At 41.2% G+C, this 264263-nt stretch overlaps 1 protein-coding gene and 3 long non-coding RNA genes across 17 annotated transcripts; 2 read left to right on the top strand and 2 right to left on the bottom strand.

Moving 5' to 3' along the window:
• Window positions 1–897: 897 nt before the first annotated feature.
• On the bottom strand, window positions 898–29370 carry LOC137220069 (uncharacterized). Of its 2 annotated transcripts, XR_010941447.1 has the most exons (3): window positions 27708–29355; window positions 8936–9044; window positions 898–3433 (listed from the first exon to the last, which is right to left on the bottom strand). It is a non-coding gene; the product is annotated as an uncharacterized lncRNA (long non-coding RNA). The 2 variants fall into 2 exon arrangements; XR_010941446.1 differs by lacking the exon at window positions 898–3433 and having other exon boundaries at window positions 8156–9044; window positions 27708–29370.
• A 2781-nt stretch (window positions 29371–32151) lies between these two features.
• Window positions 32152–35114, bottom strand: LOC137212161 (uncharacterized). The gene is made up of 3 exons (XR_010937381.1): window positions 34977–35114; window positions 34584–34839; window positions 32152–32837 (listed from the first exon to the last, which is right to left on the bottom strand). It is a non-coding gene; the product is annotated as an uncharacterized lncRNA (long non-coding RNA).
• A 27480-nt stretch (window positions 35115–62594) lies between these two features.
• On the top strand, window positions 62595–217911 carry ENAH (ENAH actin regulator). Of its 13 annotated transcripts, none has more exons than XM_067729628.1 (16): window positions 62890–63024; window positions 142127–142292; window positions 151753–151930; window positions 171894–171950; window positions 176843–176927; window positions 194061–194389; window positions 195592–196374; window positions 198355–198659; window positions 199586–199728; window positions 199880–199937; window positions 201212–201260; window positions 204809–204875; window positions 207551–207613; window positions 210821–210899; window positions 214274–214331; window positions 214900–217911. In XM_067729628.1, the coding sequence occupies exons 1-16, from the start codon at window positions 63020–63022 to the stop codon at window positions 214935–214937; spliced, it is 2463 nt and encodes an 820-aa protein (XP_067585729.1). In that variant the 5' UTR covers window positions 62890–63019; the 3' UTR covers window positions 214938–217911. The 13 variants fall into 13 exon arrangements, with proteins under 13 accessions (XP_067585730.1, XP_067585729.1, XP_067585723.1 ...); XM_067729622.1 differs by lacking the exon at window positions 62890–63024 and adding an exon at window positions 63144–63394; XM_067729630.1 differs by lacking the exon at window positions 62890–63024 and adding an exon at window positions 63183–63394 and having other exon boundaries at window positions 196264–196374.
• A 22020-nt stretch (window positions 217912–239931) lies between these two features.
• LOC137220071 (uncharacterized) lies at window positions 239932–260265 on the top strand. The gene is made up of 3 exons (XR_010941448.1): window positions 239932–243531; window positions 256473–256994; window positions 259967–260265. It is a non-coding gene; the product is annotated as an uncharacterized lncRNA (long non-coding RNA).
• The last annotated feature ends 3998 nt before the right edge of the window (window positions 260266–264263 follow it).

The following is a 264263-nucleotide window of genomic DNA, read 5'->3' on the forward strand; positions in this document are numbered from 1 at the left end:
AACACCTCATCCGGGGCCTTCGGGAGGATTCTGAGGGGTGGCAGGTCTGCCTCTGCTGCGTGTTCATTAACCCCTGGGGTAAGAACTGACGAGTCACAACCGTCTAATGCCAGTTGTCAAGACAGGCCTCGGCAAGCAAGCAGCTTGCTGGGAGGCGTCCTGAGTCAGCTGGGAAAGGAGAGCTGCCGGGCCCTCTGACCTAACTCAAGCGTGTGTCATACTCTTTCTGTTCTCTGTCATCCTCTGCTTCTTCCTAAGCCGTTTCCCCATCCAGATGCCTTGTGTGGTGTAGACGGCGAGCAGGACAGGGGGACAGGAGCCGCTGAGCCGAGCGAGCAGTGGTCCCTTTCTCCTGTCACACCCGCTGGCTTACAAGTCCAGACACAGGTGCCCGCCCCTCCCAGTGGGACACGCCAAATCTTCTGTAACATTTTAAAACAGCCATGGAAATGCCAGATGACAAAATTTCCCTTGGAGATTGAGAAATTGTAATTTGGATGATGGCAGAATTCTTGAACTTGTGACAGATTTGCTTCCCAGGGGAGGAGAGGGGAAGGTGAAGACACCAGGCCCTCATCGCAGGTCAACCAGAGGACCCCATCTCTTCTGTTTTATAGACTGAGGTTGGGCACAGATTTGACCTGAAAGAGTTCCTTTTCTTTAAAAATGTTGATGGAGGGACTTCCCTGGCCAGTGGTTAAGACTCTGTGCTCCCAATGCAGGGGGCCCGGGTTCGATCCCTGATTGGGGAACTAAGATCCCATATGGTGCCGCCTAAAAAAATGTTTTTAAATGTTGACAGAGCCCTGTCTGTTGGTAGCTATGAAGAGTTTTGAAAAAGGAAAAACTAGAGAGGGAGAGGTAGTCACTCCCTGGGTGAGAGGTAAGGCTAAAAAAGTCATCTGGGCCTCAGCAGGGCACATGTGGAGGGGTCGCCACACCACCTGCTGGTTCTAAAAGAGGCAGATTCTAGCCTAACGGACTCCCCAAACTCTCTTCTTTGGGAAATCGGAAGATCACAGTTTGAAGTGTCCATCCGAGGTGACAATCACATCTAGAAGAGTGTTACATAATCCAGAGCTTTAAAAAATGTGAAATTAAGTCATGAATGCCTGGCAGCTTCTAGACTCTTCTAGTCCTGAAAGACACCACCCGATGCTGCTTCAGAGTCAAGCCCAAGAGTAGACAGATCTAATAAGGCTGATTTGTCTTGTTCTCTCTTCTCCTGGGCGTGTGAACCTCTGAATACAGAAAACCAGAAAGGAGCATCTCAACCCATTTCGGTGGTGGCCTCCTTTAGAGTGAAATGTGAGGCCAGGGCTCCAACCTGCTGCTGTCCTAAGAATTCCCAGGAAGGCTTTGTGCTGTGACCTGGATGCCCGTCCAAATTGCCTTGGCTGGGCCCTCCTTCCCTCACGGTCCTGCTGCTATCAGTTGACTGGTAACGTTTCCTTTCACTGCCTTTTTCAAACTGCTGGGTGAGTGCCAAGCGCAGGGTTCATTCACCCCAGGGCTGGATCTTTTCAGCAGTGTAGGAAGGTTATGTGTTTGCAAATCAGCATAGTAGGGCAGAGTGATTTGGAAGCCATTTCATTTTTTCACTTCATCAAACTCCTACTCACTGGCAAACTCTAAAGCTGCGATATGAAACCTTTCTGGAGTTGTGACACCCTATTGTCACTCATTTCATCTCATCAAACACCCACCCCTCTTAAAAATGCCATGAGGCATGTATTTATTTTTAAGATTAAGGTGAATTAAAATTGGAAAATTACCTGAGAATTTTCTGGCACTCTAGCAGAAAAGATTTACCAGAGGTGTTTAGAAATCAGAACTAAGGATCAGTACGGTACACGAGGAAGACATGTGACCAAATTGAGACGTTGGAGGAATTTTTCTCTGCTGCCTCTCTCCTCCCACCACACGACTCCACTCCCCAGTGAACACCCCCTGCCCTGGAATCCATGCCCTCTTGCTGCCCTGTACCTCCCTTCATGGTACTTCATGCAGGACTGGCCCTTCCCTGGACCTGTCTTCTACTCTTTCTATCAACACTTATCCAACGCCAACTCCTGCAGGTGGCTCTTGTAGGTCAGTTGTTGGGGGGAAAAAAGCTAATAGCTGCTAAGTTCCCTTCCAGCATGAAAATTTTTGCAGGGTTAATTGTGTTGAAAATGAATCCCTCCCGGAGATATTTGTAATTTAACTAGAGATAATATCATACCCCAAAGAATTAATTTCCAGTGGAATTTCAACAGGTAACAGACATGGCCAGTGGAGAGTTGAGAGATTAGCCCATCCTGCTTTGCGGTAATGCCCATCCTAGCCATGCAAGCCTTTGCTTTGGGATAGTATAAAAGCCACTGAATAAGAGTCAAGTGACCTGAGTCTATTTCTGACTCAACCTTATTCAACCAATATTTACTAAGCACCTACTATCGGCCTGGCATTGGGCTAGGCTCTAGGAATCCAAAGATGAATGAGACAGAGTCCGTGTCCTTAGTGAACTCCCAGTCTGTTAGGAGGCAGCTATTACCATGATGAATGTTCCCGCAGCAGTATAGACAAAACGCTGTGGGAACACAGAAAAGAGGATAATTAATCCTGCCTGGAGAAAGCCACGGAGAATTAATGTTTGCGTCGGGCCTTTGAGGATGTGAAGGACTTCAGCAGACTGAGCACCAGTGAGAACAGTGGGGGAAAAACACTGGAACGAAAGCACAAGGAGGTGGTTGCTGGTGGGGGTGGGACACAAGAAGTGAAGGGGCAGGCGTGATGCTGAAAAGCGGGGATGGGGCCAGAGTTTGGAAGGGCTGTCAGTGCCTTACCCAGGAATGGAAACAGTACCCTGCAGACTGTGTTGAGCCATGAGAATTTTGAACTTGCATGGAAAGACACATTCAGGACACTGCTACCTTCTCATAGGCAAGAGGTATGGTGGTTTCACCCAAGGCTGTGAGGATGGAGAGGAGGGAAAGAGATGCTCTGACGATAGAATGGCTGCATATGATTGGCAGCTTAGATGTCGGAGGTCAAGGAGAGGGAGCAGTCACAAGTGACAGATGAGGCCTCCCATACAGGCTCCTAAGAGGTGGGGAAGCCAGTAGGTGAAGACAGGAGTAGGAGCCCACAGGAGATAAGAATGAGCTTGCCTTGGGGCCTGCTGGGTTAAGAGACCAGGGTGTAGAGTGAAGGTGGCTGTCGGGGTTCCTGCAGAGGATTCTTCTGTTGCTTGTGATGTGGGTCTTCTAAGAGGACACCACGTTCTCCTGGTGTCTGTGCCACCTACGTGTCCACACACGCTCACCTCTGACCTGGCTCTTCTTCTGATGCCATCATGTCTTCCGTCAGCCAGCAGGAATTTTGTGTGCTGGAAGGGAACTTGGAAGGTATTAGGTCCTTTCCAAAGCGACAAGGAGCCTACAGGAGCCACCTGCACAAGGAGTTGGCATTGGATAAGTGTCAATAGGAGTGTTGGAAGGAGACAGGTGCAAAAGTAGACAGGTACAAACAAGAGCCCTGGCACTGCCGCTGCCATTAACCAGAGTCCAGGCCAAATGAAGCTTCTGGAAGCTCAGGTCCTCCTTGAGTACAGATCTGCTTCTTCACTTTCTAGACGCTAATCTACCCTCCCTCCACTTACCTCTTGTTTTCACTTTGTCTTTCTTAAGTAATATCCTTGCCTAGGGAACTATCTTTCCAAAGAAAACTTGTGACTTCCTTCTGTTTATTTCAGCATGAACACTGCTTAGTGAAAACCAATGTTCGTTTATGAGCTAGAACTCTGTTGTGGAGATAAAGTGGTTTGGGAAGCGTTTGGGCAATTAGAAACACATCTCAAAACCCCTAAAAAGGGCTTCGCTGGTGGCGCAGAGGTTAAGAATCTCCCTGCTAATGCAGGGGACACGAGTTCGAGCCCTGATCCGGGAAGATCCCACATGCCGTGGAGCAACTAAGACCGTGCGCCACAACTACTGAGCCTGAGCTCTAGAGTCCGCGAGCCACAACTACTGAGCCCACGTGCCACAACTACTGAAGCCCATGTGCCTAGAGCCCATGCTCCACAGCAAGAGAAGCCACCACAATGAGAAGCCTGTGCATGGCAACAAAGAGTAGCCCTCCCTCGCCACAACCAGAGAAAAGCCCGCGTGCAGCAACGAAGACCCAACACAGCCAAAAATAAAAAACAAAACAGGGCTTCCCTGGTGGCGCAGCGGTTGAGAGTCCGCTGGCCAAGGCAGGGGACACGGGTTCGTGCCCTGGTCCGGGAAGATCCCACATGCCGCGGAGCGGCTGGGCCCGTGAGCCATGGCCGCTGAGCCTGCGCGTCCGGAGCCTGTTGCTCCGCAACGGGAGAGGCCACAACAGTGAGAGGCCCGCGTACCGCAAAAAAAAAAAAACACAAAAAACCCTAAAAATGTGCATGCTCTTTGACTTGGTAAACTCACTTTGAATTTATACTAGAGTAATAGTGGATGAGTGCACAAGTATGTATGTATAAGATTGTTTATCATGCTTATTACAATAAAAAACTAAGATATAACCTAAAATTCCAAAAATAAGAGATTAAGTAAATTGATCACAATTATCTATATAATGGAATTTTATAAAATTTAACTCACCAGGCTTCCCTGGTGGCGCAGTGGTTAAGAATCCACCTGCCAGTGCAGGGGACATGGGTTCGAACCCTGGTCCGGGAGGATCCCGCATGCCGTGGAGCAACTGAGCACATGCGCCACAACTACTGAGCCTGCGTGCTGCAACTACTGAAGCCCACACACCGAGAGCCTGTGCTCCACAATGGGAGAGGCCATCGCAGTGAGAAGCCTGTGAACCTCAACGAAGAGCAGCCCCCGCTCAACGCAACTAGAGAAAGCCTGTGCGCAGCAACGAAGACCCAATGCAGCCAAAAATAAATAAATAAATTTAAAAAAAATTAACTCATTAAAAACAACAATATAGATCAATATTTGCTGACAACTAGAAAGCCAGAAAGATGTTCAAGATTTATTCACTGAAAATAATAGATTATATAAATGTATTATGTAAAATTTTTAATAAAAATATCTGGAAACCCAAATCAGCAAAATATAAATAATAATTATTTAGAGCACAGTGGGAGGAATTTCTGTTGGTTTAATTATTTTTCTTCCTGCTTCTCTTTATTTCCTAATCTTTCTACAACTAGTATTGGTGGCATAAATAAATATCTTTATTTCTTTCAAATGTGCAAGGGCCAGTTTATCAGCTGTCTTCCCAGACTGAAGAGCAAATGAAGAACAGAAAAGCTGTTGGAAAAAAAAAACTATTAAAAGAAAAAAAGTGACTAAATTGGAAATTATGGGCTGCAAAGTATATTTTACAAAGGGATGTCCCTTTCCCCTCCCATTCACCCCCTGGGGGATTCTTTGGAACTGGATACTCTCAGGTCATAGTCACATAGAAGATCATATACAGGGTCCTTTTAGACACAGTTCCACTTTGCCCCCCAACTTTTCCTAATATTTTAGCTCTTCCACAGTCTCTCAGATATAAAAACCACTCAAGGGCTTCCCTGGTGGCGCAGTGGTTGAGAGTCCGCCTGCCGATGCAGGGGGCACGGGTTCGTGCCCCGGTCCGGGAAGATCCCGCATGCCGCGGAGCAGCTGGGCCCGTGAGCCATGGCCGCTGAGCCTGCGCGTCCGGAGCTTGTGCTCCGCAACGGGAGAGGCCACAACAGTGAGAGGCCCGCGTACCGCAAAAAAAAAAAAAAAAAAAACCACTCAAGATCTAATTTCTTACCTTAAAGCTATTATTACTTTTTAATTCTATTTTGCTCTGTGTAGTTTACCTTCTAAACTGGACATGTTGCTGCAGGGGATGAGTATGCGTGAAGAGAGTGGTCAGGTGAGGGTGATCAGGCCTGAGAGTGATAAACGTCAGCAGAAGCCAAAGGGATGCTGGGAAACAGGCTTGTATAACATGGTCAGCTGTAACTGGTAATCATACGTATGCAAAATAAGATATTATTCTCACCTCTGCAACTGACGGGGGAGGAAAGATAAGATCCAGTGTTGGCAATAATGCAGGGAAACAGACTTCATAGGCTGCTGATGGAAGTGTAACCGGCTACAAGCTTTTCTGCAGGGCTTTGGCAATGTGGATTCAAAGGTATCCACAGGTGTATACATTTTGACCCAGAATTTCTACCTCTAGAAATTCATTTTAAGGAAATATTCAGAGATGTAATTATATGCTTATCTATAAGAATATTCATCAGTTTTACAACAGACAATTTTAAGAAAGAGTAAGTTTCTATCACACAGATCTGTGCTCAAATCACAACTTACTAGTTGAATGAACCTGGGCAAATTCCTCAACTTTTTTTAAGCCTCAGTTTCCTTATCTGTAAAATGGGCACAATAATAGTACCTTCTCCTAACCATTTTCCCAGCCTTGATTGATCATTTCCCTACTTCTCTTGGCAAAAAAACTCCTCAAAAGAGTAGGCTATCTGCACACTCTTTGAAATCGGCTCCCACCAGTTTCTTGCCCTCGCCACTCCAGTGAAACTGACGTTATCCAGGTCACCAACATTGACTAAATTCAACGAACAATCCTTGGCTATCATCATAATTGGGCATAATTCAGCACGGTTGGCCCCTCCTTCTGTGACATACTTTTTTCTCTTGGCTTCCAGGACCCTGTACACTCTAGATTTTCTTCCTACCTCACATTGGTCACTTCTCCATCTCCTTTGCTGTATCTTCCCTTTTCCCTGCCCTCTTAAGGACAGAGCACCTGGGACTCAGTCCTTGGTCTTCTCCATCTACACCCCTCACCCTCCCTTGATGGTCTCATCCAGTTTCAAGATTTTGAATAATATCTGTATGCAGATGATTCTAATGTATATCTCCATTCCAAACCTCTCCCTGAAATACAGGCTGGTTTTTCCAACTGACTACACAACAGCTTTATTTAGATGTCTAACAGGCATCTCAAAATTAATATACAAAACAAAATTAACATCCTTATTTTCACTCCCCAATTTGCTCCACCCATGGCATTCCTACCTCAATTCCGTTCGTGCGTCAGGTTGTTCAGAACAAAAAGCTTAGAGTCATTCCTAATTCTTTTTGTTTTTTTCCCTGTCATACCCTACATCCAATCTCTCAGAAAATCTGTTGACTCTACCTGCAGAATATATCTGGAATCAGATCAGCTTTTATCACCTTCACCACTACTAGCCTCATCTGAGCCACTATCCCCTCTCACCTGGGCTACTGAAATGGACTCCTAATTAGTGTCCCTGTGACCATCCTTGCCCTCCACCACTCTTTTCTCAAGACAGCAGCCTGAATGATCCTTTTACTTTTTTTTTTTTTTTTTTTTTTTTTTGCGGTTTGCGGTCCTCTCACTGTTGTGGCCTCTCCCGTTGCAGAGCACAGGCTCCAGACATGCAGGCTCAGCGGCCATGCCTCACGGGCCCAGCCGCTCCGTGGCATGTGGGATCTTCCCACACCGGGGCACGAACCCATGTCCCCTGCATCGGCAGGCGGACTCTCAACCACTGCGCCACCAGGGAAGCCCTCTTTTGCTGTTTCTTAACCACACAGACATTCCTGCCTCTAGGGCTTTTGGAATAGCCACCCTTTTGCCTGGAATGATCTTCCTTCTTATTCCTTTCAAGTCTGCTCAGATAGCACTGTCACATGATGGGTTCCCCAGAGGGCAGCCTCAGAGCTGGAGATTGGCATGCAGGAATTTTATTTAGGAGTGCTCTTGGGGTCAACTCCCACATGAGGGAGAGGAAGAAGCGGGGTTGGTCTGTCTCAACAAAGCTGTAAGCCAACCCCACACGGAGCTCTGAAGCTGGCAGAGTTAGAGTGAGGGGCTAAGACACTCTCTACCTGATTCAACCAGACATTGGATTGAATTGACCATTGGAAGGCAGCTGTAGGGAAGGGATCAGGGGACTGTCTTCAGCAGAGGCAGTTCCAGAGGAAGGCTGACAGCCGAGGGATGTCTGCTGGCTGCGCTCCCAACAAATTGGGTGAATAAGGTCATCAGCCCTGATGCGGACCATGGGCAGTGCATTACAGCATCCATTATAATCCACCCCTTCTGTGCTTAGATCTACTACTTGATAGAAGTTTGGGGAGCAGCTCCTCCAGAATTCCAGGTGGCTTCTTTCTGAGGGGAAACTTAACAAGAGAGAGGTTAAGGGGATGAACCACAGCCCCTGGCATGGCAGATTGTCTTGGGGCAACAGCTGAAATTTACTTTCTCTCCTTCCCCGTATTATCCATTCTAGATTCCCGTCACCTGCAAATAGCACCTTTGCTGATCTAGGTGGCTTACCCGGTGGGTGACCCAGACCCTCGTCTCTGATGGTTCTGTTCCCTGTCACCATGCCCTTCTCAGCCATAGCTTCTAGACTTGTCCATCAGCTGTCAAAATTGGGTGAGGAAGTATCAGGAGTCACCCAAATGGATCCCCTGCATGCCACATTGTTCTTCTCGCCCCAAGTGTGAAACAGCCATCCTGCCTTCTCTACTGGTCAGGGTCTGTCACTCCTGCCAAGATGGGGACTCCTTCTCTTGACTACTTGTCATTTGGCACGAAGAGCCTGAAGTTCCCAAGGGGCAGCCATAGCTTATAATTCAGTGAGAATTTTTCTGTGTCCCCTAGTGGAAGCATTCCTTCTTTTATAACCAGAATCTCGAACCCTGCAGAGCCCAGAGCTGCAGAGACAGGAAGCGCAAATTCCCTGAGTGGATCATTGAGAGTGATGGTAAAGGGAGTCATTCTTGCTTCTGCCTCTTGGTTCCCAGATTGAAAAAGGATGTTGCCATCTTAGCAATGCCTTCAAGTTGATGCTTCGACAGCCTATTCCTTCATTCTCTCTGACTAGATAGTATGACGTATGCCTGTGGTCATGGGCCTACATTCGTACCTCTTTTGCTGCAAAGGAGTCCCTTGGTTTAATACAATGTTATGTGGGATCTGATGCTGGCAGATTGGAACACTGTAGAAGCACTTGGATAGTGGTACTGGTTGAGGCCCTGCATGGAGAAAAGGCAAAGTCATCAATGGAATATCTAAGTCTTGCAACATTAATGGCAAAAAAAAAAAAAAAGAAAGGAAGGAAGGAAGGAAGAAAACTTTAAAATAGAGCTGTACTTCCTCATCAATGAAATAGTATACTTTGTAACTACTGAAAACTATGCTCTAGAAGACTAGTTAGTAACACAGTCTGTGCTGTTATGTGAGAAAAGCTGTTCATAAAACATTTTATACACAAAACAATCAGTACAATTTGATTTTGTAAATCTATGTGAGCATAGAAAAATATTCAATAAATGGTAGTTTTATATTCTACATTCATCTATTAGGGTCCCAGCACTTTTCTTATACATCGAGAAGGCTATAAATTAAAGTCATAACACATTAATCATTTATGTGTCATAATTTAATGCAAATGTTCTCCATCTTTTATCTCTTCATTTGCACAGAAGTTTTACATTTTAAAGTATTCAAATCTGTTCATCTTTTCCTCACTGATAGCTTCTCTTGCTTTAAAGCCATGAAAATTGTCATTCCTGCACAGACCTAATAAATGTTATATTTTCTGCTAGTTTTCCTATTTAAAAAATTTAATTGCTACTCCTTGCAAGGTAGCTGGTTGGTTTCCTCAGGGATGATAGCAAAGAAAAGACTCAGAGTTGGCCTCTGTTGCTGGTAGGTTGGACATATAGCAGAGTAGCTAGATCAGCCTTGGTGAGGGGGAGCCCATGCTGTTGGGCTCATGCATAGCCTCTGTCCCTCACAATATGGCTACTCTACTCATGCACCCAGTGTGCCAGCAGATATGACAGAGGTGGGTTGACTTTAACGGGCTGAGTCAGTTTTGCCTACCTCGTTGTTTAATTCTTCTTCTTTGGTAAGTACTGTCTCATAGGCATGCTAGCCAACGACCTCTACACTGCATGCCGGCTCCCACATGTCCATCCAAGTGTCTCCACCACAGATTTCCTTATACTGACCTTCAACTCTTTCTCTTTCAAGGTCACTGACCAAGCCATTCACCACTGCCCATGAGTTTTTATTTATTCCAAAACCCAAGCCACTTCTTTCTTTCACACAAATTGGATGACAGATTCAGTGCCTGAAGGTCTTGCCATTGAGAGGATTTCTCTTTCCATTGTCTTTTGGATCCCCCCAGAATGATAGTGTAGTGCAGCTACCCATGCATTTTCAGCTCGTACCCACATATCAAGACAACTCATCCATGAACCTCACTAAGGACTTTCCCTCCTCCGCTAGCTGGTCATTACCTGGTAGCCAGGGATCCACATGGAACTGTGGGAGTGAGCTGAGGGAGAGGAGCTGGTGCAGCAGTGATGGGTGGCCTGTGTGTCTGGGTCATCAACTTGTGTAGATCACTTATACCCATCAGTCCTGCTCATGGTTGACCCTGGATGCAGCATTTCCATCTTACGATGAACTACTTCTGGGACTGCCTGACCTTATGATTCCAACGGCTCTGACAGAACTCAGCTCATGCTGAGCAGTTCTGGCTTCCTGGCCACTTGTTGTCCCACGGTCATATGTCTCTCTCTATTAGGGCCTAATAGCATGCCAGGAGCTTTCTAGAAAGCTCCTACGGCAGATGGCATGGCCTTGCTCCAGAACCCTGGGGATCTGCATTGTGATTCTCCCATCGGGACTTGTCGTCAATTCCACATGACGTCTTTTTCTACCACTGATACCTCTAGGAACATAGGGTCTGCCAGATCATATGGCCCAAGTAGCAGGACTGCTTGCACTGCAGCCTGGACATCCTCTGCAGAGACCTTTCCTGCTCTAAGCCCCACTTAAAGCTGACAGGCTTTCATGTCACCTGGTATATGGGTTGAAGTGATATTCCCAGGTTTGGAATATGCTGCCTGTGAAACTCGAAGAGGCTTAACAGGTGTTGGATTTCCTTCTTTGTGGTGGGAAATGCAAGAGCCACTAATATATCCTTTACTTTGGAGGGGGGATGTCTCAGCATGCCCCAGACCGCTAGACCCCTAAAAACATTACTGACATGTGAGACCTCTGAATCTTCATAAGGTTTTTCTCCCACTCTCTGGAATGCATGTGTTACAAAGGTCTCTAACGAGCTAGTCACTTCTCGCTCATCTGGTCCAATCAGCATGATGTCATCAATATCCAACCAGTCCAGGTCTCTTGGGACTACATAATGCCAAGAGTGGGAGCATTAACATAGCCCTGAGACAAGACTGTAAATGGAGGGACTTCACTGGTGGCTAGTGGTTAAGACTCTGCGCTCCCGATGCAGGGTGACCAGGTTCAATTCCTGGTTAGGGAACTAGGTCTCACATGCATGCTGCAACCAAGAGTTAGCATGCCACAACTAAAGAGCCAGAGAGGTGCAACTAAGGAGCTCACCTGCTGCAACTAAGACCTGATGCAACCAAATAAATAAATATTTTAAAAAAATACTGTAAATGTATGTGTTGTCTGTTCCAAGTGAATCAACTGTTCTGATCCTCTTTCTGGTAGGGATAGAAATAAATGCACTCATTGGTTCACTGGCCACATATTATGTACCTGAAGATATGATAATTTGCTCTAGCAAAGACATAACATCTGGCACAGCAGCTGCAGATAGGTCTACTGCTTGGTGGACTACAGTAATCTTTTGTCATCCTCCAGGATCTGTCTGAATTTTGCAGGGTGCAGACTAATGATTAAATGGAGACATGCTGGGGACCACCAGCCCTGTAACCCTTAGGACTCTGAATTGCTTGTGTAATTACTTTGTATGAATTGCTATCTTCCTCCCTGGGATGCACTATTGTTTTTTATTTACTATCTTGGCTCATGGGGGCAGAAGTGGTGCAAGAAAGGGAGTTTCTAAGGCCTTTCCGCTAAATAGCTTTTATTCCACAGGCCAATGAACCAAGATATGTCCATTCAGAGACTAGGGAAGTAACCACCTGGTAGGCCCATGGACCCAGTGGGCACACTGGGGGCCAGACCTGGGCCAGCCTCCACTTACTAACTGGCCCCCATATGCACCCACGCTAACAGGGTTCTCATGATGATACTTCGGGTATCAGGGTCTCAACCCAGACCCCATGCCCAACAGTCCTTGAAAGAGTATTCCCTTTTCTCAGTATCTGACTACCCAAACAAGTAGCCAGAGTTCCCTTTTGGGAAAGGTTTGGGAAATGCCTCCATGTACATCATCGTGGTGTTACAGGGTACTTCCTACTGGGGACCTGAACTTTCTATCAATGCATGAGTTCTAGGTCTGAAAACTAGTTCCTTTCTGGAAACTGAGCAAGGGATCGTGGCTTTTTATTGGGGCTGCCATCCTTGGATTAGTGATCACCAGACTGAGCAGAACACTTTTGCCCAATTACTTTTGTTATGTTCTATTAACCATCTCCACAATTCTCTGGGGGCCAGAGTCCCCTGGCTGCCACTCCAGCCTTGCTACTCATTAGGATAATTGCATCCACCTGGCTACTGAGGGTGAGCTACCACATCTGGTCCCTGTTGTTTCACGGTCCTACCATCCCCATTATCATTAGTGAGCTGGGTTCTGTAACGGCAGCTCCTACCGTTAGCCCTGGCCTATAGACTCTTAGTGACACTGGTGCCCCTCTCACACTCACCAGGATACCTCTTACGCTTTGAGGTATCCTCCAGGCCTTCCTATGGGACACAGCCACCTGGCAGGCTTTTCTGTTGCACATAGTATATGAGTTCTAACGTGCCCACTCCTCTGAGCCTTTTATTCCCATCTTCCATCGTCTGCCACGGCTATTCTAGCATTTCTACCTCACTTAGTGCAGGCCATCAGTTTTCCATGCTTCTGAGAACCATCCTAGCAGCATGTTCACACTCTCACCCTGGAATCTTGCCAGGGCATTAAATCCTATGTCTTGAAAGACGGCTCCCAAATTGAAAATCTCTTTTCCGGCTTTATACGTTGCCCCTGTTAATCCCGCACCTTCAGAATGCAGTCGCCTGCGTACTCTCACAGCAGCTCCTGGTGTATGTGGGTAGGTTTAGCAGCTCCTCTGGAGTAGGAGCCCTATCCTACCTTATCAGGCCTAGCTTGTCTCTGTCCAGGTTATGCTGTGGCTTTACCTTAGGTATTAGCCTAGGGGTCAGGAGGGCAGATGGCGGCAGATTCTATAGGAGGTGTGTGTCCTGCCAGGGAGAGCCCCCTGCAACCTCTCTAAGCAAGGGGGCAGTGCCAGCCCTTCTTAGGGAGAGGTGGGCCACTTCTGCAGGCTCAGAGGGTTCAGGTAACCTGGAAATTCAAGGTTTTGGGGTACATCAACTCAGATATTCACATTCCATGTGTCGAGGTTCCATTCTTTCCCAATAAGGGCTCTGTCCTGTCTACGTTGGGAGTTTGACCATCTTTAGTGCTCGCTACTCTTGTGATTAAGCCTTGGACCTGCTCTTCTGCTTTCCCTGTCCTCCACACACAGGTGAGCATCTCCTTATATGTTCCCAAGGAGGTCCTCTGGTTTTCACACCAGGTTTTTTTTGTTTTTTGGTTTTTTTTTTGCGGTATGCGGGCCTCTCACTGTTGTGGCCTCTCCCATGGCGGAGCACAGGCTCCGGACGTGCAGGCTCAGCGGCCATGGCTCACGGGCCCAACCGCTCTGCGGCACGTGGGATCTTCCCGGACCTGGGCACGAACCCGCGTCCCCTGCATCGGCAGGCGGACTCTCAACCACTGCGCCACCAGGGAAGCCCCTACACCAGGTTTTTAATTGCTGATTAATCCTTCTCAATATTGCAAAGTGTTAATTATTCTAATTCCACTGTCCCAGTAGTTACTATTTCCCCCATATTTCTCAAATGCCTGATATATCACACCCACTAGTGCCATTCCCTTCCACCAGAATACTATCCCAGTTTACCATCAGTGAAAGGTTTAACAAGTTCACTGCTACCTTACTAGGTAAGGCAGGGTCCTTACTGTCAGCTGGATGATGGGTGATCTAATTCCAAAATCCTATCTCAGCACCTTCTTTCTTCAACCACTGCTGATACCAATAGCCATAGGTTGAATTCCCAGGGAAGGAGATCCCAAGGCAGGTATCAACACAGAAGAAGTTATGTTAGAAAGCACTCTTGATATCAACACCTCTGGATGGGAAGTGAAGGGGGCAGGATTGTATACAGGGAGAAGTTGGTTGGACCACAGTGCAGCCTCAGTGAGGCCGTAGCCAGGCCCATGTGAAGGTCTAAAGCTGGACTGACCCTTTGGAGTAGTGTCAAGCTGGGGCAAGGGAGCAGGTCTTTGAATCCTCACATTAACCAGTCATTGGGTGTGGGCTGCCCCTGAAGCCAGTGTGATCTTGGGTAAGGTGACTTTCTTCATCAAAGGCAATTTCCAAAAAAGCTGAAGTCTGTCAACACTCCCAGCAGCTGGGGGAAAAGTCTTCAGTCCTGAAGCGGTACTTGGACAGCATCAGAACTTCTACTATAATCCTAATAAATAGATAAATAGACCTAACTATCCTATTTACTTAGTGAGACAACCCATGCCACTTCTTCATAGTCTATCCCTGCATCCTGAGCACATAGATTAGGACCAAATGATCACATGATAGGGGCTGAAAAAATATTTATTGAACAAATGAACAAGAAAATAAATACCTAACTTGTTGGGTTATTGTGAGGATTGAATTGAGTTGACGAATATGAAGTAATTAAACAGGCCAGACACACAGTAACCACCATGTTACCTATTATTATTATAGAGTTTAGAGACTTAGACCAACATGGTAATAGTGATTGTCTCTGACTAGTGGGATTATGGGTAATTTTTATTTTGTTCTTTGGAATTTTTGTATTTCCCAAACTTTCTATGATAAGCACATTTAATTTTGTAATCAGGAAAAAATGGTAAATTATTAAATTAAAAGAAAATTTAGTTGGGAATTTCTGTAAAGAGCATGAAAATTTTTAATGGACATCATCTCTCTGTATCAAAAAGAACAACTGGTTTGACAGCAAATTTCAAATGGTCCTTTCTTAAGGTTGACCTCTAAGTTTCTGAGTACCTAGAACTGTGCCTGGCACAGAACAAGCACTCAGTAAATATTTGTTTGAAAATTAATGGAGAAGAACAGAGAAGGAGATTGGCATCATGGGGGTTAGGAGGTATCTGTCCTACTGTTGAAAGCAGCATTGTCAGACTGAGAGGTTTTTAAAATGCATTGTTCTGGTCTCAGTTTTCCTATATGTCAATGTGCTAATAAATATCTGTGTCCCTCTCTGACCTTTTAGTGACCTCATGAAACTGCTTCAAGAATAAATGACTTCAATGCTATCCCTATCAAAATCCCAGCTGCCTCTTTTGCAGAAATTAACAAACTAATCCTAAAATTCATATGGAAATCCAAGGGACCCAGAATAGCCAAAACAATCTTGAAAAAGAACAAAGTTGGAGGACTCCTACTTCCTGATTTCCAAACTTTTCTACAAAGGTCAAGACAGGTGTGGTACTGGCATAAGGATAGAGACATAGACCAATGGAATAGAATCGAGAGTCCAGAAATACACCCTCACATATGGTTAATTGATTTTTTTTTTTTTTTTTTTTTGCGGTACGCGGGCCTCTCACTGGTGTGGCCCCTCCCGCTGTGGAGCACAGGCTCCGGACGCGCAGGCTCAGCGGCCATGGCTCACGGGCCCAGCCGCTCTGCAGCATATGGGATCCTCCCGGAACGGGGCACGAACCCGTGTCCCCTGCATGGGCAGGCGGACTGTCAACCACTGTGCCACCAGGGAAACCCGGTTAATTGATTTTTAAGAAGGGTGCCAAGAATTCAAGAGGGAAAAAAATAGTATTTCCAACAAATGGCATAGGGACAACTGGATCTCCTCATGCAAAAGAGTGAAGTTGACCTCCTATATCACACCATAAAAAAATTAATTCAAAGTGAATCATACATCTAAATGTAAGAGCTAAATTATAAAACTCTGAAGAAAACAAAGAAATAAATCTTCATGACCTTGGATTAGGCAATGGTTTCTTAAATATGGCAATACAAGCACAAGTGACAAAGGAAAAAATAGTTAAAAATAAATTGGACCTCATCAAAAGTAAAACCTGTTGTGTTTCAAAGGATGCCATCAAGAAAGGGAAAAGACAGACCACAGGATGGGCAAAAATATTAACAAGTTATATAACTGATAAGGGACTTATATCTGGAATATATAAGGAACACATACAACTTGACATAAAGACAACTCAATTTAAAAATGGGCATAGAGGACTTCCCTGGTGGTGCAGTGATTAAGAATCCACCTGCCAGTGCAGGGGACACGGGTTCGAGCCCTGGCCCAGGAAGATCCCACATGCCAGGGAGCAACTAAACCCCTGCGCCACAACTATCAAGCCTTTGCTCTAGAGCCCGCGAGCCACAACTACTGAGCCCGCGTGCCACAATTACTGAAGCCCACACGCCTAGAGCCCGTGCTCCACAACAAGAGAAGTCACCGCACTGAGAAGCCTGCGCACCGCAACGAAGAGTAGCACCCGCTCGCCGCAACTAGAGAAAGCCCGCACACAGCAATGAAGACCCAATGCAGCCAAAAATTAAAAAATTAATTAATTCAAAAAAATGGGCATAGGATTTGAATAGACATTTCTCCAAAGAAAAAATATATATGGCTGATAAGCACATGAAAAGATGCTCAACGTCATTAGTCATAATGGAGATGCAAATCGAAACCACAGCGAGGTATCGCTTCATCACTGGATGAAGCTCTAATAAAAACAAGGAACAGGGGCTTCCCTGGTGGCGCAGTGGTTGGGAGTCCGTCTGCCGATGCAGGGGACGCGGGTTCGTGTTCCGGTCCGGGAGGATCCCACATGCCGTGGAGCGGCTGGGTCCGTGAGCCATGGCCACTAAGCCTGCGCGTCCGGAGCCTGTGCTCCGCAACGGGAGAGGCCACAGCAGTGAGAAGCCCGCGTGCCGCAAAAAAAAAAAAAAAACCAAAGAATAAAACCAAGTGTTGGGGAGGATGTGGCAAAATCAGAACCCTGCTACACTGCTGGTGGGAATGTAAAATGGGGCAATTGCTTTGGAAAACAATGTGGCAGTTCCTCAGAAAGTTAAACATAGAGTTACCACATGACCCATAAATTCTACTCCTACATATATACCCAAGATAATTGAAAACCTATGTTTACACAAGAACTGATGCACAAATGTTCATAGCAGCATTATTCCTAATATTCAAAAAGTAGAAACAACCCAAATGACTGTCAACGGAAGAATGGATAAACAAAATCCATACAATGGAATATTCTTGAGCCATCAAAAGGAATGAAGTACATATTAAAGGAATACATACTAAAACATGGATGAGCCTTAAAAGCATGCTATGAAAAGGCCACATATGGTATGACTCCATTTATATGAAATATACAGTAGAGTCACATTCATAGAGAGAAAACCGAGTGGTGGTGGCTAGGGGATGGGGAGAAAATAAGGGTAGGGGAAGGGGGGATGAGAAGGGACTCCTAATAGGTTCAAGTTTCTTTCAGCGGCGATGAAAATGTTCAAAAAGTAGGTAGTGGGGCTTCCCTGGTGGCGCAGTGGTTTAGAGTCCGCCTGCCGATGCGGGGGACACGGGTTCGTGCCCCGGTCCGGGAAGATCCCACATGCCGCGGAGCGGCTGGGCCCGTGAGCCATGGCCGCTGAGCCTGCACGTCCGGAGCCTGTGCTCCGCAACGAGACAGGCCACAACAGTGAGAGCCCCGCGTACCGCAAAAAAAAAAAGTAGGTAGTGGTGATAGTTGCACAATTCTGTGAATATACTAAAAACCACTCAATGGTACGTTAAAAGGGTGAATTTTATGGTATATGAATTACATCTAAGTTCTTTTTTTTTTAAAGGTAAATGACACAAGGAGCTATCCCTTGAACTAGAGAATTGGAGGCTGGACTAGGGCCAACCTTCAGGGGATGGGAAGTCCCTGTAGAGTCACAGGGCAGCCTGAGCCTTCTTCTCGCTCACAGCACAGGTACTCACATACCTGTTCCCTGCAGGACACACCTGGCTCTGTGCCCTCTATCAGGTTGTTAAACGTCTTTCAGAGCCTGAGTTAGCTGGCAGCCGTGCAAACTGCCAGCCACGCTGAGTGACTCTTCTAAAAAGGCCTGAGATCCGTTCAAACAGCCCATCTAGGAGGCTTTTGTTTGCTTGCCCGGAACATCCCTTCCACCTGCCTCCATCCTCAGCCCCTCCTTCTCACGCCGCCTCCACCATAGGACCTTCCGGGTTCCTGCAGGCCTCTTTATCTCCTCCACAATCCCAAAGGTCATCTACTTCACCAGATCTGGTTGATCAAAAACACCACCAGGGGGCTTCCCTGGTGGCGCAGTGGTTGAGAGTCAGCCTGCCGATGCAGGGACACGGGTCCGTGCCCCGGTCCGGGAAGATCCCACGTGCCGCGGAGCGGCTGGGCCCATGAGCCATGGTCGCTGAACCTGCGCGTCCGGGGCCTGCGCTCCGCAACGGGAGAGGCCACAACAGTGAGAGGCCCGCGTATCGCAAAAAAAAACCAAAAAAACCCACCACCATGATGATTTTTTTTTTTAAAGGACAGATTCCTGAGGTTCACCCGGATGAAATTCTGAGTCAGTAGGTCGGGGGTGGGCCTGGAAGTCGTGAAGCTGTCCCAGGTGATTGTGCTGATCAGCCTGACTTGGGAACCTTTGATCCAGTTCACCCTCCCACCCAGTGTTTCCACATCCCTGCCAAGTGGTTGACTCAGCTTTTCCAAGGAGTTTTCCCTGACTCGCCTCTGGAGCCAGGTGCACTCCACCCAAGTGCTTGGAAAATGCTGTGCTCATCACTGCCCCGTCTTAGTGCAAATGATGAATTGTCATTGCCTGTTTAAATGTCTCACTCCCCCACTTGACTGAAAGCTCTTTGAAGAAGGAGACTGTGTCTTGTTTAATGTTTTACCCCCAATGCCTGACTCATAGTAAAGACTCAATACATTTATTGAATGAATGAATGAATGAACACCACCAGAAATCTACCAAGATAACCATTAGCTAAAGCAATTGGTACAAAGAACTTGACAGTGCCAATATTTACTTGGCAATTATATATAAGGAATTCGAATTTAATGGCTACCTCAGCTCTGAAGATGTGACTGCAAGCTAGCTGCCCTTTGGAGAGAAGTCTCACAAGAGCATCATTTAGGAAGACGAACCATTTACTAGAAGGGTGTGATGTATTCCCTAGGACCAAAAATAAGCATTGAACTACACTCTACTGTCTGTAAGTACTAGAGAAAAGTAAAGTAGCAGCTGATTATTTCTCATCCCGAGAGGATTTAGATTCACCCATTTATCTAGCCAAGGGTAGATGCATGTTTTGAGGGGCCTGAAACAATTTTGGAGGCCCTCTTTAAGGAAGATCTTCTTTCTCTACCACCCACGAACTTCTAGTGCCAGGAGCCTAGGACATGCTCATTTTTGTGACACCACATCTGACCCTGCTCCTTTGTGACATGCCACGTGAGTCTTCAAAGTGGGTGGTGGGAGTATTCCTGGAAGCTGTTCCTACACTGGGACAGCTAGCAATAACTCTACACTTAAATAACAGCGTACCATATAACTGTGTCCCCCACATCCCATACTAAATGTATTCCCAATGCAACTGCCCCTTATCTGGATCCCTAAATGCCCATGGCCACTCCAATATCCCTTGACAGGAGGGGAAGGTGGTGGAGGGAAAGCTGGAGTAGAGACAGAGGTCTTATCTATTAAATATCTTACTTTTGAAATTTTAAAATATCTTACTTTTGAAATTTTAATAAAAACATATAACCATGAAAGCACATAGTAGGGCCTCTCCCAGAGCCTTGGAAGGGGCCAGTGCAAGTGAGGGGCTTAAGTTTAAACTCCTTTGGCTTCACAGTTCAAGGCGCTTCTGCATACAACACCTGTTTATTGAGAATCTATCACATACCAGGTACTGTTGTTGGCACTAGGAATACAGCAATGAACAAAATAATCCAAGTCTCTGACCTGTGGCACTTACACTCTAGTTAAAATAGATCTGTTTCCCTGGCTTTGGAGGACAGGGAAAATGGATGTGTTGGCCACCACTGCCTCCCAATCAATATTCATGGAATGAATAAATGAATGATGAAATGAATGAAACATTTGAGAACTAAAAACTGTTATGCTACTGAGATTTGGTAACTCAAAAATGAAATTCAAGACAAAGTACAAAGTTGCTCCAAAAGCCAGTGAAAAATTATAGGGATGGTAATGACATGGGCGTTGCACCATAATTTTCCAGGACCCGGCAGTACAATTGTTCTGACATGAACTAGCATTGGCAGGTAACCAGAGTTTCCTGCCCCTTTCTTTCTACATTGGCATTCCAGCTAGTACACCTCCAAGGTAGGTCCTCCCTCAGGTCTGACAGGTAAAAACAGGGAAGGACAAGTGAGAATCAATCCCCAGTCCTGTGTGGCCCTCGCCTCTGCTTCTGCTCCCTGGCTGCCAGGAGCTGCTAGAGATGTGGCCCTGTCAGCTGCTTATCTCTCACAACTGTCTCACAACTGCAGGCAACCTCTCCCTCCCCTCTGGCCCTTCCACTGCCCTTCCCCCCACCTCCTAATTCACAGAGAGAGAAGACAATGCCCACAGTTTCCTGCCTGCATCTGAGTCCATCTTCTCCTCTTCCACTCCTGATGAGATTAAAGTCCCAGCTCCACCACTTACGAGCTCGGTGACACTAATTGAGGCAATTGTGTGGGCCTCAGTTAAAAACTGGTCCCCACTTAAAAATCAGGATAATAATAGTACCTATTTTATTGGATTGTTGTGGGCATTAAATGAGATAATGGACATAAAAGGCTCAGCAGAAGGACTCACACAAGAAACTTCCCGTAATTGTGAGCATTAGTCCAAGGCCTTCCTCGGTGTTCTGAGTTCTATCCTATTTTGCCTCCCCAGGAACTCCATTTCTATCAGTTAATTCACTCTCCCTATTTCTTCAACGTTTCTTGTACAGGTTTTTACCCATCAGCATTTTTTAAAATTCAATTTACTCCGATTTTTAAAAATGACAATGAAATTAAAAACGTTCCTTGACCCCACAGCCCCCTCCATCTGTCATTCTATTTTCTCCTCTACTTAACCTTCTTTAATTTTTTTTTTTAGATTTTTTTTTTTTTTGATGTGGACCATTTTTAAAGTCTTCATTGAATTTGTTACAATACTGAGTTTTATGTTTGGTTTTTTTGGCCACGAGGCATGTGGGATCTTAGCTCCCCAACCAGGGATCAAACCTGCACCCCCCGCATTGGAAGGCAAAGTCTTAACCACTGGACCTCTAGGGAAGTCCCTAACCTTCTTTAAACAGTGGTCCCCTCTCACTGTCTTTCCGTCCTCCCTTTTTTTCTGAATTCACCTACCACTCTCCCAAGCCAGTCTTACCAAGTTCACTAAAATATTCCTGTGGCTTTGAGACCCCACAGACAACCTTCAGTCTTTTCTTCCTTGGCTTCTCCTCAGCTTCTGACATTGTTAATTGTCCCTTCCTTGAAATGCCTTTTCTTCCCTTGACTTCCATAACATCACACTCTTTCATCTTTGCCTCCTACTTTTCCTCCTACTATTTTCCGTCGTCAGTCTCCTGTGTGAGTTCCTCTTCCTCTGTGGGCTCTTCAGCCTCTGCCTGTCCCTAAGTGGTTATGATCTCTCTTACTCTAGCCTCAGTCTGCTTCTCTTCTTACTCTCCCCTGTCCCTTGGTTCAGCCCAGTGACTCTGTGGCCTCCTTTATCATCTCATGCTGAAGACCAATAATTTAGTGCCTCCAGCCCAGACCTCTCATCTGGGCTCCAGATGCATACACTATACATTGCCTTCTCCACTTACATTTCCCATAGGCCTCTCAAAGACCATATGTTCAAAAATAAGCTTATCATATTTCCCCATAAACTAGCTTTTCTTCCTGTTTCTCTCTTTCAGTGAGTGGCACCACTCTCTATCCAGTTGCCCAAGCTAGAAACTTGAGAATCTTCCTTCACTTCTCCCTTATCCAATCAACTAACAAGCCTTGTCAATTATTCCTCCTATAAACCCCTCAGATCTATTCACTTCTGTTCATTTCCAAGGTCACTACTCTCTTAACAGGCCTGTTTGTTTCCAAACTCCCTCCCTCCCTGCAGAACAAAACCCTGGAGCATGTTGGGTGGGCCCTGGAGGGACAGGTTGGGCTCCTCCACGATCTGGCCCCTCCCACCTCCCTGATTGGTCACCTTCTCCTCCCTCCAGGCACACTGCTCCACTTGCAGTTTCCAAAAATGCAGGGCCCTTTCTTGCCTTTGGGCCTTTGATCCTGCCACTCACCATGGCTGCAATAATCTTCGCAGCCTTTAGTTCTCTCAAGATTGGAGTCATCTCTGCCCAGCTCCCATATCTACCCCTATTGTAATACTCGCTGCACTGTGTCCACGAACTACCTATTTGCCTGTCTGTCTCCCCTCCAGTGTACAAACTCCTTGAGAAGAGCACGGAATCTCCTAGCTCACAGCTGAATCTCTAAGGCTCTAAGTAAGACCAGCAGAAGATAGGTGCCAGACAGACTTGCCGGATGGATTAGAGACCCGCTTGGGTCTGATGTACATCTGCGGCAGCCTGTTAAAGCAGGGTCCTCAGAGTTGCTGAGTACCCTTTTTAAGCACCTCTTTGCTGATATCTCAGCACCTGCTGTGAACATTCTTTCCACTATTATCAAGCCTCAAACTCTGGGATACAGGTGAGAAGAGGTGGGATGCCCTCCCTTGGAGGGAACCTAGATTCTCAATTTTTTAAGAAGCTCAAGTCTGCCAGTTCCTTCCCTCATCCACTTACTTTTCCACCTCTCAGTGTTTCTGTGTCCTCACCCACTTTTCCTTCCCTTCTGTCTCAGAAGAGCAGGGGTCCTTCCTTATAACCAAGATTAACCCCTCTATTGAGACCCTTAATCTCATGCCTTTCGGGGATGGTAATTCACCAATTCTCCCTTTTCTCTTCACCTACAAATGCTTCCTGTCTGTGGTTTCATTCCTTCCAGCATACAAACAAGCTCAGGTCTTTTTCTCTTGAAAACCTCCCTCCTTATGGCCTCCTCCAATAGCCTTTGCTGATGAACTCTTTTTAAAAGGGACTTTCTGTCATCAAAAGGAAATAGCAAGTGTTGGCGAGGATGTGGAAAAATTGGAACCCTTGTGCACTGTTGGTGGGAATGTAAATTGGCGTAGCCACCATGTAAAAGAGTATGGAAGTGCCTCAAAAAATTAAAATTTTTGATTTTAATTGATCATGTGATCCAGCAATCCCACTTCTGAGCATTTATCTGAAGAAAATGAAAACACTAATTTGAAAAGATATTTGCACCCCCATGTTCACTGCAGCATTATTTACAATAGCCAAAATATGGAAATAATTGAAGTGTCCATCCATGGATGAATGGATAAAGAAGCTGTGCTGTATATATACAATGGAATATTGTTCAGCCGTAAAACAGAATGAATGAAAACTTGACATTAGGGACAACATGAATGGACCTTGAGGGCATTATGTTAGGTGAAACGAGTTAGAGAAGGACACATAATGTATGCTCTCTCTTACATATGGAATTAAAAAAAAAAAACCTCATATAAAAAGAGAACACATTGTGGTTACCAGAGGCAGGGGGAATTGGAGGAAAGTGGTCAAAAGGAAACTTCCAGTTATAAGATAAATAAGTACTATGTAACGTACAACATGATGATTTTAGTTAACACTGCTGTATGGTATATTTGAAAGTTGCTAAGAGAGTAGATCCTAAAAGTTCTCATCACTAGGAAAAAACAAACCTTTTTTGTGTCCATGTGAGATAATGGATAACTAAACTTATTGTGCAATCATTTCATAATACATTAAGTCAAGTTATGCTGAACAACTTGAACTTGTACAGTGCTATATGTCAATTATATCTCAATAATAGTGAAAGAAAAAAAATAAAGAGGAAGGAGGCAGCAAAAAAGACATAGGGGGGCTTCCCTGGTGGTGCCGTGGTTGAGAGTCCGCCTGCCGATGCAGGGGACACGGGTTCGTGCCCCGGTCCGGGAAGATCCCACATGCCGCAGAGCGGCTGGGCCCATGAGCCATGGCCGCTGAGCCTGCGCATCCGGAGCCTGTGCTCCGCAACGGGAGAGGCCACAACAGTGAGAGGCCCGCGTACCGCAAAAAAAAAAAAAGACATAGAAAAAGAAAAGATTTTCTATTACACTTCTTGCCTCCGTTGTTTTCACCACCCTCTTGCTCCTTCCTCCTTGCCCCCCACTTCAGTTCCCCACCGAAAATGTTCTCTTTAACGTCACAATGACCTTCTCCAGCCCCAAATCCAGGCTTACCCCTACACTCTACTGACACAGACGTCCCAGGTTTTCTGCGTCACCTTCCTTGTGATCCAACAAGAGTTTATTGAGGACTATTCTGTATGCAGCCTTGTGCCTAGGGATGAGGGGTGACCCAAAGTGTAAGATGGGGTCCTCGAACCTGCAGATGGAATTAAGATAAATACCCCAAAACAGCGTGGAACAGTGGATGGCAGAATATAAATAAATAAGTGCTAAATTTTGTGGCACAGCCTATACTTCCTATCAGGGACGTAGGAGAACAGTGAGGCTCGACAGCCAAGGAAGTAGACCTAGAGTCTGTCACACAGAGTGAAGTAAGTCAGAAAGAGAAAAACAAATATCGCATATTAACGCATATATGTGGAATCCAGAAAAATAGTACAGATGAACCTATTTCCAGGTCAGGAATAGAGACGCAGAGAATCTCTAGAGATCTCTAGAGATACAGAGAATGGACGTTGTGGACACAGTGGGGGAAGGGGGGGATGGGATGAACTGGAAGATTAGGCTTGACATAAATACACTACCATGTGTAAAATAGCTAGCTAGTGGGAACCTGCCTTATAGCACGGGGAGCTCAGCTCAGTGCTCTGTGATGACCTAGATGGGTGGGATGGGGGGGCGTGGAATGGGAGGGAGGTCCAAAAGGGAGGGGCTATATGTATACATAGAGCTGATTCACTTTGTTGTACAGCAGAAACTAACACAACATTGTAAAGCAATTATACTCCAATAAAAAAAAAATCTCATAAATGACTTTGTTCTAAGACAAAGAAATAAAAAGGAAATGCTATTCAAGTTTAAACTGTGAGCAAGGCTACCCTGTATATAATGGGCAGGATTTGCGGGGGTGGGAGTAGGGTTAGGGAGCAAGGGCCTAGTTAGGGTAAGACATGAGCCAAGGGCTCCCATCTGAGCTCCGCTCAGCTGTTTTTCTTCACGCTAAAGTGTAAATGACTGACAAGAGCTTAAAATGTAAATATAAGTTGTGCTTGCATTTTACACTAAAGCCTTCAACTAAGAGGGTGCAGCCCTTGTGATAGATAGAATTCATCTACCCTGAGTTGGAACAGAATATTAGAGTGAAAAAACACATACTCATCCCTCGCTCTCCGACTGTTCGGTTTGCCAGTTTTCCTATATAGGAACTATGCACGAATATGCCAGCTCTGTTGTGCAGATATTTTCCTTGATCTGAGGTCAGAACCCGGTCTCAGCCTGCCTCAGCATACACAGCCTCCCAGCCTCCCAAGCGGGCTGTTCTCAGTGTCTGATGTCAATCTCTGTTCAGTGTGCTTTTATACCCCAAGTGTTATTTTAATCCAAACCAGGTTTTAAAATCCTCTCTTATTTTGGCCAAGTGGCTTTCTCATGCATTGCAAGTAATAATAATATCAGATCCTCATGTGTCTCCAAACGTTTGGCCTACAGTTGATCTGCTTAATCGTTCACAACAACCCTGTGAAGTAGGTTCTGTTGTTATCCCCATTGACACACGAGGAAACTAAGGCACAAAGGACGAAAGAACGTGTCCAAGTTAAATAACTTGCTGTGATGTTAGGGAGACAGGGTTCCACTCAGGAGGTGGAGGTGGGGCTGTATGGCTTCCTCTTGCTGACAATTCATGCTGCTCTGCCAGCTTCTGATGGCTGCTGGCAGTGGCTGTGGAGCTCCTGCAGCTTTATTTTATTTTTTAATTTTAAAAAGTGAAGTATAGTTGATTTACAATGCATTCGTTTCAGGTGTACGGCAAAGCGATTCAGTTATACATACATACATATCTTTTTTCTTCAGGTTCTTTTCCTTTATCATTTTAAAATATCGAGTATAGTTCTCTGTGTTATAATTTTAAAATATCGAGTATAGTTCTCTGTGTTATACAGTAGGTCCTTGTTGGTTATCTATTTATATATACTAGTGTGACAGAAGCTTTAGAAATGCTTGCCTTTCACTGGTGTAATGACAGTTTGTAGTATGTAACCTATAACAGAGCTTCTCAAACCATCTGTGTTGAAGGACTAGCTTTATTTTATTTTTTAAAATTTCCCAACCATTGAGTGACAACACTTTTTAAATGGCTATAGAAGTTTCCAAACACTTTCAATTTCTATATTTGTGGTAGATTAACAAGGAGCAATTTGCAGATTAGCACCAGTTCAAGGACTATATTTTGAGTAGCACAAGTGCATATCATCACCAAAATCAGTTTCATGCTTTTAGAATTTCATTTCTTTCATTCAGTGATATTTGTTAAGTGCTTACTACACAGCAGGCAATAAACCAGGTGCAATAAACAAGAACATTAGGGCCTTCTCAAAGCTAACATTCTAGCAGGGGAAGCAGACTTGGAAAAACTCGCTGCAAATTAATTATTTTTTTTTAGATAAATGCTAACAGGAAGATTAGAGTACTCGGAGTTCATATCAGGGTGCCCCAAGCTAGCCTGACAGGTTAAGGAATGTTTCTCTAGGGAATCTTCAATCTTAGAGCAGAAAGATAAGCAGGGGTGCTAAGCTCATAGTGGGGAGAAAGGCTTCTGGGCAGAAGAAAGGGCCTATGCAAGGGCCCTGAGGCAGACAGACAGATGGGAGGCTGCTGAAATAAAGTCCTGCAGGTCTCTAAAGGTCATGCCAAGCCTTTTACGTTTATCTTAGGAGCTATGGAAAGCTCTGGAAGACTTTTAAACAGGGGGGTAAAATGGTCAGATTAACCTTTTAAAAAGAACACTCACTTTCCCATTAATTTAAACACATTGCGTTTTCATAACAATTGCAATGGGGAATTAACAATCTGTTCTAGAAATTTTCACATATGAACAAAAAGTTTGGGACTGTTCTCATATAGCAAGGGTTACTGCGATTCCTGTGCCTGGAAGAACACATCACGGGGACGAGTCACATCTCCGAAGAGGTCAGTACGTTCTACCTCCGCGCCCATCCCTCAGCCGCGCCCTTCCCTCAGCCGCGCCATCCTCTCAGTAGCATCTTAAGGAGAGCAGCTGTGGGAGGTATGTGACTAAACTGCACCCATTCATTCCTCGCTCTTCTGCACTAGCACAACCACACTGTAGTTCAAGTTCGCCGTGCGCCCAGCTAAAACTCACTTTTTAAGCCTGTTGAGGGTGACCACGTGACCCTGTTCTGGCCAATGAGAAGACAGCAGAGATCTGCTTACCGTTCAGGGAAACCTTTTGCTTCCCAGGTGAGAGGAGACCACTGTCTGGCTAGTATGGCCCTGTCCCCTTCTTCCTACCTTAAAAATGAGTCCCAGAGGTGCTGCAGCTACCTTGCCACCATGAGACAAGAAGCACAAGGAAGAAACCCAACATGGTAAGGCTGGTGGAGCAGAAAGGAAAACCTAAGTCTTGGATGACTCGGCCTGGACCGCCCACTTCCGGTCTCCTCGTTCTGTGAGGGAAATAAAGCTCTCTATGTTGAAGCCGCTGTAAGTCTGGTTTTTTGCTTCTGGCAGTTGAAAGTAATTGAGCTTTCCAACTGGAAATGGATGGTCCACAGAATCAGATCAAACTGCATAGCACAGTAGTCTCCCCCCGTGACTGTTTCCATCTTTGGACATTTAGATATTTCAAAGGAAAAAGGCTTTTCTTTTCTTTCTGACATCCGGTCACCCTTCTCACCGGGAGCTGTAACTGGATAAGTAGCTCTACCTTGTATCCTTTGTTTCCTAAAAGGGGAAGGGCAGGCAGTGAGGCTTCGGGTGGAAAATGTTGATATACTACACCACATCAGAATGTGCTGTTCTCATTTATTTTTTAATACAAACCCATCTTTGCATGTGGGCACTGGCAAAGAATCGATGGTTATGAAATATTGGGCGACGGTGGTAATATAGGAGGTAAGTGACACACAGCAAAGGAATCTTGTCTTCAAATTTCACAGAACGCAGACCCATTGTGGTTCATGACATAACTCCCACGTTTTTTCCATATTTATCCAACAGGGCTCCAGTGAAATAGATCGTGCATTCCATTTGTTAAGTGAACATGTAAAATTATGGGACAGAGTTGTGTAAAGCAGCGTGTAAAAGTCATGGGAAGGTACGGCCTCCGGCCTGCTACTGCTGCGTGCTGATCACTTCCTTTGGCACCATTGAGCTCTGGTGAGGACCAATAAGAATGGTTTATACAACATTCAGGGATGAAGTTCAGGAAGTGGTTGTCACAAATGATGGATGCTACAGTTACTATATTCGGCACCAAAGGGATTCATTTATCTTTACAGACATACAGGAGCAGAAAGGGTGCATTCAAAGGTAGCCTTCTGGGCAGAGAAGACATTGCAATTCTAGCCACACACTGTCAAGCAACCCATATGTCTACAATGTAAAGGGCTTTTTAAGATTAAAAGCTGTCTTTCAAGCAAAACAGCCTCTACTAAAAATAATTCTATTTGATCAAAGTAGGAAGAATGCTACTGGTTGCTATCTCAGGGGCAAAGATAGACTCAAAACAGTATAATCTGTCATGCCCACAAAAGGACCCCATGAAGGGCTATCTATCAAAGGAGAGATGTTTCAAAGGCATACATACACCACTGGGGTGGCCAACTGAAAATATAAAATACTGAAATATGTGTGTAATGAAATCTCCTTGGCTTATAATGAGGGTAGAATCCCCCTGATGGGGTCTCACTGAAACTCCAAATTAAGAGACAAGCTGAAATCCCTATGACCTTGAGGCAGCAGCTGAAGACTTTAATGTATGTTCATTTTCAGTCACTAAATGTTTGTAACATCTGGAGCATGATTAATGCCTAAAAAGGTTGAAGAACTTCTAATGACATTAATAGCCATTGGTTACACTGAAGAGTGGTCCTGCTGCCAGAAAAACAAATGACCAGGCACTTAAAGCCTCTATCAGGGTGGAAAAAGGCATTTTGCCAAATTTAGTCACCTCTTGGAAACTGTGTGGTCAGTTTTCTGAACTATATTTGAACTCCAGAAGTCCACAGTTGTTTCCCTGGGTAAAACAGCCTTCCTGGTATTTCAAGGAAATTTAAAAATCTTTGGAAAGTCTAAAAAGTTCCATGATCCCAATTTTGGAAAAGGGGAAATACTATAAATACATGTACAGAAAAATACACTAGAAAAAATTTTTTAAGTTAACAGCAGTTACATGGGGTAGCAGAATCACTCTTCGTTAGGCATCTAATATTTCCTGAATTTTCTAATATGAACATACATTATTTTTATAACCAGAAAAGTTTATAAACCATTTTTAAGAAGGAAAAGACTTCTGAAAAAGCAGGTAACCTTCTACGGAGGAGAAAGATGAGTTGATTCTACTTTTGCCACTCATTAGCTGTGTAACCTTGGTACTAGAGGTAACACTTTTAAGCTTAAGTGAAGTGGTATATATAAAGCACCCACAATACTCAGAGGCATATAGCAGATGCTTAATAACTGACAGTTTACATCATTATTCTTGCTCAGATCATATTCAGTGTTCAAAACCATATTCAGATAGCACCAGGTATAAAATTCTATTTTGATGGGAAATTTACCTGAATTTCGAGGTGAAAGAAAACTGTCCTGAAAACAGAATAAAATAATGTTCCTTGTATAGCTCCAAAGCCTGGGATTCCATGGCAAGGAGAGAGGTAAGAGGAGGGGGATGTGACAGTGTTGACAGGGTGCCAGTGTTGGGGACCAGAATCAGGCTCCCTTTCACCTCCCACTGGCTTCCAGACAGATAAAAATTGTGAGGCTCTCATAAACATTTGTCAGGGATCCCCATGCCTGGGGTCAGGTGCAGTGACGTGGGACATAGCAACTGCCATGGCCGCAGCTGTTGGCTGTCAGCCCTGCCAGGGCTATTTCAGGTTTCTCCAAGTGTTCCTTGCCCCACTAAGCAAAGCTTCCAGAAATGCTTTGAACTATTCAAGGACGAAAAGGCCCTTATGGCCTCCATTCCTAGGAGGCCAGCATTCTGCTAACTTAGCCACAGTGAGGGTAGGGTTTCTCTCCTGGGTGGGGAGAGACTGTCTATGCCCCTAGGCCAGAGCTTTCGGGGAACAGAACCTTACACATGCTTCCTCCAAGTCCGAGCCCTTTGCGAAGACTTTCTGCTTAAATTTTCCAGTTGTTTCAGCTAAATATATCTAGTATGAACTCTCTCTTGATGTGCAGGTAGTGAGGCAGTGTCTCCAAAGCTAAGTAATAATAATACTAAGAGTGCACATGGATTACCCCTTACTTTGTGCCTGTGTTGTGCTAAGCAGCGTCTATATTCCTGCATTTACTTCTCACAACAACCTTGTGAGGTCAGTACAGTTACTGTTACTATTTTTTAGATCACTGGCCCCAAATTTATGTCAGCCCACAGCTGCTTTGTAATGCATACATGCCTGGGAGCATCCTTGACTTACTTTCTCTGTCTTGTAAAATTTCTCAAATGATTACCAGTTTAAAATGTGCACGTTTGGGTCTTTATGGATTCAAAGGACCAATCCTCGTTAGATTCTTTTTTTTTCTCTACGACCCTGCCCCAGTGAGCCTGAGTACTCTTCTCGATGACCCTGCATCCCGAGTTCCGATATGAGTCCTTTCTATCATGTCCCTGAAGAGTGAATCTCTAAGTTGTTGGCCTCAATTCTCTTCTAAAAGCTGTCATACTCTTTTTTATGGCCCGGGGAACAAATGTACTTCCATAATGACCAAAAGATAGCATGGGATAGAGAACTGGCCAGAACCATATGCAATGAATTTTTTAGTGTAAGAAGAGCCCCGTGGCTCCCATTATTCATTTATCACTCAGGCGTCCACCGGGCAACAGCTGACAAGTGCAAAATGATGCTCTGCCCGTTACCAGACTGTTGGGACACAACGCAGACCGTCCACTGCAGCCCTTCCTCTGTTCTCCCTTCTGCCCCCACCCCTCAAAGGCTGTTCTTGGCAAAACATATGGGAGCCATTCGGGCTTACTCCTTTCCTTCCGATGTCCAAGTCACGTTGACAACAGGGGATTTACCACTGCCCCAAATGGAGCATTTTGCTCTCTTTTGGATGATTCCAAGTTTGGGGCCTGTTAAAAGTTTTGTAACTACATAAATATTTATCCGGCGTTTTGGTTACTATATAAACTTAACAGACATGACACTGGATCCAAACGCTGTAAGTCACATGAAAGTCTTCCCATCAAGAAAGGGGGATACTAATAAAGGACTTTGGAATTGATTAGTTTTATCACGCAATATTCTTACTGCTATTTTTATGCTGGGCTTTTAACGTACCAAAATGTGTTCATCCTTGACGCTACATAAATATTCAGACCTCACTCACTGTCCATCAGCCAACTTGCTGAAACGTGCCCCTGGATCACAGAGACCTGGGGGAGAACGTGCATGGTGCAGTACAAGGCTTCACCCTTATTTTATTACTTATTTATTTTGGGGGGGCTGTGCGGCTTGCGGGATGTTAGTTCCCAGACCAGGGATTGAACCCACACCCTCGACAGTGAAACGAAGAGTCCTAACCACTGGACTGCCAAGGAATTCCCAAGGCTTCATCTTTATAAATGAACTGGCTAACGGTGGGAAGCTGAGGGCGAAAAATGCTACTCTGAGCTTTGTCACCTGTGAGGGCAAGAGATATGACTTTGTGTTCAAATGTCATATGTTTACATTTGTTAGTGGGTTCTTTTTTTTTTAATGTATGTATGTATTTTTTTTTTGGCTGCATTGGGTCTTCGTTGCTGCACGCGGGCTTTCTTTAGTTGCGAGCGGGGGCTGCTCTTCATTGTGGTGCACGGGCTTCTCACTGCGGTGGCTTCTCTTGTGGCAGAGCTCGGGCTCTAGGCATGTGGGCTCAGTAGTTGTGGCTCGTGGGCTCTAGAGCGCAGCCTCAGTAGTTGTAGCACACGGGCTTTGTTGCTCCCCGGCATGTGGGATCTTCCCGGACCAGGGCTCGAACCCATGTCCCCTGCACTGGCAGGCGGATTCTTAACCACTGCGCCACCCGGGAAGCCCTGTTAGTGGGTTCTGGTTGACACTTATGGATGCCAGGTAGAAAGAGCTGAGACGTTTAATGCCCCAGATAGTGATTATTAAGGGTAGGCACTAAAGTACTCAGACCTAGGACGGGACATGTCGCCCATGAAAAATGGGAGGGGAAATATTGTGCATTCTTTTCCTAACCTACTCTGTTTGCCGTGAAGCTAACCCTCCACATGCAAGGGGTGCAGTTTGTGTTCTATGTTCTTCAGAGCTGTGGTCTCTGGAGGGAGGTCTCTGGCAGGGCTCCCTGCTCCTCTGTAGAAGCTAGTTGGTCTCGGGAGAGGGTAATCAGCTCGGGTTAGAGCCTGCTTCCTCCACCGTGGCCTGAATCCATCTCCTCCCCCTTTCTTCGGCTCCCTGTCACCACATCCTGTGGACCGAGCAAGGAAGGACACTCTTTATTGCTTTGCAGATGATCAGACTGGAACCAGTTTTTCTGAGTTTGATATTACATCATTAAAGGAAGCTTCAGCTGTCGCTTCAGCTCGAGGTGAAATGGGGTAGGTTTGCTGGCTTCATAAACTCTGGAACAATCTTATTTACTGCCCCAAGAAGGAGATAACAGAGCAAGCCCTGGACATTTTGTAGAACACTGCTCTGGTAAAGCTTACAGTCGCTCTGCCGGGGCTTCATTTCTTTAAGGGACCGAGTTAGTGGGCAACTGCTGTTCTTGGAATGTTATTATCCCCATTCTGTGCATAAGTAAATGTTGACAGCAAGTGGTTTAATGACTTGCTCCAAATTTTATAGCACGCCAAGATTATAGTTAGAGAAAAACTAGCTGGAATTTCTGACTGTCAAACCCATACTTTAGCCAGGAGATTCAGCTGTAAATAGACATGCTTTAAATGCACACTAGCAAAATCTGTGAGAAACAATGTTGCAGAAGCTAGTATCCTTCAGGACCTTTGGATGGAAGTTATCAAAGCTCACTGCTAACATTCTAACTCCCTCACCTCTGCATGGACCTCCTAGGAGGTGATGAATCCTTTTTCCTTTCCCCCTCTGAGGACCTGCCAGGTCGAGGGGTTAAGCAACTTAGCTAAGGACACAATTTTAGAGGTAGAACCATGACCAGACTCATCTCCTGACTCTAGATAAGAACTTTCCCAACGATGCTAGAAACTGACCAGATGAGTTCAGAGAGACTATTGCATATCTGTGATGCTTCTGTACTGTATTGTGTCTACTTGGTTTATCTGGAATCGTTTCCCAGAATCCCCTTCTCTGTATGGTTCTGGGTTAGAGCTGGCCCAAACAGAAATGGGGGCGAGATTTGGAAGGTGGAAGTAAAGCAACAGCCACTACTTTGTGAAGGTCATTGTGGTTTCATGTGGTGACAGACAGATGGAAAAGGGCTGGTGGGTCCCAGTGTGTCCTTGCTCTTTCCCATTCCATGCCCAGCAACTCTCTCTTTCTGTCTTCCTTTCTCTCCTTCTTTTTTCCACCACTTTATTGAGGTATGATTGACATACAAAAATCTTTACATATTTAATGTGTACTACTTGATGAGTGTAGAGATAAGTATATACCCATGAAACCATCACCATAATCTATGTCATAAACATGTCTGTTACCTCCAAAGTTTCTTCATACCCTCTTTATTTTATTATTATTGACGTTACTGTTCTTGTTTTGTGTGATATTTGGTGTTATTAAAACATTAAACTAAGATCTACCTTCTTAGCCAGTTTCTAAGCATACAATACAGTATTGGTAATAGTAGGCACTTTGCTGTACAGGAGACCTCTAGGACTTACTCATCTTGTATAATAAAACTTTGTACCTTTTGACTAATGACTGCCCCCGGCCCCTGGCAACCACCATTAGACTCTCTCCAGCAATTCTTTCTGACGGTTGGTCCAGTAGCCCCAGGCCCAACCACCAGATGCAAAGGCAATAATTCTCCATGGACTTCTCTACCAACTCTGCTTTCACAGTTCTACTCCAGCAGCTGCATGTACCTGGCTGCCCCTATTCCTGGCAAACTTTGACTGGTCCATTCACACCAGTGCTTCAGGAGAGCTGGTTAGGCACCAGTCCTCCAGCTCCCCATTAGGTATCCCTACTTCCCCAGCTTCTCCCATAATTGCCCGATACATCCTGTGATACTCACCAGTGGTTCTGCTTTCCCCACTGAAATCTGACTGATGGAAAATCAACATGGTGCACCACGGGAGCTGCAGAGGAATATGAGGGAGTCCCGGCCCTCAAGGGACTTGCAGCTCAAGGGGGAGGTGGAACACTTTAACACAGCCAGCTGGGGACTCGTGGCAGCTCACAGATCGAGTGACAAATGCATGATGTGGTCATTGCCTTGAAGTCCTTGCAGCCTGAGGTGTCCAGTGTCTTTTAGTGCCAGGCGTGAGGAGCTGATTGGGAATGGACACAGTCAGCATTCTTCATGGCCGGTGGCCACATTTAGTCTGAGTGGATACAGACCTTCTCCTCTGTTCCATCCAGACTGTAGGCTCCTTATCAACATAAAAATGGAAAGAAAATTACTTACATACTAGGTGAAAATGTTGAGTACAGTTGAACACGAATGCTGACACTGAAGATTTCCCATCCAACCAACAGAAATTCCCCTGGCTTGCCACACTTGGGTAACTTGAGTTCTGGAATTCCAGCCTCGGTTAACCCGTATCCACAAATTTGCTGGAGTTATGAAACTTAGCGAGAGTACTGTTTTTCTCTTATTCATTCCCAATATGTTCTGTCCTGAGCCGACACCACTGAATTTACTTCCCCCACATGTTTAACCCCCTGTATGTTGACCACCTTTTGGTATCAGCCAAAAGGAAAACAGATCAAAGCATGCGTTCCTGGTTTTTACACAAAATAAATTTTATTTCTAACTTGTCCGGAAACTTCCCCACTCAACTCGGTCTGTTGTCTCTTTTCGCTGGACCTCAGTTTCCTTCGGTTAAAAGCAGTTACTAATACCTCCTTGGGGAGGTATGAGCACCAGTGCTGGGCTACAGATCCAGGTAAGACCCCTGGGTGAAAGGTGATAGGGAAGCACAGCAGCAATCTGGATGAATAGCGCCTGGAAGAGTCCAGTCCTCAGCTCAAAGCAATACCACAAGCTTCCGGAAGCTGCTTGTGAGCTGAGGTTTTATTTTGCAAATGTGTGTCTACATGCCTGTGTGTCTGGAGTGTTGACTCCAAAGACCCAAGAATACAGTAAATGTCATCATAGGTAGCTCTGACAACTGAGCATTTATTTTTAGCTCTGCCCCTTGTCTGTTAAATGATTTGATTTAAAAAGAAGGAGGGGCTTCCCTGGAGGCGCAGTGCTTAAGAATCCGCTGGCCAGTGCAGGAGACGCGGGTTTGAGCCCTGGTCCGGAAGATCCCACATGCCGCGGAGCAACTAAGCCCGTGTGCCACAACTACTGAGCCTGCGCTCTAGAGCCCGCGAGCCACAACTAGTGAAGCCCGCGCACCTAGAGCCCGTGCTCCGCAACAAGAGAAGCCACCGCAGTGAGAAGCCCACGCACCGCAATGAAGAGTAGCCCCCGCTCGCGGCAACTAGAGAAAGCCCGCGCACAGCAACGAAGACCCAATGCAACCAAAATTAAATAAATTAATTAATCAATTTTTTTAAAAAAAGGAGGAAAAGGGGTGAAGAGAATGAAATCCAGGAGGCAATGAAAGAATGTGGAACTCCTGCTGGATCTTAAAAAGCACCAGCGTGAGGGGCTTCCCTGGTGGCGCAGTGGTTGAGAGTCCGCCTGCCGATGCAGGGGACGCGGGTTTGTGCCCCGGTCCGGGAAGATCCCACGTGCCGCGGAGCGGCTGGGCCCGTGAGCCATGGCCGCTGAGCCTGCGCGTCCGGAGCCTCTGCTCCGCAATGGGATAGGCCACGGCAGTGAGAGGCCCGCGTACCGCAAAAAGGCAAAAAGCACCAGCGTGAAACTCAAGTACAGCTTTCCTATTTCTTTTCTTTGTTTAAAATATTTATTTATTTATTTTTGGCCGCGTTGGGTCTTCGTTGCTGCGCACGGGCTTTCTCTAGTCGAGGTGAGCGAGGGCTACTCTGTTGCAGTGTGCGGGCTTCTCATTGCGGTGGCTTCTCTGTTGTGGAGCACGGGCTCTAGGCACGCAGGCTTCAGTAGTTGTGGCTCGTGGGCTCAAGAGTTGTGGCTCATGGGCTTCAGTAGTTGCGGCGCACGGGCTCTAAAGCACAGGCTCAGTAGCTGTGGCGCACGGGGCTGGTTGCTCCGTGGCATGCGGGAATCTTCCTGGACCAGGGCACGAACCCGTGTCCCCTGCATTGGCAGGCAGATTCTTTTTATTTTTTATTTTTCAGTACGCGGGCCTCTCACTGCTGTGGCCTCTCCCATTGCGGAGCACAGGCTCCGGACGCGCAGGCTCAGCGGCCATGGCTCACGGGCCCAGCCGCTCCGCGGCATGTGGGACCTTCCCAGACCGGGGCGCGAACCCGTGTCCCCTGCATTGGCAGGCGGACTCTCAACCACTGCGCCACCAGGGAAGCCCCTTTCTATTTCTTTTCAACCAGAAAGGTGGTGACAAGAAAAATGGATGAACAGTGGAGGGTGTGCCCTCTTAGGAGAATTTGTTGCCTTCCCTGCAGTCATTCATTTTGAGACCCTGGTTCCAAGTATCTACAGCGGAGGTGGTGGTCTTTTTCAGAAGTCCAACCTTGAGCTTGTCACTCGTTTATCCCTGGATGTTATACGATTGTACTTCCAAGCAATCTGTCCTGTTTGTCTTGGCATCTTATGGGCTGTCACCCAAAGTGTTCCCGCCCATTTTCTGTTTCCATGTTCTGCTGACACGGGGCAAAGAAGGAAAGGAAGCCAAGGAGTAAGATCAGACAGAAAGCTGGGTCTGCTCAGTAAAGAGAGGGAAATTGTGGCGATGCTGAAAGACGAAGAAAACGGACTCTCACATAAGGGCAGGACTCAAGCGAAGAGACTCGGGAAGGAAAGCAGGAATCTGAACAGTGGCACAAGGACAAGAAGCCAAGATCAAGAGACATAATGCAGTGGAAGCGCGGAGTCTTAACCTCTGGACTGCCAGGGCAGTCTCCATCACTCTTCATTTCTGCTGTAAAATGTGACCAAACATTTTGATCCCTTCTATCCGGATCCTTTCTATCTGCTGTTCTATCTCCCCCCGGAGTTGTCCTTGTCTGCACATGGGGTGCAGGGTTGCCATCATATTTGCCCTCAGCTTGTGGGAGAGGGGAAGAGTGAAAGAAAAGCCCTGCATAAGCAGTTTCTTTTTAAGCAAGTGATGTGGGAATTACACACATCACTGGTACTCACAGTCGAGAACGTGGCCACGGAGCCACATTGAACCGTGGGGGGGGGGGGCTGGGAAATGAAGACCCTGGCTGGGTGGGGATGTGTGGGTCGCAACTCCATTACCAGGAGAGAAGGGGGCACACAGATCTGGGAAGACAAGGGCAGTCTGCTACAATAAGGAACCAGAAGGCCATATCCGCCGGGACAGGGGAAATTATAGACCCTTGACCAGCCATTAGAAATATCATGGGAAGGGGAAAGCAAAAAGGTTCCTTAGGAACTGCATGTCCATTTGAAGGAAAAGACACCATCAGCAAATACCAGCCTGCCCTTCTTCTTTGGATACAGCCCACTATTCTAAGGACCTTTGCCTCCAGATGAACCGCAGTGATTTCCAAACTTTTAAAAAAGCAGCTGCATTTATAAATACATTCTCACATGGGATTCTAGTTATGAATAAGAAAACAAAAGGGCTGCTCTGGCTGAAACAGAGGAGAGGGCCCAGAGCTCCAGCTACCTGCTCTGGTTGTCAGGGCACATTAGAGGTCATACCCAAGGGGTATGATGTCCACTTGAAGGTTTTCCCCCAGAACAGTGAGGCTCCAAGAAACCCAGTGTGAGGACCCCTGAGCTGTGGGAAGCAGGGCCCAAAGCTACTAGCAAGGATAATTTCATCAAAGCCAAACTAGGACCACTGTGAACCTTGTAACCATGAGGTCACGCTCCAGATGCTAGAAGTGGCGAATCTGAGCTTCCCTCATTTTCTGAGTAAGGTCTTCTGTAAACCCTATTCTGTGGTAGCAGTGACTCAATTCATTTATTATTACAGTGGCTTGTATATTTGGGGGGGGTTGTTTTTCTGATATTGGGGTGTCTATATTTATGATTGATTTAGTTAACAACGCAACCCCCCGACTATAACATGGTTACCATGGGAAAATGTCATCCACTTTATGAAGTGGTTCCATGGACTGCACTGCGACAAAAGCCCCTGTGGGACAAGGTCCACCCTGACCCAGAGGCAGGCGCAGATCTGGGCAAAGGGCACGAGCTCGCTGGTCGGAGCACCGTTATTACCAGCACTCAGTGCCCAGCGATTCTCTCACCTCTTATGGTGAAATATCAAGGAAGAGAGGGGTGTGTGAAAGAGAAGATCCGGAAGTTTGACTTAGGACTAAATTATGGATGACATCAAAAGAAGCCTCGAGAATGTACAGGAGCCCATAATCCCAGTGCCCGGTCAGCAGAGGCGCAAGATGTTCAGTTGGGGTGGAAGACAAACGTAGTAGGGAAGGGGGAGGTAGGCTGGCTTCCTCAAGCGGTGTCAGTGAGGAATGACACCTCCCACTGCAACTGTCTCCAACAGCTATTATTCGTTAAGAAAGGGAGGGAAAGAGGCCCTGAACCTAGCTAAGAGAGCAGAGTATTCCTGACAAGAGTAAATAGAAGGGTTCGGTAGTAAACCAGAAATGAGGTCCCAGTTTTCCTCTTACACCTCCTTCACACCAGATCAAGTTCCTTGACTCCCAATCCATCCCCAAAGGAATAATCTTCCCACTTAAGCCCTGTGTTAAATGAGCAAAACATCATAGAGTGTTGCAACGTGTTTAACGACACCTTGTAAAAAACCCAATAGAAAGATGGGCAAAAGACGTGAACAGGCAATTCATTGAGACTGTGAATATACAATCAAAAAGAAGTCCGGGCTTCCCTGGAGGCACAGTGGTTGGGAGTCCGCCTGCCAATGCAGGGAACACGGGTTCGTGCCCCGGTCCGGGAAGATCCCACATGCCGCGGAGCGGCTGGGCCCGTGAGCCATGGCCTCTGGGCCTGAGCATCCAGAGCCCGTGCTCCGCAACGGGAGAGGCCACAACAGTGAGAGGCCCGCGTACCGCAAAAAAAAAAAAAAAAAAAAGTCCAAGCTAATTATTCCTCAGAGAACTGCAAATGCAGACCTCAGTGAGACACCTACACCTACCAGGTTAGCAAGAATTAAGAACGCTGACAACACCAGGTGTGGGCGAGGAGGTAAAGCTACAGGAATTCTTTCACATTCCTAGTGGGAATGTAAATTGGTATAATGACTTTGGAAACCCATTTGGCATTTTGTTGTAAAGTTCAACATGCATATAACTAGCACTCAGCAGTTTCGCCCTGGGTATATATCCTACATCAGGGTTTTTTTCCAAACAGGCTCCCGTTAGCAGGTCATGAACCTAATTGAGTGGTACACAACAAACATTTTTAACAAACAAAATAGAATACAATAGAGTAGAAAAACTTAGAGGACATTGTCTGTAGTAAGGGTAAGTTTTGTTTCGTAAATTGTTTCACATATGTGTGTGCACCCATGTGTGTGTGAGTTGCGATGTGATTTTCATGGTTGATAAATGAACGAGGCAAGACACCTGTTGAGGAGCAGAAAGTTTTCTCCTGGGATCAGCCTTTGAATGTTAAAGCAGAAAAGGTTTCCACAATAAATTCACCCAAGTTAGTAACAGGCCATGTTCCCTGTCTACATTTCTTGACTAAAATATTTTCTTCAAACTGTATTTTTGCACAAACCCATTTTTACCAGTGGGAGTACAGCATGTGCCACCTGGACCAGGCTCTTCTGCGGACACAGTTCATTAGCTGCCCTCACTCTCAAAATGCAATTGAAATGGATGCATCCTTTAAACTGAATACAAGCAATGGCTTCCAGGGATGCGTTTGACTCAATAATTCATGAAGTACTCATGATTACTTATTACTGAGAATAAAGTACAATTAGCCACATAGAAGCCCAGGAAATGTATCTGCCATAAAGTATTAAGTGTCTCTACAGTACAGCAAACTTTACTGTCTTAAAAACCATTCCTAGTCCCAAGGACTTACTGGAATAAAAGCATCAATTGTGAACTATTCGGCTTGCAAATGTGGAAGAAACTTTCATATCTTTGTGTTATGGGTTGAATTGTTTCCCCTCAAAATGTATGAGCTAACCCCTACTACCTCAGAATATGACCTTATTTGGAAATAGAGTCACTGTAGATGTAATTTGTTAAGACGAAGTCATACTGGAGTCGGTGGGCCCTTAATCCCATATGACTGGTGTCCTTCTATAAAGGGGAAATTTGGACACAGACATGCACACAGGGAGAATGCCATGTGAACATAAAGGCAGAGATCGGAGTGATACAGCTGCCAGAAAACCACCAGAAGCTAAGCAAGAGGCATGGAATAGATTCTCCCTAACAGCCCTCAGAAGAAATCAACGCTACTGAGATCTCAGTTTTGGATTTCTAGTCTCCAGAACTATAAGACACTGATTTCTTTTACTCTAAACCACCCAATTTGCAGTACTTTGTTACAGTAGTCATAGCAAACTAATACTTCGGATCATTAAGATTTAGGCAAATGCTTTATCTCCTATTTAAATACTAAATATTATAATTACAACTCTGTAGGTTTATAGTCAACATTTGAAATCAGGAGACCTGGAATAAAGATTCTACTTTGAGTTGGTTGTTTAACCAATCAGTATCAGCTGCTTCAGTGTGATGAAGGTTTCTTTGCATTAAAAATAGGCATAGGACCACCAGTATAGAACTCAGATAAAAGACCTCAGTTTTTTGTGTTTTGTTTTTTTGGCCGCACCGCATGTGGGATCTTAGTTCCCTGACCAGGGATCAAACCTGTGTCCCTTGTGTTGGAAGCGTGGAGTCTTAACCACTGGACCACCAGGGAAGTCCCCAAAGACCTCAATTTGGAACTGGCTTCCTGGTCCTGGGTGGTCCACGTTGAATTAATCTAGATCCACTTTCATACCCCCTACCTGTTCCCAGCCTTCCTTACCCGCAAAAGGCTAGTGTCTTGCTTTCAAAAGCTTCTTGGAAGAACTGGTAATTCTCTCCTGGTACAATCACAAGCGAATGAATGGTTCATTGTTAAAGAAGTCATTCAGCTGAATAAGGCAATCTCTCCTTCAAACAAAGTTAGGGGTGTTGGACCAAACGTTATGATTAAGTCAAGTATATGTCTACATTCCTTGTTATGCAGCTCAATGTATAGAGGCGTTTCAAATAACTGAATTTTGGGGTTCCATCAATGTTATTTACTTATTAATACAAATGAATTTATAGATGAGTATGTAGTAAAGTACAACGATACTATCTTACTTTTTAAAAGGGTTCAAAGACATCTGAGATGTTTGAAAACTTCGACATTTTACAGAGGGTAGGAAAAGCAGCTAGCAATTTCCTGAATTGCTAAGAGCATCTTCTAGAGTTAAGTTACCAGTACAATTATACTTTCACTAGATGCCCAAATCCTACTTATCCGCTTATAATTTCTGTTGACTTGTGAGTGAGAAATAAAGATATAATTTACTGGCTAAGCCAGTCCTATAATGAGTGGAACAAAACAGGATATGCTTGAGAAGTAATAAGCACTTGTCTTTGATTTCCAACACTCTGGTCAGGAAATCTGAACTGCTCGTGATTTAGATCTTTTGGAAAAGAAAGAAAAAAAAAGTGTTGCTAGGGTTTCCTAAACTTTCTGCTGGGAGATGTTAGTTTTTTTGTCTTATTGTGGTGAAATATACATAAAATTTACCATCTCAACCATTTTTAAGTGACAGTTCAGGAGCATTAAATACATTCATTCACATTGCTATGCAACTATCACCACCAGCCACCTACAGAAGTTTTTCATCTTGCGAAACTGAAACTCCCTACCCATTAACAGTAACTCCTCATTCCCTCCTTCCCCAGCCCCAGTAACCTCTATTCTACGTTCTATGTCTGTGAATTTGACGACTCCAGGTACCTCATAAGTGGAATCATACAATATTTGTCCTTTTATTTCACTTAGCATAATGCTTTCAAGTTTCACTCATGCTAGATGTGTCAGAATTCCCTTCCTTTTGAAGGCTGAGTAATATTTCACCACATCTAGATATCATATTTTGCTTATCCATTCACCTGTCAATGGACACTTGGGTTGTTTCCGCCTGAGTTGTTACTTTTCATACCTTGTCATTTTCTGACATCTCCCCTCCTTGGATCACTAAAGAAAGTCAGACACAGCTGGGGAGGGGGCAGGTGATGGGTTGAAAGTGAGGCAGGTGAGGGGGAAAGATGAGGCAGGGTGAGCAGCCAAAGGGCCTGTGCAGAGGGAGGCAGAGGGCCAGGCCGGCTTCCCCAGAGGCCAGTCAGACAGCAGCACCATCTGCCTGAAAAGCTGTACCAGCAGTGGTTCTTCTTAGTTTCAGGTGTCCTTTGACCCCTGTGTTTAGAACCCCTGGTCAGGTACAGCCTCTGGTAGGTGACTCTAGAATGACACTCACATTTCTAAATCAACATTCCCTGAAGCCCATCAGAAAGACCTTTACCAGAACTAAGCAAGCCAGTGAGAGCATTTCGAACTAGTCCAGATGAGTAGTTAGGAAGAGTGAGCTCCAAACCCCCTATTAACTCTAAACACCACTCTTTTAAACCCAGGTTTTCAATTTGACTGAAATGGGATCGTGTTACAAGCTCTTTCTGAATTTACAAAAAAAAAAAAAAAGGAGGTATCTGGTCTTGGGCAAATTAGGCTATAAGACATTCTGTAAGTAAAAATATTGATAATTTCAGTACTTCGACACATTCAACATTGATATTTAAAAGTCAATTTAAACACAAAAACTGGGTGATCATTTGATTTTTCACAATAATCAGGGAGGTAAAGGCCTGTATTAACAAATAATTTTGCATGTGAGGAAAGAAATTTCAGAAAAGCTATGTGGCATATCTAAGGTTACCTACCTGAGAAGGGGCAGCATAGGAACTAGAAACCAGGTTTTCTGAATTTAAATTTTAAGCTCTTTCTTTAAGTCAGAAGTGTTTAATCCCGGGATTAAACAGAGGTAGACTGATGCACTATGGACTGGATAAAATTTTAGTAACTTACAACCTGTCAGTTCTGGCTTTGCTACTAACAAGCTATCTCATGTGAGGTAAATAACATTACCACAACTTCTCCTAAGAAATTAGGACTCAAGTCGTTGGCTTGCCCAGGGACTGGCAAGTGTAAGATTTGATCCAAACTATCTCGTTTGAAGAGTCCTCAACCTTCACCTCTATTCTAGAAGCAGAAACATGTTTTTATTTTTGTTTATGGATTTCTAAATAAAAGTGTACTCAGAATTTAGAAGTAACGAAGGCAAATCTGCTCTGACTGAAGGGGGTGAGGGACCCAGAAGGTCCCCCAGGAGGGTGCTGTCCATAAGATGGCCTGAGGAATCCTGAAACTGCCCATTGGTTTGACCAGAACTTTCTAAGTCTTTACACGTCTTACTGAAGCACACCTGGACATTCTCTCTCTCTCTCTCTGTCTCTCTCTCTGTGCCAAAACTGTAGCATTTACTTTTTGGGGGGTAAAGCTGGTCATTTCTCCAATACTTCCAAACTGATTTCTCTAACAAAGTCACCCAACCCTAAATGGGGTTCTAGCTCTCTGCTTCTGGTGACCAATTGCTGTGACCAGCCAAAAGTGATCTTTGGGCACTTTTTAAAATACTATGCACTAAACATGGTTACTGATCCTGGGCCCAAATGGAAAGAAAGAAAAAAGGGCAGGATTCCCTTTCATTGAAAGGACTGAGTTGGGACTTCCCTGGTGGCGCAGTGGTTAAGAATCCGCCTCCCGATGCAGGGGACATGGGTTTGAGCCCTGGTCCAGGAAGATCCCACATGCCGCAGAGCAACGAAACCCGTGTGCCACAACTACTGAGCCTGCGCTCTAGAGCCTGCGAGCCACAACTACTGAGCCTGAGTGCCACAACTACTGAAGCCTGCGTGCCCTAGAGCCCATGTTCCGCATCAAGAGAACCAACCGCAATGAGAAGCCCGCGCACGGCAATGAAGAGTAGACCCCGCTCGCCCTAACTAGAGAAAGCCCGTGTGCAGCAATGAAGACCCAATGCAGCAAAAATAAATAAACAAATAAATACATTAAAAAAAAGAAAGGACTGAGTGATAGCAGCGTGTGCAGTCTGAGATCTCAACGTGTCCGTGAACTCCCTCCTAATGCCTGACCCACGATGCTGGAGAGAAGCCGCGTCCCGCACCTGCAGCTGCCCCGTGAGGGCCTCCGGAGAGGGCTGGATGCCGCAGGCGGAGTCCGGCGTGTAACAGGTCCGATGCCGAGATCCGGGGCGCAGAGGCACGTGCCTGGAGAGGAAGCACCGAGAGCGAGCGGTAATGGATGAAGCTTTGCCAGAGAGACTGTAACCTAGGCGATCGTGAGGCTGGCCTGGCTGTGGTGTTACTGAAAGGACTGCAAACAAATGGACAAGTAACACCTCCTTTGTCTAGCGCTGGGGAGGCCAATGAACTTCTCGATTATTGGTGAACTTATAACTGGAACTTATTCCAGGTAACTGAAACTTATTCTTTTAAGAACCCAAACTGCAAATTTTAAATATTTGTTGTTGTTTTTGAAATATTCTAGATGCATTCCCTTTAATTTAACTGGATATGGCTCTGGGTCCTCTTTCCTGAGACTCCCTTAATATTCCATGTTTAGGACCTGTAAGGTTTGTGGGGCTCCTCTCCTGTCCCCGTGTACAGGTGCTGGCTTGCCATGCTGTGACATCCAGAGCTGCCTCTTGAGGCCCCTTTCTTTTTTGCTAACTTTAATTTGCATAGGGCCAAGGAGCCAGAAGGTTCAACTTCTCAGAACTGCTTAATAAATAAGACTGAAAACAGTTTCAATGTTAGCCTGAATCCTCACTTAATTGCCCGAGCTTTTGTACATTGATTTTTGAAACAACATAAGCTTTTTTGTTGTTGTTGTTATTCTTTGTAATTGTGGTAAAATACATATAACATGAAATTTACCATCTTAATCATTTTTAAGTATACAGTTTAGTGGCATTAAGTACATTCACATTGTTGTGCAATTATCACCCCACCCATCTCCAGAACTCTTTCATCTTGCAAAACTGAAACTCTGTGCCCATTAAATAATAACTCCCTTACTCCCCCTCCTCCCCAGCCCCTGGCAACCACTGTTCTATTTTCTGTCTCCGAATTTTGACTACTCTAGGTAGCTCACATAAGTGGAATCATAAAATATTTGACATTTGTGACTGGTTTATTTTACCTACCATAATATCCTCAAGGTTCATGTGTATTGAAACATATGTCAGAATTTCCTTCCTTTTTAAGGCTGAATAATGTTCCATTGTATGCATATACCACATTTTGTTCATCCACTCATCTGTTGATAGACACTTGGGGTGCTTCCATCTTTCGGCTATTGTGAATAATGCTGCTATGAACATGGGCGTACGAATATCTCTTTGACTCCTTGCTTTCAATTCTTTCGGGTATATAACCAGAAGTGGAATTGCTGGGTCATGTAGGAATTCTATTCTTAATTTTTGGAGGAACTGCCATACTGTTTTCCTTAGCAGCTGCACCATTTTATATTCCCACCAACAATGCACAAAAGTTCCAACTTCTTCACATCCTCGCCAACACTTGTTATTTTTTGTCAAATGCCTTTTTTGCTTACTTATTGGTTCTTAGTTGTCTTTATATAGTGAAAACTACCAGCTTTCAGACCTCTGGATCAGTGGGGTGTTTCCTATATGAAGCAATAACAAGTTAAGCAGGTGTGTCTCACTTTGCATAGCAGTTGTGATAATAAAAATCATATTATAAATGTAGTATAGAGGAGCTAGCTATTTAAAAGAAGCCTATAATCGGGACTTCCCTGGTGGTCCAGTGGTTAAGAATCCATCTTGCAATGCAATGGATGCCAGTTCGATCCCTGGTCAGGGAACTAAGATCCCACATGCCGTGAGGCAACTAAGCCCTCGTGCCGCAACTAAAGAGAAGCCCACGCAGTGCAACGAAGAGCCTGCATGCCGCAACAAAAGATCCCGTGCACCGCACCTAAGACCCGACACAGCCAATAAATAAATAAATATTTTTTAAAAAGAAGCCTAGGGCTTCCCTGGTGGCGCAGTGGTTGAGAGTCCGCCTGCCGATGCAGGGGACGCGGGTTTGTGCCCCGGTCCGGGAATATCCCACATGCCGCGGAGCGGCTGGGCCAGTGCACCATGGCCGCTGAGCCTGCGCATCCAGAGCCTGTGCTCCGCAACGGGAGAGGCCGCAACAGTGAGAAGCCCGTGTACCGCAAAAAAAAAAAAAAAAAAAAAAGAACCCTATAATCAGTTACTTTAAGTTTTTTTGTTGTTGTTGTTTGTTTTTTTGCTGCTTTGGGTCTTCATTGCTGTGCCCGGGATTTTCTCTAGTTGCAGTGAGTGGGGGCTACTCTTTGTTGCGGTCCATGGACTTCTCATTGCGGTGGCTTCTCTTGTTGCGGAGCAATGGCTCTAGTCACGTGGGCTTCAATAGTTGTGGCTCATGGACTCTAGAGCGCGGGCTCAGTAGTTGTGGCTCACGGGCTTAGTTGCCCCACTGCATGTGGGATCTTAGTTCCCTGACCAGGGATCGAATGGGCATCCCTTGCATTGCAAGATGGATTCTTAATCACTGGACCACCAGGGAAGTCCTGATTATAGGCTTCTTTTAAATAGCAGAATGTGGGATCTTCCCGAACCAGGGATCGAACCTGTGTCCCCTGCATTGGCAGGCTGATTCTTATCCACTGCACCACCAGGGAAGTCCTAAAAGATCTTTTCAAAAATAACTTTTTATTATAAAATAATATATTCACTGTAGAAAATTTAGAAATTATAGAAAAGTGAATAAAAGAAAATAATGCCACTGTCTAGAGATAACTTAACATTTGTGTTCATATCCCCCCATTCTATACACTCACCCACCACAAATATATATTTATATATGTATACATTATGTATATTGTATATATAAATATATAATATATATATTTCCTGTCATTTTTCTTCCCTATCATTTCTCCCCTGACCCCCAAACCCCTCATACACTTACACTTTAGACTGTTGACCACTCTCTTATCCTGTCTTACATACTCATGGATTTGTGGCTTATCCACTCTTATTTTTAAAAATTGGCCTTATTCCATTCTTACAGTTTGGTAGCCTGGTTTTCTCACTTCATAATATGTTAAGACGGCTTCCCTGGTGGCACAGTGGTTAAGAATCTGCTTGCCAATGCAGGGGACACGGGTTTGAGCCCTGGTCCAGGAAGATCTCACATGCCACACAGCAACTAAGCCCATGAGCCACAACTACTGAGCCTGTGCTCTAGAGCCCACGTGCCACAACTACTGAGCCCACATGCTACAACTACTGAAGCCCACGCACCTAGAGCCCGTGCTCCATAGTAAGAGAAGCCACCGCAATGAGAAGCCCGTGCACTGCAATGAAGAGTAGCCCCCGCACGCCACAACCAGAGAAAGCCCACGCACAGCAACAAAGACCCAACGCAGCCAAAAATAAAAATTAATTTAAAAAATAAATTTATTAAAAAAATATGTTAAGAGCATTTTCCCATGTCATATTTTTAAATAATCTTCAGATACATACTTTTTAATAGCTGTACAGTAAGAATCCTTAAAAGATAATCACCTCTTATTATCTTTTGGGGAAGTATTCATGTTCTGGACTTTCTCAGGGATACTGTAGAGTTTTAAGAAAATAATTAAACCTGTTTTTACAGGCGCCCCACTGGGTAGACTCTTTCCTAAGACTGTTACTCCCATTTTATAGATGGTGAAAGACAGACACGCAGAGAGTTATTTCTGGTCTGGTATTTTTTTCTAAATGGCAGGAATATTGATCTGTTACATATGGGAAAGAGACATGCAGAATGGGCCAATTCAATGTGGCATTCAAACTGTCAGAGGAGGAAGAAAATCCCTAATTTTGACAAAGACTCTTAAAAAATATGAAGATGCCCTGGAAGATTATTATGTAATTCCATGAGCAGCTTTTGCTTCAGAGTTAATTGACAGTTAATAATCGTAATGATGCTTTGGCATCATCAGACCTTTGGGGCGCATGCCTTCATGTGTGCCTTTTTATAGAACAATTAATAAGTGTTGGCAGTGTGCTTGTGATCCTTCTGAAATGCTTCGGAAGGATATTGTTGCTGCTGTAGATTTGAGTATTTTGGGTCTTACAAATGATTTACCACTTACTAAATTCAAAATCCAAATTGTGGATTTGGCTCTCACTGTTGCCAGCTAACAAATGCTATAATACTGGGAAGAAGTTAAGAAGCTATCACAGGGGCTTCCCTGGTGGCGCAGTGGTTGAGAGTCCGCCTGCCGATACAGGGGACACGGGTTCGTGCCCCAGTCCGGGAAGATCCCACATGCCGCGGAGCGGCTGGGACCGTGAGCCATGGCCACTGAGCCTGCGCGTCCGGAGCCTGTTCTCCACAACGGTAGAGGCCACAACAGTGAGAGGCCCACGTACCAAAAAAAAAAAAAAATAGACTGCTTCAGGGTAATCATGTGGAAGAGAAACTTCTCTTAGCAGGTTTGAGCCCTGCTCTGGGAAGATCCCACATGCCGCGGAGCAACTAAGCCCGTGCGCCACAACTATTGAGCCTGAGCTCTAGCGCCCACGAGCCACAACTACTGAAGCCCACGCGCCTGGAGCCCGTGCTCTGCAACAAGAGAGGCCACTGCAATGAGAAGCCCGCGCACTACAAAGAGTAGCCCCCACTCGCCACAACTGGAGAAAGTTCATGCACTGCAACAAAGACCCAACGCAGCCAAATAAATAAATAAAATAAATAATTTTAAAAAGCAGTATGTACACTTTTAAAAAAAAGGTAGATAATTTGTATTATTTGAAACAATAATTGTCATATTCCATATGGAAAAAATTTCTTCATCATGTATTTTTAACATGATATACTTCAGTAAACAACATTTTTTTAAAGATTATAAATACTGCAAGTTACAATTTAAGTAATAATTACTAGATTGTTTTAATTGTCACTATACAGCTACATAGTAGACTATATCTTCCTAAGTATTATCCTTCTTCTTCCTTCTGCCTTCCCTCAAACTGTAAAAGAAGAAAAGAAACACAACATACAGAAACATCAAGGCACAAATTTATAAGAAAATGTGAGAGTGTACTGTTGCTGCTGCATTGTAGATTTAGACTAAAACTGTGCGATTTTTCGTGATCACATCTGCTAGCAAACTTAATTGTGAAGAATCCCACTATTTTCCTCCTGTCACTTCATAGTGAATAAGATGCGGCTCCTTAAGCATCAGAGTCAGTGACAATCCATCATTATCTAATTAGCACCACTTCATCCATCATCCAGTTCGGAATACGTTGAAATATACTGTTTTGCTGGATCTCAAATAATAAATATAGAATTTTAGAAACATTAGAACTGGAAAGATATTATAAATCAGTTATTCTTACTTTCTCAATTTACAGATAAGGAAATGGAGAGGTAAACAGAGAGGGTAAACAACTTGTCTAAAGGCAGATTTTTTTTTTCATTTATTCACCCAGTCATTTATCCACACATTCAAGCAACCATGGTTAGCAAGCAGGAGTTAATGTGAGGCCCTCTGAATGCAAAAAAGAGTATAAGACACCAACACTGTCCTTAAGGAATTAAACTCCAGCGAGGAGAGGTTGGCAGCCCCACAGCTAGTCACTACAGCAGACTGTGGTGAGGACCTTGATGGCAGCATGGGCTAAGTGCTACCAAAGCACAAAGGTAATTGTTAATTCCACCTGAGGAGGTCAGGAAGTCTTCCCAGAAGAAGATACTTTTGAGCTGGGCCTTGAGGAATGAGCATTTCTTGTATTCATGTAGAGAAGAGCAAAGGGCAACCCAAGTAGAATATACAACATGAGCAAAGCTACAAACTCATGAGCATCTATGGCAGGATTAGGGAATGGGCAACAGTGTAAGGTGCAAGTGTGCAGGGAGAAAAGATAGGGGAGAAGAATAGCAGGAAATTGGTCTTAAAGAGTCTCGTGTGGCTAAATTGGTAAAAACTTTGAATGTCATGCTAAGTGTGAATTTTATTCCAAGAAAATATGGGTCCGTGGAAGGCTTATAAATAGGGCTGGGATATGGTCAGACCTCGGTTTGCACTGGAGATGAGTTAGAAATTTACATTCTAAACAGGAGATGATGAGAGCCTGAATGTGGAAGAGTGGCAATGAGGAACAAAGAAGATATATGAATGACCAATAAGCAAATGAAAAGATACTCAGCTTATTAGTCATCAGGGAAATACAAATTAAAATCACAATGAGATAACACTACATATCCACTAGAATGGTTTAACTTACAAAGGCTGACCATACTAAGTGTTGACAAGGATGTAGAGCAACTGGAATGCTCATATACTGCTAGAAGGAATGTAAAATGGTACAATTTTGGAAAACAGCTTGGCAGATTTCTGTAAAGTTAAATATACACTAACCATATGATCCAGCCCTTCCAAATCCATTTACCAAAGAAAAATAAAAACATCGTCATTTCAGTATTTAAAGTCCACAAAGTCCATACAGAGACTTGTCCATGAATGTCCATATCAGTTGTATGCATCATAGCCTAAATACTGGAAACAACCCTAATGTATATCAATGGATAAATGGCATTAAAATGGATACTCAGCAATAAAAAGGAATGATCTATTGATACACATAACAACATGGAGGAATCACAAATGCGTTCTGTTGAGTAAAAGAAGTCAACACAAGAGTACATACTGCATGATTACACTTATGTGAGACTCTGGAAGAGAAAAATCTAATCTATAATGACACAAAGCAGACCAGTGGTTGCCTGGGGCAGAGGGTGAGGGAAGGATTGACTAGGAAGAATCACAAGGGAAGTTTTTGGAGTGATGGAGTTGTTCTATACCTCGATTGTGATGGCGGTCGCAAGGGCATATAAATTTGGCAAAACTCAATAAAATGCACATGCATTTTATTACATATAAATTATACTACAATACATTTCATTTAAAATAATAAATTGAACTTAGATGGTAAAATAAACTAAAAAAATAAACTAAAAACATGGCAGTCGATCTGGTTTGCAGGTTTTTCCATTGGTTCTATTTAATTATGAATTGATGTCTTAAAATAATAAAAAAAGAAACAGAAACAAATATAGAAAGGATCTCCCATTCCATTCCATTCAGCCAAGCAAAGGGAGAGACTTATACAGTAAAATTCAGTAGCCAGTATAATACAGAGCCCCAGTTCCACACATTAGCAAAAAGCAACTCAAGTAGATGTTAGTGGGGTACTAATAAACTCCACTAAATTGGAAATAATTTATGTTAAGGATGCATGCATCACCTTTCACCCATTGGAAAAGTTATTTTTATATTTTTCTATATTTTAAATGTGTCTCTGCTCTATGTAGTTAAGTTTCATAAAACAGTTATCTTTAATAATGCTGGTCTTAGACATTTCTTTGTTCCTTTGTATTTTCATTTGTATCTTATTTTCACATTTTTAGTGTACATCCAGAGGAAAAGAAATGTGGAAAAGTAAAATATGATGGAGGATAAAGTGAAGGAGGGAGACATTGCCCAGAACTCATTCTATAGCCACTCTGCCATCATTTAGACTCTATTGTTTTCCATGTTACTCTTTAAAGGAGTGATCCCCTGGGAAGGAGCAGAACTTGGTCAGGAAGCCAGAAGAATTGAGAACTGCTTTATCTCTGTCTTCAGGGGAAATTCCCTACCTTCTTTTCAGGAACCTCTCTTCCTCCCTCCAGAGGTGTGGTTCTAGGAGGGCCCTCAAGCCAGGCAAGGACCCAAGCTGGACCAAAGTACTCATCCCCTGGCCAGTGTTAGGGTCAGGTATGCGCACAGGACCCAAGCAAGTCAATCACAATCTATCTCCATTTCCCCCACGTACAATTTATTGGGACGGAGCATGTCCCTCCCTGATAGCCAAGTAAGAGGTGAGCCAAGAGCTCTGGCAGCTGTGTTATAGCTTTGTGAATAAGCCAATCTGAGAGAAAGAAGCTAATATTCAGAGAGAAGTAGAAACAAGACAGAGAAAGAGTCTTGACCATTCGGCACACTGGTCATCCCTGCCTTTCCTGAGATTTTATTACATGAGAAATAATTCCCTCAGTTCAAGCTGGTTTTCTGTCTATTACAACCTTTTAAAAGGAGTGATTAACATAGGTCTCTTGTCCTCTGGCAATGGACTACAATGCAATCAACCTTTCCAGGGCAGCAGAGAGTGGTTGGGGATCTAATGAAAAAAAATTCAGGGGTCCTCCAACAAGGGCATATGTATACTGATATGCAACTTGTTGGTTTCCAGGACCCCTTCCAGATCACTGTACCCCAGATATTTCTAAAGGGCCTCCCCTCCCACTCCCATCCATTCCTCCCCCTTCCTGACCGAGATTACCATTTCCATTCAGACCTAAGTGGCCTGAGCTCCAATTTCCCTTCTTAGAGCCTTCTTGGATCTATCAGATACTCTTGCTTCACTGCAGTCATTTCACTGGGCTGCTGCCTATAAGCCTGGAGGCCAGGATCTAAAATATTGCTCTGAGACCTCCAGGAATATCTGCTTCATCCCTTCTTCCCTCCATTGAGAGAAACCGCCTTCTTGAACTCTTCTGAAGAATGACCTCAATGTCTTTATCAAGTTGGAGAGAAACATGGGTTTCATCCCAATTCATGCCTGGCTCCTTAGCCATGATATATAGACAATGGTCCCTCACTGGGAACTTTGCCAAGAACTGAGTAGGAGCTGATTCCTAAGAGTTTGGTGGATTAGGGGGGAGTTTCTTCCTCATATTTACCTCTTCCACCAAACTGATGGCCTGAGAGGGGTTCTCTCCCCCATAGGAACTTGAACATGAACAAAAACTTTTAATAACTTGTGGACCAACTGAGAGCAGTTTGGAGCATTCAAAAAAGATTTTTGCTAAAGATTTGTGGATAACAAAAGGAAAATAAGCAGAGAGGGAAACAAGAATCTAGATTGCCTGGTATATAAATTACAGTTCTTGCTCATGACCTCAAGAGCTCCTGTCTTATGTGCTTGTAATTTGGTGTCCTAAGAGGTCCTGCCTTTTTATCATTCTGTGCATTCTTCCCCATCTTGCAGGTTCTGCCTTCTTCTGGAGGAAGAACTTCAGAGTATAATAACCACCCAACCAATGCAGTGTTTTGGTGTCTAGAGGCACATAGACTCTGAGAAGTCTTCAGAACATCCCTTGATAAGAGAACCTGGGCACAAGTGAACACCCTTCAACTAGAGCAAGAACTTTAGTCACACATTTCCCTCTCAGTGCAGCAGACATTGCTCTACTCAAAGAATGTGGCAACTTCTTGAAGAAGAAAAGGTTGTATCAGTTAATTTTGCTGTGTAACAAACTATCCCATAACTTTAGCGGCCTTAAAACAATAACCATTATTTCTCATGATTTTGTGGGTTGACTGGGCAGTTATTTTGGTCTGGATGTGCTCAGCTGGGGTTGGATGGTCTGGAACTTTCTCTTTTTTGTTTTTTCTTTTAATATTTTTATTTATTTAGGCTGCACCAGGTCTTAGTTGCGGCTTGTGGGATCTTTATTGCAGCATGTGGGATCTTTTTTTTTTTTTAAGCTGCAGCATGTGAATTTCTTAGTTGCAGCATGCAAACTGTTAGCTGTGGCATGCATGTAGGATCTAATTCCCCTACCAGGGATCGAACCTGGGCCGCCTGCATTGGGAGCGCACAGTCTTACCCACTGGACCCCCAGGGAAGTCCCTGGAACTTTCATTCACAATCTGCAGGTTGACAGGCTGTTGATCTAGGACCTCAACTTGGACAACTCCCTTTCATCCATGTGGATAAACCAGCCCAGGCTTCTTCATATGGCCATCTCATTTTTGGTTTCCAAAGAGCAGCCAGCAAGGGCAGGCAGCCTTTACAAGTCTCTGCTTGTGTCACATTTGCTATTGTCTCCCCGGCCAAAACAAGCCACATGACCAAGCTCAGAGTAGGTATGGGAGAGTCCAACCCAAAGGCATGGATACTGAGAGAATATTTATAATGGCCATTTTGCAAAAAATCTGACCACAGGGCCCACAAGTTGGTCCTGGCTAATTAAAGAACCTCTTCACCCTGCCCATAGTGTCTCAGGACGGTGCTGTGGCTCAAGCTGGACAATCAGAGTCCCTGCTGGTTGGATGGACTGTCCAGCTTTGGGATCACAGTGCTGATAGGATGTGAAATTGTAGGTAGCACAGTAGGAGAGAATAAGTCAAAACACAATAGTCAGAACAAAAAGGCAAAGATAAGCAGAACTATGAGATGAAGATGATGACATTGTTGGAACCCCTGAATCTAGCTGGCCTGAAGATCATACTTGAAATATACAGATACTTTTTCTTTTTTTTTTTCTTAAGCTACTTTGAATTGGATTTCTGTCAGCTGCCATCAGAAACCTAACAAAAAGACCTCAACAGAAGGTCAAAGGGGGAAAGTTCCTTTTATTTGATAGAATAAAAACATATTTTTTAATTTTATATTGGAGTATAGTTGATTAACAATGTTGTATTAGTTTCAGGTGTACAGCAAAGTGATTCAGTTTCACATATACACGCATCTATTCTTTTTCAAATTCTTTTCCATTTAGGTTATTACAGAGTACTGACCGGAGTTCCATGTGCTATACAGTAAGTCCTTGTTGATTATCTATTTTAAATATAGTTCTTTGATAGGTTGATGGTAATGGTGGGAGTAGTTACATATGGTAGATGTAGCATCAGGGCCTCTTGTTACCATACTCCACTTAGTGTCCTCTTACTAGAAACCCCATCATTAGGAGAGGATTAAATGCCTTAGAGTCTATGGATTGATGTCAAATGAGTAGGAGTTAACCAAGACAGCAAATTGCTGCATGTCAATAACTTTTATGCACTTTTGCTCACCACCTAGACTGCTTTAATTCTTCCTTCCCTACTTGTATCACCCCAACCAGTTTTAGAACAGAGTTATTCTGGAAAGGACTCACTGAGTCAAACCTGATATAAACTATGAACTTAGCTAGTTACATCAACTTTCAAAGTCAAACAGACTGTCCAGTGCTTGGGATACCAGAAGAACATGAAGAATCCCAGGCCAGCTTTCTTAGGAATTGTTTCTTAACTTAATTTGGGCATCATTCAGTAGGAAAGGAATGCCAAACCAGACCTGATATTAAACAGAAGCCTGAAGATATAAATAACTCAAATAGCAAATCAAAATCACTGTCTCATTAGTAATAGGACAGAAAAATAAAGTGAAAAATAGGAAGGAAAAGACCAGACTGTGAACTTCTGAAGGGAAATATTTGCAAGCGAGAGACACTGAATAAAATGAAAAGCAATGAGATGCTCAGTGAAGGCAACATTACAAAAAACCCACATAAAACAGGAGCTATTTAAAGAAAAATTAATTATGAGATGCTTGACAGATATAAAATGCCACCTAAGTTAGATAAGAAAGCCTGAACAGGAAGCTAAGATAGCAGGGTTCTATTCAAGGCCTTTCCCTAAAGTATTGTAGCCAATAGGTATTGGTGATAAATTTTCAATGAGTACTTAAGTCCTAAAAAGGTCTTTCACAAGAAGATAAATGAAAAAATTGATGATTCCTTTTCAAAGACTTTATTAAGTCTCATCCTAGACTAAGACTTTTACGGCCAATTGCTTTGCGAACAACCATAGCTAAAGATAGTACAGGGTCACATAGGGGGTATGGTATTCCCTATCTAGTCTCTCTGATATTAGTTAGAATATTAATAAAGAGTATGTAGACACTTCTCTAAACACCCTTAAAAACACTTAGGCTTGGCTTCATTTCGTTTATTGTATTCAACAAAAAATGTTAGCGAATATACTTAAGCATTTCTATATGAGTTTCTGGTTCACCAAATTGATTTAAGGAAACTTGACCTTTGTAAGCTCTGTTAACCTCTGGTAGTTGTATGGCTGGAATATCTAAGGGAAGGAGCGGTGAATGAGTGAATTACCACTGGTCGCTTCTCAGTAGCATTATCATTCTGGAAAGAAATATTAATTGGAGTTCCCTAATTTGGAGACTCATTCAACTCATTTATTGAGCCCCTGCATTGCACGAGGTACAAGCCTAGGCACTTGGGATACAAATCCCTGCCTAAGGGAGAGGTTTATTTATAGTTTGGGTAACCCAAATGTCATGATTTACTAGATGGGCTATTGCTGTAGCAGAATCAGGAATTAAGTGACTCGTGTTTTGCTTTGTTTTTAACTATGCTAGTTCTATTTCCTAAGTAGAACCTGAGTCGTCGTCTTCTTTTTTTTAATCAGAGAAGTAAAGTGAAATAGAAGCCACCTGGTGCAGAGCTTGAGTGTGGCTTGTGGAACAGGACTTTCTGGCTTTCCCTTTCCTAGCTGTATGATTTGGGTTATTCTCTGAACATTTCTGTACCTGGCATTCATGAGCTACATGTATGGCAAGGATGACTGTAATGGTAGCCAGTTTCTAGGAATGTTGTGAGGATTGACTGAATTAATGTATGTAAGTGCCTAGCAGGTTAGCAAACATCATTATTGGCTAGCCAGTCACTTATCTATGTTCATCTCTTACATTCCTGTGACTCAAAGAACACTTGTTCCTTCAAACGTAAAGCCTATCTCTGTTGGTTTCCATCTATAGCAGACATTAATACAGATAGAAGAGGGGAATGAGAGTAAATTTGGCCATTAAGTGCCTTCACTGTTGATTTGCAATTCGATTCATTTACCACTAGAATATTTAGCCACTGGCTACTTTGGTCAAAGGACTCGACTTCTTAATACACAAAATGAGTACAATATCACCATTTTATTTCACCATAAGTTGGTAGCAATGAGAAATGAGTTAAGAGCATTAGAATGTTAGGTCAAATGAGAATATTAACGATTAGGGACATAAATTATTTTTCTAATAATTGCTGCTTTTCTTTTGACTTCAGGAAAACTTGACTAGAGATTGAATTTTGACATTAAACCCAAGAAAATTAAGTTTTGAAGATAATTTCTCAAACTAGAATTTGGCCATGTTACCATGCTGAGCAACAGTTTCAAAGAGAAAGATAATTGGGATTTTTAATGAGCTTTGAAACTTACCAGAAAGGTGGGATAAGAGCTATAAAAGATGTGGTATTAGGCAGTGTGACTTTAGACAGCTCTTACGGGATACATCCTAGTGGTAAGATCTTTCTTCTCTACTGTGATTAGCCAGAAAATAATCTTTTCTTTATTAGCTTTTCTCCTCATCTCCTTTGAGGAAATACTCCAAGGTCAGTTGTCACCCAATCATAATGTCCCTAGGATACTGACTGATATTCTCAAATTTGATTAAGTCAATGGGACAAGTAAATCAATTCAATGCAAGAAACAGGGCAACCACTCATTTTTTTCTTGCCAAGCTATCAGCTAGATTTTATAAAATAAGAGATAAGAGTTCAGAATTGGGTTATGGTGATGCTTCTTTTCAATCCGGTTCTTAAAGCACCATGATTTGATTGTTATCTAGAAATGGAGCCCACCTGCCATATTCATTAAATGGCAACCATAGCTGAACTTTGTGGAAATAATGCCTTGCATTTTATAGAATATGGCCTCTACCAATTGTTATTCCAATACTGTTCAGGCTTTAGGAAGCTCCTGCTAAGTTTAAACACTGGGGCACTAAGAAAAGAAAGAGACTCTGGGGAAGAGGAAATGAAATTAGCTTAATAAATCCTAATTTGGAAGGGAGAAAAATGACAAATAGAAGAAAAATGCAAATGGCAGAGAGGCAAATAGTTTCCTCTAATGTCTGTCTCCTGATAATATTTTAGAACCGAGATTATATATGGACAACTAAAGCTGAAAGATGAGTAATAAAAATATCTTGAATTCTACTGGAATATCATGTTCTACATTATTTTTTCCCATTCTTGGGAAAACGAACAAAAATTACACTAATTGCCACAAAAGAAAACTCAATACTGTTACATATAAGTAGAAAGTATACAATCACATCCACTCCAAACTATCTTCTTGTCCTCACCCATCCCTAAGTAACTCCTGAATTTTCAGGGTAGAACCCTTTTTTGGGTGATGGAGGAGACTGTGCCTACAATCCTTAGCAATGATTTCCTCACTGCTGAGCAGCATTAGTCATGCATCCTCCTCATGCCCATAAATGGAGGACAAGCCTACACTGATGCTCTCAGATGAATTTCAACAAGGCCTGTTCTGAGAGAACCCTCAGAGCCAGACTGACAACACTCCTGCAGCAAACCCATCTTCAACAGAAGCATGTTTTGTTTCATCGTACGCACACTGCTAATAGAGGTGTAGAACAACTTGGGATCGCTGTGCACACCTAGGGCTTGGAGCAGGCCTCCCATTGTGGTCTTAAGCTGGGGTGTTGCTCTGTGAGCCAAAGTTGAGGTCCACATACTCAGTGTTAAGAGGTGACTATTTTCTTTTTTTAGTTAATTAGTTAATTAATTTTGGGCTGTGTTGGGTCTTCGTTGCTGCACGTGGGCTTTCTCTAGTAGTGGCGAGCGGGGGCCCACTCTTGGTTGCAGTGTGCGGGCTTCTCAGCGCATTGGCTTCTCCTGTTGCAGAGCACTGGCTCTAGGGCGTGCGGGCTTCAGTAGTTGTGGCTCGCAGGCTCTAGATCACAGGCTCAGTAGTTGTGGCACACGGGCTTAGTTGCTCTGTGGCATGTGGGATCTTCCTGGACCAGGGCTTGAACCCGTGTCCCCTGAATTGGCAGGTGGATTCTTAATCACTGTGCCACCAGGGAAGTCCCTAGACTGTATTTCTTTTGATGAAGAGTTTCCTCTTCGATTAGAGCATTCATTCATTCATTCATTCATTTATCCATTCATTTACTTCCAAACATCCGGGTGCCTACCTGAGGGCCTGGTATTGGGCTTCAGGCTGGGTAGCCCTTGTGAGAGAAAAATTCAAGTGATTTTCACCATTCAGCCAAGCCAGCACAAACTCGGCTAATTTTAGAGCAGGGTTTATGAGAAGAGAATCCGCTTTAATTCTTACTGTCTAACCCACTTACTTATGCCATAGGCAGGCAGTATGGTGTGCTGGAAGGAGCAATGGACCCATAATTATAAATCCTGGGTTTAAGTTCCAGTTCCACCAAAAAGAGACTGTGTGACTGTGGGCAATTTACTTAACCTCTCTGGGCCTCACTTTCCTTTTTTGAAAAATGAGTGGGTTGGACTTAAGATTCCTTCCATCTCTAAAATTCTTTTATTCTATATGGTAACACATTCCACAAAGTTTCCTTTGTGACCAGAATTAGTTGGTGATTTCTTAGCTCAAGTTTCCCTTTGCCCTCTTTTATTGTTAAACCAAATATGAACAAGAAGCAATAACATTTTGTCACAGCCAACAAATTGCCCTTCCACTGAATGACCTTTGGAGGTCAGGCCACCCATTGCAATATCTAAATCCAAAGGCAATGGTATGACCAACTTGTGAGCTGGCGGGCTGCCATCCAAAAGGATGGAAATGGTTGTAGGCGGCCAAAATTCTTGGCTGGTACATTTTTAATAAACATAGACAATAAGAACAGCATTTTCCACTTGGATTGCTTAATTTGGTGCCCAGACCATCAGAACATTTGCTGTAAGGATAAAGATGATGTGATATATGAATTAACTTTCACAAATGAGAACTATGTTATGGAGTCATCTGTAAAGCATTTTTATCCTTGCCTCTTGTCTCTGGCAAGAGGAGATAGTTTGAGTCACTACAGCAACATCTCCACCCCTTTTGGCCCTTTGTAAGAGTTTTCCCTGAAACATAAGCTCTGCTGGATTTACTGTATTGCTATGAATGAACTAAGGCAAATTGGTGTGAATTCTTTGTGGTCAAATATGTCTTAATACTTTTCCAAGATGGTTCGATAAGTCTTATTATAACTTTTCCAAGAAAAAAGCCTCCACAGCAAATGTTCTTTGGTTAATTTGGAGAATATTTGAGGTGCATGCGTTTTAATTACATAAATGACAGTGAGTATTTATGATAAGGCAATGAACCTCATAGTTAGTAGCTATGGTTTTTAATTGTGCCTATTGCACAAACTCATCCAGTTCTTGTGTTCTCTATTTCCCTGTCTCTACTTGTAATATGGCAACAAGGACATTGGACTGGCAAGGCTGTTTTCTCTCCAGTGCTTGGAGATCCTTGAATAAAATGCTGTTCTGTGATGGTAAGCTGTAATTAGGCATGTGGGTGGAAATTAGTGTTCAAGTACACCATGTTTAAGCAGAGGCACTGTACCTTTTGACTACTTGAGGCCACTCTGGTCCTGTGCCATAGGTCCAGGTCATTGAGTATATAAGGCTGTTGGTTTGAGGCTGCAGGTTCCGAAAAGAAAATAACTTGGTATTGAGTCTGAAATGGGGAAGCTTTTTATAGTTAAAACTGGGCCACACAGTTCTATTATAGACAAGTCAGACATTCACCAAGTATGACTATAACTTGTTCACTTTTCTTTTGGAAGTGTAAATGATCTCAACTATCAAAACTATAATTTGAATTGTGCCTCCATCTTAAAATAAAACACCAAAACTTTTGAATAGATTCCTGGAGTCATGGCAGGTCTTCCATTTTGGATTAGATCCATCCTAGTCATCTTAAAAAATACACACTCTTCGTCGGGACTACAAGAGGCCTGTAATTTGTCCAGTTTAAGTTTTCATTTGATTTTTGGATTTGCTTTTCGATACCTAAAAACTCCCACAACTATAAATCCTGGCTTCTTGGATGGACTCCGCCCCCCATGCCATTGACTTTAAATGTTTTCTTCGCCAGCATTTTACGTTTACCTTTTCAAGGTGATTTCAAGACCAAACGAATGACGAAAAATTTTAAACTATCATTATTTGACATCACTCCCCGGCCCCCCGCCCCTCTCTCTTCCCCTCCCGCGGCCGGAATTCCCTTTTTGCTAATGACGATAGAAAGCGGTTTCACGGGCTGCGTTTCTCTTCCATTCCCGCTGTTGCACACGATGCAGCGCGCGTCTCCCGGCGACTGCGTTTCCCCGCGAGTTGGCTGCGTTCTTTCGGGGATGAAGTCATCCCTATACTTGGTGTGTGCATATCAGCTCGTTAAATCGGTACAGCACACTGGGATTCCTCGGGAAGAAAAGGAGCGAAGCGAACAATGATGACCATATTTTACATTTATACACCACTCCCTCCCCCCACCCCAGAGGAATCGCGGGGAGCGGCGCGCGGCTGGGGCGGGCCGTGGGGCTGGCCGGGTTGCCCATCGACTGGCAGGTCCCGTTCCTGAGATAGCAACAGGACGTGCTGAAGACAAGCCCCGCACGAGGGCACCCGGACGGGCAGATCCGGAGTCCCCCGGCCCGGCGCCCAGTCACGCATCCCGGTTGCCGCCCCCTGGCTTCGCAAGCCGGTGGCCGCAGGTCCCGCGCCGGGAGGTCCCGGCGCCCCAGTCTCCACACTCCGGCGCGGGGGAGGCCCGGGAGCTCCCCCAGTCTCAGGGGAGCGGTAGGCGACCGCGGGGGGGACGACGGCCAAGGACAACCCCGGGGGAGGAACCCTAGCCGGCTGCGGACGGGGGGTGAGCAGCCCCGATCCCAGGGTGCTGGGGAGGCGGGGTGGGAAAGCAACAAAGAGCCTTTGCTAACCCGTAGTCGCCGAGCCCGCTCCCGCCCCTCCCCGCTCTCCGCAGTCCCGCGGGGGGTCCGGCCGGCGGCAGGGGAACGCCCGGCCCCCCGCCTCCCCTCCCCCCTCACCGCCCCCTCGCCCCCGGGGGAAGGGGAGGAGGAGGGCGGCGCCTGCGTGTTCCTCCGCCGCGCGCCCCGCCTCCTCCCGGGCTTCTCGAGGCGATCCCGACTCTCCTCCCGCGGCTGCCGCAGCTGCCGGTTGCACACGGCCTCGGCGGCGGGCGCGGAGAGCGCGGGCCTGTGGAGCTGCAGCCGGGCGCGCGGCCCCGGCGGGCACCCCTCCGAGGGCGGCCGAGGAAGCTCCCGGGGGAGGAGGAGGAGGAGGAGGAGGAGGAGGTGGGGGGCTGTGGCGGCCGCGGGACCCGCTCGGCGCCTCGGCCTCTCCGCCCCCTCCCCAGCTTTTCTTTCGCCCTCTTCTCTCCCACTCCGGGCCGGCGCCTCGGCTTTGTGCGAGGAGATGGTGTAGCCCCGCGGCCGCCCGAAGGAGAAGCTGGACACTTGTCTCCCGGCGCCGAGCTGCGTTCCCGCCCCTGGAGGAGAGACCCCCTTCGGCTCGGCGCCTCCCGCGTCTCCCGGCTGCTGGGGAAGCCTCAGCGCGGCCGACACCATGAGGTGAGGGGCGCGCGGCGCGGGGGCCGGCGGGCCATTGTGCCACGGGAGCCGCGACCCCGCTCTCCCCGGACCCCGCCTTCCCTCTCCCGGCCCGGCGCGTCTCCCTGGTCTCTGGTCTCTTTCTCCCCCCTCCCCCTTTGTCCCTTCTCATTTCTCTTTCTTTCTTGTAATCCTCCCCAACCCTCTTATGGGGGGGGGGGTCCTCTTTTCGACGTTGTCCCGTTTTTCCTCAAATGCTCCTCTTTCGCCCAGGATTTCCCTTCCTAAATTTAATTTGCTCCTGGCTCCCTCCCCCCACCAGCCTTGCAAGCCAAACCTGGGAGATGGGGAGGGGTTCGAGAATCGAAGCGTGCATGTTGCTGGGAAACAGGTATTTTTCCGTCTGTATGTAAAAATTTCGTGCACTTTTATAACAAAACTCTCGTGTTTAATTAAAAAAGGGAGAAAAGTTTGAAAGATGTGAAATTTCTGTGGGGAATAAAGTGCTCTGGTAGCGATAGGTGAAAGCTCTGAAAGGTGAAATTTCACGATGGTGGGGGAAGGGAAAGAATTTATTAGGTTTATATTTGGGGGGACACAGTGAAAGACTGGGATAAGTAAGTTGTTTGGGGTGTGTAAACGGGGGCGGGAGAGGGATTTGTTTGGAAAACCGTTTTCTCTCCTTCCTCTGTAGCAGCCTGTGTTGCATTGCAGCAGCTGCTTTTTCCTTTTCCTCTGTAATCAGTAAAACAGAAGCTAAATTATTTTTTCAGCCCCAAAGAATTGAAGGTACGGCCGTAAAATATTTTTTTAATTGATACGATGAAACATATGGTGTGATATTTTTCGTTTTTGTTTCTCCAATTGTGTAAGAGAATAAACCGTGATGTGGTGTGTCATTCATTGGAGATTTTTTTCAGTCTTTCCTAAGCTTGTTTTGTGTCCCTAACCTTCTCTTTTCGGATTGGTGCAAGACTTCGTGAGAAATGGCACTTGGTAGACTGAAGGCTGATCCATTCTGCGTTATCATCCTTTCGGCCTTCCTTTTAGGTTAAACAGTTGTGGATAAAGTAAATTACTCCATTTCTGTCTTCTGGAAGAGATAGTCTTACAGTTCATTTGGATTTGAATCTCCTTTGTGTTAAAAGATTAATGGCTAACCGTTGCCAAGACCTTTATAATGTAATACAATGAGATTTGAATGATATAATCTACACATTCCTGCGTTTTGGCAAGAAAATGTCATGTCATTGGAATTCTTTCTCAATTTAAGTAGTTTTCATTTTAAACTTTTTTTTTTCTGTCAAGGTTGAACACTACCACATTGTTTATATATATATATTTTTTGTGGTATAAGCTGTGTTGAGTTTTCACTTAAGCTTACTGTGAATTTGAATTATGTTTTTCTTGAATTCCAATTTACAGACCTTTATTTGAAGGCTTTAAAATTTGTTTTTAATGCTGTGTTTCTAAGCGACCCTTTTCCTTAGTGATTTCACATGCAAGTTATTTTCAGATATAATGGATCAGTTCAAAACGTAATTATGGCATACAAACCAAAAAACATAATCTTCATAAAATGTGGCTTGAAAAATGCGAGTCATGCATTTGAGCGTGTTTTTTTTAATCAAGTTACTGATGTCCTTGAAGACTCAGGAACTATAATAAAACATCTGTAATGTTAACATCTTGTAATACAACATATTGTTGATCTCTGCTTTAAAGATTTAATGCTTATAGGAGTCTTGCAGACAAGAATTTATCAAATTTTTCCAAACTTTGGGTAAAATTTTCTCAACATTGAGAAATGTAAAACAATGAAAGTGGGATATTTTAAAATAAAATGATCGTAAAGTTGTCATACTCAGAGGTTGTGAACCAAAAAAAAAAAAAACGTTAAAAGTATTCAGTGAAGTTTGATCACTATCATGTATAGTTGAGAGTCTGTCAACAGTAAATTGTCTTCATTTAAAAGTTCCTTTTCTTATAAAAAGTAACTTGTAATTTTTAAGCTGTTTTCCTGCTCTATTCCTTATTAAATGTAGAGAGGGATGAATCACACTGATTCTTTCCAGTAGCATAAATATAGAACATGGTACACAGGTCAGAAAAGTTTGTTCAGGTAGTCTACAGTAATTCTTTGTAGACTAATTGTGAATAATTTAAGAGCAGAAAAGAGGATCAGCTTTTCACTTTGGAAGGCATTGGATTATTTGGTAGGTGGTTTGTACAACTCATATATACACATTTCCTTAGATACCTGTAAAAGCAGGATGGTGTGGTATGAAAGTAAAAGGTTCTTGTGCTGGCTGCAAAAAGCTCTGGGATATTTTGGTGCTTAAGAAACGGCTCTTCAGGTTATATTCATATTTGACTTAGTCCAAATGATGCTTTCAAGTATGGTAGGACATAAATGTTATGCTATTAAGTCGAGTCTCTCTTATTTATATTAAGGAGTAGTTCTGATGTTTTAAAGGCCATCCGGAAATAGGAGTGCATGAGTAGGAATTTCCATTTAAGTTGGTCAGGATTCTGAAGAGAGGATATGCTAAATATGTTGGCGGTTTAGGCATTTGTGATAAGATCTTTCAAATGACTGTAATTTCAGGAATAGCACGCTCATTGTGGTATAATGTAATAATTCCTATACAGAAGGAAACAGAATAATACTTTACATTCGTGAAACAATCTTAACGGCATTCTGTACTTGTAAAAAGCTGTATATAGAATTACTTGTTAATGTTTTGCTTACAGATAAGAATTTAAGAAATGAGAAAGTGTATTTCTTACATAAGACAGTGAAAGGGTTGAGACCCAAAAAACTGGTACTTTTGTTAGTGTAACATCCAACTGTTGGGTTCTGTTCCTATTGTTCATTTATGTAATGTTTCAAAAGTATAAGATTTATGATTGAGGTAGGTGTATATATGTAATATTAATATAGTGTATGCCTTTTAAATGATTACATTTTTACTTAGTTGGTTAGTTACTCAAGATCTTATTTTGATAGAAAGAGGAGCTTGTCTGATCTAAAATAGTTGCATGTAGCCTAGTGGCTAAGAAGAGCTCAGAAGATTTTGGATTGACATTCTTAGGTCCATATTAAATAGTCCAGGCTTCCACTCACTGTTCTGTGACTTTCTCATGGAAAAAGGTGTTGTGGAGTTGTGAGGATTCATCCAAGCCACTTATTAGCTGGCTGACCTTGAGCTGATCACATTATTTCACTGATCTGTATTTTAAAATATGTAAAAATAGGCATAATTCTTTACTGGGTATTAAGGATCAAATGATAATGGAAAAGAGTGTGTATTGTGTACTTGTAAGCATTATACAATTATATTACTTCTTTTGTTTTAGGGCTTAGTTCTGTTTTAGACTAGTTACATAAATCTTTTGGGTATTTAGCTTCACCTCATCCAGTCCAAGTGTGGCAAGAAGGGTTTTTTGTTTTTTTTTTTAAATTTTATTTATTTATTTATTTTTGGCTGCGTTGGGTCTGTTACCACGCGGGCTTTCTCTAGCTGTGGTGCGGTGCGTGTGCTTCTCATTGCAGTGGCTTCTCTTGCTGTGGAGCATGGGCTCTAGGCGCGCAAGCTCAGTAGTTGGGGCCCGCCGGCTCTAGAATGCAGGCTCAGTAGTCGAGGTGCACGGGCTTAGTTGCTTCGCGGTATGTGGGATCTTCCCGGACCAGGGCTTGAACCTGTGTCCCCTGCGTTGGCAGGCGGATTCTTAACCACTGCGCCACCAAGGAAGTCCCACAAGCAGGTTATGTTTTGCTTATCTACTCCCAGTTGGTAGTGGCTGCCATGTTGATAAGGACATAGCTGCATTTCTGGGTTTGGTGAGAAAGTGCCATGATTAGTAATGTTTAATTGGGATGAGGGTCCCAGAGAGTGGCAATAGAGTGTTTCCTGGAATGCTCATTACTTAACCATCTGTGATCTAATCCACCCTTCTTATTTTATAGGTGAGGAAACCGATCTTTAAGTTTCCTTCCTGTGTGTATATTTAGTCTTTGAAGTAGTTATTGTGATTTTGTTACCTTCATTTAAATGTAATATACATTTTAGAGTGTGGCACAGTCAGAGCTCAGAAGATCCAGGGTTTATATGCTGACTTGTTAATGGAGAAAACAGATAAAAATGGAGATAATTCTATTATTTCAGGGATTGCTGTGTCAGATGTCAAGTGAGATACCCATGAAAGGATACAAATAGTAGTCTCTATGCCCACATCTTCCTTTATGCTTGTAGCTTTTGGATGTGTGACTTTCTCACAGACGTTAATTTTAGGGGCAGGAGCCAAATTTGCATTTTTTGGAATGTTAGTGCATTGTATTTAGGCATTGTTTTGCCTTGTAGGTATTACGTGAACACATCTTGAATAAGAATGTGGATTAATGAAGAAAATTTACCGGTTTTTACAGTAGTCAAGGTTTTGGATACCTTTTTAGCCCAGTTGGAATAAGCAAAATAACTGGCAGGCCCATTTGGCTGGTATAGAAGAAATTACGTACTGGACTGACAGTTTTGGTTACTTATCCTACACACAGCTTAAATCTGGGGTGACTGTATAACTTGTAAAACACCCAGTCTTTATCATAAGCATAAGAAGGATTTGGAAAAATGTGATTTCAATTTTTATGCAGTTGTTGGGGAGGAAAAGGATACTTAAACTCTTCCTGTGCCCCTCTCCCCCTTCTTTGAAACTGACAGATGGAACTGAGTGGAAGTAAAAGTTAAAAGGGAGAATCTGAGCTGAGGCTGTACCTCAGTGAATGATTCCCCTAGTAAGGGCTTATGAAGTTTTCTGGAATAGAAATCAGGAAGGGATTCCTTGACAAGGGATTCCTCTGACAGGGGATTCCTTGTCAGACCTTCTGGGAAGTAGTCCTTAATTTATTTACCTCCCAGCTCTCCCTTTGTGTTACTATGTACTTTGCATGTTTTTTGGCCATTGCATTTATTACATTGTTTTATAATGATCTGGATCTATCTGTCCCTCTTCACTGTAAGCTCCTTGAGGGTAGGACAGCGTTTTTATATTCACGGTACCAGCCAAATATTAGGCAAATAGTGGGTGCTCATGTAAATGCTTAACTTTGGGGTGTCCTTTTCCAGAATCTATGTACTAACAATAACCACCACCATTTTTGGAGCACCTGTAGTGTTCTAGAATGTGTACTGGGTATTATAGGATGTAAAATAGTATTTGGCATATAGTAAATGTTATTTAATTGAAACAAACAAACAAAAACAAGCATCCTGACCACAGTAATAGTGTTCAGAAACAAATAGAGTATGTTTCTCACTCGAACAAAAAGCTCAGAAGTAGCCAAAAAGAGTCAAATTCAGGTTTGTCGTAACTCCAAAGCCCTTTTGGAAGATACCGGCTTTCCTTGACTTTCTCATTAAATTCTCCATTAACAGAATGGCCATCATTCTGTTTTTTAGTCTCTTTGATCATGGGACTTGCAGATATGTTTGAGCAGCAAGCTTATGCATGTCTATTGGTTTAGCTTATTTCTACTCTACCTAATGACTGCTTTGTTTTGATTCTTCCTAGCGCTTAAAATACCAATAATTGGATAGTTTGTGATATTTATGAAGGAAGATGTATTAGCTTAGGGTGCTGTAACAAAATCCCACAGAAATGTATTTTCTCAAAGTTCTGGAGGCTGGAAATCTTGAGATCAGGGTGCTATTATGACCAGGTTCTGGTAAGGCGCTCGCGCGCTCTCTCTCTCTCTCTCTCTCTCTCTCTCTCTCTCTCTCTCTCTCTCTCTCGAGAGAGAGAGAGAGAGAGAGAGAGAGAGAGAGAGAGAGAGAGAGAGAGAGAGTCAGAGAGACAGAGAGACAGAGACAGAGAGACAGAGAGAGACAGAGAGAGAGAGACAGAGAGAGAGATGATCCTATTGGATTTGGGCCCCACCCTGACGAACTCATTTAACCTTAATTACCTTCTAAAAGCCCTGTCTCCGAATATTGTCACACTGGGGATTAGGGCTTCAAAATATGGATTTTTTGGGGGGGAAATAATTCAGCCCGCAGTAGCAGATACCCAGATTTTTTTTGTCAGTGGATATAACTTTGATGGAAGAAACTAATCTGTATAATGCTTAGATGATTTATAGATTGATTTTATTAAGTAACTCTACATGAAGAAATCATTTACTAACAGGGAATGATTCACACAAGAGACCTCTTATATTTTCTAGAAACTTCTGTACGCTGGAAGCTTCTGTTTTATAATGATTCTAATAAACTTAGTTAACATGTACTTTTACAAAGAATCCTTCTGGTGTAAAGCAGTCAGTGTGCATATATTTCAGTGCAGAGGTTGCATGGAAGAGGGTAAAGAGGACAGGCTTTGAAGTCAACCTGAGTTCAAATTCTATTTTGACGTTTATGAACTAAGTGATTTTTGAGTAGGTTACAAACAGTTTTTGAGATATGAATTCCTTCTGTAAAATGGAGATGCTTTTTGCATTACAGAGTTGTTAGGAAAATTAAGTCAGAAATTATATAAAACCCTGGCATAGCATTTGGCATGTAAAATGGGCTTGAGAAGAGTAAATCCCCTACTTCTATGAAAGTCTGACATCTCTTAAGTTTATGTTAAGAATGTGAAAAACGATGTTAAACGGTGCAGCTGCTTTAGAATCAGTGTGGTAGTTCCTCAAAATGCTAAACAGAGTTACTAGATGACCCAGCAATTCCACTCGTTGGTATACATCCAAGAGAAATAAAAACATATATTCGTGCAAACTGTACACAAATGTTCATGGCAGCATTACTCATAATTAAGTCAAAAGGAACATGGATGGAAACGTGCTAAGTAAACGAAGTCAGACATAAAAAGCCACTTAGTTTATGATTCCATTGATACGATATGTCCATAATGGGCATATCTATAGAGACAGGAAGTAGATTAATAGTTGCTGCGGTCTTGGGATAGTGAAGGAGGAGTGGGAAGTGAGTGTGTGCAAAAGGGTTCCCTGACCCCATTCTACTCTGTGTGTGTGAGTGTCAGGGGCGGGGGGAGGTTGGGGGCTTCCCGAAACCAACAGGCAATTCCCAGATGCCATCAGGGTGTCTGAGAATTCATCTCAGCTCTGACACTGTCTGCCTGGAGATAGAGTGAGATTCCAGGGGTAAAGGGCTCAGTCCCACAAGACCCACCCTCCACTTCAGAGGTGAGTTGCAAGTACAGGTTATCACCTGTACTTCTGACCGACTGGCTGTGAATCAGAGGGTCCCCACAGCTCCCTCCTCAGGTGTGGTTAATTGGCTAGAACGGCTCACAGAACTCAGGAAAACTTGTTTACTCACTAGATTACTGATTTATTCTGAAGAGATTATATTAAAGAGTAGGAGCCAGATGAAGAGCTGCTACACAGGGTGAGTTCCTGAACAGGGAGCTTCTGTCCTCGTGGAGCTTGGGGCCGGCACAGTGGTACGTGGAAATGTTCTGGTTCCCCAGTGTGGAAGTTTTCAAAAAAGAGAGCCTAAAAGGCTGTTCTTTTGTTTTTTGTGGAGGCTTCTTTACATGGTCGTGATTGACTGAATCATTGGCCAGTGGTGATTGATTCAGCTTCCAGCCCCTCCCCTCATTCCTGGGGACGGGGTGGGGTAGGGGCTGGGACTGAAAGTTCCAACTCTCTAATCACTGGGTTGGTTCTCCTGGCACTAGCTCCCATCCTTAGGTGCTTCTGAAAGTTACCTCATTCACATAACCAAAAGACACCTTTATCATTCTCTACATGTAGGAAATTCCAAGGGTTTTGGGAGCTGTGAACCTGGAACTGTGGAGGAAGACCAAATATATATATATATGAATAACCAAACATATATCTTACAAATCACAGTGTGTATGGGGTTTCTTTCTGGGGTGTTGGGAAATGTTCTAGAATTAAACAATGATGATAGTTGCACAACCTTGTAAATATATTAAAAATCACTGAATTTTATACTTTAAAATGGTGAATTTTATGGTATGTGAATTATGTCTCAACCTCCACTCCCCATCCTTGGATTATTATTTTCACTTATGCACTAGAGTAAATAATACCGGAAGATGGTCTTGTTTGGTTTACATTGTTTCTGACATTTTTGTTACTTTGGACTAATATTTTAAATTGACATCTTCATGTTTTCTAAAGAAGAGATATTGAAGATAGAACCATTGGGCTTTTCTCTTTAGGGAACCGGGCAGGTAGGAGTGCTGAAGTGGAAACATTAATTAGTGGTGGCTTTGAGAGGCCTGAACAAATTTTGGAGTCGTATCTTTGTGCTCAGGTAGCAGCCATTCTCTGGTAGCCCTGTAATAAGCAAGGATGACTAAGGTCACTGATTATATCAGTGAAACAAATCCATCAGAATCTTCAGAAAACTGTTCAAACCAGTTAGTGGTTTTTTTTTTTTTTTTTTGCGGTGGGGGGGTCTGTTTACAATAATCTCAAATACCAAAGAAAGTTTTTGTCTTTGGGAAATGAAGCAACCTTGATGACATTTTTTTGCCCTTCTAGAACATCTGGTTTTGGCAACCAGTACATCTGATGATAATGAAGTCAAAATGACTAACTGTGCTTCAGAGGTCCTCAATCTCCTATCCTTTTCGGTATCTGTTATTGTATGTGTCAACTTGGTAGGGAAGAAGATTCATAAAGAACCTCAGAACATAAAGTGCAATAAAATGAATAGCTCTTTAGGTCAGATCTCAAGGGAGTCCAAATTGCTTGTCTAACAGTACAGTGAAGGGATCTTTCCGTGCAGGTTTTGTAATGATAAAATTGGTTATATTTGAGTGTCTGCTTTGCTCTGAGATATCCCTTCCTCTCCTCTCCCAAATTCTCATCTCACATTCGACTAGTATCGCAAGCAAATTGTTCATTTTTTAACAATTTAAGATTTACGAATCATTAAGTTTCCATTTCAGTTATTTTGATCTCTTTTTAGTCTCTTTAATCTTTTATTTGCAGTATTTTAAGAAAATGAACCAATTTACTATTATCCAAATAAATGTCTGGTCAGTGTTGTTTTTTTTTTATAAAATTACTTTTTTTCTTTCACTGTAAAGCAGTACAGGTTTTGCATAGATTTTAGAAGGTATGGAAAGTATAAAGATTTTAATAACTTAAGTCCAAAACATCTAGAATTTTGATATTTTGATGTATAGCTTCCTAGACTTTCTGTAATGCACATAGGCAGCCATAAATGTGCTTGTGTGTATGAGTATGTTTTAAATAAAAGTGAGATCATACTATTTAGAAGTGAAATTATGTTATGTATTTTGTAACTGATCCCTTTCCACATCTTGTCACTAAATAGAAATCTAAATAATTTTAAGTGACTGCACAGTGTTCTCACTATGCTTGGAGTGACCTTAATCTCTTAAGGATAGACTTAGATTTTTTTCGTTATTTTTGTTATTATAAAAAACACTGCCATGAACATCTTTGGGTATATCTCTTTGTACACTGTGTATCATATTTTATATCTCCACAGATACTTATATTTTAGCATACATTCCTGGAATTAAAATTGAGGAGTAGTATTTATTTTTCCCCTTTCTTTTACTTTTTTCTGTCAGCAGGTCCCATCACGTCACCCTCCCTTTGCTTCTCTCCATCTCACTGACACTGCTCAAGTCCAGGCCACTGTTAACGCTCACTGGAACAATTAGTGTCTTCTCACTTGCGTTCTTGTCCCCCATTCTCTATACATCAGTTAAAATGATCTTAAAGTGGAAATGCGATATTGTTCTTTGCTTGCTAAAGCCTTCAATGCCATCTTAGTGCTCTTAGGATAAAACCCAAATTAATAATAAAAGCAAAATTATTAGTAGATCCTGTCTGATCTGACTATATTCTAGTTCCCAGCATAGGCCTCTGAGTATGCAATAAGTATTTGAGTGAATAATAAATGAAATTACCAGACCAGAGGGAATTTTATCAGTTTTTCACACACGTTACCAAATTAACAACATGGATGAGAGTGCCAGTTTCACCACATTGTGACCAACTCAAGCCATTATCAGCCTTTTTAATCTTTGCCAATCTGATAGGCAAAAGGTGTTATCTCATTGTTTTAATTTGTGTTTCTTTGATACTAGAGTTGGACGTTTCTTCATGTGTTTACTGGACATCTCTGTTTTTGTGTGAATTGTCTCTATCCTTTGCCTATTTTCCCAATGGGATGTTTAGTTGTTCCTGTAATGATTTATACCATCTTTAATAAGTAACCCTTTATGGTGTAGATATATTGATATTATACCAGTTATCTAATGTGGTATTACAAACCGCCTCAAGACCTAGTAAAACGTGTGTGAGTTGGCTGGGCAGTTCTGCTGGTCTCACCTGGATTCACTCATCTTTTCATTCCCTGTCTGGGTTCATGCGGTGTGTCTGTTTGTCTCTCACTTAGTAATAGCAGCCTTCCATTAGATCATGCCCCAGTGTGCAAGCTTTTATCAAACTTCTGCCTGCATTCTGTTCCCTTAGTCTTCTTGGCCAAAGCCAGTTACATGGACAAGCTCAGAGTCAGGGTGGGAGGAGACGACACAAGGGTGAATCAAGAGGTGTGACTGTTGGATGCTGTGATGTAAAATCAACCAGATGTATCTTATAAAGAAATTTATCACTTGTCTTTTAATTTTGTTTTGGTAAAGAAGCATTAAAATTTCATGTCAGATCTGTTAGTTTTACCTTTATAGTTTCTGCCTTTGGTGTCATGCCTTTCCCGACTTAAAATTATATTAGTATTTACCTACATTTTTTTCTATTACTTTTTGGTTTATGGTTTCATTTATGTTTAAATTTAAGCCACCTGAAATTTGTTTTGGTGTAAGATGGGAGGTTAGTATTTGACAAAATATCAAATATTTAGTCCTTTGTCAGCATGATTTGTTGAATAATCTGTCTTTTCCCATTGATTTGAAATGCCACACTCATTGTATACTGAATTCCCATAAATACTTGGTTCTGTTTTTGGACTCATTAGTTATTTGTCTAATTCTGTGTTACTACCTCACTGTCTTAATTACTTTGAGTCTGTAGTATATTTTAATTTCTAGGAAGGAAAGTTACTGTTCATTTTCTTGTTTTTCAAAACTTTATTTGCTATTCTACTTAATACATTCTTTTAGGTTAGTTTTGGAATCATTTCATCAATTACAACGAAAATGAAATAAAAAAGAAAAATTGCACCCCGAAACCTGTTGGAGTTTTGATTAGAATTGTGTAAAATTAATGGATTAATAGGGGTAGGGGAGAGAATTGACCCCTTTATAATACTGAGTTTTTCATTCTTTTTTCTCCTCCATATATTCAGATTTTTTATTTCATCTTTAGTAAAGTGCATCAACACTTTAGTTTCTAGTTTAGTAGGTTTGATATGGTACCTTTAAAAAGTTCTTACATATTTAGAAATTAAACTTACAGCTTATTTTTACTCTAAGTATATCTGTTCTCATTTTTGTCTTAATTTTATTTAAAATGTATACTTGTATTTAAACATAAAGCCTGTGATTTAAAAAAAGTTTTTCGTTCTCCAGTAACTCAATTCCAATGTTGGCATTTATATTCCTCAGTTTTCTTAGATTTTGAAATGTAATAGCTAATGGTTACTGAGTACTTACTGCCTGAAATATCAATACTTCCCATATTAACCATTTAATATTCCTCTTATAACTTATAAGGTAGGAACAGTTGTTATTCCCCTTTTATAGATGAGAAAACTGAGTCGCAGAGGGTTAAGTAACTTGCCCAGGGTCACTCACTGGTAAACAGCAAACTGGGATTCCATCCCAGGCAGTCTGATTCCAGAGCCCATGCTTTTAACCAGTATGCTCGGGTCTCTCATTCAAACATGAACTGAGGTCTGTGTTTGAATTTTCTAAGTGTTGATGTGTGAGTGAATAATTTACTTTTTCTTTGTGATTTCGTCATATAAGGGTTCTTTATTTTCTGAAAATAATTGGTACAAGAACAAGGCCATGTAGAATGAATTGACCTAGAATAGGAGTAACATTTCAGAGATAGCAGGGGTGGGGAGAAAAGACTTTACTTGGGCTTAATCTTGAAAAATGAAACAAAATTATGGAAACATTCATGTTATAGTTGCTACGATGTGTTAAATTCTTAAAATGGAAGAAGAATGAATCAAGTGTTGGTTGCTTGTTTCGCATAATTTTTCTTTAAAAATTGCGAGATCGCATGAAACTATATACTTCGTGTAATGATGGACTTTTCTAGTATGATCCTAAAGAAATCCATTTTTGCCAAAATATTCAAAGCCTTCATTATCAAAGCCCACTTATATTTTCATATTATTTTCTTTTGCCCTCCTATGATCTCATCTTCATTAGCTTTCTCCCATTATCTGCTCATGGTATCTGTTCAAATGCTTTCAGGGGCAAGTAGCAGACTTAAAGTACTTAAACGTTAAGAACATTTACTGTCTCGTATAATTGGAAGTCCCGAGAAAGAGTGGGCTCCAGGCCCACTACACTCAGTGGCTCATGGATGTCTCTGAGAATCCAGGTACATTTTGCCATCTTGGGTATCCATTTCATCTTCACACAGGTAGCAAGCAGGCCATGGGATTTCTAGGCTTCACATTCAGAACTAGCAATTCTTACAGGAAGGAGGACCATCTCTTCTTTTGTTGCTTTTTTCCCCTCTTAAGGTATAATTTACATACACCTAAATGTATTAATCATAAGTATATCTATAGGTGGATGGATATTTACTACATATACACATCTGTGTAGCTACCAGACAGGTCAGGATACAGAACATATCGAGTACTTTTCATCCCATTAAGTGCCCTTACGTTCCTTCCCAGTCAGTGTCCCTCTCCAATTTTCATTTCTGCCAGTGGCTTTGCCAGTAGTTGGAAACAGTTCTCATCATTTTTAGTGACTTTGTAAAGCCGTGCATCTTTTGAAAGGTTTGCACTTCTGCTTTGTACATGATACTCATTGTGTTGCTTTGTCATTGAAATACCTGCCATCTTTGAGAGACTGACAGGGCAAAGGTGAGGTGGACTGACAGAGGCTCCTGTTACCATAGGAGGGATGTTTGACAGGGATGAATTTTATAAGTTGTTAGTTCATTAGTTTTTCTGGTGTGTGTGTGTTAGGATGACTTTGCTTCCCTGGGCGACCTGGCAAGTTGTGGGAGTCTGGCAATGAATCATATTAAGACCCCTGAACCTGTTCTGGCCTATGTTACATTTTTACGTATGTGTTGCTGGATTTTCTAATTTATTGCATTGGTGTATTACCCCATCCAGTCTGATCTATGCAGCAGTCAGGTCTTTCTGAAATTCAGATTTTATCAGCTCAGTCTTATCTCTTAACACTTCAGTGGCTTCCCATTGCTCTTAGAATTAATACCAAACTCTTCATTATCATGGCCTACGTCCCACATGGTTCCTCTTGCTCTGTGATTCCAAAGTTAGTAAAATGGCCCAGTAAGATGAATCCTCAAAAACCAGTTACAGGGAATTCCCTGGCAGTCCAGTGGTTGGGACTCTGCACTTTCACTGCTGTGGGCCTGGGTTTGATCCCTGGTCGGGAAACTAGGATCCAGCAGGCAGCGCAGCGTGGCCAAAAAAAAAAAAGGGAAAAGAGTTAAAAAACCCAGTTATAAAAAAGTCAAGATGTGCATAGACATACCCATTCCCTTATGCTTACAGTTTAGTGAGGGAGGAGGCATTAATCAGTTTGGTACATGGTATTGTGAGGGTAGAGACTTTCATATATTTTTGTTTGATTCCTTTTTAAATAATGTCATGTGCAAATAATATTTTAAAATTTTGTCTAGTATGTATGCCTTTTAATTACAGCAGGTTGCCAGTGTTATTTTATATTGCTTTAGTATTTTGTTATACCCATTTATTCTTTTTTTCAAAGCATCTACTTTAAGGGAAATTCCTCCATCATCTTTTTATATTCCTCTGGATATGGAAGTTTTTCAAGGTGGTTTCATTTTGGGAGGAGATAGGTCTAATAGAATCGTCATTGGCTTCAAAGCTTTTCTGGTCTTTACTGACTGTGAGACCTTGGCTGTGCCCAATCTCAATTTCTGTTTCTGCCAAACGGAATTAATAATCCATTGCCTTGTTTTGTGGTTTGCCATAATGTATTTAGAGGATTTAGTGTATTCTAGCTATTGTTTTCTTTGTGTTGCACCATAACTTTTTTAAAAAAATGAAGTTCAAGCTCCTGAATGTTCTTTTGCCTTTTTCTTTAACTTTTAATGTGAAAGACTTCTTATTTTAGGCACTCTAAAAGCAAGGAGCTAGTTAAATTCTTAAAGAACCTATATTTTAAAATGTTTTAAACTTTGTTAAAATGAATCTTTAAAAAGCAGACCCCCGAGCTTCCCTGGTGGTGCAGTGGTTGAGAGTCCGCCTGCTGATGCAGGGGACACGGGTTCGTGCCCCGGTCCGGGAAGATCCCACATGCCCCGGAGCGGCTAAGCCTGTGAGCCATGGCCGCTGAGCCTGCGCGTCCAGAGCCTGTGCTCCGCAACGGGAGAGGCCACAACAGCGAGAGGCCCGCATACAGCAAAAAAAAAAAAAGCAGACCCCCTGAACTGTGGAACCATTATTTGTATCACTAGGAACCAGCCCCCTTTCTCCTGCAGTGGCCACCTCAAGTCTCTCACTACCTTCCTTTCATATGCTTGGTTCCTACTTTGTCAGCTATCCTTCCCAGACTTCCTCCTAAAAAACCTTCACCTGCACTCTGTAGCATACAGATGTCTCAACCTGGCATTCAGGGTCCTCTGCAAAACATTCCAGGAATGCCTGTCCATATACCCCACATGAATTCATTTCACAGTGGTCTGCTGCTTGTTCCCCAAAGGTTCTGGTGGAATTTTGGTCTCATTACTTCTGTTCTGTCTTCTGGAAAGCTGCCTTCTCTGTGCTCACTCAGACTCACTCTTGCTTCAGTTTCCTCTGCTAGTTTATGTCTTTAGTGATTACTCCAGGCTAAGTCTCTCTTATTGAACTCAGATCATCTGTTGACTGTTCAGCTCATTTGGTACTTCAGACCTAAAATTTTCCCTCAAAAAATCAAGCGTGAGCTCTCTTTACTCATGGCACATTTCCCTAAGCACTTTGTAGCATGCTGGGTACAATCAGGGACTTCCAGTAACTTCTAAAAAAGAAATATAAAAACTAAACTCATGATTATTGAGTATTTTAGGCCTTCTCATTTTAATTTTCTAGATAAATCATCTGATTTTCAAAGGTATTAGGTAGTAGTTCGCACAACTTTATATTAAACAGTATGTTTTTATACTCCTTTAATAAAGCTATGTAAAGGTATGGATAAGTGGTGGTAATGATATTTGGATTAAAAAATTTAATATTTACTTGAAAGCATAAGGACCAACACATCAAATATGTGTGTGTATGTATATATATGTGTATATATATATATATTTTTTTTCCTACCTGGAAATCTTATACAAATAAGAATTCTGTCATCCAGTCAGCAAGCCTGTTTCCCTTCAAAAGATTAACTGTTGTAGTTCTTTCTGAGTATGTAAAAAGTACTAAAATTAGGAATTAATTCAGTAATGTTTTTATACAGATCATGGATACAGTGATGAACTAGGCAGTTTATTTTTTGTGACCTCCAGATCTACTCTTTCCCTTCCCCCATTTTCCTAAATGTTCCCATAATTTCTGTATCAGTCAAGATTCTCTAGAGAAAAGAACCAATATTTATTCATTCATTCATTCATTTAAAGAAACTGACTTACATGATTGTGGGGGCTGATTAATCTGAAATTTGTTATGCAGGCTGGCACACTGGAAACTCAGACAGGAGTTGATGTTGTACCTTGAATCTGAAATTTGTAGGGCAGGCCAGTAGGCTGGAAACTCAGAATTTTTATGTTACAGTCTTGAGGCAGAATTCCTTCCTTGCCTCTTTTAGCTTCTGGTGTGTGCTGGCAATCCTCGGCATTTCTTGACTTAGAGATGCACTCTCATCTCTGCTTCCGTGGTCATAGGTCTGTCTTTTCCTTGTGTGTCTCTGTCTTCACATGACATTTTTCCTCTTTTAAGGAGACTAGTCATACTGGATTAAGGGCCCAGCCTACTCCAGTGTGATCGCATTGTAACTAATTACATCTGCCATGATCCTGTTTCTAAGTAAGATCACATTCTGAGGTACTGGGGGTTAGTACTTCAGCACATCAACTCTAGCCTGAGTTTCCCATTTGGGTATGGACCATGACTTTGGTCTCATTCACCTCTCACTTTAATCAGTTGAGCTAACTGCCCCAGATGACAGATACAGAGGGGAGACATGCATACATTAAATATAAGTACATGCAAAATATCCACAGTAAAGCTACTAGAACTAATGAATGTATTCCGTAAAATTGCAGGGTACAAGATCAACGTGCAAAAATCAGTTGTTTCTATACACCAGCAATGAGCAATCTGAAAAGGAAATTAAGAAAGCAATTTCATTTACTGTAGTATCGAAAAGAATAAAATACCTAGGAGTAAATGTAACCAATGCGGTGAAAGACTTGTATACTGAAAATTACAAAATATTGCTGAAAGAAATTAATGAAGACCTCAGTAAATGAAAAGACCTTCTGTGTTCATGGATTGAAAGACTTAATATTGTTAAGGTGATAGTAGTACCCAAAGTGATCTACAGATTCTGTACAATCTCTGTCAAAATCCCAATGGCATATTTTTGTAGAAATAGAAAAACCCATCCTAAAGTTCATATGGAATTTCAAGGGAACTGGATAGCCAAAACAGTCTTAAAAAAGAACAGAGTTGGAGGACTCATATTTCATGATTTCAAAACTTATTACAAAGCTGTAGTAATCAAAACAGTGTGGTACCGGCATAAATTAGCCCTGTAGACGGATGGAACAGAATAGAGAGCCCAGAAGTGAACTCACATTTATGGTCAGTTGATTTTTTGACAGGGTTACAAAGACCATTCAATGGGGAAAGGATAACCTTTTCAACAAATGATGCTGAGAAATCTGGATATTCATAGTTCTCTTGAAAGAGTTTAGTATTTTTTCCTATAATATGAATGCCTACATCTAAATCAGGGTTTCTCAACCTTGGCATTATTGATATTTGAGGCCAGATAATTCTGTGTTGTGGGCGCCATCTTGTGCATTTTCGGGTGTTTAGTAGTATCCCTGCCTCTACCCACCAGATGCCTGTAGCTCACTGCTAACTTCTCTTCCTAGTGAAATTTTGCATGGGGGAGAAATCACCCCAGTTGAGAATTACTATTCAAAATTCTAAAATGTCAGGAATTATTGTATAACTTTTAAACGTTTAAAAAATATGTTCAGTTTATTTATTTATTTATTGGCTGTGCCGTGCAGCTTGTGGGATCTTAGTTCCCCGACCGGGGATTGAACCCACGCCCTCAGCAGTGAAAGTGTGGAGTCCTAACCACTGGACCACCAGGGAATTCCCTTGAATGTTTTATGTTTATTTTTAAAATAAATTTATTTATTTATTTATTTTTGGCTGCGTTGGGTCTTTGTTGCTGCACGCAGGCTTTCTCTAGTTGCGGCGAGCGGGGGCTACTCTTTGTTGCAGTGTGTGGGCTTCTCATTGTGGTGGCTTCTCTTGTTGTGGGGCATGGGCTCTAGTTGCACGGCCTTCAGTAGTTGTGGCTTGTGGGCTCTAGAGCGCAGGCTCAGTAGTTGTGGTGCACAGGCTTGGTTGCTCCGCGGCATGTGGGACCTTCCTGGACCAGGGATGGAACCCGTGTCCCTGTCCCCTGCACTGGCAGATGGATTCTTAACTGCTGCGCCACCAGGGAAGTCCCTGTTTTATATTTAAATGAAAAAAGGTGACTTATGCTGTTTCTTACATTTATTATTACAGAAGATTTGTATCTATTTGGCTACCTAGACTTTAGTCTGTTAACCACAAATTATAGTGTTTCAAAAAAGAAAATATGTTCTGAAAATCAGTTGATATAAGTACATTTGTAAGTTAGAAACCACCTGAAGATGAAAAACATCAGCCTTTGAATTTTAACATAGGTGAAATGGGAAAAAAGAATACTTTCAAAGAAATTGTTATACCTCATTGTTAGTTCAATACAAGTGTTTAAAATAAACTTAACTCATTGTTTTTAAAGATATTTTCATTATTAACTTTTGTGTCTCAAAGACCTGATAAATTTTCCTCACTTGCCAATAGGCTTGCCAGTACCTGAAGACCCATCATGTGCCTGGCACAGAGCACAAGTCCCTCGCTGTAGATTGTAGTATCTCTGAGGATAACCTTCGGGTAACCTTTGCTCACACTGTGTACAAACTGCGTGGGCTAGCCAATTACATATGACAACTTTTAATATCCTCTACTTATGCAAAATAAGTAGATATTTGATAAGTGTTAGCTATTATTTGTGCATTTAAAGACAAGCCAGGCAACTTGCTAAATGCTTCATGTGAATCATTTCATTTAATGGAGAGGATAAATGAGATTGGTGTCAGCATTGCAGTTTTACATTAGAGGAAACCAATGCTTAAGTGACTTGGCTAAAGTCACATGGTCTAAATGACACCTGAGATTCAAATCAAAGTCCTGCATAAATCCAAAGACCTTGCTGTTAATACTTTGGCCTCTAACTGTTCTACCTTTCAGTGCTGCTTCTCAAATTTCACTTTCCGTCCTTAAGATCACATCCAATAATGTCTCAACTTGCATCTTGGAGTTTGTATAGGAAGGAAGTGATGGGAAATGCAGCAGATTGAACTGGATTATAAAATCCAGTAAGGTTTTGAACAGCAGGAAAGGAATGAAACTAATATGCCTCGTATTTCTGTACACTTCTTCTTCTAGTCCTTACAGCTACTCCCTAGGGTAGGTATCACCCTCACTAATGCCCTTGGCTGAGAGTACATGGCTAATAAGTGGTGGAACCTGTCCGTGAACCCAGCTTTGTCTCACTTCCAAACCTGTATGTATTTTACCCCATGTCTTCAAAATGGTTTGAACTTTTCTGGTGGATTAATGACTTCTAATTTGTGGGCTCTGGGGGCAGCTGTGGGATTATTTTAGGGAGATAACTTGAACCCCTGTGTGCACCAAGCTTTGTAACCCAAAGATGCCTGCCTTCATACATGTTATATTTCAAGTATGTAGGCGCTTTTATAATAAGATACAGATTTATTTAAAAGATAGTAAATTCTAAGTACTTTTAAATCACATTTTCTCAGTCAACCAGTATTAAAAGTAGAATTTATGAATTTAAAGGGCCTTCCTGTCTTCAAAAAGGCTGAGAACCACTGTTGTAAATTGATTTTATCTGTATTTGATCTGTTTCTTAGGTGGGGCTTGGCAGCCATTTAACTTTCTCAAAAGAAGGGGATATCCCAAAACAATGCAAGTATTAAAGATACGGCAAGGGGCTTCCCTGGTGGCGCAGTGGTTGAGAGTCCGCCTGCCGATGCAGGGGACACGGGTTCGTGCCCCGATCCGGGAAGATCCCACATGCCGCGGAGCGGCTGGGCCCGTGAGCCATGGCCGCTGAGCCTGTGCGTCCGGAGCCTGTGCTCCGCAACAGGAGAGGCCACAACACTGAGAGGCCCGTGTACCGCAAAAAAAAAAAAAAAAAAAGATACGGCAAGGATAACTGCAAACTTTAAATTTTTGTTCTTTAGATGAAGACTTCTGTAAAAAAAAAAAAAAAAAAAAAAAAGTTACTAGTTACCTATATAGGCAAATCCATAAAAATAGTTCAAATAAATTTTAAGTAGGAGAAAATTTAAATTGTTACGAAATTATAGCCCTTGCTCTTATAAATTAGGATTTTTTGAAAATAAACTGAAAGGATCCAATTACTTCTTTTAAATTATGAAACAAAAGGTATGTAGTATGCTATCACATAGGATTTTAAAAAAACAACTCTTACAGATGATGGTTTTAAAGGAGAAGTCCAAATTTAAGTAGCAGTTTTATTCTAGCACATAGAGAAACATTGAGAGTGAGGGCATACCAGTACATTCAAGTTGTAAATAGGCTGGAATTTGATTCTATAGTTTTAGAATTTATATCATTAGACTTCTGATGTTGGTAGTAGTCTCTGCAAATTTGTTTTTGCATGTTTTCTCAGCCTCTATGGGGTTAACTGTGGCTTGGCAAGCCAAGAAAAGGAGTTCTGTGCTGTTTTCAGACTGCAGAATCTTGTTGCTATGCAACAAACGTTGTCAGTCAGCATAAGGTATAGTAAATTGGTATTCTCTGTCCCTTTTCACCACATGCTCATTTTGTAATCTGAGAGCTGGTTTCGGGCTATTTTGCAAGGTTTTATTTTAAAACAGGCATTTAAAGATTTTTGTTGCTTTTTGTAATTGGGTACGTTTAAGGTCTGTGAATTCTTTCTGTTCTTGTGTAGTAGATACACTAAAATGCTTGTGTTCAAAGAGAGGGTTTTATAGATCTGTTTCCGAGTAGTTTCAGGTTAGAGCAGTATTTTTGTTCTTGTACTGTAAGAGGGATGATACTGCTACTTCCAATGAGTAAATTTTTGCTTGAAAATTCAAGTTAAATAATTTGAACATCAGAACTTTACCATAGCACAACATATTATTTTATAATTTATTTTTGAAAAGTATGGACCCAGAAGTTGGTATCAGCATCCCTTAATTGATAAAGTATTTTTATAGGAATCCTAAACTTGTATAGCATCTCCTGTAGAATCTGATAGTTTATTTTCTTCCAGGGGAAATTAAAATGTTTTAATAGCAAATGGGTAATTGATTATAGCCTTTTCCTAAAAAAAGGGGTAAAGTATACAAAACATAAAATTCACTATATTAATCATTTTTAAGTGTACAGTTTCATGGCATTAGGTACATTCACATAGTTGTACAAACCATCATGTCTCCATCTCTGGAACTGAATAATAGCCTTTTGCATCCGTTTAGTAACTTAATCCAGGCCCTATTCTAAATGCTTTAGATAAATTAACTCAGTTAATCTTTATAACAACCCTATAAAGTAAGTATTTTTTTTATGTTCCAGATGAGAAGACTGAGGCACAGAGAAGAGCACACACTAGTCATGAGTGGAGCTGGAATTCAGATCCCAGCAGTCTAGCTCTTCTGTGCTCTCAGCCACTGTGCTGTGTTGTCCTCTTTTGGAATTATTTTCATTTCTGTTTAGTGGTAGGAGCAATGATTTTTTTTAAAAAATTACTTTTTGTAGTTTATTCAAGTAAAGTTAACATACTTTAACAGCGTTACGGACTATTAATGAATTTAGTTTGGCCATATTTTAGGCTTTTTCCCTAAATATTTAAAAAGGATGTAGTTTGTATTGTATTATGGTTAATTGCATATAAAATTATGTATGTTTTGGTTAATCATATAGAAAAGATTTAATTCCCTTTTTCAGCTTGTTTCTGGACCACTTGCCATGCTGTTCCTTCCAGTAGAGTGTATGGAGTATGCAGATTATTTTCTGATAGTTTAATACCAACATAAAGGAAGGTACATTGTTATTAAAAAATTCTGATGTGATGCCATTTAAAACCTAAAGCCAGTTGGTGTTGGATCATCTACTTCTTAGTATTTTCTAAATTCATGCTGGTTTTTTTTCATGGATAATCTGGAGTTAATTATGTATTGGCAGAGTAAAGAGCAATGGGCAAGAGTGAAAAGGGAGAAAAGCAGTGCAAGGTGTCATTTGAACTTCTGGTTGATGCAAAGGGATGGAATTGTTTGAACTCCGCTGCTTTCTGCTTGGTGCTCTATGTCTCTTTTCATTTTTTAACTGAAGAACTTACCTTTCCCCTCTGACCCCGCACTACCCCGCTCCCCCGTTCCAGTAGATCTTCTGCCTTGAGAACCCTTGACCTTGATCTTCCCTGATTTATATGGTCTCATCCTGCTCTAACAGATTTACTCTATAATCAGTTTTCTTTTCATTTCTCTTCACAGTTGCACCATCTTAAAAAAAATTTTTCCTCCTTTTATTTTTGTGCATTTCTATATATGTTTGATTATGCATTTTTTAATTTGTTCACTTGATATGTTTTGCATTCTCTATGCTTTTTTAAAACTCAGAATTTTATTAGTTGCGTATTTCACTGTAATTTACCTGTTTCCTTTTTTGTTTTTAATTAATTTATTTTATTTATTTTTGGCTGCACGCAGGCTTTCTCTAGTTGTGGCGAGCAGGGGCTGCTCTTTGTTGCGGTGCAAGGGCTTCTCATTGCAGTGGCTTCTCGTTGCGGAGCACAAGCTCTAGGCGTGCAGGCTTCAGTGGCAGGTGGGCTCAGTAGTTGTGGCGCACGGGCTTAGTTGCTCGGCGGCATGTGGGATCTTCCTGGACCAGGGCTGGAACCCGTGTCCCCTGCTTTGGCTGGCGGATTCTTAACCACTGCGCCACCAGGGAAGCCCTACCTGTTTCCTTTTAAATGGCTGTTTGTATGGTTTAAAGTGATTTTGTATAATGAATAATGCTTTCATGAACCCAGAGGGTTTTTTCCCTCCTAATTACAGACTAATTCCTTAAGATAGATTTCCAGAAATAGTATTAGATCTCTGAATAAATAGAAACAGTTTTAAAAGCTCTTGAATCATATTGCCAAATGCTTTCCAAAAGTGTTGTGCCAGTTTTCATGCCAGCCTGCAAATATATGGAGTGTCCATTTCAGCACAACCAGCAGCAGCAGAGAATGTTTTCATGCTGACCTTTAAATCTAAGAAGAATTGACTTAGCAGCTCAGCTGGGCCTTTATCCTAAATTACACCTAGAATTATAATTGTGGTGGGATTGGATTTGAGAGAATTAAGGCCTGGCTACCAGTTTCTGCTCCTTAGACTGCTTTTTAAGTTCTGTTTTGATGCAGTCACTGCCCAGATAAGGTTTCATTTAACGCTGTATGCTTTTGGATGTGTGAAGTGACTAATTTTTTTCTGCTTTTCAATCCCTTAATTATTTTGATATGTTGGATGGTATGGGACAAAGTGGTGTGTGTTTCAGATGACATTTCCCTTGGGAACCAGGGCAGGAATAGGTTTGGCTCTCTCCTTAGCCCTTCAGGGGGCTCTGGTGGCAGCAGAAGCATCTGAGATCAGGTTCAGTGGCCACCTTGTCCAGGGGGTGCTTCTTGGATATAGCCTGAGTTACTGTTACTTGTTTAGCCAGAAAATAATTAACAACTCTGGAGTTAAAGTGGCTTTTCCCTAAAAATTTGTTATAGAATTCAGAAAAATTAAGTACTGTTAGAATGTTTTCCCTGAGTAGAAGAAAGGTCGAGGGAAAAGCATTCCTGAAAGTTGATAATGTGGAAGCCGCCTCTGGCCTCGTAACAGCATTCAGCACAGTTGACCCTCCTGGCCTTGAACCACTTTGACTCAGGTGACTTTAAGTTCTCTTGGTTCTCTCCTTATCTCATTGGCTGAATCTCTTGGTCCTCTTCTCCCTTTCTCTTCTCACCCTGGACTTCCATTCCTCCGCAGTCTTATTCAGCCCCTGGACTTTACCCCGTGTTTGCCGATTCCCAGATTCAGGTTTCTGGCTGGCTCTCTCATGTGAGTTCCAGATAAGAAGCTCACAAATAGTTCATTTTGTATAACTAATAGGCACCTTAAACATCATGTGTCCAAATCAGAGTGTGTGATATGTACATACAAATTTTCACTTACTGATAAATAGGTATTTCAGTGACAGTTTTTCCTCAGACTTTCAACCATAACAATAACATGAGGGGCTAAATTATATATAACATCAATATAAGACTTGTAATATTGAAATGAATGCCTTCCACACTGATTTTGTAAGCTTTAGATCCCATGATTTTTTTTCTGGTAAGCCAGAAGAAAGTTTACCTATTTTCTTCTGAATGTGTGAACAAAGAAAGGTATTTATTAAAGGATTTTTCTTACGTGAGCTTTCATATGCTATGTACCTGTACCATTAAACACCATTCCTTTTTCTCAGTTTAGTATTTCATATGTCAAGCTGACAACAATAATTTGAACTGTTGTATGGTGGTACAGCTTGCTTACTCTACAGTTCAATTTTGTCGGTATCAGTGCCTTTGTAGATTATTGTTATGCATTTATTTATTGTACTATTATTTTTTGCCCTCATAAAAATGAGGGGTGGGGCTTCCCTGGTGGTGCAGTGGTTGAGAATCCGCCTGCCAATGTAGGGGACATGGGTTCAAGCCCTGGTCTGGGAAGATCCCACGTGCCATGGAGCAACTAAGCCCGTGTGCCACAAATACTGAGCCTGCGCTCTAGAGCCCGCGAGCCACAACTACTGAGCCTGCATGCCACAGCTACTGAAGCCCTCATTCCTAGAGCCCATGCTCCACAACAAGAGAAGCCACTGCAATGAGAAGCCTGCACACCGCAACTAGAGAAAGACCACACGCGGCCACAAGGACCCAACACAGCCAAAAATAAATAAATAAAATAAGTAAATTCATTTAAAAAAAAATGAGGGGGGAAGTAGTAAAAAACAAAATGTTAGTAACACCACTGAGATAAATATGGAAGTCACTAGGTATTCCGAAAGTGGTAATTCTTCAGCCTCAGTGGGACTGGTCCCTATTTGTACTTAAGCTGGTTGTCTGCGTCTGTATATCGTATATGGTGATTTTGACACTGATGGAAACTCAAGTTAGCTGAAGAAGGACCCTGGTATAGTTTACAGCATCAAAGTGAGAGCGGCTGGAGCCAGGGCCGCTCTCAGACCTCAGGGATGAGAACAGAGCTAGCAATTTTGGTTGACTAGCAGTTACTCGCTCTCTTTGCTAGGCTTTATTCTTTGCCCCTGTAGTCTTTCTTCACATGGTTTCTCCAGATTCCCATATTCCATCCAGCTTTTGTAAGTTGAGTCGAAGAATGTTTCTTGTAATCTTTAGGTAGAAAAATCCTGGATGAAGACAGGTGACAAGCCCTGTCTAGGTCACTGTCTCGTCTTCTCTAATAGGGGTTAGGATGCTGTGATGAGCACCAGTGGTAGTGGGGAATGAGCTTTTCTAAAGTGAGAGAAGGAATCCTGGCAACAGATAATCCATTATGATATTCAACTAAGAAAAAGACAATGGCAAAAGTCAGTTATATATAAAAAAACAACGGAAACATGTCTCAAAGGTGAAGCCTTAGATGATGGAAGAAATTGGAGATTAATGTTAGTGATCTGTTAGATATACAGCGTTATAGAGCTTTTTGAAGAATGTAGCTTGCAACACTCCTTTTCCTTTATAATAAAAGAAAGTTGGGGGGGACTTCCCTGCCGGTCCAGTGGTTAAGACTTCACACTTCCAATGCAGGGGACACAGGTTTGATCCCTGGTTGGGAAGCTAAGATCCTACCAAAGAAAAAAAAAAAAGGAAGGGTTTCCTAAGACAAAGTTTAAAGAAAATTGGTTAGATAACATTTCATTTCTTTTTTTAAAAAATATTTACTCATTTATTTTATTTGTTTTGACTGTGTTGGGTCTTAGTTGTGGCACGAGGGATCTTTCGTTGCGGTGTGCGGGCTTCTCTCTAGTTGTAGTGCGGGCTCTAGAGTGTGCGGGCTCAGTAGTTGCGGCGTGCGGTCTCTGTAGTTGTGGCACGTGGGCTCTGTAGTTGCAGCATGCGGGCTTAGATGCTCCTCAGCATGTGGGATCTTAGTTCCATGACCAGGCATGGAACCCACGTCACCTGCATTGGAAGGCGGATTCTTAACCATGGGACCACCAGGGAAGTCTCAACATCTCATTTCTTTTAAAGTCCCTGAGCAACTGAAAAAAAAAATCACTTCTGTCTACTAAATAGTGCTTTAGGTAAGCCAAGAAACCAGAAATTTGAGGTGAGAATTATTTAGACAATTAATTTTATCTATTTTTTTATTCATTTAAGTGATGGCTTGTACCTTAGTTTTTAAAACTAAACATCCATCTGCTAACTAGGGATTTCCTATCTTTCGACTCTTGGAATGAAAACTCATTTTAAAATTAAAACTATTGCTTAGCTCTTAGACATCCTGCTTTCAGGAATGGGTGATGTCTGAGAGAGTAGATACTGGAATTCCATGTCCACTTTGTTGACCCTGGTACTCCACCATAAGAAAGCAGACCCAGGGAGGAGGCACTGCACATCCCAGCAGGGCAGGGGGGTCCTTACTCCTTAGCTTTCCCATTTATTTGTATCCACCATGTAAGATTGTGGCCCAGAAAGAACTCACCCTGTGACAGGTATAAGGATCAGCATCCTGGGGTATTTCCCCTCCAGGGGATCTTCATCTTGGCTTCTTCTTCCCCTGTAGCTAGAGTCCAGATGTTGAGGAAAACAGATCATCCTTTCATTGTCTAGAACAGATTGTCTAACCTCCACTAAATCATGAAGCTTTTAACATTTAAAGCTTGTCTGTTTTCCAAGAGATTTGTTAATGGAAGTATCATGGTACTTTGGATTTATAAGTGACATTATGGGTTTTTCCTGCAGATAAAAAGACTTGTTAGTTATTTCCTTTCTTTTTTTCTCAGTCACCAGGTGTTTTTTAAGAAAAGCACCAACACAAAAGAGTTACTAACCTCTAATCTCAGAGCCCTTGGGGAATTATTTTACTAATATTAAGCAAAACAGAAGAATTGGGGGAAAATAGTTTAGAAAACAAATCAAAGGGACTAATTTGCTAATTAATAGATATAATGCAAAGAACAGAACAACAGAATATAAAAGCTAAGCGCAAGAAGCATGTATCCTTAAAAACAAATAGTAAAAAAAAAAACCCTCTTTGTTTCATCTTGTTCCTTTCTTTCTCTAAGCCTGTTTTTTTCAGAGATATCTTGAGTCCATGGTAAGAAGTCTAGTGTCTTGAAAGCTCCTGGCTGCCTTTCTTTGGGATCTTAGTGTAATCCAGAATCTTTTCTGCAATACAAAAGTTTTTCTACTTCTGGAACTTTAACTTGAAAGTTTTTTGCTTCAAGTTGAGAAGTCTTCTGTAAACCGGCTGGCCACGTGTGTGGGGTTTCTATTTAGAAACGTATCTCTCCCCCACCCCGCCCCCCGTTTGTAGTTTCTTCCTTTTGCAATTCACCCTTTGAGTGACTTTATGAAGCATGTAGGGTCCTCCACCCTTCAGCCTTTTCATATAAGCTATCTTTACGTGTATAAGGCTTGCAGTTCTGTCATTCTGCCATAGTTTCATAAATGTTTAATACAACTTAGACATTTTAACAGCTTTGTTGAGGTATAATTGACATAAACTAAATGTCACATTTAAAAGGTACACCTGGGTAAGTTTTCATATGTCTGTACCCATGAAACCATCACCACAGTCAACTTGGTGAACCTGTCCATCACCCCCAGTTTAAAAGGTAATGTAAGCATGTCAACAAAAATTTGGAGAAAAGGGGAAAAAAAGCGAAGTCACTCATAAACCCTAACACTTAATTTGCATGACCTTTGGTGTCTTTTTACATTTACCACAGTATCGATAACACTTTTTTCCCCTTTGTTACTTGGTCTTAATAGTGGCAAGACTTTAAAGAGTTGGCCAGTGACATGTTAAAACACCCTTTTTACACATCTGACACGATAGTACACAGAATGTTTCATGTTGGGGGTAGAGACAGATTTTCAGCTGCTTTTGGAGGAAGAGATAAGAAGAAGGAGGCAAAGAGAGAGTAAAAGAGCAAAAGCAGATCTGATGGTCCCCTCTCTTCCTTCCAAAGTGAGTACTCTTGTCTCCAAGGGCTGTGAGAGGTACAGGTATGCTACAGAGAGCTTGTATGTTTTAACTAAACGAAACTGAAGCTGTGGGCTGAGGCGGGTGGTAAATGAGAGTGCCTAGTTGGGATGTATTCAGTTGTTAAAGGCCCATGAAGCACATGGCAAGAGTTCGAATTTGAAATATTTAATTTAGGGAAAACCCACGAAGAATTTGGTAGGTGCAATGACAGGATCCTCATGGTGTGAATGTAAAATAATATTAATGGTTATTAAGAGGTAGGTTTGTTTCTTTATTTACACACGTTCATTTCCTTTTTTCCCCAGCTATGTTGAGATGACATGTAACATTGTTGACATATAGCATATGTAAATTTAAGGTGATACATGTTATGAAATGAATACCAATAAGGTTAGCTAACACCTCCATCCCCTCACATAATTAATTTTTTTGTGTATGGTGAGAATAAGATCTATTCTCTTAACAACTGTCAAGTACAGTTGACCATTGAACAATGTGGGTTTGAACTTTGAGGGTCCACTTATATACAGATACTTTCCAGTAGTAAATACTACGGTACCACATGGTCCCTGGTTGGTTGAATCTGGATGCGGAGGAACCTTGGATACAAAGGGGCACCTCTAGATTATACTCGGATTAACCGCCGCGTTGTTCAAGGGTCAACTGTATATGTACAGTACTGTTAATATAGTCACTCTGCTGTACATTAGATCCCCAGAATTTATTCATTTTATAACTGGAGGTTTGTACTCTTTGACTGATATCTCCCCATTTCCCCCACCCCCAGCCCTTGGCACCCATCAATCTGTTCTTTGTTTTGTGAGTTCGGCTTTTTTTAGATTCCTCATATAAGCAAGAATATACAGTATTTGTCTTTCTCTGGCTTACTCGTTTAGCGCAATGCCAAGAGGTAGGTTTAAAGAGGTAATTCTCACAGCCCTACTGAGTGGGTCAGGAGGGTGATAATGTTACCAAACCAAACTTGAGTCCGCTCGCCGCTCCGTAAAGGCAATCTGCTGACACCGGATTGTGGTGAAGAAACGTGCAGCGTTTACTGTAAGGTGTCATACAAGTAGTCCGGGATAGCTAGCACTCAGAAAGCCCAAGCTCCCCGATGGGTTCCCCCCGCTCCTCCCCGATGGGTTTCAGGAAAGCATTTTTAAAGGCCAGGTGGAGAATTCCCTGGCAGTTCAGTGGTTACGACTCTGTGCTTTCACTGCTGTAGGCCTGGGTTCTATCCCTGGTCAGGAACTAAGCCACAAAGCCACGAGGTACGGTCAAAAAAAAAAAAAAAAGGACCAGGTGAGGGAGGAGGGGTTCAAAGGGTATGTGTCAGCTCAGGTGCAGTTCTCTGATTTGTTAATGGTGAGTACATACTGTTATCTAGGTACTTCAGAAAGGAGCTAAAGCAGAGGATATGGGAGAGGGGTCTGTCCCCTGAAGGTCCCATAGGGTCCTGCTCAGTTACAGTAAGTATCAATATGATGAGAATGGTTGCTGGGACAACTTTAGATTATTGGTAGGAATATGAAGGAATGTTTGGGAAGATTTTTTTTGTGGAGAAAATAGCATTGATATACCAATGACTCCAGTGAGATAAAGATCGTGAGGTGTGAAAGGATAGCCAGTGCTCTGGAATTTGGTAATAGGTAGGATGATAGCATTGTCACTCCTCAAAAGATTTTAGGCAAGTTGAAAGCAGGCAAGGATTTTCTGGAGAAGATTTGTTGTAATTCAGGACACATTTTATTGTTTTGAATAGTACAAGGCTCTGCAAAGAAGTGGATTTTTAAAGATTAAAAAGGATTGTCTCTACCATTGAGGAGCTTATTATGATCTATTGGTTTGAACTGAACATACTTTCAGAAAATCAGATAGGGCTGATAGAAGTGGCGGGCAGAGGTTGAGGCTCCAGATTTGGTAATTGTGTGAAAACAAGAATGAACCATGGGAAAGTACTAAGCTTTTAATAGAGGAGAAGCCAGTAATGGTCATATTGCAGAAGCATTCAGAGGGACTTCCCTGGTGATCCAGTGGTTAAGAATCTGCCTTCCAATGTAGGGGATGCAGGTTCGATCCCTGGTTGGGGAACTAAGATCCCACATGCCACGGGGCAACTAAGCCTGCGTGCTCTAGAGCCCGCTTGCTGCAATGAAAGATCCTGGGTGCCTCAACTAAGACCCGATGCAGCCAAATAATAAATAGATAAATATTAAAAATATATAAATATATAAAAACTTAAAAAACATTCAGAGCTATTAAATCACATCACAGCTTAATTTCAGATAGTCTCAGCTTTTGAAATCAATTGTTTGGTAGGAATTTAGCACATGTCTTTCTGTGGAAACTATGTTGTAATGAGGGGTGATTAGGTCCTTAATCCTCAGGCCGTTTAATTCATCATGTCTTTGATGTATTACACTATTAGGTCAAAAAGTGTCAGATATTGGCAATTGAATATGGTTCAACCCAGTACATTTCATTATCACCAGACATTTTTGATGTCTATAATTTATTTATTTGTCAAACCCTGGGACTACAAAATTGACCTGACAGACATGTCTTAAAACATCTCTCTGGGACCATCCATTCAGAGTTTCAGATTGAGATGCCCAAGATCGAAGGTTCCCCACTCCCCTTGATGTTGCTCCCTCTCGGTCTGGGAGCAGGGATTCTCCTTGGTCTTGAGGTTCTCATGGGTCTTCTCTCTAGTAGTCATCTTTTCTTTCTCTGTCCCTAAAATAAGATGAGGGAGTGGGAAGGGAGGAGGGGTAAGAGGGGAGTGTTTTAGGATGCTGATCTTCAAACTGGGTGTTTTAACAGTATTTATCAAAATTGAAACAATAGAACATGTCAGAATACATTGCATATGGTAATGGCAAGTATTATTCCATGAAAATATTTCAGTTCTCTTTGTATGTATGTACTAGGTCATAGTATGTACTGTGTATTTATCACCGGCTTCAAAAATTTGATGCTGTTTTGGGAGATGAATCGCTATGGGTTGGGCATCTCGGGGTTTCAGGTATGCCATTGTAGGGTCCTGGGACTTCCTTAACTTCCTTTCTACTATGGGTTTAAATGTTAGGCCTTCTTTCCTTTCACTGGGTACCACCAAGCTGCTCTAAACTCCGGCTTATGTCCTATTCTTTACCTGCTACGTAATGAAATATAGTCTTATACAGGGTGGAATCCTTTGGGAGTCTTTTTTTTTAAGGGGCTTCCTAGTAGTTGCTGGCATAAAGGTAGTTAAAAGCAGAAAGCCTAAGGCACAGAAGTGCCTTTCTCCTTTTTCATTTCAGTGTTGTAAGTAGAATGTAAAACTTCCTAGTTGAGGGACTTCGCTGGTGGTCCAGTGGTTAAGACCCTGTGCTTCCACTGCAGGGGGCATGGGTTAGATCCCTGGTCGGGGGGGGGGGGGGGGTAAGATCCCATGTGGCGCGGCCCAAAACAAAAAACCTTCCTAGTTGAGTTCTGTACAGAAATCACTAAGGATTCATCTGTGATTCAGAGGAAAACAAGATAGAATAGGACATTTAGTAGGCACTCAAAAAATATTTGTAGACTGGTTGAGTGATTGGAGAGAGTCTGAGCACTTGTCTGGCATCATTGAACTACTTATTAGTGAATGATGAAGCACAAGTGAACAGAGGCGATTATCTTTCCCTTATTTTTATGCTGTACTCTGAAGGAGAGAGATAAGGAGAAAGAAATCCCAGATGGGCAACTGGTTGGTTAAAAGCGGTCCCTGTGGCCAGTTTTGTATCTGGATGGCCATTCTTTTTTTAAGAGAGATGGATAAACCATTCATACAAAGAGCTGCTGGTGGTTTTAGTTTTGAGGGCTATCGGCCCACAGTTCACTTTTTCTTTTCTCCCCAGTTAATTGGAAAAGTTGATTGTTAGGAAGGCCGATTGCTTTCAGGGAGTTGCCATTTTCCTCCAGGGGAACGTTTGAATGAGAATGGAGTCTGTTTGGGGATTAGGTGCAAGTTGGTAAGTAGTTGAAATCTGCGTCCTGGTTCCTGAAATTATGTTCCTTTGCCTCAAGGATAAATGTTTTTCTCCTTACTCCAGTTAGATTCATTTAGTTCTGGCTGGTAATGTTTCTAACTGATAACCTTTCTCTTTAAGGGAGCTTCCTTGATGGAGTATTTGACAGCTCCTTACTATGAAGGAATTAAAAATGTTGCTTCTGTCTTCCCTTAGTTTTTACTCAGAATTTAATCACTGGCGGTAGCAGAACGTTTGAATTAAAAAATTAGCTGTATATTACTTGACCATTTTGGTAATGGTAGAGACTTAAGATGCCTTTTGATCCTGTGGATGTCAGTATCAAACAAGATTTACCCATATTTTGTGTTGGAATTTAAATTCTAATAACCTTTAGAAGCGTTAGTAATAGAATTTGCTTAGGTGGTTGAAGCTGAAGCTTGCTAGTAAGTTGGGGTTGCATACATGGGGCATATTTCTGACCAGTTCTCATGGTACTAATTATGTCAAGAGTTTACAAAAGAGGCTAAATTAATTGCCAGCCTATTGCCCATTGCTCATTTAGCACTGTTCTGTTAAGATCCTTTTGATTATCTGAGTAAATGCTTTTTTAATACCGTAGAGATAAGAATCTGCGGTAGGTGCATTAATTGGGGTGTATGCTGACTTCTGTATATCAAACAATGTGTCTGAATATCCTGAGCCAGTGTCTTAATAACCCCGGTCTCTGTTTAGGCCTGGCCTACAAGTTGTCAGTCAGTAAGCTGGAAAGTCTTTTGTGGTATCTCTGAGCCTGGAAAGGTAAGATACAAGGATTTGGAGGTATATTTGCATATTTAGTTTGGTTGTATCTTTGTGAGTAGAACTTAATTCACTTTTTTAGAATTGATGGTACAGTTGTCAGTGGGCAGGTAGATTTTATCTAACTTCAGAATGAGAGGTGGAAATGTCCTTTTCATTCTGATGTCCAAGGTTGCATTTGTTGGCCTGAGCTCAGTGGATTTTCAGGACTTAAGCCTGGTGTCCTCACACCTTGATTTAGTGGGTGGACTCAGTTTTCTAATCACTAGTAGAAACTCGGTGACAGTAAATTTTGAATGCTTGTATTTTATTGGAGTCTGGAATTACTCCCTCTAAAGGGTGGTTTCACTTTGATTCTTGAACATCTCAACTAGCTCTTCTCTTCAAAAAAGGATATTTTTCTCTTCAATTTTTATATATGGATACAATATAAATATAGTTGCAAATACTACATATAGTTAGGTTCTTGTGAAACTGCATTTCAACTACAGATCATTACTACAGAAGAATAAATGTAGTTAGGCTGTTTTTCTAGTATATTTTAATTTGAAATTCACTTATATGAGTAAAATTAAATTTATTTAATTTTTTTCTCAACATTATTTAATATTGGCATATTGGCTCCAGTGAGTTCTGAAATAATTCTCATGCCTCAGATGTGACTCTATTAAAATATTAGAGGGTTTGTGTGTGTGTGTGTGTGGGGTGGGGGCGGGCATTGGGATGGTGGGCATAAGATTGGTGTTGGGGGAAAGGTTATTATAAGTACCTTGTGGAATCAGAGATTTGACGTAGGTCTCTAAATTTCTGAAAATTGGTCAGATATGCTATGATGTGTACTACAGCATTATCCTTTATTAGGAAGAATATGTAATTAGTGATTTTGTTGTTATGACTGAAAACTAGACCCTTGCCTTGTCCTTAGGGAATATCCACAAAGTTATGTTTTCTTTGGCTTGGTAAGTGTTACTTGCCCACTGAAGTATTTTATATTTAAAAATAAGATTAAAGGGAATTCCCTGGCGGTCCAGTGGTTAGGCCTCCGCGCTTTCACTGCGGAGGGCCCAGGTTCTATCCCTGGTTGGGGAGATAAAATCCCACAAGCCGTGCCACCTGGCCAAAAACCACCAGCGAAACAAAACAAAAGATTAAAAATATAAGAACAGTATGTGCTATTATAGAAAATCAACAAAGTATGGAAAAGAGCAGGTTAATCAGTCAACTAGTATTATTGATTAGCTTCACAAATATTCATTATTACTGTCAGGTTCAGTTCTCTGGCCTGGATATACACAGATAAATAAGATAAGAGTCCCAAGGAGTCTCTCAGGATGGCGGAGTGGAAGGACCTTGAGTTTACCTCCTCTCATGAACACACCAAAATCACAACTAACGTCTGAACAACCATCGATAAAAAAGACTGGGACCTACAGAAGAAGATCTTCTACATCTAAAGGCATAAGGAAGAAAGCACAGCGAGGCGGTAGGAGGGGTGCACTCGAAATATAATCAAATCCTTATCCTCTAGCCCTCTACTCCCACCCCCTGCCTTGGGTGACCTTGCAGAGGCTGTGCCACAGGAGTGAGAGTTCTGAGCCCCACATCAGGCTTCCCAGCCCGGGGGTCTGGCATCGGGAAGAGGTGCCCCCCCAGAGCATTTGGATTTGAAGGCCAGTGGGGCTTAATTGCAGGAGCTGCACAGGACTCGGGGAAACAGAGGCTTAACTCGTAAAGGGATTGCACAAAGTCTCACGTGCACCGGGACCAAGGGCAAAAGCAGTAACCTCATAGGAGCCTGGGCCAGACCCACTTGCTGGTCTTGGATGGTCTCCTGGGGAGGCGGGGTGTTGGGGGGGGTGGCTGTGGCTCCTGCTGGGGCCATAAAAGCTGGTGGCAGATATACTGGGGATTACTCATCTGCATGAACTCTCCTTGAGGCAGACATCTTGCTTGGGTCATTAGCACCAAGACCCATTGGGCCCCACCCAACATCCTGTAGGCTTCAGTGCCGGATGCCTCAGGCCAGACACCTAACCGGGTGGGATTACAGCCCCACAGCCCCATGCATTAGCAGACAGGTTGCCTAAAGACTTCTTGATCACACAGCCCTGCCCACCAGTGGGCCAGGACCCAGCTCCACCCACCAGTGGGCAGGTATCAGCCCTTCCTGCCAGGAAGCCTACACAAGCTTCCAGACCAGCCTCACCCACCAGGGGGCCAGAAATCAGAAGGAAGAAAACTGATCCAGTAGCCTGTAGTCTGCAAACGCAGGCCAGACACTACCCTGGGACCGCTAGTCCCTGGCCCTTGGGTGAGTGCACTGCTGGGACCCATAGGACGTCTCCTACAGAAGGCTACTTCTCCAAAGTTGAGAAACGCAATTAACCCCAAATGAGGTGGCAGAGGAATGTGTTTCAGATGAAGGAACAAGGTAGAACTCCAGAAGAGCTAAGTGATGTGGAGATAGGCAATCTACCCGAGAAAGAGTTCAGAGTAACGATTGTAAGGGTGATCCGAGAACTCGGGAGAAAAATGGATAAGTTAGAAGGATTTTTAAACAGAGAAAATATAAAGAACAACCACAGTTGAACAATATAATAACTGAAGTGAAAAACAGACTGGAAGGAATCAATAGTAGAGTAAATGAAGCAGAATGGATCAGTGAGCTGGAAGACAGAGTAGGGGAAATCACTACTGTGGAGCAGAACAAAGAGAAAAGAATGAAAAGAAATGAGGACAGTGCAAGAGACCTCTGGAAGAACATTAAGCGCACTAACATTCACAGTATAGGGGTCCCAGAAGAAGAGAGAGAGAAAGGGCCTGAGAACATATTTGAAGAGATAATAGCTGAAAACTTCCCTAACCTGGGAAAGGAAACAATCATCCAAGTCCAGGAAACATGGAGAGTTCCATACAGGTTAAACCCACAGAGGAATATACACGACACATTGTAATCAAAATGACAAAAATTAAAGGTAAAGAGAAAATATTAAAAGCAGCAAGAGAAAAGCAACAAATAACATTCAAGGGAACTCTCATAAGGCTATCAGCTGATTTTTCAGCAGAAACTCTGCAGACCAGAAGGGCGTGGCATGATACATTTAAAATAATAAGGTAAGAGTCCCTGTACTCAGGGGGCCTACATTCTAGTAGGGGATGGAGGAGAAAGATGAATATACCAATAAATCAGTAATCCAGTTATTCTCATGTCGTAATAAGTGCAAAGAGGAAGATAAAATGTGGTGGGAAAAGGTGGGGGGAAGAGGCTGCACCAAGGCTTGACTTGATTGGAGTGATTAGGGAAGGCCTTTCTTAGGGGGTGAAGTTTGAGTTGACTTGAAAGATGAGGGAGACAGTCATGCAGAGATCAGGAGGAAGATATAGTAGGTCCAAAGGCCTTGAGATGAGAATAAGTTTGCTTTGTTCCCAGGGGCAGAAAGCAGAAAGAAAATAGTGTCCGTAGCAAACCCATAGTAAACATCCTTTGAGTCTTTTTTGATGTATAGTTTGGCTTGTATTTATAGAATTTGTATTCTGCTTTTATCACATTTGCTTCATAATATAACATTCCCCCATTTCACAATGAATGCTTTTAGTAAACATTTTTAGTTTTGGCATGATTAATTTTGTAAATGCATCGTGATTTTCTTACCTATTCCCTGATAATTGGACATTTAGCTTTCTTCCCTCCCTCCCTCCCTCCCTCCCTTCCTTCCCTCCCTTTTTTCTTTCTTTCTTTCTGTCTGTCACTATTATAAATGTTACATGAGTGCTTTTGGATTGAAAGCTTTTTTGTTTCTTAGGATTGGTTCTCAGGAGAAATATGAACTGGGGCAAAGATATGAATTACTTATTGCCAAAATACTTTGCGGTTACTATTGTATGAGAGTTCTTAACTATATCCTGGCTTGCATTATTATCTTTTTAAAAAAAATTTTTAAAATTGTGATTACGTATTTATAGCATAAAATTTACCACAGTAACCATTTTAAAGTTACAGTTCATTGGCATTGAGTACATTCACCATGTTGTGCAACAATTACTACTATTTAGTTTCAGAAGTTTTTCACCACCCCAAATGGAAGCCCTGTACCCACTGAGATTGAGCAGTCACTTTGCAACACCACCTCCCCAGTCCCTGACAACCACTAATATGCTTTCTTTTTTATTATTATTATTTATTTATTTATGTTTATTTTTTGGTTGCGTTGGGTCTTGCGCAGGCTTCTCATTGCGGTGGCTTCTCTTGTTGCAGAGCACAGGCTCTAGGTGCACGGGCTTCAGTAGTTGTGGCACACGGGCTCAGTAGTTATGACACGCGAGCTCTAGAGCTCAGGCTCAGTAGTTGTGGCACTCGGGCTCTGTAGTTGTGGCACATGGGCTTAGTTGCTCCGTGGCATGTGGCGTCTTCCCGGACCAGGGTTGAACCTGTGTCCCCTGCATTGGCAGGCAGATTCTTTTTTTTTTTTTTTTTGCGGTACGCGGGCCTCTCACTGTTGTGGCCTCTCCCGTTGCGGAGCACAGGCTCCGGACGCTCAGGCTCAGCGTCCGTGGCTCATGGGCCCAGCCGCTCCGCGGCACGCGGGATCCTCCCGGACCGGGGCATGAACCTGCGTCTCCTGCATCGGCAGGTGGACTCTCAACCACTGCGCCACCAGGGAAGCCCGGCAGGCAGATTCTTAACCACTGTGCCACCAGGGAAGCCCCTAATATGCTTTCTGTCTCTACGGATTTGCTTATTCTGGGCATTTCATATAAATGAAGTCATAGAATATGTGGCCTTTCGTGTCTGGCTTCTTTTATTTAGCTGAGGTTTCAAGGTTTATTATGCCATAGCAAGTGTTAGTGCTTTATTCCTTTTTATTCCCTTGTTTGGTATGTGTTTGGATATGTGTTTGGATATACTGCATTTTGATTCTCCATTCATCTGTAAATAGACAATTGGGTTATTTCTACCTTATAGCTATTGTGAGTAGGTAGAGTTGCTATGAACATTCATGTACAAGTATTTGTTTGAGTATCCATTTTCAGTTTCTTTGGGCATATACGTAGGAGTGGAATTGCTGGGTCAAATGGTAATTCCACTTTTAATCTAATGAGGATCAGCCAAACTGGTTTCCACAGCTGTACCATTTTACATTCCCACCAGCAGCGTATGAAGGTTCCACTTTCTCCACATCCTCTGCCAACACTTGATATTTTTGCTTTTTATTATGGCCGTCCTAGTGAGTGTGAATGAAGTGGTATCTTGCTGTGATTTTTGATTTGTGTTTCCCTAATGACTAATGATGTTGACTATCTTTTCATGTGCTTGTTGGCCATTGAAATTTTTCAATTGAAAATTTTTATTGATGGTATAACATGTGTAACACATACAGAAGTATACCTGTCATTAGTGTTGTCCATGTAACCAACACCCAGATCAAGAAACAGCTCCCCTCATGCCCTCTTACAGTTAAATGTCTTCCCAAAGGGTAACCACTCTGACTTGTAACAACATAGATTAGTTTTGCCTGTTTTTGTACTTCCATAAATGGAATCATACAGTATGTATTCTGTGTCTGTCTTCTTTGGCTCAACTTTGTTTGACCCATTCATTCATATTGTTCATTTTATTCCATTGTGTGAAATACTAGTTTGTTTATCCATTCTACTGTTGATGAACATTTGCATTTGTAGTTTCTAGTTTTGTGATATTGTGATGTTCTGAGCATTCTGGTGTTTGTTATTTTTCTTGAGGCTGTGTGTGCCGACTATATTTGGCTTCTATAGTGGTTGCACTAGCTTCGGGTTTAGTATTATTTTTGCAGTGTTGCCATTGGTATAAGTATTTCCTCTACTTTGTTGGTTGGCTTTTTTTTTTTGTTTGTCTAATTTTAGTTCTTTTTTGGACATAGGGAAGTTTTTAGTGGTTTCCTTTTTTCATTTCTTTGGTTAATGTTAAATTTAGAAAGTGACCACTCCATCTAGAGTTTTGATATGGAGAGTCAGCTCTGAGTCAGATAATCTTGGTATGAAGTTGAAGACGGATCAGATGTAAGCATACTTGAAAAAAAAATGAATATTTTCTGACCTGGGGACCTGGCATTGTTTTGTTTTCTGATTAGATTTTGAGTGTCCTCCAGTATTTTTTACAGTAATTATAAAAAACACATTTATTTTTAACCCCACAGTGGGATCTAAGTGACTTACTGAGGCAGGAATAAATATTACTGTAATTCTTTGTTCTTTGAGCTCTATTAACCTTCTACTCCTTAAAAGTATTTTATTTTAAAATTAGAAAATAATGCATATGTGATATAGAAAACTTGAAAAATACAGAAAAGCTTTCATAAAAGGAAAGTAATACTGCTCCTCTAGAAAAAAACCACTTTTGGTGTGTATACTTCCTATTATTTTAATGCAATATTAGTTTTCTGTTGAACATAATGTTCTATAATGATTTCCCCGTTAATAATGTACTGTGAATACATTGCTCTGTAATTAAATATTATTCTTTTTTTAACATTTTGGTCATGAGTATCTTTATTTTTTTTGAATTTTATATTATTTTTTTATACATCAGGTTCTTATTAGTTATCCATTTTATACATATCAGTGTATATATGTCAATCCCAATCTCCCAATTCATCCCCCCCGCCCCTGGGCCACTTTCCCCTCTTGGTGTCCATACGTTTGTTCTCTACATCTGTGTCTCAATTTCTGCCTGCAAACCAGTTGATCTGTACCATTTTTCTACGTTCCGCATATATGCATTAATATACGATATTTGTTTTTCTCTTTCTGACTTACTTCACTCTGTATGAAAGTTTCTAGATCCATCCACGTCTCTACAAATGACCCAGTTTTGTTCCTTTTTATGGCTGAGTAATACTCCATTGTATATATGTACCACATCTTCTTTAACCATTCATCTGTCAATGGGCATTTGGGTTGCTTTCATGACCTGGCTATTGTAAATAGTGCTGCAATAAACATTGGGATGCATGTGTCTTTTTGAATGATGGTTTTCTCTGGGTATATGCCCAGGAGTGGAATTGCTGGGTCATATGGTAATTCTATTTTTAGTTTTTTAAGGAACCACCATGCTGTTCTCCGTAGTGGCTGTATCAATTTACATTCCCACCAACAATGCAGGAGGGTTCCCTTTTCTCCACACCCTCTCCAGCATTTGTTGTTTGTAGATTTTCTGATGATGCCCATTCTAACTGGTGTGAGGTGATACCTCATTGTAGTTTTGATTTGCATTTCTCTAATAATTAGTGATGTTGAGCAGCTTTTCATGTGCTTCTTGGCCATCTGTATGTCTTCTTTGGAGAAACGTCTATTTAGGTCTTCTCAGTTTTGGATTGGGTTTGTTTTTTTAATATTGCGCTGCATGAGCTGTTTATATATTTTGGAGATTAATCCTTTGTCTGTTGATTCATTTGCAAATATTTTCTCCCATTCTGAGGGTTGTCTTTTTGTCTTGTTTACAAGTTTGCTTTGCTTTGCAAAAGCTTTTAAGTTTCATTAGGTCCCATTTGTTTATTTTTGTTTTTATTTCCATCACTCTAGAAGGTGGGTCAAAAAAGATCTTGCTGTGATTTATGTCAAAGAATGTTCTTCCTATGTTTTCCTCTAAGAGTTTTATAGTGTCAGGTCTTACATTTAGGTCTTTAATCCATTTTGAGTTTATTTTTGTGTATGATGTTAGGGAGTGTTCTAATTTCATTCTTTTACATGTAGCTGTCCAGTTTTCCCAGCACCACTTATTGAAGAGGCTGTCTTTTCTCCATTGTATATCCTTGTCTCCTTTGTCATAAATTAGTTGACCATAGGTGCATGGGTTTATCTCTTTGCTTAAATATTATTCTAAATGATGATTTTTTAAAATAAAAGCATGATATAAAGTTTAGTTTTTATCAAAGTAGTACATACGGTCAAATAGTTCTACAAGGCTTAGACTTGGTAGGGGGGGAGTAGTCCCTAGCTTTTTTTTTTCCCCTCTAGAATCCAGCTCTCCAGAGGAATGACTGCTGTCTTTTACTTGTTTCCTCTACAGTTTTTTGGTATTTCCAGGTAACATGCTTAAACCAACATTTCTTAACTTGCTCCAGTTTTAGAATTTATTTCTTGTCTTCCCACTGTGGAAGATAGGAGTTTAGTTTTTAAACATTGCCTCCCTCCCCACGATGTGTACTTCCCTTATTCTAGATACGGTTATATGACAAATTTTGGTTAACTAAGTTTGCTTTATTATGATTACATAATATTTACATCTGCGCCATGTTGTGTATGCTCTGGTTACATTTTCTTTTGAAGCAACGTTTTGTTTTATCCAGATTTAATGAATCTTTGTGTTCATTTACTTAGTTTTACATGCAGTCATCACTTATTCAGCTCCAAACTCTCCTTCTGATGTTTAACTCTCCTTTCAGTATAATCAAACACATCAGGTAATCTTTCATTGTTTTTTAGTTTTTTTCTTGGATACCTTTAACCTTCTGTTCCAGTTTGGACTGGCCGCTTCCTTGGCTGGCTTCTTGTAGTGGAACTTTTCTTCACCATCATCATGGGAATTCTCTTTGCCTTTTTTCTGTGTGCTTATTACTACTAGTAGCTCCCTTATTACTGAAGCATGGGAAGCAAATTCTTTGAGACCTGGACTATTTAAGAATATGTTTTTTGGAGCCTCTTCTGACCAATAATTTGGCTGTAGTTAGAAGTCAGAGTTGGAAATTATTTTTCCTCAGAATTTTGAAGGCATTGCTCGAAGTGTCTTCTAGTTTCCAGTGTTCCTGTGAAAAATCTGATGTCATTCTGATTCCCAGTCCTTTGTAAGAAACCTCCTTTTTCTTTCTGGGAGCCTTTAGTATCTTCTCTTTATTCCTGATGCTCTGAAACTTTTTAGTGATGAGTCTTAGTGTGATTCTGTAAAAAAAAAAAAACAAACAAAAAAACCCCAACTCATTGTGCTAGACTTTTTTTTTTTTTTTTTTTTTGCGGTACGCAGGCCTCTCACTCTTGTGGCTTCTCCCGTTGTGGAGCACAGGCTCCGGACGCGCAGGCTCAGCGGCCATGGCTCATGGGCCCAGCCGCTCCGCGGCATGTGGGATCTTCCCGGACCGGGGCACGAACCCGTGTCCCCTGCATCAGCAGGCGGACTCTCAACCACTGCGCCACCAGGGAAGCCCTGTGCTAGACCTTTTTAATCTAGAAACATATTTGCTTCAATGCTAAGAAATTTATTATTTCTTTGGTAATGGGCTCTGAAAAGGAAGAACTCCTGTTATGGGGTTTTGGGGCCTTCTGAACCAATTATTTTTTTTTTAATTTATTTTTTTTTAACTTCTCTTTTTTTTTTTCCGTTTACTGTCTTTGTTTTTGCTGTTCTTTTCTTTATATTCCAACTCTTATTGAATTTAAAATTTTCAGGGTCCTTTTTTAATTTCAAAAGTTTTTTTGTTTTGTTTTATGAATGTTCCTTTTAACAACATTCTTTTAAAAAATATTTATTTATTTATTTATTGCTGCGTTGGGTCTTTGTTGCTGCATGCAGGCTTTCTCTAGTTGCAGTGAGCGGGAGCTACTCTTCGTTGCAGTGCATGGGCTTCTCACTGCGGTGGCTCCTGTTGTGGAGCATGGGCTCTAGGTGCGTGGGCTTCAGAAATTGTGGCACGAGGCCTCAGTAGTTGTGGCTCGCGGGCTCTAGAGCACAGGCTCAGTAGCTGTGACGCTTGGGCTTAGTTCTTCCACAGTATGTGGGATTTTCCTGGACCAGGGCTCAAACCTGAGTCCCCTGCATTGGCAGGAGGATTCTTAACCACTGTGCCACCAGGGAAGTCCCAATATACATTCTCATTTCACCAATGAATATGTTTTTCTCCATCTGAGGATGGAGAAATAATCTCACATAGTTTGAAATTTTTCCTGTTCCCTGCTTTAATGTATTTGTTTTTGTATTAAAATTTCTTTTCCTCTCCTTCTGTTTTGCTTCTTACTTTTCAAGTTAAAGGCTTTCTTAAATGTTTGATGGTCATTGGCTGTCTCTTCAGATTTATATGTGAGACTTTTTTTTTTTTTTTTTTTTTTTTACTTTTAAAGTGAAAGGGATTTCCCTGGTGGCGCAGTGGTTAAGAGTCCACCTGCCAATTCAGGGGACACAGGTTCGAGCCCTGGTCTTGGAAGATCCCACATGCCATGGAGCAACTATGCCTGTGCGCCACAGCTACTGAGCCTGCGTTCTAGAGCCCGTGTGCTACAACTACTGAGCTCTCATGCCACAACTACTGAAGCCCACGTGCCTAGAGCCCGTGCTCTTCTAGTGAGAAGCCGGTACACCACAACGAAGAGTAGCCCCTGCTCACTGCAACTAGAGAAAGCCCATGTGCAGCAGCCAAGACCCAACACAGCCAAAAATTAAAAAAAAAAAAAAAGTTTTTGTCAAGGTTATTAAAAAAGTAAAAAAAGATGAATGGGATTGTGTTGGGTAGAAAGAAGGGAAAGACATAGGTCTAAAATGTACAGCAGAGGTGAAGAGTATAAAGGGTCCAGGGACCTATGAAGAAGTAATAAAAAAAAGAAAAAGAAAAAGGGAAGGTGTATTTTCATGGGCACAGCTTATAGGATAATGTTCCTCTTTGAAGGGTAAACTAGTGGATCTGATTTTCTTTGTGAGATCTTCATTTGCCAGTGTTGGTAGGTCTTTTTTCTTTTAGGCATTTGTTTTCTACAGAGAGATTTTCCTGCCTAAGAGAATAAACTTGACTGCCAAGATTCTGTGGCTGCATTGGGGAAGAGGAGGGTAGTAGGTGGTTGGTAGTTACCATTCAGTATTTAGACTTGCACTTCATTCCCATTATACCTTCCTTCAGAAATGGCCTTTGTTTGTAGTGTCCCTAGTGTAAACTTTCCAGAGTGAAGGACTGAGTGTCTGATTGGGATTCTTGGGTTATGGGGTCTGGGAGTTGCTCCTTGTATAGTGTGTTGACCAGTTCTTTTCAGCCTACACCACTCCTGATTCCTGAACTTTTCTAGGCTTTTTTTCTGGGCACTTACCCTCAACAACTTCACTAGACAATTTCCGTTTTCTTCATCCATTTACTTTCCAGCTTCCAAAATTGTAGTTTGTTACAATTAGTAGTATGTATGTGTGTATATATAGTTTACTATAGTTCTCTTTCTTCTTTTGTTTGTGTGTGGTCTCTGCCTTGAAAAAAATTATTTATTATTTAGTGTTGGACTTGAAAGAAATGCCACTGTTCCATTCTGCCAAGGAGAGGATGAGGTGTTTGGGTGAGGCGTTCTCTGGTCTTTGTGTCGGGGCTGTCCACTGCGTTACTCAGGACCTTCATGTGTGCTTATTTTATTGGATAAACGTTGGGCTAGTTTTGTGATTGGTTAAGTTATTAAAGTTTACTTTTGAATGGACTGTGAATGCTTTTCAACTAATTTATTAAAATATGGTAATTCTAGTAGGGTAAACTTAGATATAATGTATTTTTTTAAATGATCTAATATTGTATTAGAAGGATTTATAAAACATTCTCTTTTGGTACTTTATGGATAATCTAAAAGGAGCGTATTCTTTAATACAAGGGGGATATGAGGTTTAGGTTTTTAAGATGTTCAGTACTTTCAGGGTAAGAGTATTAATTAGTTTGCTAGAGCTGCCATAACAAAATACCACTGACTGGGTGGCTTAAACAACAGAAATGCATTTTCTCACAGTTCTGGAGGCTAGATCTAAGATTGAGGTGTTGGCAGGTTTGGTTTCTTCTGAGGGCCTCTCTCCTTAGCTTGTAGGTGGCACCTTGCTGTGTCCTCACATGGTCTTCCCTTAGTCTGTGTCCCGCTCCCCTCGTGTACGGATACCAGTCATATTGGATCAGGGCCCACGTACATGACCTCATTTTACCTTAATTGTCTCTTTAAAGATCCTAACTCTGGGTACAGTTACATTCTGAAGTACTAGCCATTAGGACTTCAACATATGAATTTGGGCTGGGGGTGTGGGGAGATTAATAAAATTCAGCCATTAAAAAATATTTTTATTGTCTCTTATGCTTTGAAAGCAGTATTGTTTCAAATACACTTGAGAAAGGAATGTATTTGTGTAGCCCAGTGGAGATAGTATGGGCTTTGTAGTCAGATATATAGGCCTGGTTCGAATCTTAGCCTTGCCTCTTAGTAGTTCCTTAAATTATTTAACCTCTGTAAGACTTGCTCCCAAATCGGTGAACTGAGAATGACAGTATATCACAGGGTAATTGTGTGAAATTAAAGACTATGTTTGTTAAAGTGCCTGGACATGTAGTTGCCTCTCAAATATTCGCTATTGGTCTTTCTTCTCTCCTAAAATACTGTGTTTTGTGTATCCTTTTTTTCCCTTATTTAATATCAAGAAATGTCAATTTCAAATATAGACATATATTATTTTTAAAATTACCATATGCTTTTCTATTCACAAGTGATTTTCAATACTGGCAGTTTCATAAGTTTCAACCTAAAAATGTATTTACACAGTCTGTCCCTTGGTGAAATTTCCCATCATCACAAATTGTTGGTTTAGCATTCTTATACATACCTAATACACTTACTTAAGTGAAACCTACCGAAATGTAATCTGCTTGATTAGTGCACATCTACATTTCAAAGACTTTTGATGTTTAAGGACAAACAGCTTTTCAAAATGCTTATTTCACCTTTATCAACAAGATATGATTGTGCCCTTTTCCCATTCTGACATTATCGAAGTTTGAAAGGATATCTTGTTTTAACTTGGGTTTCTTTGTCTAGTGAGCTTCAGTATTTTCCGTATCTTTATCAGGCTTCTCTAAATGTTTTGTGAATTGTCCATTTTTATATTGGGGTATTTGGGTTCTTAATTTTTTAAAGGTATCTTTTCCATTGCTTCTAGACTTGTCTTGTGTAAAAGTTGAAAATTCTGTTATTGTTTTCCCATTTGTTGATTAAACTAAAGAGAATAGAACCTTTTATTTCCTGGATGAAGAAGCTAAAACCTAAAAGACCACATCCATACACACTTGGTAGTTAAGGGAAGGATTCTCTGTTCAGATTGCTCAAGTTTGAACCCTGATTTTATGGTTTAGTACCTTTATAATCTTAGGCAAGCTCTTTAACTTCTAAGCCTCAATTTCTTCACCTGCAAAATGGGAATAACAACAGATAGTATATATTTCATGATTATTGTGAGAATTAAATGAGACAGTGGTTGCAAAGCTCCTATCCAGTGCAGGTCACATAGTAAGTAAGTACCCTGTGGAGTGTTAGCTGTGAGCGATAAGATTAGTTAATGGTTGTGGAACTAGAATCCTTGATTCCAGTGCCCTTTGTTTATTGGCATTCCTAACCTTTGCACTAGAAACCCCCTCAGCGTTTAATACAGAGTAGTATTTATTTTAAATAGTATTTATCATTTTTCATTTCAAGACAGAGTATTTGTTACCAGCTAATTGTAATTAGTCTTAAAACAGTTTCTTGAATACATCTATTTAGTTGCTTTTGCTTTTTCTAATTTTGTGATCATAGTTTAAAAACAGAATAAAACTAACACGGCATTGTAACTCAATACTTTAATAAAAATAAAAACAAAATACACCGTATTTAAGAGGGATTCCTGTTGTAACTCACCAGTGGTTTTTAGTAGCAGTCAGTAACTGACCCATGTTTATGATGGTTTTGCTTTGGACCTGGTTTTGTTACAACACCGACTCACAGGCACAGTAGGCACACCCAGGATGTATCTTGATTGTTGGGAAAGTTAAGGCTTGCACATTACAGGAACTGTGACGGAAGGCTGGTAGATCTTTCTTGGTTAAATACTAAGAAAAACTGGTGACTTTTCTTTTTTTCCCCAGTAAAATTTAAAAGTTAGATCTTTGTATCCAGTCTGTTTTAAAATTAGATTATAATTTATTCACTGTTTAGCCATCATTAGTAGTACTTTTTGTGGTATAGCAGGACTGTTTGAAGGGCAGATGTAACACTTTGTTTTACATTTCAAGCTTTATTTTGTAATGTTCTTGTTGTCTTTTCAAAGTAATAAGTTACGCTATTAACAAGTTGTGTGTGTGTTAGATTTTTAATTTAGTATTTCCTATTTGCATTTCAGAGATTAACAAGCAGTTTGACTGCTCCAGGTTCATGTTTTTGGAATTGTTTTTCTGTTGTTCAGATTTTCTTTCATTAGCCCTGTGAGCAATCGACACTATATACTGACATCATCCCTATTGTGTATAAACTGTTTAACCCTTCACAGTCCCTACTGTGATGTCTAGTTAATGTTGATTAAAGTATATGCATGCAGCCATTTTGTAATCTTTTCTCTTAGGGCTTATCTAAATAATGCAAATTATGCTTATTTTCAGATCTTGGTTTTTCTCCATTTCCAAGTATTTGTTGCTTTTTTGAGCTAATTAGCTGAATTTAAAAAAAGGAGGATTTATACTGTTTGGTCTATTATATTCTGTTATTACTATATTCCAGTGTTCTATGTTAACACATATAATTTATTTTGGTGGTTGTTTTTCTTTTTTATTGAAATATAGTTGATTTACAAGGTTGTGATAGTTTCAAGTGTACAGCAAAGTGATTTAGTTATACATATCTATCTATTCTTTTTCAGATTCTTTTCCATTATAGGTTATACAAGATATTGAATATAGTTCCCTGTGCTATACAGTAAATCTTGTTGCTTATCTGTTTTATATGTAGTAGTGTGTATCTGTTAATCCCAAACGCCTCTAATTTATCCCCCCCTCTTTTCCCCTTTGGTAACCATAAGTTTGTTTTCTAACACATATAATTTTTAAACATTGGTATTTATTGCTTGTGGAGAAGTCACTTGGTAAGCAGCCTTCCTTTGTTTAATAGCCATCCAGTGCACCCGCCCTCCCTTGTATTAAGCCTTATTTCCCAATTCTCTTATTTGCCCATTCTCTCACAAGTTATTGACATTATCCGAAGAAAGAGTAACAGTAGTAACTTCACTGGCCAAAAATGGTGAAAGAGTGTGGACTTTAATTAGGCCTGGATTGCCCCCTAAGAGTTGGCTGTTTTCAAAATGGAAGAGACAAGGAATTCTGGTTTTCATGTCTACCACTAAAAATAGCTTATGTTTCTGTTTATGTAGTGTAATGATAGTGTTATTATTCTTACTCATACTGTGTACTGTTACTTAAGATTTTTTGACATACATGCAAGTTTTTGCTTATTAGAAGTTTCTAACAGACACTAACAGTACCCACAAAATGTTTTACATTGTATGTAGTTGAATAAATAAGATTTAGAATAAGGTTGACCCCTTAAAACCTGATCTTTTAAAGGCTATTGGGTAGTACTTTCATGTTTTACATAATAAATTTCTGATTTTTACAGTCTTTTTCTTTACAATCCTAAGTGATCGCATTTTAAATTTTGACTGTTTAAACCCATAGCTATATGCTACTTAAATTTGTGAAATTTTATGTTAAGTGATTTGTTTTTACCATTTTGTATATTGGCTAATGCTCTGAGTTTTAAAACTTTATGTTTGGAAAATACTAATGTTTTTCTTAATGTACTTTTTCACAGTCCTTCTGATTGACATTCCCTGAGTGTTATCTTTGAAAAATAAACATGACTCATAGCACTTAAGTAGCCAGGCATGCCTATAATGAATGCCTCTATGTACATTTTGAGGCTGAGGTAGAATAAACATAGCAAGCAATCCCTTTTCTTTTTGAAAATGAACTTGATAGTAGTGTTAAATTTAAAGGTGAACAGAATTTCAGTTTTGGAGAAAGAGAAAAGCAAAGGTTTCTATTGGAAGACATACTTTTTTCAATATTCTCTAATTTAATATAGAATATTCATGTATAATTAAAAATAATTTTGTAAGAGCTGAAGATTGCCATCTCTTAAATAACTCATTTCAGGGGTTATTCTTCACTAGCTCTTAAACATGTACTTTGAACTCTAATAAAGAAGTGTATATGTAGTTTAAAAAATCCTTTAGAAGTTTTAAGGAGTTTCATATCTAATTTTAAATGTTTGTTTTGTCAAATTTTTAATTTATTTTTACTTCGAGAAAATGACTCTTAAGGTAGAGTCCTCATTTTGGATGGTCAAGAGCCGTTGATTAAACAATCCATTTTTTGGGCCATTGATTTGTGGTGCACTTTTACCCTTTATTAAATTGTCATTTAATTTTTGGTGTCATGGAGTAAGTTCTTATTCAGTTCTGTTTGGCCATTTATTCTTGTGCTCATACCTTAATGTTCTTAATATTGTGGCTATAACTTAAACAGTATGTCTTAATGTCTGATCCTGCAAGCTTATTTTTTTAAAAGTTGATTTAGTTGTTGGTTAACCTTTTATTTTTGTATAGACCTTTTAGGTTAAGTTTTCAGTTCCTTAAGGAATCCAACTAGAATTTGAGATTGCATTAAATTTATAGATTAATTTTGTAGAGAAATGATGTTCTGATATTTGTGGATTGTATTGGTTCTTTTAGATAGGTGATGTCACTGGCAACAGTGCCAGTTTTCTCTCTTCCCTTCTAAAAGTTTCCTTTTCTTTTTCCTTTCTCTCAGTGTTGGTCAGGGCCTTCAGCACTCTGCAAGTCAGCATGGTAGTTATCTTTTGACTTAAGGAAAATGCATATGAAGTTTGTCTGTTTTATATTTGTTTTAGTATTTGGTGTATATATAACCTTTACCAGTTAAGGAAACTTTCTTCTATACCTGGTTTGCTAAGATAAAAATTATTAAACAGATGCTGATTTCTTGAAGTTTTTCTGCTTCTGTTGAGATAATCATATATTTTTTCTTTCAACTTTTAATATGGAGAATCTTGTTTTTTTTAAGTACATTATTGGATTTGGTTAGTCAATATTTTATTTAGGATTTTTTTACACCTACTTTTGTAAGTGAATTGGCCTGTAACTTTAGAGTGTTATCTGGTTATAGAATCAAGATTACCAGCCTGATAAAATGAGTGAGGCAGCTTTTGCTCTTTTTTACTTTCTGAAAAAACTTACTTTAGATGAGGATAAACTGTTTCTTAAAATTTACCTAATAAAACAATCTCAACCAGAAATTTTTTTGGAGAGGAGCATTGCCATTTTAATTACCTTAATCTTTTAAAAATATATATTTATTTATTTTATTTTTTAAGTTTATTTGGCTGTGCCAGATCTTCGTTGCTGCTTGCGGTATCTTTTAGTTGTGGCATGCCAGATCTAGTTCCCTGACCAGGGGTTCGAACCCATGCCCCCTGCATTGGGAGCCTGAGGTCTTAACCACTTAATTTTTCCTTAGTCTTTTTCTTTTAATTCATTAATTAATTTTTACTTTTGGCTGCGTTGGGCCTTCATTGTTGTGCGCAGGCTTTCTGCAGTTGTGGCGAGCAGGGGCTACTTTTCGCTGTGGTGCGTGGGTTTCTCACTGTGGTGGCTTCTCTTGCTGTGGAGCACAGGCTCTAGGCGCGCGGGCTTCAGTAGTTGTGGCTCGGGGGCTTTACAGCGCAGGCTCAGTAGTTGTAGCGCACGGACTTAGTTGCTCCGAGGCATGTGAGATCTTCCCTGAACAGGGCTCGAACCTGAACCCATGTGCCCCGCGTTGGCAGGCAGATTCTTAACCACTGCGCCACCAGGGAAGCCCTCCTTAATCTTTTGATCTGTTTTTCAATTAGTTTTTCTTCCAGTCTATTCAGATTCTCTGTATTTTCCTGTGATAATTTTGGCATTTCATTTAGATTACACATTCATCAAGGTTTAGTTACCCTTGTTAGAAAAAGTCTGTCTAGTTATTTCTCTTCTCTTAGGTCTTCTTTTTCTTTTTTTTGGTCAGTTTTACTAGAGTTTTTATCTGGGTTATTAATATTTACCAAAACAGCTTTTGGTTTTGTTAATCTTCTCAGTTGTTCTTTTAGTCTAGATTTTCATTGATTTTTGCCCTTGTCTTTGATAGTTCCTTCCTTTTTATTCTTTTGGCTTTTTTTCTCTGTTGGTTTTAAAATTTGTAACCTTTTCTATTTCCTGATAAATGTGTTTAAAGCTATGTATTTTTCTATTAAGTTCTGCCTTTGCCTTTTCTGTATATAGAAAAACATGTTTTCTAAATGTTACTTAATTTTTATTGATTTCCTTTTTAACATAAAGTATTTAATTATACTTTAGGAGTTTCTTATAGTTATTTTCTACTTTCTGCTTTCTCATTTTATTGCAATTATTATCAGAACATAACCATAAGATAGATTCTTTGGAATTTAATGAGGCTTCGTTTACTCCCAATACATGGTTATTTATATAAATGTTTTAGATATGCTAGAAAAAATACATGCTTTCTCTTACATTGGGGCAGAGTTCTGTGTATTTCTGATTTGAGCCTTCTAATTAGATTGTTTAGGACTTCAATATTTTTGCTTATATTTTGTCTGCTTGATCTATCAGTTCTGAACAGAGTAGCTTAAAGAATAATTGATTTTTCTCCTACAGTTCTGTTAGTTGTTAGGTATATTTTGAGGCATATATATGAGTGAGTTTCCTTATGGTGGATAGATTTTATTCTCTTGTTTTCTTACTGTATAACTTCTTTCTATATTTTAAAATTCCTTTCAATTTAATTTTTGGGGAAAATTTCATACCTTTAGGAAAGTTACAAGAATATTACAAAGAAAATTAATGTATTTTTCATGTAGATTCACCAGTTAATATTTTTTCATACTTGCTTTCTTACTAATTTTTCTTTGTATATTCATGTATTTGGCGCACTGTATGAGAGTCTCACACAACACTTTACCCCTGAATATAAGCATGGGCGCTCTCCTATGAAATCACAATACAGTTATCTTGTTCTAGGTGTTTAGCATGGATAGTAGTATTATCTGATACACTGTCTACCCTCAGGTTTTCTTAAATTCCCCAGTAATGTTCTTTATTGCTCTTCTCCCCTTCTCTCCATTTATCAGTTACATTTAATAAAACTGTCTCTTTAGTCTCCTTTGATCTAGATTCTAGAACATTTCTTAAGCCTTTTTATTTCTTGATACTGCCATTTTGAGGAGGCCAAGTCAGTTGCTTTGTAAGATATCCATTATTTTGATTATGTTTGTTTCTTCGTGAGTATATTCAGGCTAAACATTTTGGTACAGGAGTATTATATTACATAGTGAGGTTGTATTCTTTTCAGTCCGTCAGCTGGAGGCCCATGATGGCATTTTTCCTGGATACTGGGATGTTAAGTTTGATTGCTTTGTTAAGATGGTGTCCACCAGATCTCTCCATTTTAAAGGCATCCTTGTCTCTTTATAATTATTAAATGATCTGCAGGATGATAGATACTTTGAGACTGAGTGAATATACAACAACTTCTGCTCCAGTGTTTAGCATCCGTAATACTGATTTTTGCTTGAATCAAATATTATTATAGTAGTTTAAAATGGTGATTTTCCTGTTTCTCTTATTCTGTTAACTGCCATTCCTCTATAATTTTGCCTTTTTATTGGGTATTAATATTGCTCTTCCATTGTAAAGCAACTATACTCCAATAAAAATTTAAAAACAAAACAACAAAAAAGCAAAAAAGATTGCTCTTCCAGCTTTCTTATGTCTTTATATCTTTTACCATCCTTTTATTCTTCCTTACCTCTTCCTGCTTTCCACTGGATAGATGGAATTTTCTTTTCTTTTTTTATTTTATTTATTTACTTTTGGCTGCGTTGGGTCTTCGTTGCTGCATGCAGGCTTTCTCTAGTTGCAGCGAGCGGGGGCTACTCTTCGTTGCAGCGAGCGGGCTTCTCACTGTGGTGGCTTCTCTCGTTGTGGAGCACGGGCTCTAGGCGCGTGGGCTTCAGTAGTTGCAGCACGTGGGCTCAGTAGTTGTGGCTCATGGACTCTAGAGCGCAGGCTCAGTAGTTGTGGCACACGGGCTTAGTTGCTCTGCGGCATGTGGGATCTTCCTGGACCAGGGATCGAACCTGTGTCCCCTGCATTGGCAGGCGGATTCTCAACCACTGCGCCACCAGGGAAGCCCTGGAATTTTCTTCTGTTGGTTTAAAAGGTATATTTTCATTTTGTGTGTCTGTCTTAACCATTTGCTCTTAACTTAAAACATAGTTCTGTTTATATACTTTTTTTTTTTTTTTTGGCTGCATTGGGTCTTCATTGCTGTTTGCGGGCTTTCTCTAGTTGCGGCAGGCAGGGGCTACTCCTTGTTGCGGTGCACAGGCTTCTCATTGCGGTGGCTTCTCGTTGCAGAGCACGGGCTCTAGGCGTTTTGGCTTCAGTAGTTGCAGCCTGCAGCCTCAGTAATTGTGGCACGTGGGCCCTAGAGCATAAGGGCTTCAGTAGTTGCGGTGCGCAGGCTCTAGGGCACATGGGTTTCCGTAGCTGTGGCACACGTGCTCAGTAGTTGTGGCTCGTGGGCTCTAGAGTGCAGGCTCAGTAGTTGTGGCGCACTGGCTTAGTTGCTCTGCGGCAGGTGGGATATTCCCGGACCAGGGATTGAACCTGTGTCCACTTCATTGGCCGGTGGATTGTTAACCACTGCGCGCTACCAGGGAAGTCCCTGTTTATTTACTTCTGTTGGTTTCTTAAAAATTACCAACATCTGTACCTTCTCCAATAAGACAAGTATTTTAATATACTTTCATGTTCTTGGGTGAGGTTTACCCTCACCCAATTAAGTGGATATTATTTAGGATTTTTAGTTCTTATAATTATGAGTATACTTTGTCTTTCCCTTTCTTTTTCTTTTTTTCCTTTTTCTTTCTTTCTCCCTCCTTTTCTTCCTTCATTTCTTTCTTCTCTCTTGCTCGTTCAAGTTTTGAAACTCATATGTAAAAGTATATGAATAACTCTTGTACATGGAACAATTTCATTTTCTTTTAACTTTACCACATGAGACGTTACTGTGTTAAATAAACATCTTTGTAAAGGGGCTTTTGGTCCTACTGGGTGCTCTGAGGGAGGTTCCTTCAGTTCTTTGCAGCTGTTACCTTATCTTTATTTTTATTTTATTTTATTTTTTTGCTGTACGCAGGCCTCTCACTCTTGTGGCCTCTCCCGTTGCGGAGCACAGGCTCCGGATGCGCAGGCTCAGCGGCCATGGCTTACGGGCCCAGCCGCTCCACGGCATGTGGGATCTTCGCGGACCGGGGCACACACCCGTGTCCCCCTGCATTGGCAGGCGGACTCTCAACCACTGTGCCACCAGGGAAGCCCTGTTACCTTATCTTTAAAAAGGAATTAAGAATACTGACCTTGCAGAGGTTTTGTGAAGATTGAGGTCATATAGAAGCATATAACTAAATAATAATATTAATAATTTTAAAAAAAACAGTAAGCAGAGGTAAACTCTTAATACCACTGATTAAGAAGCAAACATTTAAATTAAAACGTTAAACAGGTTGATTTCAGATTTGGATCTCATTAGAATGTGATATTAGAATATACCTAGTAGGCCTCATGCATTATTTTTTCATATTTTGTTCAGTTTTAGTATAGCAAAAGAAAACAAAGAAGTGTATTTTTTTTCTGGTTCAGGATTCAGTTCAGATGGCATGTTGGGTTTTGTTGTCATGTCTCTTTTAATATGGAATATTCTTCAGTCTTTCTTAAGCTTGACCTTTTTGATGAGTAAAGGTTATTTGTATAATGTCCTCCAAAATGTCCTCTAATTTCAGTTATTTTTTGTTTCAGTATCTACGTTGTTCCAAAGCACTACCATTACAAAACCTGGAGTCCCTGTGGGTAATGATTTAAAATGGTTTTAATGTTTAAATTGTTATACTTCACCACTGGTAGAATATTCATTTCTTGGCAGAACAGAAACATAAATAATGGGTTACTTTGGGTATATGTCCCGCATATAGGAATGGTGTCCACTACTTGACTGGAGAGCTTTTATTATCTTTTTCAAGAGAGTCTCAGAAAGGAGGGGAGAGATGAGAGGGGGATTTAATTAAGTCTCCTGACCTAGACGTCTCATCAGAATGAGAGAAACAGTGCAGCTAGCAGCTGTGGCCACTTGTTCAACTTATGTACCATATTTATGTCACTGGTCAAATGTTTTATTTTAATTTTCATTTAAATATCTAGAGAAGAACTGAAGTCTTAAGGTGGCAGCTGTGTGTGAGGAATAGCCTATGGAACTGCAAGATAAACAGTAATTTTTAACCCTTTGCTTCCCAATTTACATCTGTATCACCTGATTATGATGTGATTTTTATCACCTCATTTTATCACCTGTGATTTTTATCACCTCATTTTATTCTTTAACTTTTGAAATGAAATGTTTATCTGTATGATCAAGTTTTCAACTGTTTTCCTAGACCAAATAAGTCAAATTTCCTAGAAACTGTTAAAACTGATTCAGAGCAACATACATAAGCTAAATCTCTCCTTTTAGGCTTAATAATTAGAGAATAATTGTGGTCTTTTTTTTTTGTTATTGTATATTTTAAGTGTTATTTGATGAATAGTTAAACTTTTTGAAAAGTACTTTCTGAAACCAGCCCTCCCCTGCACCCCAACCCAAGCTTCACCAAGGCTATATGTGGTCTTCCTAGTTTGGTAATATGGCTTTTGGGTAATTTCAGGGACCATTTTACTTTAGAAATCAGGAAATTGAAGATCCAGGAGGGCTGAACTCAGCTTGAGTCCTCCAGACTCTGCTGACCAGGTGCCAGGTCTGATTGGCAGAGGGATCAGTTAGGTGGGTTTCCCTGGCATGCTTAGCATAAGTTAAGTCCCTATTGTGATTGTTGCTAAGGAAAGAAAAGTATCTGAAAATTGGGTTTTCCAGTGAGGAGTACTTTGTGCTAGACATAGCTGTTCTGTCTCACTAGCAGTGGGACTTCTGGAAAAGCGTATTAAAAGATAGCATGAGCCTTTTGCAGCTAAGTGGCTTATGAGGTCAGTCAAGGAAAGACAAAATAAGCCAGCTTCCAAGAAGTCTTTTTCAATTAAAGTTGTGGGAGGGAATAAGGACTGTGTCAAGATACTGAGAAAACTATAGTTTTCTAAATTTTTAGCCAAATAGAATATCCTCTTTAGTAGTAGGGAAATAATAATAAAAAGAATACTTGAAGTTTAGTTGCAGGCATTACATATCTTGAGGAAAAAAGAGGACACTTCTAAAATTAAAATGTAGCCCATAAACATTTTTAATTTTTGTGAATTGAATTACTCATCGTTTTGAATGTTGCCTTCTGCTAAATTACTCCTTTAACATGAATTGAGTTTGACTATTTTGTTCAGTCATTCCTAAATGTTAGATGAAATTCCTTTAATGTTTTGAACTTTATATTTTTAGATGTACTCTAAGAATTACACAGCTGTTCCTTGGAGAGATGTATGTGAATTACTGTGAGAAATAGGATCATGATTTAGGTCCTATGCCAGCTGATAGTCAGCTGCCACAAAATTCAAAGATTAAGCTAACACATGAGAATATGGGTATAAAGTCATGCTTTAGAATGTTCTGAATATGCCTACCTTGTTTTAGGTACCTAGTAGTCATGACAAAGTCATGCATTTCGTGATTGGAACACTGGCTTTAGGTTTTCTATTCAAAAGCTGGGAGTATTTCCCCCTCATTTTGTTAAGAATTAGAGTTAAGTGTGACCAGCTAACTGCTCATGTCAAGATATATTTCATTAAGTCAACTTCAGTTTTGGACTTCATCTGATTAAAATTAATTGATTAGGAGAAATATTTAGTTTGAATCTTTTGCCATGATTAATTTGGTGGTTTTAAGATTGAGTTGCTCCCAAGGTTCAATTAAATAGATCTGACACTGTATGTTGTTTTCTAGATGCCCATTTTCCCTCAACTGTATCAATTCCGTATGTTTATTTAGTGCCTAAATAAATACGTATACAGAATTTAGAAGGTTAGGTTCTAACCTTCACTGACTATGCTTTAGCAAAGGTGTCTATAAAGTAAGAGAAGTTTACCATTTACTTCAAATACAAAATTGCATATTATTTCTTTGGGAGATGATCGCTAATAAAAAAAAGTTTAAAATCGTGGTTGTCCGTGTTTCATGCTGGGCAATGTAATCCGTTTGCTCACTTGACATTCAGCAAATACTTGAATATACTTCAGGTATTAACACTGTAGATAGAGGTGATGCTGTTCTCTATACCAGGATGTGCACTGCCTAATGAATTGTTATAATACAGTAAGAATCATGCTGTAATAGGAGGACTCCTGGAGTTCTGTGGTGCTTGCAGACTTACTTGAGGGGTGGTGTGGAAAGGGGCCGGTCCAAGAAGAATACTTTGATGTGACCTGTAAGGTATGGATTGAGCAGTAACAATTAATTAACAAGATGGTGAGGGCAAAGAAGGCTTTTGAACATTCAGGAATAGCCTGATTAAAGGAATGGAGAGAAGAGAGACCATGCCCCAGTGGAACAGCAAGATCTAGGAGATTGTAATGATGTCGTTTCACTGAAGCAACCCCAGAAACAGACTTTGCGCTGCTTGAAGATGTCCTCACTCAAATTGGAAAAAATAAAGAATATTGCATGTGCTTATGACTTTGCACAACCATTTAAAAACAGATGCCCTTGAACTCTGAATCTAGCGATGTTCCAGTGAAGCCCTGTAGTTGGTTCCCAAGATAAAATAATCTCTGCATTTCTAGCCTCACCTCAACATTTATCATTGCACGCACATTCATTTCAGCTGCTTCTTATGGTAGACTGAAAAGAGAATTTTACAGCTGATACTATGTAAGAATAGCAGGTATATTCTCAAGGCACATTAGTTTGGCTACTTCTTCAGCAGGTTCCAGTGGACAGTCTTCACTGCAAGCAGCTATTGATTGTTATTAACTCTACTTTGTTGGTATTATTAGAAAAGCACAGCACTAAGGCCTTCTCGTCAGGCAACTTAAAAATAAAATGTAGCAGTTACCATTACACCTTGTTTGAACATTTTGTAGAAGTGCAGAACAAGAAATTCAAAATTTCTTAAATGTCATGCAGTTTGTGTTTGGCTGAAGACCAGTGATAAAAGTGGGGCTGCTGGTTTTCAGATTACGGCCAGTCATTCTCTTTGATCACGCTGTGCTATAATTACTTTCAGAACACACTGACAGAGTGTGTGACAAAACATCATATGCTAGTGATTCCTAAATCCCTGTTAGCTTTTATCATGTTTATTCTGTTGTCAGTGTCAATCTCGTGACTCCTGACTTTCCATCTATGTATTTTCCTCCACTTCCCAGCGCCTGCATGAAGTTTTGGTATTCATCTTGCAGTTCAGGCTTCCTCTTGTAGCGCTGGCAGCACTCTTTGGTACTTCCATCTTCTCACACTGCTGGGTTACTTGTCTCCCTCCCCAGGGCATGCTGCAGTGTGCTCGTGTATGGAGCAGACCATAAGACAAACATGGCCTCTCCACCTGGAGCGTCAATTTTGCTGAAAGATTTCTGTGGAGAACATCCTATTGAAATAGGCTCTGTAGTAGAGTGACTTGCAAAATATTCACTATATTTTAGTTTGAAACTTCCAAGAAATTTGTTTGCTGTAGGCTCTGCAGGGCTCCTAGACTTCTTTAGGGTATGTTTGTTGAAAGCCTACTGTGTGCCATCTCCTGTAATCTTCAGATACTTTTTCTGGAATATTTGTTTTATGATAGTCATCATAGTCTAGTCCTCAGAACTAAAGTATGCTGACCTTGTTTGATTTAGCTAATATGTGCCAAGGGTGATATGTCATTTAAGGGCTGAATTCCTTGTCTATGTGGAAGAACTATATATGGAGAAAGAGGAGAGAAGTATGCTTTCCCAGCTGTAGTGGACAGAGTGTTTTTCAGGGCAGAATTTCACCGCTTATAAAAAGTAGTTTTGAGCAACATTTGGCAGCTGGTGAGTGTTGAATGTGTTTGCCAAATTATATAAATATCTGGTCTGGAACCATGAATGTCCAAGCAATACTCTTGGGAAATTAAGGGTTTCCTTAGGGTAATAGGAAAACCAGGTGCGCTCCTTAGGCGGTTATTTTTAAGCCTGAGAAGCATTGTTTATAATTGACCTAGTGTGACTAAGTATCCTATGTACCTGAATATCCTATTCATATTTGTCTTATTTTAAGTTGACTTGTAAATCAATATTAAAAATTAACAAAAAGCAACTTCTTACGACTTGAAGAGTCCATAATCCTTATCAAGTCACATGCGGTAGCAGTTAACTTGAAACATGAAGCTAGAATTGTATTGCAGTCCCATAGAGATGTGCTAAGCAGCAGCCATTTGCGGCAGTACGTTTGTGACATTTCAAGGCTATTAGGAACTCCCAGATCCATAAATAACCACTGTAGCCTGTAAGAGCCACCAAATTCAATAGGTACCCAGGGATGAGTAGAAATGAAGAAAGCCTCATTGGCATGCAGGTGATAGAAAGTTCATCAAACTCACTGTCCGTGCGCCAGACTGGCAGAGTGGGAAGTTCCGATTCTTGTATTGCTTGAAGGATGACTCCATGCACGCCACGGATCTTTAGGTTTGTTTGTCAGCACATCAAATGTTAAGGGTGCACTGTAGTTCTTTGGTAGTGTTGCCATCACTTGTGATCCTGGAATCCCATTTATTTGCTGTCCTCATTTGCCGAAGTGCTGTTGCTGCTGATACAGATAATGGCTGACGTTATTGCGTGCCCGTCACGTGCCAGATACTGGAGGTGCTTTATGTACATGGTTTTATTCTCACGGCAGTTCTGTGATATAGGAACTCTTACATTCCACTTTAGAAATCAGGAGGCTTAGGCTAAATAGCAACTTGTTTAAGGTCACGTATATGTGTGCCCGGAAATGTCAGAGCTGAAATTGAAATTGATTCAGGTTCAACTCCAGATTCTCCGCTCTTAACTCCCATGCTCCAGCACTTTTAAAGATACCCACTCTGTGCCCTGTAGAATCTAGTACTGATGACATAGCTCTCAGAAAGAAATTTGAAACCTTGTTGAAGTACAGGCTGTTTTGGGGGGAGGGAGGGAAGTATAGTCCACGTATCAATGATTTTGATAATTTGTATATGCTTAGCAACAGTTCTGTGGTGAAATCGAAGATCATCACTGTCACCTGGTCTTAACTATAAAAGTGATGTGGTAATGTGAATAAACTGTCTTTATCAGTTTACGCTGAAAAGGAGATTAGTGGAGCCATCAGAAATGTAAGTCTATTTTGTAAAAGGTCCTAATTAAAACATTCTTAACTGGAGTCTCTTATGCAGAGATAGTAGGACATCATATTTTCTAGGTACTATTAAGATGCTTATCTCTGTTCAGAAAGTGCTGATTATCCGGCTTCTACCCGGAAAGGGTGTAGGTAGGAATGCTATTTTGGAGGGCCCTGTAGTAATTCGGGAAATAATGCATTAAAGCAGTGACAGTGGGACAGAGGGAGGGGGTATTAGTAGAGACTTAGATGGTGGAGTTGACAGGGTTTGGTGACTGATGTGGGGTCGATAGCGGAGGAGCAGTCTGGAGTGGCACTTGGGTTTCTAGCTGGGGCCAGACAGTAGGGCTTTTGGTATCCTTCACCTGGGATTGGAAGTAGGAGCAGATAGGGTGAAGGAGGAAAGTAGGTTGCATTTTGAGGTATGCTTGCATTTTGTGGTATGTAGATAGAAATACATACTAGGCAGTTGTCTATATAGGTTTAGAGCTTAGAAGAGAAGTATCAGCTGGAAATAACTTTTTTGGCACTTTTTAACAGGTATTAGTTGAAACTGTGGGTGTGGACTCTGATCTAAGCCGTGGTGGTGTGGTGGTTGTGTGTGTGTATTTTGAGTGAGAGGGGGAGGGGATTAGTCACTAGACTACTTGCCAAACTGATTATTTTCATCTACACATTGTTTTTCAACCCATTCAATTAAAAAATTTTAGCGTTCTTACTTGAATGAACATGGAGAAATAAAACATGCCAGTCTTTTGTCTTTCCTTTTTATTACTGAAAATAAAAAGTGTACTGTATTACATAATCATAATTTTTATTATAGGTATTGAGTCTGTGCATAATTAGCTCCTTTACAGAGAACATTACACAGGAATGAACGTTTGGTTAATTTACACCCCAACCCCTAATAGTTTATTATGAAAAATTTTATACACACAGAACAATTGAAACGGTGAAAATCTACATGCCCACCATCTAGATTCTACCATTAACATTTTACAATACTGTATCACTTATCCATCTAGCCATATATATATATATATATATATATATATATAAAAAACTTTTGAATTTCAAAAAAAGAGTCATCAGTGCACTACTTCCTAAGTATTTCAGTATGTATATCATTAACTAGGATTCCATAATACAACTTTTTTCCTTTTGTGGTAAAATATATACAGTGAAATGCACAGACCGTTGGGTGAGTTTTGACAGATGCATGCACCTGTGTAACCCAATCTTTTTCAAGGTACAGAACATCCTGAGGTGATGGCAGAGTTCCCTAAAGCCCCTTCGCATGTCATCCTCATTTTCACTGCCCGCCCCCCCCCCCCCCCCCGCCCAAACAACCGCTGTTCTGATTTATTTCCACTGTAGATTAGTATTTCCTGATCCTGAACTTCATCTATTAGGAATCATAAAATACACATTCTTGTATAAGGTTTCCCTCACAGTATGTTTTTGCTATTCATCTGTGTTATTGCATGTATCTGTTGTTTGTTTTTCTTGCTTTGTCATACACCATTGTGTAAATATACAATTTATCCATTCTATTTGTGGATACCTGGGCTGTTTCTAGTTTTTGGCAATATCTAGCATTGCAGTTGAAGGGTCAGAGGGTAAGTTCTATTTGAAAAAAGTACCAAATCATCTTTGAAAGTTGTTTAACAATTTTATATTTCCGTTAGCAGTGTATGGGAGTTACAGTTGCACCACATTCTAACTCTTCTGGTGGATGGGTAGTGACATTTCATTGTGATTTTAATTTGTATTTCTCTGATGGTTAATGATGTTTAGCACTTTTACATGGATTTACTGACCGTTTGTATATCACATTTTGTGACACTTGTTCACATTGTTTGCCCAATATTTTATTGGTTGTCTTTTAATTGTTTAGTTGAGTTTTAAAAATGCATCCTGGATACCTTTCAGATTTATGTTTTGCAAGTATTTTTTTCTCATCTGTGCCTTGCCTATATGGAAATTCCCTCTCGGCCTTAATTCCCTCCTTCCCTACTTTCCTTCCTTTCTATAGCAGCTTTATTAAGATATAATTCATATACCATACATGTGCATTTTTTAAAGGTCATTTTTAATGAGGGAAAATTTTAACCTTCCTACTTTTTTCTTCTATGATTATTGGTGAAACCTTTGCCTGCCCTCAACTCATGAAGATATTCTCCTATGTATTCTTCTAAAAGTTTTGAGTCTAGCTTTTATGTTTAAGTCTGTGATAATCTTGAATTAATTTTTTTGTATGGTGTGAGGCCTGGGTTGAGATGTATATATTCAGTTGTTCCAGTACTACTTACTGAAAAGACTATCTTTTCTCCACTAATATGCCTTTGTATCTTTGTAAAAAAAAAAAAAATCAGTCCATATTTCTGGACTCTATTTTGTTTCATTGATATATTTGTCTATCTTGAAGCCAATACCATACTCTCTTGTTTGCTATAGCTTTGTGTCTTGAAATCAGATTGTGTTAGCCTTCTAACATTATTCTTCTTTTTCAAAGTTGTTTTGGATATTCTGTGTTCTTTGCATTTCCATGTGAATTTTAGACTCAGTTAATTTCTACAAAAATGCTTCCTGGGATTTTCATTGGAATTGCATTTAATTCATAGATTAATTTGAGGGAGCCTTTATATCATAACAATATTGAGTCTTCCAGTATATGAACGTGGTATATCTTTTTATTTAGGTTGTTTTTAATTTCTCTGACCAATGTTTTATAATGTTCAGTGTAGAGATTTTGCACATCTGATATTAAATTTATTCCTAAGTCAAATACTTGAATCCTGCAACCTTGCTAAATTCACTTATTAGTTACAGTAGCTGCTTTGTGGATTTGCTAGGATTTTTTTCTTTTTTAATTAATTAATTAATTTTTAGCTACCTTGGGTTTTTGTTGATGAGCGTGGGCTTTTCTCTAGTTGCAGCGAGCGGGGGCTACTCTTTGTTGCGGTGCGCAGGCTTCTCATTGGGTGGCTTCTCTTGTTGCGGAGCACATGCTCTAGGCATGCAGGCTTCAGTAGTTGTGGCACTCGGGCTCAATAGTTGTGGCTCGCGGGCTTAGTTGCTCCGCGGCATGTGGGATCTTCCCTGAGCAGGGCTTGAACCCATGTCTCCTGCATTGGCAGGCGCATTCTTAACCACTGTGCCACGAGGGAAGCCTGCTAGGATTTTTTATATAAATATTTTTTATCTGCAATTAGAGGGCATTACTTTTTCTGATCTTTTATTTATTTATTTGCCTGGTGCAAAGGCTGGGAGTGCCACTATAGTGTTGAATAGAGATGGTGAGAAGGGCATTCTTGCCTTGTTCCTGATCTCGGGGAAGGAGTTCAGTATTTTACAATTAAGTATAATGTTAGTTATAGCTATTTCTGTAGATGCTCTTTATCACATTAAGGAAATTCCCTTCTGTTCCTAGTTTGCTGAGAGCTCTTGTTATGATGGATAATCCATTTTATCCAGTGCTTTTTCTGCATCTTTTGCAATGCACAGCTTTTCTCCTTTATTCTGTTAATGTAGTGAATTACTTTGGCTTTCAAATGTTAAATCAACCTTGCATTCCTGGGATAAACAATATTTAATTATTCTTTAAATATATTGCTAATTTTGATTTGATAATATTTTGTTAATTTTCACATCTGTATTTTGGAAGGACAGTGTCATTTTATTTGTAATGTCTGTCAGGTTTTGGTATTAGCGTCATGCTGACATCATCAAACAAACTGGAAATGATTTCTATTTTCTGAGAGTCTGTAAAATTGATGCTGTGTTTTCCTTAGATATTTGATACACTTCACTAGAGCAACCATGTGTGTGGAGTTTTATTTGTGGGAAGCTCTATAATTTCTTTAATAGATAAAGTAATTTAGATTTTTTCTCATGTCAGTTTGCTTTTCAGGAATTTTTCCAGTTTCGTCTAATTTGTCAGATGTGGTGGCATAATGCTGTTCATCAGATTCCCTTAGTATTATTTTTTAACATTTGTAGAATCTGTAGTGATAAGGCCTCTTTCATTCCTGATAATAGGTAATTTGTGTTCTCTCCTTTTCTCGATCAGTTTAGCTAGAAATTTTAATTTTTCTTACTGTTTTCTGTTTCACTGTTTTCTTTATTACCTTTGGGTTTTCTTTGTTCTTTTCTAACTTCTTAAGAGAGGGAAGCTTAGATATTTGGTTTTAGACCTTTCTTTTCTAATATAAGCATTTACAACTCTAAATTAACCACTAAGCACTGCTTTAGCTGCATCTCATGATTTTTGTCATATTTTCATAATGATTTAATTTGAAATATTTTCTGATTTTCCTGTGTTTTCTTCTCTGACCCATGAATCACTTAGAAGTGTGTTTTACCACCCCTCCCCCCAAATTGTTTTTAGGTATCCTAGTATGGTTAACTTCAAAGTTAATTCCGTTGTGGTCAGAGGATATCCTTTGCATGCTTTCAGTTATTTTAAATTTATTGAGAATTTTTTGATGGTCTAGTATATCATCTGTGTTGGTGATCATACTGTGTGTACTTGAAAAGAATGTATATTCTGCAGTTGTTGGGTGTAATGCTTTTTAAATGTCAGTTAAGTCATAGTAGTTAATAGTTTTCAGATTTTCTGTGTGTTCAGTATTTTTAAAATAAATTTATTTATTTTTGGCTGCGTTGGGTCTTTGTTGCTGCACGCGGGCTTTCTCTAGTTGTAGTGAGTGGGGGCTACTCTTCGTTGCAGTGCACGGGCTTCTCGTTGTGGTGGCTTCTCTTGTTGCGGAGCACAGGCTCTAGATGCGTGGGCTTCAGTAGTTGTGGCGAGCGGGCTCTAGAGTGCAGGCTCAGTAGTTGTGGCGCACGGGCTTAGTTGTTCCGGGGCATGTGGGATCTTCCCAGACCACGGCTTGAACCCGTTTCCCCTGCATTGGCAGGCGGATTCTTAGCCACTGTGCCACCAGGGAAGCCCAAGTGTTCAGTATTTTTTAATGTACTTTATAAATTATTGTCTAGTTTTATCAGTTAACTGAGAGGTGGTGTTAAAATTTGCAACTAATGTTGTGGAAGCGTTGTTCTCTCTTTAATTCTGTCAGTTTTTTTCCCCAGTTTTATTGAGATAAACTTGACATATAAGATTGTCTAAGGGGCTTCCCGGGTGGCACAGTGGTTAAGAATCCACCTGCCGATGCAGGGGACTCGGGTTCGAGCCCTGGTCTGGGAAGATCCCACATGCCGCGGAGCAACTAAGCCCGTGAGCCACAACTACTGAAGCCTGCGCGCCTAGAGCCCATGCTCCACAACAAAAGCCGCGACAGTGAGAAGCCCGCGCACTGCAACGAAGAGTAGCCCCCACTCACTGCAACTAGAGAAAACCTGTGCACAACAACGAAGACCCAACACAGCCCCCCCACCCAAATAATAATAAATAAATAAATTTTAAAAAAAGATTGTGGAAGTGTAAGGTGTTGATTTGATGCAGTGATATATTGCAAAATAATAATTTAGTTTTTGCTTCATGTGTTTTGAAACTAATTAGATACCTGCATATTTATGATTGTATCTTTCTGGTGAATCGAACCTTTTATAGTTTTTACAACCTGATGAAAATAATGTGAGGCAGAAAACTTCAGGAAACAGGTGAAATCTCTAATCAGTTGCTTCAGTTCTTGTTAATGGGGGGATTTGCTAGGTTAGGGAAGGTACATGTTGCCAAGTGAAGTGTTTACCCGTATTTTTCCTTCTGTCGCTGACCATTTCTAAATATACTTACTTTTGTGAGCTATCATGCTGTTAATGAGGGTTTAGGTTTGCTGGTGCACTGGGAGTTAATCTTTGAAAACTTCAGATCAATTTAAAAAAAAGATAAGTGTGTAGATACAAGATATGAGCCTGTTGATTGTGTGCTGTTTATTGTGTGCTAAGTGCTATGGGGCATGTGAAATAGAGATTGTCTTGGCTTTTAAGTTTACATAAAACACTGTATTGTATATTTGAGGGTTGCTGAGAGAGGTCTTAAAAGTTCTCATCACAGGAAAAAAATTGTAAGTGTGTGGTGATGGACTTACTGTGGTGTTCATCTTGCTATATACACACACACACAAATATCAAATCATTATGTTGTATACCTGGAACTAACATACTGGGGGAAGAAAGAAATTTAAGATCTTGGGGGACAGGCAAGAGGATGTGTGGAGGTGCTGTATTGGTTATTTATGGCAACACAATAAAATTACAGCAATATTTAGTGGCTTAAAACAATGCACGTTTATTATCACACAGTTTCTGTAGATTAGGAATTTGAGTACAGCTTAACTGGGTCCTTTGGCTCAGGGTTTCTCAACAATTGCTGTCAAGATGTTGGCCAAAGTCATCACGGGGGTGGGTGGGGTGGAGGGAGGATCTTCTAAGCTCCTTTACATAGTTATTGATTGAATTTAGTTGCAGGCAGTTGGACCGAGGGCCTCAGTTCCTCCCCACAGTTGGCCTGTCATGCCAGCCTTTCCCACAGGATGGAAGCCACAGTCTTTTTGTAAATGAACCCTGGAACTGACATTCCATAACTTTTGCCATAGAATAGAAGCAAGTTGATGGGTGTAGCCCACACACAGGGGAAAGAGATTACACAACGGCATGAATACCAGGTGGTGGAGATCATTGGGAACCATCTTTTTTGTTGTGGTTGGGAGGAAGGAAGAAGATGCAAATTATTTCTTATAATTATACTTGTAATAGGAGCCAGAAACAGCAGGGAGAAATTATAAACCAAAGTTTATAACTAGGAAGCTAATGGTTGTCAGTGCAGCCCAAAGAGTTGTCTTATAAAAAGAAATAAGAGTAGCAAGGCATCTCAAATAACAAGACATAACAAAACTTTAAATATTCGTTGTAACACGTTGGATTAATTCTAGACAATGTTACTGTTTGTGTTTTCTTTATTAACATAAAAATTTTGACTTGTATTAAGACATAACCTTCAACCAAATGCAAGTGGGATTAATAAATACAGTCTTATTGCTTGACAGACAAAAATACTTTTTTTACATTTTCATGTTTTCTTAATATTTAAAGCTATTATATATTTTTTAAATTGTGGTAAAATATATAATACAAAGTTTATGTATTTTCACCATGTGTAATCACAGTTCAGTGGCCTTAAGTACATTCACATTGTTGTGTAACTATCACCACCAACCATCTCTAGAACTTTTTAATCTTCCCAAACTGAAACTGTACCCGTTAAATAGTCATTCCCCCTCCTTCCCTCCCCACAGCCCGTGAAAACAACCATTCTACCTTCTGTCTCTATTAGTTTGACTACTGTATGTCCTTTGTATAAGTGGACTCATACAGTATTTGTCCTTTGGTGTCTGGCTTATTTTAACTTAGCATTATGTCTTCATCGTGTTATAGCACTTGTCAGGATTTTTTCCTTTCTAAGTCTGAATAATATTTTATTGTATGTATATACCACATTTTATTTATCCATTAACCTGTTGATGGACATTGGTGTTTACCTTTTGGCTGAATAGTGCTGCTGTGAATATTGGTGTACAAATATCTGTTCAAGTCTCTGCTTTGGGGGCTGTCTCAGAAGCTGCTTAGCACAGGTGGGCATGGAAAGGAATTAGCTTTAAGTTTAATTCTGATGAAAAAGAGATCTATAGCAGACAAGAGAGGTTTCTACTAGTTAAAAAATACAAGTGATAGATACCTAAGTAAGTTGTTTCATTAAACTTTACCAAGTTACAAATGGTGTTAACAGGTCTTTTTGTGAAAGACTGAGCTTTTCATAAAGTTTTCATAAAAAGTTTCACCAAAAAAACCAAAAACAAAACCGTTTCATAAAAGTTTCATTTTGGGGACTTCCCTGGTGGTGCAGTGGTTAAGAATCTGCCTGCCAATGCAGGGGACATGGGTTCGAGCCCTGGTCTGGGAAGATCCCACATGCCGAGGAGCAACTAAGCCTGTGAGCCACAACTGCTGAGCCCGAGTGCCACAACTACTGAAGCCCGCGTGCCTAGAGCCCATGCTCCGCAGCAAGAGAAGCCACAACAATGAGAAGCTGCACACTGCAACGAAGAGTAGCCCTCGCTCGCCACAACTAGAGAAAGCCGGCGTGCAGCAACGAAGACCCAACACAGCCAAAAATAAATAAATTTATTTTTTTAAAAAAGAAAAAGTTTCATTTTGTTTTAATGACTGGTTTAAAGAATAATTAACTCTATGCACTTACTGTAATTTAAGATGATGATGTTTATGGTATTTTAGAAAATAAACTACCACACCAGATGTCACTAGGTCTGCTGACCATTCACATTTTCTACAATAATTTTGGATTCAGATTATAATTCAGGTGTGCCCAATTTTAGGAAAGTCAGCGACAGTAAATTAGCCACTTACCTAAGGTGAGATTTCTGGCAACTTTAACCGTCTAGAACTCAGCCATAAAATGGAGCTTTCTTATACTGTACTTCTTTTTTTTTTTAATTATCACTTCATCCTGCACCACGTCTTTGATTCAGCAGAAGTTTAGTGAGCTCCTGAGTAGGGGCTAAACACCAGCTACTGTTAAATATATCAGTAAAACACAGTCCCTCCCCTCCCAATCTAGTTGGGAAGACACTAGTAAATGGTTATAGTGTTACCCCTAGTTCAGTCTGTATTCATATTCAGTCCTCTTCTTTGTTTTCATTTATCTGAAAGGATCTTTTTTCTGTAGTTTTAGGTTGAAATTTTATCTTAATTTTCTAGTCAGTACTATACTAACTTGGATGAAAATAACTAAAGTTTCTTCTATTATTTCATTTTACCTATTCTTTTTGAAAAATGAGAGTGGTATTCCTCATATTAGCTAGTGTATTTTAGAGTTCATGTACTCTAATGCTAAATTGTTACCTTGTATAGTAACAAAATCAGGGTAGTTAAAGGTAATGGAATGGTGGGTGCTGTTCTACCATATGACTTGTCTTAAAAATCATGTTATATTTATATATTCTTCATTTGTGTGCATGCGTGTGTGTGTGTCTAGTTTGATGTCTAAAAGGCTTCCCACAGATTTTGCCTTCATGTAATTCTTTGAAGAATGTTGAGGTTCAATTGGAAGGAAACTTCCCCTGAAGTATTAATTTTATGCATATGTTTTGTACTATCTTTAAAAAAAGTCTGTGATAGTCTAGATATGTTTTCCTAGTAGTATAAGGTATAATTTTCTCTAGTGAAGTCTTCAAAAGAATCCTGGTTTATTTCTACAAGACCATCAATTTCAGCAAATATACAAATTCCCTTCCTTTAGCTTCAACAAATATAACATGAAGTATAATGCAGAAATGATAGAAAACTTCTGAGGAGTTAATTTGATTGAACTAATATAATCGGTAGGTAGGCAGACTCTAACTCTCTTATTCAAGTAGAGTGATCGAAAGTCCAGACTCTGAAGCAGACTGCTGCTTTGAATCCCATTTCTGTCACTTCCTACAGTATGTTGTTTGGTCAAATTAATTCACTTCTCTGTCTCAATTTCCTATCTGTAGAATGGGAATATTAACAAGTATCTACCACATAAAGTTGTTGAATAAATAAATGAATAAATGAATAAATGTTGAATAAATAAATAAATAAATAAATGAAAGGCAAAGTACATAGAACAGTGTGTGTATCTTCTTAAGTATTCATATTAGTATTTGTTTTTATTATTAGTATCATTATTATCATCACAACCCTGACTCAGTAATTAATTATATATGTCACATACTGTCTCTGGGTTTTAGGTCTTTATTAATGTAAGGAGATTTCTTTACGACTGCAACTGGAGATATGTCAGTCTATACTAAATACTACAGATAGTCAAAAATTAATAGATTTTCCCTCATTGATTTTGTTATGATTTTTGTGCTTGCATTTAAGCAATACTTTGAAACATAGGCTCTGAAAATATTTATCTATGGATAGTTGTAGAGTACGGTCTCCTGAGACAGTTGGTTTTAATTTTTTTAAAATAGTGTTTTGCTTTTTTTTTTGTTAACTAGTCTTCTGTATCACAGGAAAGGCAGGAGGGCTTGATTTACCTGGGCTTCTTCTCGGCAGCAGGCCAGGTTTCCTTCAGTACGTGCCCAGCCAGTTGCATGCAGAGACAGGTTTCCATCCAAGATTTTCTGTCTTAGTAGTTTCTTAATTCGCTTTTTACTTCCTGCCCAATATGATTTCATTTTCTTTTCTCTCTACAAACCCTTATAAATTCCATCCTCGTTTTCTCCTCTCTCTTGTGGTTCTAAGAATATCAAAATAGTCGCATTTTCATTTTCTGTATTATTCCTCTCTCTCCAGGTATATTGTTGGCAGAGGCAGGTTCTTTTTGTTGGCCAAGTCACATTTATAGGATTTTTCATGTTCTATACTTATTCAAATAAGAGCATAGTTAAAGTCAAATAGTACCATAAAGATTTTTTTAAAAGCTTACTCTTATTCCTAAACATGCGTAACTGCATGTAGGAAGTGCCTCCTTTCAGGTACTTTTTCTACATAGTATTTTACCTAATGATTTCTCCTTTTTTTTAAGAGACTTTTTCATCCTATGGGATAACCCAACAGATTTGCTGAAATGTTTTCTAAAACATGCTATCTTGCTTTAGATATATTGGTCATGTTCTGTGGTGACTGTGGATCTGTTATACGTTAGATTACAGTTGTACTTTGCACATGAATATAGATGTTATGGGATGAAGAGTTAAGTAGTGACATTGATCTTTTCACCTTTTAAAAAAACCTTTTAGAGGTAGACATAGAGAATGGACTTGGTGACATGGGGTGGGAGGGCGAAGCTGGGGCGAAGTGAGAGTAGCATCGACATACACACTACCGAATGTAAAATAGTTGGCTGGTGGGAAGCAGCAGCATAGCACAGGGAGATCAGCTCCGTTCTTTGGGGCAACCTAGAGGGGTGGGATAGGGAGGGTGGGAGGGAGACGCAAGAGGGAGGGGATATGAGGACATGTGTATGCATATGGCTGATTCACTTTGTTGTACAACAGAAACTAACACAGTATTGTGAAGCAATTATACTCCAATAAAGAGCTATTAAAAAAAACCCAACCTTTTAGTATTTCTTAGAGAGATGAATGGTATACAACTCTGTGGTCTTTAGTGGAAATTTTGCCTTTCTACGTTATTGGAGCTACTGCCTCACAGATGGTTTTCTTGCCTTGCAGAAAATAAGTTTGTTTGCTGCCTTATTTGTATCTGCTGTTTGTCAGTGGCATTCACAGAGTTTTCCCGTATCCTTCAATCAGGGAGCCAGGACAGCAGCACCTAGCTGTTCTAGCAAGCAGCACCCGCCCCCCGCCCCCCCCCCCCCCCGCCATTCTTAGCAAGTTTTTTGGTTTATGGATGGAATATGAAAGGAGAAAAGCTAGTTAGTATTTCACAAATGTAGCATATAGTAGAAGCTTTTGTATGTAATGTGATCTGTACGGGTGATGATGGTTGGTTAATTGATCTCAAGCTTGGTATCCTTAAAAATGACATGTACCTTAGAGCATTTTAGTCTATATTATGTTCATTCTGTGACTTTTATTTTTGATAAAGCTTTTAGTGTTAGTCTGGTGATGAGAAGTCTACATTATTTTTCTTTCCTGAAGCATGCCCATGTTTTACCTTCAGAGTTTCAGCTTTGGTTTCTTTAAAGTGGAGAGAGAACTTAAGATATATGCAGAGCATTCTCAGTATAGCAGTCTGCTAGACTTGTGTGATTCCCCCGTCTTTTATGTATATCTTACAATTTTTTAGTGACTCATCTTGATAGGAACTTAATTTTCATAGAATTTCTATATATTCACGTTGTATCCCTTTATATAATATTTAAATTGCATAATTACAGTACAAGTACACTTGGACTGAATATATTTGGTCACAAACACAGCTGACTTCTTAATAAGTATACAGCCTAACTGGGAGCAGAAGAGTGCGGCGGGGTGATTAGAATAGTTTACTAGCTCAGAGCTGAGTGTTTTGAGTGCTAATGGTATGTTTTATAGATGGAAAGGAGAAGGTCTGAGATTGTCCATTTGGGCATTGGAAGTCAGAAAAGGGAGCTTTCACTGGCATGTTTTGGGGCTCTTACTCAAAGCTTATGGATTTTTACTTTTGACAGTTAATATTGCTCACTACTTTCCAAGTTAGTCCTTCAACAAATCTTAATTAGGAGAGATGAAAAGATACAATGCCGACCCTTCAGGGGTTTAATATGATGTTGTTGGAGACATGATATGCATAGTGTATTGTGAGAACCCAGAGAGTGAGTTCCTATTATATATTGAGGGAGAGAGGAAAAGCTTTCAAGAGGATGTGACACTCGTGTCTAAATTCTGCAGAACTGTCAGTATTAGGCGAGGAGGAGAGGTGCAGGTAGGTTAGGTACAGGGCATGTGCAAAGGTGTAGATACATGGACAAATATGGCATAATTGTCATTGCTGTAGTGAATACTGATGTGCCCCCAGTGGTGGGATGTGCCACCAGCAGCAGGATGGTAGAATGGTGTCTTGTACACATTTCATGCTACAAGTATTTGAAAGAAAGTATGAACGTTGAGAAAGACAGAGGCCAAATCACAGTAGACCCCTTGTGCCATGCTATGAAGCCAAAGTTTATCCTGAAATGAGTCTTTAGAGTGTCTTAAGCAGAACAGTGATGTGATGAGATTTGCTTTAGAAAAATTTCCCTCTGGAAGCACTGGGAAGAAGGAGTAAAATTGCAGTCAGGGATACCAGTTAGGAGACTTGAAATAAACCAGATGAGAAACCAGGGACGGCCCAAATTAAAGCTTTTGAGCATTGTGAGCAAAGGGAACTAATGAATTTAGAAGTTTTTAGGAAGTAGAATTGACGGGCCTCGGTGACCGAGTGCCTGGCAGGGTGAAGGGCAGGGAGGATGCTGGTGTGACCCCTAGGTTTGCAGGATGGCTGGAGTCTAGAGTGGTGAACTGAGAGAAAAAGCCTTCTATTTGTGACTCCTCTAGTGCTTAACACAATACAGGGCATGCTATTTATTGCTTACTTTCCTATTTGAAGAAAATACATGTTTATTAGTCCCTATTTGAGTGCATAATCTTTTATAACTCTAGGAGGCCATGGAATGCAGGTGTGAAAAATAATTGTGGAATTGAATTGAAATCAAATTATGTTTAAGCCTCATTAATGCTTGAAATGTTATAAAATTACAAGCTTGAGCAAAAAAAATTGACATCAGAGAATAAGGTGGAAATACTGTCTTTAAAATTACCAACTTTTTTTAAAAAATTAATTTTATTTATTTATTTTTGGCTGCCTTGGGTCTTCGTTGCTGCGTGCGGGCTTTCTCTAGTTTCGGCCAGTGGAGGCTACTCTTCGTAGCGGTGCGCGGGCTTCTTGTTGTGGTGGCTTCTTTTGTTGCTGAGCACGGGCTCTAGGCGCGCAGGCTTCAGTAGTTGTGGTTCACGGACTCTAGAGCGCAGGCTCAATAGTTGTGGCGCACGGGCTTGGTTGCTCCGCGGCATGTGGGATCTTCCTGGACCAGGGCTCGAATTCGTGTCCCCTTGCATTGGCAGGCGGATTCTTAACCACTGCGCCACCAGGGAAGCCCTAAAATTCCCAACTTCTTTGTGTAATTTCTTTCTTAATATTTTATCTTCTGAATAACTGACATCTTGATTCACAGAGTGACTCAGTATCATAACAGACAAGATGCTAATTCTCTTTCTTAGAGTAAACTCTCTAAGTTGTTGGTAGTATAGCAGAGGTTATTGTATAGACCTTGATAACTTACTGCAGACTAGGCTCTGTCATTCGAAGATAAATGACATCTCCTTTTCAAAGATGATGAATACATTTTTATATGTATGTAAAAATAAATTAATTGGGACCATGACTTCCAGTAGTGACATCCTTTATAGCATGTCGCATACTACTTTGGGAGTATCAGTGAAATGCTGGGTGACATAATTTTTCTCTTGCCTTTGGTGCTTAAAGCCCTCTAGTGGCTTCCCAATGCACTTGGAGTAAAATCCTAACTCCTTCCTGTGGCTCAGATATTACCTCCGCAGAGAGTCCTCCTGGTGGAAAAATTAATGAATGCTATGGGAGGAGGGAGCAATTAATTCTGGCTTTGGGGACTCCACAAAGACTTAACAGAAGGAATGGTATTTGATCCAGATCTTGATGATCCAATTCTTGAGTAGGATTTTGTTAAATGAAATTATGTACTGAACGAGAATGTAAACAATGCCTACTCTGTGCCTAGACACTGCATATTCATGCTTTCTTTGACAAGTAATGGTTACTTTGAAAGGAAGTTGCTATTTTCAAAGACTTGGCTTTATTGCAATCTCAGTAAACAGCATAGACAAGAATAGCCAAGGGATCCTTACTCTGCTTAAATACCAGGAACCATTTCATTCACAGGTAACCTATAAAAATAAAATTGGGCCAGCATTTTCTACCATCATATATACCTGTTCAGGAAATTTGACTATATTTAGAAATGAATTTTTACAAAGCCACAAAATTGGATTGTAGTGTCATGGTTTTTATTTTTTTTAAAAAAATCAGCTGTCTTTAGCCTTCTAATGCCATATTTCATTTTTTAAAAAAACAAAATTAACATCAGGAAAATGAGGTATAATCAATTACATATACCATTTGCATTTGGTCATAAAATGAAATTTTTGTTTATAACTAATTTACTGCCTGATCTTCACAAAAGTACAGCTCAGTAATTTACTAATTTAATCTTTTATGTACTTCCTTTACTGACTCAGAATGTTGAAGGCTTACTAGGTATTCATTTTGAGCCTTGTTATAATTCAGGTAGAATGATAATATAAAGATTATAAAATTTTTGTCTTTTTTGCTGTGCTCGTTTAGATCTTTATTTTCTTTAATTTTTTCCCCTTTTTGACTCTTCAATAGCTGTGGTTCTTAAATCTTGCCTTCCTTCCATGTTACGTTTCCCTGAAAAACTGCACATATGTGAATTTCTGAAATTTCGTCATTTCAGAAATTCTCTCATTGACTTTCTCATCTAAAAATCCTCCTAGATAAAGTTGGAAATTCTTACCAGAAGAACCTCTAGCTGACCTGTCACTGCTCTGGTGCTTGTATAGACACCAACGTACAGGCAGTTCTGTTGTGACTCAGGCCAGTCATATAGTCATACATATAAAGCAGGCAGACTTATAAGTATTTCACTGGGCCAGGGAGAAATGGAAGAAAAAAAAAAGTGGGCAATGTAGAGAATTGTATGGAAAGCTAATTATTATATTTATAGTATATTACATTGTATTTATTTTGAGTTTTTAAGTTCCAAAATATCTTCATTTTAGTAAGTTATGGTGGTCCCCTACCTTACCCTGAAATCTCCTACCTGGCAAGTAGGCCAAAATACTGTCAACCCTGTTCTGTACTGATTCATCCAGTCGGTCTTTGAAGTTTATGGGTTTGTGAAATCCAAAACTGGGTACCACTAGCTTATTTTGTGCATACCTGTAATTTGGAGTTGGTATATTGAGTGGGAGTTTTCTTCTCAAATCAACAGTCTGTTCTCTCTTTTTTTTATTTTTTTGCTGTACGTGGGCCTCTCACTGTTGTGGCCTCTCCCGTTGTGGAGCACAGGCTCCGGATGCGCAGGCTCAGCGGCCATGGCTCACGGTCCCAGCCGCTCCGCGGCATGTGGGATCTTCCCGGACCGGGGCACGAACCCGTGTCCCCTGCATCGGCAGGCGGACTCTCAACCACTGCGCCACCAGGGAAGCCCTGTTCTCTTATTTTTTTGATACAAACTGGGTGTCCAACAATTCAACTGAATTCAAACACTGACTTTCTGGAATTAGTACAAGATGCCATAGGTTGAGGGCTCAGTCCCACAAGCCTGCTCCCACTTAGACCTGGCTGCTGTCAACTGAAAAAAAAAAGTACAACCTGACAGTAGTGAGTTAAGTAGTGAGTAAGTTTTATCTGGGGCCAAATGGGAACTATAGCCTGGGAGACAGCTTCTCAGAAAGCTCTGGGGAGCTGTTCGAAAAGATAAGGGGGAGGTCAGTATCTATGTGATTTTGGCGAAGGAGGATCAATCAAGCACACATTTTGGCAGAAGGTTGCTGCTAGTCACGAGGAGCAGATGTCTCTGTTAATGATTTTAGTGCTTTTCTAGATGTGAGAAGATGCAAGAAATTGGGCTCATAAAGTCTTCTGAAAATATCTAACTGTCTGAAGGCCTGTTCTGCCAGTTTTCCCCAGAGCACAGAGCACCTCATTCCTGATCTCCGCCCCGAACTCCTTTCAGGGGGTGTTGAAGGTCAGCGACTCCAGTGGCTTAGTGAGAACCAGATGGGAAGTGACAGTTTTTAGTTGGCACTGCCAGTGGGGTACTTAGGTTGCCCACACTTAGGCCCGGCTGACTACAAATTCGGGGGTTCCCAAGACTCCCCTTCAGGCTCAATAATTTGTTAAAATGATTCCCAGAACTCAGGAAGGTGTTTTTACTTACCATTACTGGTTTATCATAGAGGATACAACTCAGAAACAGCCAGGTGGAAGAGATGTATAGGGCAAGGAATAGAGAGCTTCTAGGCCCTGTCTAGGCATGCCACCCAACCAGCACCTGGATGTGAGCTCGATTGGGTGTTTTTACGGAGATTTCATCATGTAGGAATGATTGATTAAATCATTGGCCATTGTGAGTGAGACCAGTCTCCCGGCCCTTCTCTCCTCCCCAGAGGTGGGGAAGGGGTGAGACTGAACATTTCTACCCTCTGATCTTGGCTTTGTATGGAAGCCTAGAGTAATCTCATTAGCATACCAAAGACACTCTTACTGCTCAGGAGATGCCAAGGGTTTTAGGAGCTCTGTTCCAGGAACCTGACAAAGACCAGATATATTTTGTTATACCATAGGATGTGTGTCTCTAGTTGAGGAGAGGTCCTCAGGTGTGTGGAAAGGAATGGAAAGACTTGGCTTGGTCGCTAAGAGCCCACTGGACAGCGCCATTCCTTCCTGGCTGGGCCTTGATGTGGCTTCTCTGAGGGCCGGATGCCTGGTAGAACTACAGGGTTGTTTGGGTCTTAGCTTGTATCTTCACAGTTTGCTGCATAACCCGCGTGGCTCTGACTATACCTCCAGTGACACTTCAGCTCTTACCCACATCTTATGTTTTTCTTCCCTTTAACCTTGACTTCTCTTGGTGCTTCTTGGTTTTGTTTAGAGTTAGATTTGTATCCTTAACATCTCAGTTTGAAGATTTCTTTTCATCTTCATTAGAAAACTAATCAACCAGTTTTTGTATTTTTGGCCTTTCTTGGCTACCTTGATACGTTCATTTAGAGGTGTCTTTGTTTCTGTGGTTATAGGGAAATTGAAGTGACTAGACATTTGCTTGCTGACTAAGTGGTTTATATATATCTTGAATAATTAAGCATTAGTCAGAGCTATTCAGTTAACTCGGTGCTTCAGTAATTTGGAATGTCTCCGGCATCCCACTGTAGAGCAATGAGGAAGAAAAAGGTGGAGGAGAAAGTTGGGACATTTTATTTAACTCTCCTGGTTTTAGATTTCTGGTGTATCTTTTTTTTTTTTTTTTTTTTTTTGAGGCATGGAATAACCTGATTTACAAAATAGGGGTTCAACTATTGCTTTAACTTCTATGATCCCAGTGGAACTTCTTGAAGAGACATTATTTCTTGAACCTTGGGGAAACATCGTGTATGTCCAAAAACATTAATTTTCGAACTGGAAAATACTGTTCTGTACTAATTTACAGATTTGTTTATTGAGTTGTTATTTACAGTTAGTTAGTAAATTTGTTTCTTGGATTGTATGCTGTAAGAGGCACTTTGCCTTAGCTTGTTTCTTTCTATAGGGTTATGTAAATTTTGTCCCTTAACAAGTATTTTTGTTGTGAGCAGTTGAAGAGATTTCAACTGCTGTGCTGACAAAGGCTCTTTAATCAAGCTTTTAAAAATAATTCAGGCTTTAGTCATTGCCTCGTTTTTACTCCCAGAACTAATTTACTAAAAAAAATTCGGTGCAGCATAAAAATTTAGACAGTACCACTGGGTTTATTTCAGTGTTTGTGCTGCACAGGTATTGTTACAAGTTTTTGTAAGATTTAGCTAATGGAAAATTACAAGCATTTATAACCCCACTGTTCTGGGTGGGTTTATTGCCCGGTGCTGTGACCTCTTTAGGTGTCATCAAGTCACACAACAAGTCTAGTAAAGCACAGACATACACTGTTGAGAGATGGGCCAGAAGTGTGGGTAAGCAGGGAGGGCATGAAAGCGACTGTTTCCCAGGATGTTGGGGAAGGACCCACATGATTTACTGTTTAAAATCTTGAAGGCTAAAATTGGTGGAATGAGCAGTGCTTTCATTAAAAGATGGGGTTGGATGAGCTACTTAGCATCTCCATTAACAGCTGCTTAAGCAAGCATCAAGATAAGTCTTCTATATGGAGATTGAGTCATTTTAATTCGGTTAATAGTCAGCATGGAGTTAATATACCTGTTCTGTAGTTCACTTTTGGTATTTCATTTTTAAAAAATAACATATGGTATAAAATAAAGTAAAATTCCAATCAGTCTTTTTTGCCCAGTATTATTTTGGAATATATTTGAAAGATGAAACTATTGCTTAATATAGAATTAAGATCATCTCTACATTTTATTTATTCATGTATCTCAGTTTCACTTGGTAACAAATAATTGAGATGAAGCTGAGATTTAAAGATTCTATCATGGAGTTGGTCTTCTTTTCTTCAATATTTATTTGTGAAGCTTAGAATTTAACATCTAGAAGAATCCTTAGAAATCATCTTATTTTACTTCTTCATTTTTAAGTGAAGAAATTTGAAACATAAGATGTTATCTTGCCTGAGTGGAGAGTCAGGGACTGACTGTCTCAGTCACCGGGCTGTCCATTGATTGCTAGTGACCACTCCATATCTCAAGGGGCAGAAGAGCCTAGCAGAATTTGTTATATAGACCTTGAAGCAAGCCTGATGATAAAAGTAATTTTGCCAGTAAAGAGAGGTAATCACAAACAGTTCACCAATATTATAAACATATGTATACAGTTAAATAATGATTAATTTATATTTGTAGTTATATTCAGTTTAATGAGTGTATTAGATCCTCAGATTTAGAAGAAAATGTTTCTTCTATCTAAGTGCTCTTTGTGGATCCTGATCTCTTTCTGGTCCCTCATTACAGTTCATTTTTTGGTCTATCTTCCCCATCAGACTCTACCCATAAGAGCAGGAAGCCTCTGTCTTGTTCATTGTTTCTGTTTCTAGCACCCAGTAAAGCACTAATTGTTGACCAATTGCTCGGTTAGCTAACTCTGGTTTATATGGCTATGTGGGAAGCTTAGCATATTTTAAGTCTCTTAAAAGTTTGCTTTTCTTCCCCCCTCCACCCCAGTGAACAGAGTATCTGTCAGGCAAGAGCTGCTGTGATGGTTTACGATGATGCCAATAAAAAGTGGGTGCCAGCTGGTGGTTCAACCGGGTTCAGCAGAGTTCATATATATCATCATACAGGCAACAACACATTCAGAGTGGTGGGCAGGAAGATTCAGGACCATCAGGTAAGGGTCTGTTAAATTCTTAACGTTATCTAGTATTACACAAGGACTTGATACATTCAGTACTTTAAAATTATAGACAAAAAGAGTTTCTATGGGACAAAGGATATAGGTTTGCCTTCCCACCCTCTCCACCTTTTATAAAGCCTGAATTTAGATGAGGATTTAGAACTAATTGTTCAAGAATATAAATCTGAGTTTTTCAGTTATGAATATTCTTTAGATGCTTTGGCCTTCAAACTAGCTGGGTTTTGGAATCCAAAGTAAATTTAAGACAAACTAAAATGTGAAATACACTTAAGTAACAGAGCGTGTTTAAGGAATTCATTTCCCACCAAAGGTATGGGGTTTGGGATTATAGGAAAGAGTTCAAAATGTAAATAGTTTCATAAAATATTGTTAAATTCATATACGATAGAAAAATTGTAGGTATTAAGGTTGCCGGAATAGTTAGGCTTTTGTAATTCATGTCTGCCATGACAACTAAACTTTTACTGATTCCCTGCTCTGGATTTCTTAGAAAGGTGACTGGATTATCTGATTACTCGGAGTTCTTGAGCCTTAACAGATAAGGAGCAGTAGATAGAGGAAAATACAAATAGGGTCTTGCTAGTATTAAGTACATGCTAATAGCAGTGAGGACTTTTATAAAGAACAGATTTACAAAATACTTTTTTTTGGCTCTGGTAAGATGGTAAAATCAACCAATGTTAAACATATGCAGGGAAAGTGTAACACGTTTCCAGCTGAGTTCTTACAAGGTAGGTCCCTGCATTTCCACTAGGAGACAGGGTGGTGTAGTGTGGGGTGGCCAGATGCTGCAGCAGCCCTGTGTTTTGGGATGGAGATTATGAACTGGTAGTATCCAGGGACTTAGATTTTGTGGCCTGTGAGAGGCTGGGCTTTGAAACCAGTATCTCTGCATAAAGCTGAGCCTCTTCAAGGGGCTGCACACCATAAAAAGAGGACTTAGAAAAATCCTCCGAATCAGCACAGGTAGGCAAAGGAGTTTGTTTCTGTCTGAGCTGGTTTAGGAGCTCCTCTGAAAAATGGGAACCTCCAACTTCACTTACACAGCTCCAGTCAAGATATTAACCAATACTGGTTGCAGGCCAGTGAAACTCCTAGGGCACCTGGCAAAAACAAATGCATTGCTCCCCTGGAGAGGAACTTCTAAAGACCTGAATCAGTTTGCCGAAAGGCAGGTCACTGAATTTAGCAAGTGTAACTATTAGTACTAACTGTCCCAGCCTGCCCTCTGTCCTCTCAGGCTCCCTTCTCTTTCCTGTGCCCTCGCCCCCTACCCTGTTCTTTCTCCTCCCTAGCCTCCCTCCTTTTGCTCTCTGTGCCTGTTGCTCAGCCCTTCTCTGGTCTCCAGTCTCTGTACCAAGAACCCTCTCTCCCTGGGGGGTATCCAGGTCGTTCTGAGTACTTTCTCTCCCCTTTGTCTTTCCTCCAGCAAAGTGTCGCAGCGGTGAGTTAGGCCAGAGACAAATTGAATACTTCCTAAGATGCTACTATAGAGAAAAACTGGAAACTGGACGACTAGAACTTTGTAGACATTATCGAACATTTTAAACACAACATTCCAAACTAGTAGCTGTAAAATAAATTTTTGGTAAATTCAGTGAATTGGTCATTTGATAACACTGATGAACAAACCTAAAAGTATCTAAATATTGGCAAAAAATAAAATGAATATTTAAAAATAATTGGATCAAATCATTATTTGTAAACTTGAAATGAATATAATGTTATATGTCAGTTATACCTCAACTGAAAAAAAAATTAGAAATCTGGGTAAGTCAGGCAATTTCCATATGAAATACTGAAATTTTTATTCATAAGAGAAGTAAACTATCCTATGACTTCCAGTTTTGACAAATGGAGTGTTTCTTAAAATACTGGCAATTTAAAAACACACTTCTAAATAATTTGTGACACTAAGATGAAATCATTATGAAGATTAGAAAATGTTTAAAAATTAAGAAAAACCAACCTGGATCTGAGTGACAAGATATTACCTATAGAAACCTGTGGGATGTCTAAGTTGTCCGTAGATGGACCACCCACCCCCTGTCCCCCCGTTTATTCTCATATCTGCGAATCTTGTTTCTGTTTTGTCATGTTTGTTTGTTTGTTTTGTTTTTTAGATGCCTCATGTAAGTGAAATCATAGCGTATTTGTCTTTCTTTGTCTGACTTTTTCAGCATGATACCCTCTAGGTAGATGGACAAATCTTAATGGTATATAATAAGCAAACCCAAAAAAGCAGAAGGAAATACTAAAAATAAAAGAAAAAATAACTAATAAATAGAACTTATTAACACAAAAGCTGCTTCCCTGAATAAATTGACAGAATCAAACAAAAAAATTAAATTATAAATAAACAATATTAGGGTTGGAAAGAGATATCACTATAGTTATAGTAAGGAAATAAATTATAGTATTATGAACAGCTTTACACTAATAAATGGGCCATTTTGTAGAAAAATATAATTTACCACACCTGGCAGAAAAGTATAGAAACATAATAGACCTCAGTCATAAAATGTATCAGTAGTTAATAACCTACCCCCAAAATTAAGAAAAAAAGGAGGGCATCCAGAGCATTTATAAACAAAATCTGAAAACCTTCAAGCTATTACCTGTTTTATGCAAACGGTTCTAAAGAAGTGTTTTATGAGGCTAGTATAATTTTGATATCTGAGACATAGAAGAGCCATTTGAGAGAGGAAACGTATAAGCATGTTTCACTTAAGAACATTGATATAGATATAAAAGTCCTCAATAAGATATTAGCTGACCAAATGCAACAATGTGTATGGGGGAAAAAAAAGACCACCAACTTGACCAAATAGGATTTATCTCTTTATCTCAGTAATGTAAGGATAGTTTAACATTAGATAACCTATTAATTTGCTAGGAGAAAACCTGTAAGAAACAAGAGTCTCAGAAAAAGCATTGATAAAATTAAAATCCATACATAATAATCCTCAGCATGTTTGGCATAAAAATGAGTTTTCTTAAGCTGATAAGGATGAATTATATAATCATATAGCAAACATCTTACAAGATAGTTCAATGTTGGAAGGATTTCCATTAAACTCAGGAATAAGTTTGAGGATTTCAGCTTTAATCATCTTCATTTAGTATTGCAGAAGAGGTAACCTAGTAATATGAAGATGAAGAAATAGAAGCAATAAGGATTGAAAAGGAAGAAACAGAACTGACCTTATTCGCTGATGATATAATTGTCTACATAAAAAATTCCCAAGAGTATCTGCAGATAAAATATTAGAACTAATAAGATTGTTCAGCAAGGTTGCTGGATATAACATCAGTATATAAAAATCAGTAGCATTTGAGCTTCCCTGGTGGCACAGTGGTTGAGAGTCTGCCTGCCAATGCAGGGGACACGGGTTCGAGCCCTGGTATGGGAAGATCCCACATGCCGCAGAGTGACTGGGCCTGTGAGCCACAACTACTGAGCCTGCGCGTCTGGAGCCTGTGCTCCGCAACAAGAGAGGCCACGATAGTGAGAGGCCCGCGCACCGCAATGAAGAGTGGCCCCCACTTGCTGCAACTAGAGAAAGCCCTCGCACAGAAACGAAGACCCAACACAGCCAAAAATAAATAATAAAAATAAATAAGTTAATAATAAAAAAATATCAGTAGCATTTTTCTAGAACTAACGATAAGCAAATTGAAAATATAATTTTATACAGATACTGCTTAAAGTAACAAAAATGATAAAGTACCTAAGAATAAATCTAATAAATAATTGGTTTCTTTTCATTCCAGAGTACCTTCTTTCATTTCTTAATGGTTATCAGTCTGTTCTTAGTAGAAACATATTAGTATAATTCATTAAACAACATCTAAACTTTCTGTACTAAGAGCCATTAAAAACAATGACCCACCATTTATTTGTAAAATTGAGTATGTACAAATTATATACATATATATGAAAAGCTACCATTTTTCTCCTTAATACTTGAGTGCCTATTATGTTCTAGGCATTGTAGTTAGGTTTTATATAGATAATAATTCCTGACCTTGAAGAACAACGAAGTAAAGAAACGGGATATTATGCATATAAGGAAAACAGCACAGTTAGTTGTTGCATTTATGACAAATCATTGTACAGTGAGGGCATAAAAGAATGATCACTTTGTTGAGAAGATGGGGAAGAGGGTTGTGGATGACTTCATAGACAAGATAAGCTATTGAGCCACGTCAGAAGGAAGTATAGATGTTTACATGCACGGTTTAATCTGTTATGATCAGGCTAAAAATGGATGGTGTGCGTAGGATGGAAATCACTAATCTAGATGCAAGCTCATTGGGTTTGAAGTATTAGGATTATGAAGAAGTCCAAACCTGATAACATCCTTAGTGGACATCCAATAAACAGTTATTATTAAATGAAGGTATATGCATCCCCCTTGACTTTGAAAGCTTTTTGAGATTATACAGCTTTTTTTTTTGCAGTATCGGGCCTCTTACCGTTGTGGCCTCTCCTGTTGTGGAGCACAGGCTCCGGACGCACAGGCTCAGCGGCCATGGCTCACGGGTCTAGCCGCTCCGCAGCATGTGGGATCTTTCCGGACCGGGGCACGAACCCGTGTCCCCTGCATCGGCAGGCGTACTCTCAACCACTGCGCTACCAGGGAAGCCCCGAGATTATACAGCTTTGTCAATCCTTGAAAGTTCGAATCGAGTGAAATAATTTGTTCACATTTTAAAATTTCTATATTGGAAAAAGTGAACTAATGATTTAGATAATTCTCTTTTGATTCCAGTAATATTTTCCTCAACTTTTTCTAATATTCCGTCACTGAACAAGTTGAAAAAGTGAACATAACTATCTTTTTTTGCCTGCCCTTTTAATCTATTTGCCAAGCAGGGATATATATAGATTTGCCTTAAAATTTGGTTTATAATTTTCTGGTAATGTTAAATTCTAGCTTTGGGTTTCTGGTAGCTAAGGATTTGTGACCTCCCCACCCCCCAGCCCAATATGTATAGAAATCATATGGTAAGAGGCGATCGTATCTTTTTAATTGTAGTAAAAATAACAAAATTTACTGTTTTAACCATTTTTAATGCATAGTTCAGTGACATTAAATACATTCATATTGTTGTGCTGCAACCATCCCTGCTATTCATCTCCAGAACTTTTTCATCCTCCCAAACTGAAACTCTGAACGCTTTAAACAATAATTTTCCATTTCCCTCTACCCATAACCCCTGGCAACCTCCATTCTCCATTCTATTTTTATGAATTTTACTGTTGTAGGCATTTCAAATAATTGGAATCATACAATATTTGACCTTTTATATCTGGCTTATTTCACTTAGCATAACATCTTTAAGTGATTATATTTTAAAAATTATTGTCAAGTTTGGGTATTGGTGGATGAGGTAATTTAGATAGAGCCTCTCTCTGTGAACCAAAACAGTTGGACAGAATATTTAAAAGAAAAAAGTCTATTTGGAGAGCTTACATGGCAATGAAGAATTATGGGTCCATGACCTAAAAGCAGAAAGAACCAGAGAAGTGAGCCCAACTTGGGACGTATGTTTACCTGGAACCACATATCAGTTTTGAAAGAGGGGACTGAGTAGCTGAACAGAGCTTTTGGAAGATCCCTGGGACTAGTAGAACAAAAATTATAAGTTAGGGCCTGCTAATGAGGGGAGGGTTGTCTTGGTAATCCCTCAGGCCATGATTTGGGACCCAGAAGCCCCATACCCTGGGGAAGAAGTTTGACTCCTAAGTAGACTGGCATTTACAGGAACTGATACTCAGCCTCTAATGACATTCTAATCACTTTTGGATTAAGGTAATTTGAGATTGTTAGTTTCCCTAGCTGCTTGTCAGAAACAAATGTAAATCTTCCCTGGAAAAATAGAACATCATTGTAGGCCTCAAAATTTCCATATAGTTGTCCATAGACAATGTCTGGCATTCAGTCAAAATAACCAGAATGCAACGAGACAAGAGGAACAGTAATAGAACAGACCCACTGGGAATCCAGTTAATGGGATTACCAGAAATTGACTTTAAAATAACTGTGCTTAGGGCTTCCCTGGTGGCGCAGTGGTTGAGAGTCCGCCTGCCGATGCAGGGGACATGGGTTCATGCCCCGGTCCGGGAGGATCCCACATGCCGCAGAGCGGCTGGGCCTGCGCCTCTGGAGCCTATGCTCCGCAACGGGAGAGGCCGCAACAGTGAGAGGCCCGCGTACCGCAAAAAAAATAATAAAATAAAATAACTGTGCTTAATATATTCAAGGAAATAAAAGATAAGATTGAGAATTTCAGTAGAGAACTGGAAACTTTTTTGAAAAAAGAGCCAAATGGAAATGTTGGAATTGAAAAATAAAATAACTGCTATTAACAACTCAGTGATGGGTTCTACAACAAATTAGAACCCACTAAAAAGAATTAGTAAACTGGATATAAGTCAGAAGAAAATGTTCAGTCCGAAGCTGTGATGTTCTGAGAGAGAAAAATATGGACATACGAAAAAGCTTAAGAGACATAGGAAATAGAAATACAGTAAAAAAGTATAAGGTATACACATATGTTATTGGAATCCCAGAGGAGAGGAGAGAATGGGGCAGGAGCAGTAATTGAAGACATAATAGTGAACAAGAATTTTCAGAAGTGATGAAAGGACATCAACTTAGAAATGCTGTAAATCTTAAATGGGATAAATACAAAGAAAACCACATATAGACCCATCATATTAAAATCACTGTAAACTAAATTCAAGGTGAAACTCTTTAGAGCAGTCAGTGAAAAAAGGACAACTTTAAAGAAGCAACAATAAACTGTCAGCTGACTTCTCGGTAGAAACAGCAAAAACTTAAGAGGCAGTAGATTGCAAAGAACTAAAAGAAAATACGTGGCCACTTAAAGTTCCAAACCTGATACAAATAGTCTTCAAAAATCAAGGTGAGGGCTTCCCTGGTGGCGCAGTGGTTGAGAGTTCGCCTGCCAATGCAGGGGACATGGGTTCGTGCCCCAGTCCGGGAAGATCCCACATGCCGCGGAGCGGCTGGGCCCGTGAGCCATGGCCGCTGAGCCTGCGCGTCCAGAGCCTGTGCTCTGCAACGGGAGAGGCCACAACAGTGAGAGGCCTGCGTACCGAGGGGGGGAAAAAAAAAAAAAGGTGAAACAAAGGTATTTTCTTACAAGCCAAAATGGAGATAATTCATCACCAGGAAATCTGCTTCGAATGAAATTCTAAAGGGTGTTCTTCAAGATCAGAAATGGTCCGAACAGAAGCTTGGAGAGGGCAGAAGGAATAAAAAGCAACAGAAAATGTAACTATTGGGTAAATCTTAAATGATCATCAACTGTATAAGACTACTAATAATGTTTTATGGGGTTTAAAATATCAATGGAATTAAAACACCTGATAAAACTAGTGTAGGACTCCTAGGATGGGCATTGGAAGAAAGGGAATGTTATTGGAGATGAAGTATTGTAAGTCCTTGTATTGTTAAGGTAAAGATAAAAATACTAGTTTTTATTTGTCTTTGATAAGTTTAAGGTACCTGTTGTAATCTCTAGGGCAACCACTAAAACAACAGTGAAAACATGTATAACTAGCAAGCTAATAGAGGGGACAATAATAAACAACTCTAAAAGAAGGTATGATAGATTTAGACCCAAATTTATATATAATTTACATTAAATGTAAATGGACTGAACACTACAATTAAAAGCAGAGACTGGCAGATTGGATAAATAACACAAAATTGATAGTATAAAATTATAGCTGCACACAAAGGACTGAGAACAGCCAAAGCAATATTGAGGAGAACAGCAAAGTAGGAGGACATACTCTAGTGGCTATCAAGACTTACTATAAAACTACAATAATTAAGGCACTGATGTTGGCTCTAAGATAGGCATATTGGCTAGTAGAACAAAATAGAGCCATTTAGTCACTTCATTTATGAAAAAGGTAAACCTGCAGCAAGTTAATAGATAGTGCTGCATCAACTGGACAGCCATATTGAAACAAAAAGGAAACTTGAACCTTATATCATACCATAGGCATAAATCAATTCCAGTTGGATTGGAGACGTAAATATGAAAGTTAATACAATAAAGCTTCTATAAAATAATATGGGGATAACATTTTCATGACTTGGGATTGAGAAACATTTCTTAAACAGGTTACAAAAAAGCATTAACTATAAAGAAAAAGATTGTGAATTTGGACTGAATAAAAGTTAAGAACTCCTGTTCATCAAAAGACACCATTCAGAGAGTGAAAAGGCAAGTCACAAAATGGAAGAAGTATTTGTAACACATAACTGATGATCCCAACAGTGAGATCATCCAGAATATGTAAAGGACTCTTACAAATCAATAAAGAAAAAGATGGACAACTCAGTAGGAAAATGGGCAAGATTTAATTTAAGCAGGTATTCATAAAAGAGGATCTCTAGATAGCCATTAAAACATGAAAAGGTGCTAAATCTCAATATTAATCAGGGAAATGCTAACCAGAACCACAACGATGTAGTAGTCATACCCAGCAGAATTGCTGAAGTAAAGACTGACTATACCAGTTACAGTGTTGTACTGTATGTGCAGGTGTGCAAGCTCTTGTATACTGCTGGGGGAGTGAAAATCGATAGGACCGATTTGGAAAGCTACTTTGAGTTTTCTACTAAAGTTGAACATATATGTATGGCTTGTAACAGTTCCACTCCTGGGTATGTGCCCAACAGAAATGTGTGCTCATTTGGTGGACATTTGGTAGGATGTTTATAACATTGTTATTTTTAGTAACACCAAGCTGGAAATAATCCAGATGTTCATTAATGGGAAAATGGGTGAATAAACATAATTTGTACAATGGGATACCATGGAGCAATGAAAAAGAATAAACCACAAGTACATGCAACAAATAGATACCTCTCATAAATAATTTTGAGGGAAAGATGGCAGATAAATTACAATATGTATTGTGTAAGTCCATTTATATAAAATCCCCAAACCTACAAAACTGACCTTTGATGTTAGAGGTAGGACGAATACCTTTTGGGAGGCGGGAGGAGTTGAGGAGGAGGTTTTTGATGTTAATGTCCTATTTCTTGATTAGGGTTTTGGCTACATGGGAGCAATCACTGAGATACATGCTTATATTTTATACACTTTCTGAATTTATAATACCTCAGTAAACATGTTCAAATATATTTAATGAGGGATATAGATTTTCTTTCGTTTTGCTGATTTACTCTTTTAAGGCCAGCCTAACGTCCATCAGACTGTTACTTCTGCAGACTAATTTTACCCGAGATAATTGTTTTAACCATTTTTTGCCAAGGTGTGTCAGGAGCAGGTTTGAATGAATATGTCCAATCAGGCTTTGTTGACGTTGTTGATTTTGCCAGTTATTAGCTTGACTATAAAAAGAATTACTGTCTTTTAGGTCGTGATAAATTGTGCCATTCCTAAAGGGTTGAAGTACAATCAAGCTACACAGACCTTCCACCAATGGCGGGATGCTAGACAGGTGTATGGTCTTAACTTTGGCAGCAAAGAAGATGCCAATGTCTTCGCAAGTGCCATGATGCATGCCTTAGAAGTGTTGAATTCACAGGAAACAGGTAGGGTGTCCTCTGGTTACTTGTTTTCTTGAACTGAAGTGTCATGTATATATTAAACCAAATCTTTTCTGACCAACTTTAAATCATGTATGTATTTGAAGTGATTCTTGAATTTCTCTTGTTTTCTACAAAAATGTGAACTTTTGGTTGTTGATGATAAAAGTGTACTATAAAAGGATAATCTTATGAGACTGTTAGTAGTTAGTAATGTTTTAACCTTCTCATTTGAAGTTATTTAGTTTGTTTATTCCGATCTAGAACCTCAACTTTCATTGCAAGGACATGAGACCCAGAGAATATGCAGTGGATTGAATATGCATATTTGTCATCATCTTATTTTTTATGAAAAAAACACATGTTATCTCAAACATCTTTTTTAAGCCACTACTGAACTTCAAGTAGGACTATCTACTTCCTAGTAGATAAAATTCTAAAAGTTGTTTAAAGATTTTTTGGAGTGCCCTCAGGTGGTACAAGCCATGAATTGCATGTCCTCTGACACTGCATCGTGGTCAGAAAGATGTGTAGAAATAATTCACATTATTTAAAAAAAACACAGGATTTAAAACTGTGTATGTATCAGAGGTGAGCTCTGTTTTTATTTTGGCTTAAAAAAATAGGAAAAAATATATCAATTTGTGGTTCTCTCTTTGGGGAGATTTTTATAATCAGAAAATTAAGGTTATAATAAAACAACACATGATTACTCTTGTCTTTGTGTATTTAGTAGCAATCTTATTGATATAAGCATGCCATAAACAAAATTTATATATTTTAAGAGGAAAGACTTATATAGTTATATTAAAATTTGGTATTTTGTTGAAGGTATAGAATTTCAAAACCTGTTATAGATACTTTAAATTTTATACCTTGCCCTATTCTAAAAAGGATTGAAACATCTAGCCCATGTGTTAGTCTATTTCACATATGAATTTCAGAGTAAGAAGACCCTTTGGAATCTTGCTAAAACTACATTATGCCTATAGGTAATTTATATTAGATTTTCTTTTGAGGAAATTAGTATCTCTATAAATAATTTGTACCTAACTCATATCTTATCTATTCTGAGAAAATAAATCACTGGAACTTCTTTTGGTTTGTCAGTAAGTCCAGAAAATAGCATAGAAAAGTCTGCTCGTATGTACAGTCTTGTATGTAGATCATCTAAGTCATTGTACTTTTCTTTCAGTCATCAGTATTTTATCAACATTCTCCTGTAGGTATAGAATTGCTTTTCTGTTGCCATAGTTTTACCATAAGGAAGCAACTCTAATTGTGGTTCTTAATATCTTAATTAAATAGATCAACTACATAATAAATAATTAAAGGACCAAACTTTAGATCTAAGAGCATATGTATGACAATAATGTTTGGCTTCTCCGTGTTTGGAACAATGTAACATTACTTTTATTTCTGAACTTTCAGAAGCGTATCCATGGATATTGGGAATTAAATGTTACTAATTTAAAGTGGTTAAAATTATTATTGTTCATCTTGTCATCAATTTTTTTTAACCAATTGGAAAAGATTGTTTTTATTGGTGTATAGTCATATAATTTGTTTTCAAAATGCAAATGCTAACTAATGTTTTTTCCTTCTGATCTTGATCTTTTGAAATTAATGAGTCTTAACGTGGAGAGACTCAATTACATTCTCTATTGTAAAATTTCCACATTATAGAAAGTTTAGTAAATGGGAAGATCGCCCATCATCTCATTAGCTACACAAGCATTTTGGTAAGGCAGAAAAATTGAATAGATTCTTCTCAGATAATTTTGAAGCTTTATTCTCTTCTCTGTCACAGTCTCAACTTACCATGGGCTGAGGAAAGAGAGAGAATGGTGGAAGAAGTTGGTCCATCCTAGCCATCTCCTTGCATCATGGCCCCAGTCACTGGCAAAGGAACTTTTGGTTCTGTAGCTTTTTCATCAGAGAAGACAAAGCATATAAAATGGCTGATGTTCTTTATAATCTGATTTATTTAGAAAGTGACTGTTTTTGTAAATTACTGTAGTTAAACGCTGTCTCTGATTTTTGATAGCATTGATTGGCTTGGCAGTGGAGGCATAGGAGGATTTAGATGATATGAATCAGAAGTGTCCTCGGGAAAGGATATAAACTTTTCTGTAGATCTCTGAAGTAGGATAGGTATGTACCCCACCCCAGAGTTATTCAGTGGGCCCCTCCTATCCACCTAAACAAACATACCCAATAATGTCACCTCTCATCTTGAACATCTTTTCGCCTTCCACAGCTGTTTGCTTTGGGTTCATAGCCAATTCCTTGCTAAAACCGTCTGTTCTCTTCTTGCCAAAACCAAGTTGGGAAAGCTTAACTCTTGCATGTCCCTCCTTAAGCAAACAGTGTACTCCGTAAATCTCTGATCAGAAGTGAAAGAAACAAACTTATTCATAAAGGTAAAGTAACGACAGCTATTAGTCTTTTTTACTTAGTGTTTTATCACTTTTTAAAACCAGTTTTGCATATTGAATGCTTCTGGCTTTTTTGTTTTGTTTGTTAATGTATTATTCGTTGAATATTGGTTAGTCCTTCTTAGTGGTGTTCAGGCATTTTTAAGTTATGGACACCCTTGTTCAAACAAAATCTTTTTCAGATGCTCAGTTCATATACAGACCCCTCCCCACAAAACAAAAACAAACCTCCAGAGCTTCTCTGATTAATGTAGGAGTTGGAAGACCATAACCACTGGGGCACCCATGTACCCTAGAGCAGGATTTGGAAATTACTAACCCATCTTCTCTGCCAGAATCAAAAATCGCACAATTCTCCCTTCCTCTTTCCCTTGACCCCCACGTCTCTAAATCCTCAAGCAAAATTTTTAAATTAACAAAAAACAGCTTTTTCTGTAGCTAGTCATACTGACCTTTAAAAGGTGCTCTGTGTACATGTTTAATATTTCCATTTCTTTCATGAAAAGGGTGGGTGGCAGGAATGTTTTCCTTTATTTTGTTTTTAACTTGATGTGCAAGTATCTAATATACTGGAAGGTACAGGAGGTGCTAAATACAGTGAGTTATATTTGGAATTTAAAAAACGCAAGTCACATGTTCTAACATTTTTGAAGAAGAGTTGAATTAGTGCTTTCTTTTATACCAAAAGCTGCAGTTTATCAATTTCCTTTGTCTAATGGAAATGGACTCAAATAAGTACATTCAAAATGCATTATCCCACCTGATACTTTTGATTTCTGTATTATTAAGTACAGTTATGGCAGTGTTGCAGATAATAGTTATGGATTATGTAAAATGTAAAGTCAGTCCTTTTCATGATTAGTGGATGTGAACTTGCACAATCTATTTCATTTTGAAAAAGATTTAAGTCATTTGAAAAGGAAATAATTTTTAAATTCCATTTTTTTAAAAGGAAAATCGTATTAGAGTTCAGTAAGATTATTCTACTATTGTTCTGCTGAACCAAGATTAAGCATACCTTTATAAGCATACCTTTATAAGCATACCTTTATAAGAGGAAAACCTTAAAATACTTTACCATTAACTAAGACTGCTTTTGCTGGATTTTGTTTTATATCTGTTGAAAGCAAGATATCCTCCTGTTGGAAATTTTCTTTAGACTTGGTAATTAAATATTTATAAAGACTGAGATTCCATTCATTTTTTAACTGTTAATTTGGTCTGATAAACCTTTCACTGTGTGCATTTGTATGAGTTTTATCTTAGCATTTTTTAATCTTTTTGAGATATGTTTTGGAATTAAATGGATTTAAAATATCTCAAAAAGTTTCTAGAAATACTTTATGTGTTTTATAGTGACAGTTATTTTTCTTTCTTCCAGAGTGCCAGTATTCATGGGAGCAATATTAAGGTTATATCACAGAAACCATCAAACAGGTTTTGAGCGTAGGTCCTGTGCTAGGCACTGGGAATAAAGCTAACATGATAAGGCCTATCCCTTGCCTTCCAGGATTTCACAGCAAAATTAGAATTCGGTTTGTAAAATGCTGTGAATGAAGTATGCAGAAGAAAATTCTAGGGTAAAGGAAAGTTTTGAAGAGACGGTGATGCTTGAGCTATGTTTTAAAGAATGAGTAGGTGATAGAAGAACGTTCTGGATTGGCTTGGAGCCATGAGAGCCTGGAGCAGTTGGGAAACAAGCAGGTGATGTTGTGGCTTGGGCACGAGAGTTTCTATTGGGGGAGGGAAGTCACAAGAGATGAAACAGGGAAGGGCCTTGTATTCTTGCTGAGGGGTGTGCAACTCATGATGTCGTCTGCCGTATGGTCTTTGAAGGGTGCTGAATAAATGTTTGATGTGATCAGGTTTGTGCTTCAGGACAAAAGTGATGGATTGGTGAGCATGTGGTTGCAGGCATGGAGACGGGTTTCGGACGCCGCTGTGATAGTATCAGTGAGAACGATGAGGTCTGAAATGACACAGTATAAAGAGGAAAGGAGCAGAGTGAAGAGGAGGTGACAGACTTTATTCAGTGCCTACCGTGCCTGTGAAGACATTGTTCTAGGCCTTCTACTTATGTCCTCATTTAGTCGTTAAAGCAGTTCTGAGGCAAGAATAATAATCTGTTTATTAGGCACCAGCTGTGTGGCAGGTCCTAATTGGGCACGTTTATTACTGATAAACTTTATAACAACACTGCAAAGTTGGTGGCATTATCCTTGCTTTAGAGGTGATGTTGGAGCTTTCAGAAGGTCACTGGCCTGGCCCAAGGGCCCACAGCTAGACAGTGGCGTAAGTGGCGTTTGTACCCAGATTTAATTTTAGCATTCAGCCTCTTTCTACTATATCCGTGAGATGTAACGCGGACTGGTCAGGGAGGGGAGGATGGTGTTCTAAGACAATTAACAGATGTGTCAGTTTGGGCAGCTGGTGAAGATGGATTCTAAAGGTGGTCTTGGATAATAGTTTTCACTTCTAGCTTTCCTTAATCAATAATCTTATTGGAGAAGTAACACTGAAACAGATAAAGCGTTAGCTGCTCATCAGGATTAAATGAGTAACAGGTTTGGGGGTTGGGCGGGTGGGACAGTTTTTTTGTGGGTGCTGCCACGTACTGCTTCCTTCTCTAACTTACCTCTTCACACCCTTCCCCATTTATAAATTCAGTCTCCACAATAATGTGAGGTTAATCTGTCACCCCCAATTTCCAATTAGGAAGACTGATATGGAGAGGTGGAACTTTCCTGAGGTCACATATACCTAGAAAGGGAGGCACAACTGGGACTGGGTTTTCCCGACCTCCAGGCCATTTCTTTTTATTGCATTCCTCTGCTTTTCAATTCAAGATCTTCAAAGCATATTTTAAAAGGCTTTTGAGGGAAGTCAGTTTCAGGTGAGAAAACAGGAAAGAGAAGAACTTTCATTTACTTTTTGTTTTATGGTTTTTAGTAAAATTTTGTAGTCTTTCATTTTGATTTGGTGGAAAAGAACTTAAAATTGGAGGTAAAAGACTCCAGTGTTGACTGTCCCTCTGGTGGCAGATTGCCTTCTCTGAAGCTGTTTCCTTATACTACATGAAAGGATCATGAGAATACCTGTGTTAGGATATCATGGGAATTAAATGAGATAAAGACATTAGTATTTTAAACTATACAGTAGAATGTTATTTTTTAGTGCTAACATTTTAAAATACACAGAAAATTCTACCATGTGGATTAATTTACTTAGAGGAATAAAAGTGGTAGAGAGACTTAGAAGTTTTCTCCAACCTCTTCTTTGTCTTTACTGCCTGGTACAGATATATCATGTTATGTTCCTCCTCCCCTGTAGAAAATTAATTAATTTATCCATCCTTGGATACATGCAAGGGGAAATAAGACTCAAATCTTGCCCTCAAGGATTCTTCTACTCTTGTAGAGGAGATAAGACACAGTCATAATCCAAAAGAGGAAGTCATATCTGAGGTACAGATAAAATCCTGTGTGAGTATGAGAAGGGGAATGAGATTCTTTTCACTGGAACAATTGGGGAAAAGTGTTAATGATGAGATGGCTTTTTGAGCTGATTTTGAAAGATGGATAAAATGTAGGCATAGGGACATGAGTTGGGGGAAAAGGCATATCCAGCCTAGGAAATAACGTATGAGTACAAAAGTGGAAAGAATGAGATTGTTTGTAGACCAGGAGTTGTTTGATTGGCCTGGTGGGGATTAAAGTCAGAAAGGTAGGTCTGATCAAGAAGGTCCTTTGAGAGCTGTGGGTGATAGAGATTTAGTGTATGTTTTTGAGCAAGTGGAATGACATGAACAAAGCTGTGCTTCAGAAGGCCAGCAGTGGTTTGAAAAGGGAGCTGCTGGAGGCCGTGAGACAAGCCTTAAGTTTCTGAGTGGAGGCAGAAATAGTAAGAATAGAGAAGAAAATTCAAATAGGAGAGGGATTACAGTGATAGAAGCAGGTGCGTTTAAACAGGAGATCACTATTGTACGACTGCTTCATCCCCTTAGGTAAATTTTTCTTTAAAAAAGAATTCAGGCTGCCCATTTTCACATGACAACAATAGAGATCTCTGGGAGAGTATCATATCCGTTTGCAGATAATGTGGGACCTAAAATTATTTCTGCTATGTGAAGAAAATCAGTAGTTTGGGAGAAAGAGGTGAAAAATGAAAATGTAGTTCAGCATAAGTTTGAATTTTTCCTGTGAACCTGAGTCCAGGTTTTAGAAAGAATGGTACATGGGCACAGTTTTTGTCTGTAAATAGCTTTTAGAGAACAAATATGTTAAGCCCACAGTTGAGTAATTTATTAACAGAGTTAGCATACACGTTATATATGAATGTCCTTTTCCTTGGGAGATAATTCTGTTTGGGTTAGAACAATGATTTTCAACTTACTACCCACAAAGCTACTACAGAACAACTGATAGAGTTCTGAGATAATTTTCAGTGTTTTGGAAAGCTAAATAAACGATGTACATCATACATTCCAGTGACAGGTTGTACCTCCTAACTCAGATATAAGCTTCTTTGTTTGAGACTAAATTTGCCAGCTCTGTGGAGATGCTTATTTATCTAAAACCAGTAAGTTCTAATTAACTGCTGTTGACACTTTGAAGAGCTTGTGATTGTGCCAAGATACTGGTAAGAAGAGTTGCAGTAGTCCCAGTGCCTGAATTGAACACGACCATTTATGTATCTTTGCTTACTTGTGGAAGAACAAAGATTAATGATAAATACAGTTCCTTTGGACAAGCTCACCCTAAACATGGAGTCCAAGGGGATTAGTTAAAATAATAAATGGGTTCCTAGTTGTTGAAAAGGTTGGGAACTACTGAGTTAGGCTTCTGGTTCCTGTGCCCTACCCATCATATCTTATAACCTCTCTCCCAGCCTTTCTCAGCCAGCGTTACGTAAGAGAGCTAAGTGCTGATGCAAAGTGATTTGGGTGACTGTTCTAACATATGAATTATTATATATATTCATATGTGACTTTATTTATAATAAAAGAATTTTAAAGTATTTACTTCATGACTTTTAAGCTTCTAGTCACTAACTGTTTGGGAAAGCTGCTTTGGCTTGACCATAACTCAAGTCTGATATTGCATTTTTCATAAGCACAGCTTTAGACTTAGGTTGTGTGACTTAGGATATTGTCCTGCTCCAAAGTGGGATTGATTAAATAACTAAAAGAGACAAGATGTTTTTGATAAATCTGTATTTCATAATCATATAGAAAGTTATTTTAGCCTGAAGTTTGTTGTCAGACAGACACTATTCTGTCTCTCATTCTTGTTTCTCTGCTTCTCTGGTAGTTGGGCATCTTATTGATGTATTGTCTGTTACAGGTCTAGCTGGTGACTTCAGTTCTTCAGGCTTATTTTACAGTAAGCTTGAAATTTAATTAGTGGTGCTGCAGTGAACTGAGGATGTCATCCGTGATTATTTACGTGTTTCCCTGTGTGAGAATAGTAATTTGTATACAGTTACTTTACTTGTATTCTTGAATTTTAATTGTATTTGTTGCCCATAAATTGGAGAAGCATTTGCTGGCTGTTAAACAGTCGAAAATTCTGATACCTTTTTGTCGGACTTTTTCATCTTTACACGGGGGTGCAGGGAGAAGCTTTGATAGAATAGAATCTGACTTGTCCATTGATGACAAGACATGAATTGCAGGAACCACTTCTACTCTCATGAGACCAATCACAACACACAGTGGCGGCCAAATCTGTGGCCCAATTTTTACAGCCTAATTTTTTTCCAATTGAAGTATAGTATATTACAATATTATATTAGTTTTAGGATCACAGCCTAATTTTGGACATGCTTTCCTCAGTCTGTAAGTGATAGTGTGTACTGTTGGGCTGTCCATGTTTGTATTCAGCAGAGAGCAGATGCACATTGGTTCAGTGCCTCTGAATTAACATTGGGCATTCCTGTTTTTATGATCTAGGCAAGATAGAAAAATTCTAATTAATCTTTTCAAGATGGTATTAAATTGTGGTATTTTGACATCAGCTTTTTATATATAAAGAATATTGTGACATTGTTTTATTAACCCATTAAAAATTCCTAAGAGGTAGATGATCTCATCTAAAAGAGGAAAAGCCACAGTAAACTGAATTACTTGTACTCCTAATAAAGGTACTGTGTTGCATGATACTAGGGAAACAAAAATGAGTGATTCGACATTGCTGACCTTAAGGAGCGGTTGTGTAGAGAAGATACACCACGGTCGGAAATATCTGCAAGGCAGTGTCAGTACCATGCATGGTACAGAGCGGTAATTAGGAAGTGGTATAGGCAAACATAGCGTGCTACTCACGTAAAGATACCAGGAATAACTCCTTTAAGGTAGACCTGCTATTTCTGTAGGCTTTTGCAATTTCTGAGATGATTCACGTGAGGAAACAAATGACTGCTGTTTTCTGGAAATTTTCCATGATATTTGGCTATGAAAATGCCATTCATGTAGGAAGAAATGTATTTTTATTGAGGAGTTTCCTATGCAAATATTGTCCTGATCTTTACTGTGATAATACTATTCAATATACTAAAAACAAAGCATTACTTTTTTCTTAATTCAGATTTAAAGTCACTGGTCTCCATGGATTTCACATTTTCTTCAAGTCTTAGAATCATACATCCCCAATTTGAAGATATTGACTGAATGGGTGATGTTAATTCCCGGGAAACAGGTCTCTAGTGTCTTCCGCAGATAATACTAGAGAATGACCGTATGTTCATGGGAGGTAGGGTGGATTTTTGCATACCTCTGTTGTGTGTACCAAATCATCTTGCAGTGGCTTTCCATAGCTCTTAGAATAGAGTACAGGCTTCTTAACAGGACTCTGGGTTCGTTCATGCGCTGGCCCCTCTTGACTCTGCATTAACTAAACGCACTCTCCCCTGCTTCAGGTCCTTGCACCTTCTGTTCCTTCTTTCACCACAATGAGACTTACTGTTTTCAAAAACACTTTAAAATGTTAATTTCTGGACTGTATAAATAAATTTGGCAGAACCAAAGTTAGTGACAATCCTAATACAGTGACATTTACTAGCAATTTTATTTGCACATAAAGATCAAATTATTCAAAGTGTCTCCTTCTGCCAAAGGCCAAAAGATATATGCATACATACATTTTAAAATGTACCCTACAATCTTATTAATCTGGACTAAGATATATAAACAGCTCTCAAGTACAGTTAATACAGCAGTAGTAATTTATAGTATTATTTACATGAATAGATGTTTGAGTCTCTAGAGTTTTGTTCTTAGGAAGCTATAACTGTTTTTCTGCTCCAAAGGGATAACTGTTCTTTTGGGAAATCAGCTTGAATTATACCTTTTCCCTCTTAAGTAGGTACTTTGGCCTCAGTTTGGATAGTACGGTTTTATTTTCAAGTATCATAACCCAGATAAGAGCTAGGTTTTCAGGACTCTCTGATATTTCCACATTGTCGATTAGTCCATTGTCGATTAGTCCAGCAGTTATTTATTTCTCTGCCAATATTTATTTACCCTTTTATTCATTAAAGTATGAATTTGAACAAGTGTCATTTCAAACTTCCTATAAGTATTTCTTGTGCATTTTATCTTCCTGTGAATAGTGATGCTGTGGTCCCTGCAGCCGGCCTGTGGAGTCTTGACTTGCTTAAAAACAAATTCAGCATAAGGTCGTTGCCAGAAGAGACACAATCAGACTGCCTTTCTAAAGACACCTCCCTGTTTTCTAGAGTCACCCCTCCCTTTAACAGTTCTCTTGTGCCCTGCCTTCTGATGCTTTTTGGTCATGAGGCTTGGGGAAATAACTTACCTTCACCTGAATTTCTTCACACTGGGAATTGGCTACGGACCAGGCTTTTTCCTTGCTTTTTTTTAAAATTTGTTTTTTGGCTGCGTTGGGTCTTCGTTGCTGCACGCGATCTTTCTCTAGTTGTGGCGAGGGGGGCTGCTCTTCGTTGTGGAGCATGGGCTCTAGGAGCGCGGGTTTCAGTAGTTGCAGCGTGTGGGCTCAGTAGTTGTGGCTCGCAGGCTCAGTAGTTGTGGCGCAGGGGCTTAGTTGCTCCGCGGCATGTGGGATCTTCCCGGACCAGGGCTCAAACCTGTGTCCTCTGTATTGGCAGGCGGATTCTTAACGACTGTACCACCAGAGAAGTCCCTTCTTTGCTTTTTAAAGAGTTGATTTTTTTTTTTCCCTGGAAGCTTGTGGGATCCCAACCTTATAGTCCATTAAAAACTTCAGATATAGATTTCCTGCGTGTTCTGGGATTTCTTTATATTATGCTGAACAAGGCTTTATAGGAACCCCCACTTACCCGTCCACATAAAGGTGGTTTTGTAGTTGAAGACGGTTTTATTTCCCCTGACTTTTGTTTAAATATTTCTGGTCTTGTATATATCTCCTGCTTCTTTATTATAAAATTATATACAGATTCATTCATTCTCATATTTATTCTCTCCTATTTGCGTTATTTAGATGGATTGCTATATGTAAAGGTACTTATAACACATAGTAGACCTTTAGCGAGTTCTGATTAAGTTACATTGATTTGGGCGTCCCTGGTGGCGCAGTGGTTGGGAGCCTGCCTGCCAATGCAGGGGACACGGGTTCGAGCCCTGGTCCGGGAGGATGCCGCATGCCGTAGAGCAACTAAGCCCGTGTGCCGCAACTGCTGAGCCTGTGCTCTGGGGCCCGCGAGCCACAACTACCGAGAACCTCATGCCACACCTGCTGAAGCCCGTGCTCTGCAGCAGGAGAGGCCACTGCGGTGAGAAGCCCATGCGCCGCAGCGAAGAGCAGCCCCCCGCTTGCCGCAACTAGAGGGAGCCTGCGCACAGCAACGAAGACCCAACACAGCCAAAAATAAATAAATAAGAATAAAAATAAATAGATAAATAAATTTATTTTAAAAAAAGTTACATTGATTCTGTAAAACTCCTATTTAGTTAAATAATCAGTCACCTGCAATGTGCCAAGTACCATACTGGTTGCTGGTAATGGGAAGCTGAGTATGGCACAGATAGTACCTTTGAGTATCTTGAAGTCTAGTGAGGCAGACAGCTGACTCTAACACAGTATAAAGTAGTAACTCACAATAAATTGGAAGGATCTTAGACTCGACCAGTTTTGGTATTTTACAGTGTGTTTCCTTCTGAGCTCTAGCTGGTATTGAAGTTTTCTTTTTCCCCTCCCCCTGTTTTGTTTTTAAATAACAATGTATCACTGCTGCTTTTGTAGTTCATTTTTAGAGAATGAGTAGTAAAAGACTAAGATTTAATGTGGAAAATGTCTAATGAAGAAAGTAAAGTGACATAGGATACAGGTTGAACTAAAATATTACTAAGAATATCATTTAAAATATGATAATAAGTATTTTGTGCACAGTTTTCCAGAAGAAGTTGTTCTTTATCGGGTAACATCCATGGATTCTTAAGAGTGGGAATATGGCATTCCTAATTTAAAGTTTCCTTGATTGTTATAAGTTTGACCACATAGCTGATGGCTTTTTTCATTTTCTTTGTCTGAATATTTGATGTTTCCTCTAAATAACACACCCTCACGTTTGAATTGTCATATCAAATTTAGACCTACTAAGTATGAGTCATATATTTTAAAGAGTAGTGAAATAAAGATACATATTGCTATGGATATAATTACATTTCAGAGACTGAAGTTAATGATGTTTAGTTTGTAGAACAAGTTTATTTTTATGTACTTGTTGACAGCCCACACCAATAACTTTATTTACATTTAATTCTATTTCATAAACCCCATGTGAGGTAAACAAACCCAGTTTATCTAATTTATTATATATTCATCAAAACTATTCTTTTAATAAAATTTTACTTATTTTTGAGTTTCCAAAAGTAAATGTGGACATCTTTGTCATTTAAGTGTTAGGGTTGTCTGGGGTTGTTTTAGATAGAAGTTGCTTCTTGGTTTCGTCGATGAAGTATCACGAATTATTGTCCAGAGAAAATGAGAAGGACGAGGGCAGTAGGGTTCCCCGGGAGAAGTAGACAGCTGTCTTGGTTTAACTAGGACAGGCCTGGTTTTCAATGAACCATCCTGAATGGATATGTATTCAGAGTCATGACCTAACAAATGGCTTTGATTTTTGATTCCTCCTGAAAAATAACATGATGGCAGAGGAACCTTCCCAGACCAGCTCTAGTGTTTGGAAGGGACACCCAGGTGCTGGCTCTGCAGTCCTTCCAGACACTTGGGGTCATGCTGGTACTATTAATTGAGTCACTTCTTCAATTGTGTACATCCAGTTCTCTCGTCAGAACCTAGAGCCAGTTGGAGCTCCACCCGACAAGAACTGCTCTGGGCAGTAGAACTCGGTTTTCCAGCACAGCATTTTGTTTTTCTAGCGAAAAAATTTTTTCCGATTAAAAAGTTGTGTGCTTATTATAAAAGTTTAAGCAGTACAGAAAATCATAATGAAGAAAGTAAAAATATCTAAAGTCCCACCATCCACGCAATGGTTAGGAATCCACCTGCTGCAGGGGACATGGGTTCAAGCCCTGGTCCCGGAAGATCCCACATGCTGTGGAGCGACTAAGCCTGTGCACCACAACTACTGAGTCTGCGTGCCACAACTACTGAAGCCCGCATGCCTAGAGCCTGTGATCTGCAGCAAGAGAAACCACCGCAGTGAGAAGTCTGCACACCACAAGGAAGGGTAGCCCCTGCTCGCCACAACTAGAGAAAGCCCGTGCGCAGCAACAAAGACCCAACATGGCCAAAAATAAATAAATAAATAAATAAATAAATGTATGTTTTTAAAAATGTTTAAAGAAAATCCCACCATCCAGAAGTAATCACCTTTAATATTTTCCATAATAGAAAAGTAATAGGCACTGGGATATTTTTCAACTTTATGGTATAAACAATTCCAAGATGAAGAATACAAGCATGACATGGCACTTTTTCTTTTCCTTAATAGCTTTACTGTACCATACAGTTTACCCATTTAAAGTATACAATTCAGTGGTTCTTAGTATATTCATAGAATTGGGCAGCTATCCCCACAATCAGTTTTAAGAACATCTTCATCACATGGGAAAGAGACTCTGTGCCCCTAAGTCACTATCACCACCCCTACTCTTACCCCACTCCCATTCCTTCATACCTCCCAGCTCCTGGCAGCCACTAATCTGCTTTCTGTGTCGATGTATTTGCCTGTTCTGTACATTTCATATAAATGGAATCATACAATATGTGATCTTTGATGACTGGCTTCTTAGCGTAATTTTTTCGAGCTTCATGTATTTTGTAGCAGGTATCGTGTATGGCAGTTTGAAAAGTAAGTCATTAGAAGAAAGCATGTATTCACGTATCTAGGCATACTCTCTAAGTTTTAACAATTGACCTTCTTATTTTCACAATTGATGTTTGTGTGTTAAAGTTGTAGGAGTATGGTATACAGTGAAAGTAATGACTAATACTTAATATTTTTTTTAAATAAGGAGGTTACAACCAAAGCAGAAAGACTTCCTCATATTCTTTAGTTTAAAAAACTCAACATTTAAAGACTTGGTAAATTGTGAAAGTAGAATTGTGTAGTAGTTTTCTTTGCCAAATTGAATGTAAATAGAGATGAATGCTTGGCCATTTGTGAAATCTCTGAAGTTTATTCTCTTGGTCCCCAGGCTCAGTTTTCTTGCCCAACATTGTCCTTCACTTTTTTCCCACATCCAAGAGCATTACCTTAGAACTGCATACTTTTTTGGTTCTCTTAATTCTTTTTCTCTTACAAAAGGAGGAAAGAACAGACATGGTCTTTGAAAATTTTTGTATTATACTTTTAGAATGAAAACACTTTTTTCTTGGTTAAAAGAATTTCAGCTCTTTACATGTGGATGAGGAAGCAAAATTGCATGCGTTTCCTTAAAAATGATCTGAGGTGGTCTCATCTCATTGGATTGCCCACCACCCCCAAATGAGCCTGGCCCATGGAATTGGGTGCCTTTATCATCCCCCCCACCCCAAACTTTCATTTTGTAGGATGTCACACATCTCTTTTATCTGTCTCCCACTTTCCTTCTTGTCTGAATATAAGTTTGTACCACTTTGCCTAATTTTAATGTATGAAAACTTTTCTCCTAAGTCTTTAGACAGATTCTTCATATTTCTTAGAAAATTTGGTATTACCCAATTTTATACTTATTATCTCCTTTCAAATTTTTTGAAGTGGATAACTGGGGAAAAACATATATAATTAAAAAACTAGAAATAGGAAATAAGAATTCTGAGTGAAGGAGGGAGAAATAATTATATTAGTTGTCTGGGGGCTAATAGTAACTCCAGTTGAGTGTTGACTGCCAGAAAGTTCTAATTAGTACAAAAAGGAAGCATACTAGGTGACCAAGAAAAGAATATCACAGGCAGAAGGCATGTGGCATGTGTAAAAAAAGCCCTGCAGCGCGAGGAGCATATAGCTCATTTGAAAATTTGGAAGGGCAATGTACCTGGAGTGTAGAGAGAAACAAAGTATGAATGGGATGAGTTAGGCCACAGCCACATCATGGGGAGAAAGCACTGGAGTTTGGTATTTATCTTAAGATCAGTGGGAAGATATTGAAGAGATTTTACTAAGGGAGATGATTTGATCTGGTTTAGTTATTAAAGTATCACCGGCTGCTGTGGGGAACGGGAGAGGTACAGCATCAGAATGGACAGTTTATTTAATAGTCTAGGCTGGTGGTCCCTTAATTTTTGAGCTTATCTCCTAATGCACATGCATTTATAGCTTATGTATATGTTTGGCGTTGACATATGGCATACATTGTAAAACATGAAAAAATAGAACTGTAAAAAGGATGAGAAAAAAATTAACAGAAATGGAAGTACTACTATGTTCTTTCCTACCTACCCTAGGGTATGTTTAGCATTCTGGGATATATGAATCCCACTTTGAAAACCAAGAGATCATGGAACATGAAGAGTGACAGTGGAGGTAGTTTGGAGAACAATGAGGAGATTGCATTAACAGGACTTGGAAGTAGGTTAAATAGTAGTAATGGAAGGGCCCTAGATATCTGGTTTGCATAACTGAATAGATAACAGCGCTGGTTAGAGAGTTAACAGATACTCTAGTAATAAGCTAATCATCTTTGTTAATGTGCATTCTACCTGAATGTGGTGTTTTCTCTGAGCATATATGTACTTAATAGTGCCTTAGTAACGAAATAGAAGGGGGTGGGGATGGTGAGGGAATTTGATCTATGCCCATGAGGAAGAAGCAGAGAAATGAATGTGGGACACGGATTACTCTTACCTTTAGAAGTGTTAGGATATGGCAGGATTGGTAAATTATAAACCCCTCAACTTCAGTTTCTCTAGCTGGAGACAGTCACTCATTCCACATCTAAAAATAAATGGCTTACAAAACAGATGTTGGACTGATGCTATTGCCAGTCAAGCCTAATCAATTATCAGCAATTTATCAACTGTTAGCAGCCATTTTCATTCTTGCTTAGAAGGGAATAAAATGCATTTGAGACCCTAAGTTGGGGGAGAACTAAAGAAATGAAGAGGGGCGGGGAAACCTAGTCATATAAATAGTTTTGCTTAAGATTCAGTAATGAAAAAAAAAAGAGAGCAGTTCTATATGATGGTATTTTTTTCACATGTGGCTATAGATGCATGATACCTCATTTTTTGAGATATATAACGATTTTCCTTTATTAAAAACTGCATATATTTTAAAACAAAATTTGAAATTCTTTTGAAAATGTTTTTAAATGCCACTTTAAAATTATCCTCACTTTGTATAAAATTTACTATTTGTAATTCCCATGTCTTTTAGCACAGTGCCCTGCAAATATGGTACCTTTTTCCTCCCAGTTTTATTGAGGTATAATTGACAAATAAAATGGTAAGATGTTTAAAGTGTACACGATGATGATTTGATACACATGTAAATTGTGACAGGATTTCTTCCATCTGGTCAATTAACACATCTATCACATATTTATCTTTTTTGTTTGGTTGATTGGTTGTTTTGTTTTGGTGAGAACATTTATGTTCTATTCTCTTAGCATATTTCAGTTATATAGTACAGTGTTATCAACTATGTTATCAACCGTGTTTTACATTAGATCTTCAGTCTTTATTCATTTTGTAACTGAAAATGTGTACCCTTTTACCAGCCTCTCTCTATTTCCCTCACCCCGCAGCCCCTGGCAACCACTTTTCTGTGAGTTTAGCTTTTTTAGGTTCCACATCCAGGTGATTCCGTGCAGTCTTTGTTTTTTCTGTCTGGCTTATTTCATTTAGCATAATGCCCTCAAGGTCCATCCATATTGCTGCTAACAGTATTTCCTTTTTCCTATGGCTGAATAAGATTGCAGTGTGTGTGTGTGTGTGTGTGTGTGTGTGTGTGTGTGTATACACTGCATCTTCTTTTCTGTTGATGGGCACTTAGGTTGTTTCATATCTTGACTATTGTGAATAATGCTGCACTGAACGTGGGAATGCAGATATTTCTTCAATATCCTGTTGTCAATTTCTTTGGGTATATACCCAGAAGTGGGATTGATGGATCATATGTTAGTTCTGTTTTTTAATTTTTTGAGGAGTCTCTGTACTGTTTTCCATAGTGGCTGTACCAGTTTATACCCCATGGTACCTATTTTTGAACACAGGCAACCATACCACTGCAGTGTCTTCTTCCATTCTATTCTGTATACCTTAGAACAAACACAAACACATTTGCTTTCATGCCCTCTCAAAAATGGTTATAGTAGAACTTTGCAATCATGAGGATAATACCTGGGGCCCTAATGATGGTCAGAAGTATGATCACTGCTAATTTGCATGCTATGCTGTGCTTACTCAACAGACCAGCTTTCCAGAGAGAACAAATCAAATTAAAACCAGCTGTAAGCAAACATTATCTCTTTTAATCCTCAGAAAAAATGCTGAGCTGGGTAGTTTCCTCGTTACGAATTTCTTTGGGATTAACTCCTGATCGTGGAGACCTCTAATGTTAAAAATGTGAATGCTAAGGGTCTACTATAGTAATTATATATTGCAATAAAATGCAGTAATACTGATCAAATGACAGCCTGTCATTTTCTCCTGCTAATATCTCACCCAAGGTTTGTGTATTTCCCTGCTTGTACAAAATACCTAATGCTAAAGGATGTTAAAAGATGGGGAAAAGCCTGAGGGACAGCTGTTTCACAAACTATATTAGAAATAAATGAACAACCATGACAAGACTATTTCAAGGTCAGAGTAGCTCATAGAGATGGTCTTTTTTCTTTTCTAGAAGTCTAATATAGATGTTAAGTTTTGCTTTTTGATGCATCTTAACTGCTTTAGTTAACCTCTTTAGGTCATGTTTTCCTTTAGGGTGCATCCTTATTTCTGTCAGCCGTAAGCCTATTTTAATACACTGATTTAAAGAGACGTGTCTTTTTTTTTTAACTGAATTTACTCAATCTGTACACTGAACATTCTTTTCCCATATTCCACCCTCCTCCCTCAACTGAGTGAAGAAAGAGTTAACAGCATCAGTATTAAGCAGGAAGTGCTGTTAGCCTTATGCATATGATGGAATGAATAATTTAGTATCTTCGGGAAATGCAAACTGCAGTAGAACTCGAGCAACCTTATCAGAATTTAGATAAGTATTTTAGGGATGGTATGAAGTAAAAGTCAGTAGAAAGAATATGTTTAAAGATACCAAGTGCAAGAATGTTGCATAATAGTTTAAACTGGCAAAATTGGGGATTTGGGGTCTTACGTGGTAGTAATGTTTTACCTCAATTCTGACGATTGTCAGATGACTTTTTACCAAAGTGATCGGTAATGGAATGTGGCAGTTTCTTTGCTGTCAGAGATGAGATAATTTCTCAGGTTTTTCCTGTAAGTTTTTAATATTTTCCTTATTTTTTTTCCTCCTTTAAATATGAATAAAAGGAACTGAAGGGTAAAACCTGAAGACTAGGCATGTTTATTTAATAGGGGCTTTATAGAAGTAGTCATTTACAAACATCGGTAAGACAGATTTTTTAAAAAGTTTAAACAAAATATAATTATTGAACATCTTCTAAATGGTTTATCGTCTTTGGCATGATCTGATTAGGCTAGTAGACATTTTATATGTATGCCTGTGGTCTTTTTTATGTCATTACTGTAAATATTGTGCATGCGACTTTAATAATAATTGATTAAGTGGGTGGAAGTACTTAGGAAAGGTGACATTCAACAATCTTATTTTGTGTTTGAAAATATCTGCTGTATTTAATATCTTTAAAACAAGACTTAAACGTAATTGGATTATATTAAATCTAATTTCTAAAAAACAATAAAAAATTCTCTTATTTAAGATTTATTACCATTTTCAGGTGTGCATTCTTTAAATATAAATTGGTTTGGTTTTGATTCTATGCAAACTTTTAGTTACCATAAATTGTATTATTTAAATAATACAGTTTTAAGGGAAATCTAAATTACTGTCTTGTTTGCCTTTATGTAGTCTGTCTTAAGTCAGTATATTTTTAACTTGTTTATTGTTTCTTGATTAATACTAATGGAAAGAGAAAATCTTTCCTATGCTGAAAAGAATTTCTGTAGTATTTTATTTATAGAAAAGTATTGATGTAAAGTTTTGAACGTCACTAATGTAAAACTAAAAGAAATTTTTGTTTTTCCCACCCCAGTTTTGAGTGTCACCTTGCTTTTGTAAAAGCCTTTCCCCTTTTCATAAATTATCATCTCCTTCTCATTGAATTTTTTCACTTAAAGAGAATTTACCTCATTAATACTTAAGGTAAATTTTAGTATAGGCAACCTAAATATTAAGTGGCTTTTTGAGGTGGCCACGCATTTTTTAACAAGATTTTGTCAAATTCGTATGCATATATACATATTGAAGAAAAAAGGAAAATAAAATGTGGCTTGATAAAACAATGAATAGTTTTGCTGTTTTTCAAAGATGAAAAATGAAGATATTCTTATTTGACATCAATGAATAGATATCACTTTAATTGCTGGAGGCTGTGTAAAATGGCTTTGGTCTTCAACTAGTAGAGATGAGTTCATCTCACGTTAAGCTAATCTTAAGCATTTCCCTTAAATTTTTTTCAGCTGCAAATTCTTTTAAATGAGCAATACTAAAAGAGGGTAGCTATCATGGAATTAACTAATGGCCATAGATCTGACTTCCTGTATCTCAGGTCCACTTACTTTTTAAGATAATTGTAAAATGCAAATCGATTGCATTCTCTGATTGTATAACTCAGGAAATAATTAAGCTATGAGTGCATCATTTGGTCTGTGGCTTATTATAGGGTTTTTTCCACAAATAAGATTACACATAAAAAATTTTAACAAGTTTATGTTATAAAGAGGATACGTTTTTATTAAATTACAGAGTTTCCAGAATGAGGATCTAGCTAGGACGTATGTGTAATACTTTTGAACCTTTCAAAGCACCTTTTAGTTTATGTGAAGTTCTTCAGATGGCCCCGTTGTCCTTTGAAGCTTCTAACACCAAGGTGTCTGTTGCAGCCCAGAGCAAAGTTACTGCTACCCAGGACAGCACTAATTTGCGATGTATTTTCTGTGGTAAGCAACATTATGTTTACATTACTTTTTCAAGCTGTGGTACATACTCCTTGCGCATTTCCATAACTTTTGTTTCCTTAGGCCATGGTCTGGTTTGTGGTATTTGGGATACACAGCAAGCTACTGTTTTATGTTGTGATATTTGTTGTGGTTCATGTAGGTGGTTTGGTCAGCTTTTGAGTTGGCTTCTTAGAAAGGATTTAGTTAGAATTAGGATCTCAGAACTAATTTCTTGTTCACTTCTTCCAACACGAATGAGAGGGATTTTTGTTTGTTCGTTTTTGTTTTTAACTATTTTCTTTGAGAGCAGTCTTTTAAATTAGAATTTAAGGGGAAAAGTTATATTCATCTTAATATGATTTGGGGAATATAAATGTGATTTATTGGAAGGGAGCTTTTGCTTAACTTGAATTAATTTTCAGGTGTACATGTTGTAAGGCAGATGTGAGCTCTTATTAATAGGTTGGTTTCTGATCGACAGCCTCCTTTATTCAGTAGGTTAGATATCTGTGGCTTAGGAGTGAATTTAGGCTTACAGAGTGTTTTCTTTTACTCTCACGCTCATATACACACGTGTGCACATATATGTGTTGTTTGCATGGACAAACCGGTTATGTCACTTAACCATTCCACATTACAGTTAATCAGGTATATGCATTATATGCATATCCTTCTCCTTACACTAGGATGTATCTATATATGTACACATATACACGACACACACACACACGTCTGAATTCTTTTTATTCTCATTTGATCCTAAAACTTTCTGATTTGAAAACCCAAGTTCAAAAAGTGACTTTTAAATCTTAGAGCCTTTTTTTTTTTTTTTTTTTAACTCGTATATACGTTTTTGACTACTGTATACCTTGGCTGGCCAGATTATTTTATGAGAGATAAAATGATATATACTACTAAAATTTCATATAAACAATTCAACTGTGTATATGTACTTTATCCATGTGAATCAGAGTTTTTGATATGATCTTTCAGTATTACTAATACTGTTTCTTGACCTATAAAGAGAATTGCTTTAAGATTGATATACTTGCTGGTTTAGGCAAATAAGCATGTGTTAGAAATTTCCAAAAATGAAAATTCTAATGCATTTCTTAATCACCTGAGGTTTTATTTTACGATCTCTCCAGGTGACAGTTACAGCAGTGAGCCTGTTGTGCGGCTCCTTATAAACTCTCCACTCCTTCTCAGGTTCCTTAATTAATCATTACAGATTAAGTGATTAATTAGTAACTTTTAGTTCTGATTTTTCTGCCTCCTCCTGGGGGTTCTTCCAGGCGGTCTTTTGAACTAGCCATGAGTGATTGTTTGTGTTTGTGTTATTAGGACTCTTTTTAGCTCTTTTTGAAAACTTACTTGATGTTCTATACTTCGCTACTTAATATGTGTAGTTCACATGCAGAATAATAGAGTTTACCCAACTGCAGAGAAAAGATTGATTTGGCCTTCATAAAGGTGAATTTTTTAAGTTGTAAAATAATGTGTTAAAAAGCAGTTTCCCCCAGTAGTATGTTTAATTGATTTAACTGTGTACAAACAATATAATTACCACATTGCTAAGTTTAAACTTGATTGTATTGTGTATAATAACACCTATTTGTCTTTTAGTCCTGTGTTTTAAATAGTCTGTGGCTAAGTGTGAAACTAGGTCTGTGAAAATTAAAATGTGACAATAAGTGAAATATGCTTTACCCAAAACTCAGTATTGAAGTCAAGACTGAAATGCCATTCATTCCTGGTTTAGGGAGACATTCTATTCTGATTTCCATCATTTATAAGATACCATATCAGTGACACAGACACATTTTCTTTATTAGAAACATGTGATTTACATACTTTGCTATATGAATTCTAGCCAGGACAAATTAAGACCAACCATTGTCTTTGGCTGTGGTAATAGAACAGAGAAAACTAACCCTCATGTAGCTACTCTTCTTTATGATACAATAGTAGGAACAAAGCAGGTTCACTTGTCACTTCTCCTTTTTTCCCCCAAAAGAGCCGTTAACCACCCTGTGATGCTCATAAAATATTGTTACTTACCCACTGGTTAGGAAAGTACCTTTTTTGCATTCTATGAGAACACAAATACTCATGTAGGCATATGACCTATGTGAAGTAACTAATAGTTATATTCCAGAAAATACAGTGGCAGCTGACAGCCTTGCCTAATCTTAATTGCTGCTTCATGTTGTGTGTGGTGCCTTTGGTATAATTTAACAATTGTATAACCCAGTAAAATGTTTGACAAGAATGAAGAATATAATTGAGTACCTGAAGTTCATAATTTACCTAAGACTCTTTTATTTAATGCTCACAGTATATTTATATTATTTCTTAAATGCACATGAATTTCAATGTGCTTGTTATTGTTAGTTGACAATATTGATGCAGAAGAAACAACGAAATAACCAGGTTAGATATGGATGTGAGAAAATGCCAGGGGGAAGGCGTCCTCTCTTCTGCCCCCCAGTTAATAACGAAGGTGTTTGGGAAGACAGATAACCCACTATCACCAAGAACCATGTAGAAAAGAATTTTAAGAGTTGTTCAGTTGTTCTTGGATTCCTCCCATTTTAAAAGGATCTTCCTTGTAGTAAACTATTTTTATAATTAATAATATCAGCCAGAAAATATTGCCCACATTTTTAAAACCTTCTTTTAAAACAAGCTTGCTGAGTAAACTTTTAAATTAAAAAAACAATCCAAAATAGTTTTTATAAATTGCTAAAAGAAACCTTTCTCACATTCAGATTTTTTTGTAAGTTGTATCAAACTTTGGACAGTTTAATTTTAAAAAAAAACCTTTAAATAAAATCAGAAGGATTGAGTTGAAATTTTGACATCTTTCTCTTGAATTTATGTATTTGAGTTAAAACTTACGTCGAGATTTTAATTGGTGAGTTTAATCTATTAATATTGTTGAGCTACAGTGCTTGATGTAGATGTGAATTAGCAGGATCGAATTCTTTGAGACTGATGCCAAACAAATCTACCTACTGACATTCACTGCTTAATTATTCGAGTAGCATGAAGTTTTAACTTAAATACACAAACATTGTTTTTAAAACTAGTTAAACCATGGTGGTCTTGTGAGTTGCCCATGCTGAATGCTCACATTTAATATTTTTGGATAAATATAACTTTGGAAAATACTACCGCAAATAGTTTTTATTTTCTCACACTTACCCTCCCACCTTGTATGTCCCCCTCCTCTGCCAGAAGAGACGAGTAAAGTACTAAACCTTAGGGTATGGCTTAATAGGACAGTCTATTTTTATATCATTATGTTAATATCCGAAAGAAGGAAAGAATTCCAGTCTGTCTCCTAGACACATTACATATTTTCATTTATGCAAACATTTAAGTGCATTTTTAATTTTAAAAGCTTTATTTTATTTTATTTTTTTGCTGTTACTGATTACATGGGATTAATATATTTTTATATTTCCTCTATGTGGCTCTTAAAATAGCAGACTCTTTTAGGAAATCTAATGAAATATCACTGCAGTTGTCATCTAATTTGTCTTTAGAGGACAAATTAAATGATTAATGTAAAAACGTGTAAAGAGATGAGGAGAAAAATTAGTAGGTAAGTTCAGATCAAATTATTTGTTTTTCTGCACTTGGGATATAAAAGTACTGTATTATATTCTAGTGAACCTTATCCTTCTCTTTGTGAAATCTTCTCCACTAGTATAAAATAGATACTTTGTGCTTTTAACTCATATAGATTACAAGAGTTTGCTTTAGCACATAGAAGCATTTATTTGTTAACTGTTTTTTATACTAGTGGTCTACAAAACACTTTCAAACTATCTGTTAGGGGCCTTTGCTGGCACACTAGAATTCACAAATATGTGCAGCATATCATTACTCATATATTTCTCTCCAAGAGTGGAAGATAACTACAGTTTCTTTATTCTCTTGTTTACTGGATTAGATTTCAAGATTGTTCTATTGTAACCATAGGCATTGTATATTAGGTCTAGTATTTTATTTATCTCATTTTATGACACATAATTTTTATATCCAGCGACATTAAAATGTCCCATTATTTAGTGGCCTTCTTTATGAGATGCTAAAAATGGGTCTGCATTTTATATGATGTGGGAATGAATGGTCATTAGTTTCTCATGACAGAACCATGTTGCTTTGAACGCAGGTTTTTTTTTGTTTTGTTTTGTTTTTACCCCAAATGAAAAGTTATTATAATTACCTGTGTTACATCAAAAATTCAGAGAAGTAGATTAATTATATATGGAAGTTTAGCAAATGTTTGTTTTCACCAGTGCTGGAAATGCCAGGCCATTAAATAAGAATGGCAACTTAAAAAAAAAAAAAAAAAAAAAAAGAATGGCAACTTAAAGTGGGCAAATTTGATAAATGCATTAGCATACATCAGTCTAGTAAAAAGGTTCTCATGCTCTCTCTCTCCTGTTTTTCATTTCCAGTGTTCTATTTAGGTGAGTTTTTGAATTCTGATTTTTCATTTAAGTTCTCCCTCTCCACTTCATGAATAAGTACCCCAAAGAGAATGTCTCATTGTCTTAGAAGCGTCAAGCTTAGGTGCCTATTCAGATGCTCATTGAACACTTGTTTTACTCAAGCTCTTCATATATAAATGTTTATTTTTCTTTTATTGTTGATGTTTTCCATTTGTTTCAAGTAAGCCTTCTGGAGATAATGACAGTATTATGTTGCAGTCTTTCATTTGCTGTGTGTTATATGAAGCTTATATTTTATTTTGCTAAACAAAAAGAAGATACATTTGTAAATATGTTATGGTTTTATGTTATTCTCATGATTTTATCTCCTCTATCCAGTGCAGTATAAAGATAATGTTCATCTATAATGTTTCCCTCCCTTTTTAGGGCCGACATTGCCTAGACAAAATTCACAACTACCTGCCCAAGTTCAGAATGGCCCATCACAAGAAGAATTGGAAATTCAAAGAAGGTAAATTCACGAGTTATTTGCACCTTTTCTTTCTACTACAGAAGACCAATCTGTGAACATCTGATATTGAAGGTAGATTATGTCTCATCAGCCATTTGGAAGTCTGAACTTTTATTGTTATATTAAGTTTTAGAATCGCTGTTAATAATCAAGCAGATTCTTAATAGGCTGGACAAAAGATGTTATAAAATTTCATATATGCTTTTTTGGTAAAAATCATACTCATGAATTTAAAATATTTTAAATACTCTTAACAGCATATAAAATGTGTTTACACTTCAAGCAGTCTTATTTTTATAGCAGTTATAAATTAATCTGATCATTATGCCTGTCACATGACTGGAAAGTTGAAATAGTGTTGGCTCTTTGTACAAGGCATTGAATATTGAACAGGAATAGTAATGGAATACAGAATCATTCTGTTTATGATTAAACTGTGATTGAATGAAATCAATAACGTCTTCATTATCTCAGTGCAGTTTAGAAATACATTTGAAATTATAATACGGCCTCACTTAGGGGTAGTTTTTTCTGAATTAACCCAGAGTCTCTAAATTAGAGACTACTTTATAACAAAATAGCTTTGTAAAATCCAGTCACATTCAGTAACTAAAATTGAGCTAGTCAAACCAGGTGCCCCATTTTCAACAAATTGAAACTTTTTAGAGATGTTGATACTGCTTTTTGTTACTAGTAGGGCACCCCTGTTTTGTTCTGGGGAATTGATAACCATCTTACAGATGGAATTTTCCAGTTGAGAGGCATTTGCTCCATGGCAAGCCAGCAATTTTTCTTGTCACTTTTGATTTGGCCTCATATTTGAAATGTTCTCCATATTCTTTATGTTGTCTTAATATATGTGTCATGTTTCCCTGACAGACAGTCAAAGGAATTTCTTGCTGTGGTTCTGTGTTGTTGCTTTGCTGTGTAACTACTTAGCTCTTGAGGAGCGCCCTCCAGGATCTCTTAAAGTGAATTTCGTTTTTGCCACAGCCTATATGTTTAGTTAGATCACTCTGGAACTAGCCTCCAAATTTGGTGAAACTTTTTCTGCTCTTTAGAGTGATGCTCTAACAGATATAAATAAAATTAAGTTTCTATAGAAATAAGGGAAGTTTAAGGAATATATTCATTTATTTCAGTTCCATATTGAAAATTTTAAACATACTAGAATAATTCCAAGAGTTAGAAATTGTATGCTGTCTCTCACACACCAAACGGAAAAGTAATTCATAAAAAATGATCATAGTTTTATTGAGAGTAACACATTTGTAGAAAACGAGGAAGAACCAGGAGAAAATCCTGAACATAATAGATCATCTCTGGTAATACAGAGTAGTCAAGCAAGTAATCCCAGACACAGTTGCTGGAGTCCAGGGCAGCACAGAATACAAACAGAAGTCTTCTGCTGGTACTGCTGCCTTGTCAAGGGTCACAGGTGGGTCATCTGCTTCACAGAGGGTTGTCAAGAACTTGCAGCATGCAGTTGTAGTTGAAAACGAGTATTGAGTGAACTTTTAGTAATTGTCATGAGAACGCCATGCCCTCATGTACGTTCTTTCTCATTTCAAAGCGTTCATCTGGACTTGAGGTTTTTCTCTTTGTATGTAAGTAGATACTTAAGGGTTTGAAAATTGAAGATGTTTATATTACTTATTTGTTTAGTTGAAGACTTTAACTCAGTCATTTTGAAGAGTGGAATCCGAATTTCTGAAAAATTGGTATGAATTTTAAATTATTTTCTGTCCATAGTCACGCACAGACTCTTCTTTCTTCTTCCACTTGACACCAACCAATTTCCTTCTCTCTCATTATTAATTTCATCTCCATTCCTTTTCTTTACTTTTCACCCCATTTCCTTTTTTTATGTTCTTTTGTTGTTGTTGTTTTGTGGGGTTTTTTGGCTGCCTTAGTCTTCGTTGCTGCGCGTGGGCTTTCTCTAGTAGTGTCGAATGGGGGCTCCTCTTCCTTGCGGTGCGCGGGCTTCTCATTGTGGTGGCTTCTCTTATTGCAGAGCACGGGCTCTAGGCACGTGGGCTTCAGTAGTTGTGGCATGCAGGCTCAGCAGTTGTGTCTTGCGGTCTCTAGAGCGCAGGCTCAGCAGTTGTGGCTCGTGGTCTCTAGAGCGCAGGCTCAGTAGTTGTGGCACACGGGCTTAGTTGCTTCACAGCATGTGGGATCTTCCCAGGCCAGGGCTCGAACCCTTGTCCCCTGCATTGGCAGAGGGATTCTTAACCACTGTGCCACCAGGGAAGTCCCACCCCATTTCCATTTTAATCTCATGAAATCTGCTTTGTGTTCACAAATCTACTGGATGTGCTGCTACCATCATTGACTTATTCTCGTTTAAATGTCTTCTCTTGGTCTACGTATTCCACTTCTCTCTCTTCCTTTTGATGCTTTAGAGTATCTTTTTTGCTAACTCTTCTCCTTTTCTGTACCTCTTCCTTTTCTTATATAAGGCTTTACACTTAGCTATCTCTTTTTTATTTCTGCACACAGTATAACCTTTGAAAAGTTGATGATTTGGTTGGATCTTATAGTTTTCTTTTAACTTCTGTGCTGATGGCTTCAAAATCTACAGCTCCTGATTATCCAATGGAGAGCCAGACCCATATTTCCAGATAAATGGAGTAGTGTCATGGGTCCTTTTGAGAATTTAGTAGAAGTAGTGAACTACTGTCCTCTTCCATCCAGTCCCCCCACCCCACCCAACCTAACCCTTCAGATATGTGCATGTGATTTTGCACATGTGCACACATGTGTGCCCTTACATGGTCCAGAGGATTACAGACCCCCTTAATTCCAACAGTGGATCCTCAATGAGAATTCCTATTTTAGAGCTCATCCATTTGGGTATCCTACTGATGCCTCAGTTTAAACCCTTATGATTTCATTTTTAAAGTACATTCCTTCTTCTCTCTAATATTTCTCCCAAAATTTCAGCTGAGAAAGTCTATAATTATCTTCATTCACAATATCTATTCAAGTACATTTTGTTATTTCTTTCTCTAAAAGCCTGTTGGATTTACTGTCCTGACATTCTCATTACTAATAGCTTTCTCCAGTATTTATTTGCTTGTATACTGCTATAGTTTTCTGACTTGCTAGTTTTTCTGTCTTTAAGCTAGATCCCTTTCACTTATTCCTACTTTATTACTGCTAGATTCTTTTTTCTTAAACTTTTTTGCACAGTGTAGGAGGGTCTAAAAGGGGGGGAGGGTGATCTGCTGCACACTTGTGCCCTCCCCTTATATTAATCATGAGACTTAATCACTTTTAACCATTTCTACTTTTAGTACTTTTGATGAGTTCTTCTATAGTAATATATAATGTGTTTATATTTCTGTTTCTTGATTAGTCACATTACAGATAGTACTTATTGACTCTACACTATGAAAAAATGAATTCTTCACTTCTCCTGCCAATCATGAGTAGTTATTGTTTTTAGTTCTTCTAATAACCTTAGTATCTCTTAACTCTTCACTCTGTAAGAGGAATGCAGTAGTTCTGTGCATCTCCCTATCCCCTTTCTTCCATTCTACCACCTAGTTTTGATAGACACGTCATTTTTTTAATTTTATTTTTTTGTTTTTTTATTTCCATGGTTTATACATTTTCAGTCTTTCTATTACTGCCATTAAATCTTTGTCTTTATGTTAGTAGGTGATCTTTTTTCCCCCTTCCTAGAATCCTTTTAAACTTCCTTACTAACCATGGTAGTCTGAGTTTTCACAAAGATGTGATTTGTTTTTGGTTTTGGGGTCCCTCCCCGATTTATTAAGCTCAGTACTTAATGGACTGTTTCCATTTGAAGACTTATCCACAACTCCTAGATTTTTTAAAATTTTATTTCTTTAGCCATTTCCTTCTCTGTTTTGTTCTCTTTTTGGGGAGCTCCTACTGATCAAATGCTGGGCCTCCTGGGTTATTTCCTTATGATGCTTATCTTTTCTCATTTTCTGCCTCTGTTTCTGTGTTCTGTATTCTTGATGATATTTTTAACCATACGTTCTAGACCAGCGTTACCTCGTAGAAATATAAGCTACATAATTAATTAAAATTTTTCTAGTAGCCATACTAGCAAAAGTAAAAAGAAACAGGTGAAATTAATTTTAATAACATAAAATACGTTGTTAAATAAAATATTTAACCCATTATAACGGAAATATTATCATTTCAAAAAGAAATCAGTATAGAAATTGAGGTATTTTACATTCTGTTTGTCGTACTGAGTCTTCCAAGTTCAGTATGTGTTTCTTACACTTACAGCACGTTTCTGTTCAGGCTGCCCACAGTATGAGTGCTCGAGAGCCACATGTGGCTCATGACCACCTAATTGGACAGCACAGTAGTTGATCTCCCATAATTTAATTTTATTCTCCAAGAGCCTTTTGCGGGGCGGAGGCGGGGGGAGCGATTATTCCTTTTTCAAAACAGCCTGTCCTAAATTCATGATTGTATCTTAAGTCCCTCTTGTTTCTCATCCTTTGTTTGAATTATCGCCTTCCTATAGAGTAGTATTGTTTGCCTTATTGGTTTTACCCAAATATCTGGTAATCTTTAGTGGTCTCTTTATTTCTAAAAAAAAGAATCAGTCTGAATGACGTCAGTACTTGGCTTGGGTTTCCTGTTCCATTATGAGGTTTGGGTGTCTATGGACAGCATTCTTCCCTGACCGAGGGCTGCCAAGGGGGTCTGTGTAAGTGGTCAAGCAGACAGACTGACAGGCTCTCCTTTGGGGTACAAGAGGGGGGAGCCAACAGGCCTCAGCCCCACGAAGCTGAGCCACCTCTAGTTCCACCAGACACGCTAGCTCATCTGAGGCAGCTTCTTCACTTTGTTTAGAGGACAGTCTTCTGTGATAAATGCCATTCCATCCATTGAGCTGAGGTTGGGGAACAGAGGGATGACTGGAGCATTTTCTTCAGACAGTGTGTGTGTTTATTAATCAGCTTGATTACGGTTGTAACTGCCCATTCCCATTCTTTCTACCTGCTGATCTCAAGTTAGGTCTTTCCCAGATTCTTCTCGCGTCTGCTTCAGCCATTCTGAGTCTGTGTTCGGGACCCTGGATGCCTCCACTCTTCAGTCCAGTTACGTTCGAGGCTTAGTGCTTTGTTCTGAGTGCTTACGGTATATCAGGGTGGTGGGTGGCGGACAGAAAGCCTCAACCTAATCAGAGAATAGAGTGAACATGACCCAGTGTAGCAGAAGATGGTAAGTGCTATGGGAGGAAAATAGAGCCAAGTGAAGGGAGTATATGTTGCAGAGGGCCAAGGGGAAATGGTTACAACTTTAAGTAGGTTGATCAGAGTAGATCTTATGGAAATGAAAGGAAGGAGTTAGCCGAGTGGATGTCTGGGTGAGTGCATTACAGCAGGGGGCGCAGTCTGTGCAGAGCCTTAAGGCAGGATTGTGCTCGTGTACAGGGAGGAACGAGGAGGCATGGAGGCTGGAGCAGAGAGAACAGGAGCAGAAAAGGAGAGTAGTGGAGGAGTCGTGTCATGCAGGACATGGCAGGCAATTATAAAGAATTTAGCTTTTGGGCTTCCCTGGTGGCGCAGTGGTTGAGAGTCCGCCTGCCGATGCAGGGGACACGGGTTTGTGCCCCGGTCCGGGAGGATCCCACATGCCGCAGAGCGGCTGGGCCCATGAGCCATGGCTGCTGAGCCTGCGCGTCCGGAGCACCACAACGGGAGAGGCCACAGCGGTGAGAGACCCGCGTACTGCAAAAAAAAAAAAAAAAAAAAAAAATTAGCTTTTTTCTGAGAGAAATGAGGGCCCATCGGATGATTTTGATAGGAACGATCTGGCTTAACATTTTAACAGAATTAGTTTGCCTGCTTTGTTGAGACCAGGCTATAGAGAAACACAAATGAAAGCAGGTACAGGGTTGTGATAGCAGCCTAGCAAGAAAACTAGTTAAGAGGCTATTGTGGTAAACTAGGCAGGAAATAATGATGGCTTTCCCCAGGCAGTGGAAGCGGTGCGAAGGCAGATCCTTACATTTCCTGGTGGATTGTATGTGGGGTGTGAGAGAAGGGGAGGAGTTGTGGTTTTTAACGGGAGCTGTGGGAAGGATGGAATTACCATTAACTGAGACGACTGTGAGTGGCAGGTTTTGTGGGGAGAGGTCAGATGAATTTTGAAGATGTTAAGCCGAAATGCCCATTGGACATATTCAAGTAGAGATGCTGACTACTAGGCAGTTGGATGTACTAGTACATAGGAACTGGGAGAGAATTCTAGACATGTAACTCCTCCCTAACCCTTTTTGTCTTCCAGAAATTTGATGATACATTTGGTCTACTAAAGACCACTCAGCTCAGTTGTCTACTTTGTAGTGGGTTTATTTATACACACTTTCATTTTTCTGGAATTCCAGTAGAATCTTGGAGCGGGGGAAGATAGTTTGACTGCTCAAATGTACCAACTTGAGTAAGAGGAGTCCAGGAGCTCATGTCACTTCCCGGCTCGCAGTACGGGTGGCCAGCTCTCCTCGCATCCAGTTTAATTCTTTGGCCTGACACTTAAGAGCCCACCCCACGATCTCTTTCCTCCCTTAAGACTGTCTGTACACCATACTCGGGTTCTCCCTCTGTGCTTCTCTGTAGCATTTACCTCTCTGTCCTGCCCTTCTCGTCCTTTCTGTCTTGTCCTTTTCTGTAGACTGTTTTCCAGGTATATTAATGGTTTTCGTTTCTGAACTCCTGTAACTTAACCACATGCTTTTTTATTGTTTGTTGTTTGCTTTACATATGAGTCTTGTCTCCACAGTGAACATTGTAGGCTACTTGAGAGTAGGGACCTGAATAAAGTTTTGAATAAGAAGCCAAGAAGTTCAGTGGTACTGAATTCATTTATATGTAGGTGTTGGGGCATAACAGGCAGACAGTATGAGTTCATAAGGTTGTTGGGACCATTAAATAAGATAATACGCACTCTTTTCATGCTGCCTGGGCTTTTCTGTCTGTGCTGTTTGGGAGACGGTGGGAGCCGTTCCTGAGGAGATGCTCTTTGAGCTGTGCCTTGAAGGGGAAGTGAACTAGGAGTTTCCAATCATAGAATGGAAAAGCATTCTAGGCGGAAAGAGTCTATGTGTAAGAGCCAAGGGAGTGCACACCACCTGTGTGACGTGAGTACTACCCCTCTTCCTCCGCTCCAGGACTGATGGTGCTATTAAATTAATACGTAAAGGGCCTTTATGCCATGCTAAGACATTGCTTTTTAATATTCTTTCCCTGTTTGTCATATAATAAGAAGGCATCTTGCTTTGTAAAACTTCAGTATTTTCAAGTTATAAGAAAAGTATATGCCATTTTCTTTTGACCTACATGCCAAACAATCTGTTTTTACTTATGGTTGAAAGATACTTGGGAAAAGGTACTACAACACCTAAAAATATCTGCTAAATTTTATATACACAGTGCTGGTCTTCACTTTATCTCAGCCAGCAGCTGTACATGGCTGGATCTCGTTTTGTAGATTAAAAAACACAGTGGCAGAGGGATGTACAGCACACTCTAGTGAGATGTTTGGTTTCCAACAGAAATTATATTTTCAGAATTTATTTTGGGTAGTTATTTATATAAAAATAAATTTTCTTGTGCTTGATTTTATTTTCAGAGGCATGATAAAATACCCTTGGGGCAACTTTTATTTCATAAGTTGAAAAAAGTAATTTTATCCTGTTACTTTGGCTATTTAACTGGATCTTTATACGCCGTTACTGGAAAATGTAGTAGAAGAGAATATTAGTTTGCATCATAACATTCACCTGCAATTTTAGTAGTTATATTTTCAGTATCAAGTTCATATTATAATAACGTTACATTTCTGTTACTACTCTTAGGTAAGCTGTTAGTGGGTATCAGTAATTGATTTTTGAAGACTGGTAAATGATTCGTATTTGGTGAGCTAATAATAATGGATGGGTTAGGAGGAAAATGATGTGAGTAGTGTGCTCCTTGGGTATATGTGTGCATGTGTATGTGTGGTGTGCATAACAAACTTGATAGGGTTTTTGCTCAGAACCATAAATTATAAATGGATTATTTTAATGAATAGCTAAAAATTCTTATTCTTCAAGTTATTTTTCTTGGCTTCTGACTGTTACAGAAAGGAAATGAATTGCTTAAAGAAAAGTTTAACGATGTATTTAGAATCTGGTTTTGTTTGGGACCATCCATTGCACTTTGAGGAACAGCAGTTGCACTTTAGGGACATCAGTTGTACAATGTAAAGACAAGAAATGGCCGTCTCCTTTCTGGTTTCTAAAATTTTATTGATGAGTGGTGTTACGGATTGAATAGTGTCTCCCAAGAAAGATACTTGAAGAAGTCCTTGGACTTCCCTGGTGGTCCACTGGTTAAGACTCCACACTCCCAATGCAGGGGGCATGGGTTTGATCCCTTGTCGGAGAACTAAGGTCCCGCATGCCGCATGGCACAGCCAAAGGAAAAAAAAAGAAAAGAAAGATATATTCTAATCTCCACTACCTCAAAATGTAACCTTTTGGAAATAGAGTTGTTAGTTAAGATGAGGTCATACTGGAGTGAGATGGACCCCTTTATCCAACACGACTGATGTCCTTATAAGAAGAGGAGAAAGTTACCGAAGGAAGATGGCCGTGTGAAGACACAGAGACACAGAGAGAACACCATGTAAAGATGGAGGCAGAGGTTATAGTGATGCTTCTACAAGCCAAGGAATTCCAAGAATTACCAGCCTTCCTGCGAAGGAAGAGCAAGGCATGGAACAGATTCTTGCTTAGAGCCTAACTTAGAGGGAACCAACACTGCCAACACCTTGACTTCAGATTTGTCACCTCCCATACTGAGAGAATAAATTTCCGTTGTTTTAAGCCACCTAGTGTATGGTTCTTTATTATGGCGACCACAAAAACTAATACAGGTGGTAACTAGCTTAGTAGACCAGCAAAAGCTAAAGTAAGCCAGGACAGAGAAGAGAAGGGTTGAGTTGCTGTGGTGCCTCTCAGTGGCAAGGCGTTTCATCATGCTACACGTAGGAGGGTTAGGTACGTCTTTATAAGGAGGGTTTAGCTACCCAGATTTTCCCCACAACACCCAAACAGGAGACTAGAGATTTATTATCTTCTAGAGATGCGCTAGACCAGTGCTGTTCAGTGGAAATGTAATGCAAACTACATGTCATTTTAAAGTCTTCTAGTGACCACATTTTTGAAAGTTTTAAAGAAACCAGTGAGATTAATTTTATTAGTATATTTAACCCTATACATCTAAAATATTATTTCAATAGGTAATTGATAAAAATTTTAGAGGTGTTTTTACACTCTTTTTTTTCATACTAGGTATGAAAAATCTGGTATGTGTTCCAAAATCTGGTATGTGTTTTTATATTAAAAGCATATCCCAATTCAAACTTGGAGCATTTGAAGTGCTCAATTTGCAAACATACAGCTAATAGCTACCATTTTGGACAGCATCGCAGTGTAGGCTAGGAGTTGGCAAACTATAGCTCGCTGGCCAAGTCCAGCCCTGTAGGCTGTTTTTGCATAGCTGAGAGCTAAGGAGGGCTTGTACATTTTTGCAGAGTTGTTTTTTTAAAAAGGAAGAAAAAAGAATATGGACAGAGATACTCTCTGGCCCTTTTCAGCAGGTTGGCTGGCTCCTGGTAAAGCCTGAGGTATAGGAGGCACAGCTGTGAAGGTGTGGATGAGAGGCCATACTGAAGAGAGATGAGTGAAAGTCAGCCAACTTGGTCTCTTTCCTTTGCTCAGCTCCCAGTCATTGGCAGCCAGACCTGTAGAACTCAGGTAAGGAACTTGAAGAGTCCTCCTCCGGAAACTTGGCTCGGCCAAGAGAAAAGACAAAGATATTGACACCCAAGGTCCCTCCCATTGAAGCTCATTTATTTAAGGGCTTCTGATCAGCTTTAGTACCACTTATGAACATGAATGGACAGCCAAGGATCATCATACCTTTAAGGACAACTTTTATAACATGAAGACAGATCAAAACAAACAGAAAAAATTGAAATTGGAGGAAACACGTAATAACAGGGAACAGAAGAAAACCTAAAAAATGATATAATAGCTTCAGAGAACTAAGAATATATTTTATTCATAAAGCAAATGTTTGTAGTTATTTAAAAAGAATCAGAGTGTAAGAAAATGTACTTAGAATTTTTTTTAAAAGCATTAATTTTAATACTAGGAGGTTTGAGAAATAAGGTTGAGGAAACTGCCCTGAAAATAGCTGTAAAAGATAGATAGTACCTGAGGAAAAAAATAAAAGAAGATCAGATTAGGAGGTCCAACATCTAAATATGAGGAATTTTAGGGGGACAAAACAAAAATGTGAGGAAATGGAATCTGCAAATAAATAAGAAAATTTCCTGGAACTCAGTGATTTGATTGTGGTCAGGGGTGCCGACTTTTTCTGAAAAGGGCCAGACGGTAAAGGTCTTAGACTTTGTGGGCCACGAGGTCTCTGTGACATTTGTTCAGCTCTTCCTTTGTAGCTTTGCCATAGACAATGCGGAAATGATGGGTGTGGCCAGATTTGGGTAATGGACTGTAGTTTGCCAGGTCCCCTGGTCCAGACTGAAAAGATTCACCAAGTGTCCAGCCCAGTAAGTAGGAAAACATAAAAAGATCTACCACCAAGGCATATCACTGGGATTTTAGAATATTAGAAGATTTTAAAAGTAATTCCTGAGAAGTTACTTCCAATCTAAAATTTCCTCCTCCGCACAGTTTCCTAGGAAGCTACTGGAAGATGTATTCTATTAAAATGAGAGAGTAAACCAAGAATGATGATACCATGGGAGGAGCCAGGAAACAAGGAATCCAGTGTAGGAAAGAGATAAGGGAATTCCCGGCTTGACTAAGGCGAAAGCAAAACCTAGGGACCCAGCAGGTCTGAAAGTTATACAAGGGGAATAATAATCCCAGCACCGAAGCGGGGAGTTGGAGCGTTGAAAGTGTATAGCCCTACAGTTAACCTTCAGAGGCAGGATGGACCAAAAGTTTCTGGGGGGAAAGAAAAACAATAAGCAAACAAAAAATAGATCACCTGATATACTTGACCCTATTGAGAGGGGTTACAGTTCTGATGGAGAGTTAGGGGTCGGTATAGAGAAAAAGAATCAAATGTAAAAGGTAGCCATTTGTAACACCAGGGTTAAGAAAGGGATTGTTCTGGAAAGTACATATTGTCAGCCGTGAGTCAGTTAGATGGATGCGGATGTATCCAAAGTACTGTCATGATTTTATTGGGAGAATGAAGAAGGAAAGACTTCAGGGTGTTAGAGGGTATAGGAATTAACTCATTTGTGTAGTATGAAGTCAGTAGATAACTTCTGAATCTGAAAGACTAAGAAGTATTAGTTCTAAACAGATGAATGTATTTAGTTAGAAACGTGAGATAAGTATCAAAGTGTTGAAAGTAGTTGCTTCTGGGGAAAGAAATCAGAAGTGGTAGGGGTTGAGAAGAGGATTAGTGTTTTGTTATAAACTTTGTAACACTCTTTGACCTTTTAAACTGTGTATGTATTTTACAAGTTTAAATTTTAATGAGGGTAAAATTGAGTTGATAAAACAAATGTTTACTTTAAATGTTAAATCTCATTAGTCCAATACTTTTACTATAGTAATACAATGATAGTGTAGTTTAGTTTTCTATTCATATGTTGTGTAGCATTTGTTAATATCAGTTTTTGGTTCTTACTCATATTAATTTGGCTTCCTTGGCTGACTGTGATGAAAAAACATATTCTAAGAAACATGAGTCAGTCCTGTGTCAGTCTCAACATGGAACTTAATGTAGTTACTATCTATAAATAGTTTGCAAATCACCACTATTGCCTGAAAGTTATAAAAGGGGAATAATAACCCCAGCACCGAAGCAGGGAGTTGGAACAATGAGAATGTACAGCCCTCCGATTAGCCTTCAGAGGCAGGATGGACCAAGAGTTGACCGCCTTCTCTTGTAAGTATTGTCTCTTGTCTCAGGAGCTTTGTAATATTAAAACTTAATTATGTTGTTTAGTTTTATCCATTTTTCGTTTGTTTACTGATAGAGAAGTGAAATGCCCACATTTTATTTATGCAGTTTTATTTTCTGACAGATGTCGGTAGCATTAGTGTTACTAAATGTTATCAGCCCGCAACATTTTTCCTAATCTGCCCTCCTACTTCGTTATGTCAAATGTAAATCACTCTTCATTTACCTAACACTATTTTTTTGTTATACATAAGGCTGAATGAAATGTGTTTCAAATTTTTGTTATACAGGTTTTGCTTGCTTTAAGAAAAGTAAGCCTTTGAGTTAAGATAAACTAAATATGTGTTCAAATATATAAAAAAGCTATTAATCTCATTGTTGGCTGGTGCTTCGTGCATCTCTTTGCATTTGGGGGATAGCTCTTTTGGGTGAGAAATTCAATAGGTATTTTGGTGGTGGGAAGAATTTTTCCTGATATTTTTTAAATGCTCTTGGTTGCTATGATATTAGTCATTTGCACTATATTGTTTTCTGAAAAAATATGTTTTCTCAGAAGGTTTCAAATTATTGTAAGATGCATATCCTAACTTAAAAGAAAAATTAGTCTTCCAGAATTTTTCCATAATTCAGAATTAGGGCCCTTACTTTGAAAAAATCTTCAGATGAAAACAGTCATTTGTAGACAGAACTCTAGTCATGTGCATTTCCAGTATGTGAGTTGGCAGTGGTGTTCTAAGAAAAGCAGAATTTATACATTTGGAAACTGTCCCCCTAAAAAGATATACAGATGTCTTGCTTTAGAAGTCAAAACATGAAAGTCAGAAGATTTATATATACCATCCAATTTAGGTGGAATTATTCATTCCACTAAAGATTTGTAAGCCTGAGATTTTCTGTTTGACACACAACTTTGAGAAATATGTTTAGATGTGCTTCTTTTTAGTAAACAGGCTAAAAATTAGATAGAGGCTTTGAACAGTTTCCTTTCTTGCATCTTTCTTACTTTCAAATCAAGAAAATACACAGTCATCAGACTCTCCTACAGCTGTATGAACTGCCTACTTCAATCATCTATCAGTGAACTTGGGAGATCTCTCTGGCACTGTGCTCTTTCCCTACATCAGTAGATACTCTTTTATTTATAGACTGAAAACCCAGAATATTATGACGTGTGGAACAATCTTTTAAGTCAGGACACCCTAGTTGTAAATGCCGTTATTTAATAATTCTTTCAGATTCACTTTACTCGTACCTGGCCTTCTACTTGTGCTTTAAGCTTACTTTCTGTGTTAAAAGCAATATATGGTCTAGAGAAGCAGCCATTAACTTGGGGGTAAAAAAACGAAGAACTTACAGTACTGTGTGGTTCAGCTGTGAACAGTGTTTACATTATCATATTAATAATGTAAACTCTGAATATTGATTTAACCAGAAATCAGTATTCTCCCATGACTATATTGGGAAAAGCCTGTGTGTGGTGAGGGAGTTATAAGAGATATCTTAAAAGCCAGTAGACATGTATAAAGTTAAAATAATCAAAAGAATTGACATATCTAAAGAAACAGCCAAAAGAATTGATAGTAATTATCTCCGATATGTTGGAAACTGGCGTGGGAGGGTTGGAACAGTGAGCTGCTAATTTTTTCTTACAAACTTATAAACTATGTGCTTGTATTATTTTGATAAAATAAAATGAAAGAGGTGGCACAGGAATGTAACAGGACCTAATAAATTGGGTTTTTAAATCATAGATCTTGGTGCAGCTACATTAAAAGTTAAATACTTTCCCTTAGCTTCTGTTTTCAAATATATTCTAATTAGAATAATATGGGTATATCTTTTGTCTTCTGGACCCGAGAGATTGCTTAGAATATTATCACATTTCACGTGCTCTTATTTTTTGATGCATGTTGTATATTTCAAATGTAATATAAGCCCTAGCTGAGTTTATTCATTAGATGCAGGTTATTCAATAATAATAACTTTGTCTAGTTTATTATTAAAAACATTCTTCTGAATATACCTAATTTCTTGCCCTCATCCCTACAGTGATACTGTTATCCCTCAGAAACTTTGACCCCTAATTTATCAAATGGTATAATGAAGTCAGTACTGTACCATAAAAACCAGATTTTATTATTTAGTTGTCAGTATTTTAAGCAACTGTTGGGTTGGCCAAAAAGTTCATTTGGGTTTTTCGGTAACATCTTACAGAAAAACCCGAGCGAACTTTGTGGCTAGCCCATAATCAGCATTACCATAGGTGTCTTCTGTTTTCCTCTTGCAGTGATGAAGTACGATGATCTGCCCAGAGAGAAGCTTTGTGTTGTTGTCCCAGGAGTGGGATTGGGCTTCTCCTTTGTTTTATAGTCAGTTCAGGAACCATGAAGGGGAGGGATTTCTGGAAAGGTCTTACTGGCTTTTTGGTAGTGTTGGGAGGAGCAAAGGGCAGCACGCGCATTCTGTCATGAAGCTCAGCCTCCAGTCAGAATCCAGCCAGTTTATTAGCCAGTCCAGGGAAAGTCTCAGTTTGAAACCTCCAAATAAATATTACTATAGCTCACATTTATTGAGTTCCGATGCTTCAGGTACTTAGTAAAGAGCTGTCACGGTATTATCTCATTTAATCTTCCCCACAATGCTGTGAAATACTTTATGCGTAAGATGAGTGTAACTTTTTTTAAATCTTAGGACGAGTTAATTTTTTTTTAATTAATTAATTTATTGGCTGCATTGGGTCTTCATTGCTGTGCGCGGGCTTTCTCTAGTTGCATTGAGCGGGGGCTACTCTTCTTTGTGGTGCGCTGGCCTCTCATTGCAGTGGCTTCTCTGGTTGTGGAGCACAGGCTCTAGGCGTGCGTGCCTCAGCAGTTGTGGCACGCGGGCTCTAAAGTACAGGCTCAGTAGTTGTGGCACACGGGCTTAGTTGCTCCGCGGCATGTGGGATCTTCCCGGACCAGGGCTCGAACCCGTGTCCCCTGCATTGGCAGGTGGATTCTTAACCACTGCGCCACCAGGGAAGTCCCCAGCACAAGTTAATTTTTATAGCAAGATAATTGTTTAAGTCCAGGTGGATACTTGGAGACATTTTCATGCTCTGTTACGTTATATATGAAAGGTAAAAAGCAAACTGTTATAGAGCCACATCCAGGAGGCTTCTGCAGGTTTGTAATATAACCGCAAAGAGATTTTTGTAGTCATCATTTGAAGTCCTAGAGTTGAAGAAGATCTTTAAATCTGAGTAAATACTGAGACATTCTATACTTTCTTAGATAAGAAGATAAAAAGATGTGAATGTTTTTCTAGCTGATCTTCAAATTTAATGAAACGTTAATAGAATTGAGAGCATAGGTCTTGGCAGAAAGGGTAAATTTAACAAAGTGATACTAAAATTTACCTAGAAAGAGTTAAATATCTGAGAATCACCTAGAAAAACTCAAAAAGAAGAGTAATAAGGATGGCTTCACCCTACTAGATATTAAAGTACACATCAGATATCAAAGCATCAAGATACTGGTGCCACGCCAGACAAATAGATCTATGCTCCAAAACATTCTGGAACTTCAGTAACAGTCAACACATGTAAAGGTGGCATCTTAAATTAAGTCTATAAACTATTCGATAAAAGGTGCTGTGATGTAGGTCACTACTTCACATGTCAAGCCCAAGATGAGTTTCATATGAACTAAGGATTTTATTGTAAAAAATAAAAGTATGAAAAGAAAGTGTTGATAATTATATAATCTTGCTGTGGGACAGGACTGCCAAAGAAGGATATCAAAAGCAGATCACATAAAGGAATAATATTACTAGATTTTCTAGGTAAAATTAAAAGCCATATTACAAAACAAAACTTTAAAAATCAAAGACATAAAAAAAGTAATAAAAGTTAATGCATATGACTAACATGTGACAAAGGGTTATTATCTTTAATATAGAAAAGAACTCTTTCAGATGAATATGGAATATTAACTATCCCAAGAGAAACTGGTCAAAGAACATGTGCACTTAATACTAACACAAAAATCAGTAAACAGATTGCAAAGTACTTAACCTCAGAAGTAATCAAATAAATGAAAATTGTTATATGATATCAGTCATATTAGCAAAGATTAAAAGCAATGATGGTGTTCAGTATTAGTGAGGGGAAAGGAAAGTGGGCGTTCTCATATACTGTTGGGCTTCTGTTCCTGAAGACAGTTTGGAACCGTGTGTCAGAAATGTTGATATTTGTATCTTTTCATTTAGCAAATCTGTGCCTCTGGTGATGATCCTTAAGAAGCAGGTAGAAAACGGTTCAAAGATACATGAAGATAAATGTTTATTGTAGTATCAGTAATAGTATTAGGCAAACTTACGTAGTACCATAGGAGACTGCTTAAACTATGGACACCTAAACAGTGGAATACTACTCAGTTATGAAAAGTAAAGGTGCAAAACTGTACTTAGTGCCTTAGAATACCTTTTATAATATATTAAGTGGGAGAGAAGAAAACAGATTTCAGAGTGGTAGGGACATATTCTAATTTATTTTGTTTTTAAGGTTTATATGCATATTTTTACATGTGGAAAAGTCTGGAAGTATGAATGCCAAAATGTTAATTATACTGACCTCTGGATATGAGACTTAATATGATTTAAAGTTTATTTCTTCTTAGGTCTGTTTTTCTTTTCCATTCACCAAACATTTATTGAGCTAGTGCTGTGACTAGCCATTGCATTTTCTAAAATGATAAAATATAATTTATACAGTAAAAATTTGATGTTTTAGGGAGGTAGTTACCATTTAGAGATATTTCCATTAAATGATTGAAATAATGTCTTGGTCATTAAAGTGGTATGTTCAGTTATTCATTTATTTGCAGCACTTTATTCATGAAAAGTACAGAATAAAATGAGACATTAGTGTAATGTGCTGAAGCAGCCCAAAATGATCCTAATAATAGAAATTATTTTCATTCGTATGAAACATAAGCCGTCTCTATCTAACGTAGTCTTTCTTCACGTGGAGAGATGTTGATTGCATGGTCTACACTGCTTTGTATTTAAATCAGAACTCAGGTTCTCATAGGTTCATTGTGAAAAGAGTGGGTTTTTAATGGTGAGTAGCCACAGTTGCATATTTTTCATTTCTTAATTTCAGGCAACTACAAGAACAGCAACGACAAAAGGAGCTGGAGCGGGAAAGGCTGGAGAGAGAAAGAATGGAAAGGGAGAGATTGGAGCGGGAGAGGTTAGAAAGGGAAAGGCTGGAGAGGGAGCGACTAGAACAGGAGCAGCTGGAGAGAGAGAGACAAGAAAGGGAACGTCAGGATCGCCTGGAACGGGAGAGACAAGAGCGGGAGAGGCTGGAGAGACAAGAGCGGGAGAGGCTGGAGAGGCTGGACCGGGAAAGGCAAGAACGAGAGCGGCAAGAGCAGCTAGAAAGGGAGCAGCTGGAATGGGAGCGAGAGCGAAGAATGGCAAATGCCGGTAAGAAGTTGACCGATTGTTCCGTGTTCCTGATGTCTGAGCTTGGATGGCAGTGGCATTTTGTGTATTCGTGTATTAGAAAGAATATTTCACATTTGAGGTGCTTGGGATTAAGCAATACGATTTGAAATTAGAACAAATATGTGGCTATTGCTGCTTTAACATTTTCTTTTTTTATTTCTATTGCTTTTATTGCTTGGAGACTTAAAGAAAGCTCCAGGAAATTTTTATTCTGGCATTCTAATTCTTCGAACTCCCTATAAATTGGCTATAAAGTGTAAGTGTGTTTTTATGGGAAATTTTTATATTAGATGAATTTGGAATATATTTCCGTTCTGAGAGTGCTTAAATTGTCTTGAATACCGTAGCATTCCAGAAATTTGATTGTATTCTGAAGTTTTTGAAGGAGGAATTAAAAACAGTAGGTTAAAAAGTAGCCTCTCTAGAGCTAACTAGTAATTTAAATATATGCAAGTATTGTGAAAAATTAGTAAAAATTACTAAATCTGATGGAATTTTATTGAAAGACATAAGGGTTAAGATATGACTGAAAATTTGAGGTATTTTGACATTCATTAAAATTAACATTTATTATAGGATTTAAGAATTATTATTTTATTCCATATGGCCTATATCTAAAGTTTCAACATGGGTCGATTAAATACTGGTTGATGGGTTTGTTGTTCGAGTTCATTCATTTGCTTTTGATTGCCTAATTGTTTTCTGGAGTTATAGCCCACAAAACAAAACATTTCCACAAATAAACATTGGATTTGGGGGTTTCTAGCCCTTTACGATAAACTTTTTGCTAGTTTCTCTCTTTATTATTTAAAAAAAAAACAACTAAGCTTACTCTTCTTTGTGGTCTTATTCATGTAATGTTAATGTCCTTTTAGTGGACGAAATAATGAAAATTAAGACTACGATATTTTTCTTGTAAAGAATAAGCTGATCAGTTTAATTTGTCAGTCAACTTGTTAGAGTAAAAGAAAACTTGTCCTCTTTTGGATCTTAGAATGTATTTATAAGTTAAGACATTTTGGAGTGAAATTAGTTATTTGCCCATGTGCTTATTCTCTGGTACTAACTGTAGTCTACATTTGTACATTTTGTCTGAATGCTGGTTTTGTGGCTTTACTAGCTCCCTTTTTCTCTCTCCTTTTTTATCCTGTCTTTCGCCGCTGCTTTCCACCTCTGTCCAGCTCCATCCTCCGACAGCTCCCTGTATCATGCTCCACTTCCTGAGTATGCCAGTTGCCAGCCTCCTTCAGCACCTCCTCCATCATATGCTAAAGTCATCTCAGCTCCAGTGTCAGAGGCCACTCCTGATTACGCTGTAGTGACTGCTTTGCCACCCACTTCCACACCCCCTACACCACCACTTCGACACCCCGCGACACGTTTTGCAACATCTCTAGGTTCAGCCTTCCACCCTGTTCTTCCCCATTATGCTACAGCTCCTCGTCCTCTGAACAAAAACTCTCGACCTTCTTCTCCTGTGAACACACCCTCTCCTCAACCTCCAGCTACGAAGCCCTGTGCCTGGTCTACTTCCAGTTTCTCGCCCCTCCCTCCGTCTCCTCCAGTAATGATTAGCAGCCCCCCAGGCAGAGCTACTGGTCCAAGGCCTGTCCTCCCCGGTTGTGTTTCTTCTCCTGTGCCCCAGAGGCCTCCATCACCAGCGGCCCCCAGCGGGCTGCTCGACTCTGTCACGTGTCCAGTGTCTCCACCGCCTACCTCAGGGCCAGCTGCGCTGCCACCGCCTTCCCTCGCACCACTCTCACACTGTGGATCTCAAGCCTCTCCTCCTCCCAGCACCCCTGTTGCCTCAACTCCCTCATCCAAGCCTAGTGTTCTCCCTTCTCCCTCTGCAGCTGCCCCTGCCTCTGTGGAGACTCCTCTAACCTCTGTGCTGGGAGACTCCTCTGCTTCTGAGCCAGGCTTGCAGGCAGCCTCTCAGCCGGCCGAGACTCCAGCCCAGCAGGGTAAGGCTTCCGTTATTGCGACTAACAGCTAATCACTTGGAAATGTTACACATCCACAGCTTTAATTGCCTAGAAGAATGGGGAGGATGGTTTTTGAAAAAGGCGAAGGTGGGTTCTTTTCTGTTGGATTAATTGCATTTGAAGGATCAGTATGAGGGATTTCCATATTGAACTAGATTTGGATATCTTCTGCAGTGTCATAGTCAGAGTATTATTCAGTATTTAAGGGCTTCTGTATGTTTCTTTTCATTTTCACTAGGAAAACATTACTTGATACATTAATCCACACAATAAATATATTGATATAATCAAACTTGTCTTCCTTTAATTTCTGGGAAACATAGAGATTATATTTAGTGCCCAGCTGTAGTCGTTAGATCTGTCATCCAGGAGTCTCCTCTGGGACAGTTCTGATCTTGGACCCTATTTCGTTTTGGCCTGTCCTGTACGTATTGGGATTCTCATATCAGACTTCCATGGATGGGTGCCACCCTAAGCCCTGGGGAGCAGCCCAACTTTGCACAAACGGTGGAGAGGATGGCAGGCTTGATATGTGCCCCAAAGGGTTCCATGGTCCAAAATTCCAAGAAGTAGCAGGCTGAAGGGATAGTTGGGAGAGGATAGCATCCTCTACAGTTATCCCCCCCACTCCCCACGCCTGAACTTTGCTGTCACAGTGACAGGGGAGGGGGGATGTAATCTAAGTATGGATTATTTGTAAGCAGAGAAGGACCTTGTTCTATAAGTAAGTAAGAAGATACTTAACCCGCTCCCTTTTAAAATAGGATTTAGGGAGGATTACAGGAAGGAATATGACAACAAATTTGTACTTACAAAGGAACGGTGTTCTAGTCTGGATTTGAAACATTTATTTAAAAAAGAAATCTTAGTTCTTAAGGGCTCGTTATTGCTGTGTGTATATTTTTCATGTTGACTTACTGAATTTGCTTAAAGGTTGAGTCACAGCTCTAGTAGGTGCAGTTCCGTATCATTGTGAAAGTGATTCTGGAACAAGAGAGACACAGTTAGCCTGACAGCGTCCAAAGGCCGACCTCCTGTATCCTCAGAGCTCTGATGACCCCTCATGCAGCCCATCACTATATTCTTCCAGCAATTTATGATTCCAGCTTGTGTAACTGTTCAAAGTTAGCAGTTTCAAAAAACTTACCACCCAGTTTGCAAATACCATTTTATTTGTCCTAAAATACCCCTTTAAGCCTTAAGGAAGGGGGAGGACCTACAGGGTCAGTCTCCTGGTTCCTGTTCTTGTCCACTCCTTTGTGATTTTACAAGATCTGGACATTTCTCTCTTAACCCCTGTCTTCTGTACTTCAAATTCTGTGTCTCCTCATTATTTCTGATAGTTGTTTTGAGGTTTTACTTTGTTCTAGTAGATTCCTTTACTTCAACGATTCTCAATTCTCTTTATACATTGCTTTTAAATGTGGAATATTTTTGAGATATTGAAGCCTGGGACCCACCCTTCTTTCATGTTCTCGATTCAGTCACTTTGGAAAGCAAGTAACTATATGCTTTCACTGTTGTAGAATTTATTGTCTCAACTCTTAAGGTTTACCCAGATTATTTTGGTCTGTTATTTTGAACAGCAGCACTAACTGTGCCATCCTATACATTCATTTGTCTTTTTAGGGATGCTGCCTCTGTCCCACATTTTATAAGCATTTATTTTATTTACCAAATGCCCGTGAGCAAAGAAAAAAAAAAAAAAACTAATTTAGATGATCTGTTGCAAAGTTCTATTAATAAAGCTCTAACAGTAAAGGGAGTAGTTATACACTTTGGCCGTAATTGTTAGTATGTTTTTAATACTGATTTGGACTTTAAATATTATGATAAATTGAACACATTAATTTGTACTAAATGTTCAAGTTAATTTAGCATGTCATTCTACATGCTTTTCCTCCTAAGATAGTGTCACTTAGCTCTGTTGTTGATGGTCTTAACATTTCTTTCTCTCAGGCATTGTCTTGGGACCACCTGCACCTCCACCCCCTCCTCCACTCCCGCCAGGTCCTGCCCAGGCATCAGCTGGACTTCCTCCTCCCCCAGGACCCCCTCCACCCCCTCCACTTCCGTCCTCAGGGCCCCCGCCTCCGCCTCCTCCGCCGCCTCTTCCTAATCAAGTACCCCCTCCTCCCCCCCCACCTCCTGCTCCTCCCCTCCCTGCATCTGGATTTTTTTCGGGATCCATGTCTGAAGACAATCGCCCTTTAACTGGACTTGCAGCTGCAATTGCTGGAGCAAAACTTCGAAAAGTGTCACGGGTAAATGCATCTCCTAATTAATTGTATTTTTTACGTCATGTCTTATTCTGTCTCAGTATCTAAAACATCGAATTTATTGTATTCTGATTTTATGAACCCTATGTTATTAACTTCATCGACTAAAAAACATGTGAAATAACTTAAACTTAATTAAAGTTGCAAGAATCACAGTTTCTGTAACATTCACCACTTAACATTTTACCACATTTGCTTTATTATTCTTTGTGTATGTTTCCTTCTGTATAAACAGACACACACACTCTCTTTTTGTCTGAATTGAGAATAAATCAGAGACACCTTGCCCCATTTCCCTAAATACTTACCTCTGTATTTTGTAAGAACAAGGATATTCACCTACATGACCACAGCATGATTATCAAAATCAGGAAATTCAATTGATACAAATCTATGCAAGTTTCATCTATTGTCCAATAGTGTCTTTTATGGCACTTCTTTTTCTACTCCATCACCTGTTATAGTTTGTTGTAATGTCTCTTTACTTTTAATCTGTAGTATTTTCTCAATCTCCTCTTTCATGATATTGACAGTTTTGAGGACAACAATATAATTATTTTGTAGATCATCCTTCTGTTTGGTTTATCTGATATTTTCCTAAGATTTGATTCGAGTTATGCATTTTGGGGGGCAGGTTTTACATTTTTTACTACCAACGTAATATGTCCTTTTCAATGTATTACACAAGGGGACATGTGATAGCATTTTATCCCATTATTGGTGATGTTAGCTTTGATAAAACTTCACTGATACATAAAATTACTCCATTGGTCCTTAAAGTTTAAAAAACAATATCTAGGTGTTTTTATTGAAATGAATGCTGATACATCCTTCTGTTTTGAATGTAATATATTAATAAACGTAGGATTGTCCCACATAGGAGTTTATTATGTATGTATATTCTCATTAAGGTGGAGGATGCCTCTTTCCCAAGCGGAGGGAACATTGGTGTGAATTCGGCCTCATCTAAAACAGATACGGGTCGTGGAAATGGACCCCTTCCATTAGGGGGCAGTGGTTTAATGGAAGAAATGAGTGCCCTGCTGGCCAGGAGGTGAGTGAGAAATTATATGGATGTGTCCAGAATTGAGAGGATTTTGTTACTTTTATTCTAATTTAACTAGATGCAGTTCTTCCCTTTTGGCATAATTTTACACTAAGTTACCTGATGTTTTTTTTAAAAAATTGATTTACCTTCTTTCTAGGAGAAGAATTGCTGAAAAGGGATCAACAATAGAAACAGAACAGAAAGAGGACAAAAATGTAAGTTAATAAAAATAGCCTACTACATGGAGGCTTCTCTGGCGGTCTAGTGGTTAAGACTTTGTGCTTCTACTGCAGGGCCACGGGTTCGATCCCTGGTTAAGGAACTAAGATCCCACATGCTGCGTGGTGCAGGCAAAAAATAAATAAGTAAAAATAAAAATAGTCTGCTACACCTGGAAATGTGAAATTCAAGTATAGCTCATTCAGGAAATTGTGTCAAAGATTAGTTTGAACTTAATTAATTTCAACTAACAGTTGTTTCTTTTTAACTCTTCAGATACTAAAAATGATATTATTTATAAATGTTTAATGGCATTCTTACTTAGTAAAATGGGTTGAATGTGTGGAGTTGGGGGAAAAGCACTGAAATTCTCACCTTTAGAGTTTAATTCTGTACCCAAGCCTACCATTGAAGGAGTGAATGACCTTTTACTAGGTTTTTTAAATCTCTTAAAGTCTCAGTTTCCTTACATTTATAAATTTATTTATTTATTTTATTATTTATTTTTGGCTGCGTTGGGTCTTCGTTGCTGTGCGTGAGCTTTCTCTAGTTAGTTGCGGCGAGCGGGGGCTACTCTTCGTTGCGGTGTGCAGGCTTCTCATTGTGGTGGCTTCCCTTGTTGCGGAGCACGGGCTCTAGGCGCATGGGCTTCAGTAGTTGTGGCTCGCGGGCTCTAGATCGCAGGCTCAGTAGTTGTGGCACACGGGCTTAGTTGCTCCGCGGCATGTGGGATCTTCCCCAGCCAGGGCTCGAATCTCTGTCCCCTGCATTAGCAGGCGGATTCTTAACCATTACATCACCAGGGAAGTCCAGTTTCCTTGCATTTAAAATGAAGGAATTAGACTAAATCACGGTTTTCAAATGTTTCCCCTAGGAGCCCTGTGGTTATTAGCTGTGCCCTGCTCTCTAGTACAGGAGGGCAGACTCTGCTTTATTTGTTTTATATATTAGTGTTTAACAGTATAATTGTTTTCCCTGCTGCATTTGGCCTTCTTTGATGCCATTCAAATCTCTCTCTCGTATCTGGCTTAATCACATTGGTGAGCACAGCTCTCAATGAGGATGCGTGAGGAAAGGAGCCATGGGGAGCTGCAGGGGGTGGGAACAGGGGTGGAGGTGCTAGGATAAGAAAAAGGTCTAAACTAGTGTAGAAGGGAGAAAAGATTGATGAAGGGAAAAGTGGGAAATGGCAGAAAGTATGAAACACCAAATGTCTACAACAGGTTTCTAGAAGATGTGGTATTATTAATATGTATTTCTGTATATTTAGGAAGATTCAGAGCCTGTAAGTTCTAAGGCCTCTTCAACGAGTACACCTGGTAAGTTCGAGATATATTTTAATCTTTATGAACTTTCTGTAAGTATCAACACTCCTCAATTAAAAATTCCCCATTTCCCCATGTTTGGGTAAAGCGACTGCTTAGTTACTAAAACTTTCAAGTTCTTTGTTCACATTTGAGAGCACTGACTTTTTCCTCTACCTTTTGTGACCCCAGAAGCAGCTGTTAATTTCTTTCCGATATTGGGAGATCTGTTAAAATCCAAAGGTTTTTTCTGATGACTCTTTCTCTGAAAATCATGATTTTTGCACATTCTGTGTATATTATTGTTAATGATTTGAAGTTATTCACTTAAACAAGGAAAAATATGTTATCCATATGGAAGGGAAATATTTTTAGTCATTGATTCTTAAAGGTAAGGATTATGTGAGCATGTAGCTAGCATTGAAGTCTATCTCAAAACATTCTCCCATTGAATCGTCATTTTAGCCATTCATTTGCATAATATTGATAATCAAGGAAATAAAGCTTCTAATTTGTAAGGCTGAAAAAATTTTAAACAGCAAGGATTTAGTATATAGCACAGGGAACTATATTGTAATAATCTATAATGGAAAAGAATATATCTGTGTGTATATAGCCGAGTCACTGCTGTACACCTGAAACTAACACAATATTATAAATCAACTATATACTTCAATTAAAAAAATAATAGAAATAAATCTCCTTAAAACTTTTGGGAAATGTTCTTGAATTCAGTAAAATTTCTGACATTGAGAAGTCTTGGGCATAGAATATATTACTTAGAATATTAACAAAATACATTTCACTGGAGGTACTTAATGATGACTATATCCATATTTAGAATATGAGATTGTTACAGTGTACATGTCATTTCTTCATATTTGACTAAAGGCTAAGCATTAGACTGTCGATTCATCTCCTTACCTAATTTGGAATGAAGTGACATAAGTAAATTTGATGAGTTTGATGAATTAATATTTAGAATGAGCCATAAGAATCCATTATAGGAAATTGTCTGTAACCACTCATTCTCATTATTGAATAGTGACTCTTCAGCGGTCTGATTGCTGTATTATAATTTATATTGTGACTGTGAATAAGTTTTCCTCTGAATAGGACTCAAATCAGTTTATGTTATCTTCATTAAAAATTCAAAGCCAAAATCAAAATGCATGCTGTTATTAAAACCATAGATGTTTTAGAATTCAACTATAATTTGGGGTCACAGAAACTTTTAGAATTTGAAAAGAGCTATGGACCCTCTCCCAGGGAGGGAAAAATCATATTTTTATACAAAATTTGTCACCATTGCAAAATATTCGTGAATTCCCTGAGAGTTATCTATGGACTCCAGTTAAGAACTCCTTATCTAATATATATCCCCTTATTTAAAATATGAAAACTGAAGCATGGATTTTGCGTGTGTTTTTGTGTGTTATGTTTGCATATGTGTGCCATGTTTATAAAATTAAGGTTCATTCAGAAGGTCTGGAGGCTTCTTTTTTTTTCACTTGTTTCAGTCAAAAAAAAAATTTTTCCCCGTAATTGCCACGTGTCAGACACTTGACAGGCCAAAAAGAAGTGAAAGATAAAGTCACCCTAAGCGCAAGAAATCCATGGTTCAGCTGGGATGATGAGATACACACAAGTGAAAAGTTCATCTTTTGCAACCACATGTTGAATTATTAAATAATGTGTCAAAGAGGGAGGAGATTGTATAGTTTGGAATCACCTGGGTCGTCTTTGTAGGGAAAAAATGACATTTTACCCTGCCTTAAAGAGTATTTATTTACCTTAGCTGAAAGTAGAGGAAGGGGTGCTGTTTCAGGAAGTGGGTACGTCATGGGCAAAGATGGGAGTTGGAGCTGGAAGAGACTAGGAAATATCAGGTAGACTTGCCTGACTAGGATGGAGGGTTCTTTTTGAGGCGTATTGGGGGAGAAAGTTTGGAAAAGCAAGTTAGAAGTAAAATGTTCAAAGCTTTTTATGAGAAGATCAGGAGTTTAGACTTCATCCTGCAAAGAATTGAGTTGACAATCAACTGAAACTGTTCTAGGAACATTAAAATTGCAGTTGTGAGCAGAGTGATGTAGAAATCAGGGAGGACCAAGATAGGGAAACTGGTGCCAGTAAGGATTTGGTGTGTTTCCAAAGACCCAGTGAAGGCAACCCAGCCTCTGTCTTTCCTCCTGAAACCAACCTGGAGCCCCCTCGGAGAGAACACGGCCTCACTATCTGCAGAGCCAAACTGAACTGCTCTTCCGCAAAACCACATGCACTCTCTGAAGATGAAAGGATAGTTCTGGTTTGGCTGATTGAGAAAGGACGTCAGCCAACTGTTAAATGGTAGCAATTGCTACTTCTTATGTTGGAATTATTTCTTCATCTCTTTGCCTGCCTCTTCTTTAGTGACAGTGTCCTAATGGCTATTCTCTGCCTGTCCAGTTGTCCTTCAGGATTTCCCTCTTTTCCCCTCCTCTGGCAGATGTCTCTTGGATGTGTTTCTGGTTCTGTCTGTCGTGGACCTCCTCATCTGATTATCTGATGTCCCCTGGCTCACTCTGTGGTGGTCAGTGAGAGAGTGTGTTAGCTGTTAGAATACAGATGAAGGAGTAACCATTGATTGATTGACAGGGAGTAAAGCAAGATGAAAGATGACTTTGTTTCACACCTAGGTGACTGAATGCAACAGAAATCCAGAACAAAAGCAGTGTTTCAGAGTTTGAGTTGAGAGTTTAAGTTTAGTTTTGCATATGTGCAGTTTGAAAAGAGGACAAGCTACCTCAGTAAGAATGTGCATAGGCCAGTTGAGGGGCTACCTTGGAACTCAGACCAGTTCTTTTAGCTAATACTTTGTGCAACTTGTAATGTAGACTTGATGCTCATGCGGCCCAGATTCATCCTTCCGTGACAAGCTTCCACTCCAGATTTCGCCCAGTCATCCAGTGAGGCCAGTGATGGCATCAGCGAGGCAGCCCAGATTAGAAAAACAGTTCAAAGCACAATCAACTAAAAGCTCAGAGGGAACTTTATTTAACTGGAGTTGTCTGCTAAGTCCCAAGAATTGGATTGGTTGTTTGACAATCAAGGAAGTACAATACAGTCGGATGATTCTGAAATATATTTTGAGTTTGAATTTTTTCCCAAGAGGACTGTTTGAATATAGATTAACTATTGAAGTACATGAACACATTAAAGATTCTTTTTATTAGTTTTACCATTGGCACTAAAAATAGTTTAAAAGAGTATAGTTAATACTGTCCCATTCTTATAAATTTAAACTATCCTTATTAATTTAAAATAATTTTCACAATTCCATTCTAATTAATTAAAATTGTCTTACCCTTAATCTTATTATCCTATCTTTATTAGAGAAACTTCTTACCATCTGGTGTTTAAAATCATTGTATTTTAGATTTAACAATCTAAGTTCTTCTTAGGGAAACTTGTCATAGTTGCTTATTAATTTCTTCTCATTTTGGGGTCTGAAATGGTACAAATTAGAATCCTAACTCTGGGAGCATATAGGATATTTAATAACTTACATTCTTTTATTTTTAAAGAACCGACAAGAAAACCTTGGGAAAGAGCAAGTACAATGAATGGCAGCAAGTCACCTGTTATTTCCAGGTATCAGTTTTTTTCCTAAGTTTTATTTTAGAATTGTACCTGAAAAGAAATCTGCATTTTTATTGTAAAAAATATTCGAATGGTAGATCTGAAATTGTACAAAGGAGCAAATAAAACATCTATAATCCTACTGCTGTTGGACGACCACTAAGCCCCACTGTATTTTTATTAGTAATTGTCTAAATTCTACCCTATGCTTATTATTGTCACCCAGGTTGTCTGAAATTTTAAGATAGCTTTATTCCTCCCAATTTTTTTATTTTGAAAAAATTCAGAACTGCAGAAAAGTTGAAAGAAGAGTATAGCAAACGTCCGTGTACCCATCACTTAGATTCACCAGTTATTAACATTTTGCCAGCATTGGCTTGAACTCATATCTACACATCCACACTTGCTTCTCTGAATAGGTGGAAGGCAGTTTGCAAATCTGTGCTGCTTCAGCCTGAATACTTTAGCATTTTTATTAAGAAACAGGACATTCTCCTGTATAACCTCAATACCATTATCCCTGTCAATAAACAACATTGAACTTTTGAAAGAAACTTATGTTTTAAACTGAAAGGCAGCTGGAGAGAAAAAGCTACAATGTTTAAGAGAGAGTAAAATAAAACCTAAAATTTTGAATTTATAAAGTAGAAAGATTTATTTTTCAGTTGAAACTTCTGATTATAATCGAGTTAGAAAAGATAATGCTCAGAAACAAGACTGGTTAATTCGTGTTTCTGCAAGTGGCTTTGTATGCGTGGTCAAGCAAATTCAGTATTTCTTAGCCAGGCATACTTTACTATCATAACTAACGTTATATCATAGGTCTTTAAACATAGGTGAAACTTTTTCTTGGTTTATGAGACAGTTTAAAGGACTCATATTTTTTCCAGAGAAAGGTATGTATCTAGAGACTAAAGAGTTTTTTCGCCTTTTCTTTCTGAGCTATTTGTCTTATTTTTGCCTCATAAAAAGCAAACTTGAGTCTAATTATAGAAACCTAATAAAGAAAAATGCAAGAGTAGATCTTATATTGTCACAAGTCTGTTGTGTGTTAGCTTCAATCTAAGTTTGGGTTTGTTTTTTGTGTGGTTCTTTCTGTTGGTGGGAAGATTTGGTGATGACATAGTTATTTAAGCTCCGCAAAGAAACTGGGCCTTTTTTGAATGTATAGAAGCTTTCAGTTTCTAAGTGACTGAAAGATGAATATATTTGATTTTAGGAGAAAATGGCAGAATTGCTTTTGGTGAACATGTTTTTTCAGTAGAGTAGAAAAATTGCACATTTATGTTCTCGCGTACCTAATTGATGTGGCCTTCTAATGCATCTCCAGTAGTTGTTACAGATTTTCTTCAGTAGCACATTACGAAGCCTGGTTTATCAAGTGCATATCAGAACAGAACTGTGACGTGCCATTTGTCCTTTGTCACTACTTTCATCCCTTCCTCATTGATAGGGATTCTGTAGTGAGCTTGGCTGAAGCTAAACTTAAATTCATGGCCAAAGTCCTGTCTTAGAAGGGACATGGAAAAGCTTCTCCACGTGGAATGTATGTGTTCCTTGATGTGGGTGGGTTCCTTTAATGAAGGAAAGAATTTTATTTCAGAGATTTTTCAGACTTCTAAAGGAAGTTTAAGTAAGTGCTCTAAACATCACCATTTAAAAAATATTTTGTCAAATACGGGTTCTTATATCTAGTAGTGTATTGTAATGATGTTCTAGCTCTGGTAGATAGTTTTCCTCTCTCTTCCCAAAATAGACGTTCCAATTCTTTCCTGAGCGCTCATATCCCTTTTGATAGATTTGATCCAACCACTGATATGTATGTCTTAAAATTTCACTGCAAGCAGTTTTAAACCATAAAAGATTTTTAAAATATGTTTAAAAGACTAATAACTGTATTGCTTTTCTTCCTAAATTATTTACCCCGTTCCTTCTGAAAGCAAGTATATTGGCCATTTTTTGTTTTTATTTAAGCACACTTTATTCTTGCCCAGTACTGCAAGTACCCATTTCTCTTCTGAACATCCATGTCAAAATTATGTTAGTGATAAGATGGATTAATATCCTATAATATACATGAGATATTGCATTATGCTATATTTATTAAGTGAAGATGTCAGACAGAATAAAAGCAAGAGTGTTGAAGTTAAAAATGCTCTAAATCATGACTGGAACATAACATTGGAAAGTTTGTGAATTCTTCCTGTGGTTTCTATTAAGAGCTTACAGATCTTGTATTCAAGATGGAAAAAGAGTTCTTTATGTGCCTCCTGAGAAGAGTTAATTATGTATACTTCAAGCTATAGTGATTTTCATTGTGTTTTTTATTTGAACCTGTAGTTTTATTTGTATTCACTCTAATAGAAATGTCTTTGGTTGTGTTCTGATACTTGTTGAATCTTTGTATAGGTAGATTTTACTATGTCTGCAGTCTGTAAAAGTAGCCATTGGCATAATGATTTTTTAAAATTCTCTATAATTGTCAAGTAAACAGTGTCCTCACATAACTAGATTCAGTCTCCAAATAATTTTTTTTAATTGGGAAAAACAATTATTTTAAAGTTAATGGACTCCTTTAGTTCTTCTTCTGTTTGCTATAACTAAAAACCTATAAAACAGTAACATAATGAGAATTAATTTTTAAAGTTCTATTGTATACCCCTTTAAATGGTTTTTCCCCTTCATAGACGGGATTCTTCAAGGAAAAATCAGATTGTTTTTGACAACAGGTCCTATGATTCATTACACAGGTATCATCCTGATGTGACTTTGTGATTTGAGATTTTGAAATAATATGTTATAGGGCTGAGCTTTTTCTACATGGATTGGTCATCACCACAGGGAGAGATGTAGGCAGATCGAGCCTTTCATATTTAGCTGTATTTAGAACACTTTTCTAAAAAATTCTGAGCGATTTTAATGAGAAAAATTAATAGATTAATAGTATTCATTTCCCCACCATCAGTTTATATTTGGATTATGATAAATATAAATGATAAACATATCAGAAATACTAATATAAATGATAAACATATCAGAAATACTAGCGTGGGACGCTAAGACCTCATATATCTAGAGTGTTTGTAGCTTTTGCATTTTATTTTAAAGGCCGTTCTCTTTATGAGTATAAGACAAGGCTTTAAAAATTTGAATAGAAGATCCTGTACTGTTTGTCACTGGAACACAGGACAGTACTATAGCCACAATTGTAATAATTTATTATTTGAGGAAAATCTCTATTTCCTACATACTTTGCAGTATACTGAGTATCTTTAACAACCTAACATCCTTGAGATTATTTCTTTTCTAGGATGAGTCTTATTATACCATTTTTTAATTAAGAAAACTTAGGATATGAGCCATGTATTTCTTTCTTGATTAAAAAAATTGACAATTACTTAAAATCCTCAAGTGCTTAAGCCATATTTAGAATTAATTTGGCAGAATAGAGACTTAAACAGTTGTAGTACAGTTATTTTATAGGCAGGTATCTAGAGGCTACACTCATTATAAAGTAATAAAAACCTCTGAGAATCCCCCTTTTTTGTTATCAATTATGGTAAAAACCCTTATGTTAGAAATAAAGACATACCCATGTTATTATATACATCTATTTTTAAAAATACACATCAGGTCTACTGGAAGCATGAATTAAATAGTATATGGAGGGGGTGTCTATGGCAGTGAGTAAGGAGTTCTGTAATCAGACTCTGTGTGGCCAGACTGTTATTAGCTACAATTATTTTCATGCCATAGATGATTAAAATATTTGGTAAGTTCATTTTGTCAGCCAGTTAAATCTGCATAAAGTGCTCATAATACAATAGTGAAACAGTTTCTCCTGCTTTTTTTGAGATGGTTTAATTGTTTTGAGCAGAAGACTTATTTAGAAAATTTGCTAGCACATAGAAAAGTAGCATTTAACAACGAGATTTTCTGTTGTAAATCTTCTCAGTTACCTTGCTGCTTTCATACGTAGTGCCCCCTGGGATAATGTTGATAAGCCTTTTTTGAGAAGTGGTGATTACGTCTTTCCTTCAGTATGAAAAGTTCCCCCCTTTAGTAAATTATCACGGTGGTGGTGGTGGTGGTGGTGGTGGTGGTGGTGGTGGTGATGGTGGTGGTGGTGGTGGTGGTGGTGGTGGTGGCGGTGGAGGTGGATTGCATGTTAGCATGAGTTAAAGTTTTTAAAAATTGCATGTTTCCACAGTTTTCTGTCATATAACAATAATTTTGCATTGTTTATTAAATATGGATATATTCATAACATACTGCCTGGTTAAGTAGCAGACGGTAGTTATTCACATGAATTTCAGGGATAGTCTGTAACATCTTACAAAAAAACCTGACGGAAAAACTCGAACAAACTCTTTGGCCAGCCCAGTATAAGTTTAGGAGAAAACAGTTAGCTAGTTTGTACCAGTTAAATGTGAAATGTAAAAGAAAAGCAGAATAAATAATAATTTACTTCTGGAGAGCAGGATGGACACTATGGGTAAATGAAATGCACAGTATGTCAACCTTTATGAATATTTACTGTGTAGACCAGGCTCTCCAGAGCACTGTGACTTGCACACTGTGGGTCTCAATACGTCTTAATTGACTGTAGAATTAAGTAGTCTCAGCAAAGTGAAAAAGGTGTATTGTCTCAAGAGGGAAGGAAGTATGTCATATAAATCTTCTTATCCAACCCAGGGCCTAGCTCAGTGCCTCTTGAATGAGGTTTTCTGAAAGTTATTATTTTTCTTGTTCATATAAACATAGCAGCAGATATGTAATAAAATTGGTTGTCTTCCTTCACAGCAATCTTTTAAGTTGTCATATGTTTGATGTTAAAGCAGATTAACTCAATATTTCATCTTCACAAACAGTGCCTATGGGTTTGAAGTATAAATATGCCTTATAACAATTATAAGTTTGAAAAAGTTATACCCATTGAATCTTGGTTCAGATTTCTAACATTGGTACTCTGCAAAGTTGGAAATATATGACCTGACTAATGGTTTTCATTTGCATTGATTTGTGACCCTTAAAGAGTGGCCACTTAGTATATACTAAACCTGAAAATAAAGGACCATCTAATTAAAATTCTAGATTTTCCACTTAGTATTTTCTCTCATTGCCAGAATTGGAGAGGGAGCCATGACTGACTGACTTGATAAAAATGTACCTAATACTTAAGACTTATTTCTTCATGTAAAATTTTTAACAGAAGCTAAACTTCTGAAAGTGCAATAGTAATTGACCATCTGCTTCTATGTGGCATTCCCCTCCCTTTTCCTTTTAAAAAAATAAAATAAGTTTATGGAAGTAGTTAGATGACAATTCAGATGATGTCTTCATAAAAACTTCATTGGGAAATAGCCACATGAATATACTTTTAATTTAATAATCATTTTTCCAATATCCTTATTTGTTTTGATGCTTAAAACGGAATAAAACACATACAAAGAAATCATACTCATTAAGTATTTTTCCCCCTGCATAGAATTTGTAAATTGATTTATATAGAGTGAAATATTCAAGTCTTTATAATTTCCTGTTCATTGGTTTGCCAGATATTTAGTAGATAACGTACAGTTTCAAAAGGAGAAAACATGATTGTTTTACTTGGGCTGGGACGTTGCGGCTGGCCTCCCGTCTGTCCTGATCACCCTGCCACATGTTACCCAGTCACCCTCCTCGTGCCCAAAGAGTGTCGTCCTCTACTGGAGAAGTCTTCTCATCTTATCACCTTTTTCTGATTTCTTTACAAATAACTGATAATACTGAGAAAAGTGAGAAATACTTTCATATGTTCTTATCAGTTCTGCAACTATTAGAACAATTAACTTTTTAACTCATGTTTTAAGAAATGTACTTTGATCTGGTGTTGGGTTGGTAAGTTTGCAATTACTAATGAACTCATTAAATATCCTAAGCGTTATTTACCTGTCCTGAAAATTTCATCTGTACAGACCAAAATCTGCACCCTCGTCACAGCCCAGTGCCAACGGAGTCCAGACGGAGGGACTGGATTATGACAGGCTGAAGCAGGTGGGTGACCAGTGGCAGCCTCCCTTTATTTGCACTTGTTCTTTTTAAAAAAATATCCCATGTGCATATGTTTGACAGGTTGCGAACGTGTTTGAAAAGAATGTAGAGTTAAAAAAAAAAAAAGAATGTAGAGTTAGATATTTTTTTACGCAAGTTAAACAGTGGCATTAGTGCTATGTTATTTTTTTCAAATCCTCATGTTTTGGTTCATAAGTTTGCATAAAGTGCCAACAGTGGTGGAGGGTAGGGGCAATGGTTTAATGCTATATTATAAACTTTAAATGTAGTGAATGGTGTACAATTGCTTAAAAAAAAATGGGCTTTCACTTATCATTAGCCGAAATGGACCCACCAAGTCTGGTTTTGGCAAGAATGTGAGGAAAATGGGCACTCTCACCTCACATACTTCTGCTTTCTAGGAATCGGTTTGGGAAGACAAACCAAAAGCCTTAAAAATAAATGATTTACCTTTGAACCCGGCAATTTCACTTTGAAGAATTTATGCTAAGAAAATAGGATAGAAGTATGTAACTATACAGTGTGGAGGAGGGCACTGCAGCTATTAAGGAACCATAACTGAGAATATTGAACAATGAATTGTGAACACTTGCCCACATTAGGTGAAACAGACAGGTTACCAAACAGTATGAACAGTTATGTCGATTTTATAAAAAGGAAAAAGATACTGTTCGTATTTTGGATACATATGCATTATATTTAATACCTGTATACACAGAAAAAAAAAATGGAAGGAGTAATAGGTGATTTTGGAACCTTGAACTATCTTATTTCTAGAAGAGGTAAATAATTTTTTTTTTACATAGTGGTGTTCAAAAGATTTGAAATGGAAGGCAGGACATCTTAGTAAAACAACTCTCAGTTTTGCAGACCTGAGTACAGATGTGCCTGTAGTGAAAAATTTAATTTTTGTCTTCTTACCCTGCACTTCAGGGTAGCCTCTGAAAATAACGGTTGCACAGATCACTGCAGCAGGCTTTTATTGAGTGTCTGGCGGACTTCAGTGCCACGCATTTGCTAGGTTATTCGCACGACATTGTCCCCTAATTCTCACAGTAGTCAGATAACACAGTGTTTGTACTCAAGTTGTGCACATCTGAGGTTCAGAGAAGTTAAATTTACTCAGTCCCACGGTCAGGATCAGAACCCAGTCTAAAGACTCAGACCTACTAGAGAAATGGACTTGAGGATATGGGCAGGGGGAAGGGTAAGCTGGGACAAAGTGAGAGAGTGGCATGGACATATATACACTACCAAACGTAAGGTAGATAGCTAGTGGGAAGCAGCCGCATAGCACAGGGAGATCAGCTCGGTGCTTTGTGACCACCTAGAGGGGTGGGATAGGGAGGGTGGGAGGGAGGGAGGAGATATGGGAACATATGTATATGTATAACTGATTCACTTTGTTATAAAGCAGAAACTAACACACTTAAATTATTAAAAAAAAAAAAAAAAGAACCCAGTCTTTATTCGGAGTTCGCTTTCCCCATTCTATCACTCATTTTTTAAAATGCCAACAAAGTTTGAGTGGGGCTTAAAAAGAGACCAATAATGTTGCAATAATGAGTTCAAAGTTAAATAGGAATTAAAGAGACAAATACTAACAATTTCAGATCAACCTAATTTTTATACTGCAAAGCTGTTTGAACAGTTCAGTTGAGTTATGTAATTTGAAAAGCATGTGGTCATTGATAATCAAGCCCTTGTTTCCTGTGTGTTAAACATGGCTTTCTTTTCTTGAAAAACATTTTAAAATGGAGCACTTGCACACATTTAAAATATGGTAAGTTCTTGGCAATCTGAAGTAGGGGACTAGAAGAGAGGATAGATTTGATTTTAGGACTGATTTTAAGTTAAATCAGTTAAAGTTAAGTTAAATAAGTTAATTTGAAAAAGGCTATCTGTTAGTCCATATAATAACTTCTGTGCCTCAGTTTCCTCATTGGAAAATGAAGGAATTAAACTAATTGATAGTTTTCAACCTTATTTTAAGCGTGAAAAGCTTTTTTAAAAAATGAACCTTAAACACAGAGCAATTTAATGTTACCTGAGGTGTGTGCAGTATTAAAGTCAAATAACTTGAAATTAATCCTTCCAAAGGATAGCTATTTTTCATCCATTAAAATTGTGTCACCTTGGGCTTCCCTGGTGGCGCAGTGGTTGGGAGTCCGCCTGCCGATGCAGGGAACACGGGTTCGTGCCCCGGTCCGGGAAGATCCCACATGCCGCGGAGCGGCTGGGCCCGTGAGCCATGGCCGCTGAGCCTGCGCGTCCGGAGCCTGTGCTCCACAACAGGAGAGGCCACAGCAGTGAGAGGCCCGCATACCGCAAAAAAAAAAAATTGTGTCACCTTATTAGCCCTTTTAGCTTTCATATTACACACTCTTCATTTTTTAACTAGGGGGTATCCATTATTTCAAATTGAACTTTATAAATATTGATTTTGCAAAATATGTAAAGATGGATCGGTTTTCATATAGGAAGGAGGGTCCAGAGCATCACTGTTAACTAGGAACATAACACGGGCCACATAGTACTTTAAATTTGTAGTAGCCACATTACATACAGAGAAACAGGTGGTATTCACTTTAATATATTTTATTTAACCTAATATAGCCAAAATAATATTTAAATATATAATCAGTATTTTTAAATTACTAATGAGTTATTGTACATTACTTGCCTCATACTAAATCTTTGAAATCTGGTGTCTGTTTTACATTTACAATGCATCTCGCTTCAGACTAGCCACGTTTCAAGTGCTCAGTAGCTATGTGTGGCTGGTCCCTGCTTCTTGGACTGTGCACGTCCAGCGGGGTCCGATCCTCTTCCTTCCCCACCTATTAGGGCAACCCCTGAGGGCCCTCCAGGGGAATCCTAGATTCCTTGAAACTTAGTTTGGCAGCTCTGGTGACTCCTGAAGTAAGGAGTCCCCGTACTTCAGACCAGGTGACAGATTGGCCAAGCGCTGGTTGTCCAGTTCACACGTCTTCTTCCTTGAAACTTCTTTATGTATTATTACCTCTTAGACAGCTCCCAGAAGACTAGATTAAAAGCAGAGCCATTACGTTTTCTAGAAATTATCTGAATCATACCTTTCACTGGACGACCAAGTAATTATTTTAGTTTTAGAAAACATTCTGCTTCATATTTTGCTAAGCTAGAATAAGCAAAGATTGGGAAGCAAAGGCCATTAAAACAAAATTTACCAAGGTTAATCTTCTACGACATAAATTGTGACTCTGGAAACGAGAAACATACATAATATTTCATACATTCTTAAAATTTTATGTGAGCAAGAATCTTTTTAACAGTTTTTTTTCTGTATTTCTGATGTTTTTCTCTTAATATTTTAGGACATTTTAGATGAAATGAGAAAAGAATTAACTAAGCTAAAAGAAGAGCTCATTGATGGTGAGTGTCTAAACAAATTTGCTACCCTTTAGAGTAGTGTTCAAGAATAGCCATTTTAAAGAAAATGCAAATAAAGAAATACCCAGTTTATTACTTGAGGGCATAAAACAATTACTTTTCCATATTATCCTGCCCTTTACTTGGTTTAGGAGTCAGGGAGGAGCTCTGTCTCCTTCATATAATGGAAATTATTTGTGAGAATAGGGGTAAGCAAGATTCCTAAGTTTCCAGTGTTGAGTAGTATTAGATGGAAAACTAGGTGAAGAAGTCTTTCTCTAGGTTACTTCTGTTCATCCATCCCATCCCACTGACCTCTTGTTTTAAGCCCCAAAAATCGGTGTTTTCGTTTTGTGTACAAAATGGAGAGAATATATAAATATATAGAAATCAGTGTGGTCTTCGTAAAAATAAGAAAACAAAGATTTCTGCAATGAAAGGTGCAAGATCAGTATGTCTTTTTATTACTGTGAGTTTGAATACAATCGTTAACATTTCTTAAGAATGAATCACCCATTTACTTTACCTTATCATTATATTTACTTTTAATATTTTTCCTTTTCCTACCCAGCAATCAGGCAGGAACTGAGCAAGTCAAATACTGCCTAGAGAATCAAACTAAGGAGAGACAGGACTTTAATCTGGAGAAAGGAAAAGAAAAAAAAAACCTACAAAGAACAGCTGTGTTAACAACAACAAAACCCTTACATCTTGTGAGCTGTAAGAAGAAAATGGAGACAAACAGTCGGAAGGAGGGAAAAACCAACATACTTTGAAAGCCTTCAGACATTACTACTCTGGCGATAAGCTGTTTCCCTCACGGTTTTCTGCTTTTCTCTGACCTTTACAATGGGATGGAGGAGAGTCATATAGGAGTTCCTGTATCAGTTATGCAGAAAATACTGAATCCGTCAGGCAAGATCACCATGCATTGAAATACTTCCATGTCAAGAGAAAAATCGCACGTTTTCCACGATCCATTGCTAAAATAAAGAGGAGAAAGGCTTGAGAATTTTTTTTCAGAGAATGGTGATGAGGAATTTAGCAAGTTATGCTATTGTATTGTAAATGTTTCTCTCAGGTTTGTCTTCCTATCATATTTGATATTCCATGAATAATTGAGTTCAGCCCTATGTAGGTTAAGATCATAAAATGTGGAACAAATGGAATTGTATGTGCTTTCAAAGGGTGATATTTATAAGAAAGTGTCCTAAAAATGATTTGTTCGGAGTGAGGAATTTTAGAATGATAGGAAGTCTCTCGAGTTTAGCCTTCATGCAATTTTGTAGATTCAAACATAAAATTTGTCCAGAATTTAAAGATTTAGATGCCTTCCTAAATTGTTACAATGCTTTACCAAATCTGTGACTCCTACATAACACAAACCAGTGGTCAAATGTAAAACAGTATATTGTAGATTCACTGTAGGTTTTCAACCTTTTTTAGATTTATGCACGTGGACATTTTTATAATGTAATTACAACCACCACAAAATTAGCTTTTTAAATTGCAGACAGTAATGCATGTCAAACTAATATGTAGTGGCCTTTTCAAGGCCTAGTCCCAGGGAAAACATTTTGTAGAGTATAGGGGAGCGGGAGGAAGGGAAGGAATAATTTTTTATTTAAAGTTAATTTCTGCACTATCTTTGTTCTCAGTTATCTGCATGAATAATAATGAGGAATATTTTGTGACTTTAATTCGTAAATATGTTAACAGCACCAAGTACTTAATCTTTTACATCATGTCTTCAGCTATTTGTATTTTCACTTGAGTAAGTTCAGTGGTCTGAAACATGATTCTGAGCTTCACATGAATTACATCTTAGTGTGGAACTCAAAAGTTCCATCCCTGAATTTGGCTGTTATTACCTAGGCGCCCTGCAGTTATACAGGTGTTCAGGTACACATTCCTGACTACAAAGCTGCTTTTGAACCTTGTTATGTTGAAATACTAGAAAAGTAACAATGACGGCAGCAAATTAAGGTCACAGAAATCATTAGATAAAGGGAAAACAACGAGGGGGTTCCTGCATAATTTTCTTTTAATAAATAAAGTGAGACTTAGGTGGTGGAAAGAAGGAACTAGATACTCTACTTACCACCATGTGTGTGCGTGCGTGCGTGTTTGTGTGGGCACTCACGTGTGTGTATGTTATCCACTCCCTTTTCTTTGAAACTTCTAAGATTACGATAGGGGAGAGATCCTGTATGTTGCAATGATAGAATTTTTTGAAATTTTAGGAAATCACAGTTCTCCAGGCTCTCCATCTTGATTTATGCTTGAGTTATTATGTGCCATATTTGCTTTGAAACCTTTGATTATCAGTAGTTTTACTAAAATTTTGAAGAAATAATCCACTTTCGTCTGCTTTCTAGATTTTCTTAATCTAAGTTCATAAGACAGAACTTGTTGATAGCATAGTCTTGTAAGCGCTGCACGTTTGCAGCCATTACCACTTCAAAGAGGTTTGAATGAGGGAATGTTTTTCCCTTGTTAAAATAGTTCCTGTTTCCGTAGAAACTTCATTTTTAGATCTGTGATGGATGAGCTATCATAATTCAAGTATACAGTTCTTTTTTTTCTATCAACTCTTCATTGTCATCCAATAGTGAAGACATTACAGATGCAGCAAGCTTATGAAGTACTACTTTCTAAAAGAAATAGGAGGCATTTTCATCTTTACTATTGTACTTTTGGTTATGCAAACACTTTGATGATACCATGTTTATGTCCCCCATAAATCTGGTCAGAAATCACTTTTGATTTTGTTGATTAAGTTAAACAGTCTATAGTAGGATAGAGTACTGGGTACAAGTGGTCCAAAGTAAGATAAAAGACTACGGTAAAAATGCTAGATCTTAAAAAAGAAACTGGTTTATGCACTAAACGTTTTGTGCCTTGGTCTAATATTAACATGATGTCTGTGTAAAATGACAAAAAGAACCAGTGTTGAATCACGTTTTATTTCCTGTCGTTCTGCATTATCCCAGATTGCTAAATGTGTTCTTTCCAAGACGTTTGATTGAATTCCTGTATACATTTGCTGTCCTATGTGACAGTTTTGTCATTGTTAGAGATTTCAGTAATTACAATGGGAAACAGAAGCTTAGGTTATTTTCCTTATCAAAACTATGTTCCCTGGAGCCACAATATTATGATGGTTTTCGTGCTCTTGTACATTGGATGTCTTAAGCTGAGTGCAGTTTAGGGGATCCTTTCTAATTACAGGAAGGTACTTCTTTCCTTCAACACTGTGATCTGACCTGTGACAAATCTGTACTATACACTATGTAAATGGCTAACAAGTCAATTGCAAACCAACTGAATGTACAAATCTTAGTGCTGGTGCTGAAATCTCTTCAGAATAGTCATCATGATCTCAAAGTTCGTTTCAAAATTTGCAAGCATCAAGTGTCAATCAAAACTGAAGATGAAACACTAATGAATGTTGAATTCTCATGCTTTAGGTGTACCTCCTTATTAGAGTTTTTGGTTCTCTGCTATTTTTACCGTACTGTTTCATTTAAATTTCCTACATGCTAACTTCGTTTGTGCGATTGAAATAAAATTGCAGTATATACGCGTTGCTTGTTTGTGACACTTAGATAATCTTCTGACATAATTTGTTGGTTCTAAAATAAGTTGTATTGAATGTAGAAAACACTCTTTAAAGTCCGTGACTTCACTTCTTAAAGTTTACATACCAACACTACAAAGATTTCATAAGTCATAAATACTAAGTAATGTATACAAAGGGAATATGTGGTAATGTATCTATCTACTTTTTGCTTGAAATAGCTATTGGGTGTTCCCTGTGTGTTCTTATTTTCTCTCGGCCCAGCTTGGTACAGTGTCTTACAGTCAAGAGAGTGATAAATGTTTAAGTTTACTCCATTTTGTTTTACAGCGTAGATACGTTAAACTCATTTATGCAGTTAAAATTTTCCTTTATATAGTTTGCAGTGTAAAGGATATTGTAAGGGCCTTACCAAGTACTGAGTTTTAAATATAGTGAAATCTGTATCTATAGTGTTTGTTTATACAGTAGTGTTTGTTTATATAGTGTTTGTTTATATGTAGTTCTTGAAACCCACATATAAGCAGCAGTACGTTTTATCTGACTCTTACGAAGTACTGATTTTGAGTTCGCTTTAAAATTTGAATGTCTTCATTAGAAATACAACAGTCTTTGTCTTCTTTCTCCTACCGGACCCCAACTTTTCCCTCCCTCATCCTCTCCGCTTCTCATGGACCCCATGTTCCTGCCGTTCACTGACGTTTGCAGTCATTACCCAGTCCACAGGTGTAAACATATTAACTGATTTTTTTCTCTCTGTCCTGTCTCGGGTTCTTGCTTCCCTTCATGTATAAATCAGAATGTTTGTCTACAAACTAAGAGTCACTTCCCATTCAAAAATGAATGAAGTAATGGGTGGTAACCTTTAAAATTTGCCTAGATACAACTTTGTCTCCTAAATTTGTATATACTTCCAGTGCCCTTGTGAAGAATTGGTCTTTAAGTTCTAAGTAGTGTTATCCTTTGAAGCACAGTTTACAAAGGTATGCTACCGGATCTCTGTGATTCCTTTCTGTAGCCATCCTAACTTTATATATAACCCTATTACCCTTTCAGTTCTATCGATTAAGCGTAAGAATGACATCATATAAAGCATACTGTGTGAAAGAACACTCTAGGAGCTCTTAATTCCTTTATGAAGCTATTGCATAATCTGCTTTCCTGAAGACATTTACTCCAGCATTCACATTAAAACTCCACACGTGTTCCTGGTAGTACCGTTTTTGTTTTTAACAGATGAATTCGTATCTGTACATCTCCTCAAAGCTCTAAGGGATGAGAAAGGGATCCCGAGAGTATAATGAAATTAGTGATGCTAATACCTCTGACTTTTCACTGAAAAGCCATTTTATATTTAGACTTAGGTGTTTCTGAAGTATGCATAAGGAATCTTTGTCAATCTGGGTGAATAGAATTGTCCCAGGTATCTGGCTACAAAAAGACACAGTGGAGAACATTTATTTTTAAGAGTAGTTTTCTCTCAAAATAAGCACATTTGCCTAAGAAGCTAAAGTTGGTAACCCCTCAAGAAACGACTGTCGAGGGTCTAGAATGCAGATTTTCTCTGTTGCAAACTTCCAAATGGGCTGTGGGTTATGTTTGTTTCCTTTATGTTGCCTCTAGATAAGTTTTGAGGCTCAGTAGGTTTTTATATCTGTTCATAATACTTTAAAAGTGAAACCTTGAAATTTTCAAAACGTCGAAAACTGATTAGAAAAGAATTACTAGAGTAAATTTAGGAGGGTTAGGGACATGCAGCATCAACTTAAATGGAGGTCTAGGATATCTCCCTTGTTGATACCAATGGTGAATTCACAGAGAAGCAAATTCAATCAGTAAGGAGATACAACTGAAAGCTCCTAATGTTATGAACTATGTAAATATCTCTTTCTAAAGAGCTTTTTTTTTAAAAAAGTAACTGTCCCTGTGAGAGGATAAATAAATGATTGTCATAATGACTTAGGATGTTGAAAGAATTACTGCCACATTTATTGGTTATTTTTGTTCAATCTGATGAAATCAATATATCTGAACGTCAAGAAAGGAAAAAAAGGACTTTTCAGTTATTATAGATTCATGTGTTGCACATAAACTCTCTAAGCTGAAATGTTAGTATCAGTTAAGGCATGTAGTTGCCTTCAAATACTTGCTGATTAATTTAACATGAAGAATAAATAAAGCTGAATCCTCAGTTTTAAGTGTTTGAGCCAAAAGGTCCCCGTCACTGAGATGTACCCCACTTCTCTGAAGCATGTTGTATACTTGGAGCAGTTGAGCAGAGAGCAGAGCCCCTGGAAGCTTCTGGTATAGGTCTGTGGGATTCCTAGGTAGAGGGAAGAAATCAGGGCCTCGGAGGCAGCTGAGGGTAGGGAGGACATATGCATCATCTAAAGAGTGTTGTGGTGTTTGTTTGGTTTTTTTGCGGTACGCGGGCCTCTCACTGTTGTGGCCCTTCCCGTTGCGGAGCAGCAGGCTCAGTGGCCATGGCTCACGGGCCCAGCCGCTCTGCGGCATGTGGGATCTTCCTGGACCGGGGCACGAACCCGCGTCCCCTGCATCGGCAGGCGGACTCTCAACCACTGCGCCACCAGGGAAGCCCAAGAGTGTTCTTTTACATCACTTTTTCATATAATTCTAACTGAAAACTCAAATACGACCTTTTTTCAACGGTTCTGAGAGAAGACAGCTTTCACTTTAATAGAACTTACTAGAAAAGCTGATACGTTTCATTAGAGGACTAAGTTTGCATTTACTCCGTAAGTGTAAAAATCTGTATAAAAATCACAGCCTCATAGTTTATCATGTTTAAATTTGATTTAACTTTTTTCCCCTTTGGCTCCAAGACTGATTTCTTCAGCAATAGATAACAATTTTTAAAATACATAAAAAAGAAATTGCTAATGTAGGCAGTGAATAACGTCATATGGGTGCATTTGGTTTTTGGTTAATGGTGGTTCTTCCAAGAAGACTTAGAATATATTAAAAAGCATGCAGTTAGTTGGTCCTTTGGATTACACAGGAAATGGCATTTAGAAAATTTACATTGAAGAAATTTATATTGATAGGTGTTTACATTGAAGGATATTTAATTCTCTGTCAGGTCCCAAAGTTTCCATTCAAATCTATAGAAAATGAGAAAATAGGTTCTTGGTTTACACTTAAAATACAAGCTATTTTAATCATACAGAAGAAATTGCCACAGAAGACTTTTCAAGATTATGGTTCATTCATGCCCTTAGTCACGTCCATGGAACCTTAGTCTGAGTCCCTTTTTTAAAGATTAAAGGCATTTTTAGAGACGTTTTTCAATTTGCTTCATTTAAATTTTAGGTGAGAGATACCGATTTGGAATTTTTATTGTCATTAACCATGTTGAACTCAGGTGTAAACTCGGTTTGTTCTGCCTGCCGTGGCATTGGGTGTTTTAAATGTTCCGGAGTTTCCTTAGATGCTCGTATCCTCAAGTCTGAGGTTTGTCCGTTCTTGGTGGTGGACTAACTTAGCGCTGTCACCCAGGCCCCGTGTGACCTCAGGTGCTGCCAGGCTGCCCGGCAGTGGTGGTTGGGCAAGTGGAAGCTGGGCGTGATGAACTTACATGTAGACCTAAGTTAGTTCTGCGCCTTGAAGGGTTGGTGGTAGGCACTGACTTTGACACTAAAATGTCCAGGGAGAATCATTTCCCCCTGAGAAAAGTATTGGGAGGATTTAGATATTCAGAAGAGAGGTGTATCAAAATCTGGCCTCCTTTTCTACCTACTTATTACCAAGGGGAATGGGAGTTTCAGGCCTGAGCCAAGGAGTTTACAATTTGGTTTCCTTAACGTAGACACCTCATCATTATAGGTTTCAGTTGCTGAAATTGAATTTTACGGGGTAGTATTTGGTCCTCACATAAAATAGCCTTGTTTCTGAAAGTAAACATCTTAAAAGATTCTTATTTTAACCCACTTCTTTGCCCCTTTCTTAGGCTGGACACTTCGTGTTCCTCCCACTTTGCCGTCTCACTCCTCCCTTTGTGTGTGGGAAGTGGACCGGTCATTGGCCTGGGCTCCAGCCGGCTTGACCAGCTGTCAGGCTGCAGGGCTAGTCCATGTGGTGGTCTCCAGGCCGTGTCTCTGAGGTTGCCCCTCCTTTTAACACTTAGCTCTGTGTGTCATCATCCAGTGTGTACTCTGCAGCCACTGGTTTGCTTTATTTCTTCCTTTTTGATCCAAGAGAAGGGGGAAAGGGCCCGAGTTTTACTCTCTGATCCTAAGTGCTGCTTTTAATTGTTTCAAAATCTTAGACCCTATTCACTGGAAAACATGCATCCTAGGTGTGAACAGTAAGGGAAAACTGATGAAGTGATGATTTTGCAGTCGTGCCGCATGCAGTGTTAGTGCTATGTTAACTGCTGCCCCAAGGCCCTCTGCTCACTCGTGAGATTTCACAGATTGGGTTACAGGTGTCTGCGTTCTCCCGGCCACGGCCTCAGCCTGGAAGCACAGGCATCCATCCATTCCCACAGATCCAAGTGATACCGTGTGGGATCATGTGAGATGTGAAACCGTGCTCCGGTTACGATTAGATCAGTGACAAAGCCCTTTTGATTCTTTTTCTGGCCCAGTAGCTTTTTTTTAAGTAAACACTCTGCAGAGCTGGATGGAGTGAAGCAGCCCTTCTCTGTTTCTTGGGGAGGAATACACTTGAGCAGCTCTCATGTCCCCTGAGCCCGCTGTACCGTGGTTCCTTCTATCACTGTCATCCATGGGAGGAATAATGCCCTCCCCTCTCTGCCCTTCTTCTTATACACGAGTGTACAAGCTGTCATTCCTTCCCAGGTCCTTGTTAATCCAAAAGACTAACGGCAGTTTCTTAGCCAACGAGGTGACTCTCCCGCACCATTTGGGTGAATGTTGTTCTTAGTTCTTGCTTGATCTTAAGGAGAAGATAATTGGCACAAAGTCAGAGGTTGAATCGGAAGGTTTGGGATTAGAAAAGATGAGTCCTGTTTTGCAGATGTTCTTTTACTTCTGTTCTTTGTGGGCATGTGTGTGTTTTGGAATTCACTTTTTTTAGCAATAAGACACGCTTTTCATAATGTGTATTTTTTTCTTTTGGGGGGGAAAATGAAGTGTTTCTAACAAAAGTGAATGAGCTAGAAAGAAGATTCTATCTTGAGACATCTGTAGTTGGTGCAAAATATTCAAAACTCAATTACAGTATTTACACATTTTCATAGACATTCTTTTTTTGGTTTGCTTGATAAGACTGAATGAGGAAGCATCCCTGCAGTCTGTAGTTATAGCAGCATTGCAAGTCTGGTCTGTAGCTGGGGTAGAGAGAGTGGGTGAGTTAGGGCTAGTCCCATCTGTGCTTGAGTGGAGTGGGACTTCAGGCAGAGGTCGATCCAGGTAAGTTCCAGTTCAGAGCTTTCTGTTGCCTCGCCTGTGGGAGGAGTTTTCGAAACCTTTTACTTGGCCTGAACGAAAATCAGTTCCATTGTGCTTTCTGCTGACGTCTGGGGAGTTGGGATGACCATATGAGTGAATGACAGGAAGGCTTTTTTGGTGCTTTTTAATCTTACTTTCGAGAAGTGGGGGAGTCAGGGATGAACCTTTCTGGTTGGAGAGCAACATACACCGTTTCCATTATGAGATTTAGAATGTTAAATACATTCTCCTTTTCAGACCTACCTAGTTGATAGGACAACAGCATCCTGTAGCAGAGCCCAGTTGGTAAAGTTTAAAGGTGAATTTCTTGTGGTCCAGATGGGTTAGTCCTCCATGTTATCCTGCTTTGCTACAAAATTTTAAAACTAGAAATGTGCATTTATGTCCTTAAAGATTATGCAGAGCGGTTTTCTTTGCTAAGGATGTGAGTACATGCAGCCCGTGAACCTAGGGCTTTATAATCTGGGAGTGAGCCTCTTAAGGCAGTATGGACTGAAATAACACTTTAAAAGTTAAGATTGACTTAAACATATCCAAGGCCATATTTGAATTGGAATTAGAAATTATTTAATGTGTATACAGAACCTCGTGTATCTTATCTCTTGGAATTTCTGAGTTACTGGCCTTGCTGAATTTCAGGAATAAAAGAAACTGGTAGCAACTTGTTTTCAAGCAACAAATTGTAAATTGCTGCTTGACTCAAAAATCATTTGTAAATCCAAATAAAGGGGGATCTTATTGTCAGGAAACATTACCTTCCAAGTTTGGAGCCTACCTTTAAGAAAGAGAAGTGGAGGAGAGGGTGAGACACAAAACCAAAATGGTTGGCAGGGTAGGTGGGATTAGACGGCACCAGGGTTTTGCACCAAAGTTTCAAATATGAATAAATAAAAAGGAGGACCACTTGCAAGACAACTTAGGAAGGACTTGCCAGAAAGTAGCAGCTCCGGCTGCACAACAGTGCCTTCAAAATGATTCTCTGTGTGAATTGCATGCAATTTCGTGTAACCGTAAAGTGTAACCTGTATGTGCATGACGTGTCTAGAACGTGTAAAGTTAAGTTCAGCAGAAAAGGGGCGTAGCCCTGCCACTGATGGGTCAGCGAGCCTGCTGAAGTCCTTGGACTTAACGCGACTTCTTAGGTCTGCAGCATCAGAGCCCTGTGTTTGCATTAAGCAACCATATTGAAATCGGATCCATTTCTTCCTTTGTACTTTCTTTCCTACTTTGCAGCTTTGCTGGTTTTAACTGTTTCACTCTTCTGCTTCTTGGTATCCTTTCTTGTTTTGAAATAAAAAGATGAAATACTTAAGTCAAAGAAGACTTGTTTTTATTTTACCAGTGCTCTTAATTTATCAAAAAATATATGATGTGAAACAGAGTGTTCCACTTTCTTGGTTGTGATTCTGACCTCAAAATATGCTCAGTTCTAAAAACTTGAAGAGCTTTTTCTGGGCCGCCTCCTGCATTTCAACCCGTCGCTAAGGAGGGTGTCAAGCAATCTCCCTTCATCCCTGAACGCAGCTCTTCACTTCTGTCTAATGGTGTCCACAGAAAACAGTGCCGTCCTCACTGGAGCCACCCAAGGCCACTGCCCAGACTCAATGAGCAGCCTGATGGACAAATGAATGGCTGCCTCTGGGCTACAAATACCCTGTGCTTTTCAGTATCAACTGTGTTGTGTCCGTAACCCAGGAATAGTGCTACCACAAAATCACTGCATGCGGATGCCGGGAGTGCTTTGGAGTCCTAGAGAATGGAGGGCACCTGAGGCTTGCACGTTCTTGTCTTGCGACCATCCCATTCTCACTGGATTTCCTAGAGGCCGGTTACCTTTCAGCCAAGAATATCTGCGAGCTTGTGGTTTGTAAGGAGCTTGCTGGTACATTCATGTAGACTGTGTGACCATTTAATGGCCTCACTTCAACTTCTGCATTTTCCCCCCCATTCTCTGAAGTCAGGAAAGCGAAAAGAAGGCTCTTCATAGCCTGAACTAAAGCAACTTGAGTGCTTTCCTTTTTCACTAACCTCATTTCTAGCTGAATTTCTTTTCCTCTCCTCCCCTTTTCAAATATCTGAGAAGCCCCCGAGGTTCACAGGAAAGGAGTCGGGGAGGGTACACTGTGACGTCCGGCTTCCCTCGCTTCTGGAGACTGTGATGGTTTTCATCGCAGGCTCAATCCCATTATCTATAGCGAAGAGTTTATCCTCTAAGAGACTCGATGATAAAAAGATTTGCCAGGCTCCTCAGATCCAAGTAAGATGTTCTCTTGGAGCTTATTATCATGAGGTGTGATATCCTAAGATGCTGCATTAGCAATTACATGCCAGCAAGAAGTGCAGAGGGGAAGGCAGGGTGGTCCAAGCATTGGGGTTTGGTGCTTCTGTTCTCTCAGCCGGAAAGTTAAGTGTCTGGGTTTTCCGACATCATTCCAGCTCAAGCTTTGTGGGTTTTATACCCGGCTGCAGGCAGCTGAGGGTCCCCACCACAGATGGGCCAGTCTGACAGAGACATTCAGCATGACAGAACTGGAGACTGCCCCCCTGATTTTGCCGGCAGTGGCAGACCGGTGGAGGTCGTGGAGGTCAAGTTCACGGCTCCTCCATGGACCAGGTGTAAAGAGCCACTATCCTGCCATTTCTCTGTTCACAGGGCCTGTCCTAGCAAAGGCTGCGAGGTACTGTAATGCTGAACTGATGTTAATTAACATTTGTAAAGCTACCCCATGGGGAGGAGACATTGCAGCTCTAGTCTTCAAAACTCTTTGATTTAAAAGTCACCTGGTTATGTATATGTATAACTGATTCACTTTGTTATAAAGCAGAAACTAACACACCATTGTAAAGCAATTACACTCCAATAAAGATGTAAAAAAAAAAGCAAAGTTGCCTGGGATGTGACGGTGATTTCTGTTATTCCTGGATGATTATGGCTATATATATCATCACTCCTGACCCCCAGAACAAAAATTTGTACGGAAAGCCTGGACGAAATGTGATGCATAGTACGGAGTTGTGCCTTTCCTGTCTCTGCTCCTGAGACTGAGTGGAGTTCTGGGACCCTGCAGACAGGTAGTGTCAGCCCAGGAAAGGGCACCCCCGTCCCTGCAGTGGGGACTGATCCCCGAGGTGAGAGCAGAGACCACCTCTCAGGAGCCGTCCAAGCCCACACCAGGGCTACCGTCAGGAGTCCTCGCAGCTAGCATCCCCCCCCCCCCGGCATATTTTGCCTCTTTTTCTTTTTCTTAAATGAAGTAAAACACAAAAAAGTGCACTTACGTGTACAACTCACTGCCTTGACGCGGTAAATGCACCCATTGGACCAGCACCCAGATCAGGAAATGACATTGCCATGACCCCAGAGCCCTCTCGCGTTCCCTTCCGCCCACACCCAGGAGAAACACCCTCCTGACTTCTAACCCCGTAGATTAGTGTTGGCTGTTTTTGTGCTTTATTTAAATATATTGGTGGGACTTGCCTAGGGGTCCAGTGGCTAAGACTCTGCGCTCCAAATGCAGGGGGCCCCAGTTCGATCCCTGGTCAGGGAACTAGATCCCACATGCTGCAACTAAGAGTTCTCACGCTACAACTAAAGCTCCTGCATGCCACAAGGAAGATCCAGCACAACCAACCAACTAACCAAATTAATAAATAGGACCGGTGCCTTTTTATTTTCCTTTTTTCTTTTTTTTCTTTTTTTTTTTTTTTGGCTGCATTAGGTCTTCATTGCTGCGCGGGCTTTCTCTAGTTGCGGCGAGCAGGGGCTACTCTTCATTGCGGTGCATGGGCTTCTCACTGCGATGGCTTCTCTTGCTGTGGAGCACAGGCTCTAGGCGCGCGGGCTTCAGTAGTTGTGGCTCGCGGGTTCTAGAGAGCAGGCTCAGTAGTTGCGGTGCACGGGCTTAGTTGCTCTGCGGCATGTGGGATCTTCCCAGACCAAGGCTTGAACCCATGTTCCCTGCATTGGCAGGTGGATTCTTAACCACTGCACCACCAGGGGAGTCCCATGGACTGGTGCGTTTTCTGTGTCTCAATACTGTACGTGAGTTTCATTTATAATGTGTGTGGTGGTTGGTTGTCCATTCCTACTGTGATAGAACAGCTCCCAGCTCGGGACCACCGGGGCTAGCAGTGCCATGAAGGTCCATCCCAGTACTTGTCTTTGGTGACCATAGGCATATGCTTCTCGTGGGCATGTACCTGGGTCATAGCCCATGCCTGTGTCCAACTTCAGCAGATACTGATCCACTTTTCAAGACACTCATGACAGTGACGGAGTCACTGTTACACTTGCGGGCATGTCCACTGGAAGGGCCAGTGCACCTCCGTTCCATCATGCTCCCCTCTGTGAACGGCCCACCGTCCACAGGGAAGGTCAAGTGGAAGAACCAAGCCTGCCTCCGTGAGATTCCCTAAGTGGAGTCTGATCCTGTGTCCCTGAAACATGGAATTAAGGACTTTCTCACACAAATTCCTCGTCCTCTTACTCACCAAGAACACAATTCATGTCTACACATATTGTGAGGAATTTGCTCAGAAGATAAGCTTCTTTTTTTCCCCCTCCAGTTCAGTTGTTTGTACTCAATGAAATTGTTTTTAAAATTTTTAATTTCCACCTAACAAAGCACAGACTGACGGAGCAGTTGTTTGTGACCTACAGATTACAGAAATGTCTCTCAGGGCAAAGGAAGTGAGGCCCAGTAGCTGCCTTTTGTTCTGTTTTTGTTTTTTGTTTTTTCCTAAAAAATGCTCCCTCTAGGGGGAGTTCACATGCTTCGTTATGGCATGGGAATTTGTTTGATTTGAGGAAGTAATCCCACCCACTGTGCGGTAACCCAAAGATTTCGGGCCTGAAGCGGATGTTAAGATACAAATCTCTAGTGTTAAGTTCCAAAAATGTTTGCCCATATGGTGAATTATTATTTTTTAACTGGGAGCTATTCAAAATCCCAAACTCCTTTCCTTTCCTAAATTTTCAAAAAAGGGAAAGACTTTTCCCCCTTAATATCATCCAAGAAAATATCAGATTCTCTTGTTAATATTGAGATGCGTTGGTCAACACCGTCCAGAAGGTTCCAATTTGGGCGGCAGATGGACCCAGAAGTGGGATTTTTCTCCTTGTAGATCCCTTGCTTTACCAACCACTTCATGGCAGAGCATCTCAGATGCTGCTTGCAACCTGGTGATGCGAGCAAAGGACACAGGGAACTATTCAGAACGCCTCCAGGTTAACAAAAGGCCAAGAAGAGTTGATGTCCTGGATTTGGGGGCATTTTTTTCTGGAATCCTCATGGATTAATTTAGCAGGAATGGATGTTGAACAGCAGGGATAGGATTGGGTCTATAAACTCAAAAAGCGTGATTACCAAGAGGGGTATGCCAAAGGGCTTACGATCCAATAAAACTGTCTATTAGAGTTTAGAACTGGGGGTAACCTGCCCTGCCAGACGGTGACGGCTCCACAAGGCAGCTTGTCATTGGTGGAGCCAGTGCCTTCCAGCAAGCTACATCTCAGGCCTCAGAGGGAGCTGTAAGGGGTTGGGCGGGGGGGGGGGATGTAATTGGAATTCAGCCAGGAGTCAGGTACAATTAGTTTGTAAATAACGGGAATAAGCTTGAAAAGATCATTTTTCCCAAGATGGCTCAGTTTAAAGTTGTCTCTTCACAGTAAACTCCATCACAAATACACAAGAGCCTCGACACCCAGATAAGAATGGAATGATGTAAGTCACAGGGCCAGATTTCGGGAGGTGGCTCACCCTGGATGCTTTTTACCCTTTCTTCTCTAGAACTGTAAGGTGGGGAAGAGGGAGAAGCGTGTATTACTTGCCTCTAAAGAGTGGCCCCTACCCTTGCGTGGGGTAGGGGGAGGAGATCTGCGAACTATTCGGGCTGAAGTCAGTTTACAAAACCAAAGTCACAATGCATGGGTAACGAGTTGTATATAATGACACAGACACAAATGAAGAAAGAATACATGCTGCCTGGGGTGGATGGGAAAGTCCATTCGCCCCACATCCAGATGGGCTTCAAGGAGCAAGTGTTGCCAGGCGACAGTGGGGAAAGGGTTTCCAGCAGAGCGGATCAGCTGCGGGTGTGAGTGCAGCCCTGCTCTGCAGACTGGCGGGATTGGAGGTGAGAGATGGGCGTGGTGGGAGGTGGAGTCTCAGGGGTGGGAAAGAACTGGAGATATTGGGCGCTTTCCCTTTGAAATCCCAGCACGTGCCACACCAGACTCCGTGGTTTCTGGCGAGGTTCAGAGGTCCTCATGAGAGAAAGAGAGAAATTGATTCGATTTGAAAAAAGAAGAAAAAGGCCTTAAGGTTCTAGGACTGTGTGAAGTTTGCAGAACATATAAAACTGTGTGACACAGTCCCTGTTCGCGGAGCCCACAGTGGTACCTGTGTTAACATTCTTCTGCATGTTTAGACCCTCTGTGGAAAATATAACCATTTAAAATGCCTTCTGTGTGAACAGACTGGTGGTTGCCAAGGGGCAGGGGTTTGGGGAGGGATGGAGTGGGAGGCTGGGGTTAGCAGATGGAAGCTTTTATATATAAAATGGAGAAACAACAAGGTACTACTGTATAGCACAGAGAACTGTATTCAGTACCCTATGATAAGCCATAATGGAAAAGAATATGAAAACAGAATGTATATATATACATATATATATAACTGAAACACTGCTGTACAGCAGAAATTAACACAGCATTGTAAATCAACTATACTTCAATTCTTTTTTATAAATTTATTTATTTATATTTCATTTTTGGCTGCGTTGGGTCTTCGTTGCTGCGCGCAGGCTTTCTCTAGTTGTGGCGAGCAGGGGCTACTCTTCTTGTGGTGCGTGGGCTTCTCATTGCGGTGGCTTCTCTTGTTGCAGAGCACGGGCTCTAGGCGCGCAGGCTTCAGTAGTTGTGGCATGCAGGCTCAGTAGTTGTGGCTCACGGGCTCTAGAGCGCAGGCTCAGTAGTTGTGGCGCACGGGCTCAGCTGCTCCGTGGCATGTGGGATCTTCCTGGACCAGGGCTCGAACCCATGTCCCCTGCATTGGCAGGCAGATTCTTAACCACTGCGCCGCCAGGGAAGTCCCTATTCTTCCATTTTTAAAATATCAAAAACTAAACTAAACGAAAACGCCTTCTATCTAAATTGTTTTAAGTGTTCAGAGGAAAAGTAAAGAGTATTGGTCCCTTCAGGAAACAAGATGCCTCTCATCTCCTGGATGACGTATTGCTGTGGTGATGTGGGTGTTGCTTGGGTTCCCGCATAGGCAGCCAGGCCATCGGGGAAAGTGACCTGTGATACAGGAAAGAGTAAGTCCATTGGCCTAGCGCTTTCCTGGGTCTGTGTTATGAGAGAGTTAGTGGGAGACATTCGAGCCAGGGGTCACTGGATGTTGTCGGGATGCCTGGGCTAACCTGGCAGGATGCTTCCAGCCATAAGTAACAGAACAGTCACCTTAAAAGCAGCTCAAATAACAGGAGTTTCGTTGGTGAGGGAGGGATGCCCACCCAGGGGTGCGGGGACGGCTGAACACACCACGCCCGCCCCTGGACAGAGGAGTTTGGCGTCAGTTATGGGTCACCTGTACTCACTGCTCAGGGGAGGACGCACGCTGCACACCATGCACGCTGCACGGGGTCGCAATCAGGATCAGAGAGAACAGCGGAGCGGGGGCTGGGCGGCGGGGGTGGGGGAGAGGTTAGTGATCCCAGTAGCGCGAGGAGTCCCACGGTTCGCGCAGCAGGATGTGACTGGCAGGGAAGTGATACCTGCCACTCGGGGACCAGCAGGGTGCTGGGCAGGGGAAACCGAGATGCCCTCCTGAATCTCCTTATGCGCACGAGACACCCTCACCACACGCAGCTGGTTCCCGAGGACAGACTCCAGAGAGGAAATGTTGACTCAACAGATCTGCTCATGTACAGTATTCCTCCATATGCTCAAAGGACTCGTCTTTGCCAATGTGGGAGGAGAGAATATCGTGTTGCTCTTTCGATTAGGATATTGCATTAGTTAGAGCTCTCCAGGGAAATAGTGCCAATAGGATCTGTGTATATTCACATATATATCATAAGGAATATCATATAGCATATCTATATATGCATGTGGAATTGCTTACGTGATTACAGAAGCTTCCAAGTCTCCAAATCTGCACTCAGCAGGCTGGAGACCCACGCCTGTCGTACAGTGGTCCCCCCTTATCCGCGGTTTCACTTTCCACGACTTCAGTTACCTATGATCAAGTGGGGTCCAAAATATTAAATGGAAAATTCCAGAAGTAAACAATTCATAAGTTGTGCACCGCTCTGAGTCGTGTGATGAGATCTCGAGAACTCCTGCTCTGTCCCTCTTGGGTGGCCCAACTGTCAACATCGTCTGCCTCTGTTACTCAACCATTTGACATCATCATGGTTCAATGATCCAAGATCACCCAAAGCAGATGGTATCAGAAGGTCAGTGGTAGCCTAACGCTATGTCACAATGCCTACGTCATTCACCTCACTCCTTCTCATCAGGTAGGCTTTTTATCATCTCACATCATCACAAGAAGGGTGAGTACAGTACAATAAGATATTTTGAGAGAGAGAGTCCACATTTACTTAATTATTATTACAATGTATTTTTATAATTGTATTTTTTTTTTTGGCTGTGCTGAGTGGCTTGTGGGGATCTTAGTTCCCCGATCAGGGATTGAACCTTCGCCCTCAGCAATGAAAGTGTGGAGTCCTAACCACTGGACCGTCAGGGAATTCCCTATAATTTTTCTATTTTATTATTAGTTATAGCTGTTAATCTCTTACTGTGCCTAATTTATAAACTAAACTTTATCATAGGCATGTATGTAGAGGAAAAAACATAGTTATAGGGGGCTTCCCTGGTGGTGCAGTGGTTGAGAATCTGCCTGCCAATGCAGGGGACACGGGTTCAAGCCCTGGTCCGGGAAGATCCCACATGCTGCGAAGCAACTGGGCCGGTGAGCCACAACTGCTGAGCCTGCGCGTCTGGAGCCTGTGCTCCGCAACAGGGGAGGCCACGGCAGTGAGAGGCCCGTGCACCGCAATGAAGAGTGAACCCCGCTCGCCGCAACTGGAGAGAGCCCTCGCACAGAAATGAAGACCCAACACAGCCAAAAATAAATTAATTAATTAATTTTAAAAAACAAATAAAACAAACATAGTTATAAACACGGTTCGTTGGTATGACCTGCAGTTTCAGGCATCCACTGGACACCTTGGAACAAATCTCCAGTGGATGAGGCAGGATACTGTCGTTCTGGCCTGAAGGCAGGCAGGCTCCAGACCCAGGAAGGGCTGATGATTCAGGTCAAGTCTGAAGACAGGAAAAAGCTGATGTCCCAGCTAGAGAGCAGTCAGGCAGGAGTTCCCTCTTACCCTGCAGGCCTCAGCCTTTTTGTTCCATTGAGGCCATCAACTGATTGAGTCAGGACCACCCACACTGGGGAGGGCAATCTGCTTTACTCAGTCTACTGATTCAAATGTTAATGTCATTCAAAAACACCCTCACAGACACACCCAGAATAACATTTGACCACATGTCTGGGCACCCCATAACCCAGTCAACTCCAACATATAAAATCAACCATCGTAGATATGTCCTCTTGATCTTCCCTTGGCTGCCAAAGACCTAGCAGACACTCTGGAAACAGGACTTTTCTCCACTTAGGTCAGATCCAAACGCTTCCTCCTACGCTGAGTAAGGGAAACTTTATGCCCTTTCCCACCTGTGACCAGAAAGAGGTTTTGCCCCCATTTCATTGCCAATGGGAAGAAGTTGAATGCAAAGATCTGCTTCTGTATTCCATTTGTGATTCCCCAGATCCTTCTAATGTACCGACCTGGGCCAGCCTGTCCCAGTGACCCCTGGGGATGCTTCACCAAGGAGACCCTGTCCTGGGAGTCTGTAGGCTCCTGGGGGGGGGACAGGGGGCATTGGTGAAAGGAGGACAACACCTAAACACAGTGAATGTACCCCCTGCAGTGTGGAGGGATATAAGGGGGGTGGTCAGGGGGAGGGTGTGACGACCTGGGGCCACTGCAGGCCTTAGGGGCAGGTGACGGCAGGAGGCTGTTGGAGAGCAGAGTTAGACCCAGCCCTATAATATTCTTGGATGTGGTGGGGCTCACGGGGGTGGGGATGGGGTATCGTGCGTCTCTGCGGAGTGTTATTTCCATTCCTTCAAAGGCTTTGCATCACTCCCCATTACACCATCCGCGCGATTCCCATCACACCCTCGCTCCCCTTCACACCTGCTCACCGGCCACAGCATCCGCGGTTTGGGTCCGCATCCGGGTGAGAGGGGTTGCAGCGAACTACTGAGAGTCTTGCAGGAAGGCAAGGTGAGGCGCCGGGATGGAGCCGCCAGGCCTGCCGGGGTCTTCCTGGCCCGTGGAGCTGGGTGGCGGCGCTCGGGCGACTCCTGGCGATCGCGTTCGACAGTGACAACCCCCCCAAGCCCAAAGCGGGTGTGTAGCGCCCCCTTCCGGCCAACAGCCGTTATTTTATTTTCCTCGAATTTTGCCTTGGGATTGGGAAATGCTGTTACTATTCCCATTTTACAGTTAAGAAAAGTGAGAAACAGAGAAATTAAGTAATTTATCCAAAGTGAGACTGACTGAGAAGGGATGTGAATCTGGGCATTTTGAATGCAGCATCTGCGTTAAGACCAAGATAGCTAATATGACCTCAAGTTATGTCCACAAAAATGTGTGCACAGAGCCTTACCCCGGGCCCAGCGAATCTGACCACTCCTGGGGGCTGTGTTGAGCCCTGGGTATCCCACTTGCGGAAAGCCATCAGCGGCAAACCGCAACACGGCCAGGTTGAATGGCCAGAATGGTGAGAGGACTCAAAGTCCAGTCATGTGAAGAAAGATGGAAAGAATGGGGGGTTTCAGCCCGGAGAAGGGACTTGGGGAACACGAGGGGACTCCACACACCCGAAGGGCTGCGTGGGGAGGAGGGTCGGAGCGCGCTGGTGTTCCACGGTGGGGACCGTGGACAGGCCGATTTCTGCCGTCCAGAGCCTTCTGCCAGCCTGGCTGCCTCCAAAGGAAGGAACTGCCCAGCAAGGTGGACACGACCGCTCACTGACCCTTGCCGGCCGGGGTGGAGGGATGTGGACAGATGTGAGGGGCCCGTCAGGGCGCTTACAGCTTCTTGGGGGATGCAGAGCAGTGGGCGTTAGCAAAAGGACAGGAGGCCCGGCCAGCGCTGGGGAGGGCTGGAGGCCATCTGCTCTCCTGTGTGGGGGTGAGGGGGTGGCTCACGAGGTCCGGGGGCTTCGGGGGTGGACGCACCGCAGGGCCTGGCTCCGTCGGGGCGCAGGACATGTCTTACTCGCCAGCCTCTGACAGGCTGAGCTCCCTGCACCTGGGGCGTGGGCGCTGCGTGGGGACCGGGGGGGCGGGTCATCCTGCCCCTCGCCAGGGGTGAACCCGAGGCACAGATACTGCCCCGTGAAGTGGAAACTGAGGCAGAGGGTGTAGAAGAGGTGCCGCGGGTGAGGTTCTTCAGGAGGCCAGCACTGAGCCAGAGTTAGGGGCTCAAAAGATTTACAGGGGAGCGGCACCAGCGGAGAAAATGGGTAGGAAGAGCTGGCAAAGTGCCACTCGGACCTGCTACACTCGTCTCCGCAGCCCAGTGGATGCTGGGAGCCCATCAGAGGAGCCAGCGGAGGACGGAAACGGCCAGACCCACATGCCCTCACCTCGCTCAGTCACTGGCTGAAGGGGCCGAGAGGAAGGTGACCTTGACCTTGACTCAAAACCTGAGGCTGACCCCGTCCTCAGGGTAGCCATCAGCTCACCACCCTCCTTGTCGCTCCTTCTGAGAGGCCCATCTGGGAGTCGCCTGACCCCCGCCAGTAGTGCAGGGTAGCGAGGGGGTGAGGAGGGTTGGTGGGGGGCGCTGAAACCAGGTCTGGCGCCCCATAACCCTGGACTTCCCCCTAGGGGCCACACTGCTACTGACCCAGCCTCCTCCGTGTGTCAGCCCCACCCGGAGAACAGGAGGTTCACTGCATGGCCCTCCCAGTTATCCAGTGAAGAGTGGTGGTCCCCCAACTCTCTGGACTCCCTGGACCCCCAATAAAGACTGGGGTTGACTTCTTAAGGCAGTCCCATCCCTCACAACTCACCTCTGCAAAGGTGGCTTGAATAGGGGCCTAAGCACAGTGTGTGTTCAGGCAAAGTTGGGAGTGGAAGTGGACGGACAGGAAGGCCACCACTTTCTTCAGGGCAACGGTGTTGGACCCCAGCTTCCCACTCACTTCCAGCCCTGTCCTCTCCCCAGCCTGGCCGAGTGTGCTGGTCGCCTGCTGGCTCCATGGTCTCTCTGCCCCCACTGGTGTCTGTCTACTCTTTCCTTTTATCCAGCAATGATGGTGAGTCACAGCCTTGGGCCCTGGGACCTCCCCTCAGGATGCCCAGCCCCTCCCACCAGGTGCAGAGCTCCAGACCCTCCCATCCTTCTGCTCTCACCCCCATTTTCCTCTGGCCCAGGGGTCCACAGGCAGGTGCAAGGTGACAGTCACTCAAAACTGGCATTCATCTCCCTAATACACAATAAATAAGCCAAGCATTCTCTTGTGTTAGTCGATAAGGGGTGCTGTAGCAAAGTACCACAGCCTGGAGGGCTCAGAAGAAATTTATGTTTCACAGTTCTGGAGGCTGGAAGTCCAAGACCAAGGCTTGGCAGACTCAGTGTTTGGTGAGGGACTGCTTCCTGGTTCATAGATGACCATCTTCTCACTCAGCAGAAGGAGTGATGGAGCTCTCTGGGGCCTCTTTTATAAGGGCACTAATCCCATTCATGAGGGCTCCACCCTCATGACTTAATCCCCTCCCAAAGGCCCCACCTCCTCATATCATCACATTGGGGGTTAGATTTCAACCCAGGGATTTTGAGGGGACACATTCAGTCCACAACAGCTCCACGTGATTCCTCACCCTTGAAACCCTGATGGGGTTGCTAGTGGTGGGGGTGGGCGTGTCTTCCCCGATTCTTCACTCCAGCCTCTGAAAGCTCTGACCTCTCAAGGTAGAACTTTAGAACAACCCAGACAGTTAGAAAGTGTCCAGCCGGCTGCAAGGTGCAGAGATGGGAGAGGTCCTGGGGAGCAGCTGGGTAGGTGAGAACAGCCTGGCCTTCTCCCTGCCAGCTCCCTGATGCCAGCACCTCCCCACCATTAGCTCTGGTGAGGCCTATTAGTACCAGGCACCATCCGCCTAGCCCCAAACCAGGAAGGATTCTTGGGGCTGGAGGCTGCCCTGTCAGGTACTGAGGCTCCCAGTTTTACAGAGACGCGGAGTCCTAGAGCATGGGGGTGAGAATTGTCTGAGGTTACCCAGCATTGGGTATCTGCTCCAGAACTGGGAGCAGATCAAATTGCCCACCACCAAGTGGACTGCTTCCCAGCTTACTGAATTATTTCCTTTCTCTACTGCTTGGAGGAAGATGTTTATGTTTTATTTTAGGAAGTGTTGACACTTACTGAGCACCTACTGTGTACTTGCTGCTGGGCTGGGTGCTGGGAACACGAAGAGAAATAAAACACAGTCCTGGCCACTGGTGAGTGTGTTGCCTCATTGAGGTTTGTCCTGAGAGCACAGACCAGCTCTGGACACCGGAAAGTCGATCTCCATGTTGCTTTATTTATGTGCCCAAAAGCCGTTTCCAACTCTGGCTGGTCTGAATTTCTTTCCTTCGGCTATAAGACCTGACAATCTTATCCTTGGCTCGCAGTGAACTGTTTGCAGCCACTGCCCAAGTTTCCCCAGCAAAACTCTTATACAAGCAGGCATTTTCCCCACGTGGAGGTTGGCCACCAGAGCTGAGACCCCAACCTGGGGGACACCAAATGGCTTTCCTGAACCAAGCCTGTTGCTCGGACAAAAGTTGAGGGATCCAAGAAGCCCAGGGTGACCTGAGGCTTCACCACAAACTTGTCCTGTGGAAACCCCCACCTGGGTGGATAGAGGGATGGGAGGTGCCAGGGCAGAGAGGGTAGAGTCAGCCCCGGACTCTGAGACCGGCACCCTGCATTAGTTTGCCAGGGCTGCCGTAACCAAGTGCCACAGACTGGGGAGCTTAACCAGCTGAAATGTATCATTTCACAGCTCTGGAGGCTTAGGAGTCCAAGATCAAGGAGTCAGCAGGTGGGAGGGTTCCTTCTGAGGGCTGGGAGGGAGAATCTGTCCCAGGTCTCTCTCCTTGGCTTGTACATGGCTGTCCTCTCCCTGTGTCTTCTTACGGTCTTGCTTCCGTACATGTCTGTGTCCAAATTTCACCTCATAAGGACACCATAATAATCTCGTTACCTCTTGATTACCTCTGTAAAGACCCTATCTCCAAATAAGGTCACATTCTGGGGCATTGGGGGTTAGGACATCAACATACCCACTGGGGGTGGGGCACAATTCAACTCCTAACTCACCCCAACCACAAGTTGTCATGGTTACTGGTGTGAAGGTCAGGGAGCTCATCGTCTATTTCTGAGCCTGCCCTGTGGCGTCTGTTTCCTATGGCAGGGGCTCCCTGTCCCTTCGGGGCTCAGAGCGGGCCACCCCAAGATGTATCGCAGTGGCATACTGATTATCTGAATTAAAGTTATTTGAGAAACAGCCAGTGGGGAAAAAAATGACATAGAAAAACACTCCAACTCCCCTCTTTCCCCCTGAAAGTGGTAAATAAATCTCCCATGTGAAGGTATCCTCCCTATAAGGAAAGGATAGAAAACATCCTTATCACCAGAGTCAGGGAATTCAAGGCTAAGAAAGCTGTATAAACAAACTTTGTTACTTCTTCATTAGTCTGCAGCCCCAAGCACTGCGGGCCCTTTGTTAAAGCTTCACAAATAATTATTTCTTTGTCTAAAAATGGTATATAGACATCCTGATTTGGTCACTTTGGGAGTCCCATTTCTATAAGACCTCTGTGCATACAAATTAAATTGTTTTTCCTCCTGTTAATCTGTCTTGTATCAATTTCATTATTAGAGCAACCAAAAGAACCCATGGAGGGTGGGGGGAAATGAGTACAGTATACCCAGGCCTGTCTAGAGAGTCCATTGCAGTGTGTGATCACCTGGGGACTGAGGCAGAACACCTGAGCATTTGGGGCAGGAAGCAGGGCCAAGGAGGAGAATATGGGAGAAGAAAGCACTTAGGTTTAACTCCTAGCCTGGAAGTTCCTACACACTCCTCTTCAGATATGCAGGAGGGCCCCAGAAGAGGATCTGCCTTCTTTGCAGGGCAGGGCTGTGCAGGGAGGGCAGCTGCAGCCCTGTTTGCTGCTCCTGGAAACTTCAACTACCAAACGGCCCTACTCTCAGGGGGTTGCGGGTGCAGAGTCCTCCTGCCTCAAGATGGTCACATTTAGCAAATAAAAATACAGGATGCCCAGTTCAATTTCAGTTTTAGGTTCACAACAAATAGTTTTTTAGTACAAGTATTTCCCAAACATTGCAAACTGGAGGTCAGGAAAGAACTCTCTGAGGGACATTCGAGAAGAGACCTGAATGACATGGAGGGAGAACTGTGCAGATCTGGGGGAATGGCAGAGGCAGAGCAGGCGAAGCTGTGGTTGAGGAACTGCACAAGGGCCGGTGTGGTATGTCTCAGATTTTAGTGCGAAATGGTGAAAATGCAGATCCTGGGCCCCGCCTCTCATTTAGTAGGTGTAGGCAGGAACAGGGCTCACTTTTTTTTTTTTTTTTTTTTTTGCGCGGGCCTCTCACCGTCGCGGCCTCTCCTGCTGCGGAGCACAGGCTCCGGACGTGCAGGCTCAGCGGCCGTGGCCCACGGGCCCAGCCGCTCCGCGGCATGTGGGATCTTCCCGGACCGGGGCATGAACCCGTGTCCCCTGCATCGGCAGGCAGACTCTCAACCACTGCGCCACCAGGGAAGCCCCCAGGGCTCCCTTTTAAACAAGCCTTCCTGGAGTCTGTCTCTCTCCCTCCCCCTCCTTGCATTTCCCGCACACAGTCCAGGGGGTTCAACTGAAGCTCTGGGGGTCAGAAGTGGGAAGCCCCCTCAGGGATCACATGGTGCAAGCCCCGCCGGCTCCTGGCGAAGGAACGGTCCCAGGGGTCTCTAAAGACCTCATCCACGGGGCTGAAGGGGAGCGCGTGGTTCTTACGTGCCTGGGCACACGCTCCCCGGTGACCAGAAAGCTCCTTATCCTTCTCTTCTCCAAGCGGGATGTCTGTCAATCGCGGGCCTGTGACCCTTCCCGAGAGGCCTGGCCCTCCAGCCCCCAGGGCCCCTGAGAGCCTCACGGGCCTCTCTGCCCGCACCTCCATTCAGGAGCCGCCTCGGCGAAAGGAACCCAAAGGCTCAGAACTGCCCCCGCAGTGCCCCCCCATCACCTCCTGCCCCCGGAGGGCGGGGCGAGCCGCTATTCCGCAGCCCCGCCCCGTCCTGGCCACACCCATCCTCTGTGGAAGGACGCGCGTTCCCGCCCCCCCCCCGCCGCCCTCCCCCCAACCTGAAGAGAGAACCGAGACAGGAAATGAGCTCAAAAGCCCTAGCCACAGAAAGGGCGGCTCCCTCAGGCAGGCGCTGCAGGTGGATCCAAGTTCCCTAAGCGCGGAGACCTCACTGCGGCCCCACCCCGCTCCTCTCATGTAGCGTCAGGACCTGGAGAGCTTGAACACACCACTTGGTCGGAAAGCCTTGCACACGGTCTGTCCTTGCTGCACCAACGGGGCCAGCAGCACCCCCTGCGCTTGCCAAGGCTGAGGTGAGGAAAGAACACCCCCAAGACCCTGGACGGGGCCCAGCTCTCAGCAGCGGCAGTGGCTCCAGGCCCGTCACTTCGTTGCTGGGTCTCCTTTTCCACAGGGAGTTGTGGTGAGGCTGAGATGAGAACACGTGTGAAGTGTCGTGTAAACTGGTGGATAACAATAACCCGTCCGTCCGCCTTCTTCCTGCCTGTCCTACCTGGTGCCTTGTCAAGTTATTGGGAGGGGGCTAGCCAGGGGTAGGAGACGCACCTAGGGTGCTCATCCAGTTCATGATGCCTCTTGTTTCTCTGGAGAATATGTCCCTCCATGTCCTGGCTGTGTGACCTTCAGCAAGTGACTCAACTTCTCTGTGCCTCAATCAGACATTGGCTAAATGGGAGTAATATTATTAATACCTAGCTCATGGGGTTGTCATGAGGATTAAACAACGCATGTAAAGTACTCCATTCTGTAAGTGCCTGGCACATAGTAAGCGATCAACAGGAGTCAGCTCTGGGTATGCCCCACCCCTGGGGGAAAAGAAGCAGAGGCCAGCAAAGGGGCATGGCTATTCTTGTTGGCGTTCCAGTGCCGGGACACTGTTCTGTACCTCCATCTTTAGGTTCCCGCTGCTTTTTCATCCTCTTTCCAGTGAATCACCTTTTTTGGGTAAAAGTTAGGATCTCTGTTACTCCCGACTGAACCTTAACACTGGAATGTAAAAGAAACAACAAACATCATTTTCCTAAACTAAATTAATCTCACCTCAAGCTTGTGTCTCCCCGAGGGGGATCGTCCACTTTTTATTTCTGGAGAACCCCTCCCCCCAATTCCATGGGCTCATCAGGAGTCCCGAGGGTTTCAGGGGAATAGGAACACGAGAAGGGGCCTGGGCCACAGTCCTGGGTGGTCATCGCTGCCTCTCCTGTTCCTGAGCACTGCCTCCACCTCCAGAGGCTCCGAGACGTCCCCCACAGGGTCTTCCTGGATGGCCACGGGCACGCACAGGGAGCTCTGTGGACTTGTGCAGGGCACCTGCCATGTCGCCTGGGCAGTCTGACCTTCCCGCGGGAGGAGTCCGAGGCCTAGGCTCTGTCGCTGCCAGGCCTTGGGCAACCCAAGTGGATGTTCTCGGGCCTCAGCAGCCCCTGAAGCAGCAGCAGTCAGTCGGCCTTCTGTCCCCATCTCTCCTTTTCTCTGAGAGCCCGGCTGAGGAGCGTGAGGCCTGTCTGTCTTTCCAGATTGAGGAAGTGAACCTTCCTCCCGTTTCATTCCTCACGCGCAGACAGTTTATTTCACAGCCATCCTGCACACTTGTGTGAACAAAGAACAAAGAATGTGGCTCACCACCCAGTTCTGCAAGGGTTAAGTCTTAACCCACTGCGGTCCCACCAACCGTGCACCCTGAGAGGCATTCAGGATAAGAAACAGGACGAGACACCCTGTGCTTTGGATAAATGGGCCCCTAGATAGTTAGATGTATATCTCAGGAAGAATTCCCATGACCCTATATTTTTGCATCTTCCCATACGTAAGAAAGCACTAAAATCGTTAACTGGAGATATCTGTTCTTTGTGACTAGCAGTCATCTTTTACCAGGATGTATGCTTGATTGCAAGTATTTCCCAGCCAAAAATCATATATAAACTGGCTTTTCCCCTCTTTCTTCAGAGCAGTTTCCTCTGAGCTGCTGAGTGGCGTCTCTGGGCTATAGTCCTCAGCAGGACCCTGAATAAAACTCACAACTCTCATGCTGTGTGTCTTTCTTTGAGTCAACAGATGTCTCAAAGGAGGCCACGGGGTTCAGGGGAAATGACGCTGAAGTCTTGGCAGGCGGATTCTTAACCACTGCGCCCCCAGGGAAGTCCCCCGCTGTGTGTCTTTGCATGTGACGATTCCTCATCCTGGGTGCCTGGGCTCCACCCGAGAATCTCCCACCTGTCCCTCTAGATTCAGCGTCACCCCTCCCAGGGCCTTTCTGTGCACACCCACCCCCAGCTGCTCACCTTTCTGGCTTCATTTAGCCTGACCTCTGACAACACCAGCCCTTCCCTCATCTTCCTTTGGATTACATCTTGCCCTGTTTTCTCGGTTTCCTCCTGCTTCCCCGGCTGCCCCTCCTCCGTCTCCTTCAGCTCTGCCCATCTCATCACTGGTGTTCCTCGCTGCCCCTCTCCAGCCCTCCCCACTCTCTCTCCCTGGGGGATCTCCTCCCCATGGCCTCCTGGATACTGACGCTCCCAGATCTGCGCCTCCAGCTGGACCTCTGCGGAGCACGAGGCTCTGGACTCCGGCCGACTCCACACCCAAAAGTCACATCAGCTGAGCGTGTCCACGCCTCAGCTCATCGTCCCTCTTCCCGCATCCCTCTCTGTAACATAGCATCTCAGGTGCACGTGGCTTTGGAGCATCCTTCCAGTTCACAATAACCCCCTTAATCACAGCCACCTGTCCACCTCCAGCCATGTTACCCCCTCCCCTCCCTTGGTGCTGGGTCACTTCCCGTGGTTCAGCAGGACACCTCCGCCCAGGTGAGCGCGAGCCAGCTGGCCATTCAGTCTCTTCCCTGGGAATTTGGAACCAGGTGGTGCTGGTGTTTCTTCAGGTGAATTGGCCTATTCTCTGTGGGTGGGAGCTATGGGAGAGGCATTTTCCACCACCCTGGGGCCTGGAGAAGCAGTGGGAGTCAGTCTGAGGAGAGCTGTGCAGGCAAGATCAAAGGTGAGAAGGCTGAGGCTGAGGCCGAGGCCGGAACGTGAGGTGGCAGGGCAGGGGTCATGCGCCCATTGTACAGATGCTGAAGGAGAGTCCAAGGGAAGAACGATGTGGTCCCCAGGTCAGTAATCCAGGCTTTTCGGCCTTGACCCTCCTTCCCTCAAGTTCGTCCCGTGCCCCTGAGCTTTTGCTCTCTGCAAGCAGGAGGGTCCCCTGAATCATCTGAAAGCCCGTCATGCTTTGGGTGGCTGGACCCCCCTGCATCTCTGCAGCTGTGCCCCTCTGCTGTTCCTGCCTCTTCCCCAGTGCACTCCTGACAAAGGGGTTGAGAGCAGGGAGGGCGGGACTGACCTGCTGAGTCTGGGCTGGTTTAGGGCCAGGTCATTCTTTATCTGGGTTTTCACAGAACAAAGCTGTGCTGTTCCTCCCGGCAGCAGGGGTCCTGAGGTGAGGAGGGGCGCGTACGCCTCCCGCTGGCTCTGGCTTTTGTGTTCTCTTCTAGCCTGGCCTGCGAGCCCAGCAGGCCCAAGATGCTGCAACCCGGACCGGCACAGCCGGCAGCGACTGGGGAGGGCCGCATAGTCCCAGCAGAGTAGCAGAATGTTTGCCAGAAAACTCCAACAGGCCATCTGCTTCCAGAGAGCAGAGCACACGGTCTTGAGAGAGGCAGCCAGCAGGAGCTGTGGAGCCACAGAGGGCTGTCCTAAGGGAGTTCCTTTTTTAAAGGTTTGTTTTATCTATCGTTGGTTCATTTGGGTTTGAATGTGTTTGAAAGCAGCCCCTCTAGGCCTTGGCCAGCTGCTGCCCTCCCCCGCACCTGCCCTCCAGACCCTAGCAGACATCCTCAGACGGAGAAGGGATGAGGGACGAACAGTGGATGCAAGGCGAAGGAGAAGGGCGTGGGTCCTCCAGGTCCTTCAAAAGCAATCTATCCCTCTGGGTTAGCTCTGGCAGGGGCAGGAAGCCCCATACGCTGTTCACGCCCAAAACACTCAAGGGCAGCTGGAGGGGAGAGAAGTACCTCAAAGGAAAAGTGGAATCACCTCCCTAGCTGGGCCATTGCAGTGGCCATGGTTCGCAGCAGGGCCGTGAAAGACCCCCGCTGGGGGAGAGGACCCGCACTCTCTGTCACTTTTACCCTGTAGATGCTGATTAGCAATTCAACCCTGGAAAGTTTTGCTTCTTCATTTTTATTTAATCATATTTTATTTATTGATATTTATTTATTTATTTTTGGCTGCACTGTGCGGCCTTCAGTGCAGGGATCTCAGTTCCCTGACCAGGAATCGAACCCGTGCCCCCTGCAGTGGAAGCGTGGAGCCTTAGCCGCAGGAAAGTCCCAGGTTTTGCTTCTTGGGCTAAAAAAAAGCAACAAAGGTGGAGCCCTCATTGGGGTAATAGTGAGAAGCGACCCCCATTTTCGCCTGAAAGCCCTGGTGGGGAGAGCTGCTCCCAGGTGGGCAGGTCATTCAGTCATTCAGCAAGTGTTTATCTAGAGGCGGTGACGTGAAAGGGTCCTGAGGGATAGGTGGTGTCCTATGTGGAGGGTTTGGACGTGGCGGCAGAGGAGAGGAGCTTGCGGAGGTTAAGGGCGGGTGGGGGGTGATGGGTGGCGGCTGGCTGGCCATTTTGGCTGTGTGTGGAGTGTTTGGACGTGGCGGCAGAGGAGAGGAGCTTGCAGAGGTTAAGGGCGGGTGGGGGGTGATGGGTGACGGCTGGCTGGCCATTTTGGCTGTGTGTGGAGTGTTTGGACGTGGCGGCAGAGGTTAAGAGCAGGTGGGGGGTGATGGGTGGCGGCTGGCTAGCCATTTTGGCTGTAGTTGCCGCTTTTACGTGAAATCAGGTTTTCCTCAAGCGTGACAAACAAGAAAGAGTAGTGGCACAGGCTGGCTTTCTGAGCAGAATTCAAACTTTGGTCAAAGCCCATTACAACCAATTTTGTGTCACAATAAACATACTCTACAGTTTAAAAACCCTCAGCTAACTATTCGATATTGTTGAAACCCTGAATATGCTCCCAAAGCAGTAAACCAGAAACCCCGGCTGTTCCTCGCTCTCGGTTGAGAGGCCGTGGTCATCTGTATCCTTCCGTGAGCATTTGCATTCTTCGCAGCAGGAAGGGCCGCCCGGGAGCCTCCAGATACAGACACCCACCGGGGCTCAGCTGGTGTCTGGAGGCATCCAGGACTGGAGGATTAGACACTCTCTCTCCTGCTCTCCCTACCAGGTGCCGGTAGGAGGACTGTCTTCAGTGGTTCTCACATAGGTCTGCGCTCCCCGTCTACTAACCTCACCCTCACTCACTCCTCCCCCGACTGTGATCTGAAACGTCCCTCCTCTGACTCCCAGTGGCTGCCTGTCCTCACCCCACCTAAGGGCTGACACCTCCAGCCTCCCCTTCTGGGTGCCCAGGGCTCAGTCCCCGGTGAGCCTTTCCCTTTGCTTCCTGACTGTTCACCACATCCTTCTCTGGCTGCTCTTCCTCTGCCCCCCACCCTTAGTATCAGGAACCTCAGGTCTCCATCGTTGTTTCTCTCCTCTTCCCCTCTTCCGACTAGACTCTTACGCGTGCTCTCATTCACTCCCGAGGAGAACAAATATATCCGATGGTGTGGAAATCTGTCATTTCCTGGCCTCCTCTCTCAAGCTCCTTTTCCATTAACCCGTTGTTACTTGGAATATCTACTGGCTATCCCAGGGGCATCTCAAATTCATCATGTCCCAGGCTAAACTTGTCCCCTTCCCCCCAAATCCTTGCCCCTCCGTCAGTATTATTTTTTTTTGAAAAACTATATATAGTTTATATATAATTTGGTTTAAATATTAATTTTATATAGGACCCCTTGTTCCAAGTTTGGAATGCTCTAGCTTGTCCCAGTTTGGTCCTAATATATAGGTGATTCAAACTTTGTCTGCCACCTGATATGTGCCTGGTGATTCCCACAGTATTTCTCCCTCCCTTCCTTCCTTCCTTCCTTCCTCCCTCCCTCCCTCCCTCCCTCCCTTTCTTTCTTTACTGGGGTATAGTTGTTTTACAATGTTGTGTGAGTTTCTACTGTACAGCGAAGTACAGTTCCCTGTGCTATACAGCAGGTTCTCGTTAGTTATCTATTTTATACATATTAGTGTATATATGTCAATCCTAATCTCCCGATTCATCCCCAACCCCCTTTCTCCCCTTGGTGTCCAAACGTTTGTTCTCTACGTTTGTGTCTCTGTTTCTGCCTTGCAAACCGGTTCATCTCTCAGAGAGAGACGTCCCCTCCTCCAGCTAACCCACCCAGAAGCCAGGGGTTAGAGGAATGAGGCTTCAGAGTCGAACCACTTGGTGCAAATTCCAGTTCCACCACATCCTGTGTTAGCCTGGCAAATTCCTGAATCCCTCTGTGCCTCAGTTTCCCAGAATAAAAACAGCCCTTCTTAGAGAGTTACAGTGAGGAACAGAGGAGATGTTCCATGGGTCACGGCCATACAGAAGGCGCTCAATAAATACGAGCTGTTATTAGCTCCCTTCCAACGAGAACGAGAATGACAACAATACACACACACACACACACACAACCCTGTGGGCTCTACCTCGTCTCCACATTCAGGCCCCTGTTCTCCACCCTCATAACCACAGCCTTGACTCAGACCTTCCTTATTTCTGCCCTGAACTGCTGCAATAGACTCCCTCACCCTCCATGTTCCCTCTACTCCAGTCCAGCTGGAAAATCCTTTTTTTTTAAAAATATATATAACAGCTTTATTGAGATATAATTCACATACCACATAATTCATTCATTTAAAATGTATAGTCAGTGGGTTTTAGTATATTCACAGAGTTGTGCAAACATCTCCACCACCATTCTCCTCTCCCCAGAGCATGTATGACAAGTTGGGACAAAGCAATGGGAGTTTGAAGATTTCTGACAGGCACGGTTCCTAGAAACTTTTAAAAAATTTTAAAATAAATGTTCCAGGAGGACTTCCCTTGGGGCGCAGTGGTTAGGAATCCACCTGCCAATGCAGGGGACTTGGGTTTGAGCCCTGGTCCGGGAAGATCCCACATGCCAAGGAGCAACTAAGCCTGTGTGCCACAACTACTGAGCCTGCGTTCTAGAGCCCACAAGCCACAACTACTGAAGCCCACGAGCCACAACTACTGAAGCCCACGCCCCTAGAGCCCGTGCTCCACAACAAGAGAAGCCACCGTGATGAGAAGCCCGCGCACCATAACAAAGAGTAGCCCCCGCTTGCTGCAACTAGAGAAAACCCGTGCAGAGCAACAAAGACCCAACGCAGCCAAATAAATAAAATTAAAAAAAGAAAAAGAAAAGGTTCCAGGAGATACGGTTCTGCCCTAACAAAAGAATCTCTCAGGTGCGGGTCTCCAAAAGGTCACCAGGTTACATTACTCAGCGCTGGGTGAGGAAGTAACTGAATGGCAGGGGACTGGCTGCAAAGGGCCACCACTCCAGGAAGGGAGACTTTTCTTTCTCCACACTTGCTATTCAGAGGGCATCTTATTATACCACCACCGCATCTGTCCTTGTGAAGAAAGGACAACAAGCTGCCTTACGCACCAGGGCAGTGTGTTCAGTCTTTCACTCCCTTAGCATTTGGGGAGCACCTGCTCTGCCTTGTTCTAGGGCTGGGAAAACAGACAAACTCCCTGCCCTGCAGGAACGATTCTACCTTGGAAAAACTGATGAATGGAGTGACACGGGCGGAAAGGGCTCTGGAGAAAAGGAAAGGAAGTATGGGGTGGTGGGGAGCTGTCATTTTCAACGGAGTGGTCAAGAAAGACCTCACTGGGAAAGTAACATTGGGGTAAGACCTGAAGAAGAGAGAGAGAGCACCCGGCAGTGCTGGAGGATGTTCAGGCAGAGAAGGCAGCATGTGCAAAGGCCCTGCGGTGGAAGCCAACAGCTAGGAAGCCAGGGTGGCTGGAGCTGAGTGGGCAGAGGGGGAATGTCAGGGGATGAGGCCAGTGAAGGGTGTGGGCGTGGGCTTCTGCACCACTGTGAAAGAAGGGAAGCCACCGGAAGGTTTGAAGCAGACCCATGACATGTCCTCAAGTTTTAAGAAGAGAACATCAATTGGTGGCTGTGTGGAAAGCAGCCTTCAGGGCAAGGGCAAATACAAGGGATCAGTTACAAGGCTGTTACAATAATTCAGGCAAGAGATGGTGGCAGTGAGGGTATGAGAAGTGGTCAGTTTCTGGATATGCAGCACTTTGGAGGTAAAGCTAACAGGATTTCCTGACAGGTCAGATATTTCTATTTTAACACAGAATAGAAACAAATAAAAGAGCCCTGGATTCGATTTCAACAAGCCTGGCTTATAGTTCTGGCTCTGCCTCCTGCTAGCCATGAGACGAGGATAAGCAAATCAGCCCCTCAGATCCCAGCTCCCTTATTTGTAAAAAGGAAGTGAGAAATACCTGCCCCTTTACCCGACAGGTTTTGTTGAGAGGCTCAAAAGAGAAGCTGAGGGTGACCACTCACTGAAAGCTACAGAGTGCCACGCTTCTGCCAAATAAAAAAACCTGATGATTTGTTTTAATGACAATTATATTTCTCTCCATCGGTGGAGTCTCTTACCTTGGGGAGGGGGTGCCAGAGGGATCAGCTCCCTCTCTCTGCCTCCCCTCTGGGTGCTGGTGTGCTGGGGTCGGGGACCTTCCCCTTCCTATAACCTTCCAAAAGTGGACAGCTCTTCCGTTTGTGCCCTGTCCAAGGGCTCCTGGGTGAGATGCAGTGGGTGCTGAAATCCAGACTGTGTGTGCCCCGCTTCAGACCTTGTACCCTGATGGGCGGCTGCATCTGCCCCAGGACTGTTCCTTGTTTTGTTTTATTTTTTTTTTCTCTTATTTGCACAAGACAGAGGACCAGGCAGCCCCAGCTGCCCCTAATTCAGCAGCTGAGGCAGAGAAGGGAAGATGCAGGTAGGGGATGACGTGGTGAGCTCATATCTTCCCTGTTAGAGTAGTTTCTGTGGACAGTCTTACAGGAGAAAACATTCTCTGGGGAAATCTTTTTTTTTTTTTTAATAAATTTATTTATTTATTTTTGGCTGCGTTGGGTCTTTGTTGCTGCGCGCAGGCTTTCTCTAGTTGCGGCGAGCGGGGGCTACCCTTCGTTGCGGTGCGTGGGTTTCTCCTTGCAATGGCTTTTCTTGTTGTGGAGCACGGGTTCTAGGCGCGCGGGCTTCAGTAGTTGTGGCGCACGGGCTTAGCTGCTCCGCGGCATGTGGGATCTTCCCGGCCCAGGGCTCGAACCCGTGTCCCCTGCAGTGGCAGGTGGATTCTTAACCACTGCGCCACCAGGGAAGCCCGGGAAGTCCTTTTAACTTGGATGGACGTGGGTTGCCCAAGGCAAAATTGGGGCTCTGGAATCATTTGAATGCTAGAGAAGGAAAGGAAAAAAAAGCAAATTAGGGATCCTGCCACCGGCCCCTTTCAAAGTGACGCCACTGTAGAGAAAAGATGGAAACTCGAGATTTAGGCGGATGTGTTACACTGCGTCCCACCCGATCGGGTGCTTAGGGCGCCGAGGGCCGGATCCCACCTTGTCCTGACCCCCTGCTTTGACCGCTCACCTTCTGACCCTGAAGTGCAAGTGTGGCTCCCCTTTGGCGTGATCTGTGCCCAGCCTCTGGCTCGGTTAGCAGCTGGCCGCTCTAGCGGGCAGGCCTGGTGCCCCAGCCTGGCCTCAGGCCATGGTGAGAGGGCTGCACATTTTCAAGGTCATTATCTCTCCTCCAGGTTCCCCAAACCAGGCGAGAACCAACTTTGGTAGAATGGGTTTGGTAATGTATTGTGTGTTGGGTGAGCCTCTGTTTTTCTCCGTCTTTCCTCTGCACGCTTCTCCTGGAAGGAGTACCCTAATTACCCTCTGGAGTAGCACCCCTCCCCCACTCCTAGATCATGACCTTTGGGCCGGGGGTGGGGGGGTTAAATCCAGCTTAGCAACATGGCGGCCGTGGGACTTGCGAGCTTCTCACTGGGGAGGGGTAAATGTCCCAGGCAGAGCAATGACATGAAATGAGCCTTCCCAGAGGATCTTTGGGTCAGACGTTCCCTACTGGACCTAACGACAGGAAGGATGGCCTGAATCTTGAGCTGCTGGGGCCTGACAATGAAACCAACCTTCAGCAGAGGCGGAGCGAAGAGCTGCCTCTCTCCTGATGGCATCACGTAAGCCACTGGATCAAGCTCTACTGGAAGTACCAGATCTATCCCTGCCCTTCCCCAAAAGGCACCAATAAAGTAATTTCCTTTTTTTTTTTTTTTTTTGCTTAAGCCCCTTTTTTTTCTCCTTGCAAATTACTGCAAAGATCCTTACTGCATAGACTACAGTTCAGAGAGGGCTGCTGCCCATAGCGGTGTAGCAGAGTGAGGTTATATGGTTAAAGGTCACGTCTGTTGTTCCTCAGATACAGCCCTGCAATCTCAGCTCTCCACCCTGTTGCGGGTTCCTTCACTCATTCAGCTTTACAGAAAGCGTGTTTCTAGAATTCCTAGTCTGAGGGAGGCTCCTGGGGCACAGAGTGAGGAGGGGCAGGTCTGTCACCTTCCTCTGACATAAAGCCGAAGGCTTTGGCTGGGACAGTTGGTAAAGCTGGAGTTACACTGGCTAATGGTGAGCTATGCCTCAGGAGCTTGTCCTGCCTCAGAGGGGACTGGCGGGTCAGACACAGGGGCTGCCTCTTCAGATGACCTGGGCCCCTCCTGGACCATCAGCCTCCCCTGAGGCCTGGCCTGCACTTCCTGTCTCTCTGACTCTCTCTCTCTGCCCCCATCTTTTCTACATCTGCTGAAATCCTGCCCACCCCTCGAGGCCCATCTGGAACGCCGCCTGCTCCTGTCACCCCTGCTGCTCCTGTCACCCCTGCTGGCGCGTCCCCAGCACAGGAGCCCTCTCACTGTGGTGGGGACAGCACTGCGTAACAGGAGGGCCAGGCTGCCTTGAGGCCGGAGGGCTGAGCCCTGGCTCTGCAGCCTTCCAACTGTGTGAACCTGGGCACGCGGCTTGACCTCTTTGAATCTGATTGCCCTCATCTGTAAAATGGGAACGACACTCTACCTTGAGAGTACAGACCTCGAAGGACCTGGATGCAAGGTCCCAGAGAGGCAATGAGACTCCTGAGAGAGGTAGGGTGCAGGCAGAGGGGCCCAGATCACCGCTCACAGAGCCCCGTGCTGTAGCGTGGGACGCAGCTGCAGAATGATTCCCGCGGGCTCACGCTCCCCCAAAGTCCTCCACGGGGGCCTGGGGACAGCATGGAGGTGGGCCTAGGCGAGAAGGGTATCTGTGCCCTGAGCTACACACCCCCTGTGGCCGGGCACTTGCACCCCACATTTCCTCCTTTCTCCGGACCTCAGTGGAGAGGGCAGATTCTACAGGGACAAGGGTGGATTCTTCCCCATCCTGTGAGCTCGACAGGTGAGCCCAGCCCAGTGGCATACAGATGCCTCTTTAACTGGATTGAGAAAGTGGAGTGTTTCCCCTCCCCATTAAAAAAAAAAGGTTGAATTAAGCAGAGCTCCAGGCAAATGCAGAGGCTGAGAACAAGAAAGGTCACGTTTGTTGTTCCTCAGATACAGCCCTGCAATCTCAGCTCTCCACCCTGTTGCGGGTTCCTTCACTCATTCAGCTTTACAGAAAGCGTGTTTCTAGAATTCCTAGTCTGAGGGAGGCTCCTGGGGCACAGAGTGAGGAGGGGCAGGTCTGTTCTCAGGCTGCACAAACAGCGGACACCCCAGGCAGAAGGCCTCAGACACCATGAGGAACATCCAGACAGACGGAGGGGCTGGACCCCAGAGGCCGGCCGGATGCCAGACCCTGCGAGGGCTGACCCTGGCCTCCCCCGCTAAGCTGACTCTTCCTTTCCTCCTAGAGTGGACAGACAAGCTGAAAACCAAGTGGGTTGAGCTTCCTTCTCCTTAAATCTCTGGCAGGGACAGGATGGAAGCTGGGGTCTGGGAAGGAAGGGAAGCCAAGGTCTGGCCGCAAACCTCTGATCACGGCGGCAGAGGGGCCAGACCCTAGGGGGCAGGAGGGCAGTGCCCTTCACGTGCTTATCCAGCTGTCAAATAGCCGAATGCTTGGGTCCAAGTGCCAGAGGATGAGAGGCTTTTGAGAAGGGAGAGCTGTGAGAAATCTCCGAGTCAGATTTACACCAGGACAATAAACTTCTGGGAGAATTGCAAGACCCTTAACCAGCACAGCTTTGCAAAAATCCCCCAAGCCTCGCATCCTCTGCTGTGTGCTTGGTTCAAGGTATAAATATTCACTGTGATTCAGTCAGATGAAGCAAAGAATAAATATTATTCTGGGCTAAAGGAATAAAAAGTCCAGAGGCAAACGACAGGGATGTGTCTAAGACGACTGAATGTTTTCCTTGAACATTGTGGGTTTCCAAAGATCTCTTGATCCCAAAGAGATGCTTTTAGTCAATAAAATACTGAATAAAATGCATCATGTTTCCAGAACCAAGTCCAATTCCATTGGGAGGAAAAACGAAATCAGACCACATGGTGATGCTTGGAATACTGGGAAGAAGGCCCTTTAGAGTGGGTACTGTTCTGAATCTTTGGATGAGAAGGGACAGAAAGACAGACTGACCAGCTGTGACTGCCCACCATTTCACCGTGGTGTGTGCTCAATTCCAGACCAGCCCCTAATCTGGGGAGGGAGGTCAAGGCCAGATCAGAGGGCAGCAGACGAGGCAGGGGCAGTGGAGATGCCTCACAGCCCCAGGGAGACCCTGGGTCCTGGGAGGGCAGGGATTAGTGTCTCCCTGGAGGCAGACTCAGTGGGATAGTGTGGAAATGGGGTGACAAGGAAGGAAGGAAAAGGAGAGAAGGCAGAGAGAGGAAAGCGGCCTCTCCCTGTTCTAAATACCAAGTGCAGTAGGAATCCTTCCAAGTTCGGTCCCGGCCCCCTCCATTCAGGGGGCTGCTTGCAAGGATGCCCTCCCTCCCACCCACCGCTTGCTGGGTCTGACTTGGATGCCCCCCTCTGGGCCCCATTGTCTCTCCCACTGGGCTGTGGCCTGGCCCTAGCACAATGCTTGCAAACCGCAGGTGCTCCAGAGGTGATGTCTTGAATGAGTGAACATCTGTCCGCTATCCATCTGCAAGATGCCTGAAGCCCCTTCTCCAGCGTCCTGAGGGGGGTGTGCCCTTTACTGCGGGCTCGTGGTCCCAGGCACTGTGCAGAAGGCCCTCCGTGCAGTGCCTCAGGGGTGCCAACTATATGGTTTTCTTTCTGGCAACAATATTTTGGATCATTAGAAGTGTCTTTGAGATGCAGCTTTTTAATTACAGAATGAATACTGTCCCTGGGAAGGGGCCTTTTCCCAAACGCTCCAGGAACAACTTGGCAGGATGCCCTTCCAAGGGAAGCGCAGCCCAACCAGTGCCTGTGGCTGTGACAGACCCAATGTCCTGTCCAAACAGGAACCCAAAGAGGGGCTCCTAGGGGAAGAGCAGAGGCCCCCTGCTCACCAGCTCCCTAGCATCCCCCCACCCCAGGAGGTCCCTTCGGCCATACGCCAAAGGCTGGGAACTAGGGCTTCTGCAGACATAGTCCCCTCCACCTGTATTAAAATATTCCCTCCGCTCCATGCAAAATGGCACCGTCTTCCTGGAGCTTTAGGGCTGGTGTGTGTTGACGTCTGTCAGCCGAGCCAGCAATGGCTTTCCCATGTGTGTCAGGCCCGGTCACACACACAGCTCTTCTCTTTGTTCTCAGGAACCAAACAGAGCCAGGAGGGCCAAAGCTGGGAGGGGGCTTCCGGAAACATCCGATGTGGCTGGACAGAGGTGAGCCGTGACCCTGGCTCGCTGCAGAGCGCCAGCCTGCCCCCATCCCCTGAGAACTCCACATCCTGGGGTTCTCCTGGGCTGACTCCCTGTCTTGGGAGCTGGGTATTTATATTCATATCCCAAATGCTAATTAAGATCAAAGTGACTCTGCTGTTCACTCTGGGGGACCGCAGTCTGGACAGGTGACACAGCCTCTGCCAGTCCTCCAGGGGCACCAGCCTGCAAGGGCTTCTCTCGGGGAACCGCCAACATCATAGTCTGCCTTGGGGGTGTGCTTGGAAACTAGTTAAAGGTGTCAACTATGTTGACACTCAGACATTTCCTCAAATAAGCATGGTAGAACCACTCCCAGTCTTGCTTTTCCAATCTTGTTTACCTGCTGAGCCAGGGGTAGCAGGTGGCAGAGAGCTGCAGGGAGGCTGTTTTCTCTCCCCCTTGATGGGTCCCCAAAACCTTGGGAGCCAGTGAGGTTCACACTGCCTGTGCCGTCAGGATGCCTTTGATGTGACTGTCAGAGAGTATGTCTTCTTGTGGCTCCGTCAGGATGTCCCATTTCATGAAGCTTCAGTATTTCTATCCTTAAATGGCATATCCTCACTGAAACTCTGTGGTCTCTTCTCAAGCAATTTTCTGGTAAAACGTTTTCCTGGCTAGCCTGTAAGCAGTATTTTCTAGCATTTGCGTTAGCACCGATCCAGGTGGCAATTGTCGACCATCTGTGAGACTACCTGGCAGGTTTTCAAGATCAAGCAAATCCACAGGCTTAAACAGGCAGGTTGGCTCAAGCCACTGAAACGCCCTGAGACACGGGGTGGGGAGGGACGGAGCACCCATGTCTCCTCCATCTCCTGTCACCACTGACCCATGTGCTTCTCACTCAAGACAAACCATAAGGAGGGCTGTTAATTTTTAGAGAAAATCAAACTATTTTTTAAAAAATCAAATTGCATTCTTGTAAACACTCTTCTGACTCTCCCTCCCATTCTGATGGGACAGGGTTACGCTCTGGGGACTCTTTATCAGGTGCCAGGACCTGGGTGCTTCTCCGGAGGGCAAAGACTCGCTCGCCTCCTAAGCTTCCAACAGTAAAGGCTCCAGTTCGTTGCCGACTTTGACCCATCAGCCTCTTCTAAGATAAGCTTCCGGGTTTTCACGTTGCAACACACACCAAACCGCAGAGGTTATGACTTCTCTGTGTTTCTCCTCTCGTGAACCACCAGGCAGAGCAACAAGCCCTGCCCACTTCCTGCTCACGTGTTTGGTCTGCAACGACCTTTTATTCCATGAAATGAAGTCAAAAGCAAACCCTGAACAATAGCCAGGCGACTCTGTGAGGTGGACACTCCAGCCTGGTCACCGACTCAGAACTGCCTTATCTTCAGAACAAACTGTAACAAATCCCAGCCAATCTCATCAACTGCAGGCTTTAGGAATGGAATATGGATTAACTCTACTCTTATGCATAAAGATGTTGATCTTCTATCTCTCGTATTTCTTTTTTGTCCCTTGGTGGTGTAGCTGAGGCTCCCAGGGGAAGCGTAAAAGAAAGAGCTTCTGATAGAAGCAGATATAGAGAGTTTGGAGGCTGGGTTTTTGTGACATCAAATAGCCCTGCAGGAGGCTGTTTTTTTGTTGTTGTAAAGAGCACAGCCTAAAAAGACAGCTGCGCAAACAGCAAGCAACTGATTGGGTGTGTTCACCACCCTGTGCACAGCCCTGGTTGCCAGCAAAGGGGATGGATAATGAGGTCACAGGACAAGTCCCAGCTTTCCTGGTGCCTACGGTTCACGAGACAACACCCACATCGAGCCACCACTCTCACTGGGTATATAATTACTGGTTCTGAGGGGGTGGGGCAGACTTACCACCAGGGACATCTTGTGCCCCATCCCAGCTCTCTGGGAACCAGCTGGGATTTCAGCTGCTCTTGGCTGGCCTCTCTTAGCCCCTTGTAGGTAACCATGGGCTCTGAGTCACTCTTGGTTTCTCTTCCCAGCTCTTCCCACTTACTCCTTGTGTCAACCTGGCAAGTCAGTCAGCCCTTTTTTTCAGTTTCTTCACCTGCAAAATGGGTATAATGTTCCCACCTCATCGGACTGTTGGAAGGATTAATTTTCTTACCCTTTTTTCGTTCCCCCAAGTGTTTTTGTTTGTTTGTTTGTTTTGTTTTGTTTTCTTATCCATCCAACAAACCTTTATACCATGAGCCTATACCAAGGCTAGGACACAAAGACTACTAAAATGATGCAACGGTGCACATCTTCAGTCTGGAGTTAGAGGCCAGCACACACATCACGCTTACTGACGTGTGGTAATACCAGTTATGAGGAGGGATATGCAGCATTAAGTTGTTTTTTTTTTTTTTGCGGTACGCGGGCCTCTCACTGTTGTGGTCTCTCCCGTTGCGGAGCACAGGCCCCGGATGCACAGGCTCAGCGGCCATGGCTCACGGGCCCAGCCGCTCCGCGGCATGTGGGATCTTCCCGAACCGGGGCACGAACCCGTGTCCCCTGCATCGGCAGGCGGACTCTCAACCACTGCGCCACCAGGGAAGCCCCGCATTAAGTCTTTATTAGCCAAGACATGCCCTTCTGCTGGCAGTGCTGGGCCTCATCCACATGTGACAGCCCTCCATCGACACCTGACAGCCCTCCCATCTCTACTTGACAGCCCTCTGAGGGCTCTGGCCAGTCGGCCCTTTCCTCCTCCTCGGGACAAAGATGGTACCTCCAGGCCCCGTCATGCTGGAGTGATTGTCATGTGAATCAAGCCTTTTTTGTTCTTCCTATTTAGAAACTTGAAACAAAACAAAGGGGGTCAGATATTGTTTTATTCTCTCTGAACTCCTTAGGTGCCTGACAAACAGAGAAGTTTCCAGCGCCTTTGCTTTCGGTTTCATCTGTTCACTGCAATAAGGTTCTAGAAGAGCTCCTGAGCTGTGCATCACTCACCCGTGCCAAGAACCACACAGACAGTCCAGACTTCTGCCTTGAAAGTGAACCTGGCAGTTCATCAACTTCTACCTACTTTTTAAACATCCTCTGCTCCATCCTCTTGGTTTGTGGATTATAAATTGTTCTCTTCGTGGAAGAAGTAGAAGCAGAATTCTCCCCTGCCACAGCTGGCTGAGACAGAGCCAGGAGAGGGAGTTCAGGGATGTCATTAATTATTAATTAAGTGCATTCAGAATTTCTAACACTTGCCACACGGGCAAAGGGAGAAAACATTGAAAGATGATCCAAATCTTACCGACAGGGAGAGAAACTCGTCATGAAACGCTGCTGAGCTGTGGCCAGATAAAGCAAGTTCACGTCAACATGGGCTTCGATGGCCATGCGATCTTCAGGAGCCCCAAGTCGGATTGCCGAACCTGGTATGTACCACGTCCCATGTCCTCCTCTCTCTACCTGAGGCGAGTGCTTTCTTTCTGGACCCAGATCATCAATCCTCAGTGAACACCGACCTGTTGGTAAGCTCTTAAAAGCCCTGGTGTGAACTCAGTGAGTATTCCTTGCCAAATCAACGTAAAGACAGAGGACGAGGTAGAGGCCTTGGTTTGTATGTGGTGGGCAAAGAGCGTGCTCAAGTAATTCGAAAGACTTTCTTCATGGTCCCTGGCATTTTAGAATCACCTGGTGATTGCAAAATCACTAGCAATACAAGTATTTTGGGCAGGGGGAGGGTATTTTTGGATTTGAGGTATTTCCAAACTCTAGGAAAGACATTTTTCCAATTTAGTTACTCTAAGCTGTTTTAGGGACACCAAAGAACTTATCTGGTTATAAAGTAGTCAGTCCAGTGTCACTGGTATCAGGGATTGGGTGATGATTTTCCAGCCCAAAGTGTTAATTCAGGGAACTGGAACCTCAGTCTCCTTCTTGTGGGAGGCTGTGTTCTGAGCCATAGCTACCTGGCTCCACTAACTTTTCCAGGCAGTCTAATTCCAGGCTGCCATGTGGATCCTTGCTGGAAAGGCTTGTTCCTCAAAAGCAGTGTACTTCATCCCCCTTCCTGCTATGAACTTATATCTCATTTAGATAAACATAAAAATTCCAGGCACTACTGGAATTTGTTGTAAGATTTGTTTTAAGTTTTGTCTTCAAATTTCTTCCATCGTAACAGTTTCATACATATCTGCTGAATGAATGACTTAATAAATTAATGAATCAGAACTATTTAGTGATTGCTTATTGTTAAATTTAAACCTCACAACTGCGCTGTGAACGATGGGTATTATTTTCCCCATTTTATAGATAAACAGTCTGAAGATAAAATTTAAGGGCCTGAGGTCTGAAGTGTAGGAGGAGAGGTGAGGATTCAGGTGCAGGTCTCCCAGTCTCTGAAATCCACATTCTCTGTGGGACTCCGTCCTGCCAAATCAGTAATCCTCTGACTCAGAGCACAGGCTCCGGACGCGCAGGCTCAGTGGCCATGGCTCACGGGCCCAGCTGCTCCGCGGCATGTGGGATCCTCCCGGACCGGGGCACGAACCCGTGTCCCCTGCATCGGCAGGCGGACTCTCAACCACTGCGCCACTAGGGAAGCCCTCCTCTGACTCTTTTAATCATGGGTTCTTGGAACTGAAAGGGAACCATCCTGCCTCTTAGTTATCATTTCCCTGTGTATATTCCAAAGGTTGATGTAGCACTGGACTTTAAATGCTTATGTGTCCAAAAAGTTTACCCTGCAAAACAGGTACAGCCAACATGCTTTTACACTTCTCTTCCCTCCTTGGAAACCGGGCTGGTTAACTGTCGCTTCACTGGCCTCCACTCACACATTCACCAATGAAAAAATGTTTCCGTGCTTTGCAAAGGACAGTCCCATGAAAGAGCAAACACGTTGAAGCTCAATTCTCCTCCTCCTTGAATTAATTATCCTGAGATGAAAGTAACTTGAGGCAATAGGTTGCTTTTGTGTTAATTTACTATTGTTAATATTTTATATTTTCGCTCTTCTCAAGTCATATTTTCCTGAGGAAATGGTAAGAGTTTGTCACTTACTTGCAAGCATTTTTCTTGCCTTGGCCTAAAGAAGTTAGAAAAATTTTGATCTATACTATATACAACACTAGCTGGTATTGTACTTAAAAAAATGCATGACACAAATACCTCTTAGTCTCTTAGCGCAATAATTTTTAATCTAATGGACATATCCTGAATCAAAATTTCCAGGGTGCCTTGTGTGGTTTGACAAACCATATATGATATTATAAAAATATTCAAAAATCATAAATATTTTAAAAATTATTTATTTATCCCACGAGGTATGTGGGATCTTTGTTCCCAACCAGGGATCCTACCTGTGCACCCTGCATTGGAAGCATGGAGTCTTAACCATTGGACTGCCAGAGATGCCCCCATAAATGTTTATTTTATTAAAACATTGGTAGTACTACCTTCCACCCCTTAGGATGGCTACCATCAAAAACAAACCAAAAAACCCCAGAGAATAACAAGCATTGGTGAGGATGTGGAGAAATTGGAACGCTTGCGCCCTATGGGTGGTACACTGCGATGGAAAACAGTACGGAGGGGCTTCTCTGGTAGCGCAGTGGTTGGGAGTCCGCCTGCCGATGCAGGGGACGCGGGTTCGTGCCCCGGTCCGGGAGGATCCCACGTGCCGCGGAGCGGCTGGGCCCGTGAGCCATGGCCGCTGAGCCTGAGTGTCCGGAGCCTGTGCTCCGCAACGGGAGAGGCCACAACAGTGAGAGGCCCGCGTACCGCAAAAAAAAAAAGAAAGAAAGAAAACAGTATGGAGGTTTCTGAAAAAATTTAACATAGAATTACCATATGATCCAGCAATTTGACTTCTGGATATATACCCCCCCAAAATTGAAAACAGGAAGTCATATACCTCTACACCCGTATTCAGAGCAGCAATATTCACAATAGCCAAAAGATGGAAGCAACTCAGGTGTCCATCGATGGGTGAATGGATAAACAAAGTGTGGTATATACATACAATGGAATATCACTCAGTCTTAAAAAAGTAGCAGATTCTGACATATGCTACAATGTGGATGAACACATTATTCAAAGTGAACTAAGCCAGTCACAAAAGGACAAGTACTTTGTGAATCCACTTATATGAGGTATATAGAATAGTAAAATTAATAGAGACAGAAAGTAGAATGATGATTGCCAGGGACTGGAGAAAGGGGAAATAATTATTTAATGGGTACAGAGTTTCAGTTTGGGAAGATGAAAAATTCTGGAGATGAATGGTGATGACAGTTGTATAACAATGTGAATGTACTTAATGCCACTGAACTGCACACTTAAAATGGGTTAAGATGGGGCTTCCCTGGTGGCGCAGTGGTTGAGAGTCTGCCTGCCAATGCAGGGGACATGGGTTCGAGCCCTGGTCTGGGAAGATCCCACATGCCGCGGAGCAACTAGGCTCGTGAGCCACAACTACTGAGTCTGCGTGTCTGGAGCCTGCGCTCCGCAACAAGAGAGGCCACGATAGTGAGAGGCCCGTGCACCGCGATGAAGAGTGGCCCCCGCTTGCCACAACTAGAGAAAGCCCTCGCACAGAAACGAAGACCCAACACAGCCATAAATAAATAAATAAATAAATAAATAAATTTAAAATGTACAGTATTCCAAATCATTGTATAAAAATAAAATTATAAAAACAAAATAAAAGGAGGGCTGTATATTCGTAGAAGTGACATTTTTGATGGGTCGTGCTGTTATGCTATCTTGAAGGTTAATGCTATGGGAAGGCTTATAATCTTGTACTTTTGGTACTTTACAAATGGAATCATTCTGAATGGTCCAAGATAAACTTTCCTTTGTTACATTACATAGACAAAAGATTATTTTACTGAGATTTCAGAAATCTAAGTATGTAAAAACTGTACTCATACAGGCAAAAACGGCGTTTTGTTCCACAGTGTGACTTACCCTGGAGTAGACTCCAGTTCAGAGTACCATGACTTGCTTTGCTATAGCAGTGGTTATCTCTGGGATCCTAGCCTTCTGTATAAAACATAAACAAGCAAAGAAATATCTTAAGTAACTTAGTATGAAAATGCAATTTTTTTCTGCCAAACTATTCATGTCAAATAATATTTAGAGTTGTTTAATGGCTATTCAAGCTGGTTCTGTACAGCTTTCAAATACATCTATATTGCAATTACATTTCATCTAACAGATGTAATATTCACATATATTGTTCGTCATTTATGTAGGTGTGTGTTCTGAATAAAATAATACACTACTGCGCTCCAAATAGGTTTTAGGTTGTACAATCAGTTAGGATGCACTTGCTCAAGTAAAATGAAGAAATTTAAAAGAATTCTGCAAATCTGATTTTAAACATTCATCTCAAATATTTTGTATCATCGCCCTCAAATGTGTTTTAAGCAGATTTAATTGCACTGGATGCTGCAGTAAATATACTACAAAGATTACCGTGATCCTGCTCTTGCTATCTCAAAGTGAATTTTCTAAGACAGCCCCTTAGAAGAAGGAAGGAAGAGGAAGACATACAGGCAATTTTACAGAGTCCAGAATTAGGGCATCAGAATTAAGAGTCATGGCGGAAAGGATCAAAAGTGGAGACAAGGGTAAGTTTGCACACCAGGTGTGCTCAGAGGAGCATAGTCACAGGGGTCCTGTGACCCCAAAATGTAGACAAAAAGCCCACGAGCCGTATTCTGATCAGCCTGTGAAGCATCCAGCTGATATGACAGTGGGGTCATGTAATAACTGGGAGTTAATGGCCGGCAGAACCAAGAGGCTGCCCCGGGGACCAGGGGGGCTCAGGTGGTGGGAAGACCAGATGCTCTGGACCTTAGACCTGGGTTAGAATTTCCGCTCCAGCGCTTATTTGCTGGGTGTCACTTGGTGCAAGTTTGTTGACCTGAGTCTCAGTTTTGTCATCCTAAAAATGGTGATAATGATAACTATTTCACTGAGTTGATTTGAGCCATAAATAAGATAAGGAATGGAAGTGCTCTCCGCACAGCAAGGTCTCATTACACATTAGTCCCCTCCCCACATTGTCCCTTTCTCCACCACCTGGATGCCAACTGCAGGCGCTCCCCAACTTTTCCTAGAGGGCACAGAGCAGTTTTAGTGAGAGGGTTGGAGCAATCACTGAAGAGAAGTGTAAGTGTCAAACTATATCACTGATGGCTAAGGCTTAGCTTTGGCTAGAAGTGAATCAACATGGCAATTACATATTACATAAACGAGTACGCTCTGTTCTACGCTCGAGCCCCCAGTCTGCCCCAGACAGACTCTGGGTAGGAGGCAGGGGTGGAAGGCCACCCTCAGGGACTCACAGGTTAGCAACTGTGCCAACACAAACCATGCACCTGTGTTGTGCAGCCCCACATGAAACATACAGTAGGTTCTTAATTGAAACATAATCTGGATTAAAAGAGATGAGGGCGCAGAGATCAAGACCAAGGCAGAGGGGAATTACCTGGTGGTCCAGTGGCTAAGACTCTGCGCTTCCAATGCAGGGAGCACGGGTTCGATCCCTGATCACGGAACTAAGGTCCCACATGCCATACAGTGCGGCCAAGAAAACCCCAAACAAACAAACAAACAACCAAAAAGACCAAGGCAGAGGAGAGAGCAGCCAGCATAGTGGATGGTGATGGCGAGGAAGCAGGACCAGTGGCAGGGGGCAAGGGAGGCACAGAGGGGAGGGCAGTCAAGCTGTGCTCCCAAGGCAGAAAGCTTCTTCATCTACCCTAGTTAGTGGGAACAGTTAGTGCCAGCGAAAGTTCCATTGCTTCTTGCCTTAATGCAGCCTCGTAGAAGCTTAGTAACTAGACCAAGAGGGAGAGAATTTACTTAGTCCGGCTTTTAGAGGAGCATAGATGACACAGTTTCATAATTAATTAATCATTCATTTCTTTAATGGGGAGAGATGCAAAGAGGAATAAAATACGGTTCCTGCCTACCAGGATGCCCATAACGTCAGGTGTATGTGGAAAGTTCCATGCAGACAGAGAGACAGGGGAAGCTTTGCTGAGATTCTCAGAAGAAGGGAGAAGGCATTCAAGCAACATGTCTGTGGCCTCATTAGAAATTTTGTAGAAATGGAGGGTGAAGTGAGTGGGAAAGGTAAGATAGGCATAAAAAGGAGCAGAAGGGGCTCAGCCCGGCAAAGATCTATGAGGGCAAGAGTTTCTGAAGCGCTTTCCTGTATGTCATGCTATGAAGTATGAATTTTTTGCTGCAGAAAAATAATTCGGGACTCCCAACACATCGAAACAAATTTTACACTAATTAAAAAATAGTTATTAAAAAAGTTATTCATCAGCAAATGTTAAAAACAAAATGTTTGAATAATAATTACTTTCTGAACAAAGGATCTTTAAGTTTTAAGATTAAATCCGGTGAGCGGGTTAGATTTTTCACTTAGAATAGTATAGACGAAAAGACTGAAGGTACAGCAGTCTTATATTTAAGAAAGCACTACAGGAGGATTCAAAGGATTTAGATACTTAGATAAAAAACAAATGCATTAAAATTTTATTGACACATATGATAGTCCAGATCCTCTGGGAAACAGAGCCAAATAATGGGCACAACAGAAGACAACACACTGCAGTTCTTGTATTTCATATGTAAGGTTGGTTTCCTGGCCCCATGTGTGTTTTTCGGCTGTTTTTTTTTTTTTTTTTTTTCTTTTGCGATACGCGGGCCTCTCACTGTTGTGGCCTCTCCCGTTGCGGAGCACAGGCTCCGGTCGCGCAGGCTCAGCAGCCATGGCTCATGGGCCCAGCCGCTCCGCGGCATGTGGGATCTTCCCAGACCGGGGCACGAACCCGCGTCCCCTGCATCGGCAGGCAGACCCTCAACCACTGCGCCACCAGGGAAGCCCTTTTGGCTGTTTTAGTGGCAGCGCTGATGGGCTTTGCTTCTCCATTACTCCCTTTCCTTGTAAGTGCCAAAGGGGACCGTGCCACTGATGGCCACTTTAACACCAATGCCAAGACACAGCTCTTCAAGTGACTTTTTATATATTTTGAAAATTCACAGTTGGCTAATTGTGGTTGACAAGCATCTCTCTGAGAACTAAACTGGGAAATTCTCCACTCCCAAATCTACATAATTTTTGGTAGTCTCTAAAAAAAGAAAAAGAAGAGGAAAATACCAACAGTTCCTTTACTGAGAAAGTAGCCTAGATATTCATCTGATTTTTTGAAATATGCTCCAATCCACTAACTAGAAATAAACAATAATTATTCTTTAGTTTCTCTGATGTCAAAAGCAGTTCTGTTTTAAGAATGTCTTTAAAAATTTATAAGGTAGAATGTTAACTAAGCTAACTCTAGTGATTTACGATCTTTTAATTTCATTTTGTTACGATGAGACTTTATAAACCTGACCTTTAAAACGAAGTGTGTGTTTTTTAATGAATCTTCTTTTATTTCATAAGTGGAAAAATCCAGGAAATGTGTACCTCAAGGGAAATCCAGTGAAATCTAGGTTCTGTGTAGAAGATAGGAAAAAGGAATAATGAAGCACTTCATGGCTATTAGGAATAGTTACTATCTTAGGTGCCCCCATACCCGCTACAGTGTTTTCATTTCTGTGTCATTTGCTGCAAAAAATGAGGTAGCGCTAATACTATCTCACCTTAAGGGCTAAGACAACTGAGGCTGAGGGCT

This window comes from Pseudorca crassidens, chromosome 2, assembly GCF_039906515.1.
Source record: "Pseudorca crassidens isolate mPseCra1 chromosome 2, mPseCra1.hap1, whole genome shotgun sequence".
Taxonomy (NCBI): Eukaryota; Metazoa; Chordata; class Mammalia; order Artiodactyla; family Delphinidae; genus Pseudorca; species Pseudorca crassidens.

Bases quoted from the DNA above. Each gene is read 5' to 3' on its own strand.
- ENAH (XM_067729622.1), top strand. From the start codon at position 63,258: ATGCTCCTCTTTCGCCCAGGATTTCCCTTCCTAAATTTAATTTGCTCC. The intron at 199,938-201,211 runs GTAAGTTAATAA...CTGTATATTTAG, and splicing joins AACAGAAAGAGGACAAAAAT to GAAGATTCAGAGCCTGTAAG. The intron at 204,876-207,550 runs GTATCAGTTTTT...TCCCCTTCATAG, and splicing joins AAGTCACCTGTTATTTCCAG to ACGGGATTCTTCAAGGAAAA.